This window comes from Coturnix japonica, chromosome 16 (assembly GCF_054131305.1).
Source record: "Coturnix japonica strain WE chromosome 16, WE-NBRP24, whole genome shotgun sequence".
Lineage (NCBI taxonomy): Eukaryota > Metazoa > Chordata > Aves > Galliformes > Phasianidae > Coturnix > Coturnix japonica.
The window spans coordinates 726,248-989,966 of record NC_140678.1 but is presented as its reverse complement, the minus strand read 5'-3'; the positions used below and the strand labels follow the sequence as shown (position 1 = coordinate 989,966).

Genomic DNA, 263,719 nt, shown 5'->3' with positions numbered 1-263,719 from the left:
AAGAAAGGCGATGATCTGATATCAGCTCCCTTGATCCTCTCCTTTTGGCTGAGGAGAGGGGATGGTGGGGTAATCCCAGAGCATCAGGGAGCACTGAGCATCTAAATGATGTCCTGGGCAGGCGAGCTGCAGCTGCAGCCATCCAACCACAGCAGGAACCTCCAGCTGGGACAAGACAAACTCATGCTGGATGGTTCAGGTCCTGTTCCTTGGCTGGGGTGAACAAACAGGCGTCTGCTCACTTTAATCCCCGTCTGCATGAAGTAGTGAGGATGTTGCCGTTCGTTGTCCAAACAGGGTTTTTGCAAAAGGAAGGAAAGAGAAAGACAAGATAAACCAAACCCTAATGGGGAATCCTCTGAGGAAGCCAAGTGCTCATGCAAAAGCTGCGGTGTGAACATGTCCTTTCCCATGTGGCACCCCAAGCACCGACCCCAGTGCTGTGCGAGCTGCTGGGCCCTACTGGGATCCCTACTGGGCTGGGTTTGTTGTGATCCCCCAGTGCTGTCCCATCCCCGTGGATCCACGCTGCCCACCAGGAGGGACAAAGAGCAGAAGGAAACATTCCCAAATGCAGCCGAAATCCCCCAATTCCCATTGAGTTTTCCCTTGGTTGGCTCTGTGTCTCCTTTGGGGAGCACCGAGGCCCCGTAGAGCTGCCCCCACTTTGTGCTCACTGTGCACAGTAGCCGTAGAGAAGCAATTCGAGGATTAAGTTTCCAAGAATTGGCAGAGCCCGGCTCGGTGCTGAGCCACCAACCCACCCAATTAAAAATAAACACAATTAGGGGCGGGCTGCGCTCGGTCACAGCTGATTTTTATTGACCCCAGCCGGGCGCTGGGCTGGAGCTGCTCTTTTTCCATTCCTGACCCCGGGAGGATTTGGGAAGCAGAAAGTTCAGGTCGGGGCTGCTGTGAAATTCTGGCTGCTCCCGGGTTTTCCCATCAGTCTTACTGCTCATTCACGTTGTAGGGCTGAACGGCTCATTGTGCAGTGCCTGTCTTCTCCCCAAGCTCCCATTTTCCATCCCATTGTAGGGCTGAAGGTTGTGCTGGGGTGGAGGGAGGGGAGGGAGGACTCCCGCCCTGTGCCGTACTATGGGATGCTGTCCCACTATTTGCCATTTGGTTGAGTTTTCCCATTCCAACAGACCAACTTTGAAGGAGAATGGCTCAATTCATGTTGTGGGCACAGAGAGCCCATCAGAGCCAGCTCCAGGGGAACAGGGCCCCATCCTGCTGCCATGTGCTGGGCACAACGTGGTTATCAGAGCAGGGTGGCTCCTCACTAAGATGGAAATTTCTCCCCTGGCCAACAGCAGTGGTCTTGGCGCGCATCCCCGCTCCCCGCCACGGAGCCTCGCCACCTTCCCGGGTTCACTTTGTTCACAAAGAGCCTCAGATAAGCTTCTTGGCAGGGTGCTGTGTTCTGCCCGCCTCAAGACGTTGTTGTTCTTCTTTTTTTTTGTTCTTTAATATTAACCTCTTGTAGCCCTGAGCTGATGTGGATCACAGAGAAGGCGGTGTCACTGCAGAGAGGGGGGACATCAGCCTCAATGGGCAGCGATGGTGGCAGTGATTCCCTCAGGATGAGCCATGCAGAAACCGAACCTCATCCCAAGGGATGGGGATTGGGATGGAGATGATGGAGATGTGATGAGGTTGAGAATTCAGATTGGGATGGGGTATGGGGATTGGGTTGGAGATGGGGATGTGACTGGGATGGGAACGAGGATGGGGGTTGGAATGGAGATAGCGCTGATGCCTACAGTCTCCTTCCTCCATTGCACTGGTGGCACAGGGAGGACATAATCCCAGTGAAACACAATGGGCAAGAGAACCCCCTGCCTGGCTGGAGCAGGCACTGGGGTTACTGTGCCATGAAGGCATCTTGTAAAACCCCTTTTGGGATGCTGTGGTCCCCAGGCAGCGCGTGGCCCTGCAGCGTGCCCTGGTTCCCTGGGGAGGGCAGGCTGGCATCCACCGTGCCCTGTCATGAAGCCTCATTTATCTTCGTTAGCTGCGCTGTTTACGCAAGCAGGAATTGGCCAGCGGCGCCCAGCACTGCTGCGTGCCAAGGGAGGAAGCAAGCAGCAGCTCTTGTGGCTGGCACCCAATGGCCAAATGCTCTGAGTGGAGAACAAAAGGGCAGGATGCAGCCCAGCGACTGGGGCTGTGCTCACCCCAGCTGGGGCTGGAGGCTCCTGTGGGGGTGGGCACCCCATGCTGGGTTCTGCACTCGAGCAGGTGGGGTGCCCCTAAAAAGAGAATGCTTACAGATTTCCAAAGCATTTCATGGGGTTGCAGTACAAGAAAAATGCCATTTTCCTGCTCCAACAAACACCATTCCATGTCAAATTGCCCGCGGGGAAACCACTTGTTGCAAGCCCCAAAGAAAGGAATGAGCAGAAGAACAACATCACCTCTGAGCTCCCTTGAGCTCCATGCTCAAGTTGCTGCCCTGGGGCTGCTGAACCCCCACAGTGTGCCCAGTGCCAACCATGCCAGCACAGAGCCCCTTTGTGCTGCCCTGTCCTGCCTGCTCTGCTGGCTGCAAAACAAGGGATGTGCAGGAGGAACGTGGTGACATTGTGGTGTCACTTGGGGACAGGGATTTTTCTCACACCTCCCTTCCAGGTGAGGGGAAACAAAAGGACCCCAAATATTTAAGAGCAGGAAGGCAGATCTGTAAACTGTCTACAAACGCATCCTCCGGAGGCGAGGTTGGGGCTGGCTGTGTGCCTGCTGTGTGAGCAGAGCCGTCCTGCTGCAGCCCTGGGGCTCAGTGTGCCTTGGGATGAGGCTGCTGCGGGTCAGGAGGAAACCACAGTAACTCATGAACCCTGCCTGGTTTTGGCTTAGAAATACAAGAGGCATCGAAGTTGCAGAGGAGAAGCATCTGCCTGGTGGTGTGTGGGGTGCTGAAACCTCTCCATGCCTGAGCAATGTCCAAGGTTGTATGGCCACATCCTGCTCCTCAACCCCACTCTGCCCCAGTCCCTTTGCAAAGCATGCACTCCTTATAGTCTGACCTTGCAGCAGCACTGAGTTCTGTTGTTTTGCTTTCCGACACAAAATCAATGACAGCAGAAGCTCGGAGGAACTTGCCCTGTGCGGGTGCATCCATACGGGCACCTCAGCCCGTGCCAGGAATGAGGTGTAACATCTCAGCAATGTAAACAGCTCAGGAAATAGTGTCCATCCCTGGCTGAGCTTTGCCAGCAGCAATTCAGAGCAGCTCTTTGCTGGGCTCGAGGCCACCAAAGCGCTGCTGGGAGCAGCAGAGCAGTTCCTTCCTTCCCAATCCTATTTAAATCCCCTCAAAGCCCTGGGGAAAAGTAACACCACCACCCCCCCAGCACTGGTGTCTGCTGTAGGACAAGGCAAAGAACAATGAGAAAGGGGGGGGCATGAGGGCAGTGTCCCCCTCAGCTGCCCCATTGGGTTCTATGGAGGAAGGGATGGGATGGGGAGGGCGATGGGGATTGGGATGGCAGTGGGTTTGGGGATGGGGGTTGGGATGGAGATGAGATGGGAACGGGGACAGGGATGGGGATGGTGATGATGATGGCATTGGTGATGATGATGGAGATGGAGATGGTGAGAAGGACAGCACTGCTGCCTGGGGCTTCTAGTGCAGAAGTGGCACTGGGAGGATGGTGGTTCTTCAGGTGGCACAAGTGATTTGCAATTGGAGGCAGGGAAATACTCCATAAATGTCAGAACGATGGCAGCCCCTCAGCCCCTTCTCCTCACCTCACCCCAGAGCTGCAGCTGCTCCCTTTGGGCTTCCTGCAGCAACACGTCCCAGCTTCCAGAGGTCTGCCAAAACCTGGGGATGAATGCTTTATCTGTGGAGGTGAGGGCAGCAGTTGGTGGAGACAACATGCAGCAGCCCTCCAAATCCTCCTCATAGAGCTGCATTTCAGCAGCACTTCTCCCAAAGCACCTCATTTGAAATGGTGCATTTTTAGCTCTGGCTTCACCAGTTGAGCTTTGGAAGAGGCCCATAGAAATAAAAATAAAAATCAAACTCAGGGAACTGCTTCTCCAAATGAAAACGCTTCTTCTTTTATTATGATCATTATTTCCAAGCCAGCCTTGAAAGCACAGGAAGAAAATGTAAATATTTTCATCCACAGGTTTTGGGGCTGAGGTTTTTTCTTGCAGCTGCGCTCGATGTGAAGCTCTGGGCTCCATTTCCAAGCTCAGCCCCTCATTCCCCCCACAACCTTTCTCCTAAAGACCAACAGCCAACCCAGGAGGGGTGGGAGCCCCCATCCCCCTATTTCACCCCATTTCCCACCCCCTCTTTGCATCCCTTTTGGTGCAGAAGATCTGGGTCAGCGCGGTTGGGCTCCTATGGGTCAGTTTGTTTTGGCACGTGGCTGGGAGAGCAGGGGGGGGGGCAGTGATTCTTCTGTAAACCAGCGCTGATTATAATTACACCACTCTAATTACTGCTCAGCAAATAAACACCGAAGGGCAGCAGCATCCTGAGGGCACATGGAGCTCCTGCAAAAACCCCAAGGGTGATTGAATGCATTGCTCAGGGGCTGTTGGCGGGAGGGATGGAGATGAAGCAAATGCTAAATTCCAGGTGCACAGAATGGTTTTGGTGATATAGGACCTGGGATGGGGATGTGGGATCAGGGCTGGGGATGTGGGACCAAGTAGGGCTGTGGAGCACTGAACAGAGACAGGGTCCTCAGGGCTGGAGAGCAGTGGGAGCACCCACAGGTGCTGGGGATGCTGCCTCTCCATCCTCCCTTCCCCAACTCACAGTCATTGTGTCCCAGCCCCCTGCCACCATCCTCAGCCCCTCATCACATGCCAGCAGCACTGTGGACACGGCGTGCCGTCCCATGCCTCTGCTCTGCCTCCATTCACCGCCCTCCTCCCAGCCTTGGACTGAGTGCCCAGACGCAGCCGTCTGTCTGGTGGAAAATATTTCTTCCTGCCGGAGTGCTGTGAATGCGCCGCATCATAATTACAAGCTGGTGAGTTGTAGGTGCTCGAATTAGCGCTGGCGTTGGCAGCCCGGCCTGTGGGTCTCTGCTTTGTCTCATGTGGCTTTCACTAATAAAATCAGACTGGCGGTGCTGGCGAGCAGAGCGCCGCATCCCAAAGCTGTGTCGGGGCACAGACTCTCTGCTTCACCCTCTGCAACGCTCCTGCCTTCATCTTATAGGGGTCTGCAGGAGGGTTCAGCCCTTCAGCTCTGAGTGATGGGGAAGGGATGCGCTGAGTGGGCACTACATGCCTGGCTCAGCTCAGAGCTGTGTCCCCATCCTCATCCTTAGTCCCCAATGTCCCCACCAGATCCCAAAGGGATCAAGGTGAGCATCACTCACAACACCACCCGGTGGTCCCATCCTTCTAGAGGAGCAATTTGAGGACTTTTCTTTAATTGCTCGATGACTGAGTGACTTTTAATTCCCCTCTCATCAAACATAATCCCATTTGCCCCTTCCTGCCTCCCTTCTTTCCCTTTCTGTGTTGTTTTTTTTCCTTTCCTTCTCCCTCCTGGAAATTAAATTAACATTCCATCTAATTACCCAGCCACTTCTCTAATTGCCGAGGGGAGATGTGGTTGTTGTGCTCATTTAATTAATTGAGACCTGCAGTGTTTAACGAAGAGGAGGATTTATTGGCTGTGGAGTGGGTACGGAGGGCGAGCATCGTGCATCTGGATGGCAGCCCAAGGGGCTCAAGCAGGCTGGTTCAGTATGCATTTTATTTTCCACTTCTTTTATTGTTAATTAATTTCTCTTTTCCCTCTGTGTGTGCATTGTGCAGACGAGCAGAGCCCGGCACATTCACCTTGCTGGGTTCATCCTATTCCAATGGACAAGCAGGTTTTCCAACACAGTTGGTCACTTCAGCAATACAGCACAGCTCAGTGTTGTGTTCCTATCTCCCACTCTGGGGGCTGCTTCAAACCCCACTGCTGCTCCCCATGTCCTGACTGGGATGTAGCTTAGTTCAGCTCGCAGTTGGGTTGTTGCTCCATCTGGATGCTTGATGTCCTTTGCATCCCTTTGGGCAAAGCGTTCAGTGCAAAGCTCTGCTCCGTGCTGCCATTTTCATGTATCACCTAAAAGAAACCCCAACCAAGCAGGCAACAGAATGAATTGCTTTGGGTCATTTATTTGCAGAGTTGCTGCAGTCCTCAGCCTGAGCTCCCCAAATTCCCCACGGCGCTTTGCCATGAGCCCAGGGATGCTGCATCCATGGGAAATAGGGTTGAAATCTGTCACCTTCATGCCCAAAGAGGTGTGAAGGAGCCCTTTGGAGATGGCCATGCTGCAGGCAGAGCTCCCTATGGGCACAGCCCCTCTCCAGGGACCCCATCCATCTCAGCTCCATCTGGCAACGATCCGACCCTGCGAAGGGGATGGATGGGGAGGAAGGCAGAGCCTTCCCACTGCACAGCGTGTGCTCAGAGCTCGGCCCGCGCGGGAGGAAAAGGGGCTCATAAAAATATGATTAGATTTATTCTGCCTCATTTCAACCCAGAGCGTGCTCATAATTCACTGTTACCGACAGGGGTTCGCCAGGCAGAGACCCCACTGATCGACGCTTCACCAACTGCTTTCCATGAGGAATTCCTTGGCGGGTTCCCAACTTTGTGTCAGACCCTTCTGGGCTGTGTTTTGGGGTCGGCTTCAGATGTGTGACTGAGTCAGGAAGGGCTGAGGGAGATGCAGACTTGTCCTGGATGGCCCACGGAGGAGCGATGCACGTGGATCTGAGAAAGCTGCCTTCTGGATGCACTTTTCTATTAACAAAATCATTATTGTTACTTTTTTTAATTCACTTTTGAAGGAAAATTGTTTTTCAAGTCATACCCAAACAACAAGCAGGGTTAATGCAAAGCATCCCTCTCATCCCCCTCCAAGACCCATCCCCAAGCATTGACCCTTCCCATTGACCCAAGCCATTGGATGCAACAGAGCCGGAGTAAACCCTCAGCTCAGCTCTGCTTCAGCCTCTGCTGCAAAAAATTTAAAGCCTGTTTTATGGCAGGCAGGTCTGGCCTGAGTTCCTCCTGCCTCCCCAGAGACTTCATGAGAAAGTCATTCTTTGCCTGATTTTGTTGACTCTTTGTGTAAGAGTTGCCATGGCTCTCACCCGACACACCTCCTCAGGACAGGAGTTGGGGAATGGAGCTGCTGCCAGCGATGGGTGGGGGTGTGGGGACCCAGACACCCCATATCCATGGGTAAGAACTCACCCAGGCTCCCACTCCATCCTGCTCTTTCTCCAGCACCGTGATGTGTTCTGCCATTTCTGGAGCCATTTCTGGAGCCATTCCATGTGTTGCCATGTGGTTTTTTTTCCCCATGTCTTATCCCATCCCAAGAGCACCAAAGTTTCACACTTTCCCATAGGGAATACATAGGACACAGGATCCCTGCTGGCTAAGTGCTGCCCTGCAGTGTGGGCAGAGGGACAGGGGGACCCTGAGCTGGGCTTGCTGCCAATGGAGACATTTGCTGTGGGCAGAGGGATGGACTCCAGCGCCCACCCATCTCATTGCCATGCACATGGCAGAGCACAGGGGCATTGCTCAGCGCCCTCCCTGAGTCCCTCTGCAGACCAAACAGCCGTTTCTGATGAAAAACATCCCCTAAAAAAGCCAACAAGCGAAACCACGGCCTCCCTTAATGATATTTGCTTTGTGGTTTGGGTTTGGAATATCTTCCCCATCACTGAAGAGAGAAACCCTCTCTTGGGTGGAAGCGCTTTTGATTCTCTCCCTTCCCAAGGCTCCTTGGGGACATTGGCAGCACCACGGTTTGTCACCATGGATCCTCCCCTTGTTGAGACCCCATGGGATCATTGACTAAAGGATGAAGGGATTTCTCCACGCCATGAGCTGCAGCCACTGTGCTCCCTCCGTGGGCCGTTCCAACTCCTTCCAACGCGGTTGTATTTTATCCGTGGAGCTCTGTAAGGATTTTGTTCCGTCATCCTGGAATTTTTATGACTCCTTTGTGTGTATATAATGCGATTGCCCTGGAACAGAGAGAAATTAATCATTGTTCCTTTGTTAGTTTTCAGGAATTTTTAATGCCTATGTTTTTGTTCATCTGTCATGTCCGAATGTGGGGTCCGTGGGCTATTTGACATTGAAAATGACTTAATTGCTTAGGTTTCCCCCCACGGTGTTTATGGACACTTGTTAGTGGTGGATTTGGAGCGTGACATTCCGTACCATGTACTTGCTGTCTGCTGCCAATTTTTCACCCTATTCTGGTGGTTCCTCTCCAGGAATCCAATGGATAAGGCTGTGAGTGGGAGCACGGAGCAGGGCTAACCTCAGGTGGGAAGCCAGAGCTTCTCAGGGTGATGTAGAGATGGGAAGATGTCCAAGACTTTGTTGCAGCTGGGACTGCAGCTGATGGCATTGGGTTTGCACTGGGCTCTGTTGCACGGTGTCATCCCTATTTAAGGAATTGTTGGTTGAGATCCCCTGGGAAGCTGGCCTTAGGGACAAAGGAATGGAGCTGCATGGAGCTCCTTAAGGACGGCCAGTCTGAGAGCACAAGAGCTCTCCAAAAAGAGAGTGTCCCATCCTCGGAGGTACCTGAAGCCATGGATGGGCCCTGAGCAGACTGAGCTGGTATGGGGCAGCCAGGCCATGGCAGGGACTTGGAACTGGGTGGGCTTTGAGGTCCTTTCCAACCCAACCACACCACGATTCTATGATTCTATTTCCTCCACAGCTTCTCACATTGGATGGGCTGGGCTGCACCACAGGGAGATGTTTGGAAGCACAGTGGCTGAATGTGCCACTCCAGAGGTCACACACAGCCAGGATGCATCCCCAGACTGCTCATTTCTGGGCTCTCTTACCACACACACAAGCACCTCCATGAAGCCAATGTGCCCAGCAGACCCCACCACGCTGCTTGTGCAGCTGCAAGCAGGAATTCCCAGAGGAGCAGAAGAGCTCTCTGTTATCCTACAAGGCATCAGCGTGGGGCCGAATAAACCCACGCGGATCAAGGGCAGCTTGGCTGGTCAATGGGAGGCAGCCAAAGCAAACAGCAGCAGCTCCCAGACCTCAACCGGAGCCCATCGGTTGCTCCCTGTGCTTCATTTGCTCTTTTGCTTTCAGGAGAAGGGCTGAGGTGTGGGGCCAGGCACGAGGACATTTGGGCTCTCAAACAAAACCCCCCAGTGCCGATGGAAACTGCGTATCACTCAGCACACTGCACACATCATTAGGAAAATGTTAGTTAAAAGGAAAGATGCAAATGGTCCCAGGCTGCGCTTCCTGAGCACTCCAATGCCTCTGTGACATCATGTGCTTTTGTTACGGCTCTGAAATGCTTTTTCGATGCTTTTTCGGGCACGTTCCCTCCCGCTCTGTCAGGGCTGGTTCACATTAGGCTGTTTGCTCAGCAGCTACTGGGGTTTTGGCAGGACTGCTGCTGCCTTCTGCTTGCAGAGCACGAGGGGAGCGTGGGATGCTGCTGGACATATCAAAGTGGAGTATCATTATGCTGGGGAGTAAAGCAGCACTTGGGTCTGGACCCATAGGGCTCCCATTTGGCAGCACTCGGTGTTGATTGTGCACTGGGGTTGGGGGTCCCATCATCATGATGGGAAATGCTTGCACAAACAAACAGGAGGAAGGCAGGAGAAGGAAGGAGCATGACATAGAGGAGTGCTGAGTTTTTAGACCTCCGATCCCTCCAGTTCCAATGGCCATTTCCTCCTGAGCACCCCACACCAAGAGCAGCCCCTTTAGTGGTACCCAGCATGATTTGCTTTCAAAGGGCACCTGTATTCCTTCCCAACCAGATTTGTCTCTTTTTTTGGTCTCTTCAGCATCTCCAGCACTCACCCTGCAATGCAACACCGCAGTGTCCAGCAGGCAGTGCTCTGCTTGGATGGGAGAGTGCGGAGTGGAGTGATGGAGGTGCTGCTCCACGTGCTGCCGGGGGCTTGGGGATTCTCACTGCTGCTTCAGCATCCCTCCATTTATTTCAGATGGATCCTGAGCCCAGCAAGTTAGTCAGAGTGCTGGTGTGCTGTTCCTTCCTGAGAGTCCCTGATAACTGTGATGAGCTGGAACCTGGGGGACCATAGAGGGGACGCCTTCAGGTGCAAAGGGTGACACTTAGCTTGGCTTTAATCTGTCCCCAAAAGCAAGCATCCCGCTGGCTGCCAGCTCACCTAACCGCCAAGCCAATTAGCTTTGCTTTGTTTACCTCCTGCTGCTTTCCCCCCAGCGATCCCAGCAAACAGGATTTCAGTTCACCCCCCCCCCAACCCCCAACTCCACGCTGTGAACTCCGGGTCTCTGTTTGTTTGTTTGCTCTAGGAAGTGCAGGTTGCTGCCAGGACCCTCCCCAGCCCACAGCCAGGTGCCCCAGGTGGGCACAAAGCCCGATCTCAGCCTGCCCCAGCCTGCGCCCTCCGCGTTGCACAACGGCCGACCCAGCGCTCGGATCGCGTTTCTTCCAAAAGCTGCTGGAAAACAAACAGTTTAGGTGGGGGGGGGGGGGGGAGGGGGGATGAAGGACCGGACAATGGGGGAAAAAAGAAGTCATTAAGCTGCTCGGGTTCTGCTGCAGCGCCTGTTTGCACATCTTGCTGCTTTCCCACATAGGGAGGGAGGGGTTCTCCGGTGCTGAGGGCCGTGCAGAGGGGATGAGAGCGCGGAGGCTGTTAACTCTGGAGCGTAATGATGGCGGGGCAGAGAGCAGCAGGAGCTGTTTGCCACCAAAACTGAAAGAAACGGCGCTTTCTGCTTCTTTCTCTTGGCTAAATTGACTTTCTGTGGTCACCACGCAGGAGCCAGGGGAGCAGCGGGGATGCTTCCAGCCTTGCTGCAGGGCTGCAGTGAGCACAAGGGCACGGATGTGGCTGGAGAAGTGCTCGTCCCGTTAGGAGACAGCTGAGATAAAGGGAGGGGATGTCCTTGGCTCTTGTGGAGCATCCCAAGGTCACCCCGTGTCCCATCAGCTGCCAGGGCCCGGTGTCCCCTCTTGGGGCTGCAGCACTTTGAGCCTCTGTTTGCCTTCAACTCGATGTGTTTCTCTTAGGACTTCAGTTCCTTGACATCGCTCTTTGTCTGACTGACCTGGATTTCTTTATGATTAGAAATAACTTCTCCCCAATCTCCATATTAGAGCATCGCTGCAGCCTGGCAGGGGGGCTGATGGCTCAGACGTTGTCACACCGCTCCTCGTCCCCGAGCTCCGTGGGGGGTGGAGGACCGACCCCCATCTCTCCGCCGCTCCGAACTGTTTCTTATTCCCTTTGGCAAACGGAAAAGAAAAGAAATTACGGATTAGATCAAACGATGCACGGGGTGCGCAGCGGCACCGGGAGCGGCACCGGGCGGCGGGAGCGGCCCCGGAGCTCGGCCCGGAGCTCAGCCCGGGACCGGGGGGAGGGAGGCGGGACCGGGCGGGGCTCGGGAGCCGACCCGCTCCAAACCCGCCCCCCGCCGCGGGGAGGAGGCGGTGGCCGAGCCCCCCCCCGCGCCGTGCTGAGCCGAGCCGTGCTGCCGCCGTGCCACAGCCGAACCGAGCCGTGTTGGGCTCAGCTCCAGCGAACCGAACCGAACCGCTTCTCGCTGATGGCGGCTCCCGGTCCCACGCGTGTCCCGATCCCGGCACGGAGCCGCTGAGCGCTGCGCACCGGCCCGGCCTGCAGGTAAGAACCCCAAATCCCCCCCACCCCGTGCAATGGGAGCACCTGCACGGACCCCGCACAGACCCTTCCCGCACCCCCGGGGGTCGCTCCGAGCCCGGCTCTGCCGCTGTCCCCTCGCAGCCCCGGTGCACAACAGCCGGAGCCCAACAAACGGAGCCGCCCCACGAAGCGGTGGTCCCTGAACCGGGCTGCCCCCCGCTGCCCCCCGCCCGCCCGGTGCCGTTGGTGCTGCCGGGGGAGTTCGCTTCATACTTGGAGCGCGTCCCGCAGCGCAGAAAGGCAAACACGGCTCGGACGGCTCGTGGTGCGGCGCGATCGCGTTAGGAGAGAAAACGCGTCCTGTCTAAATATTAGTTTAAGAAACGGAAAAGATCCGCAGCACCGTCACCTCGTCCCGGCTCTGCCTTCATCGGGTCCCTCCGATCCGCGGCATCCGGAGCTCCGCGGGGACCGGAGGCCGACGGCAGCGTGGCGTCGAGGGAGGGAATTTCCCACTCTCCGTACGAAGGCTTTAACAAAACAACGTAGACCTCAGATGTCTTTATTGCACATATATGGTAGCTCGTGGCCGGCACTGATTTAAATCCGATCGCAGCTCGGGGAGCCGACCCGCAGTTCGGCGCCGGGGCGTTGCGGTGGGAGGGGCGGCCGGCGGCGGTCGGGAGCTCCGGGTGAATCCCGGTCCCGTGTTGAAGTCCCGGTTCTGTCAGCGGGTTCATCCGTGGATCCCGAATCCCCGCTCCTGCATCGCTGTGCGCTGCCGGGTCCGACAGCAGAAGCGCGGAGACGCGGCGTGATGCGGAGCGGAGGAATCAGGTGGGGACGGGAGGGCCCTGAAAGGAGGTTTGCAGAGGTTTAAACACTCGTTTGCCCGTTGGTTTTTAATGCTGTTGGCTGTATCTGGGGCCCACGTGTGCCCCAAAGCAGCACCGAATCCGGGTGGCACAGCAGAGCTGGTGATGCCACGCTGGGATGTGGCATCGTTGTAAGAGTCCTTAGAGACAAAACCAGGCACCTGCCTGCTGCACAGGGGGCTTCCATCTGTCCCATGTCCCCACCGCAGCAGTGATGGGGGGAAACAAACTCTTTGTGTTTCATTTCTACATCTCATTGTGTCTGGTTTGTTGGCTTGTGTGTTTTAATAGCAACAGATCAGAGGCACCTGCAGCACCGGGCTGCTCTCACGTTGCATGGCTGCAAATTTGGGGTGGGTGGGAGCACCCAGCAGCTTGAAGCACCCTGAGCTGGATGCAGGAGCTGGCTCAGCTTACTAGGACATGTAGCCAGGGACATGCAGGCACAGGAACTGGGGGTCCCCGGGTTGGGAGCACCCCTGGGTGCACAGGGAGAGTTCAGTGGGTGCAGAGCAGGGCTGGTGGTGGCTGCACTGGGTGCCCTCCCATGGTGCAGCCGTGAATCACAGCTCAGTGCTCCGCAGCTCCCTGTTCTCTCAATGGGATCCCCTGGCTGTGTTTGGGGCTGCCTGGCAATGGCAGCATCCTCTCCTGGAGCATCCCATGAGGCCGAGATGTGGCTGACAGGGGATGCTGCAGGGTGGATGGATGGCCCAGGCACGTGGCTCAGGGATGGTGTGTTTCACTGCTGTGTTTTCTCCCCTGGTGCTGCAGGCACTTTCCATGCTGCTCCAAGCTAAAGCATGTGTGCAGAGCCCTGCTGCCAGGAGCCAACCTCTCACTAAGAGCAGGGACAGCTCTGGTGGGGAGGTCAGGATCAGGACGCTGTGTGCCCTCTGCCATGCCATTGGCATCCCCAAAAGATGCTGCAGGGATGCAGCTCTGGGGCTGGCTGATGTCTTGATCTGGACGAGCATCATGCTCCAGCCCCTTTATTTGCAGATCAGACCAAAGGAATCCCCCCCAGCACAGCTCTTCCAGTGATTTGGCCCATTTGGAGCAGTCTTTCCTCACTGAAGTTGGAAGAATGGAAAAGAAACACAAGCTGGATCCTGCTGGTGCCACAGGGATGCTCTCATGGGAAGGAGCATCCCCTGCATGGGAAGGAGCATCCCCTGCATGGGAAGGAGCCAGCCCCTCCACTGCTGCCTCAGGAAGGGAAATGCCACAAGCAGTTTTGCTCCCTTCACTTCTTTGTCACGAAAGCCCAAACTTTGTAACTCCGCATCCAAAGAGCTAAATTGAAACAGTCGTTTGCCACCGCGTTGTTCTCAAATGATGACAAAAAAGCATTTCCTCCCACAGCTGTTCAAAGACCAGCCCTGTCAGCCCCCTGACAAGGAATGTCGGTGCCATCAATGCTGCTTTTCGTGACGTGTTTTGATTCGGATGGAATCACATCTTTTTCCAAGCAGAAAAAGGTTTCCTTTGAACATTGGCCAGGCTGAGCTTGCAGGGTCTGGGAGGCTGTGGGGACGTGCAGTGCTGAGACCACAGCTATGAGTTCTCCTGGGTGATGCCACTGAGTCGCCCCGGAGCAGAGTTTGCCATAATGGAGCTATGGAAAGCCCTTGATTTCACCTTGGCTGCTCTTCCAGGCAATGTTGGTTGAGTGAAGAGGTCTGTAAACTTATCTCGTGTCCTTCCCAGGGACGAAAAATGCATCCCAGGAGGAACCAAGCAAATGGCAGTTCTTAAAGCAAGCAATCAGTCCCACTGCAGGGCTGGGAGCAGCTCTGTGGTCACATCCCATGGCTGAGAGCTGCTCTCGCCCACCTCTGTGCCTTCCTCCAGCAGCAGAGCTGCAAAAGCACCGAGTGCTCAGATTGTGACCAGGCAGCAGCTTCTGTGCTGCTTCTTGTGTTTTCTTTTTGCTGTTAATGATGTTGTTGTTGGCTGTGGCTGGTCAGGGAGCACACAGTGCATTTATTGCGGTGGTTGTTGCTCTCTGATCCTCTACTTTAAAGAGCTGATGGGCTGACGGACCCCTGGATGGGGCAGAGCCCCCACTCCTATTTGGGGTTGTGGTCCCTGCATCCCTGTGATGCCGTGGCACTGCGGTTCCCAAGTGGCAGCAGCCATGGGATGCTCCCAGATGAGACATTTCATTGTTCCTTGGGATTTTCCTTCTCTGTTGCCTTGCATGTGGCAGAACAGATGATCATCATGCCCATGCATAAGGCAGGGGACCAAAGCAGGTAACATGGGGACAAACCAATGCACACACACCCCTTGGGGCAGGCGCTCTGTCCTGTCCCTCTGGGCTGTCCCCTATAGGACGGCTTGCCTGTGGTTTTGCAGGGCAGCTGCTGTCTTCGTTAAGTGGTGCTGGCTTATTAAGACTGCATTTTTGAGGCTTAGCAGCTCTATGGAGCCATCTGGGAAGGACAGTGCCAGCAGTGGAGCAGCAGGAGGAGGCAAGAGGCATTCAATGCTTGCACTGAGGGCAAAGCTTTGTGCTTATGGAAGCTGCTCAGATCCCCCATACCCCTATGGAAAGCCCTGAGCTTCCCCATTGTCTACAGCCCTCATCATATCCCAGCTTTGAACCTCCAAACCAACCCTTTTGGGCTGCTGAAATGGAGTTTGGAGGGCATCTCACTGGGCAGGAAGGACTCAAAACGTTTAGAGAGTGTCCAAAGGAGGGCAACAAGATGGCAAAGGGTTCAGAGAGCATGAGGAACAGCTGAGGTCCCTCGGTTTGTTAGGCCTAGAGAAGAGGAAACAGGGAGTACTCATGGTGGCCTTACAGCTCCATCACAGCCTTCAGCTCCTCCTGGTGACCCTACAACTCCCTTATGGCCTACAGCTCCATCATGGTAGCCTTCCATCTCCTTGTGGTGGCCCTAGAGCTCCCTTTCACCCTACAGCTCCATCATCAGTTCCTCGTGGTGGCCCTACAGCTCCTCACGGTGACCCTACAGCTCCCTTATGCCCTACAGCTCCTCATGGCAGCTGTATTCCCAGCTCCATTCCCAGCACTCCGCCGTCTCAGGAGGAATTCCTCATTCAGTCGCTGTGGAGCAACGCTAAATGCTTCAATATGTCGGCAGCTGCTGCTGGAGTCGGATGGTAAATGCTAATGTGATATTATCCCGTGCACTGTCCAAAACCCACTGGAAGGGTTTAGTGCAAATTGGATTTGCAAACCTCTATCGGGTCTCCCTGCCCTCAGCAAAGCGCTGTAATCCCCTGCGGGCGCCTTGACAAACCAGCTCCTTCTGTGCAAAAACAGCAGATATGGGGGAAAAAAAGAGCAGCCAGACGGAGTGATGCCCCAGTGCTGGGCTGGAGGTGGCATTGCTTGCTCTATTGCTTTTAGGACCACATTCTGGTCCTGCTGAGTCCCACAGTGACTTCCTCAGTGCAGGAGGAGGTTCTGCGGATACCAGTGGTGTCGAAATTGGCCCAGAGAAAAACACATCTGGGGCCCGGGCTCAGCCCTGCTGCCAAAATGTAAGCTTTTAACCCTATTTCCCCAGGCACTGGGGTTGTTCAAACAAGCCACAGCAATTAGTTTCCTTCAGCAAACCACCTCATTCTGGCATCGTGCGGTTATTTAGCATTGGAGGGGTTGGTTCGTTGCTCCAAAAGAGCTGTCGTTCAGAGCAGGTTTTGGCAGGAGTGGGAAATTTGGGGCTAGAGAAGCTCCATTTGTCAGCACCCATGGGTGTCTGGGCTGTCTTACGTGTGGCTTTTTGGCTCACGTTAGCTTTGATTTCCTCTTTGCCTCCATGTTCCATCTTGGTGTTGGTCGTAAAGATTCTGGGGAGAGTCCTCCGGTGTTGACAGGAGTGCTTCCATGCTCTATTTTCTTTTCCTGCCCATCAAAGGGCCATTTCTGTGCAGTGTTTTGCTCTCGTGTTGTGTTTCACATCCTTGGTTTACTACCACCTCAAAGTGATTTTGCATTCGCGCTCTCTGCTCTGGCTGATGCTGAGCAATGAAATCACAAAACATTTCCCTGCATTTTTACCTCTCCGTTCCCATCTCTTAGCACAAAAGGTGGCTTCTGATGCTGGTTAAACCCATTGAATCAGTGGATAAAAGTCATTAAAGGGACTGCCCATTGGGAGAGTTAGTAGTAGGGACAAGGGATGCAGCCACATCACCCTGACCCTGCTGGTCCTCTCCCTGCAGCCCCATGGAGTGGGCAGTGGAGCACGAGGGGCTGTGGGAGGAATGAGGGAAAGTGGGGCTGCAGGGAGAGCATTGCAGCTCCTCGCCTTGGGCTGATTTTCACTTTGGGAAAGCAGATCCATGTGGAGCGCGGGGTTCTGGTTTTACTTAGAGTACATGGGGAGAGCTGGGGAGGAGCAAGGGAGCAGTAACAGTACGGCTCTGTGGGCACCGAGATGCCCCAAACCCACATGTGCTTTGTGCACGGTGCTGCTGCCTTGATGTGCCCAGCTGCTGTCTGCCACGGGGCTGCTGGCACAGAGCAGCCCTGAAATACAGCTGGAGTTGGGGACCTTTCTTTCTCTCCTCTCTGCATCCACTTAATGCTAATTCATTAAGCCCTCAGATTGGGGCTCGGGGCATGTTTCCTTTCATTGCACCCCATTTCAGGCTGTGTTGCCACTTTGAGGCTGTTCTGACCCTGCAGCATTGGCATTCCCACTGCAGCCCTTCTCAGCACAGCATCCACCCTACAGCACTCGGACACAGCGATGCCATTTGGGGGTTGCACTTCCAGATGGGATCTTACCAACTCGGGGCCATTTGTGGGACATTCTGTCCAAGCACCACACTGTCCCCATCCTCACCAGTGGTGCTGGGACCCCTGGGAGCTGCTTGATCCATTGACTTCTCCAGGAGCCTGGAAGAACCGCAGCCCCAGAGCTGCTCCACCGCAGCACAGAGCCGGGATGGAAATTGTTTAATTCCTACAGGGTGAGTCATGAGGAGCCGGGATTTCAAAGCAGCTTGGCTCCCATGTAAGGCACTAAAATAAACAGTGTGGCAGGTGGAAGCTCTCTCTGATGTCCCGTCAAGGCCTTGATCTTTCCAAGTGTTTCGTGTTGCCAAAAACCTCGGCCACTCCGTGGCCTCATCCATTCTCGCGCCGTGGCCGAGGCCGAGAGCTTGAAAATAATGAATCAATGCCCGGAAGCATGAATCGACTGAAAATTTATGACATACTTACAATATAATGTCTTTTGGGCGCCCTGGCTTCTAGGCTTCAAAGCACGAGGACGGAACGTTCGCACGTCTCTTCTTCCCCCTCCCTCCGCCATAGAGAAGGGTTTAGGGTAAAAAATGAAGCTCGGCTTCTCCCCTTGCCTTGTTCCATTGGGAGCTGAGCTGTTGAGCAGCATGAAGGATGACATGAGTCGGCTTTACAGCTGGAAATGGTCGTGGATGAGAAAACCTGAGAGCGTGAGAAGTGGATGAAGCCCACACGGTCACGAATACAACGCAGCCTGCGGGCGTTGGTGAGTCCATGGGATGGGAATGCTGCACCCCCACTGAGCAGAGAAAGGCATGAGAAATTCCAGAAGAAATCTCCAGCTAGAAGCCAAGCTCCATTGCTTCTACATTTTGCAGAGCAATGGGGGCAGGGAGAAGCACACACGGAACCAAGGGATGGACTTAATGCTTTGGGCTGAGATGGGAGCTGGGCAGGGCGCTGACCCCAGCGACGGGCAGAGGGGAGCCAAGATCATGAACCTCAGCTGTGCTGCTGGCCATTGTTTTTAGTGAGATTTCCAGTTCTTCAGGATGCGGAGCCTCCTGGGGAGGACCACGGGGAGGATGCAGAGAAGTGTGGGCTCGGTTTGGTGCTTCTGCAGAGCGGGGATGCTGGGAAGGGTTTCCTCCTGCAGGATCAAGTTTCTCGCTTGGCAGCAGGCACAGTGCGGCTGGATGTGTACCATTGCATTGATGGATTATCAGGAGAATTCGGGAGAGCTCAGTGCTTTCAGGCTGTTCTCCAGAAGAAAATCCAAGTGCAGCCTTTGGCCTTTTGTTGAGCCCAGGAGGAGCAGCAGCAGTGTAACCAAGATGGGATCTCATGGAGGGCTGGGAAGAGCCTGGTGCTCCCTGAGCCAGTGGGAGTGAGTGCTGTGATACCCAACCAAGAGATGCCGATCCCATGGGCAGCTTAGGGGGCACTGACTTCTGCTTTCCCCACAGGTTGGCAGGTGGGGTCTGGGGCTTTTTAGAATGAGATAAACCAAAGGCAAGCTTGGAATCACACTGAAACAGGTTTCCCAAGGAGGCTGTGGATGCCCCATCCCTGCAGGCATTCAAGGCCAGGCTGGATGTGGCTCTGGGCAGCCTGGGCTGCTGGTTGGCAACCCTGCACATAGCAGGGGGTTGAAACTGGATGAGAATTGTGGTCCTTTTCAACCCAGGCCATCCTATGATTCTATGCTTCTATGAATCATTTTTGTTTCTGACTGTTTTGCATGCTGGAGCCAGAGTTCCATCCAGCTTTTGGAAAGGTCACCAGCGAGCGGGTGGGGGCCACAATTGTTGGCTGCCCAGAGAGGAGCTTTTGTACGGGATGTGTGAGGCTGAACCCGCCCTGCTGAAATGTTATGGGCTCAGAATGAGCCAAAAGCCCTTCCCTGGGGTTGGCCACGCCGTGCTGTGTGTCCTACCCATCTCCAACCCTACAGCACCGCATCTAAATCCTCAACGCCATCCCCCATTGCTTCGCCACACCTCTCTGATGCCCACGAGCATTTCCAGCATGCATTCCCCTTCCTCTCCCCATTGCTCTCAGCCTGGAATCCCTCAATTAACCATGGGGCAAACCCCCTCGATGCCCCCCAGTGACCCTCCCCACCACAGCTCACTGGGGCACCATCCACCCTATGAGCACTCAGCCCAACGCCGGCACTGTGGCGCTCTGTGTGTGTCGTCCCGGCGCTGCCTCCCGGTACCACGAAGGGATTTCATGATCTTACCTCCTTATATGGCCAAACTATTCTTTTTCTATCTTGGCATTGTTTATAGCCCAGTTGAAAATATTTAGGCTCTGGCTGGGTTCTACAATTATCTTGTAACCTACGGGGCGTATAATTACTGCTAGTTAACGCGTAATTAGCTGCATCCTGTAAAATAAAGTGTTACCAGCAACAAGGCAGCACTTGCACAGCTCCCAGGGTTGTTTTCTGCAATAACAGTAAAAGTGAATCTGTCAAATTCCATTTTAAAATAAACACTTTTTTTTCAGTCCTCCAGTATATTCTATTTGGCAAATATTGCTAAACCAGGTTATGTTTTGTTGTGTTTTGTGTTTTTTTTCTTCCCCTTCTCTCTCCTCCCCCCCAAAAAAACTCCAACACCCTGTGGAAAATTTATTTAAGAAGGAGAAATGTTTGGAGTTTGCAAGGAGCTGAGATGAGAAAAAGGGGATGGGAGGTGACTGCGAGTCAGCGCCGCTCTCCGAAGGCTGGCGGTGATGGGGGTTTAATGGCTGCACCCATCAGCTCCCACCGGGTCCAACCTCCTCTGGATGGACAGATCCCAGCACTGTCAGGTAAGGGCATCCCAGCTGCCTTCAGGTTTTGGGGTGATGTGGGACCTTCTGGTGCTGCAGCTCCTAATTTTGGTCCCATTGAGCTGATGGAGTGGGGTAGTTCTTGTGGTTTTGCAGGTTTTGGTGTAGTGGGGATGGATGTGTTGGTGCACTGCTGGGGCAGGAATCTGGGTGGAGGTTGAGCAGCACAACCCTGTTCCCCATTGCACTCTGTGCTTACTGCAGGTGGAGGCAGAGCAGTGGGGTTCAGCGTGAGGTGGAGTGGGCTTCCCTTCCTGAATCACCTTTGCCTTTCTCCTGCTCAGCCCACATCCCGTGCCTCAGTTTCCCCACTGCAGTCCCATCTGGACCGCTCCTGGGGACAGAGAGGATGGGCTGGAGCCCAGCAGGGGGCTGTTGGCCAACCTGAGCCGTGGGGACAGGGGTGGGAGAGGGTCCCCCGGATGAAGGCGGCATAATAAGGATATTTGTTTTGCCTGTTTTGCAGAGTTTCAATGTTCTGACTTGCTCTAAGATGAAGGTATGGAAGTTTGCAGCCATTGCATCGATGCTCCTCAGTTCCATGTTATCCATTTTAGTTTGTAGAGACATGTTCAACGGAAGCCGGACATACAGCCCCTTGCCTTCCTCGCCAGCCTCACGGGCATCCTCCTCCTCCTCCTCCTCTTCCTCGCTGCCGGTGGCTCCGCGGAGACCCCCCCGGGCCCTGCCACGCCACAGCTCTCTGCTTGCCCAGTGTAAGCACCCACAAACCCCACAGCACCAACCGGGGCTGCTTTTATCTCACCCACCCCACAGCCTCTCCCTTCCCTCCCTTCCTCCTGCACAAGGGGTTGGGAGCCTTTAGCAAAGCACGGGGTCAGGAGCATCCCAGGAAAACCACGCACAGAAAAGGCAGCAAACCTTCCCGCTCATCTTCCTGCCAAGAGCTGCTTTTTTTTTCCCCCATTTTTTTCTCCAAAGGGCCTTTTTTTGCTGTTAATTGCCATGCTATTTTTACAAATGCAAAATGTCAAACAGGAGCTGGAAGCGAAGGGAAGCAGCTCCATCCTGCAGCAACTTCCCCCAGAGCGCCACTCACCCCTTTGCAGCTTGTAGGAAATCCCAGGCGTGTTTGCTTTTATTCCAAACCAGAGGAACTTCTTGGTTTGAAATTTAGACATTGATGACAAGCTGTCAAATTCTGCTTTCCTCCATGCTTCCCCTCAGTGCTGGGTTGGACACAGGCTGGGCTCAGGGTTAGGACATTGGGACAAAGATGCTGCCAGCTGCGGTTGGACTCTGTGTGTGTGCAGCACGTGTTGCGGTTCTGGTGAGCATCCCTTCCAACAAGCAATGGGGAAACATCCCAAATATTGCATTTGCTGGAGTTCCTCACCACTCTGGTGGCTTTACTGTAGTATCAACTCTTGATGGGGATTGGGAAAAGTCTTTGCACACTGGCAAGTTGGGGTGATGCCACCCTGGAATGCTGGTTCCCATGTTCCCCCTAATCCTACCACTATCAACCCATTCATGCTGGGGAGGGATGGGGAGGGGGATCTCTGATTCACAGTCATGATTGGCTTTGTGGCACCAAACCTTTCTGCCCCTTCTCTTGCAGACAGCAGCCTGCTGGAGAGCTACACGGAAGGGGAGATCCGGCAGCTCATCTCGGCTCTAGTGGAACGCTACAGCCAGGCCATGAACTCGGGTGGCCACGAGCTGCCCCTCTTCCCCAAAGCGGGCAACCGCATGAAGCGGGCACGCGCCCGCCATAAACCCTGTGCCCTGAAGGAGCTGGAGGTGAGCGTCAGCGAGTTGGGCCTGGGCTATGAGTCAGATGAGACCGTGCTATTCCGATACTGCAGCGGCACCTGCGACACGGCCGTCAGGAACTATGACCTCTCATTGAAGAGCGTGCGCAGCAGGAAGAAGATCAGGAAGGAGAAGGTGCGTGCACGGCCCTGCTGCAGACCACTGGCCTATGATGATGATGTCTCCTTCTTGGATGCCTACAACCGCTACTACACCGTCAATGAGCTGTCAGCCAAAGAGTGTGGCTGTGTGTGAAAGGGCCGGGTTGGGGGGTGGCCCAATGGGGCCGAAGCTTGTGGTGGGGATGGGGATGGACCCCGCACCGCTGCACGCCCCATGGACCTCCCATGTCCAGTTGGAGGAGGAGAGATGACCCGTGGACCTACCATGTCCATTTGGGAAGAGGAAAGTTGCCCCATGGACCCTCCGTGTCCATTGGGAGGAGGAGAAATGCCCCACAGACCCCCCCAGGTCCACTGGGACCCTCCATGTCCATGGGGGAGGAAGAGAGATGCCCCATAGACCCTCCATGACCATTGGGAGGAGGAGAGATGCCCCACGTACCCTCCACGTCTTGTGGGAGGCGAAGTGATGCTCCATGGACCCCCCATGTCCACTGGGACCCTCTTTGTCCATGGAGGAGAAGAAGAGATGCCCCATGGACCCCCCCCCCCCCCCCTTGTCCAGTGGGAGGAGGAGAGACTGCAACAGTCGTGTGGCCCCGAGCGCTGCTCCCTGCCCACGTGTGTGCGCTGTGACTGTGGGGCTGCAGAGGAAGGTGTAAGTGTGAGTGTTGTCCCACTGAGGGGGTTCCCATCAGCCGACCCTCTGGTTGGGTGTGTGACTCAGGCACTGGGCTCAGGGTGTGACACACGTGGGGTGTTGTGCACAGATGTTGTCCGTGTCATTGTGCACTGGGTGCTGTCACACAGATATGTCACCTGCTGAGGGGTTGTGAGCTGCACGGTTGAGGTGACAGGGATGTGTGTGCAGGATCTAATGTGTGCAGTGTGTCTGTAGGGCACCTGGTGTTATGGGGTGTTGTGGGCATAGGAGGTGTTGGATGGCTACAGGTGTCCCAAGTGGGGCTGACATCTCCTGTTTTCACTGTGTCTGTGCTGGGGTCCCTGTGCTGTGCCCCAAAGCCCCACATTAGGTGCAGAGCTGCATGCACACCATGGAAAAGCTCCATCTCCACTCCCCACACCCCATCCCCTCACTCCCTGCAGCTGCCGCTTTGTAGGATCATTTGCAGTAACTGGATTAACCCCACGGCCCCTCTGCCTGCAGCCGGGCTGGAGATGTGCCACTGCTATGGAGGTGACACAGAGCCACAGAGCCACCAGCACGGCCGGGCTGCAGCAGGTGAGGATCCCCCAAAACCAGCCCAGCTCTGTCCTAAGGGTGTGTGGGATTCCCAATGGGGCAGCACAGCTTGGAGCGCATGCAGGACAGGGCTCAGGCCTGGGCTTTGGCTCCACTCTGCATTTACAGCAGTGTCACTCTTGTTTACTCTGCGGAGAAATAAATGAGACCGCAGACTTTTGCGTTCTCTGGGCAGGCTAAATTTGTTGCCTGGGATTGATGGGTTTTCTCCCCTTGGCCCTCTTCCCAGAAAAAGCAAATCATAAACAGAAGGAGAATATTGGTGTCATGTCCTGGGCACGGAGGGAGAAAGCTCCGATGGCAGGGCTCTGCTGGGGGACCTCTGTGCCATAATGTGTCCGTGACCATTGGGGACATGGGCAGGATTTTGGGGTGGAGGTGACAAAGGTGACCCCAAAAGAAGCAGCTGCAGAAGGATCCGTGCTTGTGACCTGCGCTGTGCCCACAGCTCCCTCCCGCCCTCAAATAAAGCAACACAACGCACCCAAATCTAATAATAATAACTGCGCTCTGAAGGGCTTGGGCTGCCTTCCAGTTCTCACTACTATAAAACTAAAATTAGTTGTGTTGCAGAAGCCTCCAGTTAAACAAAAAAGAAAAAAAAAAAAAAAAAAAAAGAAGAAGAAAAAAAAAAGAAACAAAACCAACCAACCGAAACCCAAAGGCCCTACAGCACAGGAAGGTGCTGCGGAGCAGTGCAGCAGGGTTAGCACCGAGCTCCCCGTGTCACCGGGAGCGCAGAGGTGACGCTGAGGTTTTGCAGCTGTTGTGTTGCTCCTGGTGTCGGGTTTTGGAGATGTGTTGGAGATACCCATTGGTTTCAGGGCTTGTAGGGCTGAGGTCAGCAGCAGCTTTGCACCCTCGTGCTGCTGAACTTGTGGTGCACTTTGCAACCCCAAAAGCACCCCAAAGCATTGGGAAACCCCCGGTGCGAAGCGTGCTGTGAAGCAATGCGGATGGCTGCAACGCCTCTTCTTTATTTCTCCCCCCCCTTTCCTTTTTCACCCCGCTCAGAGGTGCGGGGGAAGCGGCTGACGTTGGCGGCGTGCGATGGTTTGGGGAGTGCATCTGGGCTGCAGCTGCACTGTGCAGCCACACAACACCCGGGGGACGAGCAGGGCCGCTGCGGCCATCGCCAGACCGTGGCTTTTGCTTGCGTGTCGCTTCCGTGCGTGTCACTCAGGGCTGTCCTCTTGGGGACACGTGTGTCCTCCAGCTCCGGGAGCATCGCCCCGTCCCGCACCGCCTGCGCAGGGAAATGTGGTTCCAATAGAACCGCCGCTCTTTCCCTTAATGCTTTCCATTTCTTCAGCCGTCTCCACTGTAATAGGAGCTGGAGCTGTCCGGAAGAATGTCTACAATGCAGAAAAGGCAAAAGGATGGAAAATTCCCTGTTCAAAGCTACGGCGCAATCTCATCTGGCTCTCTTCCTCATCACCCCATGCGTTACTGATTGCTAATAGCGGTGTGCAACATCTGTCGGGCTGCGTTTTGGGCATTTTTGGGGTGTCTTCAACCCTGCAGCTTGCCCATCACCCAAAGCAGGAGGGCTGGAAAGGACGACGAGATGTTTAGAACTATTCCAGTGGTTGTGACAGTGCAAAATATGAGTGTTATGTTATCCCGACTCTCCGATAATGAATTATGGGACGTTTCATTGTGTTTTACTATACACATCCCCATATGGCCGTGCCGTGTTTGGGTAACTCTGGCTCTGGCTCTGGTTCGGCTCCGCCTGTCACTTGCATCAGTTGGGATCCCATTTGCCAACATGGGTGCACTCCCGATTTGGTATCAGTGAGGGGGAACAGGCCTAACATCATTGTTTCCACTCGGTGAAAGCACTGGCAAACGTTGCACCCTTTATTTAAACAGGTCCAGAAATGTGCTGGGAAGAAATCGTTTCTCCCAGCTTATCAAGACAAATGGTCTTTCAGCGGTATTCGAGACCTCGGACGCCATCTCTTCATAAATTGGGCTACCACGTGGTTTTGTTCTTGGTTACACAAGGCAGAACCTCTGAGTTGAGGCCCAAGAGGAAACAAAGAAAGGGGAAAAAAGGGGAAAAAGGGAAAAAAAGGAGAGATTTGGTAGCCATAGGCAGGAGAAGGGTGAGAATGGGAAGAGGCAGCCCCGCATCCCCACATCCCCATGTCCCCACATCACCACTCAATGCCATTGGCGCAACCCCATTTCCCTTCTGGTATTGTCGGCTCTGTCCGACCATCTGCAGAAGTTGATGCAATGCATCTATATTTTAGATACTCCTTATTTATTCGAAGTAACTTATGTTATTTATTTAGATACCATAGTGTGCCATCTATGTAACGCGTTCTTCCTCTCTCTCTCTTTCTTTCCTTTTTTGTTTTTTAAGATTTTATTTATTGATCCAAATGGTGCCAAGTGCAGTTTACATTTATTACATTTTTACCATTTATTCTAAACAATGGGGAGGGAAAAAATAAAAATGCAGTATGATATTATTTTTTTTAAGCAAACATAAACTCGGGTGTGATGCTGTTACATACTCACGATAAAGTGAAAATAAAAGGAGAATTATATTGATTTCTATGTGCTTGTATCAATTTCTCCTTGGTTTTCATCTTACTGCTGCCTGTAAGCGAGTCATCGCGGTGTGCCATTCATCCCCAACATGAGGATGGGGATGAGAGTGGAAATGGGAAATGTGAGTTTTCTCTTGGAAGAGAAGAGAGGGTCCATGTGGCTCCCTGCAGGCCCACGGGCAGATGGAGTTTGGTTTTGTTTTCCTATTTCCTGCAGAAACCTCCATGCACATCCGCCAACAGCCCGTTCATGTTGTTCCATCATCACAAAGATACACTGAGGCAAAATCATTGATTTAAAACATTACCAGCGCTGGGTTGTTGCCTGAATGAGTCTTTGCTGGTTTGTCCACAAAAATAATCATTGGTTGGCTCAAAGCTGAAATGTCCCATAGGGATGCACCAATTCTGTCAAAAACCACGTCCAAAAAGATATTTTTAAAAGGGAAAGAAGGGGAGAAAGAGAATGTGAGGTTTTGATAAGGTCAGCCAGAAACGTGTTTCATTTGCTCATCCGGAAGCAATGCTGAGGTTAGAAAAGTTTTATAGGGAAAACAACTCGCAGTCAGCAGCCGCGTTGGCTGTGGTTTTGTTGCTCCTCGTATTAAGACAACGATGACGGTGGTTAATATTTTGCTTTGGGGGGGGAAAACATTGCAATTTGGAATCCCAGCCAAGTTCAGCCCTCAACCAAGCAGCACTTGTTTGTTCCATCTTTACCACCCATTGGCCCCAGGTGTCCTTCTCTTTGAATGGGCAGAAGGGAACAGGCGAAGACACCGCTGAACCTGAAAGGTTTATAGTGGTTTTTCAAGAATGGAAAAAAAAAAAGGTCTGTTTATCTTCCCCCCGCTGTGCCACCCAGAGATCTGACATCTCGTGGCCAATTCAACCACTCGGCCCTGAAGCTCTGCTCTGTAAATATTTTACGAAGCACCTTTTGAGGCTCATAAATCTCCGTCCGCACCGATGTGTGCACGGGTGAGTGTGTGTGGGAGTGGGGGGGCTGCTCCAAAAGCTGCACAAAAAAAAAAAATAGCAGAGAAAGGCCAGGAAAAAAAGAAAAGACAAAGTGGAGTTTTAATGATCAAATTGGAGAGGGATGCTTGGAAATTCTGACTTGTCCAGAGAGAAAACGACGTTTGCAGGCAACGATGTACAGACAGGTGATGCTGCTGGGCTGAAGGGATTTTAAGTGCCATTTCTTGGGGAGACGTATGGCAGTTTCCCAAGTGGGTGCAGATGGGAACAAGCAGCCCCAGGCCCCGCAGTGCAGCCATCCAGATGTTTCCTTCGATTAAGTCGCCCCTTCCAGAGTTTCCCAACTGCGGTGTCAGCTTTCTCATCCCATAAGGAACTCAGCCTGTGTGTGCCTCCATGTTGCTGAGAAGGGGAAGGTTCGTGCTGGGTTTTGTCCTGCTGTTCCCATGTCCCTGCCAGTCCATTGGCACGAGGAGATCACTCACCTGCAGAATATTAGTTCTCTCTAATCACATCTATCCCAGCTCAGTCAACAGCATCAACATCTTACATTTCTCCAGCTGTTTGGGACATAAAGGGCTTAGAGATGGGAAGAACACCAGGTCGGTCAGTGCATCCGGGAGCTAAAGAGGAGGTGTCTGCAGGTAGGCAAGGCAGGGACAGAAGCAGGGACAAATATTTGGCAATAAAGATGGTTGCTTCACAAATATTTGTTCTTCTTTGAAGCAGCCAGCAAGCATATGGCCAAGGGAGATGTAGCATGTTTCTCTATGTGAATTTCTTTGCTGAGATCCAGCAAAGGCTTTTCAAGAAACAAAGCAGCACTGGTGAGGCCCCATCTAGATGTGTGCCATCAGAAGGATGGGAAATAGAGGAGAGATAAAAGTTCAGATTTCAAAGTGAAGGATTTATCCTTAGGCTTGTGATGATCAGTCTATTCAACCAATCTGCAAAGCAGAAAGGGAAAAAAAAACAGGCGACAAAGGTTGTGAAAGAACAGACTCACCACAGTGCTAAAGATAAGGTCTTGCTGGTGGGTCATCAGGCACAGAATGAGTGCACAAGGAAATGCAGAGGGAAATCTTTGGAAATCTTTACTAAACTGTGCTGATGGAGAAAACAATTGTGCCTCTATATGCACTGCTGGACTTGGAGCTGACTTTCCTCGTGGAAACATCCTGGGGCTACAAGAGACCTTTGGAAACCTCCGCTCAGGGCTCAGCAGCAGTCAGGAAGACAAGCTGGATGTCCGGAGGTGGCAGCAGGGAGACTGGGCTGTGTCCCTTATCTCCATGCAATGGGGCTCCCCAGCTGGAAAGTAAACTTTCCAGTAGTATGACCTGACCACCAGCAGGAAGTTCAATAAAAGTCAGGCACAAAAAGGTGTTTGTAATGCACGGCCTGAGCACGGCCACCGGCTAATGGCAGAAGTTGGGATGTCCAAACAACAGACTTGTAAAATAAAGACAGCAGCCTCCTGCCTGCTTGGCATCCTGATGCAGCGACCCAAAGGCAGAGCCTGAGGCAAAGAGAGCTCCTTTTATGACTGTATAGATTGCTCCCCCACCTTCCCCCCTCTACCCCTTGCATCTGCCTTTCAATCAGTGGAGTCCATCCAGAACTGTTTCCAGAGGCTGGAGGGGCATTTTACACTGAGCTTCTCCAAAGACTGAGCTGCAGCCAGAGTAACATGTCATTCAGGTACCTAATGTATCAGCAGAATACAATGTCCTATTCAACCCGATAGACTATTCTCTAGTAAGAACAAGGCACACCCAACACCAAAACTCTTCCCCATTACTGTTTGTTTCAAAGCTCCTCTCATCCCTCCAGTTCCATCCCATTCAATCAGCCTTCAGAACCACCACCATCCAGCGAGGTCAAACCATCTCAAAGCAGCAGAGAGCTGAACAAACAGTTGTTATACAAACCACTTGGACAGATCGGGCACAACATGGTAGCTGGCCTCTGTCCTGTGCAGGAAGTGACAGGCTTTGCAGATTTGCACGGCCCAGCCCGTCCCCAGCACAGGTTTCAGCCACTTGCGCCATTGGAAGTAGCGCTGGTACCTCTCTGTGTCCCTGCTCAGTTCCTTCAGGTACTGAGCCAGTTCCTCGGCGCTGGCAAAGTCATCGATGTGGATGAAGGAGTCAGGGGGCAAGAAGTGTTCGTAGTTTTCTCGAGGTGGCCCAAGAACGACAGGGATGGTGCCAGAGGACAAGGCATTCCTCCAGACCTTCTCAGTGATGTAGTCTTTGTGCTGCGAGTTCTCGAAGGCCAAGTAGAAGCTGTACTGGGACACGGTTTGTTGGAGCATGTCCATGGGCAGGGGCAAGTGCTGCTGCCCATACACGTCCACGGGGATGTGTTTCTTCAGCTCCTCGTAGTACTTCACCCGTGGGGAGCTTGGTCTCCAATTGCTGACCACCCAGGCCACCATCTTGGTCTTGGGTGGGATGCTGAAGGGCTCGGGCTGGCTCAGCAGCTGCAGCTCCCCATAGGGGGTGAAGATATCCGAGTCTCTCCGGTACGACATAGTCAGGTTGAAGAGGTGATCCATGGCACCTAAGTTTGGAGAGTGACTCGGGGACTCCATGTTGAACCAGATCCAGCGCTGGGATGGGAGTCTGGGGAGTCGGGCCAGACTCTCTGTGTTCCTATACACATCTCTGTGATGCATAATCACAGCATCTGCCTTTTGGGACCAGCTGTGGTTGGTGGTGAAGTGGCAGTTCGGGGTGTCAAAGAGCTCCGTGCAGTTCCTAAAAGTAAAGCGGTGACTGAAGGGCCACGTCCACAGCAGGATGGTCAGACTGCGCTCACTCTTAGGCGTCGCGCTGGTACTTCCAGCTTGGGGTCTTTCTGTAGACAGATAGGGATTGTAATCCTGTGGTTCAGGAGTCCTGAACTGACGAAGAGAAGCAAAGAGGCAGAAGCTGAAGATGAAGCTGAAGAGGAGGAAGGTGAGGAGTTTCTTCCAAGAGATCTTCTTGCCTTCCAAGAGCTCCATGAACAGATCTGCAAACACCACAGACAGAGCACTGAGCTGCACGCTGACCCCAGCACAGCATGCAATGGAGCCGTGCACACCCACACACACCCATAGGCCTCTCCACAGCACCCAGACCTTCCTCCATCCCCACCCACAGTCTGTTCTCATCAGACACCCCTCATTTCACAGAGGAAGGCCTCATCCCGCCGCCATAACACTGCCCATCACTGAGGGACACAGCCCTGAGCCCCACCCACTGCCCCCATTTCCTCCATAAGCCCCGCCCCTTCCTGTTACACCACGTTGTGATTGGCTGGTGAGCTGAGCGGGAAGGCGTTTCCCCACACGCACGCAGCTGCCGCCATCTTGGTTTTGACGCCATCTTGGGACCTGCCATTTGGTTGGACGTCACACCGGGAAAAAGGTATTAAATTCACACAAGATATAGGAGCACACAGAGGACATACAAATATCCGTTTTATTCACTATAGATACACATAAATATTCATCTATATATGCATGAACAGCCCAATTTTGGCCCACAACAGCCAGAAAAGCAACCTGCAGTTAAAGGCCTCCATAACCTCACGCCAATAAGATGCTTGTTGCTGAGTTGCAGACTGCATTTAGCTTTCCCAATGACCAGTCTTTAACGTATGTTTTCTGTTTGATTAGTCTGGAGGTCAGAGTCCCAGAATCAGAGCAACATCCTCCACCCTTTAACCAGGTCCACCCTCTCTGTACCAGAGACACGATATTTCAGCTCTGCAGCATCCTAATTGCTTTCATTGATCCCCCATACTCTTGTGGTCTCTAATACCACACATCCTGTGCCCCAAAAACTGGGTTCTGCCTCTTTTGCAGCTCTCATGACAGTCTAACAGGACAGTCTTCACTGCATGCCTAGTTTTCTACCTCTTATTTACAAGACAAGGGAGAATATAAAGCACCAGCCCACACCCTGCAGTGTCTTAAAGGTGGCTGTAACATTTCTAGCAAGGGGATTTCTGGCAGAAGCTGGTGGGACTGGCACCAGTCACTTCTTATCTATCAGTTATACCAGTGCTACTGATAGGCATGATGTGAGAGCAAAAGGGAACAAAAACACCTCCCTGCAAACAGAGGTGAAAAGAGATATCCACAGACCTCCTCCCTGATGCACCCCAGTGCCCTTAAGGAAAAGAAATAACTGTGGCAACTCACCTGTAGGAACAGTCCCGGTGTGAAACTACACAGTGCTGGGGAGAACTGAAGTGAAGGGCACAATCAGGAAAAGAGAACAAAGGAAAGCTCAGATGTGGGGTGGGATCAAGTGCTGTGTTCCAGGCGTTCCTCTGCATCTTGAATGGTGTGAGCCAAATGGCAGCCCTCACCCAGTCAATAGGCCATAAAAAAGCCATGACAGGTTCCTCTGATAAATTAACGAAGGTTATACGGAACAGCTCTTTTACTGACTGTGATTAAAGCACACCTCACTTTTCATAGAACCTCTATACATGCAGTCATTCATTTACTTTACCATTCTCGGCCCACAGGATTTGTAGGTGATGTGTTTTCTTCTCCGCCTATTGTCACACAGCAGGACATCTTTGTTTGAGAAAGGTGGTTAAAGTTAGCAGGGAGTGGAGGTTGAGGCACCAGGTCTACAAGCCCCTGGCATGTAACTGGGTTCAAGGTACAGCTGCCTCCATCCCTATGGCAGGATTCCTCTTCCAGTCACCTTTCCAGGACCTTCAGCATCATGGGACCAGTGACTTCAGGGATCACCTGGAGCTTCAGGGTAGACAAGCACTTGATCAGGACTGTCTTAGGGGATCCTTTCTGTACCCAGAACCACAGACCTGGCTTTGGAGTGTCTCCAGCCTCAGTGAATAGGCATTGTACAACACGGACTGTGGACTTGGTGAGGCTGTTTGTTTGCCACAGCCAGAGTGAATTGATCTCACATTGAGCTTGGCTGCACTTGGCTGGGAAAAAAAAACCCACAGCCATTATGTGTTATTATAGGGCTTAAATATCGTTTCTTGCTGAGGGTATACAAGCACCGCAGCCAAAAGCACGAATGAAACTCCCGCATGACGTCCCCAGATGTCGTTTTCTTCAAGGCTGTGGAGAAGAAAGATTTGAGTTCCCAAGCTCTGCAGGAACTGAGCTGAAGGATCCTGTAGCACCAGACGAGAGGCTTCAGGCAGGTAGAAAACTCAAGACTTCTGCACCCCTGAAAACCAGGGCATGGGGAACCTCAGCTGGCAGGGGGTGATTGATGGAAATTAAACAAATGAGAAGCTGTGAATGGAGAATTGTTCCCAGTGGGAAAGGTGACATGAGGTGACAGATCACACTCAGAAGGTGATATGTGAGTTGTGACACAGGCTGAACAAAGAAGCCATTCAGGCTTGGCAGGACCAGACATGAGGATCATTGCTATATGATGAGTAGGTTGAGCAATCCCTGTATCTTAAGACTGAAAAAGGGCTGAGTTTTGGAGGAGCCTACTGGTTGCTGCCTCTGCTGACAAAGAAAATGACTGCAGAGCTTTAAGGGCTGAGCGTTCACCTTGATGAGCATAGGAAGAAAAGAGGGCTGAACCCTTTGCTCCAGTGCAGCAATATCCTCACTGCATGCATAGCATGCGAGGCCAAGCCCAGGGCTACAATGGAGATGTGAGATCTTGGAGGTGTTTCTCTAACCACAAACATTGTCCCAAGACAGAGACTCCAAGAGGACAGTGTGTATGTCCCATAACCCACATGCATCTCCTAGAACCAAGGCATGTAAAGGCATTTAATGCCCACATTAGAAATAACTGTGGAAATGCCTCTGAGCGCTTCCAATTCCATCAAAAAGCTTCTGCAGAATCTACCAGGAAACAACACTGCATTTCCTTGCAGCACCTTCCTTGGGACAACTGTGAATTGTAAGAGCAGAGCAAAGCAGCTGGAGGAATGCAGAGCTCTGTCACGAAACCTCACGGAGGAGCTGTGCCTGGGGCACTCACAGCTGCAGTTCCTGGCCACTCCCTGATCATCATCCTGCAGAGATGAACAAGGTTTTCCAGGAACAAAGACGTTACTGGAAATGAGAGAGGCAAATAACAGCATGGCAGCCCCAAACACACGGCTGAGCCTCAGCAGGCAGGATGGGGAGGCTCTGTCCAAACAAGATGACTTGGTGCCTCAGCCCTTTTTGCCTGCACAGGCATAAAGAAGCATCAGTAGATGCAATCACCTTGCTAACTTCTCATGTGGGTTTCCAATGTAAGAGAGAAGAATCAGGGAGGGACTTAACCACAAAGGTAAAACAGATCCTGTGATGCTGATCGGGTTGTTTGTGCCTCACCACATAATCCCATGCTCTGCTTGGTATCCAGCAACAGGTTTCTGATCCTCTAGGTTCAGAACAGCTGCAGAACACCCAGAACTGCTGGATGCTGGATGCAGTAACACACTGCCGACCAACTGCTGCTCCCAATGAGTTTCATTATGTCTGAGCTTCTGTTCCCAGCACTGTGTGAAGATATGGGCTTGAAAAGAGGGAGTTATGAAGTTATATCCACAGCTGCTCAGCAGCCCAGGAGCAGAGGGTTCTTTTTGATGAGCATTTAATGAGTATAGCATCAGGGAAATTGAAACCCCGCTGCCTCATTCTCTACTTTTGGTTCTGGTTTGCTTTTTTGCCACATTTCCTAAGGAAACACAGTGTGTAACAGTGCGCACTGCAAGGGTGGATGGCAGCACATCAGGGCATTTATAAGGCAGCTCCAGCTCTGCCCATAGCCCTGCCATCGCCCTCGGCCCCCGCTTCAAAACAGGAGGCAGATAAGATATTGTCTGCTAATAGCTTCCCATATAAATATTAGGACCTTCCCTCTCAACCAGTTTACTCTATGTGCTGACCCCCTGGCCGAGGTCGTGGGGAATGGGGAGCTGTGGGAGGTCCCCAAGTTTTATAAATGAGAGGATCTCCCCGTGTAGGCACGTACCATGAGGCACCCAGCAGCCAAACTGGCTGATTAATGGTACCAAGGAAGGCTGTTGCAGCACCGGAGCTGTGCTGAGGAGGGATTACTGAGAGATTTAGCAGTTCAGGTGGATTAGGGGTGATTTGTCATTTGTCTGCTGTGATTCTCCAGGGGAAAAGGGGAGCTGAAAATCATTTAGCATGAGAGGAGGGGGCAAAAATGAGGTTGTTCCCTTTGGTTTTGTTGTAGTGGAGGTGTGGATGTGGGTCCAGGTTCCTAGCATGGGGCCGATGGGTGGATGTGTGGTTGGTCTGTGATTGGGTGAAGTTCAGAACTCACCATCCTTTCCACTGCAGCACGTGCAGATCCTGTTGGCTCCCGACCTGCTTCACCCCACTTCAGCCACTGTGCAGACAGGACCTGATTCCTACCATAAATCACAATGTGTCTGATAGCATCCCAGAATGGAGAAGAGGAGGGTTGGGTCTCACCAGATGCTGGATGCCCCCCTCCAAAGCATCCTTTGGAAAGGCCAAACTGCACTCCCAAGTTGGCCCACTGGTAGTAGTTCCTTGCCAGAAGAAAGCAGAGTGGGGTGACGATCCCCATTGGCATTTTTTTCCAAGAAAAGGCCAAGGGAGGAGCTGGAAGGAGAAAATGAAAGGGGCAAGTGACTGGAAATGTAACTAATCAAATTATAATGGAGACCATGCTGGCAGCACATCTCTGGTTTCAGAGGAAATCTCCATAAACAAGTAAAGGTGCAGCTGAAGAACCACAGTCTCATATTGCAAAGAGTAATCCTGGACACACTGCTCTATCATCTGACTCCAGCCTTCACCAATAAGTCATTTTTGTAGCAGTTGGGAGAATCGTTGCTTTCAAGATGCCTCTTTTTGGGCTGCGGTGAGTCGGGCTGCCCTGCTGTTTATTTTCATGTCATGCTTTACTGTCCTCGAGTTTCTAAACAGAAGTTACTTCCCTTTCTCAAATGGAAAATGTTCCTCTTGCAAATGGAAAATGCAAACATTTCCGTTGTGGTCACACAGTGGTTTGTTTCCCACTAAAATCTTCCTGCGTGGAGAAATCCATCTGCAACGACCCCGGCTGCAGAATAGGATTAAACCAACCTTTCTAAAGCTGAAACTTCGGGTTCAAGCTGACCACATCTTTGCAGAGCCTGAGGAGCTTCCTGCTCTTACTGCACATCTCAGGTCTGTGTTGGGGATAGGACAAAATCCAGAGCGTGTGCAAGAAGATCTCACAAGCAGGATGCTTCACCAGCATTTGGCCACTGTCGATTGATGGGGAAGAATGGCCCAGAGCAAACCTGAGGCTGTTTGGCCGTTACAGCAGGTCTGCAGGCAGTGCATTCACTCACAAGCCATCTAATCCATCCTGTTCTCTGATGTTGCAGCTGCCACCACCAATGTGACCCAAGACCCCCCGGCCCAAGTGGGGCCCTGCTCACCCCTTCCCTCTCCAGGGCCATACCCAGACCTGGCAGCAGCGTGCAGCTCAGCTCAGCTGGTTCCCATCCTCCTCCTCCCCACAGCAGCTGCCCCCAATGAGCTCCAGATGCAGGACTGGGTGTGTGAGGGCACGAGGCACCGCGCTGGAGGGGAAAAGCGGAGGCAGCTGAGTCTGCTGCTTTTATCTCCTTCGCTCTGTTTATAAAAGAGAATTAGTGCATGGTTGCCAACAATTTACTCTGGCAAGGGCAGTCCTCCAGGAATGCCTTAACCGCCATCGCAGTGAGTGGACAGGGATCCCAGCAGCTCTCACTGCTGGACCCAGCTGAGCTGCTGAGATCCAATGGTGACCACTGATTTCTGGGGGTGCTGCCAAGGGACCAGATCACCACGAGATGCTGCAAGGACACCAGATCCTGCTCTGCTCAACCACCACACCAAGGGGGTTCTCTCCAGACCCAGTGAGTGGGGAGGTGGAAAGCTCTGCTGGCTCTGCCTTTGGGGTATCCTGAAGGCTGTGGCAGCCTATATGTCACATCCTGACCATGATGCACAGCCCTGCAATGCTCTGAGCAGGGAAGGTGGATGTAAAACCAGAGTGCTGTGTTATCAAAGCCTTTTCCCCAAGAACCTGCAACACAGAACTCTAGAAGGCATCATTGAAGCAGCTTTGGGCCAAAGAGATTCGAGACTTTGTGTTTCAGAGCAAAAATATCACCATCCGAGTGCTCTGATCATCCTCAAGGCAACCAGGATGGACAGGGAGCTCACCCACAGTGCTGATCTCACACAGGCGTGTTTTTGGAGAGCTCTGCTGGGTTTGGGGCACAGCTGGAGTCCGAAAGCTGGACGGAGCTGAAGCCCCATTTCCCAACAAGATGCAGTTGGTGTGTTTCTCCTCTCAGTGCTGCGTAGGCCTGTTGATAGATAATTGGATTAAGAGCGAGCCAGCATCTGCTGAAGGTTATTTATTGCTTTTAAGAGGCGAGCTTTATTTGAAATTATTTTGGTCTTATCTTATTTTCGATGTCTGCATTGGGTCTGAGCTCCGGAACATCCTGGATCCACCAACATCCCCTCTGCATGGTGTCAAACATTTGCCAGGCAAGCACAGCAAACCCGGTGGTGGTCGGGGAACATCTGCAAGTGGGAGTTTTTACACCATAAAACCCCACCAGGGTTTTAGCAGTGAAGGTTTAACCCCATGCTGGGGAGTTGCACAGATGGAGCTGTGACCCCTTCGTGGTGCTCCACTGTGGTGGGGACCCATCTTGGCAGCTCCAGCACTGCAGTTCTCTGCTCACACCATTGCATTCAGGCACCCCAACCAGTGGGAAACACACGCATGCAGCAGTGTTTTACTCACTTTGATTCATCGAGGCTCTGCCAGGAGGGTGCTCAGCATTTTGCAAGCCTCACAAGAGTCATCTGCCTGCAGATATAATTCAGGACAGCTTCTTATGCATGGACTGGCATAAAACCAAACTATTCTGGTTTAAGCGTAGCTGTTTGGAAAGGGATTAAGCAGTAATAAGCAGCTGTTTTGGAGAATAATAATGAGAGTATGCACCATGCTCAGCTCATTGCTGTGTGGGAGAGGCAGAGCGCTGCAGTTTTGGATGTGCCACTGCTGGGTTGTCCCATAGGGAAGCACCCAAAGAATCCCCGTGTGGGGGAATCGGACCCTGCCATCCCGGTTTGATGCTTTGCTGGGACGGAGAAGCAGCTGCAATGAAAAGAAATGGTTGGTGCCAAAGCCGGAGCGCTCCGCTCACCTCCCAGCACGTGGGAACGGCGCACGGAGCGCAGCGATGGGAGAGCATCGCTCCCGAAAGAGAAAGAGCCGCCTCCAGCTGAGAGCACCGCGCTGTGCCCTGCATCCCTGCCGGGATGGGCTCACAGCAACCCCGCAGCATCGCCTCCGTGTGCCATGTGCGGAGCTGCAGGGAGACGGGGCTGAGAGAATGAGAATGTCTTTGGAGGGGAAGATGCGTTTCCAGATTGTCAGCTGCTCTCGCTTAAAATCAATTATAACCTCGCTCTACATGTGGTGCTGTTTTAATGAATTCTCCCCCTTGCCCCCCTCCCCAGGGCTGCGCTGTATCCAAATTCACACCAGTGAGGGTGTTCTGAGCTCCTCTCCAGCGAACTCCGCCTGACGTCAGCGGAGCAGCCGCCGTGTCCCACCGCCCGCTCCCTCCGAGCTGCTCTTTGCTGTCCCCAGATGCAGCCAAAATCCTCCTCCTGCCGCTGGGTTCGGGCTGTGCAGGATCCAGCCCTCGAGGATTCGGGTTGTGAGCTGCGGGAACCCCTCCGAGTCACATCGGCAATGGAAGGAGCACAACCCCACACCCCAAAGAAACACAACCCAAGGGCTTTGCTCTGCCTCCCCTCCTGCCCCCAACCCATCAGCTGCCTCCTCCGGGAGCGCCGCTCGCTCGTCGCGTGTCATCAGGAAGGAATTTCTGCTATTTTCTGATCATCGGTCCCACAGCAAAATCCTCCGACCGCAAAGCATTTCAGCGGCTCTTCTAATCCTCCTGCATGGGCCATCCAAGGCTGTGCTCATTCCTGGGCATCCCCAGCCCCGCTCGTAAATCAAAGCATTCCAGCCCTGCTTTCCTCTCTACATCCACAAACGCTCACAGAGGTTTCTTCTTTAGCGACCTCCATCTGGGCAATTGTTCAAATATTTTAAACGAACCTGCTCTTTTTATGATATAATGACAAGCTCTGGAGACATAATTTAGCCCAGACCTGAAGATGTCTGTTTTAAGGTTTAAAAGCCCTTCAAGCTCAACCTCATCCAGCAGCAGCGATCGAGGGCACGGTTCAGCTAAGGGCACACACATTGGGCTGGTGCCACTAAAAGCCATCAGCCAACGGCCACACAACACAGAGTCCTCTTAAACCTGATGTGGAAAGGCCTCTGGGATCCCACTGGTCCATGAGGTCGATGATAAACACATCAGTAAGAGAACGGATGGCAGCACTGTTTCACCAACACCCACCGACCCCAGAGATGTGCCCCATCCCCACATGGATCTCGCTCTGGGGATCCTGACCCTGGGGTGCTGTTGCCTTGTTTAAGCCCTCGTGGAGCAGTGTCCTCATGTACCACCATGAGCAGCTCTGCCATTCCTTGGCTCCTTCCCCATCGTGGTGTTTCTGAGGAACCCAGCATCCCCACACAATGCCGTCACAGGGAATGTGACTGAACGCAGCTCTGAAGCAAAGGCAGAGAAAAGAGCATTTTCCTACAAGGACTGATAGAAAAGACCCATTAATCCAGCCTGGAGGGGATAGAGAAAGGTATTTCCGTGCTGACAGTGAGCTGATGGGTTTTGCAGTAACACTGCTCTCAGGATGGCCTCAGCTGATCTGGCACCTTCCTCACTCAGGGATCCAGAGGATCAAAGGGACCCAATGATAACCACAGGGAGCAAACTGTTATCCCACATCAATCTCACCCAGGTGCCCCATGTCCTGTGTGGCAGCAACAGAAGGGATTCCATCTCCATGTGAGCCCCGACCCGCAGTCAAGCCCTGGATCCCCCAGCCGTGGGCTGGCAGCCTGCCCTGCACTGAGCTCCTCTGATCTGCAGCCAGCGCCGCGGGAGGGCCCTCCAGGAGCCTATTTCACACCATCCTACTGTTTTGGATTAGACCCCAGGCACCTCCTGAGCTGTTCCAATACACGGGGCTGTGAGGAGGGAGCTTTCCCCTTGCACAGCAAGGCACAGGCTGTGGGAGTTTGCCTTGATGAGGAGCTGAGCATCTTCTGGGTTCTGCACCTCCCCGTGAGCACCCTCAGGTCCATCAGTGCTCTGAATGCAGGACGGGGGTGGTGGAGAAGCCAAGGATGTAGCTTGTTCCAAAATGTGACGGAGCATTTCTGGGGATGTCAGATGTGGCTGCAGTGAGCGCAGTGAGTGATAACCATCCTGGCAGACAGGGACACCGAGTGCTGCAGGATTTCTGGCAGGATCCATCTGCTGGAGGTCACAATGAGAGCACCTCCTGCTCTCCCAGCACACGATGTGTGGCTTCCATCCTCCCCTGCTGGAAGGACCCTAAGGAGCTGTGGGGAGCCAGGATGGGGCGAGGGAACATCCACACCTTGCTCCTTTCCCTTCACTTGTGCAACTTGTGAGTTCACAGCCAGGGGACAAATTGCCCCAGCACCCATCACCATTCCCAGCACTGTGATTTCCATCATAGCCTCATTACTGCTCCATCTTTCTTCATTTTAATGAGGACCGACAGCATCCCACCCCCCAGCCCCACCATCTCAGCCCCAGGGGAGCACAGCCGGAGCCGCTGCGCTCTGCAGGCGTCGCCCCAAATCGCTCCCATGTGGGTGCCCCGACCCAGCAGCACTAAGTGCTTCCAGGAGGAGCTGCTGCTTGGCGTCACTCACACCAGGGGATGGGAGCCAGCATCTCCCTGCTGCCTGCACAGCACACGGCGCGTGGCCCAGAGGGAATATTACAGCCCCCAGTTACTCAATTAAAGACGTGTTTGAGGGGATTTGATGACTGAGTTTGACAGAGGGAAGAAAACCCTCCCGGTCCTGGCAGCGGTGAGGATTTACGAGCTGAGGCTTTGCTTCAGGTCACTCACAGTACCTAGCAAAGGAGCAAAAAAACCACCCCAAAACAACCACCAACCAACCACATGGGGATGGTGTCTGCAGCAGGGGATGGTGTCTGCATTCCTGCTGCTTGAATCAGCCCTTCCCGGCAGCTGGGGAAGGAGCAGGGCAGGATGCTGCAGGATCTCCATCACAGCATCCCTTGGCCGTGCCCAAACGTGGCTCTGCTCTCACACCTCCACAAGCGCAAACCCTCTGCCAGAGTCTGCTGGAGAGCTGGAAACAAAAGGGAGGGGAAATAACAATAATAATAAAAGAACAAACAAAGTTATAACTTATTTCAAAGGTCCTCTGCTTCAAAAACACTCGGAGCAAATGTACCCACCAAAGCTATAACTGTTCCATTTACTGCACCCGACAAAGAACCCTCTGCAATATGATTCCTCTAAATTTATTGCTCTTCCAGAGCTATTCGCTCAGCCCAGCTCTTTGCTTCTTATTATTATTTCTCCCCCCCCACCCCTCCTTTTTTTTCCACCTTAAGTAGAATAATTCATAACTACTTCACGCTGGGCCGCGCTTTACGAGCGTTATTGTGATCACTTGAAGGTGGAAATGCCATTGGAGTGCTTACAGTAATGCGCTGCAGATCCCATAGCACAGCACAAGCATCTCTGCATGATGATGGAGAGAAGATGGAGAGACCACACCGCTCCTGCAGCCCATCTCTATCTCTTCTCTTCTCCATGCTGCTGAAAGACATTAAGGTGGTATCCCTGCAGGACGTACAGCTGAAGCCATTGGTTTCTCCAGTGGGAAGAAGCAGCTCTTGAGCTAACCCGGCTGGAAAGAGGAAATGGCCCAAAACGAAGCGTGTCAGCTGGGCTGGTTGAGCCACGCAGCTCTGTGTGCTGTGCACCCCAGGGCTACACACGTCTGTGCGCTCTGCGCCTGCATTTCTGCTCCTCGCTCTCCCATGTCAAATGGACCATTTGGGGGGGAAGAGCAGCTCAGAAAGCACCGAGCTGAGGATCAGTGGGGGGTGAAAGGGGTGGAAGCACGTCTGAATCCCAACCACGGCCCGACAGCGCCCAGAGCCCCCACCCCATGACCTGCCATGCGACCACCCAGACAGATCCACAGCCCCTGAACCAGCGCTGCTCCCCGTGAAATCCGCCTTCTTGGCTCAGATCGAGCTCCTACCATAATTACCTCCATATCTCAAAGGTGTCTCACAGCCGCAGAGGTGCAAATATTTACCCATACTTGGAATTGCAGAGTGAAGCCAAACTAAATGTTCCCAGACGCTTCCCCTGATGGCTGTTTTAAGACCTGGACTGTTGACACCTGGCTGGAATTAATCAGCAAACGTGAAGGTGGAGGCAAAGCAAAGCCCTCATTAACCCTGCGCACATGGATGTCAAGGTCATGGGGTGTTTGATGGGGGCAGCCCTTATCTGGATGTCAGCTGTCAACAGGTTTGGGAATCCATGAGCGAGAAACGTTCCCCATCAAACTGATGGCAAAATCCATCCCATTGCTGTCACCACCTGAAGACCTGCTGCAGGGATGCGCTCCTTTGTGAGCAGCAGTGATCATAAATGTTCATTGCTAGATAATAAAACACAAGAGCCTTCTGTGCTGGCTCCAAACTCCATAGGAGCTTAAGGAGCTCTAAGGGAAAGTGTTTGTGTTGCTCCAGGTGGTTCTGAGGAGCCCACATCAGGAACAGCTTCCCAACAAGGTCCCAAATCCGAAGTCTTCAGAAGGAATCCAGCACAGACATCACAGAGACCCTTGCAGATCTCCCCTAACATGATGGTTGATCCTTCTCCCATGGTACAACTGAGCCCCGCTGCTACAAGCTCAAACCTCCACAAGACAGAGCAGCACCAGTGACCCCTTCAGATCCGCTGGAAAGATCGGGGTACAATGGGGCCATGCCCTATAACCAGAGTGCACCCCCTGGTTCCCCAGTCCTAATGTCTTCATTCCCATCAGGAAGGGACAAAGCTGAGGCCAAACATCAACACAAGAATGTATCTGTGCTCCTTAACGCCAGCCCATACAGAACGCAGGTGTGGATGTAGCTGGCACTGATGAATACATCAAGATGAAAAGGAAGACAACCTCTGCCCCGTCCCGCCATCCCTTTGCACCCTGAGACGTCTGGTGATGGAGAGCTCGCCTGCTTTGAAGTGGAGACGGCTCCGAGAGCCGGGCAGGTGCAAAGCTGTCTCAGCACACAATATGTCACGGGGCTCACCCTGCAAATCCATCACCAGCGGCTCCCTTTTGTGGGGAGGATAATTCTAAGCAGATTAAATCCCTCTGCATGAATCCCTCCAATCAAACCACCGGGATCACCTTCTGTCCTATGCAAAGGGCATGAGGGAGGAGATCCGTTCTCTCTGCCTCTGACCCATGACATCTCTTTGCTGCTGAGCAGTTCTGATTGTGGGGCCGAGCGTAGAACACACACCAAAGGGAAAGATAAAAAGCAGCCTCGTGTTTCAAACCAGAGGAGAAAGAGGAGCTCCATCAACCCACCCAAAGCAAAACCTCCCCATTCATCACAGTGAAACATTTTCCTTCCTTATGCAGAGGACATGGAAGCAGTTGGTTGTCCCATAAATACGTCTCTCTGTTTTCAGATGTATATTTTGAGGCACTTCAGTCCCCTCCTCATTAATTAAAGGCAGGAAAATTGCGAATGGAGAACGTCACAGCGCGGGAAAACGTCAGGAGTTTCATTTCAAGCCTATCCAAAAGCCTGCAGTTCTTCATCCTCAAAATACTCCTTATTTATTTAATTTATTTTCATTTTAAACACAAACCGAAGTTGTAAATAATTTCAAAGGGACCAAAATAACCTTTTATTTCTCCTTATAAACCAATGTTTCATCTCAGTTTAGGGCAGGCCGGCTCTGTGTGATTGGACACAGACTTGGTGGTGCCCGGTGAGTGGAGGAGAGGAGCTGGGCCATGAGCTGAAATGAATTCCCTTTAAGCAGAGTGGGAAAATCATTGTTTCCCCTTACTGGAAGAGCAGCCAGGATGGTTTATAGAGATGATGTGGGCTGTCCATCCTTAGACATCATCAAAACCCAATGGGCTCTCGCCCTGAGCATCCTGCAGTGGTTGTGTTGGTCAAAAAGAGGTGGAAATGTGTTACGGATGGTTGATATTTGGGCATTCAGGCTGTGTCTTTGAGGTCCCTTCCAACCATTCCGTAGTTCTTTGGTCTCCACCTGTTGGGGTCGGGGAACAGGAGAGAGAATGGAGAGAGATCCCTTAGTGTGGAACCCTCAGAGCTCTCCATCCCCAAGAGCCGAGCAGCAGCCTCAATCCGGGATGCTCTGCCAGCCCCAAACATTTCAGTTCCCTGCCCACATTTTCAATGCCCTAAACACTACCAGACTGCTGGAAGCTGCACGGCTGCGTGCACACATTCCCAGACATGAGCAACTCATGAGCTGCACATCTCCTGGTGCTGAGGGCCCTCTGCAGCCCATTCTGTGCATCTCCTGCAGCCAAAGCACCTTTCCTCCTACAACCCCGTCATGCTGAAATCATCATGTGTTTGTCATAATAACATCAACACTTCTAAGCAAGGCGAGCTGACACGTGTCAGAAAATCAACTGGAGACCCTGCAGCACTGCAAAGTGCCCATTGCTGCCCAGCACCGACATCGCAGTGGGGGAAATGGAAGGGAGATGATCTTCCCAACAGGGACACACCATCCTTCCCTTCCCTAAACATGAGGCCCTGAAAAAGGCAACGTGTGAATGTGCTATTCCAGGTGAGGGGAGTGTATGGAAATAGGAGACCAAAACCTAAAGTGGGTACCACCCCAAAGCCCAAAGGAGGAACCACCCCAAAGCCCAATAGGGGAACCATCCCTTTGTTGGCCTCTATTCCCAGGTAACAGCAATAGGATGAGGGGTGACGGGCTCACATTGCACCAGGGGAAGGTCAGGCTGGGTGTGAGGAAGAACTGCTCAATGAGTGGAGATGTGTTGGTGCAGCAGCCCGGGGAGCAGATGGTGCCAATCTGAGCCCAATCTGAGACAGAAATCTCTGCCTCTTCTTGCAAAGGAATCTGCAGAGCCCTCAGGGTGCTGCTGACATCCTGGAAGCGACGGGAGCGTTTGCTCAGCACCAGAAGGTGTGAGCACAGAGCGGCTCAAGGCAGGATGCATCTGACGCAGCAGAACTCTCCCTTGCTGGATTCACGTTTCTCCTCATCACCGCATTACGAAGCACACCCCTTCCCAGCCCTCCCCTCAGCTCCCCAGCCCCACATCTCCCATGGGACCGGCTCACCCAGCCCCACACCTCCCGTGGGGCCTCATCTGATAGGTGATGGCACACCGGCAATGGGCACGGCAGCATCAGCCGCCCCGGGGAAGAGCTGGGAGAGATTTGGTGCCTCGCAGCCAATGGGAGGAGCGGTGGCTTTGGGGGGGGGGGGGGGCTGCTTTGGGCTCCCTCTCTCCACCCATCTCCTACGACACCCCCTCTCTGTCACCACCGCCATCCTCCCCGCACACAAAGCACTGCAATGAGCTGAATTCAGAGCGCCGAGGAAAACATCGCAAACACCTCCGGAGGCGGAGAAGGAGCCGCCATGGAAGGATACAAAGCAAAACCCCCCCAGTGACACCCCCAGAGCGGCTCCTGCAGCGGGGACCCACCTGGATGTACCCGCACATCCCCGCACCCCCCGAGCGACGATCCCGGGGGGAATGTGCGGCGTTGCTCCCTTTTAACCGCAGCGACGGTGAGTGAGGACGGCACCTCCGCGGGGCTTTGGGGGGCTGCGGGTACAGCTGTGAGGGCTGATGTGGGGTCCGTCAAGAGCCAAAATGGGGCCGTGAATGGACGGGATGCGCAATGTGTGCGGTGGGAGGAGAGGGAGAGGTGCGGGAGGGATGCGCCCTGCTCGGTCCATTCGCCGCTTCATTCCTTCGGAGCAGATGTGCGCAGACGGGCGTCCTTCCCACCCCCCCTCTTCCCCCATCCTTCTTGCGCAGCCTGAGGGCGAGAGGAAAAGAGCCTGATGGCAGCGGGCTGGGAAATCAACGCCGGCCTCCTGCCCCATAGATGTGGGGCACTGCCCACATCTGGGCACACCGACAGCACCGGGCTGAGCTCAGGGAGAGCTGCAGCAGAGGAGTCAGTGCTGCACCCACCGCTCCATCCCGAGTGCATTCCATGCAGTGTGGGGGGCAGCCCCCCGGATTGGGGGCTGTGGGTCTGCCCTGAGTGGGGCTGAGTGTGGGGCCCCGGGGGGGGGGTCACACACAGCACGTGTGTGCTCCTGGGAAATAGGAACGGAGGCTCAGCTCCTGCTGGAACCTTCTAAGGGTGGCAAATATATTTACATACAGTCTGAAGGCGCTGTCAGGGTTGGTGTCCATGAGAACAAGGCCCTGGGTGTGGATCTGTGCTGCCTGATCTCACACCTCCATCTGAGCTGCTCCTGTTTTTGGCTGTGGTTTATCCAAGTGTGCTCCATCCTGACCTCACCTCTCACCCTTCTACCTTCCAGACTGAGCCCTTCCTCACGGGAAACTCCTCCTGAGCGTGATGGGAACCACAGAAGCCACTTTGAGGATGGAGAACGTGGATGTGAAGGAGGAGTGGCAGGATGAGGACTTCCCCGGGTAGGGAAGCAACAGGGATGGATGGATGGATGGATGGATGGATGGATGGATGGATGGATGGATGGATGGATGGATGGGTGGATGGATGGGTGGATGGATGGATGGATGGATGGATGGATGGATGGATGGATGGATGGATGGATGGATGGGTGGATGGATGGGTGGATGGATGGATGGATGGATGGGTGGATGGGTGGATGGATGGATGGATGGATGGATGGATGGATGGATGGATGGAGGGATGGATGGATGGAGGGTTGGAGGGCTGAGCTCTGTGTCCTGCTTCCCAAATGGAGCGAAGTGGAACCAGAGCCATTGGGACAGGAAGACCAAGTGGCAGAATCTGGCCCAGTGTCACCTGTCTCCTTGGCACCCCATGTCACCTGGTGCCACCTACACACTGGACCTCTGTCACCTGTCCCCTATGGCACCTGTTGTCACTATGGGACCCTATATCACCCATCCCATTGGGACACTGAGTACCCCATGTCGCCTGGTGCCACCTTATGGGACCCCACATCCCCCACCCCAGCAGACAGAGGCGACATCCCCTCCCCACGACCAACACATCCCAGCAGCACAGACCAGGGGCTCTGGGGGAGGCTGTGCCCCCTCCCAGCTGCAGCTGAACCCACAGGGTGGCAGTGTCGGTGGCACAGAGGCGCAGTGTGTGCTGTGGGATGGCACGTGCAGCCCTGAAAGGCCCCGCTGTGTCCTTCAGGGCTGGAGGATGAGCACTGCTCTGTTCACCCCGAGCGCAGCTGCAGCGTTGGTGGGAGCATCTCTGTGCCAAAAGCAGAGGGGAGGGGGGACACAGCCGGGTCCTGTGTTTCTGGGGGAGGTTTCTCTTCCTGCTGTGGGCCATGCAGAGCTCTGTGCATGCATTGGGCTCACCTGGGCAGTGTGGGGCAGCAGGATGGTGTGACACTCAATGCTCCCCAAATGGATGGAGGAGGGATGAGCTGCACCTCGCCGTGCAGCAGCAAAGGGAGCCAGTAATGCAGCTCCTTAATGCAAAGTGGGGAGAGGCCGAGGGATGTGGGACAAGGGACAGGGGATGAGTGCAGGATCTGCCACAAAGGGATTAAATCAGGAGCTGGTTTAGCTGCAATGGAGCGATGCCTCCATCCTATAGCGAGCTCCAGGCTGGGCACTGAACACAGCTCCTGCCCAAGAGCCGTTCCCAGCCCTTTCTATGCAGACATGGGGTGAGGTGTGATGCCAAGGTGCTGATAGACTGGGACATGGGGAGGAGGGGGGTCCTCCCTTGCTGGCTGCACGGTGGCTGCCATGATGCTGTGATGCTCTGGTGCTGTGATGCCGTGGTGCTGCGATGCTGTGACGCGGTGCTGTGGGGTGGGAGCATGCTCACTGTGCTCACCGTGCTCACCGTGCTCACCGTGCTCTTTGGGCTCTCTGGGCTCTTTGGGTTCGCTGTGCACCCATCGCATCCCACATCGGGGTGTGGGTGTTGGGCATCAGTGCTGAGCAGGATGGTGGTCCTGGTCCTCACGGAGCCTTAGAGCCGCGGGGGGAGGCAGAGCCAGGTTGGGGGTGGGGGCGGTGATCCCATCCCCCTTCGGGAAGGTAAGAAACCTTTCCTCTTTGCATCTGACATCGGGATTACCGCTCCTTGGGTAATCGTGCTGTCCCTTTCTGTCCCTTTCCCCTCCTTTCCTGGTGCGTGGTTGGATAAACAGCCGTGGAGACAACAGCAGGATGGGGGAGGGTTGGGGGGGGGGGGGGGTGGGCAGGTGCTGGGGGTGGGCAGGGGGCTGCGGGGCCTTTGCTGGCGGCCCGTGTGGGATCGAGGGCTTTGATCAGCTCTTATGAATAAACAACAGAAGCTCGGGGAGGATTAGCCCTCCCTCCGAAGATGTGCGTGGTTTAATTCGGCTGGTGGGGCAGCGTCCTGCAGCTGGCACGGCGGCATTCATCCCTATGGGATCCATCCCTGTCCCATCCCCGTTCTCATTAAAAATGTTCGAGTTTTTCCCCCCATGTTTCACCCCGGGGACATCCCAGCATGCAGGTTTTAAGCTCATTCCCCTGCTGCTGGGAGCTGCCAATGAGGGGTGGGGAAACAAGGAGGGCTCAGACGGACCCACCTTATACAGCCCCTCTTCATACAGCCCATTGATGCCATGAACGTGCCATGGGGTCGGTGGGATTATAATGATGTTATGATGTGCCATGGGATAAAAAGGGATTTGGAAACCCATTGACCCCATGAAGGTGCTGTGGGGTCAGTGGGGTTTGGGAACCCACAGATGTCATGAAGGTGCCATGGGGCCTATGGGGTTTGGGCCTGATGCAATAAAAAGGTTGCAAAATGTCTCCCCCTGTTAACACCAGGGAAAGGCACCATTTCCAATACAAATTAAAGGGGAAAATGCCCAGGCAGTGCCTGACTCAGGGTGAGCAGTGCTGCTCAGCTCCACACGACATCCCTGGTTCTCTCCATGGGGTGATTTTCTCCCAACAATCCCTTATTTCCCAACTTTGCTGCTTCCCTGCAGACCTCTCCCAGAAGAGACCGGCATGGAGTCGCTGGGCAGCCCCGCAGAGGACGAGCACACATCCTGTAAGTAGCAGCCTGCCTTAATGGTATCCCAGGGGAGCACAAACCCAATGGGGTGACAGATGGGGCACAAGGCATTTCCATGGAGCCTCCACCAAAACACCCATTCAGGAGAGGAAGCAGATCTCATTTTGGGGATCTTTGGCACAAAACCAGGGTGGGGAAATTGGGATCATCAGCTCTTCCATCCAACCATACCCACAAAGCATCACCTGGAATAGGATGAAGGAGCTCAGCACGGCTGGCAGGGAGGATGCAGGGCCAGGACAACCTGTCCCTTGTTTTCCTTTTGACTCCAGCTCCCCCTCATACCTTAAACTTTAACGGGGCGCACCGTAAGCGGAAGACGCTCGTGGCACCTGAAATCAACATTTCCCTGGACCAGAGTGAAGGTTCCATCCTGTCCGATGACTTCTTGGACACGCCGGATGATCTGGATATCAATGTGGATGACATCGAAACGCCCGACGAGACGGATTCCCTCGAATTCCTGGGCAATGGGAACGAGCTGGAATGGGAAGGTATGAGGATGGTGAAGGGTGGCATCACTTTCACCCCTTCTGGCACTGTTTGCTGTTAGAAATGGTGCTTTCAGGGCTCACAGGTGGCAGCTTGGGGTTATGTATAAGGTTTGTCCCTTTGCCAGATGACACCCCTGTGGCCACAGCCAAGAATATGCCTGGGGACAGCGCGGATCTGTTTGGGGATGGAGGGACGGAGGATGGGAGCGCAACTAATGGGAGGCTCTGGAGGACCGTCATCATTGGGGAGCAGGAGCACCGCATCGACCTGCAGATGATCAAACCCTACATGAGGGTGGTGACACATGGAGGTGAGGGGGATGCTTTGGAGGCTGGTTGACATCTGTCAGCTGTGCCCTTTGGGTTGGGGACTTGTAGGGAAACGCTGCTGTTCCTTTGTGCTGCTGTGACCAAGGTCCAACACAGGGACAGATGCTTCCCCAGAGCTGAGCAGAGCCCCAGGAAGCAGCACAGATCCAAAGTTACCAGCAGATCTTTGCTGGAAGAAGCAGCTGATGGTGCCTGTGCCTTTTTTCCAGGGTACTACGGAGAAGGACTCAATGCCATCATTGTCTTTGCTGCCTGCTACCTGCCAGACAGCAACCTGGCTGATTACCACTATATCATGGAGAACCTCTTCCTGTAAGTGGATGGGAGGGGAGGGCAAGGAGGCAGCCTGGGCCCCTGGGGCTGCCACGTGCTCATTGCATCAGAACCTCAGCTGGAAGGAGCTTGAATTGGGGCCAAACATCTGCAGGGCGCAGCTGGGGGGGAACATCACTGCACTGAGATGCCCTCAGTGCTCACAAACAAGGCGGATAAGTCAGAGCGTTCAGACATTCAGTGTTAATTATGCTGGTGATGGAGTCGGGAATGGCCACAGGGCACTGAACAGCTTGTAGCTGCTGCTCTGGGCAGCAAAATGGTGCAGAGACATCTACTGATGTGTGCACTGTGCCAACAAGAATGGGTAACCACTGGAAATACGGTGCCAGGGGAGTCTGGTGTGCGGAGGAGGGATCCAGAGTCCCTTTGGGATGATGGATAGACCTTGCAGTGCCTTCTCTGAGCCTCACGTCCCTGTTGCTTCTGACCATCCTGCAGCTACGTGATCAGCAGCCTGGAGCTGCTGGTGGCCGAGGACTACATGATTGTGTACCTGAATGGAGCGACACCAAGGAGGAGGATGCCGGGGTTGGGGTGGCTTAAGAAGTGCTACCAGATGATAGACAGAAGGTAAGAGACTCCACTGCCCTCTGCCCACATCCCTCACTGCTTTCAGAGTCATTCAGCTTGGAAAAGACCTCCACAACCCCCAACCCATCCCACCCACACTGCTGTAGGGAGTGCTGAGGTCTCCCCTGAGCCTCCTATTCTGAGGTCCACATAGGGACCCCAGCATCCTACAAGCTGCCATCTCAGTGCTCCTATAGGTTTGGGTTGGAGACCCCCACGTGTGGCTCCTCAACACCATGGAGCCCCCCAAGCACTCATAGATGAGGAGTTTGAGTTCTATCCCATGGTTTCCCTCTAGGCTGCGGAAGAACCTCAAAGCCCTGATCATTGTGCATCCCTCCTGGTTCATCCGGACAGTGCTGGCTATTTCCAGGCCCTTCATCAGGTAAATGTAACTCACTCCAAAATGTGGATGGTTTCAGAATGAGAACTGAATTGCATTCATCTCCTGCTCAGCTCAAAGTGAGACCACAAAGAGGAGGGAGCACAGAGAGGAGGGGAGGAGGAGATGGGCACAGAGGTGCAGAGCTCCACGCTCCCATTAGAATTCCTGCAGAGGGAAAAGCAAACCAAAGTCTCACACTCCTTCTCTTCCTCTACCAGCGTGAAATTCATCAATAAGATCCAATACGTTCACAGCCTGGAGGAGCTGGAGCAGCTCATCCCCATGGAGCACGTCCAGATCCCAGACTGTGTCTTGCAGTGAGTACCACGGGATGCAAACACTGATGGAGGGAGACACTGTGTTGGGTCCAAAGCTGCACGTTGGGAGCACGGAGCCTGGGGTGGACGTTGGCTTAGGGGCTGTGTGTGCCCAGCAATGGTGTGCAGACACCTCCCTGCTGTCCTGAGCCAAAGCATGGAAAGCAAACACTGCATTCTGCTGACAGCGAGCGGTGCAGAGGGGGTGATGCTAAAGGAGCCTTTCCTGTTCATTGCAGATACGAAGAAGAGAGGATCAAGGCCAGGAGAGAAAGGTAGAACTGCTCATGGGGAGGAGGGCTGGTTCCTTCACTCAGGAAATCACTGCCCTTCTTCTCTCTCTGTTCTCTCAGAATGCAATAGATTTGAAATGCAATATATTTTGTTTACAGGGCAGAAGAGAAACAAGAAGTGGCTGAAAGGGAAAGGTAATGACTCCTTCCTATCTATCCCTCACTTAGAAAATACCTGGGTTGTTCTTGGGATGAGAATGGGGTCACAGCGAGCCCTGCTTTTGTTGCTGCTTCGCTGCTGACCTTCATTTGTGTGCCTGGATCCCCAGCCCTGTCTGTCACCTCTATAAGCTGGCAGAGCCACTGGGTCGTGGAGCAGAGCCAGCAGCACTGGGAACGTTCAGTTTCAGCTTCTGCACAGTGGGAATGTGCAAAGGGCCAAGTGCTGCCGTCCGGCACATTTGGGTGTCCCCAAAGGCTGTAATATTAGATGGGAAGGAAAATTCTAGGGAGGTTTGGAAGACAGTGTCCAAATCCCATGCCAGGATCTCTTGGCCTGGTGTTAGCTCTGCTTTGGCCTCTTTGCTTTATCCTCAGCAGCTCCTGAAAGGGAGCAGCCCATCCTTCCCTCCCTGTGTGTTACATGGGCCAGGACGCATCTGAGCAATGGGAACATGTGGGACACTGGGGCCAAAGGGCAGGTTCACTAACTGTGTCTGTGATTCTCTTCCCAGCAGGCCTGCACCCCCTGCAGAGGATCAAGAAACCAGGTTGGACCACCCATTCCCTTCTGCCCCCCCCCCTGCTATGGGGTTTTGTTGTGTTTGTAGTGTGCAATGTGAACAGCTCCATGTTTGTGATATGGTCAACGCGTGTCATCCCAGAATCATAACTTTGGTTGGAGGGGACCTTGGAGATGTCCCAGTTCCACCCATTCCAGGGGATCCCCCACCTTCCCAGTCACCCTGGGCTCAGGGGATGGGACACCCATGGGTGTCCATGGGATGCACTCAGTGCCACTGTCACCCCGCAGTGAGCTTTGTATGCCTTCATGTAAGCCCATAGAGGAGTCCAGTTCCCATTCGAGCTGTGCATGGCTTTCCCTTCAGCCCTGACCACAGAACCATTAAGGCTGGAAGAAACCTCTCAGGTCACCCAGCCCAACCTCCCACCCCCTGTGTCCCTCAGCACCACATCCACCCACTGGTGTTTAGTGGAGGGTTACCCCCATTCACAACCATATGGTCAGACATCACAACGAGATCCAAGCATTGCGATTTACCATCCCAAACCTACACTCTGTTCCTTCCCAGCATGCCATGAATGGAGGCAGCGTGGGACAAAGGGAGCAGAGAGCGACGCAGCCCAGCACCCCCCCTTGGAAATGACCTTTGGGTACAAGACCTTCCCACCACCCAGCTCTGAGCTCTATGAGGTCGCGGGGCCTCCCCTGTTTGCACAGCATAAAGTCCTCCAAACTTCTGGGACACATCTGACATCCAACAACAACAACAGCAACGATAAATATCCCCACGGACAGCACTTCTTTTATATTCAGGATGGGTTCCAATGGATCCAACAATGGTCTGCAAAGAGCTCGGAGCAAACGGAGGCTGCATCTCCTTGCAAAGAGCATCCCATGGTCCATTTGCCAGCAGCCCAAGGACAGACCTATTCTTCTTTTCAGTCCCAACTCACTGCGACGCTCTGCTGCCCCAGGGGATCGCTAATGCAAGAAATGAAAAGAGTCCATTTTCCCCCCTTTCTATCCCTTTATTTCCCTCCTGTAAATGCCAAGTGCCCACCGCTCCTCTCAGCCTTGACCTCCGTTCATCTGCTGCTCATTAACTCGTAGTGAGCTGTTGCTGTGGGTCGCTGCTGTGTTTTCACCGTGCTCATTCTGCCTCTATGGCCCCAATAGCTTTGGGAAGGGTCCCACAGAGCAGCCCCTGCAGAACCTCCCTGTGAGCAGCTCAGAAGGAGCGAGCTCACACACAGCACAGCAAGTGTGGATGGAGACCTGTGGGTCCCACACCCAGCAACCCCAACCCACAGCAACCCAGAATTAACTGTGGATTTCTGCAAGCACCATCATGGGCATCACTGGCAATAGGGATTCCTGCAGGCCATGAAGCACAGCGCCTGGTGACCCCGAGCGGTACCCAAAGAGCTCAATGGGTTTTTATGGCTGGTCTTTTTATTCTTTCCTTTGATTCTTTTCCAAAGAACAGACATTGGGTCTATGACTTCAGAGAAGCTGCAGGCCTGAAGACGACCCATCCTGGGTTTCTATATGTCCCCATGAGATCCCTTTGGGCCCAGAGTTCCCCATGAGGATGCACTGACTTCGTGGGCTGCTCCCTGTGTTCATTTCTCACAAGGTTTTTGTGCTGTGTCCATGCTCTGTTCCTGGATGGGTCTCTGTGCAGCCCTTTCAACATGGAAAAGAACATTGGAGCCATGAGTGGTTTGGGCACAGCCCAGTGAGTGTGGGTACAGCTAAACCCACCGTGGGTATGGGGACTCCTGTATCCACAAGGCTACAGCCAAACCCAGGAGGGATTTAAGTACAACTCAGTGTAAAAAGTGCATTTTGATAGCAAGGAAAAATATATCATTAACTTATTGTTTCTGAGAGCAATTCAGAGGCCGAGTGAAACTCTTTGCCGAGGACGCAGCAGTGGGGTTGGCAGCATCCCATAATGAACTGTGCTGCAATGCTGATGGCTTTAGGGCCGCCCCCAGCTCTCCTTCCCAAAGACCCTTCTGATGGGAGACACAAGGACATGAGGATGAGGAAAGCAAAGCGGGATGGAAAGGCAGCACAGCTCCTCCTGAACACATCCAGGCACTGGAAAGGGAAGGAGTCGATGAGCAATGAGCTCACATTGACCCAATGGTGATGGAGCTGCTGCTCCTGCCCCAGTTCCTCTGCAGCCCCATCATTGGGTTCTTCTTTGGCCCTTTTGACACAAACCCATATGTAAAATCAAGCCCTTTTTCTACAGTGTCTGTAACTGGCCGGACTGTGCTGGAGGGGTCGATGGCTGCTCGGTATGTACCGCTCTATTTTGGCTTTGTATGATCCCATCAGAATCTGTGGACACCTGATTAAAAACAAGAGTAATCCTCGAGGAAATATAACCCACCTCCTGCTTTGTGTCTGTACCTCGGGGGGCTTCAGCCCCATACACAAAACTCAATGAACATTGACTTGAATAAAGGGGTGACAGCACTGGGTGTTTTGGGGATGCTTTCACCACACTCTGTGCTGTCCATATGGCCCTTCCAAAGGGATCTCTGTGCTGTACCTTAGAACAGAGCTGCCAATGGGGACTGATTGTCATTAATCTCACTTACATAGTGAGATTATGTGTATATTAATATACACATGGATATAACTGTGCATGTAAATATGAGGATATACAGTGAGACACCTGAGATGTCCATCTGAGTGCTTTATAAATGGGATCAGGGGGTATTTCAGCTGAAGGACTGGAGGTGTGGATGGGTACATGGCACAGCCCAGAGCAAACCAACCCAGAATATATAAATCTCCAGGTGGAAACCGCTGCCATCCCTCAGCTCCTTATGAGCTGCAGTGCTGCCTCATCCCAACCCTCACCTCCAAGGAAGGCAACCTAATCGTGCTCACATCCTGGCCCTGACTCCAACCATAACCATGATCCTGACCCCATAAGCAACCCCTTACAATCTGAGCTCTGAATTGCAGCTTTCGGATAACAGAAGCATCCAGCAGCTGAGCTCCGTGAGAGCACAGAGGGACTCCCCAGGAATGCCTGCGTCCCCTTTGCCAACCCTATCCCAGCTCCAGGCTCCAGCTGGCAGCAGGAGGAACATTCTAAAAGCAGAGTCACCCAGCTGCCACCCCACGTTTGTGTTGGAGAAAGCCTGGCAGCAAAGGGACAGAGCACGGAAAGAAAGGGAAGTCACAACGGGTGACATTTGACTCAGCCGACAGGCACAGACAGCAGAGACAGCTGCCCAAATAAAGCCCCCGTGAGCCATGGCACGGCCACGTGGATGGGTCAGGAGGGTTTTCCCTGCTGCCAGGAAGGGGGGCTGCTCTCATTGATGTCCCGTTTGGGGTATGGAGGTGGGATGTGATTCTCAGCTGCACGTTCCAAATACATTTGGGTTCACGGTGACCAAAGGTGGCTGACTCCCAGTGCCCCCCACCTGCAATAACACGCGGGACTTCATGACCATGTTAAGGTCGAACAGGGTGAGAGAGGCTCTAATGAACACTCTGCTCATTAAGCAGACAACTCCATGGCTCGTAGGAGAAGGACACAGCAAAGGGGGTGGGAAAAGCACCTCAACACAGAGCTCAGCTGAGCTCGGATGGTCAATTGGGATCAAATGCTGCTATTCCAGTGGGTACCAGCTGGGTGACCCCATTGGGATGGGCACCACTTTGGTGACCCCATTGGGATGGGCACCACTTGGGTGACCCCATTGCAATGGTCATGATGGGCACCATTTGGGTGACCCTATAGAGATGGGCACCAGTTGATTGATTGACCCTATTGAGATGGGCACCAGCCGTGTTGACCCCACTGCAGCTGCTGTAAATCCCATTTCCCAGCTCATCCCATTCAGGGTCTGCAGCCCCACAAATCCCTGCAGCAAAATCCCATCACGCTGCTGCCTTGGCCATAGACTGTCCCCATTGGAGCCCAGCTTGGGGTGTGGGGTGGGGGCATAGTCCGGCTTTGAGGTGTAAATGGGGTCGTTTAGGGTATAAAGCGAACCAGGACACAACCCGAGGGCACAAAGCCCGGATCGGACGGGGTGTTTAATGGGGGGTAATGCAGGCTGGGAGCGGCAGCGCTGTGTCTATGGGGCAGAGAGCGGCCCCATATAGGGATATAGGGGATGGGATGATGGGTTTATTGGGGTTTGGACGGAGCTTTACCTACAGGAACACAAAGAGGAAGCAGACGGGAAGCCGCAATTCACTGTGCAAAGGGGAAAAGCCAAAAGGAGGAGGGTTGACATTTTTCCACCTGCCCTATTCCTAATTAAGGCAAAGGAATCGCCGCCGGCCGCTAATTATAACCGGCAGAGCGACAGGTGGGCGCGTGACCCCGCTATCCGAGCTATGGGGTGGGGGGGAGGAGTTATAGGGGGGGGTTGGGCTGTTCGGCCCCAAAAGATGGCAATGGGGTGTCAGTTATGGGGCGGGGAAACGGCCGCTGGGGGCTATAAAGGGCCGCGGGGCGGCTCGGCTTCAATGGAACAAGGGAGCAGCGGGACGAAAAGCAGCTAAAGGGGGGAAAAAAGGGACCCTCTGTGCTAAACCCCATACGGTGCGGGGTCCTCAGCCTCATCTTCATCCTCCTCTTCCTCCCCGCATTGCGCAGCTCCGCCATGGAGTACATCATAGGGATCGGAGGGTGAGTGCGGGAGGGGTGGGATGGGGATAGGGGGTGTATGGGGGGGCTCAGGGGTGGTATAGGGGATGGGATGGGGTGATATAGGGGATGGGAAGGGGTTTCTGGGTTGTATAGGGGATAAGGCAGAGTTCTGGGGGTTGTATAGGGGATAGGAGGGGGTGCTGCTGTTGGTTGTATGGGGGATGGGGTTAGGGGGTGTATGGGAGGGCTCAGGGGTGGTATAGGGCATGGGAAGGGATGATATAGGGCATGGGAAGGGGTTCCTGGGTTGTATAGGGGATATAAGGCAGAGTTCTGGGGGTTGTGTAGGGGATAGGAGGGGTGCTGCTGTTGGTTGTATGGGGTTCTGGGGTTGTGTAGGGAATGGGATGGGGTTAGGAGATGTATGGGGGGGCTCAGGGGTGATATAGGGGATGGGAAGGGGTTCCTGGGTTGTATAGGGGATAAGGCAGAGTTCTGGGGGTTATGTAGGGGATAGGAGGGGTGCTGCTGTTGGTTGTATGGGGTTCTAGGGGTTGTGTAGGGGATGGGGTTGGGGGGGTGTATAGGAGGAGGATTCAAGGGTGATATAGGGGATGGGGTTCTGGGGGTTTTATAGTGGGTGAGGGGGAGTTCTGGGGTCATTTAGGGGATAGGATGGAGTTATATGGGTTATATTGGGGATAGCGTGGTATTATGGGGTTTATAAGAGTAGACAGGGGGTTGTATAGGGGATTGGGTTCTGTAGTTATATAGGGGATAGGACAAGGTTCTGTGGGCTGTATAGGGGATAGAACAGGGTTATATGGGGAATAGGGTTATATAGGGAATAGGAGGGGGTTATGGAGTGATATAGGGGATGGGGTTGGGATTCTACGGTTATATATATGATAGGATTGGGGGTTGTATAAGGGACATCAGGGGGATCTGGGGGCTGCATAGGGGGTAGGACAAGGTTGTATAGGGAATGGGCCGGGGTTCTGGGGTTATGTAGGGGATGATAGTGTTATACAGGGCACAGGATGGGGCTGTGTGGTTACATATGGACTGTGGGGTCGCACAGTGATGGGGTTTATGTGGGGTCCCATAGGAGGTGCGGTTATCCACGTGGTCGCCATAGCACCCCCCCCCCCCATCCCACCCAACATGGCGCCCATCCCGTTCCCCCCTGCGCCGCAGCGCCCTCCCGCGCGCGGGAAGCGGCAGACGTTTGAGAGGTTCTACTTCCGGGGTGGGAGGCGTGCGCGCGCGCTGCGACGGCCAATCAGCGCTCAGCGCGCGCTGCCGAGGCGCGAAATTTAAACGTGGAGCGCGCGCTTCCCGGTGCGTGGTTTTGCGGGTTCACGTTGCGGGTTTTTCCCTTGTTTTCAGCGTCACCAACGGAGGGAAAACCACGCTGACCAACAGGATCGTGAAGGCGCTGCCCAACTGCTGCGTTGTCCATCAGGATGACTTCTTCAAGGTGAGACCATGGGGGACAACGTGTGTCGCCTTATGGGGAGGGGGGTGATGCAAGGGAGCATTGGGGGCAATGGGATATAGGGCCAAGGGAGTGTTGGGGGCTATGGGATATAGGGCCAAGGGAGTGTTGGGGGCTATGGGATATAGGGCCAAGGGAGTGTTGGGGGCTATGGGATGTGGGTCAGGGGAACTCTGGGGGCAGTGGGTCATTGGGAGCAGTGGAATAAGGGGCCAGGAGAGAGTTGGGGCCAATGGGATGTGGGGTCAGTGATGGGCTTGGGGGAGTATTGGGGTTAGTGGGGCATTGGGAGCAATGAAATATAGGGCCAGGGGGCTGCTAGGGTCAGTGCATCACTGGGGTTGATGGAGCAATGAGGCCAGTGGAGAATTGGGGTTAAGGGAGCACTGGGGTCAGTGGTGCAATGGAGTATGGGCTGGTGGAGCGCTGGGACCAGCCTGTATGTCTGCTTATAGCCCTTAGTGCTGGGATGGATGATGAGTTCAGCACAGCCAACCTCAGCCCTCTATCACCAATGGCCCCAATGGACCTAGAGCTCTGCTGGGGCTTTTGGGGCTGAGGGGAGATGGGAAGGGTTGAAGTTAAAGGACATGGGGTTTGGGGATCCCATCCCAACAACATTTTCTCACTGTATTTCAGCCACAAGATCAAATAGAAGTCGGGGCAGACGGCTTCAAGCAATGGGATGGTAAGAGCAGAGCTCACTGTAGGATGCAGTCAAGTATCTTCTTCTATTGGGTTGCCTTTGGTGTTTTTTTGCCCTAAGTATTTCCTTTTAATTCTTAACGCTGTAATAGTCCGTTAACCTTTCGAACCCGTGCGGGTGGCTGCGTTTGATGGGGACCCTCTCTCCCACCCACCCCTCAGTGTTGGACTCGCTGGATATGGAGGCCATGGTGAGCACAGTGCGTGCCTGGATGGAGAACCCGGTCAAGTTTGCCCGTTCCCATGGGGTGAACGTCACACCCGACCCTACAGAGCCTCCCTCCAACGAGCCCCACATTCTGCTCATCGAAGGCTTCCTGCTGTACAACTACAGGTGAGGGCAGGGGGAACCCATGGGAACTGAAAGCCGGTCCTGCTACCTGTGAGCCCCACTGACTCCCCATAGTGGGGGGGTCTCAACCATTCCGTACACTGGGTGACTGCTAACAAACCCACCCCATGTGTCTGAATGGCAGCACTGTGATGGTGATGCAGGGGATAGGAAGGCTGATAGTGGCTTTTTGGGGTAAGGTAAAACCAGGAGGTAACGGGTGGTGATTTCTTTCTGCAGACCCCTGATGGAGCTCTTCGACCTGCGCTACTTCCTGGCTGTGCCATATGATGAGTGCAAACGGAGGAGGAGGTGAGCAGTGCTGGAGAAAACCCTAAGCCCTCATCCCAGCCAGCACTGACCAACCCTCAACCCTCATCCCATCCTCATCTGCTCACCCTCAGCCTTCATCCCAGCCAGCACTGCCCAAACTTAAACCCTCATCCCAACTAATGCTGCTGACCCTAAACCTTCATGCCAACTTTCGGTCCTCATCCCAGCTCTGTTCACCCTAAACCTTCATCTCACCCTAAATCCTCACCCCACCCAGCTCTGCCCAACCCTAAGCCCTCCTCCCATCTCACACTGCAGACCCCAATCCTAATGAGGGCAATGAGCTCTGGGGTTCTTAACGCTGCTGTTATTGCATGTATTTGCAGTACACGGAGCTACACCGTCCCCGACCCCCCCGGCCTCTTCGATGGCCACGTGTGGCCCATGTACCTGAAGCACCGGAAGGAGATGGAGGACAGCGGGGTGGATGTTGGTGCGTGTCCCCATTCCCCTTTTGGGTTTTGGGGTTACTGAGTCCAACCCCCACACTGTGACCCCATGGGACTGTAGAGCTGTTGTGGTTGGTGATGGCCAAAGGGGAAACATAGAGGGGAAATTAAGGGGGGAAAAGATAACCTTCTGTTGGGGTTTTGGGGTGGGTTTTATGGAAGCCAGAAGTAGGGAACAAGCCAATGTTTGGGGCCAATGAAGCCAACGTTGGGTCAATCCATGCCTTATTTAGGAAGAGATGAATGAAGATGTTGCCTTGAGTGTCCCATCCCATTAACCATGGTTTTCCTCCCCCTCCCCCCCAGTTCAGAGACCCCCATAGGGTCCCCCCTCCCCAATCCCCCATCCTATGACACCCCCTCTCCCCCTCAGTCTATTTAGATGGGCTGAAGAGCCGCGAGGAGCTCTACAACCAAGTCCTGGAGGACATCAGGAATAGACTGCTGAACCGCCCCCCAGGTAACCCCATGGTTTGGGGGTGGGGGCAGGACCCCCACTGTTGAGGAGGGGGGTCTCACATCACCCTTCTCCTTCACAGGACCCCAGAAGAGCTGAGACCCCATGTACACAGCGATGTAAATACTACGTAGCGCCGACGTTGGGTTGATTGGGGGAAACGTCTTTTGTATATAATGGAGCACAGAGGATGATAATTTATTGGCAGCCGTGCCAGGCAGGATTTGTTACTTTATTTTATTGTATTTTTTTATATATATATCTATCTATATTCCATCGCTTTGGGCAGAAGTTGGGAACTCCTTTTCCTGGCGGAAGGAGCAGAGGCCGCGTTTGGGACTTGGCTGCTCCAAAACCTCATTGTTCCCATTGAGTAAAACCAGTCCCAATCTCTCCTTATTCTTCCTCTTGATGTTGGAATGGGGTGGGGGGCACCTGCAGCCCCATAACCCCACACTGTATCCTTGGCCTCTTTGGGGCTGGGTGGGAACTGGGCCCCTTGCAGATGATGTGGTTAATGGGATTGTGTCCTGCTCTGATGGGAAAACCCAATGGGATTTGGGATGGGGGGAGCTCTCTATGGGGTCCCTTGTGTGGGGAAGCCCCTACATAACATTCAGGAGTCCCTACATGGCATTTAGGATCCCCATAGCATTTTAAGAGTCCCTGTATAGCATTTAGGTGCCCCTGTATAGCACTCAGGAGCCCCTATAGCATTTAAGAGTCCTTATATAGCATTTAGGGATCCCTATTGCACTCAGGAGCCCCTGTATGGAGTTGAGGAGTTCCCTATAGCATTTAAGAAGCCCTGTATAGGACTCAGGAGTCCCTATATTGCCCCTAACCTTAAGTACAGCAGATAGGAGCTCCCTGTGCAGGGAATGGGGGGTTTGCTGGCCGTGATCCCATGGGGCTCCTGAAACCCAAACCCACAGCGCAGCCTCAGCACTGAGTGAACTTTGTGCCTTTGGGATCAGCTGTCTGTGGGATTCCCCCACCCCCACGCAGTGCCCCCCATGTGGGAGCAGATGGAGCCCCCAGGTCGGCAACCCCTGGGTTTGAGCCCCAAAGCAATGAGAGCAAATGGGGTCAGCCCTTTGCGCCCCATGGACCCCCAGGAGGGGGATGGGATTGTCCCACATTGCCCTGCTATGGGGACACTGGCAGCACAGCAGTCACGCTGCCACCACCCCCCCCCCAGCCCTAAAATTATCGCCTGGCTGCGTGCCCCATGGGTTGGGACAAACCTGACACCCCACAGCACGTCAATGGGCACGTGGCACGGCCCCATGGAATGACCTATGGCACAGCCCCACGGATTGGGTTTGTATGTGGCCAAATAGGTCCAGATTTGGACCCCAAGACCCCCCCAGATTCCCCACCCCATTCCAGTGACCTCTTCCCCAATCCAACAGAGCTCTCCATTCCCAAAACCTCCCACAGACCCCTCCCATTCCCATCATTTATCCCCCAGAGACCAACCCCAAACCCCACAGACCCCATTCCCACAATCTCCCCCCAAAGACCACCCCCAGCCCCCCTCAAGGCGCTCACTCCCAGCCATAACAACACCCAAATCCCTCTTTACCCCCCCCTTCCCCCTTGTATCCCAAATCCCCTTCACAGGGGGCACAGAGGTGACCCCAACCCCCCCCTGCACTCCCCATCCCCACACAGAGGGGTTATGAGAACAGAAAGCTTTATTTCATTAAATGGGACTTAAAGCTGCACATGGATGGGAGGAAGCACTGTGGGGCAGCCTTGGGGGGCACTTCCAATCCTTCCCCCTAAGCACAGCTGCTCTGGGGTCAGGCTGGGGTTTGAGGCCATGTAGGGACAGTGCTTTGGTCCCATTCCCCTCCATAGGTTTGTGGCCCTGAGGGACACGAGATGTCCACCCCATTGAGGGGAGTGGAGCCCCACAGACGGCACAGGACCCCCCAGAGGATCCCAAGGAAAGGAGTGTGCTCAGGGGGGGCACCCCACAGACACTGGGGACAACTGGGGGCTCTACTGGGGACAACAGCACACTGAGCTCCAGCCCCACACCAACACTGAGGGCATGCAAAGCTGAATTATAGGGCTGCTGTCCCACCCCACTTGGTCCCTGACCCCACTACCAAGACATGGGGCTCCTCCCGCCCCACAGGGCACCCCCTGACCCCAATGCCTACTGATAGGGTTGCCAAACCCACCCCACAACCCTACATGTTCCCTGACACCCCCACCTGGCCATGAGGCTGCTGTCCCACCCCACAGCCCCACGTGTCCCTCCAATCCCCCTACCTAGCCACAGGACCCCCATCCTGCCCCACAGTGTGGCTCCTTGACCCCACTACCTAGCCATGGGGCTGTTCCCACCCCACATCCCCAAACATCAACCACCCCCACTGCTATCCATGGGGCCACTGTCCTACCCCACAGCCCTACATATTCCTCATCCCCTCTGCTAACCATAGGGCTGCTGTCCTGCCCCATGACCCCACTTGTTCCACAACCCCGCTGCTACCCACGAGGCAACTCCCAACCCCAAGCCCCACATTCCCCATCCCCCCAGCCATCCACACCCCCCTTATCCCACCCCACATCCCCAGGCTCCCCCTCCCACTGCTCACCCCCCCATCCCCACCACCTCAGCGGATGCTGCCGTCCTCTCCTCCGCTCTGCAGCTTCTCTCTCTCAATGGACCAAAGCAGCTCCTGCACGAATCGCACCTCGGATGCCACCTGCTCAGCCAGGGCTCCATAACGCTTCTCCAACCTGCGGTAGCGCCGTCGCAGCCCCCCAGCCGCCTGCATCACGTTCCTGCTCTCCTCCTGCGCCCGCTGCCGTGCGGATTCAGCCCGGAGCAGCTCCTGCCGGATCTGCCGCAGGTCGCGGCCGATGCTTTCGTTCTCCTCTTTGTACCACGATTCCTTCTCCTCGTAGATGGACAGCAGCGCCTCGATGTCCTCGCGGAAGGATTTCTTGTTCCTCTGTATCTCGCGGAGGGTTTCCTCCGCCGCCGCCACCTCCTCCATCACTTTGGAGAAGCGCTCGAAGTTGACGTAGGTGTTGTTGGGCGGCATGCTGGAGTGAGACTTGATGGTGTATTCCTTCAGACGCGTCGTCTTCAGCCGCCGCCGCTGCTCCGCCTTCTTCCCGCTGTCCTCGTTGCGGACGTTCCTCCTCTTGATCACCTGAGGGGAAGATGGGATGAGAGGAGCATCAAAAGGCACCAACCCACCCATGGAGACAGAAGGGATCACAGGGAGAGGAGCACAGGATGGGTTGGGTTGAGTTGGGTTGAATTGAGTTGAGCTGGGTTGAGTTGGGTTGGTTTGGTTTGGGTTGAGTCAAGGTGGGCTGCGTTGGGTTGTAGGGACTCCAAAGATCTCCCCATTCTGACCCCCACAACAGGTGGGTGCCCCTTGGTACATCAGACCCAGGGCCCACCCACCCCAATGCCTCCAGGGATGGGGCAGTGCCCCCCAGCTCCCCCAGCCCCCCCGCCCCACACCATCACCTGGAAACCCCATACCTTGATCCAGGGGTGCTCCAGGCTCTGAGCTATGGTCATCCGCTTCCTGCAATGACAGCAAGGCAGGACAGGGGAGGATGGAGTTGGAGATACGGGGTTATGGGGGGAACAGGAAGAGAGGGGACAGGATTGGGGGGTGGGATCAGAGGGGCATAAAATAGGGGGCCATGCTCGTGGGCTGCCAGGCTGTACAGCTCAGCCCTCAACCCACCACTTCCTCACAACCCCATTACTTCCCTTCCACCCACTACAGCCACAGGTGACCCCACAGACACCCCACACCCATATAGGGCACAGTCTGACCCACGCCAGCCTCCAACACCCGCATCCCAACCCTCACTTGGGGTCCTTGACCAGCAGCCGGCGGATGAAGTCCTTGGCCAACTCGCTGGTGCTGCTGAAGTATTCCTCATCGAAGTCGTAGTTGACGGCAGAGATGTTGGTGAGGGTCTCCTGCTTCGTTTCCCCCAGGAAGGGGGAGGCCCCGCTCAGCCTGCAGCAATGGGGGGGACGCTCAGCCCCACATCCCCACCCCCTGCAGCACCCCACACCCCCGGCCCCTCTACTCACAGGATGTAAGTGATGACCCCAATGCTCCTGGAAGGGAAAAGAGGAGGTCAGAGCCCCACAGCGTCCCCCCCACATGGCACAGAGGGGACACAGGGGGACATCCCGACCCCCCACCGGGGCTCACTCACCACATGTCGGCCTCCAGCCCCAGCGGCTCATAGTTCACAATTTCAGGTGCTTTAGGAAGGAAAAAGAGAGAGAAAAAACTCATTCTGGAGGGGAAACACAAATATCTGTCCCCACAAATGCATCCGTCTCCTGTGTATGGACACTCATGGGGCACCCAGCTCTGCCCCACATGGAGATAACCCCCCTGGGGGTATCCCTGCAGGATGAAGCCAACATTTCTGAGCCCCCCCTGTTCAAAACTGTGCCTCACCCACAAACTCTGGCGTCCCAAATATGTTCTTGAACTCATTCCCAGCTTCAATCTTGTGGGCGATCCCAAAGTCGATGAGTTTGATGCGGGGGTTGGGCACGTTCTTGTCCAGCAGCATGATGTTCTCTGGCTGTAGGGGGGGAGGATGATCAGTGCTTCACCCCAGTGCTGAGTATGGGGTGCCAGCAGCACACCATGGCAGCCACAATGTGTGGCCAAGAAGGCCAACGGGGTCTTGGTTGACCAATGGCTGGCTGTAGGTTGACCATGAGACACAGTGTTCCCTTATGGCCACAAAGGCCAGTGGTGTCCCAGCAGACCAAAGGTTGGCCAATGGTTGGCCAATGGTTGACCAAAGAGCCAAGACGTGCCCAGCAGCAACAAAGGCCAAGAGCTGACCAAGAGTTGACCAAGAGTTGACCAAGAGTTGACCAAGAGTTGACCAAGAGTTGACCATACTCTTTGTGTCCCAGCAGCCATGCAGGCCAGCAGTGTCCCAGTGTTGGTTGGCCAACAGTTGACCAGTGGTAGTTGGTCAATGGTAGTTGACCAAGAGATGATGAATAGACAACCACAACCTGCAAAGCATCTCAGCATCCAAAAAGGCCGACAGCTGACCAACATCTGCCCACCCCAATGAGCCCCTATAGCTCCCACCCCCACCCATAGACCCCCACCTTCAAATCAAAGTGTGCGATGCGTTTGGAGTGCAGGTAATGCACCCCGTCCAGGATCTGCTTCAGGAACTGCGTGGCCTCCTCCTCCGTCAGCGATTCCTTCTCAGCCAGGAAGTCGAATAGTTCCCCCCCCGACACCAGCTCCAGGATCAGCACCACGTCCGTCTTGTTCTCGAAGATGTCGTGCAGGGTGATGATGTTGGGGTGCTGGATCTCCCGCAGGATGTCCACCTCCCTCTCGATCTCCTCCCTGCTCACCCCACGGCGGCTCGATGATAATCGTCTCTTCTTAATGAATTTGGCCGCGTATTCCAGACCCGTTTTCCTCTCCCGGCATTTCCTCACGATGGCGAATTGGCCGCTGGGGGAGGAGGGAGAGATGGCAGCTCCACGGTGTGGGATTGGGGAGGGACTGATATGGGGGCTGAGCTGCCCCCATAGAGCCCTGCATGAGCAGCACGGTGGGACCCCAACCCCGTCCCCATCTCTCGGCCATGGGGTCGGGGTCGCTCACCGCCCCCCCGGCACCGTGGATGAGGACGCAGCCCCGCAGCCCCTCCCCGCTCTGACGTCCGTCCCCTCTCGGTTCTCCCGGTCCCATATAAGGACCCGCAGCGCTGCGCCCTGCCCGAATCAATGCGGGGCGGCACCGGGAGACCCCGCAGCGCTGCGGGACACACGGCCCGACCCATCCCGGCCCCATCCCGCCCCCCATCCCACCCCCATCCCGACCCCCATCCCGACCCATCCCGACCCCCATCCCACCCCCCACCCCCGCCCCTCTCACCTGCCCAGCTCTTCCCCCATCTCGTAGAACTCCTCCACGTTCTCCTGCCGGAAGGTGGACATGGCGGCGGCCCGGCAGCTCCCCCCGCTCCTCTCAGCACCTACAGGCCGGTATCAGCCGCTCATTCCCGCTCCGATCCCTCACCCCCCCCTTTATCCCGCTCCGATCCCGCACCCCCCGCCCGCTCCGCTCCCCCACCTGGGCCGCCCCCGCCCGCACCGCCGCATTCCAGCACAGCCGCCGGCTCCGCCCCTTCTCCTCCGCTATTGGCTGCGAGATCCCAGATGTCCCGCCCCTCGCGCGCTGCCATTGGCTCCACGGGGGTGACGTCATGTTGGAATGCGTGGATCGGGCCGCCCTGCCTCGCCCCGGCGGAGCTGAGGACGCGGGTTCGAATCCCGGCGGCCCCGCATCGATCCCGCATCAATACCACATCGATCCCGCATCGATCCCGCAGTGATCGAACCCCTACACCCCACTGCGATGGGTCCGGCAGGAGACACGACGTTGGAGGAGCCATATCATCACCATATCAAATTTATTACTTCCAGTGGCACTAATACACGGGTTGATGCTCATGATGATGATGACACACAACAGCTCCCTGCCTTCATGTCCACCACAAACCCCCCCCGGCCCCATTGGGCTCCATTAAACCCCCCCATAGATAAAGGGGGAGCAGCCCCCACCGCCCTCAGCTTCTCCCCCAGCCCAATAAAGCAGAGATTCCTCAAGTCAAATAAATATGGAAGCAGAGTGGAAACGCTTTTCATTGTTACAATGGCACCCAATGGGCCACGATGTGCAACACACAGAGCTCCAAGGCTGGATCAATGCGCTCGGTTGGTTCGGTTCAGTTTTGTGGGGGTTTTTTTTTCTTGTTATAAGTCTCCAATCGCTACGAAACTGATTAAGTACAATGCAAAGAGCTGTCACTGCACTTTGAGCCCGCTGGGATGGTGTTTAGGCTGAGTCCCACAGCAGTGACAGCACATGGGGATGGTGGTGATTACAGCTTGTCCAGGAAGTTATCCAGGGCCGGGATCCCCTCCTTCAGCCCCTTACGTTTGCGGGTCTCGGCCACCACCTGGAAGGGGCGGCTGGTGCTGTCGAAGGGATCCCCGGGCAGGATCTGCCAGTGGTCAAACACACACTGCGGGAAGGCCTGGCCTCCGGTGTTGGACCTCAGGTCGGCTGTGAAACCTGGAGGGAAGAGCAGAGCTGAGTGGGATGGATGCGGGCTCTGACAGCTCCAGCTGCCTCCCCCTGAGCCTCAGCCCCTTGGGGCCCTGCAGCCCCCCCTCCACAGCTGCACCCCCATGTACAGCCCACCCCCCAGGGCAGCTCCAGGCCTTACAGCACAGGGATGTGATGGGGCTCCTGGCAGCACACACTTACCAAAGGACTCGTTGACAGGCAGGAAGGCCTTGACCACAAACATGGGGGTTCCAGCCACTTGGGATTCCTCAAAGACGTGCCCACGCTTCCTGTTCAGCACTCCATAGATGCCACCAACCACCTGCTCCGGGCACTGTGGGACAGAGGGGTCAGGGGCTGCAAACAACACAACTCCGCTTTCCTTGGATTTCCTTGGATTTTCCTTACCTGGATTTCCACAAGGTAGATGGGCTCCATGAGCCTGGGCTGAGCCGTGAGCACGCAGGCATAGAGGCACCTCCTGGCAGTGGGGATGATCTGCCCACCCCCACGGTGGATGGCGTCAGCGTGCAGGGTCACGTCGTGCACATCGAAGCGGACACCACGCATGTTCTCCTCGCACAGCACACCCTGGGGAGCAAGAGAAGGTTGTGAGGCAGCACCAGGCCAGGCAGCATTCATCCTGCTCCTCCCACCTCTGAGTCACAGCTGCAGGCAGCACTGAGCCCATCTGGCAGCCTGAGCACCAGCTCCAAAGCTGACACCCACACAGACACTAACTCACTCACACCACCCCACCTCCTTGGTCGCCCACTGGAAGCCGGCCACCACGCTGTCCTTGATCTCGTTCAGGTACTGCACTCCCTTGGTGATGTCAGTCAGGATGTTGGGCCCGGTGCCGTCTGGTCCGAAGCACCAGATCTTCCTGGCCTCAGCCACGTCCCACTCGTACTTCTCAGCCAGGTAACGAGCTCTTTGCTTCAGCTCCTGGCGAGCGGAGACCTCGCCTTTGTCAATGTCTTCGGCCAAACCATCGGGGAAGGGCCGGGCCTTCATGTACAGCCTGTTGTGTTTGTTGGGGGACTTGGAAAGGCACATCACGTTGGATTCCTCGCTGACCGTCTCACGGTAAGACACGACAGGATCTGATTTCTGCAGCCACAAACAGCACAGAAGGGAAGAGCAGTGAAGCCACCGACCTGCAGCTCTGCAGAGCAGAAGGCTGCCAGCCCCTGCTGTTCAGGCTGTGTGTCAATGCACCAGGCTGCACACAGCAGCTCTACCTTGATAGGAATGCAAGCGTGGTCCTCCTCCAGATCCTTCAGGCAGATTTCCAAGTGCAGCTCCCCTGCACCAGCAATGATGTGCTCTCCAGACTCCTCAATGATGCACTGAAAAACAAGGAACAATTCATACAGCACATGAGACTGCTGGCTGCAATGCAGTGAAAGCTCCCGCACATGAAACCCCAGCATTTGCCCGATGGGCTCTGATCCTCTGCCTTGACTCCTAGGAGCTGTTTAAGAAGCTCTTTCTGCTGTTGTGGGGATGAGTCAGCACAAGGAGGGAAGCTCCATTCCTTCCCACTCTGGGAGGGCTGGAATTAATAACCAACTGAAGGCACTTGCACCAGCTCTAGTGGTGCAACCACAACTAAAGGCTCACAGGACTGGGAGGTTTCCCTACACACTCACCTGCACCATAGGGTCAGACTTGGCAAGACGCTTCAGCCCCTCCACCAGCTTGGGCAGGTCTGCGGGGTTCTTGGCTTCCACGGCCACACGCACCACAGGGCTGACACTGAACTTCATGACCCTCATGTTGTGAGCGTGCTCGAAGGTGGTGATGGTTCCAGTCTTCACCAGGAACTGATCAACGCCAACCAGCCCAACAATGTTTCCACAAGGCACGTCCTCAATGGGTTCAACGTAGCGGCCCATCATGAGGATGGTCCTGTAAGAATAAAAGGCTGTTTTGTGGCCTTGGAGGATAAGGACCCAAGACAGCGCTGGAGCCACAAATGGGATTGAGAGCTGCCCTCATTCTGCACCCAGCAAGGACCAACCTTTGGATTGGCTTCAGGTACAGATCCTCCTTCTTGCCAGGCGTGTAGTTGGGTCCCATGATTCTGACTTTCAAGCCAGTTGATACAAGACCAGAGAAAACCCGACCAAAAGCATAGAATCGTCCCTTGTCGGAGGTTGGCACCATTTTAGAGATGTACATCATCAGGGGGCCCTTGGGATCGCAGTTCTTAATACCTGAGGAGAAGGAAGCAGATTTCATTGAGAAATACCTCTGGTGCTCAGCAGACCAACCTGCTTCCCCCATCCTCTCGTTACCAGACCTGTGCCCGGCAGTGCCCCCCACTGTTCTGACAGCTGACCAGCCCAACACAGAGCAAGATCAGATTGCCCAAAGATCTTTTAAACGAATACAGGCTCAGCCTGAGCTGCCACCACACACCCTGGCTGCTCTCCAGTTACTTAGCAAGCTCAGCACTCCCAAGTCAAGATCTTGCTTGGTAAGCCTGTTTGATCCACACTAGCAAAGCTACAGGCTCAAGAATTACAAAAGCTACTAAGCTGTGGGCTTTGGAGAGCAAGAGAGTTCCAGGTATTTTACACCACTGAACACTTCTGCAAAGAGATTCCCTGGCAGCAAAGCAGCAGCCTCGCATACCTATGGCAGCCTCATCATCAGGGGGCCCCTCATAGAGCAGCTCACAGCGGTACTTCTGGGCTGTGACAGGAGAAGGCAGGTGGATGGTGATCATCTGGAGCAGGGCATCTCCGGCAGGCAGCCACCGCCTCATCACAGCCTGAGCAGAGAGCAGAGGGTGAGAGCCAGGCAGGCGGCTCAGAGCCCAGCAGTCAGCCTCGCCTCCCTCGCTCCCCTCTAAGTGACCAGCAGCACCTTCCTACCCAAGCAGGGTTTGCAGCTGCAGAGCAAACTCATACAGCTGGATCAGCCCAACCCCAGACCTCTTCTCACAGAGGATTCAGACCAATCTCACCTTCAGCAGGGGTTTGCCCTCCTTGTCCTTATCCTCGCTGTCAAGCTTGATGTCCAGTTTGTCAATCAGTTTAGCTGCCTCCTCTTTCTTGAAGGTCATGATTGCATCAAACACCTACGAGAGCAGCAGCAGTTAGGAATGCCTCTCAGGACCCAGTGTGAGAGCAGCACCATCTCTAAGGAGAACCCGTGCCCATCACCACAAGGACTCTCAGACACACACCTGCCTTCCCACACCTACTATCAGCTCCCCTGCTGCACACAGCAATGAGCTCAGCTCGTGTCAGATACTCAAATTTCTTCAATCAAACAAGTCAGGTCAAAGTGAAGAAATTTTCCATCATCATGAACTGCAGCAGAACAAAAGAGCTCAGGGCATCAGCAAGGGCAGAGCAGCAAGGAACACACCTTGAAGATGGGATCGAGGATGAGCTGGCAGAAGGTCCTAGGCAATTTCTTTCCATCAGGGCCAGTAGCAGATTTGCTGAACTTGCCAGTAGAAGGATCAAAGTATCTGCAGAGAAAATAAGCCAACAAATACCAATGTTCAGCTCAGGTGTAAAAGCGTGCTGGTTTTTTACTCTGGTTAGCTCAGGAGTGGAAAAAAAACACAAGGATTGAATCACTGAGCCTGAATGTCTGCACTGCCAGGTTAAGGGTGCACAGAGCTGGTGAGGGATTACAACCCACAGTTACTCACCTGTCTCCCCACAGCTTCTTCATCATGTCTTCTACTTTCTTGGCACGCTCAGATGGATTCATCTGGGCATCACCCTTGGCAGCAAACTTTGCAACGTACATTTCAGCAAACTGTTTCAAAGTGAAAGCCCAGCCGTGCAGGCCAGAACCAAAGCCAACAGTACCAAGCACCGGATCGATCTGAAAGGGAAAAGGAACAGCTGGGTTACAGAGGATCAGCTGCAGAGGGCTACAGCAGTCAGCCCAGGCAAACCAAACACACTGCAAGCCTCCACCAAGAGCCTGAAGGTGGGGCTTCAGAGCTACAGAAGCACTGAGCACTTCTGTGACAGCACCTGCCCAGAGGGACTGACTGGCTCAACATCTGCTTAGACCTGTCAGACTGTAATCCTTAATGGAAACACCAGTAGAAAAATCTACAATTTGTTTGTTCCTCAACAGCAACAAAGCACAAAGGTTTCCTCAGGACCTGCAGCTGAACAGGCCTTGCACTCAGCTCAGAGTCCAGCAGGGAGTGAAGGGATCAACATCCCCAAGTGCCATCCAGCCTCATGCAGTGCAGGGCCCGTGCCCCATGTCAGGTGAGCAAGGAAAGTCCTTCCAAGAGGAGGACCCCCTTCCTAGACAGAATGCACACTTGTGTTTCTATTCTTCATTGCATGGGTGCCTCCACTTCTCCAGCCTCACTCCTCCCCTGGAGGGAGGAAAGCACTGCTACCAAACACAGTTGCTCCCTCCTGCTGAAGGGGCACTCACAGCCATTCACTCACCATGATGTTTCCCATTGGACCGCTTTCTCCTTCCCCATACGTGGAGATGATGACGTTCACGTTCTCCACAATCCTCTGGAAGGTCTGGTACAGCTCCTCAGGATCCAGCTGCAGCTCCAGCAGTGCCCGGTCCATCTTGTTCATCATCAGGACAGGTTTGATCCTCTCAGCGATGGCCTGACGCAGCACAGTCTCTGTCTGCACACACACACCTGCCCAACACAGGACAATTAGTTCTCCTCACCTTCAGATCAACCCAACTCAGGTTGCAGTCACACATGGCTGCAAAAACCTCACCAGAGACGCAGTCAACAACAACCAGGGCACCATCAGTGACACGCAGAGCAGCAGTGACCTCCGAGGAGAAATCCACGTGCCCAGGAGAGTCAATCAGGTTGATCAAGAAACCAGAACCATCCTTGCTCTGCTTGATGAATGCCAGATCGTTGTCAGAGAGCTCGTAGAACAGAGAAATAGCTCTGAAAGGGAAGAAGAGCTGTTAATATCATCCCATTACCCCTCTGCAACACTCTGAAGCAAAAGCAGTTAGAAACATTCTTTTATCCTTTACTATTTTTTTCAGACAGCTGCATCCAGCTTCCAGGGTTTCATGAACCACTGAATGGCCTGGGTTGAAAAGGACCCCAATGCTCATCCAGTTCCAACCCTCTGCTGTGTGTAGGATTCCAGGCTGCCCACAGCCACATCTAGCCTGGCCCTGAATGTCTGCAGGGATGGGGCATCCACAGCCTCCTCGGACAACCTGTTCCAGGGCATCACCCCCCACTGGGTGAAAAACATCCTCCTAAGATCCAACCTAAACCTCCCATAGCAGGAAGAAATGATCATGAGAGGCGAGTGGGGAAGATGCTCAGGAGCATCCACAAAAACCTCTGCTTTTCATGCTTCCATGAAATCATAACCCCCTGATATCGTGAGCTGCCAAATAGAGCGCACCTCCTCTCAGCTGCTTTTCCCACCAGCCTAAATCCCTTCTGGTCCCTCCCACCTCCTCAGCATCAGTCCATGGTGAGGCAGCTGGACCTGCAGGCAGTGACACTCCCAAGGAGGTCAGCTGCTCACCAGACAAACCTCACGGCCACCAGCGCCATTACACACAGCTGGTGCCAGAAACAGGAGGCCAAAGTCACACTGCAGGAGCACGTCAACCTCCCAGCAGCCATCAAGGTAACGCTCAGTGACTCACCACAGGGCAATCAATACTTGCCCCTTCATTTAAGCAATCCACGCAGGGAAGAAAAATAAACCTAAACCTCTGAACAACAAGACAAGAGAAAGGCTGATGGGATCATCTTCATCTCAAGGTGAAACCAGGGTAGGATTCACAGCACCCCCAGGGTCAGTCCGTGCGTTGGGAACAGGAGGGCACCCGAAGGAGCAGCACTCACGTTGATTTGATGGTGATGCACCGTTCCTGCTCGTCCTTCCTGGTGTCAGTGAAGCGGGTCTCCCCCGCGCGGGCAGAGGCGATGATCCCAGCTTTACACACCAGAGAATCAGTCAGGGTCGACTTGCCGTGATCAACATGGGCGATCACTGACATATTCCTGATGTTGGCCTTTTTGTCCATGATGGCCCGTATCTGATCTACCGTGAAGTTCACCTTGGAAAGAAAGGAAGAAGGGAGGAATGGGAGACACGTAACAGCAAAGCTCCATTTCTTCCTACGTGGCGCTGTCAGGTTTAACCTCAAGGAATGAAGCATTGAGGGCACTGCAGAGCGCCGGGCCTGCACTGCAGCAGCCAGCGATGTGTCCTCAAACCCCCCCGCACTGACAGCGCTCAATGCACCGCAGCCCCCCCTCCATCCTCACCCCTCATTAAAGGGGGAAACCGAGGAGCCGCAGCGTTACGTAATCGCTCCGGGAGCTGCCCGGCCCCATCACAACGCCGGGAATTAAAGCCCTACGGGATGCACCGAGCTCCGGGTTAACGGCGCCCCACCAGGCCCCGGCCCCACCCGTGTCCCCTCACAGCGGCCCGGGACGCAGCGCTAGGCCTCGCCCCGCAGCGGGACCCTCCCGGCCCTCCCGGAGCGGACATCCCCACCCGCACAGCCCACACGGGACCCGCTGAGCTCCATCCGAGCGGCGGCGGGACGCGGGGCCTCACCATGGTGGCGGATGGAGGCGGATTCTCCGGGGCGGGGGGTTACAGCAATGGCGGCGGTGGCGGCGGCCCTGTCTCGCTGGCGAGCGCAGAGCGGGCGGAAGAGAACGCTGACGTCAACCGCCCCCCTTTTATAGGGCGGCGCCGGCCGGGAGGAGGAGCCTACGCGTGCGCGTGCGCAGATGCGATTATCTAGCACCCCTGCTGCCGGCAGCTCTATGGTCGGGCGGTCAGGTCCTCCGAGGGCCGCAGTCAGGATCCACGCGGTCCCCGCTCAGAAACCGCAGCGGAAACAACGCGGTCACAGCGGGTACAACCCGGACAACGTGCCCGGGGCGCTGCTCAAGGCCTCGAGAGCGGCTCCGCCTTTACCCGGAGCGCTGGGCCGTCCAAAGCGGCACCGGGCCGGGCTGGGCGAGCACCGCCCATAGCGGCGTCTATGGTCTAGGTGCGCATGCACCGGCCGGAACTGCGGAGGGCATGGAGCTCACTAGCGCCCCCTGCAGGCCGGGAGGAGCGGGGGTGGGCAGGGGGCTGCAATGGAGGCACGGGATGGAAGTAGTGTGATGTCTGTGTTATGGAGCGCAAATATCAGCTCGAAAACTGGAGGTCTTCTATTGAGACATCAATAGATTCCTCTATCTATAGAGCCCTCTGATCCCTCTATCAATAGATGGGTTTTGAGTGATGTTTTCTAGTTGATGAGCCTCGTTGCAACTTAGGGACACGCTGCTGGCCCCATTGTATTATTGTTATTATTAGGATTAGGACCCCGTTATTATTATTATTAGGATTATATTCAGAGAGACTGACAACACAGCACCCAACCTGACACCCCAGTCATACGTAAGGAACTCAGGACACTGGTAAGCCAGTCTGAGCACAGTGTCTGTGATGTCAATTAGGCTGAAAGGCAGCCAGGCAGGTATCCCCATCACCGGCTCCCATAGGCTAAATACATTACAAATATCACCATGCTCTGAAGCTGGGACTATAAGCACATATAGGCATATAATGACCCTCAGTCCTAACCCGTCCCCTTCCCTCTCCCCGTACCCATCTAAGGCAGCCCACTGGTAAAGCAGGAGAGTTGTCATTAGCTCTGCAGTCCGCCCTCCCTCCCCGCATCCTCCATCCTCCCCGTCCCGTTTTAGGGGCGCGGTCCCTTTAAGACCCCCGAAAGGCGGAGCGGGGCGGGGTGGCTCTATTGCGCCTGCGCGTTGCGGCGGCGGCCTCCGAGGTGAGGAACTCGAAAGCTGATTGGTCGACGCGTCTCCCGCGCGCCCCTCCCCTCGCCGCTAGGCGTCACGTGACCCGGCGGCGGCTCCCGGCGCGGTGGACGCTGGAGGCCAAGATGGCGGCGGAGCTGGTGGAGGCCAAAGTGAGTGAACGGCGGCGGCGGAGGCGGCTCGGAGAGACCGGGCCGGGCGGGAGCGGGATGAGGGCTCAGCTGCCGCCCCTCACAGCGCGGAACCGGCGGCGGGCGGGGCGGTTCGACGGATGGGAGCTGGGGGGCGGCACCCCGGGACCGCCCCCCCCCCCCCCCGCCATCCCGGTTCGTTGTCCCGTTTTACCTCAGGGCCGAACATCCCCGGGATGAGGCCTGTGCGGGGCTAAAGGCCTCGGGGCGGGGCGGCAGCGACGGGGCTGCCCTGCATCCATCTCCTGTCACAGCCCACAAGGGACAAGGGCTGCTTGTGGTGGCAATGGGAGGGCGGGGGGCGGCCCAACTGAGTGCACACCCTATAACCTGTAACCTATAACCTATAACCTATAGCCTATAGCCTATAACCTATAGCCTATAACCACCCAGTGTTTGAGTTGGGGTGGGGCTGTGAATGCCCCCCTATAACCTATAGCCTATAACCACCCACTGTTTGAGTTGGGGGGGCTGTGAGTGCCCCCTGTAATATATAACCTATAACCTATAACCACCCAGTGTTTGGGGGGGGGGGGCTGTGGAGCTCCTGACCCCCCCCACTCAGTGCTCCCCCAATATTGAGTTATTATGGGGCTCATAGAGGGGTTGTGTGGCACTCTTGGCTCTATGGTGCAGCTGTTTGAGGGGATCCGCTTGGTTGAGCCCATCCCTGCAGTGGGGTCTCAATGGGGTTGGGGTCAGTTAACAAGCAGGGATGTGGCTGAAAGGAGACGTTTTATGAGGCCCTCTGGTCCCCATCTCACAGCTGTTCGGCCCCTCTTGGTTGCTGTGGGCCCAGGACCCCTGTGCAGGAGATGTGCTGCCTCCTTTACACAGCACAGCTGATGCTCAGAGCCAGGATGGAGCTGATCTCAGTGCTAAGGGATCTCAGCACTTCATGCAGATCCCAGCCTCAGTGACACGTTGTTATTGTTTAATGAGACTTGCTCTGGAGCAATACAGGTCCTGAATCTAAGGCTGAAGGCTGTTGGTTCCGACCCCAAAGGCTGTTGGTTCTGCAGCAGAAGTGCCAAGTGAGTTGTGCTGTGGGAGCAGTGAGCGTAGGAGCGCTGCTGTGCTGCTGGGAGCAGCGTTGTGGCCGTGCCGTGCTTATCTTTGCTGATACACGTTTATCCTTGAACGTGCCCCAGTGAAGACGGCACGCTCTCCGTTCTGTACCGTTCTGAAGCACAAACTAAATTCCTCCAGGGTCACACAGGTGCTGCCTCACAAAGCAGTGATCCCACATCTCTTGTCTTGTCACAACAGTTAAATGTCCTTCTCTCCTCTTGCAAGTTGTCTGTTTCCTTCCCTCTCCTTCTGGGAGAGCAGAGCCCCGTCCTATGGCTGCTTCTTCTCTTTGCTGTGGGATGGCAGAGGTCTTGAATTCCTGTGTTTTCCACAATCTATGGAAGCTGCGGAGGGGGTGCACATGGTTGGCTATCAAGTGGACTCTCAAGGCAGCTTGAATCTTGACAAAAACCTGCTTTATAAGCTTGATGGCCCTTTGCCATGCAAGACAAGCATGACGTCCATCTGACTGCACCACTGCTTTCAGCAGAGGCCATTTCTAGCTCCTAGTCTGCTGTAGCATTGGACTCTCTTTAAACCTGCTGATGGTTCCAGGCCTCCTGAGCTCCCACAGCAGCAGGAAAGTGCGTTAGTGAAGGTAGGGATTGTTTTCACCTCTTATCAAAGCACTGACATCCCCAGCAGCAGCCCTGGGTGCTGGCTGTGAGCGTGGGGGAGTGCTTGGCAAAGCCCCCGCCTGCAGGCATTGTTCTCATGGGAACGCACTGCTCTCTTCAGTCTTCTCTTCCCATAGCTGGAAATATACGTGCTCGGTTCTTTCTTCAGGTTCTACACATCTAAGAAGAGCTCTAGAGGGTTTGTTTTGCCTATGGAAACAGCACAGAGGTGCACTGAAGGACCGACAGCCCCCTTCACTTTAATGTTGTGTTGGTGTTCTGTTTTCTCCCTTCTTTTGCTCTTTAAACCCTTCAGAGATGCAGGGAAGTGCTTTAAGCTCCTGCCTGGTGTTAATACACTGAGCTGCACTGACACCAGTATGATGTGTGTTGGAGTTTTCTCCTCCGTGCTCACTGTTAGAATCATTGTTGGGTGTCTATCACTTTATTGAGTGACTCGTGTTCTGTGGTCTGGGTGGGTCGGTGGGTTCCGAGCCATAGAGAACAGGAAGAACTTTCTCTTTGCCTTCGTATCACTGTAAGAACATCTTTAATTTTTTTATCCCCTAGAACATGGTGATGAGTTTCCGAGTCTCAGATCTTCAGATGTTGCTGGGTTTTGTTGGCAGGAGTAAAAGCGGACTTAAACACGAACTAGTCACCAGAGCATTGCAGCTGGTCCAATTTGACTGCAGCCCTGAGGTTTTCAAGAAGATCAAGGAGCTCTACGAGACCCGTTATGCCAAGAAGAGCTCCGAGGCCCCGCAGCCGCACCGCTCCCCAGAGGCACTCCCCATTCACTCTTCATACGACCGTGGGAGCGCCATGGCTCGGACTTCTATCTCCACCCCCAACATTGACTATCCCACTCTCTATGGGAAATACCTGAACGAACTGGGCAGGTTGCCCCCCAAAGCTGTGAAGCCTGAAGTCCGCCTGGTGAAGCTGCCCTTCTACAACACCCTGGATGAGCTGCTGAAGCCCACGGAGCTCGGTGAGTTTTCTGTGCTCTTCATCTGCTGGGCTTGGTCTGGTAGATGGAAGCGAAACAGCTGTGAGTGTCCAAAAGGTTGAATTTCAAGGGGTTGAAAATGAGATTTTCCAAGGCTCTGTGAAGGACAGACTGATGCACATGGTGGTGGATGTCAACTTTTCCCCCCTTTTTTTTCCCTCACCCACTGTGGGTTACAGAGGCCCACAATGCTCATCCAGCTCCAGCCCCCTGCTGTGCAGGGTCACCAACCAGCAGCCCAGGCTGCCCAGAGCCACATCCAGCCTGGCCTTGAATGCCTGCAGGGATGGGGCATCCACAGCCTCCTTGGGCAACCTGTGAACAGTGCGTCACCAACCACTGGGTGAAAAACTTCCTCCTAAGATCCAACCTAAACCTCTCCATCTCAGTTTAAAACCATTCCCCCTCATCCTGTCTCACTATCCAGGATCCCAGCTGCAGAGGTCCTGCCCTTGGTTTGCTCCTTCCTCACAGTAACCTCATGCAGTGTCAGTCAATTTCAGTGTTGCTTGTGGGGTTCAGCTCCCAAGGACAGTTTGCAGAGTCCTCCTGGGCTTTAGAAGCTTTATGTCTGGGCTCGTTCTGAAGGTTGCTGGTTGAGCTCTGCCTTAAAAATCGATTTCCTGCTGTTGGGATGAACTGATGGCAGCTGCAGCCATACAAGGCCCAGCACAGATTTGCAATGCAGCAGCATCCATCCCAGAGAAAGGATGGAACTCAGTTACCTGGAGGTCTTCAGCTTTAAAACCTTTAAGATCTGCAGCCTTGAGTTCCCATATCTCAGGCTTAATTCTAAGCAGACTGAAGGCATTTGATCTCAAAATGAGGGATAGAGAAGAGGGCAGTCGATGCTGGCTCCTACCAGCACTGCCTCTTGGAGCTGTTCCTGTGCTGCTGCATTTCATTCTGAGTTCATCTGTTGGTCGGCAGGTGGAGGCCAAGAAGGCTCAGAGCAGTGAGCAGCGTCAGAGGAGCTGCCATCAGAATGATGTGTTTCTTTTCTCCTTTTCAGTTCCACAGAACAGTGAGAAGCTTCAGGAAAGCCCGTGTATCTTCGCATTGACGCCGAGACAAGTGGAGCTGATCCGAAACTCCAGGTACTCCTCCCTGGGTGCTCTTACCTGGAGATATTGCAGCCCAGCGCTTCCTCTGTGCCACCCTGCACAAAGCTGATCCTTAATGCCCTTTGCTCCCAAATCCAAATACATGAAGAGAATTTTCACCATTAGTCATACATAAGCACAGTAGTTTTGCAGCTGTGGCTTCAGGGGGTGTCAGTGAGGATCAGCCCGTCTTCCTGCTATGGCAGAGCCCCACTGTACCTGCATGGATCCAGAAGCACCACATGAGCTCAGCTGCCATCCCCTCCACCCCTATAACAGAAATATTTAGTTGGATAAGTAAGCAGAGTCTTGGAGGAACGCAGTCAGACCCAACACCAGAGAGGGGTCCTCTGAATGCTGACATGCAGCAGTAGAAAATGCCAGGAGAACCAGGGTCCTTTCTGTTTTTCTTTATGTAAGTTTCTGTTTCTTCCTTGCTTTCCCAGGGAGTTGCAGCCCGGTGTGAAGTCGGTTCAGGTGGTGCTCAGGTACGTCTGAGTGTGGATTTAATATGAGGTGCCACAAGGGGAGGAGGGGAACACATCACTGGGTTCAGTAAGGTGCAGGGTGGTGGTATTCAGAGCTGCCAAGAGGAGTTAGACCAACCTCGCTGCTGGCACACATCAGACAAGTATCTGATGCTTTCTGACACCTTCCTGCCTGAGTCAGCAGCAAACAGCAGCGTATCCCATTTCCATACAATCACAGAGTGGCCTGGGTTGAAAAGGACCACAATGGTCAACCAGTTCCCCCTCACCCTGTCACTATCCATGATCCCAAATGTGGAGGTCCTGCCCTTGGTTTGGTTTTCAGTACAGGCAGAGGAGGGAGCAGGACCTGGTGGTGATGGTTGGCTGCTGGTTGTTGTGTAGAGCTTTGAACCAGGACGGGTGTTTTAGGAGCCGTGTGGTTTCTTTGCAGGATCTGTTACACAGACACCAGTTCCCCCCAGGAGGATCAGTACCCCCCCAACATTGCTGTGAAAGTGAACCACAGTTACTGCTCCGTGCCGGTAAGCCAGCTGGGCTGGGAGGCACCATGTCAGGGGGGCTCATGCAGGTGATCCTTCTGCTGAGTGCAGACAAGAAGCCAGAGCAGAGCAGTTATTGGTTTAGCTTTCAGATGGGTTGGCTGTTAATGAAGTGTTTCACAAGGATTCCTTTTCATTCTGTGCTGGGTTGCACCGCTCAGCTCCCCTCTTCCTAACTGTGGCTGGGTTAGAAGGCAGCGAGGCCGATGTGTGGATGTTCCTTCCCAGCAGCATCTTCAGCCTATAAACAACACGAATCTTTCCACTTTAGGGCTACTACCCATCAAACAAACCTGGGGTGGAACCCAAGCGGCCCTGCCGGCCCATCAACCTCACGCACCTCATGTATTTGTCTGCGGCCACCAATCGCATCACTGTCACCTGGGGGAACTACGGGAAGGTACGAGCTGTGGGGAGGGACCCAGGGCTATATGGGGAGCGCAGGAGAGCCCCGTGCTCAGCCCTTCCCTTCCTTCTCTCCTCAGAGCTATTCCGTGGGGTTGTACTTAGTGCGGCAGATGACCTCAGCGGAGCTGCTGCAGAGGTTGAAAACCATTGGGATCAAACATCCAGAGCTCTGCAAAGCGCTGGGTGAGTATTTGTGGGCGGGGGGTCTGTGGGGGGGCTCACTGTGCACCCACCTGCTGGGTGTTCCTGGCTGCCAGGCTGCTGGAAATGTGTGTGAGAGCTGAGTTTTGTGCTATTTCTTCCCTCCAGTCACATAAAACGCTTCTTATTTGGACAGGCTCACCAAGGTGTTTGTTTATCATGTGAAATTGCCCCCAGATCCCAAGGAATAAGGTTCATCCTGCTTGTGCTAATAACCTGATAACTCATTAGATGAATGGACTTCTTTCTGGGCGTTGTGCCTCCCTCTGTCCTCCCTTTTGCTCCCCAGCAGCACAGGGATGGTGACAGCTGGCTCCTGCTGGCTGGGAAGGCTGGGCTGTGGGGAAGGGGAGCAGCCCTGAGGTCGGGGGCTGCAGGAAGAAGCTTTCCTGCCTGGCCTGCAGCCCGTGTGCTGCTGAGCGCTGAGCCATGCAGGTTGTGCATTGCTGCTGCAGTGCTGTGCCATTCTCTCTGCCCCCGAGGGCTCCTCGCCCTGCACTGTGAGTCGCCTCCATGTTGAAGTTAATTTTGTCACCCTTTGCTCTTCCTGCAGTAAAAGAGAAGCTACGTTTGGACCCAGACAGTGAAATCGCTACAACAGGCGTTCGGGTGTCTCTCATCTGCCCGGTGAGTCTCTGCAACGCCTCCTAAGGGTGGTTTCACCCAGAAAACCCATCCTGCCAGCACAGCTTTGCCTTGTGCAGCAGAGCTGCTGTGCTGGAGGGGGCACAGCGCTGGCTGTGAGCTCGGCCCTGCTGCTCACCATTGCCCTCCTCCCGCAGCTGGTGAAGATGCGGCTGTCCGTGCCGTGCCGGGCTGAGACCTGCGCCCACCTGCAGTGCTTCGATGCAGTCTTCTACCTTCAGATGAATGAGAAGAAGCCCACGTGGATGTGTCCCGTGTGCGACAAGCCCGCGCCCTACGACCAGCTGATAATTGATGGGTGAGTGTGGGTGCTGCTGTCCTCAGCCCTGGGGTTTCGCTGCTGGGTGAAGCATTCTTTAGTCTGCCCTTCTGGAGCCTGCATGGGAGCAAAGCTGGAAGCGTGTTGTGCTCCTGCATAATGCCCTGACTGCTTGTGGTGGTGTGCTGGAGCAAGGTTTGTCGGTCTGCCCTTCTTGATTTTAGGATTCCCTTAAAGCCTTACGAGCATCGAGCGTTTACTGCCTCACTCTGATGAACCCGCACAATTGGCTGCCCTGGTTGCCAGATGTCACGCTGCGTGGAATAAACCCACTTTATAAGCACACGATAAGGTGATTTTTGATAGGAACCATCTTCCTCTTCTCTTGCTGTGAGCAGGCAGCGCTCGCCACGCTGGGAGCTCGGCTGGGGGGATCTCTGCCAGCTTCTCAAGCAAACATCCCACACCGTGCAGTCCCTGAGGCAGAAGTGCAGGTGCAGAGTTTGCATCAGGAACGTAATCTGTCTTATGTGGGGAATTGGGGCAGCAGATTGCAGGGCACGTTTGGATAAGAGCGAGGCAAGAAACGCGCGTGCTGAGCCCTGTCAGTGCTCTCTGGCTGTGAATGATGGCAGGGGCTGCTCCAGCCCTGCCTCTCCCTTGTCTTGGTCTATGTGGGAGCACTGCTCCCTCTATCTCTGCACCGGAGCTGTTTGCTTTCTACCATAGAGAGCTTTGGTTCTCCCCAGGTGAGGCCGGCTGGGTGCTCCTGTGGGCAGAGCAGCACCTGGAGGTGCTGGGTGCTGCAGCCAGGCTGCTGTGTGTGCCCAGCTCTGCAGCAGTTCTCCCCCTCCTGGTGGCAGAGCTGCATGGAGGCCTGGCTCCCATCTGGGAGTGAAGGAAGGCAGCGGAGCAGCGCAGCCCTCTGCTGATCTATGGGCTGGGATCACACAGCTGTGTAATCGACCTTTAGTGCGGCATCACCGCAGTGCTGGGGTGGTGCATGGAGCTGAGCTGAGCACAGGGCTGTGCTGGCAGTGCTCTGAGTGCTGCCATGTGTCAGTGCTGCTCTCACCCCGTGCTGGGGCTCCGTGGTGGTGATTGCAGCCAGGGCGGCTGTGCTGAGCAGTGGGGCTGCCTGCAGGGCTGTGTGCTGGCACTGGGGGCTGCGTGGGGCCGCAGGGTGCTGCTGTGGGGTGGGCAGCTGCTGCAGTGGCTGCGGGGGTGCAGTGGGGAGCAGAGTGCTGTGTGTGGGATCACTGGGCCCTGCTGGGGCAGGCAGTGATGGGGGTGGGTGGTTCCTTGGGCCTGGCCTGGGGAGCTGCCAGCCCACACGTGGCCTTGGTGGGGTCTGGGGCGTCAGCCTGGGAGGCTCTGCAGAGCTGAGGTGCTTCTAATTCTAATAGCTGCTGGTCCGTGGCTCTCAGTGCAGTGCAGAGCGTTGGCTCCCTGCTGGCCAACACAGACCAATGGGGCCCTTCCTCCCACCCAGGCTGCTGTCAAAGATCCTGACGGAGTGTGAGGACGCGGATGAGATCGAGTACCTGGTGGACGGCTCGTGGTGCCCCATCCGAGCGGAGAAGGAGCGCAGCTGCAGCCCGCAGTGCCCCATCCTGGTGCTGGGTGAGTAACCCTGCACCGCACATCTGATGCCCTGAGCCTCATGTTAATTAACAGAGGCCTTAATTAGTCCTCTCTTTCCCCGACCGCCTTCAGGTTCTTCGGATGTGAATGGGCTGTTGCCCACACCTAACGGCAACGGTGAGAACGGCAAAGCTGCTGCTGACGTGGTGGATTTAACACTGGACAGCTCATCGTCGGAGGAGGAGGAGGAGGAGGATGAGGAGGAAGACGACGACGATGAGGGACCCCAACCAAAACGGCGCTGCTCCTACGAGAAGGGTTTGGTTTCTGCCTGCTGACTGCGGAGGCAGCTCTGGATCTCAGAACGGACAGACTTGAATACTCTGGTGCTGAAACTGGAGGGGGGTTGGAGAGCAGCGTCGTCGTCTCCCACCTCATCTCCCATCGACCCCCATCTCTGACTTTCCTATTCCGAATTAACCATTAAAACAAGAGAAAAAAAACAGACAAAAAGCCCACAACCACTGAGCTGCTTCTTGGTTGGAAAACCAGCCCAACTCCAGGCCCGACCCCGAACCAGACTCTGAAGCAAGGAAAGTGTCTTAACCCACGGCTGGGGCTGCAGCTCCGGCTCTGCTGCCCCCCAGCGCAGCCCCACGTGTCTCCAAAGCTGTGCATCTTGATGGTCTCCTTCATTAACCATTCCTGAGTATCTCGAGTTCTGCCGGACCCGTGGGGAGGGAGAGAGGGGGTGGGGGGAGGGAGAGCAGAGGGGTGGGTGGGAGGGGAGGGGGATGTTTGTATCACTTGGTATAGAGGGGGGTTTGTAGGGGTGGGGGGGTGAATGGGGAGAGCCGTATGGATGGGAGCGCACTGTTGTAGGGGGGAGCTGGGGCAGCTCTGCACCTCGTGTCCTGGGACACGTCCCGTATCCTTCATCCCCACCCCGAGGTAACGTAGGCGTCGTGCGTAGTGACCCCGTTTAGTTGAGCAGAAGCCATTGGGGGGAGGGTGGGTGGGTGGGGGGTATTGGGGGCTGTGGGGGAGGTGGGGGGGGATGGCTGGCACCACGAACCTGTTGTCTTTTTGAAGTGCAATAACTCGGTGTTTGTGAAGACTCCAAGGGCTGCGCGTCCCCCTCCCCGTTCAGGAGGCGCAGTTGGCGGTGGGGAATCGCAGTTCTCACCAACTCTACCTCGGTTACCAATTCAGGTTTCTCTCAAACCCCCCCATCCAGAGCCCCACGGCCGCGCTTCACCCCCAGCATCCATGGGGAAAAGGGGGGGGTCCAGCCTGGAGCAGCGGGGATGTTGGAAGGTTGTTGGCTGGAGGGCGGCTGCAGACCCCCCCCTCCATGTTCACCTCCTAATTTAATTGCTTTTAAAGCTTCCAGGCTCAGAGCCGCTGTTGGAAGCGCCGCGTTCTGGGGCTGTTCTTGTTGTTTGTGTTGGTGGCTCTTCTTTTTTACGGCCTGCTTTTGTTCCCTTCAGTTCCCGGTTCGGTTCTTTTCGGTTCTTTGTTTTTCTGATTGTTTTTTCTTTTTTGTAAAGAGAAAAAAAAAAAAAAAGACAAAAAAAGAGAAAAAAAAAAAAAAAAAAGAGAGTGAAAAAAAAAAACCAACCCCAACAAACACCCCCCAAAGCCGACTTTATTTTTCTTCCCATCTCTCCGCGTTCCTCGAAGTTCAACGTGTTTGTTAAAATAAAGAGAGAGATTTACGTTTCAGCCTCTCCTTCCGTCTCCTATTCTCCTATTGCGTTGCATGCTATAGGTGTTGGCCTATAAACTCCCCATTGAGACCCCCTTATATTGGGACCCCCCCCTTTATAAGGCCCCCCCCAGCCCCGGTCCCGCTCCAAATTCCTCCACCTCCAGCGGATTAATCATTTTATTTACGAGGCTTAAAGGCCCAAATCCCGTTAAACCCGGGGCTTTGCCGGCTAAACAGCCCGCTTTGCAAAGGCAGCCCGTTTGTGAAAACACAATTAGCAAACCCTGTAATCTGCACTAATTATCGGGACGGAGAACCTCACCCGGCGGCACTCTATGGGGGATATGAGGGATATGGGGGACGCTGCGCCCGCAGCGCGGACCCCCTTCACCATTGAGTATCTCCTATCGGCACGGGGCACTGCAGGGTCCCCCCCGTCCCCCAGCAGCACCCCCACGACCCCCCCTGGCCCCACGGCACAACCCGGGGACAAACCGGCGCAGTCCTACATTGCGCTCATCTCCACCGCCATCCTTTCGTCCCCGGAGAAGAAGCTGCTGCTCTCCGACATCTACCAGTGGATCATGGAGAAATACCCCTACTTCAAGAACAAGGTGGGTTGGGGGGCTCCTCGGGGTGATGGGGTGGGGTGGGCTCACCGTGTGTCTGCTGGATGCACCCATAAGGATGTGGGCTCCAATTCAGCGCTGTGCTCTGCTCCCAGATGGTGGGTGCCTTCAATCCCAACTGGTGGCTCCATTTGCTCCCACCCAACTGGTGGCTCTGCTGCTCCTGGTCCCGCATGGTGCCATTCGGTGCTGGCTATGGGGCTGTGCTGGGTTTGGTGCTGGTAATGGGGCTGTGCTGGGTTTGGTGCTGGCTATGGGGCTGTGCTGGATTTGGTGCTGGCTATGGGGCTGTGCTGGGTTTGGTGCTGGTAATGGGGCTGTGCCGGGCTCTGACACCGCATCCAACCCGCAGGAGAAGAGCTGGAGGAACAGCGTCCGCCACAACCTGTCCCTCAATGAATGCTTCGTCAAAGCCGGCCGCAGCGATAACGGCAAAGGCCACTTCTGGGCCATCCACCCCGCCAACATGGAGGACTTCGCCAAGGGGGATTATCACCGCCGCCGGGCACGGAGGCGCATCCGCAGGTGAGTGGGGGGCCGGGGCTGCGCAGGGCGTCCTTTGGGGGTCCAAGGGCTGACCCTGTGCTCTGCTTCCCTCCCTCCAGGATGGCGGTGAACATCGGATACTGCCACCCCTACACCCTATACGGCCTCGGCTGCTGCTGCCCCTGCTGCCCCCCGGTGCCCCCCGGGCCCCCTCTGGGTCCCCCAGTGCTGACCCCACTCGCGCTGCCCCCCAGCCCCCACCGCGGGCGATGGGGATGGGGACGGCCGCCGGGTCCCCGCATCCTCGGTCCTCTCTTCCCCGCTCCTCGTCCCCCCTTCCTGTAGTGCTCGGGTCCTGGATGGGGACCCCACAATGTGGGGGCACCGTCCCCATGGACCCCCAATGCCAGCAAAGCCCGGCACGGCAGAGCCTGGGGAGGGCGTCCCTCTGCAGCAATGAACCCCCATCTCCATATTCCAACATCCCCACCTTCCCATATCCCTGCTCATCCCCACATCCCCATGTCCCCACATCCCTACCCCACAGCGGGGACCCCCCCACTGACTCCCCAACCCCACAGCAGGACAGAACCCAACCCGCCCCACACCCACGGTTGGTGGTGGGTGAACACGGTACCCCACGTTGGCCCCCCATGAGACCAGACACCCTGAGCACATATGGGACTTAAACCCCACAGCGGCCCCATTTGCTGATTAAGCCGCCACGTTGCTTCGGGAGGACCCTGCCCTATTTATTAGTTTTTTGCTGTTAATTGTCCCTGACGCCCCTAATGAAAATCGGAGATCCCAGGTGTTAAATGGCATTAGGGCGTCTCGCTAAGAAAGACGACTTGCCTGCTTAATCCCGGGAGATAAAACCCCAAAGCTCATCGCGGCCCCGAGCACTAGGAAGCTTATGACACAAATTAAGCTCTTCAGGTTGGCGACGCCCTCTGTGTGGGGTTGGGGGGGGGTCTGGGGGGACCCCATGGGGCCAGGATGGGGGTGGGAGTTTGGGGTCAGCCCCATATGGTGTGGTTCAATCCCAATCCCAATCGCTGCCTCAGTTTCCCACCCCACTCACATCACTTTGGGACGAGGTGCTTCTGGTGGTCCCACAGCTGGGGGTCCTTAACGTGACCATCTGTGGGGTTGGCCCCAACCCGAATCTGGGCCAAAAAGTGGGATTAGGGCCCCACGCTGCACCTCGGCAGTGGGATTAGTGGGGCCTGGGATTGGTTTCTATGGGGCTTTGCTCCATATGGGGTTTCATCACTGGTTTGTAATGGGGTTTTGCTCCATTTGGGGTTTTTCCTTCTTTTGGGGTTTTTGCTTTATATGGCTTTTTGTCATTGGTTTGCAATGGGATTTTGGCCTTTGGTTTGTATGGGAGTTTGGCCATTGGTTCGCAGTGGAGTTGTTTGGCCTTTGGTTCTCAATGGGCTTTTGCCCTGTGTGGGGTTTTACCCCACATGGGCTTCCACCATTGGTTTCTAATGGGGTTTTGCCCCCCCCCCGCCCCCAATACAGCACTGCTGTGCTGACCCCCCCCCCAAAGAAAACCCAAGATGCATTTTTGAATGATTTCATATTTTATTGAATCTCCCCCCCCTTTATAAAGAGCTATCAAAGGTACAATCTATGGAATGTCTTTGCTGTGCTTTTCTCACACACCCCCCTTCGCCCCCCTCCCCTTTTTTAACTCCCCCCCTCCCCCCCCCCACCACCCCCCCCCGCCACAAAAAGTCATTGATTTCAATGCAATCAATCTCCTTTTGTCCTTTAGAACATTAAAAACCACCGTGCAAAACTCCTCCTCCTTCACTCCGAGGTCGGGGGGGGGGGGGACAGAAAAGGCGCCGGGGGAGGGGGATAATGGAACCCCAAAGACCCCCCTCAGAATTACAGCCCCCCCCTCCCTCCATTTCCACCCCCCCCCATCACCACAAACCCGTTCTCTCACCCCAAAATAAATCCATCTCTGTGTTCTGTGTGTATATATATATATATATAGATATAGATAGATCAGGCTCCTTATTTGGAGGGGGGGGGGGTTGGGGGTCAGCCCCCCCCCCCTCCCCCCCGTATTACAAAGGCGTTCCTCTCTCTTAAATAAAACTCTTTCTTTTATTATTTTTTTTTAGTTATTTGTTTCTTTTTGAGCATTTTAAATTGAAAATATAAATAATTTTTCTCTATAGAGACGTGTTCCATTTCTTCTATTTCAAATAGGAGCAATGAAGGGAAGGGGGGGGGAAGAAATGGGAGTAAATGGGGGGGAAATGAGCCCTAAAACCCCCCCACACCCAACCCACCTCCATGGGGCGGCATCAGGGTGGCCGGGTTTCCCCTCTTGGTACCAAAATAGGCACAAATCCCTTTTCCCCCCCATTTCTGCTGTAGGTTTTTATACCCTCCCCCTCCCCCCCCCAATTCATTTCTTATTCCCCCCATCTCTTTGGTAACCCCTCGCTGTGGGGGCTCTGTGGGGTCTCCATACCCACCAGTACCTTCCTCCCCCCTATTTCTCCTTTTTTCCCCTCATTCTTTTTTCATCCTTAAGTTTTTATTTTGTTGTTCCTTATTTTTCATCAATTCCTCATTTTTTAACCTCTTTTTCATATTTTTCCCCTAATTTTCTCTTATTTTTCTTTCCTTCTCTGCTTTTTCTCTCCTTATTCTCCATTTCCTGCTGATTTCCCCCCAATCTTTTCCCTCTTTTCCCATTCATTTCCTCCTCTTCCCCCCCCCCTTTTCCCCCCCATTCCTTATTTCCTTCCTTCTCCCCCTTTTTTTTCCTCTCTTCATTTTTCTCCTTATTTTCTCTGCATTATTTTAGTGCAAACTTCCATCTTGTGGGGCACCCTGAGTCTAAAACCACCCCCCAACCCCCCCCCCCCCCAATACATACACACACACAAAACCTCCCTCTGTGTTTCTTATCGTTTTCTCCTTGTTTTGGGGTTTCTTTTTGGCTTCTTTTTGCCTTTTTGGGGGGGTTTGTGGCCCGAATGGCGGAGGGAGAAACGCAAAGGGTGACAACGTTCCTTTGGGGACAAGGAGGGGGGAGAGGAGCAGAGACACAAAGTAAGAGAAGAGATACCACAACTCGATTACAATTAGAACCTCGAGTAACTCTATTTACACGTCCACGCGAGTTTTTGCATATGCCAGAGCTTCGCCAGCGCTGAGCAGAGGGTCGGCCCTGCGTCCCCTTCCCTTTGCGGGGACGTCCAGCCCAAGGCACTCGCCACCATCGTGGGGAAGGGGGGGGTGGGAGGGGACCCCGCGCTGGGTGTGTGTGTGTTGGGGGGGGGGTTGTTATCTGCTGCACCAGACGTGGCCCTTGGTCAGAGATAGGGCTGACAGCCCCCGCCATGTGTGTGCTGCTGGGCCTGGGGCGGCAACGGCCGCTGGGGAGGAAGGCTGCGGCCTACATCATGGCGTCAGGCCTACAGCATTAGGCCCAATGGCGCTAGGCCTGCGGATCCAGGCCTAGCAGCACTGGGCCCAGTGGAATAGGCCCAGGGAGCAATGGCGCTGCAGGCCCAACAGTACTGGGCCTACAGTACCAGGCCCAACTGTGACGGGCCCACGGTGCTGGTGATACCGGGCCGATGGTTCCAGGCCCAAAAGATCAGGCCCACAGTACCAGGCCCAACAGCACCGGGCCCAATGGCGCCAGGCCCATGTGAACTGGCCCAGCAGCATTGGGCCTACAGCACTGGGCCTAGAGGCCTGTGGTACCAGGCCCAAAGATACCAGGCCCAAAATACTGGGCCTACAGCACTGATGGGTTCATGGGTCTGGGCCCACAGGAGCAGGCCCAGCGGTACCGGGCCCACAGCACTGGTCCCAGTGACACCAGGTCTATGGTTCCAGGCCCATAGTACTGGGCCTACAGCACCAGGACTGTGGGCACAACCAGACGGGGGCAAATGGGGGACACACGTCTGGCCCAGCACTGGTTATGGAACACTGAAGAAACAACACCAGAAAATAATAAAAAGACCAAAAAAAAAAAAAGATAATAATAATAATAATAATTAAACAAAAAAAAAGAAAAAGCAGGGGGGTGGTTTGAGGGGGAGAGGAGGGGAGGGAAGGGGGGGGGGATGAAATGAACGCTACACAAACATGAACCAAAACCCACAATTCCTGCCTAAAATTCAAGCTTCCGTTTGGTGAAGTGCAACGACTCCCGAGGGTCCGTTCTTGGGGCGGAACCAGAACCCAGCGAGCACCTTTCAGCCTTTATTACTCCACGAAATACAACTCGGATTCTGCCTACGTCAGGTTTATTTGTTGCTGTTGTTGTTGGTTTTCTTCCTTTTTTTAAATATATAGAGATATCTATATATATATACACATGGTTTTTTTTTTCTCTTTTTTCTTACAAAAATAAATTTAGGATTCTATTTTTATTTTTTTTTAATAATATTTTTTTTTTCTTTCCGTAGAAGTTGGTTTCGCCTTGTAAACATGGTTTGCTTTTGCTTTTTTGTTTCGTTAAATTAAGATAAAGTGATCTCGAAGTACCCGTTCCATCGCAAAGTGCTAAGACTTCTTTGTTTTGTTTTGTTTTTTTTGTGTTTTTTTATGTTTTTTATTATTATTATTATTTTTAATAATGGTTTTTCTTTTTAATATATATATATACTTTTTATTGCTTTTTTTGTCTTTTTCTGCATTAAATAAACATCCATCTCTCCCCATCCCTCCCCCCCCATCCCACCCCCCATCACTCAGCCCCCCCCCAGCACACGCTCCCCTCTCACTCCCTCTCCAAAATACATTCGGCCCGACCTGCTCTGGCTTTGAGAGTAAAAACGAACACCAAAAGGGTGAGGAAAAAACAACCAAACAAACCCAAAACAACAACAGAAAAATAAAGGCCACCCCCCCCCAAAAAAAAATAAACCCCAAAAGAAGAAAAAAGAATCTTTAACCAAAAAAAGTGCTTTCCAAAGAAAAGGACTCCAATCTCTTTTTTTTTTTTTTTTAGCATCTCAAAATGTGCATTTAGAAAACAGGTGAACGGCTGAAAGGTGCCTTCCTATCGCCCTCTGTGTGGACGGGGTACGCACGGCGCACCCGCATCCGTCATCGTCCCTTTGGGGACAGCATTGTGTCCCTTTGGGGACAGGGCTGCATCTCTTTGGGGACAGAGCTGCGTCCGTTTAGGGACGGGGCTGCATCTCTCTGGGGAGATAAAGCTGCGTTCCTTTCCAGGCAGAGCTTGGGGATAAGGCTTTGGGGATGGGGCTGCAGCTTTATGGGGACACAGCTGTGTCTTTTGGGGACGGGGCTGCATCCTTTGAAGGACAGAGCTGCGTCCCTTTGGGGACGGGGCTTTGTCCTTTTGGGGACAGGGCATCATCCCTTTGGGGATGGAGCTTCATCCCTTTGGGGACAGCACTGTGGACCTTTGGGGACAGGGCTATGCCCCTCTTCAGACAAAGCTGAGTCCGTTTGGGGTTGGGGCTGCATCATTTTGGGGACACAGCTTCACTCCTATGGGGAAAGCATCGCGTCCCTTTTGGGGACAAAGCTGCATCCCATTGCGCACAGAGCTGTGTCCCTCTGGGGATGGGGCTGCATCTTGTTGGGGACAGGGTTGTATCCCTTTGGGGACAGAGCTGTGTCCCTTTCGGAACGGGGCTGCATCCCTATGGGAATGGGGCTGCATCCCTATGGGAATGGGGCTGCGTCTTTTGGAGGACAGAGCTGCGCCCCTTTGGGGACAGGGCTTTGTCCATTTTAGGACAGAGCCGCGCTCCTTTGCAAACAGAGCTGTGTCCCTTTGGGGACAGGGCTTCGTCCCTTTGGGGACAGGCCTGCATCCCTGAGAAAGGTGCCCCCAAAACGGCAGCGGGCTGCAGTGACCGTGCAGAACGGCGGCCATAGGGTGACGCAGAGCAGCGCTGAGCAGCCTTAAAGCCACCACGGCTGCAGCCTTCGCCCCTCCCATCTCCTCCTGCCAAAACCCTCCTTCCCCTTTAAGAGAGACCTCAAATAACCTTTTTTAAAAGGAATCTGCCATTTTTAGGTGCTTTCTGGCTGTGCGGGAACACTGCAGCTCTGACCGAGTGCCTAAAAATATGGGGCAGGGGCAGCCCCGGCCTGGCCGCACCACAGCCCCGGGCTGGGCGTTATTCCTGAGGGTTCCTGGGTGCTATGGGGGGGTCGGGGGGTGCTGGGATGAGGGCTAAGGGGGGAACAGACTTTGGGTTAAGGAGCTTAGAACCACCCTTGTGGTTCAGGGCCGCACGCCGTGAGATCCCCGTGCAAAACGCATCATCCCGAGGGTCCGCATCGCCCGGAGCTGCGCCGGGTTGGGGGGGGTGTAAAAAGAGGGGGGGCCGATCCAAAACCAACCCGATCCCAATCCCACACTGCAGCCCAGCACCTCCCTTCAGCTCTGCAGGCAGAGTGGGGGGGGTCGGGGTGGGGGGGGGAAGGTGGGCCCGCTCCTTCCCAGCCCCCCGAGGCACCGCGTGCACCCCTCCCCCCCCACCCCCCCTTTCCAAGAGCCCCTTTTCCACTCTTGGCCTTTTTTTTTTTGTCTTTTTTTTCCTTTTTCCTTTACTAAAACGTCTCTTATTTTTGCATTTTTTTTTCCTCTTATATATATATATTTTTTAATGTTTTTTTTTTTAACTTTTTTTCTTTTTTAAATAGATATCTCTCTGAAATAATAGATAGATACATAGATAGATATTTGGGGGGGGGGGGGGCGTTGTTTTTTGTGTTTTTTCTTTCTCTCTTTAACGTCTGCTGGGACACAAAATAAAGCTTTGGGTTTTACATGGAAGCTCCTTTCCATGCTCTCTTTCCATCCCAGCCCCGCGCCTGCCCGGCCCACCAGCACTTTGAAGGGGGGGGGGGGAGCCCTGCCTGCCATGGGGAGGTTGGAAACGGCGTCCATAAAACCTATTTCTTGTTTCTTTTTTGTTGTTTTTTCCTTTAGAAAACAAACCAAAAACTGGTTGGGGGTGGGGGGGTTAGGAAAGGAAGGGGGTGGGTGGAGGGGAGGAGGGGGGAGAAACACCTTGCAAGAGGAAACGGGAAGAGAAAGGACTGACTAGACGTGGTGCCACCTCTCCTCGTGTGGGTCGTGGTGGTTTGCCGCTTGGTTGGGTTTGTTTTTTGTTTTGGTTTAGGAGAGTCCCGGCACGTTGCCATCGGCCGACCCTCCTGCTACATTCAATCCCGACGCTTCGGTAGTAGAACTATCCTCAAAGTGCTGCTCTTGGCCGTTCCCCTGCACGGTGTCCTCTGATTCCTGACTCTCCCCACCACCTCCTTGAAATCCTCCATCCTCCGGGTTCCCCGTGGGGTTGGGCAGCCCCCCGGCATCTCTCACCCGCGGCCGGCGGCCCCTCCGGGACGGGATGCCGTTGCAGCCATCCTTTTTAAGGTGCCTGTGCAAGTGGTCAGAGCGGACGAAAGTCTTGAAGCAGCTCTCGCACTGGTAGGGCCGCAGGCCGGTGTGCACACGCATGTGGTTCTTCAAGTCGTAGTTGTGAGCGAAGGCGGCTCCGCACTGCTGGCACAAGTAGGGCTTCTCCCCCGTGTGTTTCCGCATGTGGACCTTCAGCTTGTCCTGCCTGCGCAGAGAGAAAGGACACGGGGCGGTCAGCGAGTGGGGACGGCCTTCCTCCTCCTCAGCATCATCCTCCTCCTCACTGTCACGGAGCCAGGACTGTTGCTTGTTCCCAGTGAGCAGAGCAGTGCCAGCATAGCAAGATGGGGGTCAGCATGAACCCACCCCCCACCATGAGCTGGAGGGCTCTGCGAGGCCGGGAGGTGACCTGGCATGGAGGGAAGGATGGAAAGCTCCAAGATGCAGCCGGTCCTAACGCGGCTCCCACGGGGAGCTGAGAGCAAACAACACGGATCTCCAGGTTTAATTCTGCTCAAACCCTTCCGCTTCTCTTCTAAAGGACCAGCAGAGCAGCTCCTCCCCATCCGGGCAGAGGAACCAGGAAGCAAAGTGAGCAAAAATCAGCACAAAGCTGTGGGCGATTCGTCCCCACCCAGCAGGCACAGCTCCGTGTCCCCCCCCAGCACAACATCCCTGCACCTCTACCCCATGTCGGAGCTCACTGCTCCCCTCCCAGCACAGCCCCCCATCCCATGAAGGGCAGGAGAGGGTTTGCAGTGTGACAGAGGAGGATGAATGGAGAGGGGAGAAGAGCAACACTGGAAGGGAAATCCGGATGATTTGGGGCTGGGCTGCTTCAGACTGCGCCCAATGGGGCTCCGTGCAGCCAAACATGGCCTCCCACACGTTGGGGGCAGTGCAGGAGGATGTATTTTAGCTTGAAACCAATAGGACCCCAATGTGTTATGGCCTCGCTGTGTTATGGCCTCACTCTGTTATGGCCTCACTGTGTTATGGCCTCGCTGTGTTATGGCCTCGCTCAGGCTGGGCTGAGGGCTCAGCTTCCACCCACATTTCTGCTTGTAAATGAGCCAGTGCCTCCTGTGAGCTGGTGGGCAGCATGGAGGGCGGCAGAAGGGTAAAGACACGATGGGGAAGGTCATGGGGGGAAGGGAGGAGGGTGAGGGAGGTGAGGGCAATGGGATGAAGGCAGCGGACAGAACCACAGCAGTAATGCCATCAGCTCCTCAAACCCCCAAACAAACCCCACCCCCTCCCCACGGCACAGCCCCCACTCTGTGCCCTCGTGGCACTTCCAGGAGGCCACAACCCCAGGGTGGGGAGGTTGGGGGGGGGGGGAACACGAGGACCTTGAACCACTCAGGTGTGGCAGCCGGAACCTGGGTGCGGGCACACAAAGTGCAGCAGCCCCGGACCCCCCCGCGTGGGCAGGGCGGTGGAGGTTGGCAGGGCAGCGAGCCATGCTGCAGGGCTGGCATCCCGCCCCGCCATTATCTGCATTCCTCAGCTATCACACGTGGGTCCCCAGCCATCGGGGTGCGGCCCTGTGTGGCTCTCGGGGTGCAGAGGGGACAAGGCCCCACGTCCTGCAGCCACCTGCTCCAGCCCACGAGGTCTGCAGGGAATGGCCCCCATTGCTGGAAGCAGCTCCATCCTGCCCAGACATTGAGGAGGTGAGCAGTGAGCAATGAGCAGAGCAGGGCAGGCTGGGCCATTGGCTGCTCCTCCTGCAGCCCACACATCTCCTGGCACAGCACGGAACCCCCCGCCCTCAGCCAGGCAATGGAGGATGCCAGGAGTGGAAAGAGGAGATGCTGGAAGGCCTGGGACAACCAAAGGAACCCCAACCCCAGCCCTTCACCCAGTGATCCCCCAGCAGGTCACCAGATGGAAGCGGTGCCCAAGGAGCTGTGGGCTCGTTGTGAAGCCAGGTGGGTACAAACCCATCCCCAGCCACCCAGAGGCCACCACCACTTCCATCATCAGACAGAGACATCTCTGAACGCCTTCCAGCTTCCCCATTGGGGTGGAACCATCCCATCCCAGCACACAGGGCTCACACCTTACCTGGTGAAGCGCACGTTGCAGATGTTGCACTCGTAGGGCTTCTCGCCGGTGTGGGTGCGGATGTGGCGCGGCAGCTTGCCAGCCCCCTGGATCACTTTAGCACAGATGGGGCACTTTTGGAATGCTTTTGCCCTGATCTTCTTCTCCACCTTTTGGGACCAGGACGGATACACGTCACTCTCGTTCGAACTGCCAAAGTATTTCAAGTAATAATCCACCACTCCATCATCGTCCTTCCGCTCGTCGTCCCCAAGCTGCTGCCTCCCCACCGAGTTGATCACCTGCTGCAGGACGCTGGCAGCCAACCCATCCATATCCCTGGCGTCGTCCTCCGTGTCCCCGGTGGGGATGAAGCTGGGGGAGTCACCCGCATCCTGCTGGTCCAGGGCGGCCCCAGGAGCCACCTCCTCTTCTCCTGGTGTCCCCAGGCCCCGGCTGCTGTAATGTCCATTCTGAGAAGGTGAGAACAAGGAGCCGGGGGCGGCCGCCGCCTCCTCATCCTCTCTGTCCAGCCACATGGCCGGGTTGCTGTCGGGATCACAGTCATTCGCCTTTGGTCTTTCGTTGAGGGAGGCTTGTGAATAGAAGTCCAAGCCGTTGCTGTCCGGCTCCTCCTCGTCCTCTTGGCCTCGGAAGTTGAGTCTCTGAAGATCTCTCAACTCCGGGTTGGTCCACGGAAAGCTGCCTTGGTGGCCATTGACGGGGTTGCTCTGGAAGAACTCCAGGTACTCTTTTGCTCTGAGATGGTTCCTCTGATCAATTTGATCTACTAAATCCATCTGGTCATTTTTGGCCAGAATCTTCCTGTCCAGGAGATCCGTGCAAACATCCCTCACCGCCGGGATCTCCAGCAGTTTGGCGGCGTTGAGGATGTCGTTGACGTTGGAAGTGCTGACTGTGAGGGTCGCGGTGTAGGCGAACTCCAGCAGAGCCGACAAGGCGTCGGCGCTCACAAAGTCAATCTCATACACGTTTTGCTGGTCCACCACTAACCCTGAGGTGAAGAGCTTCTTGAAGTACTGGCTGCAGGCCGCCAGGACGGAGCGGTGGGTGGGGAACTCCTGGCCTTCCACCAAGATGACCACGTCGCACAACAGCCCGTTGTTTCTCTGCTCGTTCAGACTGCTGAGGATGTCGCTGCTGTGATCGGGGAATGGGATCCCTATGGGGCCGTCCACGCCGCCCGCCATCGTGGATGCGAAAGGCTGCGGAGAGAAGAAATGCAGTGACTTACAGATGTTTCAGCACAGATGAAGAAATGGATCCACTTAGTTGGATCATAGCATCACCAACGTCAGGGAAGACCTCTATGGCCGTTCAGTCCAACCACCACCAGTGTTCCCCCATTAAACCATGTCCATCAGACAACACCCAACCCCTCCAACAGCTGAAGAACCCAACAGCACGCTGCTCCCAAAGGGATGCTCTCCATCACCCCAAGGTGAGACACAATGGAACCCAACAGAAAGAGCCAACCCTGCCAGCCCAACATCTCACACCCCCTGGGTCTGTCAATTGGACACAATGCTTCCTCCCAGTCCACTCCCCAACCCCACAGCCACTCATGGCCTGCGGTCTGTGGGTTATTCAGAAGGAGAGGTGCTGGCTTGGAGGGGGAGCAGCTGCCCAGGGGCTGAGAGCAGTCACCCCACAGCTACCAGGGTCCAGGTGGAGCCCCAAACCTCAGCCACTGGGGCTCTGAGCTGCACTTCTGTCCCCTTCCCCTCCAGACCACAGGCCTCAGAGGGGGCCCCTCCACCTCCAAGGAGGATTTGGGCTTTGTGGTGGCAGCACCCAGCTCTGGGGACACGATGGACTGTATGAGCGGGGCAGGGGGCTGTGCTGGGGAAGAGACCCCCAAGCTGGGCAGGGGGCTGGGAGGAGAAGGCGGATGGTGTGGGAATGGTTATGGGGTCACGCGACTGGCCAGGGCTGGCAGGGGAAGTGGCTGCTCATTCTCCTCACACAACACAGCCTTTGTGTGTCCGCCTGCGGTCGGAGAGATGGCAGCTGAGATGGGGAGGGGGCAACTCAGCCACCCCGGGTGGAGCCCACCCTCCCAATAGCACCATAAACCCCACCCTGCTCCCTTCTGGGGACCCCAACCAGAGGATGTATGACACGACACGGGACCTTCCACCCTTCCAGGCCTGAAAAGCAGAACCAAAAACCAGCACAGCTGAGAGCAATGCTGGGCACGAGGAGCAGCGAGGTGGTGTCCAACAGCGCTGGGTGATACACACGGAGAGGTGATGGAGTGGTGACCAGTGACCGCCCCATTGGGAGAAGAGGGCCACGAACTGGGCCATGGTGGGGAGCTGCAGCCCCTGCCCTCCATCTCCAGGCGGCTCCTTCCTCCCCCACACAGAGCATGGCTGTCCCAGACTGTGTGTCTCTGCTGCCACATTTCACCCCAAAGCGGCTGCGCTTTGGCTGCCAGCACTGCGCCCTGCCATGCGACCCAATGGGGGCTGCCAGCCTGAAATACGGCCGCTTGGGAAGAGGAGTTGTGCAGCAATGCCAGAGCTCGCCTCCAAGCTCCCCAGCAGGGATGTGACCCAAGGATGGGGCTGTGCTGCACCCAGAGCCCAACACGATGGCAGAACAGCAGCTCTGCATCCACCCACGTGGGGCAAAACAAATCTCAGCACCCTCCAAGAGCTGCTGCGTGCCGGGAGGGGATCAGTGCAATCATGTCGCTATTAAAGAACAAGCTAAAAAGAGGCAGCAGTTTGCTGCCCAAGGCCCAAACATCGCCTTCTCCCTCAGCACCAACTGAAGGAACGGGCATTTTTTTCCCCCCCTATGAACAGCTCACCCCTATTATAGGTCACACAATGCCAGCCCTTGTCTCTCCATGTGCACTCCGGGAGCCATCACCCCGGCTGCCCTCTCCTCCTCCCAGCCACGAGGCCGGACCTGCAGGCAGAGCACCCTGCAGCCCCCAGCACGGAGCATGGGGGGGTTATGGCAGCAGCAGGGCAGGGCTGTGCCCGCCGGGGAAGGGGGGAAAATGCTGCTGTGCTGCTGCAGCTCCTCCGTGGTGCCATTACAATTCTGCTGCTCCCGAGCAGGAATGCGCTGTCGGCGGTTTAGAGCTAAACTATCCAAATTATGTGGACCTGCCAAGCAGATGGGAGCTGCTGAGGTGGAGACCCTGAGCTTCCACAGGAACTAACGCGTGGCTGGAACAAGAAAGTGCTGATGCTGTTTTGCCCCCTTGCTCCTCCCCCCCAAAATACCCCTATTTCAATAACACAACAAGAAATCCCTTCTATCCCACCCAGACAGCACAGCTGGGGCAGAGCATTGGAGGAGACGCTTTGGGAACAACCCTCCTCAGCATCCCGTGACCTGATGTCAAAACTAAACCAGCTGCTTTTCCCCCTCCAGCTACAGCAACAACCGCCTCCATTTCCACGCACTCAAACTCACACCTGTACCAGGTAAGCAAAGCAGCCCGGGCTGCCCTCAATGCTGCCAGGTCCGACCTGCCGGGGAGGTTTGCCTCTCCCTCCTGCCTGCAGGGGAAGCCCAGCACAGCACAGCCCTGCTCCACACCTGCACAGGGAACTCCCCCCTGAACCCCACGGATCCCCCAACCGCAGCCATGTGCTGATCCAAAGGGATGGAACTCAGAACTCAGTGGGTGTCGGGAGAACCTTCGGGGCCACAAACAGCAGAGAAAATGGGCTTTCATTGCCATTGAAAGGACTCCCCATGCAGTGCTGGGAGCTGCTCCCCATGGGCTGAGTGCAACCCCCCCCCCATCAGCCATTTCCTAACCGAGGGCAGCTGCATCCTGTGCTCGCTCAGAGGGCTGATATCTTTGGCAGAGCATCCAAGTGGGGCTGGAGGAGCCTCATCCACCCCCTGAGGATGCAGAAACCCCAATGCTGTGCTTTATTTGGGTGCTGTGGGTGTGCGACCACCGGCACTGAGCCGTGCAGGTGACACACGCGCTGCATCACCGCTGCCGGATGGACAGGTTTGGGGTGTGATTCAGCAGCCCCTGCACCTCGGGCAAACCCAACAGAGCCCTTTATAATCATACGAACACCCGACACTCCCAGCTCTCACCGCGGGGAGAAGAGCAGCACAACCCCACGTCGGTTGGCATGGAGCAGGGTATGGGGATGGGCTCCAAACAGGAACGAGCAGTGGGAGATGTTGTGATGTGCTGCGGTTGGGTGCTGCCATGGCTGGGAGCCCTCCAGGAGGCCATAAGGGATGCTGCCATAAAGCATACAGGGATGAAAAAGGCTTCCTGCTCCCCCCCAAACAAATGGAAGCTCCTGCCATGTGATGCCCAGAGGAGAAGGGATGGGATAGAGGAGGGTTCTTCTGTCACATGAGCATGGGAAGGATGAGTGAGGATGGGGCCAGCTATGGGACACAGCTTAGTGCTTGTGGTAGCAATGGTGATGGGAGGATGGTTGGATGAGATGATCTTATAGACCCTTTCTGACCTTGCGATCCTATGAGTCTATGCTGCCCCACTCAGCACCTCCACCCCAACCCACAACACAACGCCAGCACAACAGCAGAACCAGAACAGGGAGAAGTCACAGCAGCACAGAAGGCAGCAGAGCGCTGAGAACCACCCAGAGCCTCGTAGGATCCCAAACAAGAGGAGATATGGGGCTGCTGTCAATGAGGAACCCTGTGCTTGGAGGGCGGTGAGGTGCCAGCACCACACAAGGAGCCCCATCCCAGACCATGGACACCCATGGGGCCTGCTGCCTGTCAGTGGGTCACACCAGGCTCCAGCCCAGCCCCACATCAAGCCCATAGCGAGGAGCAGCCCCACAGCAAGGCAGCACGCGGCCATTTGCACCACCAACAGCCACAACGAGGCCATGTTAACGCTTCTCCTATGTTGCAAGGTTAGCTTCAACTGGTTGCTCCACCCAGACCTCCTTGCCAATTTTCTCCTTTGTCATCAGAGACCATATTTAATCCAGTAGGAATGCGCCTCCGCTGGAGCCCGTGGAGGAATGGGTCCGAGGGGTGGTCCCAGCACCCAGCATTGGGACCACGTGGGCTTTAAGGGCCCTTCCAACCCAAACCACACCGCACTGCTGGGATCCCATACTGAGAGCCTCCATCGCCTGCACTGCATCATGTGGGATGGAGCACCCACCAGACTGGGCCTGGAACCCCAGTGTAGGCACAGCACGACTCAGCTCCCCATGAAACCACATGGAGATCCTGTAGCCCACCGGGTGCTCAGCCACGCTGCTCCTCCTGACAGCACCGGGTGGTCAAATAGGGGGAAGGGTTTCTCTGCCCCACCAAGCTGGGGGTGCTGGGGATACACTGTGCTGTACTGCAGAGAGTTCAGCCCTGAAAAAAAGAACTGAAACATCCCCCAGCACCGAGCCCTGTGCAGCTGCTGAGGGACAGAGCACGTGAAGGGGTGGAACTGAGCATCAGCCCACAACCCCCTGCCATACAGTCTGGGTATATAATAATGCTCACCCAGATCCAACCCCCTGCTGTGTGCAGGGTCACCAACCAGCAGCCCAGGCTGCCCAGAGCCACATCCAGCCTGCAGGGATGGGGCACCCACAGCCTCCTTGGGCAACCTGTTCCAGTGCATCTCACGCTGCTCCACTGCTTCCCGCAGCGCACAAGAGGGCAGCGTGGCTTCGGAGGGAGAACTGCACACAGCTGCCTGTTGGGGCACGAGGCTGCTGCAGCCACGACCTGTAGCTACAAGCCCACGCTCGGCACAGACCCAGCTCTGTGCTGGGGAGGCACTGAGCAAACAAACCAAGCAGGGCACAAAACACCCCGGAGATGGACTGGCTGGTTTGCAGTTTGCCAATGGGAAATGCAGGGGGATGTGCGGGCATTCAGTGCAATGCTGGGGCTGGGGGGGTCAAGGTAGAAGTGGCAGAGGGGCAGAGCAGCAGGTGAACATCCCAACTGCTCAGCAGCCAATGCTCCAGCAGGGTGCTGTGCTCTGAGCCACACAGCAGGGAGAAGTTCTGCTATGGGGAGTGCAGCCCATTGCAGGGGGCTGTGCCCAGCAGCACTGCATCCTCCATGTGTTCTATGGGGGGGGGCACAAAGTGAAGCTGCGGAGCCGGGGGATCCGCGGTGCATCTCACCAACGTGCCCTTGGCTCCCACCTGCAGCTCAGGGCAGCTCGCACCCGTTTCCAGTTTCTCACGCCTTGTCACATTAAGTGAGGCCGCCGACCGGCTCAGCTCCCATCCGCACACAGCAAGCTGCCTCCCCACAGCCCACCCAGGGCATCCCCAGCCCCTCACCCAGCACAGAGCTGCGGCTCAGGGCTGAGTCCAGCACCCCCCCCAGCCCTGCAGCAATGCTATGAGAGCTGAGCTCAGGCTCTGCCCCAGGAGCCAGGCAGGGAAACTGAAACGCCGCACAGGGGGGAAGATGATACGGCTCCAGAGCTGGAGGAGCAGCAGCCAAACAGCCCCGGTGCTCCAGCAGCAGCACGGCGCCCGCTGACCCCGTTTCCTTCTGCCCCACGTCCCCATCGTTCCCAGGTAAGGAACGGAGCCATAAAACCACAAAGCAAAGAGGGGCACGACGGGAGCAGCCGAGACAGCGACTCGCTACTTCTCCCTGAATCGAGTTCATCAAAAGGGTTTTAATTACAGATTGAAACCGGTCCCTTCCACTTGAGGTTAAGGCTGGCGGAGAGCGGAGCGAGGAGCGACTGTTTATTGCTTTACCTAAAGCAGATAACAAGGAGGTGGTTAATTGTCACTGAAACCTTCTCTTTCAATAAATGCAGCATCCTGAGACTGGGGAAAAAGGCCTCGAGTGCCACTTTTAATCAAGATAAAGGCACAGCTTGGAGCATCCCGGCTCCGTGAGGCCAACAGGCCGCCATGGCCAGAACGTGGCAGGGAGAGCAACAAGACCAGGCTGCCATTAAACTGAAGGCAGAACGAGAGGCAGCAAAGGGGGACTTTCATTGGGTTCAGCCCCATTAAACCCTCTGTGAACGGCCGACACAACCAGGACCGGGTGGAAAAATCCCCCCATCTCAGCTGTGTTTGGGCTCCTCCTCACCACCAGGACAAGCCAGAACAGGGGCCACAATGAATGTGAAACGAGAACGGCTCCTCTCTAATAAACCTCTCCATTCCTCTCACTTTATTGCTTTGGAAGAGACCCGGCATCTCCAGCAAAGCCCGGCAGTTCTCAGGCCAATCCATCCCTCTGCCTGACAAACCACCCCGGTTGCCCGGACAGCACAGATCTCCATCAGGACCACGAGAAACAACTTTTCCTTCAGCAAAGTAACAACAACAGCGACACCAACAACCACGGGACGGCCTTAGAGCTGCCTGCAGTGCTGGAAACCCTTCCAGGCCGAGACCTGCTCTATGGATGTCACGAAGAGCTTCTATCACGAGTTATGGTCTGAAGGGCTGGGATGATGCAAAGCAGTGATGGCCCTGAAGTCAGAGGACAGTGAGGAGCTGAGCTGCGCCCCGTGGGAAGCAGGACTGGATCAGAACCGTGACCGCGGGCTGAGCACGTGAATGAGGGCAGCTCAACCATCCCGACCACGGGCAGCCCCAGCAGCACCCCCAGCCCGGGGGGGGGGTGGAAGGAAGCGTTAACCTTCAGCCCTACCCAGGGCTGGGGATGGAGCTCCGTGCTCAGCCTGTGGCTGGGCTCAGAGCATCGAGGGCAGCACCTCAGTGTCACAACCACATCCAGCCCCCGCTCAGGGCCGGGCCGGCAGCTCGCAGCCCCCAACCCCCCCCCCGAGGGTGGCGGGGTGGGCGCCGGAGGGAGGGAGAGAGAAGGAGGGGACGGAACCGAGTGGAAAAACCCCAGGAAACCGAATCCGGCCGGTAGCGCCGAACAGCCCCGAACAACCCCCCCAACACCGCGACCTTGTGGGCACCGTGCGGGGCGGCACCGAGGCCCCGGGGGACCCCACCCAGCGGCCCCCACCGCCGCCCCCCCCCCTCCCCTCCGCCTCCCTCCCACCGCGGCCGGCGGGGCCCACAGGGAGCCTTGGCCGGCGGCCACGACCCCACCCCTTCCCCGGGCTGCGCCGCCAATGGAGGCCGGGAGGAGGCCGGGCGGGGGGGGCGGTAAGGGGAGGGGGGGGCGGCGAGGCCCCGGCAGCGCGGCCTGCACCGCGGGCACGGCCGGACAACGCGGGGCTGAGCGCGGCCCGGCCCCGATGAGCCCCGCTGTACCGGGATGGGCCGGGTCGGGCCGGGGGGGGCGGCTGGAAGCGCGGCCCGGTTCAGCCCCCAGCGCCCGGCCCGGCCGCGCTGCCCTCCAACACCCCGCACCCCGCGCTGCCGCCATTGGCCCCGGGCGGCGACGTGGGGCGGGGCTGGAGGGGCGGAGGGCGCGCCCCGATTGGCTCCACCCGCCGCCCATCACCGCGCCTCCCACTCGCCGTGAGCGGGGTGCACGCCGGGAGCCGTAGTCCGCGCCCCCCTGCACCTGCGGCCCGGCGGGGCGGACAGAACTACAACTCCCAGGAGTCCCCGCGCGGCGCACCCCCCCACCCCGTCCCCACCACGCACCCCGCAGGGCCCTTCCCCCCCCCCCCCCTCCGCGACCCCCCCCCACCCGGCCCAGCACAACGCGCACAGCGCAGCGGGGGGAACCCGGGGGGGGGGGGCGGTATAAAGCCCCCTCACCCCCCCCCAATTATCGCCCCCCCCCCCATTAACCCCATTAACCCCGACCCCCCCCCTCACTCAGCCCCATCCCCCCCCATTACCGGGCCGTGCCGCTGTCCGAGTACCGGGGGGGGGCAGCGGGATCCGGGCCGGGCCGAGCCGTGCGGGCGGAGCGGGCTGTGGCCGCCCCGCGGGAGCTGCTCAACGAGGCCCCGTATGCGGCTCCTTCCTGCTCCGGCCGGGGCCGCCCCGCTCTTAAAGGGGCCGCGCCCGCCCCGCCGCCCCCCGCGCCGCCCCCGCGCTGAGGGCGGGGACCCCCCACACCCCCCCTTCCCTCCTCCCCTCCCCGCCTTATGTTGGGGGGGGGGGGCCGCTCCTTCTCCTCCCGCCCCGTTCTGTGCGTGTGTCCGCCCGGCCCCTCAGCCGCCCCCCGCGTGTCACCCCCCCCTTCGCTTCTCCCCCTGCCCGTCCCCTCCCCTTGTCCCCTCCGTCCTCACGAGGGAATGGGGAGGTTCCCCACGACCCCCCAACCGCACGCACCCCCCCCCCCCCCCCCCAGTACATGAATGAGGGTCCACCATTAGGTTGCAGAGTGAACAGCTCCGTGCAGGGCTTCACCGCACCAACACCTGTACCACCCCCCCACACACACACACACACTGTGTCACCTGGGGAGGCAAAATTGGGCAGAAAACCCTGAAATAGAGGAATAGACACAGGAATGTCACCTGGACGTACAGAATCTTTAGGTACGTGTTCCATAAATAAAGGAAGAAACGGCCCCAAGTGGCTGCTGACCCCCCCACGGAGCCCCCCCCCCCCCCCCCCGCAGGGCAGCCCCCCCTTAAATAATCCCACTCTGCTCCTCTGCTGGGGGGGGGGCTCCGCTCTCACCACCCATCCCTGTGCCCACATTAGTCTGGGGGGATCCCATGGGGGCTTTGAAGGGGGGGGGGGGGTCGGGATCCTTCACCCCCATGTTGCTGATGGGGAAACTGAGGCAGCGCTGGGGACACCCCCCCCCATCTGTGCCCTGTCACGCACCAGCACCCACCGCTTTCATTTTCCCCCATGCAGCAACTCCGGAAAAGCAGCACTGCCCTGGGTAACCCCAAAGCCCTCCCCAGGGTGGGGGCACCCCAAACCCACCCCCATACATTGCTATGGGCCGAGCCTACACATGGGGGTACCCATTCTCCAGCCCCACTGTGATGGGGACCCCGTGAGGCTCCTGGGGTCCCAATATTAAATATTCTTTCCCAGGAACCACAATCATTTCTCAGGTATCCATAACCAGACCTAGAAATCCATGACTGGACCCATAAACCAACAATGGGACCAATAAATCCTTGACCAGATGGATAAACCCATAACTGGACCAATAAATTCATCAAGGACCAAAGTCTGGAACCCAAAGCAAGGAACCCATGACCCGACCATTCAACCCATGAGCAGATGGATAATCCATAACCAGACCCAATAAACCCATGACCAGACCCATACAACCAGAACTGGATCAATAACCCATAACCAGACCGATAAACCCATGACTGGATCAATAAACCCATAAGCAGACTGATAAATCCCTAACTGGGCTGATAAACCCATAACTGGGCTGATAACCCCATAAGCAGACCAACAGATCCACAACCAGACCTATAAATGCATAACCAGGTTGATAAACGCTGTGATCAACCCTATAAACCCATGACTGGACCTATAAAGCCGTGAGCAGCCCTACAAGCTCATGAGGAGCCCCACAGAACCATAACCAGCCCTACAAAGCCATAACCAACCCTACAAACCTATAACCAGCTCCACAGACCCATGGCCCTACAAACCCATGAGCAGCCCTACAAACCTATAACCAGCCCTACAAACCCATGAGCAGCCCTACAAACCTATAACCAGCCCTACAAACCCATGGCCCTAGAGACCCATGAGCAGCCCTATAAACCCATAACCAACCCTACTAGCCCATAACCATCCCTACAGTCCCATAACCAACCCTACAGACCCACAACCCTACAAACCCATAACTGAGCCAGTGGATCCATGACCAGCCCTACAAGCCCATTACCATCCCCACAGACCCATAACCAACCCTACAAACTGACAACAAACCCGTGGCCCTACAAACCCATAACTGAGCCAATGGACCCATGACCAGCTCTACAAGCCCATAAGCACCCCCTGGCCCCATAAGCACCCCACAGCCACTCAGCACTGGGGACCCTGACATCCATGGCACCAGCAGCCCCATGGCACCCTCTGCATTGGGTCCAAGCCCCCACTATGGGCACACATCCATTAGACACATCGTGAACCCCATTGCAGCTGTTTATGATCAAATGCAAAACAAAAAGGGGCAGCAGAACCGGCCCCAAAGGACACAGAACTTCAGGACCGGAGTGGAGCCCTGCAGGACTCGGGGCTGCGTTGGCTGCGGGCGCTGATGGAGCCGGGGTGGGTCGGGGAGAAGGAAGGAGGGCTGAGCTGAGCGCAGGAGGACAGGAAATGGTGACAGAGGCAGATGCGGTGACAGCAGGAGGGCGGCCCGGCCGTCACATGGCAGCACGGGTGGGCGTGATGGGCTGCTTCCATTGCGGGGCTGAGAACGGCTGCGTGGGGAGATCCACGAGCGGCAGCCCTACGGCTGCGGGAGGTGCGACGCTGCAAAGGGGCGAGGAGGGCAGCGGTAACGCAGCTCCAGTGCAGCTCCAGCGCAGCTCCAGTGCAACCCGGTGTGTTCCTGGAGCTGCCGGTGCTGCAGACTGAGCTGATGGTGGAGGAACTGGAGTGAGGTTTGGGGCTGTTTGCTGCTCCCCGTGAACTGCAGTTGGGATCAGTGCATCCTCTGTGTGATGCTGCTCTTGGGGTGCATGGAAGAGCAAAGGCTTCATGCTGCATCCCTATAGTGAACCCAAACACTGCAGAGTGGGGAGGACACGGAGCTCCTGTGCTCAGCCCGGGCCCTATTTGCTCCTGGAAGGACAACCCTGCTCCCATCCACCACCATCACTGCACGGGGAGCAGTGGAAGCAGAGCTGTGTGGCCTCAAAGCGAGGACAGGAGTGCTGGGCTGGGGCACAGTGAGGACAGGGCACCAAGCCATGGGCTGCTGCCTTTGTGGGGTGCAGTGGGGCCTGTGGGGATAAACTGGGCTCTCCCACCCTGCTGATGAAGCACAGGGTTGGCCCAGGAGCCTCGGAGGTGCTGGAGCCGACAGGTTCCCATCCTGGGCTTTGCTGGGGAGGGGCAGCAGGCTCCCAGGGCTTAGATAACATCACTGCCTTTGAATCAAAGGCTCTGAGTCACTGCATCCTTGGGCTGGATTTGGCTGTTGGGCTCAGCCGGGGGAGTTTCCAACCTTCAGAGCAAGGGAGGCAGCGAGGGGTGGGATGGGATGGGATGGGGATGGGATGGGGTGGGATGGGATGGGATGGGATGGGGTGGGATGGGATGGGATGGGATGGGATGGGGTAAACTGAGGCACACAACCATGGGCAATACTGGAGGGGCTCCATCTCTGGTCACACACAGCCCATAAATGAACCATCCCGGGACTCTGCCCCCACCCCACACTTGTGATGTTCTCTGTAAGGCCATAAACACTGTGGGGCGCTGAGCTGGGCCGGCACAGTGTGGGGGCAGCTGGAGGGCAGGGGGGCTTTAATCGGCTCCTATGGCTCACACGGTCCCTAAGGAGGGCGCTGTGCCCCCCAGCACCTACACTGGGCCCTACATCCCAGACCCCCGCGCTGCTGACAGCCTCTGTGCCCCCCCCCATGTTCTGACCTGGGCCCCAGGTCCCGGTTCGGTTCCCATTTGGCCCAACCCCCCCATGTCCCGTTTCACCCCCCGCTCCGTCCCGTCCCTTCTCCACCCCGGAACCTTTCTTCAGGCCGCGGCGCAGGGCGGACTCTTAAGCTGTGGCACACTAACATCCGGGAAGTGGGCTGAGCTCTTTGATTGGCGTCAGAATCAACCAATAAAACGAGAGATCATTTCAGGCCGCGTCTCTCTCCACCAATGAGAGGCGGAGGGGGCGGGATTCCTATCCCGGAAGCGGCGGGCGGCGGCGGACAGCTCCGTGTACGCGGTGAGCTGAGAGCGGTGCGCAGCCATGTCGGAACGGAAAGTCTTAAACGTGAGTTGGGGGCTGTGTGGGTGCACGGGGGGGTCTATGGGGGCCCCACAGCGTCCTCAGGGCTCCCGGTGGGCACGGGGCGCTCTGGGGGCTGGGACAGGCCTCGGGGCCCGGCCAGGAGCTGATCGGTGACCGTGTGTCCGTTTGTGCGCCGCTCTATTGTGTCCGTGTAGAAATATTACCCGCCGGATTTCGATCCGGCCAAGATCCCGAAGTTGAAGCTCCCGAAGGATCGACAGTACGTGGTGCGACTCATGGCCCCGTTCAACATGCGGTGAGAGGAGGGGGCGGGGTGGGGGGGTGTTATAGACCCTACATAGAGCTGAGGGATACAGCCAGCAAATGGAAGGGGAGGGGAAGGGGAGGGGAAGGAGAAAGGAAAGGGGAAAGGGAAGGGGAGGAAAGGGAAGGGAAGGGGAAAGGGAAAGGGAAAGGGAGGGGAAAGGGAAGGGGAAAAGGAAGGGGGAAGGGAAAGGGTAGGGTAAGGGAAGGAAAGGGAAGGGAAGGGAAGGGAAGGGAAGGGAAAGAGGGGAAGGGAGGGGAGGGGAGGGAGGAAGAAGAGGGAGGGGAAGGGGAAGGGGAAGGGGAAAGGAAAGGAGAAAGGAAAGGAAAGGGGAAAGGGGAAAGGAAAGGGGAGGAAAGGGGAAGAGGAGGAAAGGGGAAGGGAAGGGAAAGGGAAAGGGAAAGGGAAGGGAAAGAAAGGAAAGGAAAGGAAAGAAGGAAAGGAAAGGAGGAAAGGAAAGGAAAGGAAAGGAAAGGAAAGGAAAGGAAAGGAAAGGAAAGGAGGAAGGGAAGGGAAGGGAGGAGGGAGAGGGAATGGACTGTATGGGTGATAGAGGGGCTGGAGGTACCAGGTATCCAAAGGGGTGAATGTGCTCATGGTCTGTGCTGTCTCTTTTATCTCTTAATGTTGGGCTCCTCCTTTAGCTGCAAGACGTGCGGTGAATACATCTACAAAGGGAAGAAGTTCAATGCCCGCAAGGAGACGGTTCAGAACGAGGTGTATCTGGGGCTGCCCATCTTCCGCTTCTACATCAAGTGCACGCGGTGTCTGGCAGAGATCACTTTCAAGGTGAAATATTGGCACTGCTTTCTCTTCTTCTGCTTCATGGGGAGGTGATGTGGGTCTGAGCTCAGTCTGATGGGGAACACGGCTGTCCCAGCACAGTTTGAGCCCTGAGTGCATCTGGAGCAGAGCAGGAGGCTGCAGGTGTTTGTCTGCCCCACATTGTGACTGGGGTGGAATTGCTCCAAGATTTGCTGCCTTACTTTTCCCTTAGACAGACCCTGAGAACACGGATTACACCATGGAACATGGAGCCACTCGGAATTTCCAAGCTGAGAAGCTCTTGGAGGAAGAGGAGAAGAGGATGCAGAAGGAGAGGGAAGAGGAGGAGCTGAACAACCCCATGAAGGTACTGGAAAATGCTATTTGCAGAAGGCAAAGCTCTCTCCACCCGTTTGGCTGTACCCTGCTCAAAAGGTGGCCTCGTAGCTTCTCCACACTCATGAAGCTGTGCTGGACCTTATTGCCTTGTGTAGACCCAGCTTCCTTCTGGTTCCTCAGGTCCTGGAGAACCGAACCAAGGACTCCAAACTGGAGATGGAAGTTCTGGAGAACCTACAGGAGCTGAAGGAGCTCAACCAGCGCCAGGCAAACGTTGACTTTGAGGCCATGCTGCAGCAGTACAAGGAATACGAGGAGGAGCAGAAACGCAGGGAGCAGGAGGAGGATGAGCAGGAGATGAAGTGAGCGGGCTGGAAGCATTGCCATGTGTGTGAAACCAGCCCTATGGGGAAGGGCTCCATCTTACCATCTGCTCTGCACCCCAATGGCTGTGCAGTGAGGGCAGGGCCTGAGGGGTGTGTTTGTGTGTGGGGGACATAGACTGGGTCCTGGTGCTGAATTCCAGCAGTGGGGAGCAGCATCCAGCAGGGAGCACAGGGACCATCCCTCACCCCCAGCTCTGCCCTCTGTCCCTGCAGAGCCATGTTGGAGCAGGCCCAGAACCGCCGGCTGCTGTCGGACTCTGACTCAGATGAAGAGCCTGCAAAGCCAGGAACCAAACCTGCGGTGAAATCAAGGCCTACAGACGTGCTGCAGGAGGTGAGCAGGGGGCTGAGGCTCATCCACCCGCTGCTCCTCCTCTGCCGCCCTGGGCTCTGCGCTGTTCCTTCTGTCCCTGCTGCCCGTCACGCATGAGCAGCTCAGAAAACGCATCCTGTGCACTGGGCCGAGAGGAGACAGGGATCAATGGGTGATTTCAGTCTGTGGCTGCTGACAAAGGAGGCGGCATCAGCTGCGATGGAGCTTAGGACGAGGCATCCCTTCCCCTTCAGCCTTCCCCAGGTCTCAGACCCCGCTCAGGTACAATCTGAGCCCTCCAAAGGTAACTGGGAGTGAATCAGCCGCATGGGGCAGCCTCCCCTTTGCTTCCCTTCAGTCCGTGTTAGGGACAGGCAGGACAAAAGAGAGCTTTCAGTGCCTGCCTTGCAAGGGAGGGATTATCCCCACCAACAGGGCCCCCTGCGCTGCTGCTCTGTGATGTCAATCCGTGCCCGCGGGAACCCCTGTCCATTCGGACGAATCAAAGCAGCCATGTTTATAAGCCAGGCTGGGGTTAATCCCAGCTGTGTTCCCCTGCCCTGTGCTGCTCTATGGGCACAGGGGAGCTCAGTTTGGCCATAGGACCTGCACAGCCCTGCAGCTCTTCAGCTCCCTTCTTGTGTGCCCGTGTTGTTTTGCAGTGTCCCTTCTCCCTGTGCCCCCCCATCACAACCCCACACCCCCCTAATGCTCCCGCTCTGCCCCACAGGACCCTCAGCCCCAGAGCAAGAAGCTGAAGACTGAAAGCTGGGAGCGGAGCGTGGGCAAATGGAACAGCAAGACACAGCTGGCTGCACTGGTGACAGCCAGGAAGCAGAAGCTGAGTGACCCCCAGGTTAATGGGGCAGAGAATCGAGGGACCACAACCAGCACCGGTAACTGCAGGGAGCAGCGAGGTGGGGTCTGGCAGCCCCAGTGCTCCCAGTTTGAGTCGCTGTGGGGCAGATGGGACTGGGAAGGACTCACTGATTCCTGCTCTCCCTTCGCCCTCCAGGCTCCCTGCCCAGCACTGTGAGCACCACATCATCCCTCAGCTTGTTGGGAGCTTACACGGACAGCGAGAGCGACTGAGGAGCATCGGGATCACACACTGCTGCCCTGCCCGGAGCTGCTCAGCCCCACAGCACTCCCAGCCCCACAGCACTCCCAGCCCCACAGCACTCCCAGCCCCACACGTCATCCCCTGCCGTCCTGCAGTGGGGCTGTGGGCCCCAATCCTGCACTGTGGGGTAACACATCCCACTGCGGTGCTGGGAAGCACTGGGACCATACAGGACTGTGCTGATGGCAGCGTGGAGCCTTCCTGCCCCCACAGGGGGTGTGAACTCGGCGCTTTTTTGTAGCCAAACCCCCCCCCCCCTTCTCTGCCCCCTCCTATGGGGGGTTTATGGGGAGCGCTGGGGTTGGCTGTGCCCACAGAGGGCCCCGATCTGTGAATAAACGTGGTTCTTTCATAGGGTCTGACCCACAGATGGCTCCGTGTGTCCGTTACGAGTCTGACCCACACAGGGGGACCCTGAGCCGCTTCGGCCCCAATTGGAGCAGGGTCCGTGTCCATCCCCTCTTTGTCAGAGCCCCCCCCACGGCCGGGCCCCCATTAACAACGAGCGGCGCTGGGTCTGCGGGGCTTTGTGGGGTGGGGGGGGACAGGCGCCCCGGTGTGGCTGACCTTATAATTCCCCCCCCTCCGCCCCGAGCTCTGCCCCCGGCCGCTCTATGGGACTGAGCAGCCCCTGTGAGCCCCCCACCCCCGGAAAGGGGGCTTTGTTCGGGGAGAGCGGAGCAGGGCTGCGGTTGGGGCGCAGCGCAGGGTCCCCTCACCCCATATATTCCAGGGAAGGGATGAGGGGGGTCCTCGTGCCCCTGTGCTGAGTGTGGGGGGGGGGGGCACCTCTCTGAGACCCACAGATGTTGGGGTCCGCGGAGCCTTCGGGGGGGGTCGGGAGCCCCCAACTCCGGGGGACCGGGGCTGTCCCGTGGCCGCGGGTCCCCTTTGTCCCTGCGCCACTTTGATTCTCCCACTGTCCCCGGCTGGGTGGGGGTCTCAGCCATCCCACCCCCCCCGCCCCCCTCCGGAGCATCACTGCGGGGCGGTACTGGGGGTGGGGGGGGTGAGGGGGCTCCGGTCCGCGCTGAGACTGAGAGCGGCGGTGACACAAAGCGGCGGCGGCGGCGGCGGCTGCAGCGGGGGGGGGTTCGTTTGTCCCGCGGTGCCGATGGCCAAATGGCTGCGGGAATACCTGGGTCGGGGGGCACGGCGCTCCCCCCCCCGACCGCCCCAACCCGACTATAGCGGCGGTGAGCGCCGCCCCCCCGGAACCGGCTCCGGGACCGCCTCCCCCCGGCACCGGCTGGTGAGGGTGGGGGGTCCGGGTCGGTTGGAGCAGGTGAGGAGGGGGCGCCTTGATGGGGGGGAATGATGGGGTAACGGTGGGGAATTGGGGGCGGGGAGCGGGGGGAGGTGTGGGGTCACAGCGGGGGGGATATGGGGGTGGGGCGGAGTGGGAGAGGGGATGGGAGAATGGGGGGGAATGGGGGAGAATGGGGGCTGAGAGAGGGGAAGGGGAAACGGGGGGGGGATTTGGGGCGGGGGATGGGGGGTCTGGGGGCTTCGGGAGGGGGAAGAGGAGAAGGATGGGGCACAAAGGAACACGGCGGGGAACGAGCTGGGGGCACCCGCGGGGAGGGTTTGGGGGGGGGGGGGGAACCGCAGCGCTGGGGTCTTTGGGGGGGGTCTATGGGGGTCCCGTCCGGCCGCTCCGCAGGGCCCCAATGAGAGCGAATATTCGGAGCCCTTTGATCAGGACGCGCTGCCCGAGGGCAGCAATGAGGAGCCCCGAGAGGCCGCAGGTTGGTGGCACCGCAACCCCCCCCCCGCACCCACCACCACGGGGGTCCCGCAGCCCCCCACATCCCTGCCCTCCCCCCAGGGCTCCCACGGCACCGGGAGGGGCAGCGGGTGAGAGCGCAGCGGGACCCGCAGCTGTACGACACCCCCTGCGAGGGGTGGGACAAGGTGGGCGAGGGCGCGGGGGGGGGCGCAGCCCGTGACAGCCGCCTGCCCCGAGACGACGAGCGTCCAGCGGATGAGTACGACCAGCCCTGGGAGTGGAAGAAGGATCACATCTCACGGGCGTTCGCAGGTGCTGGAATCAGGGGGACATCCCACCCCACAGCCCCACATCCTCAGCCCCTATAGGCACAACCCCACAGCCCCACATCCTCAGCCCCTATAGGTACCACCCCACAGCCCCGCATCCTCAGCCCCTATATGTACCACCCCCAGCCCCACATCCCTCCCCCCTGTGTGATGCTGGTGGGGTGACACCCCGCTCTATCCCTGCAGTTCGGTTTGAGAGCCCCGAACGCTCCCCCAGCCTGTCCCGGCAGCCACCAAGGACCCCCCGACCCTCCCCGGGCACGAGGCCGCTCTGCCCACCCAGCCCGGGACACGTGGACACGTCGCTGCCCCTGGAGAAGCAAGTGTGAGTTTGGGGTCCCCACCAATGTGGGGTGGCACCGATGTCCCCACTGTGCATCATGGATGGCACCCACACAGCCCTATGGGGGGCAGTGGGGCTCAGAAGGGGTAGAGGATGTTCCTGTGGCACCAATGGGTCCCCATAGTGGAGATGGGTCCCCATGGCATGGACACCCCATAGCACAGCAGCTGCCCTATGTCACCCCATCCTGCTGGCACAGCTGGGTCCCCGCAGCCCTTTGGTGCCCCATGCAGGGTGCCGTGCCCCACATTGGGGTGCCATAAGCTGAGCCCCACATTGACACCCCACGGTTCCCCATCCAGGTGGTACCACGGCCCCATTGGACGCGCGGGCGCCGAGTCGCTGCTGGCGCTGTGCCGTGAGGGCAGCTTCCTGGTGCGGGACTGCGAGACCAGCCCCGACGACTACTCACTGTCACTCAGGTACGTGTGGGGCGGCCCTATGGGGTCAGAGCTGTGCCATGTACAGGCCTAAAGGTGCACAAACCCACCCTATGTGTACTCTGCCCCATAGGAGCAGCCACGGCTTCGTGCACGTGAAGCTGACGCGGACGCGGGAGCGGCACTTTGTGTTGGGGCGCGCGGGGGCCGCGTTCCCCTCCGTACCCGACGCCGTCCGACACTACACGGCGCGAGCGCTGCCCGTCCGTGGGGCACGGCACCTCTCCCTGCTCTACCCCGTGGCTGCGCAGCCCCCCTGAGCCCCACAGCAACGGGGATCCCCCCCCGGTGTTCCCATTAAAGGCTGTAGGCTTTGGTACGCTCTGGTACCTCTTGAGGCTGAACTCTATGGTATGTGGGGAAATGGGGCTGGGGGAATTTGTTGCTGTCAGCTCTGCCCGCTGCCCCACGGGAGGGCTGGGTTTGGGTCTGGGTCAGGGACTGGGATTGGGGTCAGGTTTGGGTTTGAGTTTGGTTTGAATTGAGTCAGAGTTGGGATTAAGGGATCAGGACTGGGAGAGGGAATGAGTTTGGGTTCAGCTTAGGGTCAGTGTGAGGGTCCAGGTCATGGGTTAGGGGTCGGATTTGGGTTCAGATTAGGGTCAATGTGAGGGTCAGGGTCAGGGTTAGGGGTTGGGTTTGGGTTCAGGTCAGGGTCAGAGTGAGGGTTTGAGTTTGGGTCAGGTCTATGAATCATTTGGGGTTGGGGTAAGGCTCAGAGCCAGGCTTAGGATCAGGGTTAGGGTCAGAGTTTGGGCTTCCCTGCAGCTTGGGGGGGCCATGGGGCCGTGCAGTGCCCCCCAGCTGTGGGTCTGCCTGTGGTTGCCCCCATGGGTGGGTGCTGGGGGGCAGGAAGGCGCCGCAAGAAGACAGGAAGCGAGGTGGCAGGATGCTGTCAGCCTAATGGGGGCTCTTCCTGTGTGAAGCAGAGCGGAGCACATCGCTCACACACACCCCCTGCCCATATCGGGGCTGTGGGGCACTGGGGGGGGAAGGGGGGTCACCCCTTAAGGCTGGGAGGGTTCCAAGTTCGGTCCAGCCCCCCTTGGACGCGTCGTCCTCCAGCAGCTGCTCCCTGGGGGTTCTTGTCCCTCGGGGTCCGGCGGGGCACCATGTTCACGTAGATGTCTGAGGTGTCTGGGGGGCAGTGGGGCGCTGTGGGGTGCAGGGCAGGCACAGCCCAGCAGGGGAACGTCCAGACCCAGAGACACCCAGTGGGTCTGAAGGGAAGGGGGCAGTGGGGCACGGGGTACATGGAACATGGGGTTACCTGCCCTCCTCCTCCTGCAGCAGCAGCAGCCAAGGGAGATCAGCCCGACGAGCAGCACGGTGCCCCCCACAGCCCCACACAGCTCCCATGTCAGCCCTACAAGCACAACCAGCTGGGTCACTGCCCCACTGCCACCAGCACTAGGGGGACATAGGGGGCAGTGGGGACACACGTACCTGCCCCGTGATCTCCATCAGCTCCTGCAGCAAAGGGGAAGCACAGTCAGGGCTGTTCTGCCCCCATCCCCACTGTGACCCCACACACAGAGACCCCACATCACCATAACACTCATAGGGGTCCTCACAGACCCCACTAAATGCTGCCCACCCCCCTGTGCCCCCCACATACCTGCACTGACGTGGAGCATTGTGCCGTTCCCGGTGGCCGTGGCGAGGTAGGGGACCTCAATGGTGACACGGCAGACGTAGCGTCCTGCATCACCCTCATGTACCCCATGGAGGCTGAGGTCGGTGTGGGGTGGGCTCCATGTGAGGTGGATGTAGGGGGTGGCACAGGTCATGGTGGTGGCTTTGGGGGGCAGGTGGGTCACCCTGTGCTCACACAGCACCTCGTGCCCCCCGTCCTTCAGCCACGTTACACGGGCCAGGCTCCAACGCTGCGCTGTCTGCAGCTGGCAGCGCAGGGACACGTTGGTACCGGCTGCTGCCCACAGCTCGGGGGGGTCCTGGTTCACCTGCAGGGCTCCCACTGCTGGGAGCAGCACTTGGGTCACTATGGGGCTCAGGGGGGCGATGGCTGGACACATGGCTCTGATTGAGGCCCCCCAGTGCCACCACGGCCCCATTAATGGGGACACTGGGGCGCCCTATGTCCTGTTGTACATGTTCTGCTCACCCACAGCCCACACGCTGCTCAGTGCACGTCCCCATCCTGCCCCCATCCTGTCCCCCCCGCTGCTGTCCCCTTCCTGTTCACACCAGCTCTGGTTCCTCCCCACGTCCCCTCACTGCCCCCCACCCCACAGACGCTGCCCCCATCCCTGTGTCCGGGTTGGATGTGGGAGCACTGAGAGGTGGGGGGGGGTCACTGTCCCTGGAGGGGCTCAGAACCCTGCAGGTACATGGGGCTGTGCTCAGTAGGTACAGGGGGATGGATGGGGGGTGGGGGTGGGATCGGGGTCTGCTCTGACCCCATTCTGTCCATCTGTCTCCATCCCCCCCCCAGGACACAAACACCCCCAGCAGCCCCACAGCCCTCAGAGCCCCCCAGTCCCACCCCACAGCCCCACAACCCCTCCTATTCCCCTCTATATCCCCTCTATATCCCCCCTATATCCCCCCATATCCCCCCATATCCCCCCATATCCCCCCACTCACCACCGAGGAGGGGTACGATGGCCCCGATCCCCCACACCCCCACCCCGTGTCCATCCGTCCGGCTCTGTCTCCCTGCTCTCCCCATCCCCGTCTCCCCACTGTCCCCACATCGTCTGCTCATGGCCCCACTGTGACACCACAACTTCCTGCTGCACTGGGGGGTTGTGGGGCAGCTCAATGTCACATCCTGACCCCCATCATGGGCCCCATAGCGCTGTGTCACAGGGTGGTCTCATGGCAGCCATGATGGTGGGGGTCCCATTGGGGTCTCCTCCCCACATCCCCCCCTGTGCCCCCATATGGGGCTGTGCTGTGTGTGGGATCAGACCCTGAAGGCGGCTGTTCCGCCCCGCCCCCCCGGGGGTCGCTCTGCCCTGTGGGGGGTCGTGTGGCCCTGTGTGAAGCATGAGGCCTACACGGGACTACACATCCCAGCATGCCCCGCGATACCACATATCCCAGCACGCCCCGCGGCCGCACTACACTTCCCGGCATGCCTCGCGGCAACCCCGCACCGCCATTGCTGCGTATCCCAGCATGCCTTGCGGCATGGACACGTATCCCATCACACCCCGCGGCGCCCAACCCTGCCATAGGGGGGGTGGACTACATTTCCCAGCACACCCCGCGGGCGGGGCGGAGCGGGGACGGCGCCGCTCCCCTTTTGTTGGTGCTGGTGGGGCCTGGAGGGGCGGCCCGGAATGGGAGACCAGGTGGGGACGGGATGGGGATGGGTATGGGGGGATGGAGGTGATGATGATGATGATGGAGGGGGGGCAGGTGGGAATAGGGGGGATGGGGGGGTTGAGGATGGAGGGGCAGAGATATGGGGGGCTCTATGGGTGCCCCCCCCCCCCCATATCCCGTCCAGCAGTGACGGTGAGACCCCCCCCCTTAATGCCCCCCCCCCCATTGCCGAGTCATTGCTGTGTCTGCTGCATCACATCGGGCCGGGATGTGGGGCTGGAATATGGGGCTGAGGGGTCCGGGGGGGGCTGAGCTCATTATGGGGCTCTATGAGGACATTGGGGTCCATGAGGACACTGACTGTGCCCCCCCCCCATCGCTATCAGGAAGCGCTGCGGAAAATCATCACCACTTTGGCTGTGAAGAATGAAGAGATTCAGAACTTCATCTACTCCCTCAAGCAGATGCTGCAGAATGTGGAGGTAACACAGCAACCCCCCCATCCACCCCATCCATCCCATCCCATCCCATCCCATCCCATCCCATCCCATCCCATCCATCCCCATCCCATCCCATCCCATCTCCATCCCATCCCATCCCATCCATCCCCATCCCATCCCATCCCATCCCATCCCATCCCATCCCACCCATCCATCCCATCCCATCCCATCCCATCCCCCCCCATCCCATCCCATCCCATCCCATCCCCAGCTGGTTGGTTCCCTATGGGGATGCAGTGTGGGGTGGTGCTCAGTGCTGCCTCCAGCCCCGCTCACGTGCAGTGTCACCACCAGGATAACTCCACTCGAGTGCAGGAGGACCTGGAGGTGGAGTTCCAGTCCCTGTACGCGCTGCTGGACGAGCTGAAGGACAACATGATGATGAAGATCAAGCAGGACCGCGCCAGCCGCACCTACGAGCTGCAGGTGAGCACCCACCCTGCACCCATCGCCCACCCCCTGCCCGCCCCCATCACCCACAGCCGCTCTGTGTCCTTCAGGCCCAGGTGGCAGCGTGTGCCAAAGCTCTGGAGAGCTCAGAGGAGCTGCTGGAGGCGGCCAACCAGACTTTGGAGACGGCCAACAACCACGACTTCGCCCAGGTGCGGCTGCTGGTGCCACGATCCGGCCCTGCCTGGCTGCCCCAGTGCTGTGCTGAGTGCTGGGGGTGGGGGCCGGGCTCTGCTGTCCCCCCTTCACCTTCTGGCTCGTGCCACTCTGCCTGTGCTCACCTCTTTCTGTGCTGGGCACCTTGTTAACGCTGGGCTGGCTTTGCCCGCTGCAGCCTTGGTTAGGGCCTGGGACCCCCCCAGCACCACCCAGAGCCTCAGGTGCTGCCTGGCACCTTCTGTTATCTGAGATAAAGGGATGTAAGTGCGCAGGGTGGGGACAGGGGGGTGCTGCTCTGCATGGCACTGGGCGCAGGGGGTGCTGTGGGGATGCAGGGATGCTGTGCTGTGTGGGTACCACTGCAGGGATGCTGCAGGGATGCTGAGCTGTGAGGCCATGATGGCAGGACGCGCTGCAGCACTCTGGCTCCTGGCACTGCTGTCTCACCTGCTTTCTTTTTCTCCTCTTTCCCTCCGCGCTCTCCAGGCTGCCAAACAGATCAAGGATAGGTACGGTCCCCCCCGCCGCCCCCCACTAACCCACAGCGTCCCACCCTCACCCCACAGCTACAAAGGGGGGGATGTGGGTGTAGGTGCTGCCCACCTTCCTGGTGGTGTGGGGGGGTCTCTCTGCCTCCCATCCCGGCTGATGTTGTGTCTCCATGTTGCAGTGTGACCATGGCTCCTGCCTTCCGCCTCTCGCTCAAGGCCAAAGTGAGCGACAACATGAGCCACCTGATGGTGGATTTTGCCCAGGAGCGGCGCCTGCTGCAGGCCCTCGCCTTCCTGCCAGGTAGAACCATGGGGAGGGGGCTGCGGGGATGGGGTGCTGGTCTGTTAGAAGCACAGGGGGCTCAATGGGAGCTCTGGGCTGTGCTGGGGTCTGTGGGGTGGTGTTTCAATGGGTGCTTTCCCACTGACCTGCTGGGTGTCAGCCCTGCCATCACACCACAAATGGGGGCTGGGGGTGCCCTGTGGGGCTGCAGTGATGGGCGGGGGGGGGATGGATTGATATGACCCCCCTGTGCAGTGCCCAGCACCCCCGAGATCGACCTGACCGAGTCTCTGGTGGCCGATAACTGCGTGACGTTGTGCTGGAGGATGCCTGACGAGGACAGTAAGATCGACCACTACGTGCTGGAGTATCGCAGGACCAACTTCGAGGGGCCGCCCCGAGCCAAGGAGGAGCAGCCCTGGATGGTGGTGGAGGGCATTAAAGGCACCGAATACACCCTGTCTGGTGAGGAGGGGGGGCCGGGCGGTGCGGAGCCGTCCCAGTGCTCCCAGTTTATCCCCTGGCTGTGCCCACAGGGCTGAAGTTTGACATGAAGTACATGAATTTCCGGGTACGGGCCTGTAATAAAGCCGTGGCCGGGGAGTTCTCGGAGGCCGTCACTTTGGAGACCAGAGGTGGGTGATGGGGATGGGGGGGTGATGGGGTGTGAGGGGTGGGGGTGGCACTGATGGCGGCTGTCCCCAGCCTTCATGTTCCGGCTGGACGCCAGCACCTGCCACCAGAACCTGCGCGTGGAGGATTTCAGCGTGGAGTGGGACGCCACGGGGGGGAAGGTGCAGGATGTGAAGGCGAGAGAGAAGGACGGGAAGGGCAGGACGGCGTCACCCGCCAACTCACCCGCCAGGTAACACCCCTCACCCCATCAATGTGGGGCAGTGCTGGCACCAACCTCACCACCACCATCACCTCCATGCAGGGCTGTGCAGTCCCCCAAGCGGATGTCGTTGAGCCGTGCGGGCAGGGATCGCTTCACAGCCGAGTCCTACACTGTGTTGGGTGAGAGCAGCAGCCGCAGCCATGGGGATGGGGATGGGGGGCACAGAGGGGCCGGGGGGGACGTGGCAGCTGTGTGCCCATAGGTGATACATTGATCGATGGTGATGATCATTACTGGGAGGTGCGGTACGACCGTGACAGCAAAGCCTTCGGTGTGGGGGTGGCCTATCGCAGCCTGGGCAAGTTCGACCAGCTGGGCAAGACGTCGGCGTCGTGGTGCCTCCACCTCAACAACTGGCTGCAGGTCAGCTTCAGCGCCAAGCACGCCAACAAGGCCAAGGTGCTGGACGTGCCCGTGCCCGACTGCATCGGCGTCTACTGCAACTTCAATGAAGGTGGGGGCTGCTCCTGGCGCTGGATGTGGGGTGATGCATGTGTGGGGTGGCTGGAGGGGCAGCAATGGAGCTCTGTGCCCCCCATGCATGGCCCTAAGTGTCCTCCACGTGTGCTCATATGCCCTGTGTGCTCCATGTGCCCTTATGTGTGTCTCACACATGCCCCTGTGTGTGTGTGCCCATATGTGCCCCTATGTGTGCCCCCAAGTGTCCCACATGTGCCCATATATGCCCCTATATGTGCCCCACACGTGCCCATATGTGCCCATAGGGTTCCTGTCCTTCTACAACGCCCGCACCAAGCAGCTGCTTCACACCTTCAAGGCGCGCTTTGCGCAGCCGGTGCTGCCGGCCTTTATGGTAAGGGGGGGATGAGGGGGGGGGCTGTGGGATCTGATGTGGGTCTGGGGGGGTCCCGGTGCCCAATGTTCCCCCTGTGCCCCCCAGGTTTGGTGCGGCAGCTTCCACGTCTCCTCGGGGCTGCAGGTGCCCAGTGCTGTGAAATGCCTCCAGAAGAGAAACAGCGCGGCCAGCAGCTCCACGGCCAGTCTGCCCTGAGAGCCCCTGCGACCCCCCCGGGGCACAGCACTGAATGTACCCGTCACCCCCCCATAACCACAACTCCCCCTCCTTTAACCCCATCACGCTCTGTCCTCGCCGCGCTCTGGGCACTGGGCAGTGGGGAATGTGGCAGCCCCCCCCTCGGACCCCCATGGGATGCCAGGTTGGGGCACGGGGCCACCCCTGACCCTCAGGTCCCCCCCCCCCATTTGTGCCCCCAGCTCTGGCACAGGGCTGGGCTCGCTGCCCCCCCCGCAGGAAGCTGCTTCTGGCCTTAATAAAGCGGGATAGAGGTGTGATGCTGCCTTTGGTCATACCAGCATTGTGGGGGGGGGGCTGTGACATGGGGGAGGCGCAGTGGGGCGGTGATGGGGCTTCACCAGGGGGGGGCTGTGCCGGGGGGCGGGGGGGCAGCGGGGGGGTTTGCGAGGTGTCCGTGTCACCTCCGAGCCACGAACTGTGAGGCAGAATGGGGGCATCGCAGCCCCTTCACCCCATACAACCCAAAGACCCCCCCATAAACTCCACTACGACCCTCCCCTGCCCCACATCCCCCCCCTCCCGACACCCCTCCCAGCCTGGTGCCGCAGGGGCTGGGAGGGGGGGGGGACAAAAGTTAGTGGGGGGGCGAACCCTATTGCAGGGGAGGGATTTGAAGTCACCGCTCTGCACCTGATCCCGCAGCCCCCCGCCCCTCCACGCAGCCCTCGTAGCAATGCTGCGGGGGGGGCATGGCCAAAGATGCGGGGTCCCTCCCGCACCGCCGGCACCGCACCCTACAACCAATGACCCTACAACCAATAATGACCCTACAGCCAATGCCCCCCCCCACCCCACAACTCCGGTACACGGGGTGAAGCTCCGTCCCGCCCCACACCAGGTGCTGCCCCCCCCCCCCCCAATATCCCCCGCTCGGTCCCGGTGTGCGGTGCCCCCCCCACACCCCCCCCGCACCGCTCGGGTGGGGGCGGAGCTCTCGAGGCCGCCCCGTCACGTGGGAACGACGCGGGGGGGGGGACACGGCGTGGGAGCATGGCAGGTAACGGGGGAACGGAACCGGGGGGGGGGGGGGCAATGCGGGGTGGGGGGACGGACACGGTGGGGGGGGGTATCCCCATATCCCCATATCCCCATATCCCCATATCCCCCTGTATCCCCCCATATCCCCACCTCCCCTCCCATCCCCTCTATGTTCACACCCCACCGTCCCCATTTCCACCCATTGACGCCCTCTGCGTCTCCCCCGCATGGGGACACCCAAAGGCGCCGCCCCCCAACGGGTGGGGAAGCCCCATTTGGGGTGGGGGTGACACCGTCTCTGTCCTCACCCCCCCACAGCGCTGGCGGCCACGTCCCCGAGTGGGGATGAGTGCGCGGAGGAGGAGGAGGATGAGCTGGAGCCGGGGCTGGATGAGGCTGAGCCGGAGCCTGAGAGCGGGGCCAGGGCAGCGGGGGGGGGTCGGGGGGCGGTGCTGACACGGCGGGGCATCACCCTGCGTGTGCTGCTCCGGGATGGGCTCCTGGAGCCGGGACGGGGGGTCCTGTCCATCTACTACCTGGTGAGGGCAGCGGGGACACGGTGATGGGACAGGGAGGGGGACAGGGAGGGGGGTGTGGTGATGGGGACATGGATGGGGACATGGAGATGGGGTCATGAATGGGGTCAGGGCTCTATGACGAGGATGGGGAGATGGCAGTGGGGCTATGGATGAAGATGTAGGTTGGGAGATGAATGGGGACGATGGTGATGGGGACAGGACACAGATGGGACAGGGATGGGGACATGGATGGGGACATGGATGGGGACATGGATGGGACATGGATTGGGATGGGGATATGGACATGGATGGGATGGGGATATGGACATGGATGGGATGGGGATGTGGACATGGATGGGATGGGGATGTGGACACAGCCCATCTCAGCCCTCCCCGCTCCTCCCAGGGCAAGAAGTTCGTGGGTGACCTGGGTGCGGATGGGACCATAACGTGGCAGGAGACAGGGCAGGTGTTCGGCTCCCCCAGCGCCTGGGCCACGCACTGCAAGCGCCTGGTGAACCCCGCCAAGAAGTCGGGCTGCGGATGGGCCTCGGTGCGATACAAGGGGCAGCGGCTGGACCAGTACAAGGCCGCGTGGCTGCGCCGGCACCAGCCCCATGCGCCCAGCGAGGAGGTGGGAACACAGCACTATCCCCAACGGGGACCATGGACAGACCTGGGAGTCCCTAAGCAGGTGCCCTGGGGACTGGGCAGGGGTCCCTGTGGGTATCCCAGGGCCTGGGGTGTCTCCATAGGCATCCCCAAGGAGCTCCTTTGGGGTGTCCTTATGGAGGTGCAGAAGGTCCCCATGGATGTTCCCATAGAGGTGTCTCAGGTCCCCTTTGGTGTCCCCAAGGAGATGCCCTTCAGCCTCAGGGGGTTCCCATCGATGGCCCCAAGGAGGGTCCCTGGGGTGGGCACGGCCCCCAGCCCCTCATGGTGCTCTGCCCCAGGCTCTGCCCAGTGAGGGTGAGGAGGATGAGCTGCCCGAGGAGGAGGAGGAGGAGAACGGGGACGGCCGAGCACCCACAGCAGAGCCGGCCGCCCCCAAAAGGATGGAGGAGAAGAGCAAGAAGCTGCCGGGCCGCAGTGCAGAGCAGGGTGAGCTGTAATGGGGGGAACAGTGGGGCTGCAGCGGTGGCAATGGGGAGAGTGGTGATGGTAAGGGGGTTACAGGGGTGGTAATGGGGTTATAGGGGTAGTAATGGGGATGCAGTGTTGGTAATGGGGTTATAGGGGTGGTAATGGGGATGCAGTGTTGGTAATGGGGTTATAGGGGTGGTAATGGGGTTACAGGGGTGGTAATGGGGTTACAGGGGTGGTAATGGGGATGCAGTGTTGGTAATGGGGATGCAGTGTTGGTGATGGGGTCACAGGGGTGGTAATGGGGATGCAGTGTTGGTGATGGGGTGCTGTGTGCTGCACAGAGCCCACCCCTCCAGGGAAGAGGCTGGAGATCAAAGCCCGGGTGCCCGTCCGCTATTGCACGCTGGGCACACGCGATGCAGCCAGGTAGGGACCCCCAGCAGGACCCGGGTCAGCCCTGGGGGTGGGGAGGGCGGGGGGCAGCGGGGCTGCGTCCATTGCAGGAACCCACAGACCCTGGTGGAGGTGACGCCCTTTGCTGCCATCAACAAGTTCCAGCCCTTCAACGTGGCCATCTCCAGTAACGTCCTCCTGCTGCTGGTGCGTCCCCTGCCCCGGGGGGGATCTGAGGATCCTTTTAGGGTTTCCTGAGCACGTTCCCTTTTCCTTTAGGACTTTCACAGCCACCTGACGCGCAGTGAAGTGGTGGGTTACCTGGGGGGCCGCTGGGACACCAACACACAGTGTGGGTAATGGGGAATGGGCTGGGGGGGTAGGAACAGCCCCTGGCACAATCAAACCCCCCATCCCCGCAGTGCTGACGGTGCTGCGTGCCTTCCCTTGTCGGAGCCGCCTGGGTGACGCTGAGGCTGCGGGTGCAGTGGAGGAGGAGGTGATTAACACCCCAATGCCCCCCAAAGTATCTGATGACATGGGGGGGGTCTGATGTTACCCACACCCCCAGATCTGCCAGAGCCTGTTCCTGCGGGGGCTGTCGTTGGTGGGTTGGTATCACAGTCACCCCTTCAGCCCCGCGCTGCCCTCCCTGCACGACATCGACACACAGATGGATTACCAGCTCAAACTGCAGGGCAGCGGGAACGGCTTCCAGCCCTGCCTGGCCCTCATCTGCGGTAAGCACCCAGCATTGGGGGGGCACAGGGCTGCAGCCCCCCATTATCCCCCCCATCTCTCCTCCCAGGGCCGTACTATGCTGGTAACCCCAGTGTGGAGTCCAAGATTGCGCCCTTCTGGGTGATGCCACCACCGGAGGTGAGCGGCCCCCATCCCCTTTATGGTGGTCCCAATGCAGGGCCAGGGGGGTGACCCCGTAGGTGACCCTAATCCCGTCTCATCCAGCAACGGCCCAACGACTACGGCATCCCCATGGAGGTGGAGGTGACCTACATCCAGGATGGCTTCCTCACCAATGACGTCCTGCAGGAGATGGTGAGTCCTCACCCCCAAACCCAGCCCAGCCTTAGGGACAATCTCTCCTCTGTCCTTGTTTGCTGTGGGGGTCCGGGGAAGGAGCAGGGCAGGAGCGTTTAACCCCAGCCCCCATCCCCAGAGCCTGCTGGTGGAGTTCTACAAAGGAGCCCCAGACCTGGTGAAGTTCCAGGAGCTGTGGAGCCAGGACCAGACGTACCTGGATAAGCTGAAGGTGGGCAGGGGGCTTTGTGAGCTCAGCTCCTCCCGGGAGCTGTCAGTTGAGTTTTACTTTGTTCTCTCCTCCCCAGGGCTCCCTGGCCTCCCGCAGCCCCAAGGACCAGAGCTTCACCCACATCCTGGAGCAGATCTACGTCCTGCTGAGACACAGCAGCTGAGGAGCCACACCGCAGGGATGCAGCATCGCCTGCTGCGCCCAGGGAGCCCATGGGAGGAGCCAGAGCAGCAGCTGGGGGCACAGGGCAGGGCTGGGGGGGCTCCTGGGGGCACAACGTTCTGGTGTAACATAACAGGGGGAAATGGACGAGGAATCAGTCTCACCTCCTGCACACAGAGATGGATCCGGCCCAGAGCTGCCCTCAGAGCTCCATTCATTCCACGCCTTCACCCCACGGAGCACGGGAACGAGGAGCCGTTTGTTTGATCGCCATCAACTGCTTTTATTGTTGTGGAAAAATGGAATGTTTCACCAACAGAAACGTCAGCGCTGACCAAGAACACGTTGGGAACAAAGGAGGGACCCAGTCGGCTGAACGGATGGAGCGATAGTTTGGCTACGACGTGGCAGCAGTTCTGCTATATCCCGGCATCACAAATCCGAGCTGACCCTGCTTAATAAAATCCACCCCACCGTGGTTTTGTATTAAAAATAGATATTTTTGTCTATAATCTGTGTATTGAAGCGCTCTCAGTAGCGGCGGGCGAAGCGTGGCTCGGTCGCTCTGTGTGTCCGCTCCTGGCCTGCAAACCCCCCCTGCACTGCAGCACTCGGCGCCACCTGGCTCTGGTTTGGGCCCTGTGTGAATCCTCCCCGCCTACAAAGGAGAGCAGACAGGTTGGTGGGGGGGCAGCACATCTCACTGCGGGCAGCTGCTTCTGTTTGGGTTTGGGGTGTTTCCCCCCCCCGCCCCACTGGGGAATCCAGGCTTAAGCTGAACCCACAGCCCAGCTCTGCCCTTTGGAGGGGTGTTGCTGCTTTAATTCAGACCTGGTGTATCGAGGGGGCGGCTCCTTACCCTGCCATCCCTCCGCGGTGCATCGCATGGCCTGGTCCCAGCTGACCAGGCGCTCCTCGATCACCACCTGAGCACAAGAAACAAGAGAAAGACACGGTGTGGGGAGGGGAAAGGCCTTGGTGTGTCCTACCAGGAAAGCCAGCTGGTCCCCAGAGCTTGATTTGCTTTCTCAGTAATGCTGTTAAGGTCTGCAGGCTTTAATTACCACCAGAAGTTCAGCAGCAGTAATTGATAGAAAGACCACGATCACACTGGGAAGCAGCAAGTGTACCTTGCCATCTCTCATGATCCCGTCCCATCATTCCTCCAGCCACACTGCCCTGCCATGATCGATCTTGATGCCCCTCTAACTTTCGACCATGATCTCCCCAGTCACGTCCATCTCTTAAAAAAATAAAAGAAAATCTTCTAGGTGCGTCCCCCCTTTGATGTGTCGGCGCAGGAGGCGTCGCTCACAGACAGACCCGTGTGTTTAGTGTGCAACAGAGCGGGTTAGACGTGCACCAACCAACCGACCACCGCTCCCCTGCCTGCACAAACCCAACGTCACCCATCCAGCCTGAGCACTGAGCAGCACAGAAGCCACCAGCACAGCTCAGCTCCCCCCAGTTACCTCCATCTGCTGAGCCCCTGATTCCAACTATGAGTGCTACTCCTGCAGGCAGCTAACAGCCCTGAGCCTCATCTGTACAAGGGAAGCTGCTTACAGAGCCCCCCTTCACCCTTAAATTCCTCGTGCTCAAAGAAGAACCACAAGGAGAATGGAGTGGCACCATGACAGAGCTCCTACCAGCGCCCTCTGAGGGTTCACCCACTGTGAGGACAATGCACCAACACGACGCTCCCCTCAAACACTGAGCACTAACCGGGTCTGCGGGGGGATCCCTCTCCCTTCGGTCATCCTCCGCTCAGACCCGTAACCGCCCCAACCCTCGCGGGATTCCCGTGCGTGGCGCTCGGGGCCTCCGTGCCGCTCATCTGGGTAATGCTGGAAGGCAAACAGGACAGTGACAGTGTGAGCTCACAGGCATTTCACACCCCAACAGCACCAGTTTGGTTTCACAGCTCATGCCCCACTCGGTGGGTGCAAAGCTTTTCTGTCTACCCTTCCCTTCCACTCAACAGCATCTCTTTCTAGCAGCACAGCTCCCAGCACTCAGGACCCACTGGTGGAACACCAGCTCGCCTTAAGCCCAGCAGCAGTTCCATTTAAGAACAGTTCCATTTAAGAACAGGTAACACTGCTGCTTCTGCTTTGGAACGTGTGTAAAATGAAGCCATGATGTGGATGTGACCCACCTGCCCATCTCGGTCTGGTATTCCTCTTGAACCTTCTCTTCTGCAAGGAAAACAAGTTTCAGTTAAACCAATAGTCATAATCCATAAGCTGCATGTGGACCTTTGCAATTGGAAGGCTCTAAGTCTGCGCTGTGCAGTGCAAGCAATGCTGTGAAGGAGTGGGGAAAGTGCTAAAGCAACAGGAAATGGCCACATCTTGGATTAATGGACATGGATTCACACATCAGACACCCATCCACCCTGAGATGAACTGTAAGACCGTCCTCTGCACAGCAGAGCTCTGTGTTATGCACTGAGTGGTGCAGACACAGGACTGCACGGATGCATGAAATCAGATGCAAAAGGACGAGGCTCAGTTGTTAGTTTTCAGCACTGACAGCATCACGAGTAAAGCAGAAAGACACCAAGTTTCCTTCAGAATATGGGCAGGAGAGCCTCTGTGCTGTGCTGACCTGTCCAAGGAGTGATCCTGGTATCGGCCACGATCCCTGTGGTCGAAGTCATGGAAGCGGTCCTGGCGCACAAACTCAGAGTGGTATCTGTCATCCAAGGCCATTCGCTTTGCCTCTGGCCAGTATGGATCATCTCGCCTGCAAGAAAGGAAACCAACTTTGTACAGATCTCCTTTATTTATTTCTTGAGCGAGACCTTGAGATCAAAGCACATTCAATCCCATTATTCTAACAGTTCTTTTTGATCTGTAATTAAAACCTCAGGGCTGGAGTCAACTGCAGCAGCACCACATGAAAAGCAGAACTTCAGCAGGGGCAGACATGAGAACAAGCACCTCCTGCTGGCACCCTGCTTTAGTTTAGATTCCCAGAACCATCCAAATTGGAGAAGATCTCCAAGATGAAGTTCAACCATCAGCATAACACACCGGGTGCATCACTGAGCCACATCCCCCAGTGCCATTCCCACATGTCCTCAATACCCACAGGGATGGGGACTCCACCTGGGCAGCCATTCCAAAAACCAACCACCCTCTCCATGAAGAAATTCCGCCTCATTTCCAATCTAAACCTCCAGCACAGTGGCCAGAGCCTGGTATCTCACTGCAGTTAGTTACCTGCCATCATCATAGGGCCTTCTCATTGCTGAGCGCCGCTCCTGCTCGTAGCGCAGCTGCTCCTGCTGACGCCGCAGCTCTTCCCTCTCCCGCTGGATTCGTTCCTGCTCTCTCCTCCTCTCCTGCTCAATGTGCATCCTTTCCCTCTCCAATCTCTCCCTCTCCAAGCGCTCTCTGTCCAGACGCTGCCTTTGAAATTCAAGTCTCTCCCTCTCTCTCTGCAGCCTCTGCCTTTCATCCCTCTCGTGCATGGCCTGAAGGCGCTGCTCTCGTTCTCGCCTTTCTCTCTCTCTATTTGGAAACAAGACATTTGTTTTTCACTCAATTATCTCCAGTTGAGGCTTTACTGATCATCTTGGGTGCTTCTGTTAGTTCACCTTTCAAAACACAAATTACATTCTTCTCACTACATGATTAAATATAAACAGTCTCTCCTCAACCAAACCAGAGCCACTTAATAGGAGTCCAAAGGAAGTTAAGCACCCTATGTCAGTAAGGCAATTCCTGCTCTAAGTTGGGCTGAGAAAGTTTTCATAGAGCATGGAGTGTCCTAACACAGAGCTCTGATAAAGGAAGCGTTTCAGAGGTCTTTAAAAACCTCCAGGCAGAACACAAACATTAGGAAAGCTCAATTCTGACTGAGCAGAACATGTGAGCTGGGAGTCAACAGCCTCCTCAGAAGCACAGGCTGAGAGATGACCAGTTTCAGTGCAACAGGCCTTCACAGCAGCTCAATATCAGAGTGACCTGAGCTAGCAATGTGGAAGGGCCCACACAGAACCCAGTTTGAACCACAGCTGGGGACACAGAGCAGTGCTCCCAGCACTCACCGGCGCCGCTCCGTCTCCCTGATCTCCCGCTCTCTCTGTCGCTGCCTCTCGCGCTCGCGCTGCTCTTTGATTTTATCAAACGATAAGATATCCTGCTTCTCTTTGCTCTCAGATTTGCGGTCCTGGCTCTTTGTGCTCTGAGTCAAATCAAAGCAATACATTTAGCTGAACACAGAGCGCTTCCAGCCACAATTCCCAGGCAAAACACACACTTTGTGCCGACTCAGAACTCTCACAGCCTCCCAGAGGTGAACAACGTGGGAATTACAAAGAAGTCAGGGAGAAGCACCCAGACTTTGGCTAGACCTTCCAGTCAGTGTGAGTGTGTATAAATATTAGAGACATATGACCTGCCTTGTGCTGGTGGTAAATGATACAGCACTGTAAAGGTCACCGGGCACCACACTCGAAATGGATCATCTTAACACCACTGTCAGATTACATTTCTACTTCCTCAGCTACAGCAGCACTGACTGTGAGGTGAGGCACCAGCATTTACCTTCACGGCACAATTAATGCCTCAATGCTTCCTAAAATATCACTAAAGGTCAACTGTTCCCCACACACATGGCAAAAAACCCTGCATCCACAAGACAGGTAAAGTTATTCACAGCTGCTTTTACAGAGAAGTGTCCACAGAGTCGTACTTACCCTCTCTTTGGAAGCAGATGTTTTCACACTAATAACAGGTTCTCCTTTAGATTTATCCATTACCACTGTCCTCTCAGTTCCTCGACTTGCTAGAAAGGAAAGGCACAAGAATAAATACTCCAGATGTTCAAAAATCTTGTGAGGATTTTAAACCATCAAGATGCTTAGATGACTGGTGCAAGAATGTATCCACAACCTAAACAGCCTGTCAACCAAGTGCAAGCTGGGGGAGAGAGCATTGAATCCATCCTGACATCTCAGTGAAGCACTCTCTAGCAGAGATGGAGGTTACAAGAAAGCAAACTTCAGTCTGTGTTTATGTCTGCAAACACACACTGTTGCCACAGCTGATGAACTACAAACTTCTTCACAGCTGCTCATACTGCATCAATACTTTACAAGGAGTGCACTTGTGAACACACCTGATTTGCTCGCCCTGGATCGATCGGAGGCCTTCTGCTCCTCTTTCTCTTTCCCTTCCTTCTCATCCTTTGAATCTTTCTCTGATTTCTTTGCATCGTCTTTTTTGTCAGCCTTCTCCTCCTTTTTAACACCAACAGACCTGCAGGCAAACTCTGTGTTAATAGAAGGCTTGACAAAAAGTGCTGAGTTTCCACTGATAAGAGTCAAAACAAAAAAGCATTGCAAACAACACTTCCATGCTGCCAAGCACTGACAGTGTGCCAGGCTGTACGTGTGCATGTGCTGCAGAGCAGCAAATAACACTGAACTAAGGCTGCCTCAAAGTGAGAAACTACAGATGACCCTTCTCAATATCTGGAGAGTGAATGCTAGAAATACAAATCCTCTCCGCTGCAATTAAGTTCATGCATTGCACAGGGAGAAGGGGCTCACCCAGCTGCAGGCTGAGCTCCACTACAAGAGAAGCTGTCACAAATACTTCTGCATCTGATGTGAGGAGTTCAACCTGCAGTTCTTTTACCAGATATCTGGTTACTTTATGAGGTAGTAAAGCAAAATGCCCCTTTCAAAAGGAAAAGGCCACGTGAAAAACAAAGTATGGGAACACTGCTTACTCATCATTTGGTCTATCAGAAAACAGACAGGAAACCAGGAAGATTTGTCAGTTCAGTCATAGTGGTCACTGCAGCCTTAACGATTCTAAGACCATTTAATCCAACCACCGTAGAGCAGAACAAACCAAAGCCAGATGAGAGGACAAAATTCTGATTGAAAAAATACTGGTTGATGTGGCATTATCTCACACAGCTGGTGTGTTTTGTCACAGAACACTAAAGCTCCCCTGCTTTGTAACAGAGAGCCCATTAAGATGCATTTCTGGCTGTTTTTCCAGTATGACTCTCACTCCAGATGCAGCAAGCAGCAGATCATGACTTACTGCAATTACTGTCCCCTTTTATCAGTGACTGTGTTTCAAATGAGTGGGCTTTAAATACAGGAAAATAAACATTAAAAAAAGAACACACAAAACACTTTACTTCTCAGATTTGGAATCTGCAGAATGGTGCCTGTCTTTTTCCTTCCGTGCTTCGCCTTCCTTTCTGTCTGAAGGCTTTTTCCCAGCTGGTTCATTTTTGGCCTAGAATTTCAGCAAGAAGCGTTTTTAACAATAAAACACAGGCATTAAAATTCCACCTTTCGTGCCAACATCCTGTCACGTGAGCGCTACCGCCGACCTTTTCCACAGAAATCATCTTCCCGTGCAGCTCTGTCCTGTGGAGGTGATTGATACATTTGGTGGCTTCTTCAGATGTGGACATGGTCACAAAGCCGTAGCAGCGCGCGCCGGGACTGCGAGCGTTTGTCACCACTTTGGCACCAACCACCTGCAGGGGAAAAGACGACATTCTGTGTTTGTAGAAACAAGGGCAAACTAACCCTAACCAACCATGCGAGCAGCTCTGTTTACTGGCGATAGCAGTGCGTACTCAGTTTTAATGCAGAGGAAACATTCCTGGCATACAATGCTTCACTGGCACCTTAACACAGCAGTACCAAGCTCATCTCAGAGGCAGTAAAGGATGGTTTATTATTTTAACCTGGTGCAAACACTGCTGGGTCCACAGTGCTCTACAGGTGCCTGAGCTAAGCTTGACTTCACTAAATATCCCAGAATCCTGAGGTGGTTTGGAAGAGACCACAGAATGGCCTGGGTTAAAAAGGACCACAGTGATCAACTCATTTCAACCCCTGCTATTAGCAGGGTCACCAATCAGCACACCAGGCTGCCCAGAGTTGTGGGACTGATTTGATGAAGTTCAACACTTAGTACACACTGTCAGTAGAAAAAGTAGAGGCTGAGTTGTAGGTCACCCCATGAAACACATTAACTGTCTGCCAGCACGCACACCCACAACGCACCTTCCCATATTTGCTGAAGAGATTCTTCAAGTCTGTCGCTCTCGTAGAGGATGAGAGGCCGCTGACCCACAGATTCCTTCCAGAACCACTGCCAGCACGGCCTGAGGGAAGGGAAACAGCCACACATCAAAACAAACCATTGACAGCTCCACTTTCTCTCCTCTTGCTTAAGCCTATTTTTCACCACAATGTTAATTTCACCCCATCCAAACCATTTCCACTTAAAACCAGCAGATAAACCGCAGCCTCCAACAATTCACTTTTGAACTCTACATTTGAATAGCCTTGGTGAGTTCTCACCTACACACGGGCCTCCTTACACGTTAATCACTTTGAAGAGAACATCAAAGCATTAAGTGTTAAAACAGACGTTTTTCAGATTACATTCAAATTCCTTGAAGGAAAACAGCATACCTTTCTCATCTTTGGAGGCTTGCTTTGTATCTCTGTCCTCCTCCACAGGGCTAAAGACAAAACAACACGTTATTCAACCAAGCAGAAGACAAAGTAAGTTTAGATTGCACACTAGAATTCCATACCTACCAGTAAAAATTATTTCTGAAATAAAAGGAACCACTGCAAATTTTTGGAAGAGTGACTGGAAATATGGGACTTGTGTACTTAAGAAGACAATTAATGCTGTTCTGCAGATGACAGAAATTAGAGTAAATTAAGAAAACAACCTTTGAAGGTTGAGGAAGGAAAGAAATCAAACCCTCTGCGTTTAAAAACAAAAACAACAACAATTGTGCACAAGGAGAAATCAAACCCATTCTTTAGCAATAGGCTACAATTTCAGCAGGCGCGGTGGCCAATTGGAGGAAACGGCTTATTGGCATCGCTTAACGACCCGTGACAAAAGATAGCATCTGGTCTAGAACGGAGAAAAAACAAACCTCTTTTTCTGATCACCGCCCTCACTGGCTGAGGACTCTTTAGTAGCGGGGGATTCCTCTGAATTAGCTTTGTCTTCTGCTTTCTTGGCATCTTCTTTGCTAGCTTTGCCTTCCGCACCTGCGCCTCTCTCCGCTGTTTCCCCACTAGAGGCTTCCAGGCCTTGGCAGCGCTTGCTACTCTCATCGCTTACGCTCTCTACTCCTACAGAGGCAGAGTCCAGCTTCTCTTCCTCTATTGTCTGTTCACTTGTCTCCCCTTTTGCTACAACTAAACGCTTTGCCTCCTTCCTTGCCATAGCTTGTGCCGACTTGCTGTCCAAATCTAAAGCATCTTCCTCCGACTGAGCGGCAGCAAGAGCGTCCTCTTCCTCTGCTAGCCTCTTGCCTGGCACCACGTTACTTGCTTCCTGTGCATCTGGCTGCTCCGCTTCACACGCTTCTTCGTTAAGGAGCTCAGATTTACAAGTTTCCCCCAAAATGTCGAGTATTTTCTCATTTTCTACGGATTTAACAGGAATAGAATGGCACAAGGTTTAATCACCAGGGAAATACAGCAATCACAAACGTGGAACTGGCATGGCTGCCACACTAACACCAAGAGAACGGCTAAGCTACACAGAGATTGGAAAACCCTAGTGTACACAGTGTTACAAGTCCTACGCTCACTGCACTCTGACACGCTACTGCATCAGCCCTCACACGTTAACAGGGAAGAAAAATCCCCCCCCAGATTTAACAGAAAACCTTCTGGCTCATCCTTGATCCTCTTTGTGGAATCGTTCCGCTCTGTTTCTTCTCTAGTTACTTGACTTCCACAGTCCAAGACGCTCAACATATCAAAGCACTGAGAGTTCAATTTCCAGCTTCCTGGGGCGTTCTTTTAGCAGACAGTCCAACATGAAACCTGGGCTTCTTTGACAGCAGTTGGGTGCATTTGCAGTCCAGAAACCAACCGTGATCTGTAGGACGTTCCCGTGACAGCACTGTATTCCTCCTTTCGAAGTCCAGCCATTCTTGTCCACCTTCTGCTCTGTCCCACAGCTTCCTATGCCCTGCACTCCTGTATTCATACTCACAGAACTAGGGTACAGCGTGATATCACAAGATCTGTTTTAGGTTCAGAACCTTCGTGTCTTTAAGGCTCACTCTTTAACTCCTTCATAGTTCTACAGAACTATTTTGTCACGTTAAATACACGTTTCCAAACAGTACTCATCCACAGATCTGGTGATATGACTGGGTTTCCAATCTCTATGACCCTGCACGACCTGGATTCTCCATCATAATAACGTACACTACAGTAACGTATTTAAAAGGAAACAGGGATACAAAAAAGATTCAATGAAGAATTTAACTGTTTCAAAGCCCTGGATTTGGTTTGGTTTAATTTTTTTTAAAACAGTACCTGGCTCCAAAGGCAGCTCTTCGATTTCCTGTGGGGAAGGGGGAAGAGAAATATCAGTTCTCCATAATAGGCCAAGGTGTCCTCCAGCACGGAGCACACCCTGGTCCCCAGCTGAGTTTCTCCTGATCTCAGGTTTGAAACTGCTGCATTTTAAATAGATTTCTCACAAGATTTTATGTTACTTTTCAGGGTTTCCAGATTATATGACACATATCAGAGCTTTTCACTTGTAAAGAACAGGTCACGATTTACCTTTATTTCAATTAATTCAGACGAAGCAGCATCAAAACTGTTTCCGACATCTTCAGCCTCCACCTGGAGAAAGTGCAGAACAAACACCTCGTAATCCATCAAGTAATGATACTGTAAGTGAAAGCTGGGTGAGAAATGCAAGGCTGGAAATGACTTTCACTGGCAACTGATGTCACACAAAGATGAGAATGGATGTATAAAGTAATGCACTTCAAAACATATTGCTTCCCAGACTACATATGACACATAAATCCATATGATGCATACAAAAACACATCAAAGTATTGAAAATCAAAAATGCTATTACGTAAAGGAATAAAGAGCAATTATGAAAAGAAGCAGTAGAAAACCAATGGCATCAACTACTTCTTAGCTACTGTTTCACTTCTGAATCTGAGAAGCAAAACAAAACAGACATGTAACAACAAAAAAACACGATTCCACACACATAAGAGATGCATACCATCATTACTGGTATTTCTCTTGATTCTTCCTTCACGTCTGAATATTGTGGGGATGCCTCCAGGTTCCCTACATTGTAGTCTGCAGGCTGACTGGGATGTTCTTTCATGTCTGCATCAGTGTTTTCTTTACTATCAGACAGCGAGTCAAGAATGTGATCAGCACTGTAATCCTCTCCGCAATCTACAGCATTGCCGTTGTCTATTTCAGCTTCATCTAACACACTAATATCCATCATGTCAATATCTTGCAAGGTATCCAAACTTGCTTCAATATCCTCCTGTAAAAGGAAAAACATATATATAAGTCACTGTAGCTTAGAAACAACACTGTTATGTCTTCACTTCCAACACAGCTCTGCAGCATACCTGTCCATCTCCAGAATCCTCTTCCAGGCCGTTGTCTTCAGCTCCCTCTTCGTCTGGTCTACGTCCTAAGAGCATTGTTTGTTAGAATGTGAAATATATATATTTCTAACCTTTTACGTTACATACTTTCATCACTATAGGTAATTCTATGCTACTTGGCTATCCACTTCCTCCTCATTTTCCAAAACCAAGTGTTGTTATGCTTTCTATACCAGTAAAACAGCACTGACATGGGTTTTGAGCACCACTGTGCACCCCTTACATCTGACTGAGTAGAATTAGAGAACAGTGATAGGATGAGGGGGAATGGTTTTAAAATGAGACAGGGAAGTTTTAGGTTGGATCTTAGGAGGTGACAGAAGGAAGGAATACTATCGGTATCCAGATCTGTGATTACAAAACGTTCAGCAGCAGCACCACAATTAAACTGAGCACTTTTCCAGAAGGAAAAGCAAACGGAGGGGGGAAAAAAATAGCGAGATTCTGGTAAATGGATAATAACTTTTAGAAAACCCAATGAGAAGAGGGGTAGAAATCCTCACTAAACTCCCCTGTACCTTTGCTGCTTCTTTTTGGAGTTCTCTTGATTGTGTTCTCAGAGATCACGGGTATTTCGTCAGGATTCCCCCCTTCCTCCTCTATGGCCTGTGGGGGGGAACAAGGCAGAGATAGGGACTGAGAGATGGCAGAGCTTTGGGCTGCACCCAAAGGCGTTCAGAACAGCACAGATGTGGTCCTGTGGCTGGAACAGCCCTCCTAGACCATCAAGCCCAACCTTATGATCCCTCTACAACCCTCACATCCCAATCAGCCCCATTTGTGCCGTGGTTCCATCATGGCGGCCCCCTGTCACCTCAGCGCCGCTTTGGCGCCATTTTCCCCCCCCGGCCGCACCACGTGACCCCCGTTCCCGCTCACCCTCCTCAGCCTCTCGCTCAGGACGCTCTTATTCCCCGCGCTGTCCAAACTGCGCCGCTTCAGCTCTGCCCGCAGATCGATCACCCGCAGTTCGCTCAACCGCCTCGTTTCAGGCTCGGATCCAGGCGTCCCGCAGCCGCTCAGTGACACGTATTCACTCTGCCCGGCCGCTGAGTGCCCGTCCGCCATGGGGCCGTTGTTTCGATTCAAAACGACGGGGTGCAAACGATGGCGGTCACAACACAAAATGGTGGCGGTAGCGCTGAGGGAGACGAGGGAGCGCAGCGCGCACGCGCGGAGCCCACGGCGGAGACTGAGCAGCACCGCGCATGCGCAGCAAACACAAAACACACACACGCTAGACACGGATGCGCAGCGCGATGTGTAGGCCTCGCCGCGCATGCGCAGCAGACACCACTCTCGCTGGGCACGCATGCGCAGTGCGATGTGTAGGCCTAGCCGCGCATGCGCAGCAAAGACACCACCCTCTCGCTAGACACGCGTGCGCAGTGCGATGTGTAGTCCTCGCCACGCATGCGCACTGCGATGTGTATGCCTCGCCGCGCATGCGCAGCAAAGACATCACCCTCTCGCTCGACACGCATGCGCAGTGCGTTGTGTACGCCTCACCACGCACGCGCAGTAGCGCATTCGGCGCCATGACAGAGTTCGCGCATGCGCAGAAGCTCCGCGCCGCCCTGAGGCGCTCCGTGTTGCTCCGTCTCCTCAGGCTCCGCCTTCCCGCCCGCCGCCATTCGTCCCGTTCCGGCCGAGTTTGCGCGGATCGGCCTTGATTTTTTAATTATTTTAGCCTTTTTTTTTTTTTTTTCCTTTTTTTTTCTCCCTCCTCCACTCGCCTCCCGCACCATTTTGTGCCGAGCTCACCAGGTGAGCCGTGGGATCGGAGCGGGAGCTGGACGCGGCCTCGATGGCGGACGGTCAGTCGCAGGCCGCGCTGGGGGAGCTGCCATCCCCCGGGTTGGGCTCCGAGCCCGAAACGAGGCGGCTGAGCGAGCTGAGGGTCATCGACCTGCGGGCGGAGCTGAAGCGCCGCAACATGGACACGGGCGGCAACAAGAGCGTCCTGATGGAGCGGCTCAGGAAGGTGAGGAACCAAGGGGGGGGGGATCATCATCCGGGGCCTTTGTCCCGCTGCTCGGGGCCGTTGGCGCATGCGCGGTTCCTGTCCACCTCCATTCCCTTTCATTGCCCCGCTTCCCTTCATTCGCTTCTCACATCTCTGTTTTCTCGCAGTCTGGCTGCAGGTTGGGCCAGCTGAGGGGCTGGAGTCATTTGTGGGCTCTCACAAACATCCCTTTCAATACCTGTCTGGAACCTACACCCAGGAGGGGAGTAAACTCTTGGAAAGGGCTGACAATAGCAAGACACGGGGAAATGGTTTTAAGTTAAAAGAGGGAAGATTTAGGTTGGATGTTAGGGGGAAGTTCTTCACTAGGAGAGTGGTTAGACCCTGGAACAGGCTGCCCAGGGAGGTGGGTGCCCCGTCCTTGGAGGTGTTCAAGGCCAGGTTGGACAGGGCCATGGGCAACATGATCTATGGGGATCTATGCAGTCTATGGAGTCTCTATGGGTCTTTATGGGGATCTATGCAGTCTATGGAGTCTCTATGGGGTCTCTATGGGGATCCATGGGGTCTCTGGGGATCTATAGGGTCTCCTGGGCAACCTGATCTAGTAAACGTGTATGTTTGCAGGCCCTGGTAGGCAGGGGGGTTGGAATGACATGATCCTTGAGGTCCCTTCCAACCTGGGTCATTCTGTGATTCTGTGTGATTCTGAGGCCCTGGAGGGGTCATTCTCGGCTATTTGTATCCCTGCACGACCCCGTGCTTTACATTGGAGGTGTATTACAGGGGAGGTGTGTTAGCTGCATTACATTCCATCTCAGACAGCTCTATCATCACAGGACGAGGATCATTGAGTCCAACCCCGGGGTCCACATGGCACCACCCCAAATCCAATCCCTATCTGTGCTGTGCAGCATAGCATACAAATATATGGAGCTTCAACCCTGGGTTACATCTCAGTGCGTCTGTGGAGCTGTTTTATAAGCACACTGCTTGTTTTGATGGGGCTGTTTGACCTGAGAGCCCCATCTGCCAAAGCACACGTTGGTAGCAGTACGACTGAGCTGTATTGCTGTCTCCTTCAGGCTATCGAGGACGAAGGAGGAGATCCAGATGAAATTCCCGTGGCTTCAGAACTGACCAACAAGAGGTTGTCAAAAAGAATGAGCAAAGGTACAGGGTGCGAATGCAGCTGCTTCATTTTGGTGCTTTTCTTTTGTGGAAAATGATAAAACTATTTCATTAGCAACAACAACAATATGACACCCAGGTGTACTTCTGTTTGCATGTCTTGGAACCTTCTTCTTGCTCATGCCAGGTATTTGTGTTGACTGTGTTGTATTCTCATCCTCAGCTCAATCCAGATAGGGCTTCTGAATCAAGATCTTAATGATTCTGAATTGAAACAGCATTGAATGGATAATTTGGCAAAGAGTAGCCATGTTATGAAATACAGAGCTGTTTCTCATTTCAGTTATATTATTTTTAGGAAGAAAATCAGAAGAGGAAGGGGTGGAAGACAATGGGCTAGAAGAAAACTCCAGAGATGGGCAGGTAGGTGAAAGCATGATTGGTTGCTCAGTACATGTATCATTAAAACCATAGTAAATACATATCTGTCCTTTTCCTTTATTTAGGAGGATATTGAAGCAAGCCTGGATACCTTACAAGACATCGACATGATGGATATTAGCGTGTTAGATGAAGCTGAAATAGACAACAGCAGTGCTGTAGACTGCGGAGAAGACTATAGTCCTGATAACATTCTGGATTCACTGTCTGATAACAAAGACAATGTTGATGCAGAAATGAAAGAACTCCCAGATCAGCTGACAGAAAATGAGGTAAGTGTCTTTGTTATCAGACAGTTTTATTGTTGGAGAAGTGGAGACTTAAATCAACTTCGCTTCTAACGCCTTTAAGTCAGAAGGTAAAGAAATAAAAATGGAAAAAAAAAGGTGAGACAATGGAGAAACAACTCTTAAATCAGAGTAAAGTAGACTATAATTTCGGTATTGCAACAAAATTAAACGGAAACGTTATTGGAAAGTGCTCTCCTGCTAATATTTAATGCTCAAGGGTATTTACCTCTTGCTCCTCTTGGGTTGTGTTCAGAATAGCAATCAGGATCTTCTAAATATTGGAAAATGCTTCTCATGTTGTTGCTCAGCCAAGCTGGATGTGGTAGTATTTCTCAGTAAGCCAGCCCTGCTATGTAAGGAATACTCTAATTCCTTTTTTACTCTTTTAGGAAGATTATGATGAAAATGGAAACAATGTAGATTCCTCTTCTGATTTAATTGAAATGAAGGTAAATTGAAAACGGAACTTCCTGATTTTTTAATACTATTCACTCTGTGCTGATACCACACGGCCATAGTGTGAGCTGTAACAGAGCCCACGCTCTGAGTGATCTCACACACAACCCAGGCTGTCAAGTGAGGACATCCCAAGTTGCTTCCTTGGTTTTCTTTCTTCCCTCCCCACCTCACCAATTTCAGGAGACTTCCTCTACGTTTATTCTGCAAAGGAAACGGGCCTTCAGAAATGCAGAGCAAAAGCATTGGAATGGCTTTTCTTAATTAGGAAAAATGAGATTTACTTGAAAAGTTTCCCAGCTGATTTATTTTTTCTTTCCCCTGCTGATGATATCCAGCAGTAGCCCGGTTTCATTTTCACTGTGTAGTACACAGAGGCACCTTTTTTGTCCCCTTTTCTCCAGTATTCCCAGTTACGAGGAGAACAGTGGCTGAAATTTGAGCTTTGATTATTAAAATTATTATTAATATTTCCAGTGGATGTTGAAAAGCAGTGCTAAAAGCAGCAGGTGGATTGGAATGCCATTAAATCTCATGGACGGGGTGGTGGGAGGGTTGCAATGATGCTCTAATGAATTACATTGCATAAAATCCTTGTTCTGTGTTTGTTTCCTGAACAGAAAATGGAGAAACTGCACTTGGAGCCAGGTACTGTTAAAGAAAAGCATATTCCTGTCTTTTCAACTAATACTTTTTAAACCATTAACTATTTAAAACAAACAAACAAACATAGAATTTGCGTTATTCTTATGATGGACAACCCAGATCATGCAGGGTCATAGAGATTGGAAACCCAATCATATCCCCAGATCTGTGAAGTGATGCTTGTCATCTCTGAAATATTTTCAGTGATATGAAATGGTTTAAAAACCTGTTAAGCTACATAGATGGATGTAGAGAAGTTAATCACAGTTTAAGAGCTAAACAATCTGCCTCTAAACAGATCTTGTGATATCGCACACACCTTAACTCTAACTAAGTAGAAAGCAGTGACAGCAGTAAAAAGATATTGTAGGGCATTAAAATGTAAAGCTTAGTTACTGGATACAGAAGAAAGAAGAGAGTTTCTTCATGGAAATTTCATACAGATACTTTTCACTTTGTGGACTGCAAACACACTCATGCACCATCAGAAGAAGCCCAGGTTTCATGTTGGACTGTCTGCTAAAAGAATGTCACAGAGATTTAAAAATTGAACCCTCAGTGCTTTGCTATGTTCAGTTAAGCGGCTCGGACTGTGGAAGCTAACTAGAGAAGAAACAGCTGAACGATTTCATGAAGAATATCAAGGATGAGCCAGAAGGTTTTTGTTAAATCTGTGGGGGCTTTTTTCTTCCCTGTTAACGTGTGAGGGCTGATGCAGTAGCGTGTCAGAGTGCAGTGAGCGTAGGACTTGTAACACTGTGTACACTAGGGTTTTCCAATCTCTGTGTAGCTTAGCCGTTCTCTTGGTGTTAGTGTGGCAGCCATGCCAGTTCCACGTTTGTGATTGCTGTATTTCCCTGGTGATTAAACCTTGTGCCATTCTATTCCTGTTAAATCCGTAGAAAATGAGAAAATACTCGACATTTTGGGGGAAACTTGTAAATCTGAGCTCCTTAACGAAGAAGCGTGTGAAGCGGAGCAGCCAGATGCACAGGAAGCAAGTAACGTGGTGCCAGGCAAGAGGCTAGCAGAGGAAGAGGACGCTCTTGCTGCCGCTCAGTCGGAGGAAGATGCTTTAGATTTGGACAGCAAGTCGGCACAAGCTATGGCAAGGAAGGAGGCAAAGCGTTTAGTTGTAGCAAAAGGGGAGACAAGTGAACAGACAATAGAGGAAGAGAAGCTGGACTCTGCCTCTGTAGGAGTAGAGAGCGTAAGCGATGAGAGTAGCAAGCGCTGCCAAGGCCTGGAAGCCTCTAGTGGGGAAACAGCGGAGAGAGGCGCAGGTGCGGAAGGCAAAGCTAGCAAAGAAGATGCCAAGAAAGCAGAAGACAAAGCTAATTCAGAGGAATCCCCCGCTACTAAAGAGTCCTCAGCCAGTGAGGGCGGTGATCAGAAAAAGAGGTTTGTTTTTTCTCCGTTCTAGACCAGATGCTATCTTTTGTCACGGGTCGTTAAGCGATGCCAATAAGCCGTTTCCTCCAATTGGCCACCGCGCCTGCTGAAATTGTAGCCTATTGCTAAAGAATGGGTTTGATTTCTCCTTGTGCACAATTGTTGTTGTTTTTGTTTTTAAACGCAGAGGGTTTGATTTCTTTCCTTCCTCAACCTTCAAAGGTTGTTTTCTTAAATTACTCTGATTTGTAAACTTCTTCCTAGTATAATTCTGTTTAAGAATCTGACTCCCCTTATTTCATGTCAGATTACTTAAATCGAGTACATAAAGGTGTATTTTTGTTTGCAACGTATTTGCTGGTAGGTATTTAATTTTAGCTCTTTTAATGATTAATGAGTAGTCACTATTCTCTCTGACTTGAGTAACGTGTTGTTTTGTCTTTAGCCCTGTGGAGGAGGACAGAGATACAAAGCTAGTCTCAAAAGACGAGAAAGGTATGTATCTATCAGAACCCAAACTTGACATTTCTGTCAGTGAAACTGCTTTTGTGTTGGATGGGGCCTTTTGTTGTGAAATCCTTGAAATCTCTGCAACTCTTAGATACCATTATTTAATTATTGTCCTGGATTTTTAAAGATGTAGTTATACCAAAAAGTTCTTCTCTTTGATACTTGTTACAAGGCTCTGCATTGCGCCCTCTTGTTTGTGTCGTGATCTCCAAAGGTAGATGTTAATCTGTGGCAAATATGTCCTTCATGGCACTGAGGATACCGACAGCTGTTAGTGAGTCCAAAGCCTTTTGTGTTTGGTTTACTTGTGGTTCTTTACACCATCTCCTTTTATGTGAAAATAATGTACAGTCTTGTATTTGTGATGTTTAGGTATGTGAATACTCAGAGTTTAATGTTGCCTTCCAATTGGATTGATGGTTCTTAAATTTCCATCTACTCAGATCCTATTTACAGTGCCAATACACATGATAAGCAGGATGGACATTTCTAGATGAGCAGTGCCAGGTGGGGCCTCGTCTGCTCCTTCTTATCGTGTTTCTTCAGGAGATCTGTCTGTCTGCTGATTGGAAGGGAAGGATTTGCATGGTTTACTTCAGAACATTCAAAGGACCATTTAACAGGTTCTGCTATTTACCCTCAGACTGCAGCGTACTGGGAGGGTGTTCTGTTCTTGCATAGCTGAAGAAAGCTGACCCTTTTCTGTCTGCAGTCACTGAGGTCACAGCCGATCTATTCATACCCTAAACATGACCTGCATGCAGGCGTACTCTAAGGAGAACATTTTCTTGCTTTTATGGCAAATGTTTTTCCTTGAGAGGTGCAGTTAATGTGCATCCAGTTGTAATTCCTTGGGAATCAAGGAGGTAAGGGCAAGACATAAGTACCCGTGGGTGCTGACTTGGTTCCCACAGCCCTCGTAGGTCTTCAGTCTTTTCCTGTAAGTTCCAACTTGCTGGGATGGATGCAGACACATTCTGAAGGGCCAGTTACTTTATCTCTGGAGTTTCTTCCTTGAGGGATGACGTAACATCCCTCTGTTGCACATAACAGAACTTGTCGTTCCATCTTAAAAGAGTTTGGACTCCTCATTGCCTTGAGGAGTACGAGTTGTTGGGAGGTGACATTTGTGCTTTCCTTTATGATTGGAAAAATCGGATTTGTGTAACTGCTCTTTTTTAAATAAGGGAGTGGTTGAACTAACCGGGATTTGGGCTCTGGTTTTCTTTGTGTTCCTAATTAGGTCGCACAGCTGGCGGTTCTGGGAGAAACTTTTGGGTGAGTGGACTCGCTTCCACCACCAGAGCTACAGACTTAAAGAATCTGTTTAGCAAATATGGGAAGGTAAGGTTGGATTATTTATTTATTTCCCCCTCAATATAAACTTGGTGTGCTTCTGTTGCTGAGAATGTGGGGTTACAGAGGGAAGAAGAACCTGCACGAGTTCATGCCGAATGGCTGCAGTTTTATTTTATCTCTTAAACAAAAACAAAATTCCTTTTCCAGTCCTTATGTAAACAGACAGCGACTGCTTACATATTTCTCTGTGTCCTCTGGTGGTGTCTTTACTCAATTGAACCTCACTGTTCCCTCTCAGCTGGAAAGTGGGAAGAATTAGTTCAGCAGAAAACTGCTGTCAGAGCTGAGAGCCTTTCTTACATGGAGCAGATTCCTAAGGATTTCACTCAGACCTCTGAAGCTCATTTAAAGATACCTTTCTCAGCAGGTTGTAGTTAGAGAAACCTCTGCTAGTAATGCATTACCGAATATCTAACTGAGCAAACACTGTTTTCTCTCTTTTTGCTGTTAATGTTGGGCCTTTGTTGCTGTGACTGTAACACGTTGTTTCTTTGGGAAAGGTGGTTGGTGCAAAAGTGGTCACCAATGCCCGCAGCCCCGGCGCGCGCTGTTACGGCTTTGTCACCATGTCCACAGCCGAGGAAGCCACAAAGTGCATTACTCACCTCCACAAAACAGAGTTACACGGGAAGATCATTTCTGTGGAAAAAGTGAGTATTGATCTCAAAGATTTCTCATTGCCATCGAGTTGTGCACGTAATTGAAACCACGATCTCAGCTGATGTGCAAAATACATTTCAGGCAAAAAATGAACCTGCTGGGAAGAAACCAACTGAAAAAAAGGAGAATGAGTCGAAGAAAGAAACAGCCAGTGAGAGGTAAAACGTTCCCTGTCCAGAGGTGCTGCAGTTCTCTATGTTGATCTGTCAGGAAAAGCAGTTAAATAGCACTTTCATGACAAACATCCAGAAAATGATGTGTCTGTGTTTGTAACTACTGCATCTCAGCGAATCAATATTTGGTTTTGTTAATTTGTCTCTTGTTGAATATCAGTCTAATCTATATCAACATCTGCCTGCAGGCCTAGCAGTAGTAAAAGAGATGAGAAATGTGACCAAAAAGACGACTCCAAAAAGGCTGAAGACAAGGATGAAAAAGAAAGGAAAGAGAAGGATGAACAGAAATCTTCTTCATCGGATCAGCCTAAATCTTCAAAGTCAGGTAACGTGGCTGTTCTTTATTTCATAGTCAGTTCCTCACTGAATCATAGAATTATAGAGTGGCCTGGGTTGCAAAGGCCCATGGTGCTCAGCCATTCCGACTCCCTGCTGTGTGCAGGGTCACCAGCCAGCAGCCCAGGCTGCCCAGAGCCACATCCAGCCTGGCCTTGAATGCCTGCAGGGATGGGGCATCCACAGCCTCCTTGGGCAACGTGTTCCAGGGCATCACCAACCACTGGGTGAAAAAATTCCTCCTAAGATCCAAGCTAAACCTCCCCTGTCTCAGTTTAAAGCCGTTCCCCCTTGTCCTGTCACTATCCAAGACTGGCTTGACTGCAGGTTTCTCAGCTGGAAGTCAGGTTTAAAGATCTGTTTTGCTTTGTAGAGGAGGTACCTTTGTGCATAGTAATGAGTTGCACGTGTTATGCAGCACTGTTATTTCTTACACCTCTTTCTGCTCGATCTTTGATATGTATAGGGAGTAAAGGAACAGAGAGAACGGTGGTAATGGATAAATCCAAAGGAGAACCTGTTATCAGTGTAAAAACATCAACTACATCAAAAGACAGAGTGAGTAGAGCTTCTGCATGGGAAGCATGGTTCCTTAGAAACAGATCAGGAATCCCACTAAGCTGCATGTGCCCTATGCTTGTCCTACTGATTAGTCTAATTAGAATTTCCATAGTGCGGATTTAGCTTTAATTAGTCAAATATTTCTCATATGGCTGATAACATATTCAGCAATGAAATCTTGCCAGACTAAATGTGGGAAGGGAAGGTCTTCTGTTATGATGTGGTGGGTCTGCAATGTTTAAATAAGAAATAGGAGAATGTGGGGGCAGAGCTTTGTGATGTGTGTGAATGGAAACGGAGCCGAGCACTGTGTGTAGCTGCCGTCCTTTGGTAAATGCTCTCTGCTGAGTTTCTGTCCTCCTGTATTAAATGCAGAGTGTTAAGAGCCAGGATCGCAAATCGGAGAGCAGGGAGAGGCAAGGCATCGTGCCCTTCGACAAAATCAAAGCTCAGAGGAAGATGAGGGAGGCTGAGCAGCGCCGGTAAGAGCAGCAGTTAGCTTGGCTGGAAGCTTTTTCCTTTTCTTTTAGTTTTCTTTCAATTAAAATGGCCAAGGGAGTGTAAATATTTCTTTGATTTGATACTTTGATTGAGTAGAAGCAATGGGCTTTGAGGCATTTGGGTTCAGCTTCTCCTGTCCGTGTTATTTGCCCCCATGGGTGGGTTCAATGGGAGCAATGAGATCAGTGTAAATACTGCAATACAATTCAGAGGAGCTCAACAGATTTGCAGTAATGGTGGTTTTATTCTTTTAATTAATTATTTTTTCCCCCCCTTTTTAACTTTGTTGAAATATCAAACCTGTAAACTTTCATGCTGCTGTAACAGCACCCGTGAGCGTCGGGAGAGGCAGCAGCACCTGCAGACCATCCGGGAACGTGAGGAAAGGGAGAGGCTTGAGATTGCTCGTGAGAGACTGGAGATTGAAAGGCAACGGCTCGAGCGAGAGCGGATGGAGAGAGAGAGACTGGAGAGGGAGCGGATGCACATAGAGCATGAAAGGAGGAGGGAACAAGATCGCATCCAGCGAGAAAGGGAAGAGCTGCGACGGCAGCACGAGCAGCTGCGCTATGAACAGGAACGCCGCTCTGCCATGAGAAGGCCGTATGACATTGATGGCAGGTAAAGGCAATGTGAGGGACGGGAGGAGGGGGCTTGGCTGCCGGGCTGTGGCTGCAGCCTGCACTACAGAGAGCTGTCTGCCTGCCCAGAGCTGCACTCACTGCGTACCATGAGGTGTCTGTGTGTAAAGCCTCAGTTGTGCTGAGTTCTATCTCTGCTTCTGAGCTTTTTTACATGTGTTTTTGGTGTGCAGTTTAAACTGGGAACAAATACCAAAAGTCACAAACTGGATTACAACATTTTCTTCCTGTCAGGAGGGATGACCCGTACTGGCCCGAAGCGAAGCGGATGGCGATGAACGATCGGTACCATTCTGACTTTGGCCGCCAGGATCGCTTCCACGACTTCGACCACAGGGATCGCGGCCGGTACCAAGACCACTCGTTGGACAGGTTAGTGCCTCTACTGCACTGGCTAAAATCAGAGGGTGGAGATGCCTGAAGCATCACATCTTGCTGCCTTCTCTTTACTGGGTGTTACTTCTGCACTTCCTTTTTTAAGCATGATTTAGTAGCTGTGAGTTTCTCTTGTGAAATTGAAGAGAAGTGTTTCTGTGCCACCAGTTAAGTGTTTGTTTAGCACCTGTTCAGTTGCTGCTTTGCAGATTTGTGAGCTTCTGAGGAAAAAAAAAGGGCTTTTGAAATCATATTGTAGCTCCTTAGTGGAGGACATTGTACTTCTGGGCTAGCTGGGTTTCCCAGCAATCTCAAGTGTTGTGGCTTCCTTGTGTTCCTGCCCCACGTGGCTCTTGTAGGCAATGCTGGCAGTACATGGAAAGAGGATTTTCTGTCTGTTATATAGATACTGTAATAACTGCAGCGTGTTTTCCAACCACTGGTTTTAATTGTCTGTAGGAGGGATGGATCAAGGACGATGATGGGAGATCGCGATGGACAAGTGAGTTGATTTTATAAAGCTGTAGAACTGTCTTAGCTCTGACAGCCTGGTTTGCTGTAGTTTCAGATTAAAATTATAGTGCTAGGAGTATCTATCAGTGACAAGATTGCCTTGCTATAAAAGTCAGGTACATTTACTGTGGTACACAGCAAGCAAAACAAGCGTGTCAGAGAAATGGGGGGTAAGAGGGGTTGTTCAGAGAAGACACAAGTACCATAATATTAACTCTGTAAGGTGGCAAAACTCAGTCGGTGTTGGTGTGCTCTTGTGGCCTGAGGGGCTGGCAGTGAGAGGTGGCTTTTACTGATGGCTGAGCTGTGGGATTGCGAGAGAAACTGGGCAGGGAGGAATATCACAGAGATCAACAGGAAGAAATAAAGATGGAGCTGGTTCTGTGCGCTCACACACGTGTCTTTGCCTTGCAGCATTACCCAGATGAGCGCCATGGAGGCCCCGAGCGCCACTCACGGGACTCCCGGGAGAGCTGGGGCAGCTACGGCTCCGACAGGAGGATGAGTGAGAGCAGAGGGATCCCCCCCCCATCACGGTCAGTTCTTGTGCAGATTGTGAATATTGGAAATGCACTTTTTGACGTGATTCTTTTTCACACACCTCCCTCCTCAGCCCATTCCCTGCCCTGCACACCAGTGGCTCTTCCAGCTCAGTCCTGCACTGCAGCAGTGCCAGGTGTCAAAGATGTAACTCAGGCTCTTCCTACAGGGATGGCCGCGACTGGGGGGACCATGGGAGGAAATTTGAAGGGCACCAAGAGCGTTCATGGCAGAGCAGCGTGGATGGAGGGATGATGGGACGGGATCACGAGAGATGGCAAGGTAAAGCTGCCCTGCATGGACACAAAGCAAAACGGCTCCCGTGGGCACAGAGGAATCACTCTCACTCTTTTATAGGTGGAGGTAGAGGGAGACCTGGCCACGTGATGCACCGTGGAGGCATGTCAGGGTAAGAAGCTTAAAAAGAGCAGAGCATTTCTTTGCTTTCCATTTCCTTTCAGGGTGAGTCCCTTGCATTTAAGTGAGAATTTTAGGGGATTATCAGTTACACAATTTGTTACTGAAATGTCAAGGGATGACAGAATATTCCTGTGCTTCATAATGTAGCACATAGTTTATTTCAACCTGGCTACTCGAGCTGTGAGAAAACCAACCCCAAACCATCTGCCCCACTTTGCAGGCGAGGAGGGTTCATGCAAGGAGGGAACCAAAGTCAGCTGATGCACGGAGGGGGGATGCAAGGGGAGGGATTTGCCGGCCAGGAGCGAGCGAGCCGACCCAACGACCCTCGCTTCAACCGTCGCTACTGAATGTTTTAATTTCTAACGCTACGTGGCAACTGCAGTTGGTTTGTCCCCGGGGTGTCCGGCCCTTGGAGCTCGTGGGTCACTGTAAGTGGAATTTCTTTTTTAAGCTGCTGCCATACGACGTCACTCAATCCAATGTGAACTCATTTGTTTTGTAACGTGTTGTTCATATCCTCATTTAAAACTGTTTGTTAATGAAGCATTCCATTTTCCATAAATAAAAAAAAAACCAGTTTACAGTTCACGGCTGCAGTCGTCTGTGAGGCACCTACTGCTATGAAGGCATGGAGCAATGGGGGCTATTTGTCAAAACCAACCCCAATGAAACCAGAACTTCAAAGTCTTTTATTGCAGCCCTTGTGGCTGAGCTGTGGGAGCAGCACGGGACGGACAGAGTGAGAGCGGGACAGAGGGTGTGCTCAGCTCACTTGACGAGATCCTTGAGGTAGCTCCAGCCCTGAGCTGTGTATTCACACGCTCTGCTGGGAGCCACCGACAGGGCGGACATCAGCGTGTGCACCCCTGGGAGGGAAAGGGGGAGTCAGCACAGGGAAACAGCAATGGAGGCACATGGCAGGTTGATTTGTGGCACCAACCCCAACCCCGGCCAGTCTGTGGTTCTATGACAAGCTGCAGCACTGGCCCCTTCCCACAAATAATGAAATGGGATTTTACCTTTATTCCAGGAATCCGAGGGGGAGAAATCCAGGCTTGGAACGGGTGGGAGCTGCAGAGAGAAAGAGAAAGAAAAAGAAGGGCAGCAATGGGGGCAGAGGGACCACGGAGCACAAAGGGGTTTGGTGCTGCATCAATGAGAATCAATGAGAGTCAATGAGAGTCAATGAGAATCAATGAGAGTCAATGGGCATCAGTGAGCTCTGGGCCCTGAGCTGCAGTAAAATCAGAAGGGAAATACGTGACAGCTTATAATAGGATCCGATATGGAAAAGCTGCTGGTTCCTTCAGGGTCTCCCTGGCACTGTGGGTCCAAACAGACCCGGACCATCATCCCGATGCTGCTCCTTATCTCTCCCTTATCTCCCCCTTATCTCCCTTATCTCCCTCTCACCTCCCATCCCACGTGTCCGCTCCATTCTCTCACCGCAGCCGGTAGCGCTTCCCGGGCCCGTTTTAAGGCCTCTGCCCCCTCGGTCCCGCTGCCCAGCAGCCCCTGATCGTACGACACGTACACGGCGGCTCCGGCCAGGCCTCCCTTGATGGCGAACCTGCAGGGACCAAAGCAGTGACTCGGTTCGGTTCGGTCCCGCCGTTACGTCCCTCCCATCCCGGGCCCGACCGCGGTCACTGACCGGATGAGCGGCGCGATGCGGGCGGCCATGACGGCACCAAGGGCAGCGCCGCGAGGGCCGCCGGGACCCTCACGTGACCGGAAGAGAAGAGAACCACTTCCTTCTCAACCGTTACCACGGCAACGAGCGCACGTAGGAAGCTGCGGCCGCCGCCATCTTGGGGTGAGGGGTCGGGGCGGGGAGTGAGAGGGCTGGGGGCCGCAGGGCGGGGAGTGGGGGCCGCACCCGCTGAACGTGGCGCTGTGAGCAGCGACATGACGGGAGATGAGCGAGATAACGGGGTGATGAGGCCTGACCCGGTCCGACACCTTCCCGTTGTGGGGTTGGGGCAGCCCGTTCTATCGCCTCCATCCCGCCCCGTTCCGCTCGGGCTCCCCCCGTTCCCCATCTCTGATCCCGTTTCCTTCCCGCAGCTCGTTCCCATCCCGCCCCGTCCCGTCCCGCACACGATGGTTCCCATCACGAAGCTGTTTTGTGCCGCGGGGCTCCTGGCGCTGCTGTGTTTGCGCTGCAGGGACGACCCGTTCCACGCAGGTATCACGGCCCGACACTCGGTAACGGCCGCTCAGTCACACGCAGCCCCCGCTGTGAGCGCGGCCACAACCGGCCCCGGCTGCAGGAGCGGCTCCATCCGGCTCCACCCGCCGCTTCGTGCCCCGTTTCCCCGCACACTTGTGTCCGTGTGTCCGTGTCTGTGTCTGTATCTGTGTCCGTGTGTCCCGTTCTCAGAGCTCCTTTCCGGTGCCCGTGTCCTGCTGACCGGAGCCAGCGCCGGGATCGGGGAGCAGTTGGCTTATCGCTACGCGGCCTATGGGGCTCAGATGGTGCTGACCGCCAGGAGGGAGGCGGCGCTGCGAGAGGTGAGGGAGGAGGGAACAGAACGGCGGGGACTCGGGCTTCGGGCTTTTGTGGCTGTTTTGTGCTGCCATCCCCTGCACTGACCCCATGTGGGTTACACTGTATTACCCTGTGCTGTGTTACCCTGTGCTGTGTTACCCTGTGCTGTATTACCCTGTGCTGGGTTCCCCTGTGCTGTGTTACCCTGTGCTGTGTTACCCTGTGCTGTATTACCCTGTGCTGTGTTACCCTGTGCTGTTCCCCCGTTGCTGTCACCCAGCAGCGCTGTTGCAGCGCGTGTTTCTCCCACCAGGGGGCAGCACCGCAGCCCGATGTTGCTCCTTATCGCTGCTCCTCCCCCCACCTCGCATTGAACCATTGGCACAGCGCTGTTTTCACAGGTGATGGAGAAATGTCTGACCCTCGGAGCAAAGAAAGTCTTCTACCTCCCAGCTGACATGTCTTCACCTTCAGAGCCCGACAGGGTGGTTGAGTTCGCTGTCCAAAAACTGGGTAAGCGGGACAAGAACGGCAGCACACCCAAATATCTGCTGTATTTACCCCTGTATTTACTGACTGCTGTCTGTGCCCGCAGGAGGGCTGGACTACCTCGTGCTGAACCACATCGGCACTTCCCCGTTTGAGATGTGGGGCGGGGATGTGGAGCACAGCCGCTGGCTCATGCAGGTGAGGATTCCCAGCAGTTCTCGTGATTCTGCTGCTCCTGGGACAACCTGGAGGGGCTCGAAGGCAGATTCAGAGCTCTGCCTGCAGCCGAGGGCAACCGTCTGTTTCAAGGCTGATACTTTGGAGCCTCCCCTACTCACCTCAGTGCTGTGCTGACTTATCTTCCTTTCCTCCTGTCGTTTCCATTCTCACCCCACTCTCCCTTTCAGCTCTGCTCTGTTTCTTTCAGCTCTCACTGAACTCGCAGCGTTTTCTCTCTGTCTCCATCCTCCCCCTCCTCCTCCAGGTCAATTTCTTTAGTTACGTTGCTCTGGCATCAGCCGCTCTGCCGGCCCTGGAGAGGAACCAGGGCTCAGTGGTGGTGGTTTCTTCCCTCTCAGGTCAGTGTGTGGCTGCACCGATGTCCTTAGTGCTCCACCCTTAGTGCTCCATCCTTAGTGCTCCATCCTTAGTGCTCCATCCTTAGTGCTCCATCCTTAGTGCTCCACCCTTAGTGCTCCATCCTTAGTGCTCCATCCTTAGTGCTCCATCCTTAGTGCTCCACCCTTAGTGCTCCATCCTTAGTGCTCCATCCTTAGTGCTCCACCCTTAGTGCTCCATCCTTAGTGCTCCATCTGGCTGCAGGGGGTGGGTCAGGGCTGTGTCTGTTTCTCCGTTGCCGTTCATTCCCCACCGCCCGTTGTATCTCCCAGGGAAGATCCCCACCCCATTCACCACGTCCTACTCAGCCACCAAGTTCGCTCTGGACGGATTCTTTGGGTCCCTGCGGCACGAGCTGATGATGCAGAGGAAGAACGTGTCCATCACGCTGTGTGTGCTGGGCCTCATCGACACCGACACGGCGCTGGAGAAGACCCGGTACGTGTATATATGTGTATATACGTGTATATACGTGTATCTATACGTGTCTATGTGTGTTCGGTGCCGTGACGCCCGTTGTCCCATAGTGGCCGTGTTTTCCTGTCCGCATCCCCCGCATCCGACGCGGCGCTGTCCATCATCCGCGGGGGCTGTTCCCGCGTCCCGGAGCTGTTCTACCCGTGGTGGCTGCGCCACGTTCACGGTCTGTGGGTGCTGCTGCCCAACCCGCGTGTGCTGCAAAGCTTCTACAACTACAGCAGCCACTGAACCGGCGGAAACACCGGACAGAGCGCGGCGTGTCCAACAACCGCAGGCAGCGGACGCGGGGGCAGCTGGGGACCGAGGGAGAAAAACGTTTATTAATCCAAGGGGCGGCTTGTTAGAGCGGCCCGCACCGCCCCGTCCAACCCACCGGTCCTTCCCGTTCCTCGTCCCGGTCGCAGTCATGTTGGATCCGGTTGTAGTGGAAATAAACACATGGTGCCGAGAGCGGCCATGGAGTATCAAAATGGTCTTTACAGTCAGTAAACATGGACTAACAGACACAACAACCCCCCGCTCTGGGTTGGGGGCTGCAGCCCCGACCCCCCACCCCCATCCCACATCGCACACGGTTCCCCCCAACGCCCTCCCCCCCCCCGGCTGGGATCGGGGCAGAGCTTCATGCTGCGGAACCGGCCCCGGGTGGAAGGAAGAACTGCAGCGATGGCGGCACCAGCGGAACCCAACGGGGAACATCCCACTGGGCCGGGAACCGGCAGCGCCTGCACAGCGCCGAGTCCTGCACAGCCCGGGCGGCTCCAGCAGCTCCTCATCATCCTCATCCTCCTCCTCTCGCTTTGCTGCCCAGGGTCCTGTTACAATGAGGAGCGATGGGAGGCGGCACCACGGGGCCTGCAGGGAAAAAAGTTCCTGTGCTTTCAGCCCAGCAAAGTGCAGGAGTTCGGTCCGCAGGAGCCCTTGGGAGGGTGAAACACAGCGAGCAAAAAGCAGCTGGTGCTGAGCTCGGTGGCTGAGCCCGGGGCGGAGCTGCACAGTTCTCCTCCTCCTCCTCCTCCTCGTGGTGCCGATGCTGAGCCAGGAGTTGAGCCCTCCCTGCTCCGTGTCCATCCGCATCCTCTAAATGTTCAGGTCTGTTTGCAGCGCCCGCTGGGCAGACACCGCAGCAGAGTTAAACTCCGCAATTCCAGCCCCTCCAGCAACGAGTCGGGGTCTGAATGGGAAAGTTTGGTCCTGTGAGTCACTGCAAAGAGAGGAAGGAGGGAGAACAGTCCCCACTTTAGCTGCAGACACACTTTGTTACCCAGATCCCAACCCCCGGGCCACCCCCTGGCTGCCCCATACACCCCCCTGACCATCCAACCCATCCCCAGCTCCGTGCCCACCCCACGGAGCAGCCACGGCCTTTACCTGTGCTGCAGAGGTGACTCGTGCTCGCTGGCTGCTGTCAGTAGGGATGGTTGGCATCCTTGGGTCGTTTCAGTTGGACCTTCAAACGTTTCATGCCGATCTGGAAGCCGTTCATGGCCTGGATGGCAGTTTGTGCACTGGATGGGTTGTCGAAGCTCACAAAACCTGAAGGGGAGGACATGGGCAGCGATAGGAGCAGCACTGGGGGGTGCTCAGTGCACGTACAGCCCGGCCGTGTTGTGCTTCAGCAGCAGCACTCACCAAAACACTTGCTCTGGTTGGTGGCGCGATCCATGAACACTTTGGAGGAGATGATGTTGCCAAAGGGAAGGAACATCTGCATCAACTCATTGTCTCCAAACTCCTGAGGGAGATGGTAGATGAAGAGGTTGCAGCCTTCAGGACCTGCGGGCACGAGGGCGGTGGGGAGGGACAAAGCACAGACAGCCCCAAAGGGGAAGAGAAAAGGGCTCAACTAAGCACGGCACTGGAGGAGCCCCCCAGCGCTGCACTTTGGCCTCAACTTCCCCTTACTTGTCTCAGCCACTCATCCAAAGGTTCTGAGGGCTCCCCAAGACCCTCTGCAGACAATGCAGAGACACAGAGGTACTGGAGAGCAGATTCCCTTTTGCCCAGCTCTCACCTCCCCTGCCCACATCCAATGCAGCAGCTGCATTGCAGCCATGAGCCACAGCTGGGAACCTCCTGCACTGCTGCCCATCCCAGCTCTGTGCTGAGCTGCCCACCCTGAAGCCTCACAACCACCACCCTCACCTTCACGCTGCTGCTGCTGCAGGACGGGCGGTGGCTGCGGGATGCTCTGCGCGATGGGGGTGATGGAGGTGGTTGGATACACGGCTGTGGGCCAAGGAGACACAACAGACCATTTACCCGGGGGTGTGGAACACAGAAAGGCCCAAGGGAGAGAAGGGGAGGCGGTACCTGCGTACTGCTGGACGCCGGTGAAGGCCGGGTGCAGGGTCTCTGCTACCGAAGGGCTCTGGGCTGCAAAGAACAACAGCATCAGAAGCAAAGCAAAGGGAGCTGTGTGCATGGGGACTGCATGAGTCCAAAGGAGGGGAGGGGAAGCCTTTGCTGCAGGGACTGAGATAAATAGTCAGGTTCAGCACTGAAGGGATGGTTTCCTCCCACGTGCCATACCTGAATAGGGCACGAAGCCGTTGGTGTAAACTGTTTCCAAGGACGGATGGCCGTTGGGAAAGGGCACCACGCCAGTAAAGCCATTGGAAATGGGCGCCACCAGCCCCGGCATGGCTGTCGTTCCCAGGAGAGGCGGCGAGTGCAGCCCTGCAGTGAGAAGGAGACGCTGTGAGCTGAGCCATGCAAAGCCCACCCGCCCCATTCCACCAGCCAGGTGGGACTGCTGTGCACGGGGCTCTTATTTCTCCCAGCTGGTGTCTGCAGGGTTGCAGCAGGGGAGGCAGCTCAGCCAGGCACAGCCCAGGGGCTGCAGTCGCTCCTTCCTGCCCTCACCTGATGTCTGTGCGATGGGCGCAGCCTGCAGCCCGTTCAGACTGACAGCCCCGATCTGCTGGATGTGGCACGGCGAGAAGGCGACGCCGGGGCTCAGGTAGCTGCCGTGGGAGGTGGACAGGACGGTCGTCTGCTGCTGCATCAGCTGCAAGGCAGGACGGGGCTGCTCAGGGTCTGCACGGCCCCCAGCAGCCAAACACCCCCGTCAAGGTGTTACGTGACCCACAGAGCTGCCCCAGGGGGGCATCCCTCACCCTGAGCCTGCACAACGCTCCTGAGAGCACCCAGGTGCTGCTATGTCCCCCCGGGCCCATCACCCTGCACACACCGCTCTGCCTTAACGCCCAGCCGGCACGAACCAAAGCGTTTCTTACTTAGCAGATGAATATTGATTTCCCTTTTCCTCATTAGCGCCTGTTTGGTGGCAGGCGCTGCCTGGAACGCGACCCGCATTCAGATGCAAATGTGCCACACCAGCCCTTCTCAGACGGCTCTCATTACTTCAATAAAATTACCTTAATGAGCCGTAAGGACTAAGGGTGGTGGTGGAGGCTCAGAGGGGAGCTCGGAGCCACCAGGAAACACGCAGGCAGTGATGGCACCAACCTCCCCACCGACCCTCCTCTGCACCCATGTGTTCCTATGGGCCCTACTTTGGTCTCAATTCATGCCCGGATCCGACCTGTGGATGGAGCTGCACTAAGGGCTGCCCTCACTTCCCAGCCCTCACACCTGCTGCTTTTTGGCTGGGAACACAGCAGTGCTCAGCCTCAACCACCATCACTGAGCCCCCAGTGCTGCATCCCAGGCAGCAGCTCCAGGGCTGCTCACCCGCTGCCTCCCATATTTTGTGCACCCAAGAGCTGGCGAGGATCTGTCCTCGTGGGGAGGAAGGATGGAAGGGAAATGGGACAAAGCCTCGAGTCGAGGGGAAAGGAACTGCAGGCAGAGCAGGAGGGTTAGTAAGGAGTGGAGAGAAGGTGTTCAGACAGCTGAGGGGAAACGAGAAGCAGGTAAGCGAGCAGCACAGCTGGGGGTTGGTTCTGCCTTCTGGTCACTAATGGGAAACTCTGAGGAGTGGAGGTGACTGACAAATGAGTCCAGAACGTCTCCCTGCTCTCCCACTACAGGCCACAAGCTCACAGTGTGCCCCCCCCCCCCAAGATGAGAGGAGCTGCCAGCCCTGCCAGAGAGGAATAAGGATGACTGAACACCTCTGGGCCTGCAAACCCCACATGGGTGGCACTGACCAAGAGAAGAAGCTCTGGGAGCCACAGGCAGCAGTGGGGACTTGGTGCCCTCCAGAGTTTCAGCAGAGAAAGAAAAACTTGAGGCTGTGCCCAGGGCTCTCCTGGAGCTCCAAAAACAAACTGAGACACACACTGGGGCCACAGACCTGGTTCACAAGGCAAATATCAGCCAGGAATCGTGGCTCTGAGCTGCCCGCAAGATAGAAAGACATGGGCTCATGCTCGACCTGTTCCCAGGCACCTCCACCAGTCTACGTGTCAGAGGAATCCAGCCTCACTGTATGAGCTCCCAGCTCTCTCCTGTCACCCTTTCCAGGAGGAAAAAGCCCACAGGCTGCGCTGCCAACTGAGAAACTGGAACAAACCCCAGGTGCCAGGAAGCTTGTACACGGTTACAGAGACCTGTCAGCAGCCTCCCAGCCCAGGTAAGGAGCTGCCCCACAGCCAGGAGGGCAGCCTTCCCCCCAACCCCCCGTGTGATACTCACAGCCTGCGCATAGGCGCTGTATGGGCTGAACGGCAAGGTGAGAGATGGAGTGAATATCCCCAGCTGCCCCACCATTTGCTGCATACGACGGAGGGTCCTCTCCTTATCTGTGTCAGCAAACTTCACCACTAGACTGGAGGAAGCGCCCTAGGCACAGAGAGAGGAGACAGAGAGAGGAGGCCGGGGGGGAAGGAGGCCGGGGGGGGGCAGGCAGAGTCAGCAGTTGGGCAAGGTGGGATGGGCAGAGCAGGCAGCAGAGAGGAAGAGGTGCAGAAGAGCAAATATTGGAGTGAAAGTGCTCAGCAGCTGCCTGGAACCTGGACTGTGCCCTTCCCCATCCATCCATCCATCCATCCATCCATCCATCCATCCATCCATCCATCCATCCATCCATCCATCCATCCATCCATCCATCCCCTCACACACCTGCACACACCTCTGGCTGCATTCACCACCATCCTGCCCAGCAGGCTGTGAGACTGCGACAGGTAACATCACAGCCTGCATTGAGGGCACAGCTGTGGTTACACAGCCCCACACCCTGCATGGGATACTCCCACCTACCCCAGAGGCTCCTCCACCACCTAAAGGAGGACAGGGAGGGTGCCCAGGCACTGCAGCCCTGACTGCTCGCACTGCTGGGTACAGACTCACAGCCTGATCCCTGGCTCTCTCTTTTTTTAGCCTTTAGAGATAAAAGTGCTGTCACTACCGGTCTGGGCCATCACACACACAGCAGCCCAGGAGGCAGAATGGTCCCCAAGGACAAGAGCATGGATGTGTGCGTGTGCCCCATCCTCACAACTGTATGGAGCTGGAAACTGTGGTCGTGGGCAGGGGGGGAGTTCCCTCTGGGGGAGAGGATTAGGAAAGGGGGATTACCCTGACCTCATACTCACGGGCATTGTCTGGCTGCCGTGCAGTGCGTGGATTGCTGCCTGAGCCTCTGTGTGAGATGAGAACTTTACAAAAGCACAGCCTGGAAAGGGACAGAGAGAGCACAGAGACGCAGTGATGGGACCGCTGTGGTGTGGTCACATCTCACGCAGGGCAAAGCAGAGCCCCCCTGAGACAGCGGGGAACGAAAGGGACGGCTCACCCCAAACACTCCGTTCTGGACAAGCAGGAATGGTCTCACATCGTTCTTACAGCTCTGATGTCACCACCTCCACATCTGCCCCCCATAACCTCCTCCCTATGTTCTCTATACGCTCCGAATTGTGGCTACAAACGTTTCCAACTGCAAACCCAACCTGAGCTCACTGCTGACCCCTGCAGCTCCTCCTTGTCCCCATCCCTCCACCCATCTCTGTGCCCATCCTCCCCAGCCTTCCCCTCCCTGCCCATGGCTGCTCTATGTGTTCCCACGAGGCAGGCGAGCACTACCTGGAGAGCAGGGAGAAAGGGCAGGACACAGAGGGGTTCACACCTTTGCTGTTCCCATCAGGTCCACGCAGCACCGTACATTCATCAATGACCCCAAACGGTTCAAAGAGCCGGAGCACGTCATCCTCAGACTGCTGCTTATTTAACATGCCCACAAAGAGCTTCCTGTCCCCTAGGGGCAAACACAGAAACATCAACCTTCTATGAGGGACATAGTTCAAAGCAGGAGGACAGGGACACGTATGAACAGAAGAGCCTCGTGCTGTGTCCCCTCTCATCCCCTCCCTGGTGGTCAGTAGCAATTCCCTGCTTGTCATTGCTCTTCTTTCCTTTGGATAATCCAATATAAATGGGAATAACAAAATCTGCCTGGGCAATTACACCCCTCACGAGCAACACATGAAGTCCAAGGGGCACCTAAGGACACACAGCAGATCATCGCAGGCAGCACACACCAACTGCAGCAACTCTGGCTTCTCTGCTTCCATTTCCTTCTATCCAACATCACTATTTCCACCGCTGCTTTGTATCCAAGCACCACTGCTTCAACGTGCCCTTCCTGCCCAGCCCAGCAGCGCAGCCCTGCCCCATCCATCAGCCCACACAGCCGAGCACAAACACAGCAGCATCCTCCCATTCTGCTGGGAGCAGCCATTCAAAGAACACAGCGTCAGCCCCATCCCTGCTTCTGCAGGAGGATGGTTGGGGATGGCTGCGTCAGCTCATGACAGAACACTGCCCCGGTGCCACAGACACACATGGGGAGATGTGGCCCACGGGGGGTGTTGGGCTGAGGACAGGGAGGGCTCCTTACTGCGACAGGATCGGAGGGGCCGGCTTCAAACAAAACCAATGCAACGTGACGCATGTCGCAGCAAATAGAGAGGAAGCTGCTGTCTGTTTGAGTGCAGTGACCTGAAAAACAACAGGTCTCGGAGCGACAGCGCGGGCTGCAGGGGTTGTGCTGCGTGTGTGTGGTTGAATAGATGACACCCGGCACGCTCACACGGACCCAGCTCCGAGGCACACGAGCACGCTGCCTCCCCAACGCTCTGCCATGAGAACGTGGGCAAGGAGTGTGCACGTGCCGCATTCCCATTGCAGAAAAGCAAGGGAGAGAACAGACCGTGTACTAAGGCAGCATCTGCCCCCAGCCAAGGCTTGGATGAATGGATCCACTTTGGGCTGATGACTCATTTGGGAAAGATCCACTGAGACGCCGCCGGCTTGTCGTAGTCCTTGCAGTTTTGCTGCAGGTCTTCTGTTGTTTGGGAGGGTTTATTAACAGAACCTTTTGGAAGCCTGGTTTCTATTGGTGAATGTCAGCTTTCCTTGCTTGAATTTGGAAGAAAAAACCGTTTCCAGCTTCTCTGCCTATGCAGAACAGCTCAGAACCGTGCTACCCTACAGACCTGAGCTCTAAAGGCAAAAATAACCCCATACATATTGGTTTTCTGAATGCTCAGAATGGGGTGAAATCCCTCACGATGCAAAAAAGGCTCCTTTCTTTTTTTCCCCCAGTTATTTTCATTTCATGCAGCCCCGTTCCCAAGATGGCACCCAGGGAAAGAATCCAGAGCTGCTGAGGCAGCCCAGAGCAGTGAGATGTTCCTGCAGCTCCTGAAACCCCACAGCCTCCACCTGATGCTGTCACCACTCTCAGGGATGGGTCCCGAATCAGCTGTCGTCCTCCAGCCATTGCTGTGGGTCACAGCTCCCTCTGCAGCTCCAAAGGACTCCCCTCCTGGTAACAGGGCTCCCTCCTCCACTCATTTGTCCTCCGTTTCTCTCCAGATCTTGTTTTTCACCTTCTGATTGGCAATTTCCCCATACTGTCCAGCAAGCAGGAAAATTGTCTCTGATCCTTGGCTGTTGAGTTCCCATGGAAACATGCTCTGGGCGCAGCCAGGCAGATGGGAGGAGGGAGAGTGCAGAGCAGGTCGGGATGAAGATACCATGGGAACAGCCACGAGAGAGGGAGCACACAGCCCTGCAGATGGAGGGCACCGGGCCAGCAGCCCCCAGCAGCCGAGGTTGGGTGGGGGGAGGCAGCTGTGGATGGGATGGGTCCCACACATAGGCAGGTAGGGTCCTCCTTGGGTAGGCAGAGGGGTTTTCTTGCCTCTAACACAGTGCTCATGGGCTTGGGCCAGCTGTCATATCGACTTGGCGCAGCACAGAAACGCAGACAAGCTCCTCTGCCCCTTCAGCCCATCTCTTGCTGGCCCTCCTGGGCTCACATCAGAGGCAGGAGGAGGGAAGAGCTGACACAGCCTGCACTGGGATGACAGGTCCTCCTCTGGATTCATGCAGGCAGCATCATCTCCCTTTTCTCCAGCCCAGCCCAGCTGCAGAACAACCACTGCTCTGACATTTCCAGGGAAAAATGAATGTTTGCAATATAAATATTGTGAAGCAGAGGAGAAGATAGAAGGGATGAGGAGTGATCTCCTCATATTCGGATTTCATGGGGCTCTGCATGGGCTTGAGGCTGAGATTCCCACTTGGGAAAAGAGGCAGATGCAGGAACAGAAGAAGGGACAAAGCAATGTAGCAGTAAGACAAGGAAAAGCAGTAAAACATCCATAGATCTGGACAGGGCAGGAGCTGCAAACCCTCTCCACCCAGAGGAAGCGTCTGAGCTGCTGTAAGCTCCCCATTCATTTAAGAAATACTCTCCTGTTCTCAGTCTTCCAGCTCCAATCTGCTCATTAGGTGCTGCTCTAAGCAAGCTGCTTCCCTGCAGGCTGCCAGCTCCTCCATCTCAGCCTTAAACTCAGGCTCCTTCTCCAGAAGTGCTTCCCCATCGCATGCTATTTTCTGCACTGGCACTTAAGCCCTGAGGGCAGAGGGGCTGAGCCAGCCCAGCAGCCACAGGTGAACTGCAGGCACGAGAATCAGCCACCCTCAATCTGTGCCACATACAAACACCCATTCACACAGACTGCAGGGAGGGGGAGGTCAGGTCAGGGCTCTGCACCACAAAGCCACCAAAGGAGGAACAAGGAGAGATGACAACTACCTCCACGGCTCTCGCTGTCTGCAGGTTTCACCTGAATCGGGCGCGCCATCTGCAAGAGAAAGAGACACACAGGGTTAGAGCACGGCCCACATGCCTGGCACACAGCGCTGATGGCACCGGGTGCCCCTTTCAGCCTGTTGTGTGGGGCAGGAGAGCAGCAGAAGGGAATGGAGGCGCTGTGATGGCAACCCAGAAGGGACCACGTGGACTTCAGAGCTCTCAAAAGGAAGCCAGGATCTCCTGCAAATACTCTGCATGCACAAACTGCTGCTCACCTCTCTTGCACCCATCAGCAATAATTCAACCAGCAGCAAAAGCCAGAGCTCAGCCCACAGGACATGGGCACTGTCCAGGTAGCACAGACAGACAGCCCTGCCCAGGAGCACCTGGATCAAGGAACCCACAGCCTTAACTGGCTGACTTGCAAACCATTTGTCAGCTGGGTGGTACAGCACTGCTGTGTCCTATGCTGCCCAAAAAGGGAAAAGAAATTGCAGCTTCCTCCCCAGGCTACAAGGGTCCATCTGAGCCTGAATGGCCTCTGAGCAATGGTGTACGAGGCAGATGTCCACACAGCACATCTCACTCCATGTCTCACAGCATCATTCACAGAGGATGACAATGACTTGAAGCAGTGACATTCACAGCACAAAAACCACCAGGAATAACTGCAGGTCAGACCCATGGGCAATGCTCTACCCTCTCTTTTAGGAAACAAAACAGAGAACAAAATCAGGCCTTTAAAGTCACAAACTGAAACGTGTTTAGAAGCCAGCATGCAAAATACACGCTGCTGTCACAGCGTGGGCTGGGGAGGAAACCAAAGCAGAGCCCATATTCACAGCAGCTGGAGGAAATCTGATGGGTAACCCAGCAGCTCACAGGACAGAGGTGCCAGCCAGCAGCCCAAGCTATGGCTGAGCATGGGGGAGCACCAGCAATAGCCCAGGGCCACGAACTGGCTTGCAGAGACTGGTGGATCTCAGGTGGGATGAAGCCAGAGCTGGGAGCATCCCTGGGTTGCACCTTCTCTGCCTCCAGGAGCGAGGGGGGGCTGCAGAAACTGGCTGGCAACACCCCAAAGAAAGGCCACTTCGGTGCTGGCTTCAACCCTGTCTGCCAGGACTTGCTGTGTCATTCAGGGAGAAGGAAGAGGCTGAGCATCTCTTTCCTGCTCTGGATCAACTGCGTGGATTTACTGAGCTCCCAACATCCTGCTGTGCTGCCAGGCGGCCCCAGCATGTGCAGCACTGGCACTCACCAGGCTCTGAGCTGCAGCCGAGGACCTGGCATCTCCTTCAGCCCGTGAACTCGGTGCGATGTGGGGCAGGGTTTGGAAAGAGGCAGTGAGATTTTGCTCCAGAAAGCCCCGGATCTCCTGGCTGAGATATGGCAGCTCCTGCAGCCTTGGGTCATAAGGCCGGGCTGGAAGAGGGCAAGCAGCCCAGATGTGTGCCTGGAAGACGGGATCTGAGCAGAGCCAGGAGGAGTGGCTGCCCACCTCCCTCCCTGCCTCTCCAGCAGCATGGAGAAATAGCTTCATCTCTACCCAGGAAGCAAAACCAGGATTAAGCTAAACAGATGGGGAGGGAGATGGAGGGGCAGGCTCAGATCTCATCTCCTATGTGGAGCAAATTCATTGGGGGGCAGGGAGGGAGGAAGGGAAGAGCATCACCCCCCCGCCCCTACATGGGTATAGAGGGACCGAGGATGCTGGGGCTGACAGCCCAGGGCAAGGAGCCAAAAGCACAGGGGAGGGAGAGGGGGTGATGGAGGGGGTGAAGGAGGGGGGGGCTCGGTACCTGGGCACAGCTCCCCCGTCCCCTCCCCCAAAGGGCTGTCACTCCAGTTCCAAGCACCTTGGGGAAAGGAGGTGTCGTCATGGAAACAGTTATTCACCGCATGGAACCTGACATTTGTGGTTGCCATGGAAATCAGCTCTTGGGGGCATTCCCTCGCTTTGCAGAACAGCCATTTTTGGTCCCATCTCCGGGGAGGGCCCCCCCCCCCCTCCGTCCATCTGTCCGCCCCTTCCCCCTCCCCAGAGCCTGCAGGGCCCAGCAGGGTGAGCCCACAGCACGGCCACAGGACTGCAGGGGGGCCAGCACTGATGGCAGAGCAGCACCACGGGCCAGCAGCTGTGCCAGCAACGTGTGGCTGCAGCAAGATGAGGCATCCTAGGGGAGGGCGAGCACTGCGCCCCATGGCTGCAGCCAGAGCTTTCCCACAGCGGGACCATGGCTTCAATCCTTCCAAGTCCCACACTGCCACTGAAGATGGAGAAAACACCAAAGGCCTCTCAAGCAGCCTACAAACACAAAGGGAGCCCACAGCTGCTTTAACTCAGCACCAAAGGCCTTGGGAGTGTCACTGTGGTGTCCAAAAATCCAACACAGGTCTTGGCCAAGTGCTCTGTGCCCAAAAGGAACGGGACAGCAAAGGATGGGGAATAGGGATGCACAGAAAGGATGGTCAGACATCACCTCTTCCATGTGAGGGGGGTATTCAGAGGATGGTGGGCAGGTCGTGCTTTCAGTCTGGACGTGCACATCCCTTATAACCAGGGTTGAATGGGCCCAGAATCGCAGCCAGAGGCAGCACATGCATCCCTCAGATCCCAGGTGATAGAAACACACGTGCACAGCCAGGCATGTCCACCCCACACACACATACATGAACACACGTGTGCCACACAGGACAAAGAAACGACTGATGAGGCTGCACCCGCTCCACGTGCTGAGCTTAATTTTTCCTCATTAAATTATTTAGCTGGGCATTAAAATTTAACCTATTTGTTCATTTCTGAAGGATATCACGGCCACATTTCACACACGCCAGCAGACCCACACGGACCAGATGCCCACCCCTCATCCCAAAGCTTCTCTCCCTGCTCTGCTCCCCAAACCCACATTCAAAGCAACGCCTGCAGCTCAGCAACCCAGCAGCCTCATCTGCCAGGAGGAGCAGCGAGCTCTTGCTTTTGCTTTCTGAGCTTTTGCTTTCTGAGCTCTTGCTTTTTGCTTTTCCAGCTCTTCCTCTTGCTTTTCCAGCTTTCAGACTGCAGATCGAGAGAGACAGCCCCCACGGACGACAGGGCAAGCCTCTCTATTAATTAGGAGTTAAGTTATGTAGAATAGCCCCCCAGGTACAATGCAGGGGAACCTCACAGTGTTAAGTGGGTCAGAGGCAGAGCGCATTAAACACATGATGCAGGCTGGCTCCTCTGGGACTTCAGGAACCAAAAGGCATCCAAGGCCATTGGCAGAATGAGGTCCTGGGATTTCAGGCTTTGTAGGTTGTGGGCTGGACCTCTGCTGGCCAGTTATAGATGCCCTGCACGATGAGTGGAATCAATTCTAGCTGTGCAACCGAAGTTAAATGCTGGTTTGCTCACCTGAACTCAGCATCTGGTGCGGAATACAGACAGTGCTGGGCTGGTGCCCAAGCCTCCTGCTTGCTCTTTCCCTGGTGTGCTGCTGTACCTTAGCCCTGGATACAGGACGTGCCTTCATGGGGAAAGGGAAGAGGTCTCACACAGCAGTGAGCAACAGAAGCAATGAGCAGCACTCTATGATCTACTGAAGAATTCAGTCCAACTCAATCCGCATCCAATGCCACACAGGAGACGAGGATAATATTGAGAGCTGTGCTTCAATAGAATCCAAGGGACATGACGATGGAGGTGACATGTAAAGTCCAGAGCCCAAACCACACAGCTCCAGCCCATGTAGCTACAACCTTCTGTCTCCAAGAGCTGGAGAGCTTCCACCTCACCACTGTGTCACAAGCAGAGCTGAGGAACTCATTGCACAGGTTTCTCTGGGAGGTACTTTTCCCCCAGCACAGAGCAGGGGAGCTCACTCCCCTTCCCTCCCAAAGCTGAGTGCACACAGGACTCAGCAAGCAGCCACAACACACAGGCAATGGCTGCTCTGCGTTCCTTCTCCCTTAACAGTCAGCTCTCCTTGTCCCCTCTCCAGCTAGCACTGCTCTGGGAGCAAGGCAAGAAGCTTATTGCTGTGACTCAAAGCCTTTGCATCTTCTTGATAGCCCTGCAGAAATGACAGCACCATTACTGTGCATTAGCATCAGACAACCAGCAGGGAGGTCAGCCCAGCCGAGCACAGACAGCCCTGCCACGTGCGTGGCTTTGGCAGGCACACATCATCAGTTCAGGCTCCTGGATTCCATGGCCAGGCTGCTCTCACAGGGCTCCTTCATTAGAGCACCAAGGAGGACACTGGATGATAATCCCCATTGCTCTGCTCTCATCATCTGAGCTCAGTGCCAAAGAGCTTTAAGGTGAGAAAAGGGAAATGCCAAATACCCCAGATGTTTTTGTACAGGTCTAAGGACAACAAGTGTGTCCTTGGAAGCTGAAGGAAGAAAACTGGGCTCTTGAGCAGGGACAGGCAGGGTTGTCCACCACAGACACCCAGCCAGGATGGCGACATTGATCCTGTAGGGAACCCAGAGATCCCTGTCCTCATGGGTGACCTCAGCCTGGGAGATGTTAAATAGGAACAGTCTGGGAGACAAAAGCCACAGCTCTGTACTACAAGTCATGAGAGCCCAGCTGTGCAACAGGCAGCAATATCTAGAGAGGATGGGAGGGATGGATGGGATGTGCTTGTGCACAGGACAGAACCTGCATGTGCATTTCTGAACAGCATGTAGGAATGGGTGCTAAGCTTTAATTTCTTTATCCTTCCAACTCTGTGGGCTGCAAGCAGCAATGTTTGCCTTGGCAGCTTGTTCTCCCTCTGCCTCTTCAGGGTGTGTACTTGGTAGGGCTGCTGCCTTGCTGTTAGTTTTCAGCCCCTTGAGCCAAATCTTGGATAGAACGAGCATTTGCCTTCACCTCTGCAGTGAATGGGCACTTGTGCAGCCCCGGTGCCTTCACATCGCTGCCATTTCATTGACGAGGTCTCACATGTTCTCTGTGCTACTGACTGTGGCTCCCAGGTGAGTCTGCTGAGATTGCACCTTGCAAACCTGCACTGGAACAAGAAAAAATTCTCCCCCCTGCTCTGCACAAGAGATCAAACCACAAAGACCACTTCAGACACCTGTGTTCCTTCATACCATCACGTGCTCTGGATGCTGAGGCAGCCCACGTCCTGGCAGTGCAGGCACAGCCTGCCCACAGGGATGCTCTCCACTCACTGCTGTGTCTCTGCATTAATCCTGATGCCCAGCCATGTGAGTTACTGCTGCTGCATCTCAACCTCTGGTGCATTCCCAGAGTCTCTCTCTGCTCTAGTGCTGCTGCTGGCCGTAATTTTCCATTCCTGTGGCCCTGCATTCCCAAGCCCTGGCTGCATCCATGAGTTCCTTCCCTATGTTTCAGTGCCCCCACTGCTGCTCTCAAACTGCCCGTATTCCCAGCTTGGATCAATACCAATTTCTGCCACTTACTCGCCTACCTTTCAGCAAGCCCTTCTTTGTTCTGCATAGGAATAAAACAGTGACTGTATCTCGCCAGATGAATTACTCTTTAAAAAAGCCTCCCTCCCCTTCTCTCCCTCCATTCTTCCTTCCCTTCTTCAGGAGCAATTTGACGTAATTTGCAACTGTCTCCCTGCGAATGAAAAGCGACACAAAGCGCTTCTGCGAAACACTGAAAAGCTGCCTGCATTTCCCTCAAATTTCACTTAGCAAGAGGCTTTAACTTGGTGTGTGATCACTGTGTGTCATTAATAACCTCTCCAGCTCCTTTCAGAACTCGGCAAAGTGAAGGCACAATCACGAATCAAAGGCATGGGTTATTGAGATATAATATCATCTCACTGAGCAAGGGAGGAGTGTGCCAGGGAGCAGCAAGGAGGTGAAACTGTGCTGCTAGGCTGGCTGGCAGCTGGAGGGGACAATAGATTGAAGAAGGAGCACGATGGTTTTCTCTCTGCATTCCGGATCCAAAGAATCTGCTTCTGTTCGGCCTCCTTGGGCTGCTTGTCTTTCCTCAAATCTTGCAGACTTTACCTCTCTGTTCTAGGAAGCTCCATCATTCCTTCCCCAGGGGAGAATCCGTGCACTTGTTACTTGCAGGCTGGACTGGCAGCAGCTCCGATGACAACACAGGTGTTCTGTCCCTCTGAACACAAGTTTCAGATAATGCAATACGCAGCTGACAGCCTCCCTGCTTTACACCCTCAGTATAGCAACGCCTTAGGAAAGGGAGTGTGAACTGCAAATCTGGCTACTTTCAGAACAAGATGCTAAACCTTACTGTCCAAAACAAGCTATTTTGAGTTTAACACTTGGATTCTATTTAGCTGCCACTTATTTAAAGATAAACAGACGAAATAAAAACCACGGCGCAAAGAGAATTTCATCCCCAAAAGGGAGAACTTGTCAGAAACACCATAAAAGCCAAAAGAGACCACGGTGACTGCTACTGATTTATACAGAAAACCTACAGTAACCAGCAGCCATTTAAGAGCTCAGGACAGCCACGCTGCAGGCAATGAGACTGCTGGAGCAACGTGGCAGCGTTCCTAGGGCTGGCAGCCCTCGCATCCAACCCAGAGGGCACAGGTAATACACGTGTGGGTGTAGAGCAAACCCAGTGATAGATGTGAGAAGAGAACCCAGCAGCCCTGCTCCAGCTCTCCTGCCAAGCTGCCTCAGGTCAAGCAGCCCATGTCCATGCTAAGATCAGCTCTGCCCAAATCAGAACAGAGGTCTATTTTGTTCTGGTAGAGCCCATCTCTAAATGACCAATGAATGAAGTGGTCAAATGACCTTCTGCCTTCTCGTTCACACAAGGAATTCCCAGAGGAGGAGCGCAATGTGATAAAGCAAAACGCTGCCAGCCTGAAGATCGACAGCTCCAAATACAGCACAGTTCATCTGTATCTTAATCCCCAAGCTTAATTACAGCACGTCGCTCATTAACTGTCTCAAGATTCACATGTTTGGAAGCACTCAGCCAGCACACACTGCATTTTCTTACACCTCCCTTCACAAAATAAGCCTTTAGATCACCGCATCCTTTAAGCACTACCCCATGCAGGGCCCTGTAACCACTGACAGCACAAACACAGCAGAACATGCAACAGATTCCCAACACAGGCATGCAGCAAAACTGAGATTGCTTTAAACGCGCTGAGCCCCGCAGGAATAACCTGTCAGGGTGTCTCTAACCCTGGGCAGGGACGTGGCTGTGTCACACTGCTGTACCATGACTCATCACAGCTGCTCCTCCATCCTTCAGCTATTTCTTATGGACTGCCCGCCCTGCCTGGGACCACTGCACACAGCAGATTGCACAGCATTAACTCAAATGGCAGCTGAGAACCCGGCGATCTGCACTGTGCCCCTCTGCTGTCCTCACATAACCTGCAACTGTAATGACTCTGTCAAGTGGCAATCAAGATAGGCACATTTTCTGCTCCCCTAATGCCAACACAGATCCATAGGAAAAGAGAGCACAGATACACAAATAGGGAAATACTTGTGTGCATGTAAAGGTCTTCAGGGGAGCTGGGAGAGGGGAGGGGAGCAGTTTGGACCTACATGGGTTAAAGAGGAAATGTTATGGCTAAAAAATTCTAACCCTTCTCCAGAGACCCCTGGTTTACATTAATTATCCCATTGCCTTGAGCATTCAGTGCCTCCTGTGAGCTTCTGTCTACAAGTACCCAACTCCTCCACCTACTCAACTCCAAATGAATCTTTCCAATGCGTTTGCTCAGCCCTCTCAGCACAGTGAGGGAACTGCCCATTCAAAGCCCTCACACCGCACAGAAGCAGGAATGGCAGTGAGTCAAAACTCCCAGCTCACCAGCAGGTCCCAAGGAAGTTACACAGGGCAGCCTTGGTAGGACAGACACAGAGCAGCAGCTGGGCCAAGAGCACTCCTCCTTCCCAAGCCATTTTTACATCTCTGTTCCCTCCCCAACAACCTCCTGTTTGCCAGCCCGTGGTACATTGTGCTGGGACTTACCCCTGGCAAAGTCTTCTGTTCATGTAGCGCTGTCTGGGCTTTGATGGCAGAGTCTCTGGCACAGTACGTGAGGAATGCACAACCTGCAGTGGACACAATAAGCTCAAGTTAAACGTGCAATTGCAGATGCACACCGACACAGTATTTCTCTTTGGTAACAGTAGGTGACCAAGGTGGTGCCTGTGCCAGCAGATCTGCGTTCCAACTGTCCTGCTAAAGATGGAGTGCCCAGGACAGCCCTTGTGTGAGACACGATTTCTTCATTAGCGGAGGGAGAGTGGAAGGTTTGGTAATTAAAGAACAAATGTTATGAAACCTGGAGGTACTGCAGTCTCTAGGGAAAAAGGCAAAGAAACAACATGAAAGGCCCTGCAGGTCTCATCCCAGGTCTGTTACGCTGTGGAAAGGGGTCTCAGAGAATCATGTCAGTCTGAAATAGATGTTGAGCAAAGTAAGAAACAGGAGAGCAAAATGCAGAGATGCAGGCCAGCACTGCATGTGGGCAGATGTAAAGTGTAAGGAAAAGGCCAGATCCTGTTCTCAGCCAAGGTCTGACCCGACATCTCAGCCTAAAACTGGGATCTGGGGTGAGGGGAAGGATTGTAGCCCCTCCAGGAAGAAAAGGGCTCATCTCTGGGTGCTCTGACGCTCAGAACAATCAAATGAAACTAACAAAAAGAAGAAAAATTGGCTGATTGTCAAGAAACACGTCCTAGCAGAGGGAAATTTATTAGACTGTGGAATGATCTCCCCGGGGAAGTGCCTGGAGCTCTGTCACTTGAGTTGTTTCAGATGAGGCTGGGAAAAGCGCTGGAGAACAGACTCAGATGCTGGAATGCGTGTGACTCCCTCACTCATCCCCCTCCTATTCCCTGCAGCATTTCCCATCCTAAGCACAAGTGAGATGCATCCCTTTGGCATGGCACTGAGTGCCAACGTGCCCAGGGCTGCGCTGGGCTTGTAGATGCATCAGTACAGCCCAAACAAAGGCTGCTCCTCTGCCTCCAAAGTCACTTCAGAGCCCTGCAGATCCAACGGTGGGCACAGGACGAGGCCTGCACAGAGCTCTCCCTCTGCTCCATAATGTTTTTAGGCCATGTGGAAGCCAGCTGCTCGAGACAATCCCAACCCATGGCAGCAGGATTATGCTATTCTTCCATCCCAGCTCCCAGAAATTGCTGCAGCTGAGCAAATCATCCTTATGGCTAGAAAAAAAAACCAACACAAAGCCACCACCCTCCACAAACAGCACACGAGTATTAGATGCGTCTAAGAGAGAATTAAAGCTTCTTATTGCCTGGGTTTGGAACTGAGAATGCTGCACCAAGGCCAGGCGTGGGATCCACAGCTTATTTAACAAACACAGCAGGGTCAGGAAACATGCAGGTAGCAAAGGCAGCCCAGCCCCACTCAGAAAAGAAGATGAGACCCATTAACCCCCTCAGCAGTGAGAAACCAACCACAGGGATGGCAAAGGTGCCCAGTTCTCCCTCATTTTGCACTTCCTGCTTTAGCTAACAGCAGACTCAGGTCAATGGCACCAGGTTTATGGCATTCAGGGCACTTCCAGCACCCAGAGCTTTGTGTCTGCTGAGATGGTGCTGGAAGGGCCCCGGGGCTCTCAGGAAACCAAACACACCAGAACAGGTTGTCCACTGTTTGAGATGCAGAACGATGACACGCTGCTACTGCACAGAGACCTCACAGGAGGCCAACTCTGTCCTCCAGAGACAGCATTTATTGATGACAGTGCTTTGCTTTGCCACCCTCTGGCACCTGCTCTCCTTGGGCTCCCTGTGCGTGTGACCATGAGTAATTAGTTCATTAAACCTTGCAAAAAGATAAACAGGAGGGGAGGATGGACTTGACCAGTCGTTGGCCTTCAGAGGCCAGTCTGCAGCACAGGGACAGGATGACAGCAAATACAGCCAGAGGGCAGGAATTTAGGGAGGCCGGGCACTGAATGAAACAGGATGAAGTGAGCAGGGAACCCGCTCCACAGGTTGTATGGATACATGCCTACCAGGTGTCTGAAACGGCAGCTTCCTTCCCATGACTCACAGCTGAACCTTGGGAGCACACCACGTGCAGGTCTCACACCTCCCAGCGTTGGATGCCCCCTCAATGGACGTACGTGAATCTTCACCACCAAGAGGCAACGGGATGCGCGGCCCTTGGCTGCATGGCTGACTGCAGGGCTGGCTGCACAGCTTGTGCAGAGAGAACCGCGCGTAGGCTGAGCTGCGTCAAACTGCTACCTGCCCATCCACCTCCCACAGCCTGCAGGAGGGCTTCCAGCTCCCTGCAAGCAGAACCCAGCCTCGTTCCACTTGCAAGATGCTGCAGCAAAAAGAAGCTATCTCCAAACCACGTGTGGACTCTGGGATTTCAGACCCTTCAGATCCTATACGTTACTCCAGACATCAGCAGCCTAAAGCCTCGAGTAAGGTAAGGCTGTCAGTTTGCAGAAGATGGGCCTTCCAGATTCAACTTAGCATTTAAAATCTTGTCAAACACTACAGCAGGGGAAGCACGGAGTCAGCAGGCTGCTTATCTTCAAGCCTACAGAAGCCGAGTCAAAACTCAGCTGCCAGTGAAGCGCAGGAGGCTGAGGCTGCTGTTGCCCTTTGGAAAAGCCACTCACCTGCCTCCAGGTGCCCCTTAAAGGGCTGCTCCTGTCCTGCCATTCCCCAGCAGCTCAGCTCCGTATCTCACACCACAGCTTCCCTGCTTCCTCTCCCACCGGCGTTGCTAGGAAATCCATCCACGAAAGCACTCCTTGTGTTTTACCCAATCCTGGAAACCGGGGTCAGTGTTTTCTTCTCAATCCTCACTGCTCAGAGCCCTCTGACCCACTCCAAGAGCCTGCTCTAATAAACACCTCCCTGCTCCTTCTGGAGAGACATTAGCATGAAGGAAAACACTGCCATTAACATGCAAATGTACCTGTGATTAGCACAAATAGAAACACTGCCTCATAAATAATATTAGGGGATTGGAACAGCACCAACTACCAGTAGCCAGGTAACTGAGACCATTAATAGACAGGCACTACCAGAACCGTGTCATAACCGAGTTCATGTTTCCATCTGCATCCTCTACCTCCACAGTTCACCAGGTGAAGAACAACCTGCAGGGTTTGGTTCACAGCTTGCAGCTCCTGGCTGGGCACAAAGAGCACCTTATTATCCACCTTTCCTTCCATCCTGAGGCAGGAGGAGCTGCTCAGCTCCTGGTGTCGAGCTGCAAGGGGCTGCAAGAAAAGCTGATGGCCTTTGGCAGCAGTGCTGGCCTCTCAGATGAGTTTCTCCCCATTTTGGAGAAGGAAAAAGCAGATGGGAGACGTTTGGGAGCTGTCAGTTGGATCTTGCTGCAGAGCTGGGAACACGGGGAGAGAAAATATTTCAACCTACCAAGGAAGATGATGCAGGGATTGGTGCACAGGATCTGCCAAAGCCTTCCATGGCCCCAGGGATGCAAAGCCCTGACTGGGTCCCACTGCTGACCCTCTGCTCCTGCTGATAACACAGGGAGCAAAGCAGCTCCTGCACCAACACAGCCAGACCCAGTGAGATGGGAGGGGAACACTGGGGCCAGAGATGCCTGGATTGTGTGTGTGATTTCTTCCCTCCCTTATCTAAGTGGCTGATCTCTAGAATCTGGCTCCAAAAACATAACCACAGACCACACGGGCTATATTCAATAAGCCAACTGCAATGAAATGTGCCATCAGCTCATGCCTCGGGCCCATTCTCTTCCCTCCAGCCTTGAAAGCTCGCTGCTCACTGCCTGTTGGATACAGGGCTGGGCTCTGCCCTGTGCATACAAACACAACATCTTGGTTCCAAGTCCCAGGTCACATTTACATCTTTGGCTAAATCCAAGCCAGCCCAACTCTGCTACGCTTCAATGAGGAACTTTTCTATTTTTCCACTGGGGTTACATTAGACTTGGTTGGAAATAAACTTATCTTCCCGTGCTCCCTTTCCCTCTCTGTTCAGTCCAGCATCCCCACTCGGTGCTGGAGCAGCGGTGACTGTAAGATCCTCAACACCTGCTAAGGGTGAGCTGGAGCCGCTCACAGAGGGAGCTGACATGCAGAACACGACGCCTATTCAAAACACGGCTTTCAAACACAACAATTGGAGCTAAACAAGCCTCCCCAAACTTTTTTTGCATCTGCTGAACGTCTTTCAGCTATTCAGCACTCAAGAAGGCCCCTCTCATCTCTCGTAAAGGCCACGGTAAATAGCACAGCGATCGCTAATATTCTTTGTTACGCAGACTTTCCCATTGCTCTGCTGTATCACAGCCAGGGAGGGTGAGAGCACAGGGAGAACCTCTGCACAGCGGGATTCCCGACCCGGCGCCTCTGGCCGCGACCTGCCACCACGGGCCGTGACCCCACAGCGGCCCTTTGTCACAGCACCCCACGCACCGGCTCCCAGCGGGGGCAGCAGCACGACCCCGTGGGGCCCATCTCTCGGCCCCGACCCCATCCCCGCCCCTCGGCGGTGGATGCCGACCCCTCGTGGATGCCGCCCCTCGCCTGATGGGGGTGGGGGGGAGGCAGAACCGGGGGCAGCAGCTGCGGAACGCGGGGGTCGCGCGTGGGGCGGCCCCGCGGGACCCACGAGGAGCCGTCCCCGCCTGCAGGCCGTGCCCCGCCGCGTGCCGGGGGACCCCTCACCCTTGTGCATGCCGGTGTAGCGGTCCTTGAGCACGGTGAGCTCGTAGATTTTGCCGAACTGCTCGAAGAGCGGCTTGAGGTCCTTCTCCTCCAGGTTCCGCGGGATCTGCCCCACGAAGAGCTTGATGGCATCCAGGTCCTTCATGCTGTCGGGCTGCGCGGGGGGCTCCGCGCCGCCGCTGCTGCTCATGGGGGAGGCTCGGCGCGGCGGCGGGGGCTGCGGCGCGGGCGGGAGCGGCGGCGGCTGCGGCTGGATCCTCGCCTCGCCCTCGCGGAGTCTGGCCATGCCCCGCGCCCGGCTGCGGGCGGACGGGGGAGGCAGCGCCTGGGAACGGCCCCGCCGCCCGCGCCGCCACCGCGCAGCCACAAAGGAGAGCGAGAGGGCGCCCCCTGGTGGGAAGAGGAGGAACCGAGCAGCGGCGGGGCACGGCGGGGGGCGACGGCGGAGGATCCCGCAGGCCCCGCTCAGGCCGTGCCCGGACTCAGGGGGAGGCCGGGAGGTTCTGGGTGTCCTGGGCTGTTCCCAACCCGCTACATCGCCGTGATGCCGAAGCACCAACCAGCAGCACACGGCTCTGTGCCTTTATCAGCTCAGCTCTGCTCCCAGGCTGGGCATCATGGGTGGAAATGGCAGCTTTCCTCACTTTAATGTGGTTCCCCAGGGCTGGGACAGAACCACTGAGCCTTCCCAGCACCGTGGGGTCACAGCTTTGGCACGTGCTGTAGGAGTGCACAATGAGCCCTAAGAACCAGCACAAACAGCCCTAATAACCAGCCCTAATAACCAGCACAGCTCCTCCACCATGGAAACACCCGTGTTAGTGGCACTTCACTAAACACTGTGAGCACAGGACAAGGGAAGGCAGCAGACACCGAGCTGCCCACCCTCACAGCCCCAGCATTCAGCTGAGGGGGCTGGATCGCTTTTCTCCCCTCACCCTCTGCTGGAAGCGATGGCAGCTCCCAGCTCAGCCTTTGGGAAAGCCTACTTTCAATTGGCAGCTCCGCCCTGAGCTGTCACAGCCCAGCACCTCCACAGAGCAACGGCTTCAGTTCCTCCTACTCCACCAAGGTGCTGCAAGTGTCACACGGATATATTTAAGAGCAGGAAGCATTCGGATACTATGGAAACCAGGGCAAGGAGAGAACCCAAAATAGATGGAGGCGCAGGCTGCTGCAAAGTCTGAAGTCTTGCTGGGGAGGGCTGTGCTCGCTGCAGCTCATCCTGCACTGGGAACCCAAGCAGAAGATGCCCTCTCCCTGCCTTTCCCATTGCTTGCCACCTTAGGCTTTTAGCTTCTAATTCCTTAGTAAGCAAGGAAAGCCAGGCTGGAGTCGTGTCCTCCCAGCACTGAGTGCCCAGCTCTCATGTCAGCTTGAGACCAGAAGGGCTGAAGCTCGAGTTCTACGTGCTCCTTACAAGTGCCAGAGCCACTTTTATTGTCATTCCCACCACCTCGGTGCAGAAAACCCCACATGGCAAAGGAAAAGCTCCAGGTGAGATTTCTCGGCCCTATCATTCCCAGCTCGCTCAAGGGGGAAGGGAACAGATTGAAGACGTCCAACATCCTTCAGCTCAGAATTTCTTGACTGCAGCATCAATGTCAGGAACGATCTCCTTCAGCTGGTTCCACTGTTCTGCAGACAGAGCAATGCCTGCAAACAGCAGAAGGGGCGTTCAGAGCAAGCAGCCGGCATCAAGCAGCCCACAGCATCAAGCAGCAGCTCCTTCAATCCAGCTACAGAAGGAAAAGGTGCAGCCTGAGCCCAGAAAAGAAACAGGGGCGGCCTGCTGAGCACAGCAACCGTGTCAGTGCTTCAGCATCCATACCAGGCAGTACTCAGTGCTATCACCAAAGCATGGTGTGAGGACAGGAGATGAAGCTGCCTTTCAAGGAGCCCTGCAGCCTCTTGTAGTCTATTTATTCCCTAGGAAAATTCCCACCTTCATGAGCTGGAAAGAGATTTTAGGGAAGCCTTTCCCTGCCCATAAGCATGAACCATCCCTTCATTCAGCCAAAGGAAATGCAGCTCTAACTGCTAACAAGAAAGCACGGCTATGGCTTCAACTCTAGAAAAGAGCTGGCCTTTGATTTTTAAGCCCAGTAGAGATAAGGTCTTCATTTCCCTTCCCTCTCCTTGAGGAAACAAATATGGTCATGGAATTGCAGAGCGGGTTCCAGCTCAGCCTTATCAACTTGTTCCTTTTGGCTTCGTTAAAGAACGAGGGCTGAGCTTTATTAATTTCTCTAGATAAAAATCAGGGGCCAACAACTCCTGAGAAAAACAGCAGAGGCATTAATTAAATGGAAAACATTTCCTCCTTGTTTCTGTTCTAGCTGAGAGATGTTCTGCCTTTGGTTGCAAGTGTGCTTTATGCAGCCAGGAAGGCGCCCACAATGCTCCTTTCCCTCTACCACCCCAAAGGATGCATTGCTCTGCTCCCAATGTCCAGGGTAAGCAGTTCCCTCTGAGTAATTGATAGGGGTCTTTTCCCTGAAGGAAATTAATCTCTGCAAGGAAAACCCGTGCTTAGTGGTTACGGAGCAAACCGAGCTCAAAGAAATTCATCTGCCTTAACGCAAAAATCAATAGCAAGGAGCAAAACATTCCTCAATTTGTCTCCCAGGAGCTGAATCTCTGGTGAGCCCTACAGCTCACAAGGCAGGAGAGAAGGGCAATCTAAGTCTGGGGCCTGGGAACCTTGAGGCAAGCGGGCAAATCATCATTAAAGTCCCAAAGTAAAAGGTCTAAGGTGAATAGTGACCATCAGTGAGTAACCAAAGAGCAGCCAGCACCCACAGAAGCCAGCAGTACCTTTCCTCCCCGGCTTCATGTCCCCCTCCTTGTCCATATAGAACTCCCTGATGTCCACCAGCACCTTCCCCTTGAAGCAGGACACTCGGACGTAGCGCATCTTCCCAATCTGCAGGTACACAGAGCCAGCACTGAGCCCTGCCCACCACGAGCTGCTCTGCAGCCCACAGGGCTGCTCACAACAGCAGAAAAGCAGCGAGGAAACAGCAGCCACCCCAAGAAACTGACTTAGCCATAGTTATTATGAGCATAGGAAGTGAAGGGGAAACCTGTGCCATGAGGAGGAGGAGGGTACAAAGAGGGGTATGAAGAGGAAGGGGCTGTGCTCTCCATACCTGGAACATGCCTTCTTCTTCGCTGTCTCGTCCCTGGGGCTTTGCTGCTGCTCTCGAAGACCTGGCCTCTGTTTTCGGCCTTTTCTCTGACTTTGAAGGCATTTCTTTCTTTCTTTTCTAGACAGGGGGATCACCAGTTTCAATGGCATGGTCTAAAAGCCACAGGCCTCACCCTGTGAGCACAGTACCTGGGCTCACTAACAGCACCCACAGGGACCCCCTCCTCCTTCATGGCGACTTCCAGCCATCAGGCCCGTCCTTCCAACCAGCACAGCCGTTACCTTTCCCTCCTGTTCCTCTCCCTCCGTGCTGCTCCCCATCCCGCTCCCCGCCGCCATCTCCTCGTCCTTCGGCATCGCGATGGAGTGTGAGGAGAGAACCCGCCCGCCTTCTCCAAGCGCCAAGCCCCGCCCTCCTCACTCCTCTCCACCAATCGCGCGGCTCCCCTTGCTCTCCCAACCAATCCCCTGGCTCCATTCTTCTTCCCGCCAATCTAACTCGAGGCGCGAAGTCTGAGGGGAGCTGAGGGGAGATGGAGGCTGCGGCCGGGCGAACGGATCCACCTCAGGATGGAAACCGAGCTCCTTCCTACCGACTACTTCATTTTCATCTACAGAAGGGATGGAGTCCAGCCTGTGGTAAAGGTAAACGGGAGGATATTTCCTCAGGTTCCAGCGCCAAACAAAAGTGCCACCAAACCTTCTCACTCATTTATTTTCCCAAAGGGACAAACAAATAAGGTAATGAAAGTGTTAAAATATTAAATACTGTCACATTTATCATCGGGGAATATATATATATATATATATATATATAGGAGCACGTTCATTGACTGCATTGCCTTTGCTGTGAGCTGTTAAATATTCACCTCGATGTACATTTGCTCTTTAGGATATTAACAGTTGTGTTAATGATATTGGATCAACCAGCACCTCTTCCTGAGCTGTGAATGCTCTGTATCATGTTGTCCCATGGCAACAAATGGGAATGGAGCGAAGCAGAGGAGCTCACAGCACATCAAGGCCAAAGGGAGCATCCCTATCCCTTTAGATCGTTACCTTGGGGCTGACTGGCCCTAAACACCAAACCCAGCCTGAGCATGAAGCTCCTCATGTCCATCTATGTGTTATGAGAGTGGTGTAAAACAAAGCCAAAGCCTGCAGCAATTCGGGGCCTTCATGGTTGGAACACATTGAAACTGGTCATATCACATGGTAGTGCTCATTGCACAAGGCTAAACCTCACTTATTTAGGTGATAAATACAGCAGCCCAAACTACTCTCCTGTTTAACCCCCCAGTGCCCAGCGCGGGGAATGGACAGAAAGAGCTTCAGTGCTTAAAGCTGTTGGGAACACTGATTTCTGTGCACTGTGACCTCTGAGAGCACCAGGACAACAGGCAAAGTTCGGCTTTTTTGGCGCCTTGTACATACATGGGCATGTTTTTCATGCTCCTTCCTTCCAGGCCAGGCCAAGTCCCAGTGAAAGGCCAGGTAAAAACAAAAAGTTCTTCTGCAACGTTGTGGAGCAGCTTTATTTCAGCAGAGCAGCCGCCGGGTTGTTGCTGCTGCTGCTGCGTGTCAGGCTGGCGGTGAGATCCATCAGATGTGCTGCAGTATGAATCAGCAGCCATTCACTTGTCACTTCAAAACGTGGCAGAACAGGAGGGGTTTGTTGATGTGCTTCCCTGCCATCTTCCCTCCCCCCCCCAAGGAAACGTGGCAGGGGTGGCACTGAGCTCACACCCAGGATGGTCACTGTTCCAGCTGTAGGTTGGAATTTAACTATAGAACGTTTCAGTACAAACTTTGATCAGAAGCATCAATCTTTATCTGTAGTTAAAATGATTTCCTATGGCAGCCAGCTGGATGGACCAAGTAGGTGCTGGGACAAATTACTGTTGTGCACAGGAGATGAATGCACTGTCCCAGCTGCCCCTGGGGAATGCACGAACTCTTCTCCTTCATCTTTACTCATCTTGTTTTCAGACAGCTGCCTCCGGCATCACATCAGGAGCATCAGTTTATAACTGAGACCACGAGGAACTGAAGTGTTTGCTTTAATGCTACCAGGACAGAGCTGGAAATGTGGAAGCTGAGGGTTCCCAATGGAAAGGGGAATGCTTTGGGCCCGTCCTTTTCTTTCTCACCAATTTTTATGTTCAAGCTGAAGGAGGATTGCTGATAATTCTGACTTTCCCATTTCGTAATGGGGTTTCATTAAACCTGCCTAAGTAACATGGTGAGAAACACGCCCTGTCCATGGGTAACACACACAAAGGATGGGGTGCAGCCTCCAGCCATTCAGAGACAGGTGCTGTTCTGTGCACGTCCTGTATCTCCAAGCCCAGATCCGCCCCCTCCCAGCACACAGTACATGCAGTATCCAAGCACAGTGGAAAACAACCACGGCTCATCTTCCAGCTGCTGTACAACAAGCAACCAATTTCTGAAGCCATTTGAAATTCACGTGGCAGAGGGCTGTCACAAACACTTCATGCATACAGAGGGACGTGTTTCAAACAAGAACTCAAAGGGGAAAAAAAGGCAAGTTTTCCCGTAGGGATGCTATTTCAGGAGTGCTCGGTACCGTGCCACCTGCTGACATTACAAGGAGCCACAGACATAGCATGCTCTCCTGGAAAAGAAAAGAACCTTTAAAGAACAAATTGCTACACCTTAAATATAGCAGCAAGCACACACAGCACGGGGCAAAGGAACACCAAGGAGGGGAAAACAGCAAAACACAGCAAAGATGGGTGGAAATACATGTGTGTTGGTCCCCATCCTAAGGGCAGCTATTAAAAAACCCTTTCCTAAGGAGCGTGCACAGAGCAGCTGAGATGCAGCCAAGGGGGCAAAGCTGAACTCCTTGCATACAAAACAGAATTGACAGCACTGTTCAAACCTGGAAGAGCGTTTCATCCTCTGTAAGCAGTGCTGCTTTCATTTAAAGTAGGGGCTTTTTTAATGTAGTCTTCATTGCTTGTGAAAATACTTCAGTGTATACAGGACAAGAAATAAAGGATGGACTCTCATTCTGCCAATGCTTCTGGATGGAGAGAGCTATAAGTGAGGATGGCTCAAGGCTAACAAGGGGAGCTCCAAGATATGCTCTCATAGTTACATTTCAGCCATGTTTAAAACAACACTCATAAAACAGATTGTGGGGTTTTTTTGTGATTGGTGGCTTGGTGTTTTAATGGCCAAGCATCTTGCCTCCCTTCTTACATACCGGGGGTGGAGTGTGAAGGGAGGCAGCAGCAAGCACTTTGGGAGTTTGCTTATACATGCAGGTCAAGAACAGCGTTTTCAGAACTAACAGAGCTGAAAAACATGAAATGAAACCCTGAGATGCACATGGACACAAATACAGCCCCAAAATCCAGAACCCATCTGAAAGCACAAACTGAGGAACGGAGATCAATCAGAGCTCAGCAGGAGCCAGGCTGTTCTTCCTATTAATGCCTAAAGACATGAAACAGCCCAGAACGTGATCCTGCAGCATTTGAGGCTGTAGAATGCCTTGAAAAACCAAGCAGGAGTTTAGCACATGGTGGCAGCAGCAATCTGTCCAAGGACAAACTTTGAGAGAAATCAAGTACAAAGCAAAATGCATCCCCCAACAGGGGCAGGACAGCGTGTCCCGGTAAGAACCCTTCTGCAGGAACCCGTTTCAACAAGCTTTCTTCATCCCCTCTATAACAGTCAAGACTGTTTACAGTGTACCTCCAAGAAAAGGGAATGAGTTATTGCACTGTCTAAACAAATTGCATAAGGATGCTTGCTAGACACACTGCTTGCTCAGCACACCTCCCTAAAAGCCAGGCAGGAAACTTCAGAAGAGGTACCATAAGAAAACATGCTAATAGTACTCTCTTTAATTAGCGTGCGCATATTTTCTTCTAAGCAAGTGCTCCGAGTCCTTGGTTTGCTGGGCAGAGACAACACATCTGCTCTGTAGTTTCAGCTTCCCAGTTGGCTGTATGGCACACATGTCCATGAAGGTGCAGGACTCGGGTTTATATTCACAGAAGCTGCTCAGTGTCAGCTGTTCAGTGTTTAAACAACTTGCAGGAACTACAAAAGTCTCTGAGCTTTTCCCTTGCAAAAAAAGGAACAAGCAAAGGAAAACAAACCTGGTGCAGGGGAGGGGAACAAAAGCGCCTAAAAGGTGCCTAGGAGTTGAAATTGTGTTTTCTTTCTGCCTTCCCCTCCTCTCTAGGATAGCAAAGAGGAGAGAGAGGAAGAGAAGCAGCAGGACTCAATGGAAGGCAGAAGGTTCCTGAAGGGCTCACCGATGGCTCAGTGCTGCTGTACACAGGACGACTTGTCACTTCACTGCTGCTTGGTTTTAAGGGATAATCTCTGTACCATCCTATAAAGGAGACCGAAGTTCTGGAAAAAGAAGGAAAATAAGCACCTATGAGTCTTTGCAAGTTCTACTATAACAACTGCCCTACACACAGAGAACGCTTACTAGAAGGCTTAAAACAACACTGATGTACACTACTGAGATGTCTGACGGACATAACAAGATCAGATAATGAACAAAAACCAAATGGTTTTGCACTAGGAAAGAAAACAGCAGGAGTGGGAAGGGACTGTCCTTAGCACAGCCTAAAATGTCAACACCAGCACAGGCAGCCATTCTGGATTTGGCTCATTTTAGAGCGGGATGGCATTATTCTTCCAGATGTGGTAGTGGGGCTGTGTAAGCACCACTTCTTGCAGCTAAGATGATGTAAGAGGAAAGTAAGAAGTTTGTTTCCTGCTTTTCTCCTAACCTGCACTGCAATGTAGGCGACACCAAGGTAGGCTGCTATACAGACGGCCAGAAGCAGGTCAAAGATTGCTGGCTTGACCCTGCAACGAGAAAAGGATGTTGTGGAACTGCGACATCAGGCACTGCTACACAGACAGACGACAGCTTAGCATGCCTGAGGGCCGTACCTGTATGCATTCATCACCTGTTTCAGCTGGTCATAGAAAACAAACTCAGGATCCCTGTGGAAAGCAGAAATTCTTCAGGATGTATTGAATTTCTAGACAGTGCGGTCAGAACAGCTCAAATCCCTCCTCCCAAGAAGTTAACCTAACCAGGGTCAGGCAGTACAACCACTCGGGTACCAGTTCTGAAGTTATTTCAGTTGTCAAGTCCTTGTACAGGTAGGAGCCCAATGGTGCAATACCAAGAACCCAGCTCAGAGTCAAAACTGAACAGAGGGGGGGAAGGCAGTTTGCATGCCCTGGCTGGTTCTTTCACTTCTCTCCTTACCGTTTGTCTGCCTTCACATGATGCTGTCTGACATCTTTCAGGTAGCGACCCATATAATATTCTAAGGTGCTGAGAAAGGTGCTGTCTTTATCAATCAGCTGAGCAGCTCTGGGCTGACTGCTCAGCCAGTCCATCACTGATTCTAGCTGCTCTTCCTGGATCTGCTGTGGGAAAATAGTACCAAAGAAACAGAGTCAGCTACACACGCTGAAATCAGAGCTCTCCCAGGCTCCTGATCCCTTCCCCTCCTCTGGTTACAAAAATATATTGTGCTTACCATCTGATCCGTGAAGATCTGCAGATCTGCAGGTGCTCCCTGCAAGGGAAAAGACAGGTTGCTGCTAGGAGCAAGCTCGGGCGAGTGGGACAAGTCTGTCAAGCACCGCAGGACAGGCAGCTCTTACCTTCTCTGTTAGGTTGTAGATGACCCTTGTCAAAGCCTCAGCAATGATCCTGGTATTCCTGGTTAGTGCCTTCGTGTCCACTTGTGACCTAAAGCAAAATGGAGGATCGTTCACATGTCAATGGGATCAGCTCTGCCAGAGCCCACCCTTCTCCACTGCATCAAGCAGGACACTTAACCCAGAGCCCAACTGCCCGTATTTTCTTCCCCATCCCACAACTACCAGAACAACACTTGCAGTTTGTGTTTACGGGCTGGATTTCACCCACAGCCTCCCACCTCCTGTCCATGATGCTGTTGCGCAGGCTGTCCCGATGGCTCTCCAGATGGGAGATGGTGAACGCTGGCAAGCGGCGGATCGCAAAGCGCTCGTGTTCCCATGCCAGCATGTCTTCAGCCAGGTTTATCTTCTTGTGCACCATGGAAAACTTCACCTCTGGGAACTGGCTGGCAACAACCTGAGGGAAGGCAAAGCCATTCGGGGCGTCATGCATCCCACTGCGCCATCCCACCTTGCACAGCCCAACCAGACCCAGTATTTTTATACTGCAGATGGGAAATATACTTCCATCTGTAAGATGCCACTGATGCTATCAAAGTGTTGTTTTAGTATCACAACAGAAATCAAGTGGGTCATTTTTACAAGCAACAAGTCATAGCAAAGCACTGTGGAAAACACAGCAGATATAGCGTGCTTTGTTCAGGACTGTGGTGTGAGGATGTCTGCACTTCAAATCAAGTAACCAGAAACAATACACAAAATAATTCAGTGGTAGACCCCTTTTTCATGTCTTACTTCCTTGCTTCCTCTCACAAGAGAGCTGTGGCTCCCTGAGGTTGAGCCCTGAGTTCCCACCCAGCCAACCCTTTTCATTACCATCTCCAGTTCCCTCAGAAACGCGTGCTGCAAGGTCCCCTCCTTGGGAGGCTTTGAGACATGAAGATGAAGGCTGTTGCCTTGGCCAAGAGTGTCAAGGCAGAGAACAAACGCTACATTGTCCTGCAAGAGGCTGGAATCTGCAAGAGAAAAACGCAAACCTTTAATGCTGTGCATTGTGCTGGACTTCCATCACCCCCAGAAGAAGGACAACATGAGGAGATAACACAGCAAACTTAATACAATGACATTAACAGAATCCTTGTGAGATCCATACTGCAATGACAGTCCCTGAGCTTACCAGTATGGTCCAAATTGTCCTCCAGCCACCTCTTAGTTCCTTGATAATTAAACTTGCCACCTCCAGATGCAAAGAACAGCAAGTTGTACCTGCCCATCAAAGGAAACAGAGAGGTATCAGCACACACCACACTTTGTGGTTAATTTACTGTATTCCAGAACTAACGTGCTCAGCCATCAGTTAGCACCTGATGCAAAATGCCTGTTAACAAATGCTTCCAACGTGCCACACAGGAAGGCAGTGGCAAGATGGAGGGAGAGGAGTTCCCAGTGCTTGAGGATGGAATCCAGTTTCTAAGTGATTCCATCCACTTGTCCCTGCAGTTAAGCAGATCTACACCATGAAACCAAAGGAAGGAGTCTGGCCCTTAACAGCTGGTATACTCAGAAGGAAGCACAACAGGGAGGGGATTAAAAGACTGCACGTACAGTCTAACATCCTACAGGCCCTTCTTACCTGACCTTAGCTACACACATTCAACCCAAAGTGGAGTAGTTTCTTACCCAGCATGGGTACGTCTGTAGGTGTAGAGCCGAGAAAACAGCCTGGCTAGTTCCAGTAACACTGAGACACCGCTGCCATTGGAATCAGCACCGTGAGACAGCCACTGCAGGACAAAGTGGGACAGAGACAGTGACAGCAGTGATTCTTGTGTTCCAGAACAGCCTTTCAGGTAAACACATCTCTGTGCTCCACTTCCAACTACTGTTGGTCTTTAAGAGCAAAAAAAAATACAGGGTCAGAGGCCAAAAGGAAAAATGGTACAGATGGGGAAAAGGCTTCAAGCAAAAAAGAATACTCACTGGAGCCACTCCAAAAGAATCGTAGTGGGCGACTATCACAACAGTGGGCAGGTCTTCTCCACCCAGCCCTGTCAGCCTTCCCTGGAGAGGAAGGAAATGAATGTCACTCAGCATCCCTCCTTATGTGCCAGGACTAAGACAGTGCAGCTGCTACAAACCTCTCGAATCTCCAGGTGGTCTCAATTCTGAAGAATTCACACTCTTACCCTACTTCCCCCATTAGTCTCAATGGCTGATGAGATCCCCACAGAGAAACCATCCCATCAACATCACCAGTTAGAATCTGTCTGGAACTGGAACTCACCTCCACGCTGGGTATAAGCCAGTCATGGATAGCTTTGCTCTGCGCCCCGCTGGTCACCATCTGGAAGCCATTGGCAGTTGCAGTGTGAATCAGAACTAAAACAAAAAGAGATCACTATACCTGGGGAAGTTCCACCTCTGCAACACAGCAGAGCAGTCTCAGAGGTGGGATCAGGACTGTCTTCCTCTACACCTTCTCCCACTTACTAGAACTCACCCTCTGCAGCCGAGGCAGAACCCTGTGATGCAGAAGCAGCCCGTGTTTGTTCATAGATGGAAAGCAGCTCATCATCTTCCACTGCAAAGTAGACTGGCACAATGGTTTCCATAGCGAGCATTTCTGGCTCTATCTCCATGAATTGCTGAGGATTTAAGTGAGACACAAACTTAGCACTGGCTAAACATGCAAGAGAATAGGAAAAAGAAAGGGAAAACAAACCACAGAGGGAAAGATAAATGTCCAAACGTGAATATGGTTTGCTGTGTGTTACTAAAGGAGTTTTCAGCCCAAGTCTCGCTCCCCCTCAGATCCATCTCCCATCAGAAGAGAAAGGAAACGAGCTGGTTTGGTTCTTTTTTCACCTTTACAACATCCTGTGGGACAGAAGAGATGGACCGTGGCAGGATGATGACCACAGCACCAGCCGACTGGCGCAGAGCCTTCTGGTACTGCTCATAGGAGAAGTCCACCAGCCGCATCATGACGCAGCGGCGGCTCAGGACGTCCGCTTCTACAGTGCGGGCTTCTGTGTTCAGCACTGCGCTCCTGGTGCCTGCAGGGACAGCAGGGACAGGGTTAGTAAGTGGCTTCATCACATCCCCAAACAATCTTGGTCACAGTCTGATGAACTTCAGAGCCACATCTATCCACGTCTGCTCTTGCTCATTCACCCACCAGGATGCTCCTGCAATTAACAAAGCTACAAGCTCCTCTACTCTATCAAATCCTCCACATAAAAGTACAGTCCTTGATAGAACAGCAATCCAGAGGCTTGCCAGCAGCTCTAACACCGTGGAACAGAGGACTAGAAGGATATCTTGTGTAATCAAAGATGTTCAGAACTGCTCTACAACTTATAATGCTGCAAACCCACTTTATTCTTCCATAATCCTGGCTCCTACGGTGAAAACGTCATCACAGTGAGCTCACAAGCAGCCAAGGGAGGAGCAGGATGCTCCAGAAAGCATCTCAGCCTGTGCCCAATTGGGCAGCTGGTTAAGTTGAAAGCTTAACGTAATTCTAACACCAGCTTGATCTTGACAAAGGTCAGAGCACCAAAAAGAGCCAAATAAAGGCTTGCACTTCCCCTGTGTAACACCAGAGTGGGCCATAGCCCAGACACAGAGCTCAGCAGCACCAAAGCCTTTGTGCAGAGCCCTGCTGCGTAACTGACAAATGTGAAGAGCAGCTCCCTCAGTCCATGAGAACCACCCCACCACCACAAACAACGTCCAAACACAGCAGTGAGGTTCAATGACATCCTCAAAGCAGACATTTCAAACAGCAGATACACTCAGAGATGGAGGAGCCCAGTAATAACTTCAGATGTTCAGAAACCACCAGCACCAGCTGCCATGTCCACAGGGACAGCTGCTGCTTCACAACTTGAACCATTTAACCCCATGAAGGCCTGAAAGATTTAGAGGACAATCTGTGCCAGCACCGAATAAATGCAGGCCTGGAATTGCAGCTATTAACAAAGCCTGAAGCTCAGAGCACAGAAAGGCAGCAGGACTGAGCTGCTGACAGGCAGAACATGCCCTGATGTGGGCTAAGAGCAGACTCAGATGACATTGGCTCCATGTTCGGGAGCACGAGGAAGCGGGGGCTGAAGGTTACAGCGCTCCAGCAACTCCCAGGTTGTTTCTGCCCCAAGGAGAAACTGTTGCACAATCGGCAACTGCCTGAAGTCGAGCACAAGAACTGGAGGTCACCGCTGAGCTATAAAGGCGAGGAGGCCTCGTGCACCACGAGGGGCCAATGCAACGAGGTGGGAAGAAGAAACTGAAGAGAGACGGACCAACCTGCAAACAGAGGATCAAGGGCAGCGGGACACGGCGGAGCTCGGGGCAGGACGCAAGATGGCTGCAGCCGGGATGTGACATGGAGCAGCTCACAAGGACACGGCGGGGCCGAGCTCACGGTGCGGAGCTCAGCATCCCCCGCTCACCGGGGCCCAGCAGCTCAGCACGGCTCAGCTCAGCCCGGCGGCCCACCCAGCACCCAGCTACTCCTGTTTCCCCCCCGTGCCCCATGGCGGTGCCCACCCCCCCCGCCCCGCTGGCAGCGCAGGATACCGGGTCCGTCCCGAGTCCCGTCTCACCGTAGGGCTGCCCGCCCAGCTCGTACTGCTGCATGCGATACACCGTGAACTCGTGTGCGGCCTCTGCGGCGGGCGGCGGCCCCAGGAGCAGCAGCACGGCGGGCACGAAGAGCAGGAAGCTGAGCGGCAGGCACGAGGCCTTCAGCACCGACTCCAACACCTCGCCCGCCTCCTCCAGCATCGCCCCGGCACCGACCCGCCGCTGCGGCCTGCACCACCGGCACGCACGGCACGGCGCCACGTAAGGACACGTGACGTATCACGCACCGGAGACCTGCTGGGAGTTGTAGTTCCGGTCTTGCCGCTAAGGATGCTGGGAGCTGTAGGCGCGGCCTGCAGGGGGCAGCACCACTTCCGGTATGAAGAGGAGAATGGGAGCCGGTATTTCCGGTAGTGGAGTGGGCGGTGGGAGAGGGTACTTCCGGTGGGGGGGCGGGCTGTGCAGGCCCATCGCCGCTCCGTGCCACACCGGCTGTTGTAGGGACCCCGATACGGAATAACAGCGATCTGAACGTGGGCTTCATGAGCGGGGTTTTATTGCGAGGTTTGAAGCTGCCCACGGCTCCTCTGCAGGGAATGGCCGGGACTGCGGGCACGGCGATAAAGGGGAAGGGGGGAATTGGTGCTGGGCTGCTAAATAACAGCGCCCTGCGGGAGGAGCCTGACAGCAGCTCATACAGCACAGGGCACATAACAGCCCATACAGCACAGCCCACAAGGCACAGCCTATCACACAGCACAGCCTATAGAGCACAGCCCCTCGTACAGCTCAGCCCATACAGCCCAGCTCATACAGCACAGCTCTCAGCCTGTTCCCATCTCTGCTCTCCATAACCCCTACAAGTCCAAACATAGGGAGCCATCCCTGTGCCATGGGACACAACGGGGCTAAACACCCTCCCCAGAGCAGGTACAGCACCCAGATACATGCACACGTGGAGCAGCACCCGCTGCTGCCCCAGCACAGCATCCGTCTGAGCAGAGTGTCCCTCCCAGGCTGTGCCCGCAGCCCTCACCGCCCTCCAGCAATGGTTTCTGTGCAGCCTCCTGCTCAAAGCCTGGTCACAGTCAGCAATGGGGGTGGGGCAGCAGCTGACACCGTTCTGACAGACCACAACCAGCATCCTGAGGTCCCGATGGGCTCCCTGGGCCACCTTTGTCCTCTCAGAGGCTGGGCAGATTGCTCATCATGCTGGAGTTGCTGGAGAGAGGTGCTCTGGGCCGTGGGTTTGGGGCTATGGGGCTGCGGAGGCTCTCCCGGTAGCGAAGGGAGCTCTCGGTGGATGAGCCCGAGTTGATATCAGTGATGACCAGGCAGTTCCCAGGCTTGCAGAGCCCGATCCTGAGGCAGCAGCAGCACAGCAGGCTGCCCACAGCGCGGCGCACCTCCACGCTGCGCAGTGAGTAAATGATGGGGTTAATGCCTGAGTTGAGCATGGCCAGAGCCAAGGTCCAGTCCAGGCTGTGCAGCAGCCTGCAAGTGTGTGTCTCACAGAACACATCGAAGAGCATCAGGGCGAAGAGGGGGCTCCAGCAGATGATGAAGGCACCCAGGATCATCAGCACCGTCTTGAGCAGACGGAGGGAACGCTTGCGGCTGTGCCGAGACGTGGTTTGCTTCGAGCTGGCCTGGACCAGCTGGAAGATGGAGATGTAGAGGCCGATGATGCCCAGCAGGATGATGCTGAACATGACCACGGAGAAGAGGATGTAGTTCTTGGAGTAGAGGGGCAGGAGGACGGAGCAGGCGCTGAAATCACACAGGCAGTTCCATCCCAGCAGCGGGAGCAGCCCGATGACGAAGGCCAGCAGCCAGCAGGACACGATGAGGCCACGCAGGCGCAGCGTCTTGCTGGCCTCATTCTCAGCAATGGGCCGCACCATGGCGCTGTACCGCTCGATGGCCGTCACCAACAAGCTGAAAGTGGAGGCAGCCAAAGCAATGAAGAGGATTCCCTCCCGCAGGAACCAGAGCTGTGGGGACAGCTGGAAGGTCTTCTTGCCCGAGAGGCAGAGGTTGGACAGGTAGGCGATGCCGGCCAGCAGGTCGCTGACGGTGATGCTGGCGATGCAGGAATAGACCCAGCGACGCGCCCGCAGGCAGCGCAGCACGGCCAGCAGCACCAGCAGGTTCTCCAGGATGATGGCACAGCTGATGATGACGAAGGTGGTGCGGATGAGGCCCATCCCCTCATCCCGGGAGTGCCGGTTGCTCAGCTTGCCGGAGAAGTTGTAGTGCTGCAGGATGATGTTCACGTTCCGCATGGCGGCCAGCTGCAAGCAGGAGCCCTTCCCATCAAGGAGGTCCATCCTGAGCTCGGGATATTGAGCAGGAAGGGAGAAGGAGTGATTCAGCATCCAGCTCAGCCCTGGGCCATCCATATTCTGAGCACCGAGGGCTCAGGTGAGGTTTGGAGCAGAGCAGAGCCTCTGTTTGAGGGCTGGAGGCAGCGCTGAGTCCAGTGCAGCAGTGGGAGTCAGAGCCCCATCTGCCAGCCCCAGAGTGCTGTGAGAACAAGGGGAGAGGAGGGTGAGGTGTTTTGTAAGGCCACGCTCGAGCAGGGTCTTCCTGTTGTTTAATAAAGTTTCCTGTTGTGAGCTAGAAGATTGGCATGGCTGCTGGCAGCTGTCGTCATTTCTCAGTAAGGAGAAATTGTGGGGTGGGATCTGTTGGTTTGGGTGCTGCCATGAGAGCCCTGATGACTGCTGGGGCATTGGTGGCACTTATTCACCCCTCAGAGCAGCTGCCCACAGCCCCGTGCACACCTGTGCCCACATCCCCTCTTCTCCAGGAGGAATTCTGTGCTCTCACCCTCCTGCAGACCTTCAGACACAGAACCCAAACACAGCCCCCATTGCACCAATCCAGGCCCCTGCTGCTCTGCAGGCAGGACTCAGCTGCACCCCGCTGCAGGGAACCAGCTGCTCCAAGCCCTCCGTGTGCACCCTGTGCCAGGGCACCTGCAGCAGACAGGTCAGGGCCTTCCCACTGCCTACATCACATGCAGGACGCTGAGGCACACAGCTGAAGGGGCTGTGCTGGGATCAGGAACAAGAGCTGATCCCAACCCCAACCCGACTACAGGGCTGACGTCCATCACTCAGCAATTCCCCACATCTCTAAACCCACCTGGAGGGACATTCTCGCACCACGCCATCCCCAGCTGTTGAGCTTTGGACTCACCTGGCATGGCTTGTGCTGCCAGGATGGGGCTCAGCAGCCAGCTCTGCTCCCAGCTGCTCGTTGGAGGCCAAGTGCAGCAGGTAACAAGGAGGGTGCAAGCAGTGAGGCTGCTACCTACCAAAGTGAGGAAAAAAAACACCAACCCAAAAAGGGGAAGTTACAACATCGTCAACCACATCTCTGCAAGGATGGACCCACCCAAACAGCTGCAAAGAAGGAGCATCAGGATCACAGCTGAGCCCCAGTATCAGTGCAGGCTGACCCGGAGTCATGGAGGGGTCCCCAGGGCAGAGCACAGCATGGGGCTGTCTCACAGAGCTGTGGGATGTGGGGATTTCTCCTGGAAAATACAAAGGCTTTTCCTCCTGGTGTGCAGCAGAAGTGGTTCTGATGGGAAGCAGGGAGCTCCGTGCTCCTCATTGGCCCTTTCAGACACTGGGGTATCAGTTTGGCTTTGCCGTCAGCGGAGCTCGTGCTGATAAGGTCAGAGAGTGGCCCTGAGATGGAAGGAGCAGAGATCAGTGGGAAGAACAAGCCCTGAGCTCGGGGAAAGCAGAGTGTGGTGTTCTCACAAAGGGCTCAGTCCCAAAGGGGCAACGTGAGCCCCACACAGCCCTCCAGGTGCTCGGCTTTGTCAAACATCAGCTGTGGGAGGCAGAGGATGGATGGAGCAGGTGGAGATGAAGGTGGGGGGTGAAGGGATGTGCCCCTCCAGGGCCTGGAGCTGCTCCTCAAATAGTGAGTGATGTCTGAGCAGCAGCAGCAAGGAGGAATCTGATGGCACTGAGCTCTTTGCCCCTACAGCCCCATGGGACCAGGGACACTCGGGTCACCCCAATAGGTCCCCAGTGCTCAGCACTAACACAGCCTGTGTGGTGTCCTCAGCTCTCCGCATGGCACTCAGCCCCCCTCCTCCAGGCCGAGTTCCTGTTCTCTGCCCCATCTCCCCATCGCTATCTGCACAAACACCAGCTTTATCTCGATGCCTCTCTCTGCTATTTCAGTTCAGATGTTCTCTGAAATCCAGGGGGGAGGAGGAGGACGCCCCGTCCTGCAGCATCTCTCATCTCTTTCCTGCAGATGAAGACCACAGTTCTCTCAAAGCTGCCCCACTGCACCACCCACAGCCGGGGCACAAACCCCAGAGCCCCGGTCAATTCTGCCCTTGTCCCATCCAGCCCCCAGCTCTGATCACACCCCAACGGATCCATCTGTGGGGCAGGTGGACGGACACTGCCATCCCCAGCGCTGTGCCACCTCCACCCATCCGTCCCTGCAGGTGTTTTGCTGCTCCAGGAAGGGTGGAGCGGTGCTGGTTTAGAGATGACTCGATTGCTGCCGGCGGTTGGAGCGTGGCTTTGTGCTGCTCTCTTGCAGCAGGTGGAGGTCCTTCCAGTGGAGCATCACAGCTGAAAGCCCTACAAGATCCAGGCACTGAGCCCAGGAAGCAGCACGGCTGCAGCACTCAGGGGGTCGTCTGGGCTGCAGTTGGGTTCCATGTAATACAAGGAGTTCTATTCACTGAACCTCTGCAGGAAAAACAAGAACACGAAAGAGAAAGTTTCATCGTCGTCTCCTCCTGACCACATCAATGACTTTAAAAAGCAAAGAGGGAAGGGAAAAGAAAGAAAAGATCCACCCAGCTTTTTCCTTTTCTTCTTCAGATGTTTGGTTCAGTTTTGCTTATAGACAAACAAACAGCAGCACAAAGTGCATCTCATCGCACAGATCCTCCTTGGGTCAGGTCTGAGCTTCATCCACACCCTGGTTCTCTTTCGAGGAAGCATTTCCTGCTTGGGGAGCTCAGGGACAGAGCCGGTGTTACAAATAGAACCCCTATGGGACAGCAATGGGGCTGGTGGGCACAGCCATGGGGTGGGGGGCAGAAAACGGCCTGGGAAGGGACACAGAGGTGTCTGTAGGAGAATATCCATATCAGGACTGTGAATTTAACATTGCATAGCAGGACCAGGGAATTCAGCATCCCATAGCAGGACCGGGGGCGATACCTGCACAGAGCCCCCTGAGAGCCAAAGTACCCAAGGATGGGAAGGAGCAAAGGGCTCTTTAAGCCCATGAGTGTACGGGCAGGATGTCCCCAGCAGCTGCTGCCCGCTCCTTATCTCTGTGCTGGCAGAGATCTCTCACAACAGCTGAACCCCCTTGTGCCCCCTCCAGCAGAGCGCCCTGCGATGATTAGAGCAATGTGTGATGCTCCATCTCTCTGCAGCAGAGCAGACACTGAGCAAAACCTCAAAATCAATCACAGAATCAATCACAGAATCAATCACAGAATCAAAGGGGCCTCTGGAGCTCCCCCCCACACACACACACCCCTTAAAGCAGTTCCCTACAGCAGCAGCATGGAGTGCAGCTGTAGCAGGCTGAGCTGCAGGAGGAGAGCCACCCACGAGGCAGGGCTGGGAGAACATTGCTGTGCTGTGCATCGGGTCCGTGCCCTTTGCACAAGGGTTTGCTGACCCGGGGCGGTGCTGCACTGCTGTCCCACTGACTGAGCGTGTGGGCACGTGAGCAGCAGAGATGCAGATAGCCCGGCGGGATGCTGCACTGCTCTGATTAGAACAATCAGCCCATCACACATGGTTTCCTGGCTGTAGGGTACAGATGCTGTGAGCTATAAATCACCCCTTGGGCAGCAGGGGGGAGGCTCAGGGCTCCGGGCATCCAACGTGGAGAGGAGATGCGTCGTCCCCATTGCCCGCTGCTGCTGGTCCTGCTGCTGCTGCTCTCCTGCCCACGGGCTGATGGCAGTAAGAGGGGAGCTGCATGGGGCTGCTGCTCTGTGCTCCGTCCCATGGGCTCACCCCGCTGTGTCTTGCAGGTGCTGTGCGGGGTCAGATCATTGGGGGCCACGAGGCCAAGCCCCACTCCCACCCCTACATGGCGTACCTGAAGATCAGGCAGTCCGCCTGCGGGGGGTTCCTGGTGGCCCCTGACTGGGTGATGACGGCCGCACACTGCTTGTCGGGGTGAGTACTCACAGCAGCTTCATCCTCCTCTTCCTCCCCATCACCGGGGCTGTTTTGGAGCAGCTCTCCCCCCCTTTATGCAAAAAGGGGGAAGACTTGACTGGTTCTCCTCTCCCCTGTATGCCATGGCCAGGAACATCACTGTCGTCCTGGGGGCTCACAATGTCTACGAACCAGAGCAGAGCCAGCAGGTCCGAGGGGTCCTCAGATACCACCCACACCCCGCATACAACCCCGACACCATGGTCAACGACATCATGCTGCTCAAGGCAAGGCGGCCCCGTGGGGCACAGAGGGGCTGGGGGGCAGTGGGGCCAAACAACATTGCACACAGAGCTCCTGCTGCCACCCACCAGCTCCATGGGGTGGGACCCCCAGGCAGGGCTGTGTTTGCAGGGCTGTGCATCCCACCCGCCTTCCCCTCTATCCCCCACCCACCCCGCTCACAGCCCTCCTCTCTCCCAGCTGACAGCAAAGGCCAAGCTCAACAAATACGTCCACACCATCTCACTGCCCAAAACCAGCAGCGACCTCCCCACGGGCACCTCGTGCACCATCGCGGGATGGGGCCTGATTGATAAGGAGCAGATAACCGGCAAACTCTTTGAAACCCAAGTCTCCATCTACAGCCGCAGGAAATGCGTCCTGTTCTACCCGCACCTCGACAGCGGCATGGTGTGCGCCGGCAGCTTCCACCAGCTGAAGGACTCCAGCCAGGTATGGCCGCACAGGGGGCACTGCTGGGGGGCTCCAGGATGGGTGATGGTCTATGGGGCCTTCCCACTGCTGGGAGGAGCTCAGTCCCATTGAGAAGAGTGAGGCCGTTCCCGCTGGGTAGAGGTGAACCCATTTCTGCTGGGCTGAGGCTCCCATCACCGCTCCCATCTGTCCGCAGGGTGATTCCGGAGGGCCACTGGTGTGCAATAACGTGGCACAGGGTGTTGTTTCCTTTGGGTACGAGAGCCCACCCGGTGTCTATGCTCGCATTGCCAACTACCTGCCCTGGATCAAGAACATCATGAAGAAGTAACGGTGCAGTGTCAGCGTGGCCCTGCTGGGTTCCTTCATGCCCCCACTAATGGCTCCATTTCCCTCTCTCTGTCCCTGAGAACCCAAGTGTCCCAATGGATCCCTCCCTTTGCTCCAAGGCTGATGGCCGTCCCACTGCCGGCCCATTTTGGTGCCATGTTAGTTCTCATATGGTACCAGAATGCAGTGGCACCACCACAGAACCCATTTCCATTGGACACCCCTGCCCTGCTTGAACCTCAATGCACCTGAAACGACCCCAGTAAATTCTGAGCTGCATTCCCCAGCATTTCTGCCTTCCTCTTCCTTATCCCTTGTCCTGGAAAAGAAGGGAGGGTTTAATCAGCCCTGGGATGGGCTTCTCCTGTCCGTGTTGGGATGGCAGTGACAAGGACAGTGAGGTCCAGAGAAGGACCCACCTCTTTTCACAGCAGCAATAGGATGGAGGTGATGGTGTTATGGTGTTGTTCCTGGGGAGGTGTTTGAGAGCCATGGGGAGGTGGCACCTGAAGCCGTGGTCAATGGGCTCAATGGGATGGGATGGGGTTGGTCCGGGGATCTGAGAGGTGTTTTCCAGCCTTAATGGCTCTATGGACCATCAGTGGGAGCGGTGGGGATGGGCTGATGGATGGACTCGCTGGTCTCAGATGTCTCTTCCAACCTCAGTGGTTCTATGACCTGGATGGAAAGGGGAAGTGACGTGCACATCCCATCCACCACCTTCAGAATGCCATTGGCCCTGCAGGGTCCATCTGTCCGTGATATCCTGAGCAGTGACACAGATGGGGGCTCTGACAGCTCAGTGCTGGAAGGGCTGGGCAAGGCCCTGGGGGCTAAAGATGGGAGAGGAGACAGGGCAGAGCAGCTCTCCTTCCTGCAGAATGGCCAGAGGTTGACGCAAGTTCCAGGAGAGAATGTGAGGGTTTGAGGAGGGGAAACCCAGCGTGAAATTCTGAACATACAGAAACTGTGAGCAACTGGAGGGAACAGGATGCCTGCCCTGTTCTCAGAGCTTCCACTCATTCCTGTCTGCCACAGGGAGGAGGTGGCTGGAAGCTGCTCCAGCCCTGGCTCTGTGTGCCCACACACTCCCTGCCCTCACCTGGAGGAGCTGATGCCACCACGGCCCCGTGGGGAAAGCAAGAAGGATCCACAGCTCTACAGTCTGCTGACAGCTCCTATCAACCAGCACATCAGCGAATGAAGGGCCTGCAACTGCTGCAGCTGCTTATCTGCGGCTGTGAGACAAATCTCTGTTGCTTTGTCACGTCAGGGTTTTCCTTGTTGCTCTGCCTGCAGCAGACTTTGCACGAGAATGACGGCTCTTTGCTCTAGAAGGGGCAGCAGGGAAAGTGCATTTCCCAGCACTCAGCATCAGACCCGATTCGTCATCAGCGAAGGAAGGAACTGCCACTTTGGGCCATAACCCCTCCCATAGGGCTGGAGGGTGGGCAGCATCCCAAACCCCATCCCTCCCCCATCCACAGATGCTGGATCTGGGCAGCATCTTTCTGAGCCCTCACATCCCAGCTGCTGGAGGAGCAGTGAAAGGTTGTTTAATAGGGAACCACATGTGGATCCAAGTCTATTAGAGCCCAGTGGAGAAGTGTGAAGTCCAATGGAAGCAAGCTCAGTAGAGACAAGGCTGGTAGAGTAGAACTAAGCCCAGCAGAGCCCAGTAGAATGGAAGGGAATCATTCAGTTGGGAGGGATGTACCAGGATCACTGAGTCCAATGTCCTGATCACTTCAGGGCTGACCAAAACTCAAAGCACTTTATGATGGGCATTGTCCAACAGCTTTGCACTGAGGGCCTCATTGGGAAGCCTGGTCCGTGTCTGAGCAGACAAACTGGAAAGAACACATAGAAAGGTGCTGGTTTCCAGGGCTCCAAAGCAGCAGAGCAGGGACCTTGTGGTGCCAGCAGTGACGTTGTTCCTTGCCCTCAGCCGGCCATAACAAATGTGCTGTATTGGGGGTTGCTCCTTGGGCTCCAAGAAGCAGCAGGAAGAACCTCATGGCACTATTGGAGTTGGTACGTCACGTCAAAGAGAGCTTGGTTTTGCACGGCTCGTGATAACATCGAGAGATGCAAAGGATGTTGTTGCAAAAAACAACAACACAAGCTGCAGGGGAAGGCAAGGTGATGGGGTGGGCGCGCTCCCTACAGCCCCCGGCTCAGAGGCAAAGGGATAACGCTGCCTTTGGGTCCAGGAGGGCTCCAGGTGCCCCAAACCCGCCCCAAATGGAGGTGGGTCGTTGCCCAAAGCCGCCTGAATTCCCCTCTTGGATCGCTGAGGTTTGCACTTTGCAGGCAGATTAATCAGATCAAGTGCGACCTCTGTGGTTTCCTGGAGTCTGGTCTCAGGGTATAAATCCTTCCTGAGGGCAGGAAGAGACCCCACTCACAGCCTCAGCCCTGGGCGTCCTGGAGGCCATGCAGCACCCACAGAGGCTCCTGCTGACCGTCCTGCTGCTGGCGTGGCCCCTGGACACAGCTGGTGGGTAGGAGGCTGTGGGGTGGGACATGGGGTCCATACGCCCCACATCCCCACGGCCCCATCCACCCCTTCATCCCTGCAGGTCGTTCCTGGAGCCGGTTGGAGCGCGGGGGCCGGGCTCTGGCTCAATCCAGGCCCTACATGGCTTATCTGCGGGGGAACGGCGGGTTCTGCGGGGGCTTCCTGGTGGCCCCCGGGTGGGTGATGACGGCCGCACAGTGCTTCAGGTGAGCCCTGGGACGTGGGCGATGGCTCCCAAATGGGGTTGGGATGGCTGAGCAGGGAGGGAGAGGTTGTGGGGCCGGCGTGATGCTGTGGGGTGAGGCTGTGGGGCACTATGGGGTGAGCTGCAGGAGCTGGGGCTGAGCTGGAGCTCCGGTCCTGTGTCTGTACCCCACACTTGGGGGGTAAAACCATCAGAACCCAACAGCCCACAGCTCTATGGAAAGGGGCTGCCCCCACCCCATAGCGATCCCTGCTCCCCCTGGGCAGCCCCTGCTGCACGTGGACCCACCGAGCTCAGCTGAAGCTCCGGAGGCAGATAACGCCCTCAGGCTCAGCAATAGGGATCCATCAGCTCCCATCAGCTCCCAGCTGACCCAACCCACGTCCCCAGGCCAGTTGTGCAGCTGATGACCCCCCTGTGCTCCCTCACAGCCGCAGCCCCACGAGCGTCATCCTCGGAGCCCGCGACATCCAGACGAAGGAGGAGAGCTGGCAGGAGCTGCAGGTGCAGGGATATCACTGCCACCCCGACTACAGGAGGCCCCAGTGGGGGCACGACATCCTGCTGCTGGAGGTACCGCGGTGCTGGGGCCGGGGGGGGGACAGGGCAGCACTGAAAGGCAGAACGTCCATCTCCATCTCTGCGCTTTGTGCCCCCAGCTGAAAAGCAAAGCCACCATCAATGAGCGCGTGAAGCCCATCTCCTTCTCCAGCACAAACGCTCACAGAGGGGCGCTGTGCAGCGTGCCCGGGTGGGGGCGCGGAGCCCCCGATGCCGCCCTCCGTGAGGCCAATGTCACCATCAAAAAGGAGAGGGAGTGTGTCAGCATCTACCCCGGCCTCACCGAGGACGTTCTGTGCGCCACCAGCGGCAGCAGCGGCGCCCCCGATGAGGTCGGTGCGATGGGACCCCGGGGGGGGGGTGGCTGCGTCCTGTGCTGCCCCCAGGCCGGGCTCTGCCCTTTGAAAGCTCCGTCCCACCCGCTCGTGGCTGTTCTCACTCTTCATCCTCTGACAGAGCTACACCGGGAGTCCCCTGGTGTGCAACAACAAAGCCTATGGGATCTACTCGTACCCCTACGGGCAGCACGTGTCGTTCTACACCAACATCGCGACCTACGAGTCCTGGATCAAACGCGTCATGAAATCCTGAGGGGCAGCAGCTCACCCCGACGTTCTCCATCCCCCCCCATATCACAGCCCCATTTACAGGGTGGGCTGCGAACCCAATGGGGGGCTGCGGCTCTGGGGACCCAGCGAGCTCCTCCCCCCCCCCGCCGTGCAGCCGGTTCCATTCACCGCCCCTTTGTGCCATCCCCCATCCTCCATCCTCCATCCTCCCTCCATCACCTCCCCGCTCCCTTCACCCCCCTCCCGCTCTGTTGTAGTAAAGACACAAAGCCAATAAAGTGCATCAGCTCCGAGCTCCTGTTCCCTGCGGTGACGCGGATCTGGGGGCGACCTTTGGCTCCAGCCCGGCCATAAGGGGGGGGGTCCCCAAAGCTGCACCCTCTGCTTCACCCCCCAATGATGCAGCAGTGAGGCAGAGCTGCAGAGCACGGTCTGAACGCACCGAGCTCTCACGGTGAGGGATGTTGCTCTGTGTGTCCCATCGCAGCTCGGAGGGGCGGCCCGATGTTCCCTTCCATCCCCCCCGACCCCAGTTCATCGCCCCGTGTTGGAGCAGCGCGGAGCAGCGCCGCGTTCCCCACGCTCACAGTGCCCCCTTGGGGTGCTCCGAGCACCCGGCTCCGCTGCCGGCGCCGTGGGAAGGAGGACAAGAAAAAGCAGCGCGACTTTTAGGAACAAAATTTATTCCAATTTCAAACAGAGAATTGATTTCCAGGAGAAAGATATGAAAATCCATTCCCAGCGGGTATTTCCGCAGCGAAGGGTTTGGAGCCCGGCGGTCGGAGTTGGACCGGAACAATCCCGATCCAACCTGGAATGAGGCAGTTTGGAGCCTGAATCGGACCTGACAGCGGGCAGCGCGATCCGAACCCCCCCGACCCGACCCGACCCGACCCGACCCGACCCGACCCTCCTCCCCCCCACCCCAACACGCACAACACCACATGCATCGCAAACGACAAGGTTTAAAAACAGCGGGTGAGAGGGGAGCTCCTGTGTGGGTGGGTTTGGTTGTTTTACCATCTATTTGATCCCCCCTTTCTTTCTTCTTTCCCCCCCCCCCCACCCCATCATACAGGATAACGCTGAAACCACCTTAAACAGCATCCGAGTGGAACCAAACCAAAGCATCCCCACCACGTTGGCACTTGTAAAGAATCTCCGGCACTAGGAAAGGAAAATTGGGGGGGGGGTGTTGGCACAAAGCGGAACCGGGGGCTGTGATGCTGAACCGGGCTCAGTGCGACCCACAGCTCCTGGTTGTGGTGGTGGTGGCTGCCGTCGGGATCTCTCTTTGTTATTTCTGATATATAGATTTATATATATATTTATATATATATAATATTTATTATTATTAAAAACAAAAATTAAAACACAGAGGGGAAAAAAAAAGGGGGTGGGAGGGGGGAGGAAAAAAATAATAATAAAAACAGACAAAACCAACCCGACCCCCATTGGAAGGCAATGCTGATGTGGGAGGGAGCAACAGCAGAGCAAAGAACCCGGCTCTGGGTTGGGGGGGGTTGGGGGTGGTCCTCAACTCATCCACTTCAGGTTCCCCCCTGGGAATGGAGCCGGGGGGGCTCCCAGCAGCGCAGTGCCAGCCCTCCATGGGGATGGGGGGGTTAAAAGGAGCCCGGCGCTGTGCTCTGCGTGGGACAAAGCGGGTCTGGGTGCAGATGAAGGTGAGAGGAGCCCCTGGGAGGGAGGAACCTCTCCAGAATGGATCTTTGTGGCGTAAAGATCAAAAACCAACCGGACAAACAAAGAAAGGAGCAATGAAAACTGAAGCAATCGGGTCAATGCGAAGCTGTGTGACACACGGGGACCCCCTGGCCAACATGGGGGGATGCAAAGAGGAGCTGCCCCAAAGAAGGGCAGCCTGGGTTTAGTGTTACCAAAGCGAAGCTGTGCAAAACACCCCCCTGTGCTGTCTGCAATGAGACAAAACCCCGCAGCACGAGGCGGCTCTGGTCGGCCCGGTGGGTTTGGACCCGATGCTGCAGGTTGGGATTGGAACAGAAGCATTTGTGATGGCTGGAAGATGCAGCCCCAGAGCTGGACCAGGTCCCCCCATCCCTATTCCCTGCCTTGTGCTGCAGTTGCCCTCCAGGCCACCAATGTGAGCACCTGGGATGCACCAAAGTGCTGCACCCCGAGCAGAGTTTGCTTTGCAACGCAGCACCGCCTCCACGTCACCTCCTGCCGCAGCAGCTCAACCAGCCCTGACCCCGCAGCCACCACCAGCACAACGACCCCGTGGGTCCTATAGGGGGGATCCACGCTGCTCCGAGGAGCAAACGCAGCAGCACACGCTGGGGAACGCACACAGAGCACCCACCATCCTGCCCACGTCCCAACGGCCGCGAGCAGCAGCTCTGCTCCTTCCTCAAATCCACAACCTGGGAACTCTTAGCAAGGCAGACACCGCATGGCACGGAGCAATAGACAAGGCTTGTGTGCTGCTAGCAGCAAGAGAACAACGAGAGGCTGGAGCTGAGCAATGCAGCCCCAGGGATGGATGCTGTGAGCTCTGAGAGCTGCGGGCAAACCACCCTCATAGTGTGTTGGGGGGATGGTGGGTGTGATAGAATGGAGCAAAGAATTAAAACTAAGGAGAAAGAGAGAGAAAAAGAGCTGAGAGGTAACAGGGAGGCACGTCCCCATGCTCAGCTCCCATCCTTTGTGGTCCATGAGCAAAACAAGGCTCCGTGCTGCTGGCCATGCACAGCATCAATGGCTGCACAGTGAGATCACGGCCTGCAGGACTTTATGATCGATAAGGGAAGGAAGAAAAGGCAGCAACCGAGAAGCCCAACAGCTGCAGGGTGGAGAAGCAATGGCCGATCTTTGCTTTTTGGGTGTGTTTTGCCTTTTTTTGTGGGTTGGGGTTTTTTTGCACTACAGTCAGAGCTGCTGGTGCTCCCCAATGTCCCATCAGAGTGAAGCTGGGGAAGGGGATGGGAGGGGGGAGCAAGCAGGGTTAGCAAATGACACCGAGGGCAGCCTACAGCACAAGGCAAAGGAGCAGCAGCACCCCACCTCCCATAGAGCGGCGCCTTCAGCACCCGGCTGGGATGTTCTTTCTCCTCCGGGAATGAAGAGGGGAAAAAACAAAGGAAAAGGGGTTAAAAGCAACGGGAACCGAAAAGAAAGAAGCTGGAGATGAGGCGGCCGCGGCTGCTTGGCAACAAGGAAGAGGTGAGCAAAGTGCTGAAGGAATGAGGCGTATCCCCATCAACGGTGAAATCAAAGCGGTTTGGTACAAACAGGGGCCGGGCTGGCAGCGCACACGGATCGGCCACCAGGAGAAACAGCATCAACTCCAACCTTCCCTCCTTGGGGCTTTTTTGTGGGTAATTTTTTGTTTCCTGTCGTGTTTAAAATTAATTCTTTTTTTTTTTTTTCTTTTTTTGTTTTTTTTTTAGTGGGGGGGGATTTGGGATGGGAGGGGTGGGGGATTCTTTGCTTTACACCAACGCTGCCGTTCCGAGGGGGTCAAACCAGGTTGTATTCCTTCAGGTTGAGCTGTAGGATGGTGTCCTTCACGGCCGCAAAGACGAAGCGGATGTTCTCCGTGTCCGTGGCACACGTGAAGTGGGAGTAGATGATTTTGTCGCTGTCTGGGTTCAGATCCACAAACATCTTGAGGATGAACTCGCGGGCTGCCTGCGCGTCCCTCTGCGGGCCTGCAGCAAACAAACAGCACTGAATGGAGCTACGTGAGCACTGTGATTCCATGAACACAGGATTTGGTGTAACCCCACCTGGAACACCTGGATTCACTGACACCCCCCTGGAGTCGGGTTGTACCTTTATTTTTAATACATAAATTAATCTCACGCTCTCAAGGATGTGAGTGAGTGTTATTAAACAAAGCTCATCCTCAGCCAACTCCATCCTCACCGCCCTCTTAACTCAAAGGAGCCCAAAACTGCAACTCCTGCCTCTATTTACTCGGTGCTGCTGTCAGCTCCTCAGGAAAAATCACCTCCTCTGAGTCACTGTGCTGATATTCCTTCCCCAGTATTGGTGTTCTCACACTCCCTGCAGCACGGAGCATCTCCTGGGAGGTGGTCCTGATGGGCTCCCTCCCACTCACAGCCACGCAGTGCTCCTGCAGCAGCCACAGCCCTCATTCAGATGAAAGGGACACGGCTGTGTGGGCTCCAGATGTTTGACCCATGAGATCCCAGACTGCTGCACAGCCCCGATGTGGTGATTTCAGGGCTCCCTCTGACAGCAGGGGGCACGAGACTCCCAGAGTGGGAGGATGAACCATCAGGAGAGGTTTCATTTGCCATGTGAAAGCAGCAAAGCGCCCTGTTTGCCAAGCTGCAGCTCTTCCTTCCATGCACTTCTGAAGATGCACAACAACAGTCGGCACATGACAGCGTGGAGAGGAGCTGCCTGATCTCATTCCCCACTGCACGTCATTGCTTTCAGCCCCGTGCTGATGTGTTAATACACAACCCCAAATGTCGAGGTGTTCCCTTTGAAATTAAAGAGGTTTCCCTCCAATCTCTAAATCTGAGCTTTCTTTAAAAGAGAATCCAACCAATACAACCCCCCCCCCTTCCTCCTTCTAAACATAGAAACCACTCACCATCAAACTCTGGGAAATAGTCAACGAGATGGGAATAGAGGATCTTGTCTTCCAACAGATCCTTCTTGTTCAGGAAGAGGATAACTGATGAGTTTTGGAACCAGGGATAAGTGATAATGGTTCGGAAGAGGGCTTTACTCTCTTCCATCCGGTTCTGAAACGAGAAAGTAGTTTATAAAGATGAGGATTAAGGTGCCCTTGTGCTGCCCGCAGCAACAGCTCAGCTCCTGCACACAGATCACTTTGGGCCCAGTTAAGAGCTGGCTCATTTAGAGCAGCTAAATGGAAAGAAAATGTAAAGTCTGATGAACTCCAGCCTTGTCTGATGGGCAAATCATTAATATCAGAGATATTTATAAGTCATTTCACACCTTGCACAGTTGTATGACAGAACTGGTGTGGCACTGTGTGAGCTGCCACATGTTTTCATCCCTATGAGATGAACCAATGCCCACTTTCACTTTCTGGCATTATTTTTAATCTACCAGCAGGTGTCAAAATTGAGTGCTGCCATTTCAGGGGCCGGGCATTAAGAGAACAGCAGCCACAGCACAAAGGGAATCGAGCAAGGAAAAGAGGAAAGCAGGAATAGGGAATTCTAAGAGCATCCCCTTGAGTTGCACAGCGCCTTCTGAGACAAACAGGGCTCAGCAATTTCAGGGTAATTCCACATTATTGGAGAAGCACAGATAATGTGAACGTACGATTTATTCCCTTTCTCAGGGACGTGGTGATCCATCGAGGCTCGTTTCTCCTCACAAGAGGAAGAGCTGGCGGCCAACTATTCTTACTAACCCAGCACTTTGTTACCAGCCTCCCAGAAGGCACACAGACATCCTTCCTTCCCCACCACCCCCCTGCGAGGCTCCTCCCTTTGCCTTACCTCATTATCAGACTCCACCAGAACTTGGTCATATTCACTAAGTGCTACTAAAAACATGATGGAAGTCACATTTTCAAAGCAATGGATCCACTTCCTCCGTTCTGATCTCTGACCTCCGACATCCACCATTCTGGGGAATAGAAGAACACAGAAACAGCTGCAATTCTCCATCTGAATGCAGAGGACCAGCATTAAAAGTGACCAAATGCCACTCTGCCATTCAGGATAACCCAGCACAGGGATGTAACAACACGTTCCTGCTAACAAAGCCATCAGGCTCCCCAAATATCCCATTTCAGACAGACATCAACCAGTAACAGTTACACAGCCTGGCTCCTCAGCTCTGAGTGCCACCCATGCAGTAAATGCTGCAGTTACTTGGTGAGACCTGAAGGTGTGAGTGCTACGAACCCGCATCCATTTCACAAAGGACCAAACCAGAGAGAGTAATTTTGGTTCATCTGTAATTGAATGGATTCAGAGATGGGATGCAGGCTTCTTTAATTCCTCTTTTGCAATGGCAGTGCTGTGGTGGAGATGGGAAACCAGCAGCAGAGAAACAGGGAGGAAAATTGCTTTTGCATGTCACTGTGCCCTCGAATGCCATGCTCATTTCCTGGCTTAACCACATATTGCTGCTGCAGCAGAGGCAGCGAGTTTGGAGGGCACAGCAAACCATCTCTGAGGGCATCACACACGAGAGGAAGGCTCTTATGAAGGAGAAACAACAGCCAGAGCTGCTCGAGCAACGCACTCAAAGGCAAATCCATCTCAAGCCAAGTGCCACCCACAGCACATCCCCCACCAGCAGCTCAGCAGCCCCACGAGCCTCCAATTCAGCAGGTCCTGCTTCCTGATGGGCAATGTTTCCTCTCAGAGCTTTCCTTCAAGATAAAACATGGCACCATCCCCTTCCAGCACATCCTTCACATCATCACAGCGCACACACAACCATTCAAGCCTCGCAGCTCAGCAGCTGGACACTAAAGCAACACAGAACCCATCCTTCCCCAAACCGAATCACTCTCCTCTCAGTTCAGCTGTAACACAAACACACCCTCAGTACCTGAAGATAATATTCTCTAGGTCAAAGGGGTACTCTATGATCCCGGTCGTAGGAACTCGAACCCGTAGCACATCTTGCTGAGTTGGTAGATATCCTGGGGTAGCAATACGATCCACGTCGCTGAGATAGCTACAGGAAACACAGGAACAAAACAAGCAGCACTACCTCAGGTTGCAGCACAAACATCAGCTTTAAACACTGCTCAGTCTGCCCCCAGCCTAGAGAGAGTGACTGGAGGGATCTGAAATGTGACCTAAATGTGTCTCTGGGGAGCAGGAATTTGGGAGCCATCCCAACAGAGGCATTAAGGATGACTCTGAGGATGCTTCTGTTTCAGTATCAGGATGCACCTGAGGTTATTTGTTATGAAGGGATCTGTGTTAACAGCTGGAGGTGGAACAGTCCTCATTTCTCTGCACTTAGATTTTGTTGTCTGTAAGTTAATATCTGTGTAAGGCCAATGGGAAGAGAAAACAAGCCATATCTCACTGCCCAAGAGCCACAGCCACACAGATGGCACCAAGCAGAGATTCCACCCTCACCTGTACCTAAAAGCAGATGTATGAGCACCTCCATCACCCACCAGAACACTCTGGGCTGATGGAGGCCACTGCCAAGATTCATCTACCCCAACAAAGACAACAATTTGTATTCAAGAAACTACATAATGGAACCCAGTGCAGTGTTCCCACCCTCTGAAACAAACTAACTCCATGAATAAGAAACCAGGCAGCTTCGAGTTGTTACAGCATCACCACTACGCGCTGCTGAGTACAACTTACTATTTAGCTGAATCAGAAAGTTGGTATTCTCTTCTTCTGTCATAACACTCCTGTATTCCAGGGTCGTTCCACAAGGTTTTAATTGCACTTACGTAGGGCTGCTCAAATGTCATGACCTTTTCTACATCCACTTCCCGGATCAGGACTGCGTTGGCCTGAAGATGGAAGAGCAAAAAACCACAGCAAAATAACTCTCAGGTGAAATAAACCCTTTCCTTACGGCTTCCAGGATCCCAACGTTGCTGGTAAATCACACAGATGACACCACAGCTCCAGTTTACCCAGAATTACTGTTACAATGAGAAACTAAAGACCCATGTGCTTGTTTTGCAGCAGTTCCCAAGGCTGGATGCCAATGTGAAGGACCCAACTGCCCAACTGCAGAGGAGGTGAAGCTGCAGAACCTCTTTGCAGGCACAAAGGACACCCCAGCCCTACAAGCAGCTCCCCAACACCAGCTCTGTGCTGCTGTGCGGCAGAACAGGTTAAATACGGCTCTGCTTTGAGATATGACACTGTGCATTCAAGAAGCAAAACGCCTGGAAAAACTATTTCTTGGTGACCCTCAACAGGAACACCCCCCCCCCCTTCCCTAAATAACTACAACGTTAGACCAGAAATGACTGGAAAAGGTTCTCCCAGAGCCAAGACAGGTAAAGGCAAAGCACAGAACTGTGATTCAAGCAGAGGTTGAGACCAAACCCCTTCAAGAAAGGCAGCACCTTTGGCCAATGCTTATCACACATACTGATACCTTGCAGGAGCAGTGATCACAGTGTTTGGGCGTGACAACAAGGCATCCAAAGGAAATAAAGCACAGGCAACAACACTCAGTGCTTTCAATAAGTGCACAGGGCCCCTCTCCTGTATCGACTTCCAATTCCTTGGTCCCCCATTTGCCATATAGAACAGTGTGCAAAGAACCCTGAGCAACATAAGGATTCCTTCCTCCAGGTGTAGGGCTGCCTCAGCCCTCACCCAAAGGCAGCGAATGGAGTCAGAGACCAACAACACCATAAAGAGCTGTTTTAAAGCACATAAAAGAAACGACACAGGGAAGAGTTGATGGAGGCTGGGATCACAATGCACAATGGTCCAAGCAAACAGAAACCTGGGAGCCAAACGCTGCTGTCCCCACAACATGCAGAAATCACGATAAACTTACCTTGTTCTGTTCGTATTTGTACAGAATCTTCAGGGTTTCCATGGCCCTGATCATGGACTGCATGGCAGTGAAGATGTTTTGATATACCAGCTTGGTAAAACCTTTTTTGTCCTCTTCAGAGTAGCCTGAGCCATGAATGATACGCATTTGCTTAATGAACGTGCTTTTCCCACTCTCCCCAGTGCCTGCAGGATGCAAAAGAAAGCATTAGTGGCCATGGCAAGCAAAGCTGGGTACGGAGAACAGCACGCCTGCATCCCACCACGCCTCCAAGCTCCTGCTGCTGGATCCAAGCGCTCACTGTCCATCCAAGCACTTCCCCAGCTGCAGAGTTCAGGCTGGCAGCGCAGGGTGGACATCTTGTCCTTTGCTGCAGCCTCCTGAAGCAACGGCCGCTGCTTCTCCCAAATCTCACGTTACAGCCACTCCCCCCCGCTCTGCGTCAAAGGGCTCCGGGCCGTCACACCTGAGCTGCTCCCGGAGACTCCGTGATGCTCCAACCACGGTGGGACCGTGAGGGCAGCACAGCCGTGCAGCAAGGAGAGCTGCTCTTATAGCACACACATTGCTGGTGGGGGAGAGTGGGACACAGGAAAACCAGCCCTAAGGGAGAGAGGAGCTCAAGGAACGGCTCCTCTGTCTGCCACCATCATGCAGCCGGCGCATCTGCCTGGAAACTGCAAGCAGCACGAGATGAAACGGCGTCTGCTCTCCAGGACTGAAATGGAAACCCTCACTGCTGAGCTGAGATATTCTGCACTAAGGGCTGCACATCGGGATTGCATCGTGGGGCTGCATTCTGCACATTGGGATTGCATTATAGGGCCGCATTCTGCACATTGGGATTGCATTATAGGGCCGCATTCTGCACACTGGAATTGCATTGTGGGGTTGCATTCTGAACACTGGAATTGCATTATAGGGCCGCATTCTGCACATTTGGGATTGCATTCTGGGGTTGCATTCTGCACATTGGGATTGCATTATAGGGCTGCATTCTGCACACTGGGATTGCATTGTGGGGTTGCATTCTGAACACTGGGATTGCATTCTGGGCTTTGCATTGTGGGGCTGCACTCTGGGACTGCATTCAGAGCTTTGCATTCTGGGCTTGCAAACTGCACGCTGCGATTGCATTCTGCACTCCAGGATTGTACTCTGGGCTTTGCATCCTGCACTCTGGGCTCACACTCTGGGGCTGCATCCTGCCCCCCATCCACCCCTGAGACCCCCAGCATCTCTTGGATCCTTCAGATATGACAGTGTTTAAAATGGTGCCCAACAGGGAGAACAAAGCCAGGCGTTGCTCACAGCTGTCTGTGCTGTGCCCTGCTGGTTCCTTATTGCACACGTTTAGTGCCCTGCAGGAGCCGGGTCCTAAGAGCAGATGGGAGGGCAGCCCAGCAGCAGTCATTGCAGCCCAGCCCCTGGCTGCTCACTTCCTGCAGCCGCCGGGCAGCTCCCAGCACTCCTACATTTATGGCCCCAGCAAAGCGTCGGTGAAGTCAGGAAAGCCAACAGCTTACATAAGGAGACAGTAGGAAGTTGGAAGGAAAACACGTCAGCAGGTGAAGTGGCTCGAGCCTTAATGAAGCTGGCTCCGCTCACTTGGTCTTCCGGGAAGTGCCCGGTGATTTCAGCTCCATCCAAACAAGGTGTGTGTCCCTTCCTCAGGGCACACAGGAACAACTCACTTGTGCTGAGCAAACCAGGCTGCAGCCCACAACCAGCAACATCCACCTTCCAACCCAACATCCAGCTGCAGGACGCTGAATCCAAAGACACAGCTCCTTTAAACGCCCCCAATTAACACCCACCTCATTAAGCAGCCCAGCCTTTATTGGGTGTCCAGCTACAAACACACACACTGGCAGAGCCCTGGCTCTCACCCCAGCCCAAGCAGAGCTGGGTGCACCAAAGATCTCACCACCAGCTCCCCAATGACTCGCCCAGCACCAGCCAGAGAAAGCAAACAAATAAATAAGCCCAAATAAAAGCAGCGAGCGTATAAATAGAAGCGGCGTGTTTAAAATAAACAGGCAAACTCTCCCCCATCTCCACCAACAGACAGAGCTGCTTTTTGTCGGCGAGGTTGGAAATGAACATCCCAACCAGCGGCGGCTCCATCTCAAACAACAAACTGCTGCAAACACAGGGGGGGGAACTGGAAACCGAAATACTCTGTGGTTAGGTGTGCTGCGGTGAGAAAGACTTCCTTGCCTCTCACCACAGCGACCAGAAGGGAGGAAAGGAAAAGCATTTTGATAGTGAAAACATGAAGCAAACCTCAGCGGCGTTCACCTGCTTCAGGGCTGCCCGCACACACAGCCTCCCTGCTGCTCCATCAGCGCCTGCCTTCATGTTATTACCTGGGGTTTTTTGGGTTGCTTTTGGTTTTTAAAGCTGCCTCCTGCCTTTGTGTGGCCCATCAATAATGCACAGCATCGCTGCGACGTCACCCGCTCAGCTGAGCGCCGCCTCCTGCACTGTACGGCTGCAGAAACCCTTTGGGATGGCAAAGCACAAAGCGAGGGGCTGAACTCAGTGCAATCCTGCCAACACGTGGCAGCAGCACAGCTCCCCCCCAGCACCAGCACCCCCCAAAGGGCACCTGTAAATCCAGCCCCAGTGCTCAATGATGAGCCATTGCAGGGGGATTTTGTATGCAGCGTTCTCGCCCCCCTGTTGCCATCCCTGTTAAAAAGGCCAATGATGAGCAAAGGGCAACATCTAATATCTTCAAATTAGAGCCTCTCATTACTGGGTTAACTGCTGGACAGCAGCGTTACCCCTCACTGCTCCTGACCCAACAGCTGCCATTGAGAAGCAAAGCCACCACTGCTTCTGCAATGGGAAACTCCTTCCACATCCACACCCTGCTCAGGTTGATGGGAGCTGGGAAAAGCCCTTTCAGTGATATCAATGCAGGGAAGAGCTCCACCTCAGCCCGAGACAGCAGGAACACACACAAGCAGATCTCCTTAATGGAGATGGAAGGCAACAGCGTAAGGTGGGTGATGTGCAGAGCTGCACCCACTGAAAGCAAACAGCATGAAGGGCTTCACCCCCCAACCATGATCTAAGGCCTGTTGTTACTGGGGGAGCAACATTCCCTTATCAATCTGGGGAGGTTCTGGTTGCTTGGTTTGTTTGCAAACGATGCTTCAGGGAAAAATACAGATATATGTGCGTGTATATATATATATAAAGGTTTCTTGAGCATCTTCCATTTCCTTTCTAAGTGCGATCTTTAGATCCAGTGGGATCATCTTAACCCAGATCAGCCTATAGCTCCAACCTATTTTGAAACAACTGCTTCTTTGGGACCGCGTGAAGGAAGCGTCACAGCTCCGTGCTGTCCTCCACCATCAGAAACTGACCCCGAGCCTCCAGAGCCCCCATTAGCACCCAAAGCAACACCCACCCAACAGCAACCGCCGTGCAATGACACCACTGGCACCCCCAGGATGGGGCTTCACCGAACCAATGCAAAGCTCTGTGTCTGCTCATGCACCTCATCCTTCACCTGTGCCTCCATGCAGACCCGGAGTGAATGATTCCAACCATCAGATTCACTTTCCTGTTTCCTACCCCCCGTTGGAAGCACGGCAGCGTCCCAGCAGCACAACACAGACACACACGTGGGAACGGTGCCCATATAGAACCACCAGCAGAGCTTCCTTCGTGGCTCCCGGGATGCCAGCACTGCTCCCTGCCCCGGAGGAACGGCCGAGAGCTGCTCAGATGCTCCTGCAGTCGCTCACCTCCAGACCTCGCCCAAACCCGAGCAGACAACGTGCTGCACGGCTCCATCCCCAGCACACGCCATTTCCTGCTCTCACACCGCTCTGTATCCCCGTGGGTTTACTGTCAGCACCACAGGGCACCTCCCACCCCCCCCCCCCAGGGCAGCCCCCCGTGGCCCCACACATCCCCACAGCCCATTTCTCACACATGTGCAGCAGTGGCCCTATCCCCCAATCCTTATCCCATCCCATATCCCCTATCCCTATGCCATCCTCCATTCCTTATCCCTATCCCATCCCCTATTCCCCATCCCATCCCCTATTCCCCATCCCATCCCCTATTCCTTATGCCATCCCCTATTTCCCATCCTATCCCCTAATCCCCATCCCATCCCCTCACTCCCTATTCACAGAATCACAGGGGTTGGAATAGACCTCATGAGATCATTGATCCCAACCCCTACTAAAGCAGATACCCCACAATAGGTTGCACAGCCGGGCATCCAGATGGGATATGAACATCCACAGAACACCATTCCCTATCCCCTAACCCCCATTCCCTGTCCCCTATTCCTTATCCTCTACCACCCATCCCCTGTTCCTTATCTCTTACTCCCCATTCCTCCATTCCCTATATTCTATTCCTCATCCCCTCTGCCCTATTCCCTATTCTTTATCCCCCATCCCTTATCCCTATCCCCTATTTCCTATTCCCTCACTCCCTATCCCTTACCCCTCTCCCTTATTCCCTATCTCCCATTCCCAACCCTGTATCTCCCTCCCATCCCCATCCTCTATCCCTTAACCCCCATCCATCCCCCATTCCATATCTTCTATTCCTCATCCCCTCTGCCCTATTCCCTATTCTTTATTCCCCATTCCCTATCCCCTCTTCACATCCCCCATCCCTTATCCCCATCCTCTATTTCCTATTCCCTCATTCCCTATCCCTCACCCCTCTCCCCCATTCCCTATCGCCCTGTATCCTCCCATCCCATCCCCTATCCCTTAACCCCCATCCATCCCCCATTCCATACCTTCTATTCCTCATCCCCTCTGCCCTATTCCCTATTCCTTATTCCCCCATCCTCTCTTCACATCCCCCATCCCTTATCCCTATTCCCTCCCTATCTCTCACCCCTCTCCCCTATTCCTTATCCCCCATTCCCCATCGCCCTGTATCCTCCCATCCCATCCCCCATCCCCTAACCCCCATCCATCCCCGTTTCCCCCTCTCACGCCCATTTACCCCCATTATCCCCGTTCCGCTCGGTTCCCCCCTCACCCAGCAGCAGCAGTTTCAGCTCCCTCCTCGCGTCCCTCTTGTCCCTCCGCAGCTGTTTCTCGATCTCGGCGTTGATGCGTTTCGACTCCTTCACCTCGTCGCTCAGGCAACACGCCATCATGGACTCCAGAGTCATGGTCCCAACGCCTCCAGGACGCCGCCGTCCTCCCGGCGCCGATCACCGCTCGCTCCTCACGGCCGGGACCCCCCGGCCCGGCCCGGCCCCGCCGCCCCTTCCTTTCCCTTCCTTTATCCCTTCCCTTCCGTTCCCCTCCCCGTTGTCCGCCCGGCCCGGCCCGGCCTGGCCCCGACCCGACCCCGCGGCCGGGCCCAGCAGCAGCAGCGCGGCCGCCGTCCCTGAGCGCGCTGCCCCCGCCCGGCCGCGCCGCCCGCCGCTCCCTGCCCGCCCCGCACGGCCCCGCCGAGCAGCAGCAGCGGCGCAACCCAACCCACTGCCGCCGAAAACAAGCGGTGACTGACGGCTCCCGCGGCCAATGGGAGAGCGCGGCGAGATGGAGGGCGGGGCTTCACCAGCGAGTGGGCGGGGCTCCGTGCTGACCGGGGAGCAAGTTTGGTTGGCCCGGCAGGGGGCGGGGCGAGACCAGGGCGGGGCGGCGCCGCGGGGCATTGTGGGACGGCGGAGCACCGGGCGGACACGGGGCGGCGCTTCCGGCTGCCAGGCCCGGCCCGGCCCGGCCCGTTGTAGGCCATGGCGGTTCGGTTCGGTCCCATGTAGGCCATAGCAGCCCGGTTCGGTCCCGTGTAGGCCATGGCGGTTCGGCCCGGTCCGTTGTAGGCCATGGCGGCCCGGTTCGGTCCCGTGTATGCCATGACGGTTCGGCCCGGTCCGCTGTAGGCCATGGCGGCCCGGTTCTGTCCCGCTGTAGGCCATGGCTGCTCGGTTCAGTCCCATGTAGGCCATGGTGCTGGTTTCTGTCCCGCTGTAGGCCATGGCGGCCCGGTTCTGTCCCGCTGTAGGCCATGGCTGCTCGGTTCAGTCCCATGTAGGCCATGGTGCTGGTTTCTGTCCCGCTGTAGGCCATGGCGGCCCAGCCCGGTCCCGCTGTAGGCCATGGCGGTTCGGTTCCATGTAGGCCATGGTGCCTGGTTCTGTCCCGTGTAGGCCATGGCGCTCTGTGTGCCCTCAGGCTGCAGGGATGGCTGTTGGCAGGTGCTGCAGTTCCCTCCGGGTGCTTTGAGCACAGGGTGCTGCTTTGCTCACCTTCCTTGGGCACAAACAACTCAAAGCTTTAAGGGCCAAAGGCTGCAGAAGTTTCCTCGATAGATAAAGAAAGAAGTAAATAGGAACAAAACGTCCATCCACACTCTGTGTGTTCTTACACCTGTTCTGATGGATCCTGCTTGGACCATCAATGTAAAGCACCAAAAACACAGCTGCTAAGGGACGACAGGCTGCTGGTCTCCTCCCTTCTGGTCTCAGTGCTGAGGGACTCACCCACAAAGCACAAGATCTGGGATTTGCCTCCTCTTGGTCAATGATGTGCACATCTCTAACCCCAGCCTTCATTTCCCTGCCCCACATCACACTGTGCCTGTAGACTTCATGTTCCTTTCCTTGCCTTTCTCTGCCTGCCATCCCATCACACCCACAGCACGTCACCTCCTTCCAGGCCGTTCCTGCTGCTCTCCATCCTCCGCTGCTGGCTTCTGACCAGAGCTGCCTGCCCGAGCAGGGACATTCCTGCCCATCTGCTCAGCCCTGCCTCTGTTTTCCAGCAGGGTGTGGGATCCTCGTGCTTTTCTGTGGCTCCTTCAGTTCTGCATGAAGAACTTCACGAGCGGGATTTCCCAGCAGATGGGTGACCCCGCACACAGCAGCGGGGTTGATATCAGATATTAGATATTAGATATTAGATATTAGATATTAGATATTAGATATTAGATATTAGATATTAGATCACCCTTGTCCCTTTTAGCCCAGGCCATTCCATGATCCTGTGATCTTCACGGCTCCCATTTGCAGCAGTTAAAGAGTGGGAGCTCCCAACCCTTGCAAAGGAAATTATCACAGGAGCCATCGTGTTGTGAGCACACCTCGCTGACATCTCAAAGTCCCTTTTTCCTTCCTGGCCCCATTTCTTACATGTTCTTTAGTTCCACGTGAAGGGAACGGAGCAGGGACAGCCCAGCTGTGTTTTGCTGCAGCTGCTCAATCATTGACTTAATTGTGGGAAAACTGCATGGTTTGCAAGCAGACCAGGAGGATTCTCCCTCCATGGCAGGGTGCAGACGGGCACACAGCACCTCAGCTCCTCTGGCACAACCTGGGGCCGTTATCTCTTGTCCCATCACAGCTCCCTGTTGTGCATCGTGGTGTGCTGGGCTCAGTGCTTCATCTCCTCCCAGTGTTAGTATTTTCTCCACTTAAAGGTTCAGATCACGATGCTACAGTTCACCTCCCAGCCGAGCCTTCAGCTGCAGAGATGCTTCATGGCTACAGCTCCCCTCTCCTTCCCTCCCCTTCCCCAGGCGACATTTTCTGTCGGGGCAGCGGAAGGTTTTTCCCTCCCGGCCTTTGGTTTCCATCTCGTTTCCCGAACCGGGACGCGGCTGCGAACGGCGGATCCCGACACCGCCCTGCGGTAACGCCGCTGCGGACGGGCCCGGAAACCGCCGCCGGTCGGGGCGGGACCGAAACCGAGAGCGAGACCGGGCGGAGCGGGGAGGCGGAACCGGCAGAGGGCAGCAGCGCTGCGCCCACGGTCCGAGCTGGGCTGCAAAGGGACAGAATCCATGGAACGGAGCTGGGATGGATCGGGCTGGGGAGCAGCAACAACATCTCAGTGCTGTGAGGGACAGCGGCTCCATCGCTGTGCTGGGATGGGTGGATCCAAAGCTCTGGGGAGCAGCATCCCCATTGCGGTGCTGTGAATGGACAGCATCCCTGTTACAGCACCGGGATGGATGGCATCCAGAGCATGGGGAGCAGAATTCCATCACAGTGCAGTGACAGACAGCATTCCCCTCACACAGCTGTGGTGGGTGGCACCCAGGGCCCCAGGGAGCAGAATTCCAACCACAGAGCTGGGATGGATGCAGGGCCCAGGGGAGCAGCATCCCCATCATAGAGCTGTAAAAGGACAGCAGCCAGGCCCAGGGGAGCAGCAGCAGCTCACATCACAGCCCTTCCTCCAGCTGCCATGCCAGCCCATTACACCGCATTAACCAGGACCCCTCCATCAGCTCTGCCATCCCCTTCCTTGCACTCCCAGCTCTCAAAGCACCTGCCAGGAGGTCACGAGCCAACCTTACCTACCTGCAAGGCCTCTTTTATACCCCGAGCTCTGCAAGCAGTGCTGCCACGCAGGTGCCAGATGTTTCAGCATCTCCCCCCTCCCCAAATTCTGTTTGCAAGCTGTTCAGTCTCCCATCACAGGGAGACGCCACCGGGAGGTTTGGAGCAATATGGGAACAGGGGGAAAAGTGCCCACATCAAACCCACAGCTGCTGACAGCCGGGGCTGATTCGGTTTTTCATCCGTGCCTTTTGTAGGTGGGTAAATCAGGATAACAAACCTCAGTTCCCCATGATCCTTTCATCTCCCAGGATCCTGAAGCACATCATTTAATTGCTCTCAGCCTGCACACGCCTTCCGTAAATAAAGGCCTGATGAATTAGCACAGCTGCTGCAGCGTTCACACCGGCTCCTCGGGCACAATCTCCTCGTGCAATCAATGCAGCCCCGTGCTGCGGTGTCTTGTCATCAATTGAGGGCAGGAAGAAATGCTCTCCCTACCTGGAATGTGGAAGGCACTACAGGATGTGGAAATCCATCTTCTGTATGTGCAAGGCTGCAAATGTCCATCTGTTGGCTCACAGGGGTCCCTGTGGGGTCTGCATTGAGCTTAATCTGACTTTGCTGGAGCTCAGTTGCAGGGCTTGCTTGGGAGCAGCGATTCCAGGCCACGTGCTTCCTCCTCACACCTCAGCTGCAAAAGGCCTTTTGCAGCAAGGAGTGTGAAGGTTTCCTTGCAGCTCTGCTGTTATAAAGGATGCTAATTACCCCTAATCGTTCTGCAGCAAAAACAGAGGGCACAGCAGCCACCTCGAGGCACAGAGCCTGGTTATTCCAGACTGACTGCGATCAGAAGGGATCATAGAGGGTAGAAACACTGCACCAGATTCAGTCCTGCCTGGACTGAGACTCAGCTTCGCAGCACTAAATGGGAGAGCGGGGAGGGGGGATGAGGAGCTGGTGGGGGTGTCAGGTTGAGGAGTGGTCCTGGAGGGCAAAGAAGCAAGAAGCATTCCTTGTCTCAGGGCCTGGATGGCTGCTGGGCCTTCCCCTTCATTCCAGGTGGAAGAGACTTCCCTTTTCCTTCCTCCCAGGATAAAAGCGAGCTCTTAGAGCCGGCGTGATTTTCACCTTGTGCCCAGACAAGAAAGCATCTTTGTAGCCTCTCTCCATGTCGGAGTGGGATGAAACGTCTGAATGACTTTCAAAAGCTCCCTGTTAAACTGATTTATTTCTGGCAGCTCTGTTCCATGGGTAACATGGGGCTCTCAGAACCCCCCCTCCTCCCATGCCCCAAAGAGCCCCTTCCTGCCCGCAGGACCCCCTGCATGCCGCACTCCTCCACGTGCTGCTCCACCACCATCCCCAGCCACGCTGACACACGCTGCAAAGGCAAGGTTATAATCCTCTCTTTTCAGAGGCAGACACACGGGCCAGCTGGAGGCAGCCCATTAAAGTGCCATTTACTGGGCACAAGCGAATTTGTGTTCCCCAGGACTGGGATTTGCCAAGCTTATACCATAAATTAGAGCGTTTCCTGGAAGAAAGTAAGGAGAGGAGAAGAAGAAGAAAAAAAATGTGCTAAAATGGAACATTTTGTAGCCAATAAAGGAACGTTTCATTTTTGGCTGGGAAGGGCGTTGGTGTGGGCAGGAGGGTTGGGATGCTCCTTCCCTTCACCTGCATGTGGGGTCAGCACCTTGTGTGTAGGGAAGCAGAGCATCACATGGGATGGAGGATGCAGGGAGCTTCGTTTCTGGGCTCATACAACGTGTTGCATGGGGGAGCAATGCAGGAATGAGATCTGCTCCAAGAGCTCCCCACGCACACGGAGGGGTTTCCAACCTAAAGGAGGGCAGCAATAAAAGGGGATCGCAGCACCCGTCTGCTCCGGGGTGACGGCCCACCCCATTTCCCAGCCCATCCCTCAGGGACACAAAGGCTGCCTGCACTATTAATAATCCTTGGCAGGAAGCTGTCACAGATTTCACTAATATGGAGATGTCGGAGGGAAAAAAGCTACCGCCCAACGTGCAGGAGCTGTCACAATAACTCAGCTGCTATATTGTTCCCTTTAAAAATAAATAGCACAACAGCCCGGCCTGCCTCGCTGCAGCCGTGACGTGTGGGGCTTTATTTTGAAGCAGAAAATGCACCCAGTTTGAAAGGCAGGAGGAGAACAGCAGCCAAATCGAGGCAGGATCCCTGTGCACGCAGCAGCCCTGCCCAGCACTCCTTGTTTGTGCCATGCAGGGATCCAGCAGCCTTTCTCTGCTCGCTGGAGCACTGCAGCCTCTGCCCATGGATGGGGCTCTGCTGAGGTGCTGCTCTGGGCATGGTTTCTTCCAGCAAAGGAGAGAAGAGAAGAAGCAATGCTTTGCTGTGGGCATTGCAAGTCAAAAACTGAGCCCTGCATTGCAATGGTGGGGTCTGCACTGTGATGGTGAGCTCTGTAATGCAATGGTGAGCCTTGCACTGTGATACTGGGGCATGCAATGTGATGGTGAGCCCCATATTGCAATGGTGAGCCCCACACTGTGATGGTGAGCTTCACACTGACCATGTGCTCAGCTCCTGCAGCATCACATCAAGAACCATATGGAATAGGTGAACAAGTCTGGCCCATCTGGTGGCCTCCATTGATGGCACTGGTGGACAAAGGAAGGGCACAGGCTGCAGTTGTGCAAGGCCTTTGCACGGCCCCACACTGCGCCCATTTCTCTCAATGGGAGAGAGGTGGGTTTGAAGAGTGGGCTGTTTGGTGGGTAAGGAAGTGGTTGGTCATAGCTCAGGATCTGTGGTCGTGGTGGTCCTACAGACCCCCCTGCGCTGCAGCTATGGGGGGGCAGAGGGCAGGGAGGGGACTGTCCCGTCTGCTCAGCCCTTGTGGGGACCCACCTGCAGTGATGCATCCAGGTCTGGGATCAGGCTGTGGGATGCTCTGGGCACCAAAGATCCTCTGCTATGGAGACGTGCTGATGGAGCAGCCATGGAGGCTCCGGGGAGACCTCACTGCAGCCCTCCAGTATTTGGGGAGGGGGCTTACAGGGAGGAGGGGGAGTGACTTTTACCTGCCTGATAGCAATATGGTGATGGGGAGAACTGGATGCCCTTTAAGGCCGACCCCACTCTAAGCCCTTCTCGCACCCACGATGCCCGCAGCAGGTGCGGGGCTCTGGGACACAGTGCAGACCCCAGACCCACGGAGGGTCCCACGGAGCGGGGTCTGAGCGGCACCGGGTCGGGATGGGTGGGTGTGGGGGGGGCAGAGCATCACGGCTGGGGGGGGTAGGAAGGAATTGGGGGGGGGGAGCAGCTGAGCGCCCCGCACCGCCCGGATCGCGGCGGGGGCGGAGACGGCCGTGGGCCCGCCCGGCCCGGGGAGGCGGCGGCGGGGCGGCAGGTGGTGCCGAGCAGCCGCAGGACGGAGCGGATCGCAGCCGCCATTAGACAATAGGCGGCGGCTCGGGGCACAGCGGCGCGGGGCGGCCGCGGGGCCGGGCCCGGCGCGGACAAAGGCGGACGGGGAAAGAACGGAACGGAGCGGAGCGGGGCGAGGGGACCGCTGCGGGCGGTGGAACGGGCTGCAGCCTGACATGATGTTTCCACAAAGCCGACACTCGGTACGGCGGCACCGGGAGGAGCGAGGAAGGAAGGAAGGACGGGGGGAAGGACGGGGGGGAGCACCGAGAGCCGCCCCCTGCCCGCCCGCAGCCACCGGGAACCGGAGCGGGGGGTGCGGGTGACCTTGGGCGGCGGCGGGCTGCGGTGGGGGGGCGGGCAGGGCTGCGGGCCCCCCATTGGGTGTGCAGCGCTGTGTGTGTTGTTCAAGGGCTCCTCTCACCTGCCGCAGCAGCTCAAGTTCACCACCTCCGACTCGTGCGACCGCATCAAGGACGAGTTCCAGCTCCTGCAGGCCCAGTATCACAGGTACGTGCCGGTACCGCCCCCACCGACCGCCCCGAGCATCCCGGGGGGGTCCGCAGTGCGCCCGGAGCTGGGATCCTCCGCTTTGGCATCGCTGCCCTGCACGGACCGGGACGCAGCGTGGCCAAGAGATGGGCTCCGTGCGGCACGACGCGCTGCCCCCCCAGCCCAGCACAGGTTTCCCCCCAGGCTCAGCCTTCCCAGGCCGGTATCACCTCCAGGTCCCACCTGGAGGACCGATGTGAGCATCCCAAGGAGGAGGGGGGAGCGCCCGGTGTGCACCCATTGCTGCCTTCCTTTCCTTTGGCCACGCAGTTCGGCCCAGCGTTGGCCAAAAGCTGCAATCCAGGCAGGGAACGCTCTGCTCACTGCCCAAAAGATGGGATTCTGGAAGGAGAAGGAAGGAGAACGCTCTGCCTCCACCACAGCCAGGTCTTACCCCAATGCACGACTCCATGCACAGCTCTTCCATCCCTCCATCCATGCACAGCTCTTCCATCCCTCCATCCCTGCACAGCTCTTCCATCCCTCCATCCCTGCACAGCTCTTCCATCCCTCCATCCATGCACAGCTCTTCCATCCCTCCATCCCTGCACAGCTCTTCCATCCCTCCATCCATGCACAGCTCTTCCATCCCTCCATCCATGCACAGCTCTTCCATCCCTCCATCCATGCACAGCTCTTCCATCCCTCCATCCCTGCACAGCTCTTCCATCCCTCCATCCATGCACAGCTCTTCCATCCCTCCATCCATGTGCAGCTCTTCCATCCCTCCATCCCTGTGCAGCTCTTCCATCCCTCCATCCATGCGCAGCTCTTCCATCCCTCCATCCCTGCACAGCTCTTCCAGCCCTCCATCCCTGTGCAGCTCTTCCATCCCTCCATCCATGTGCAGCTCTTCCAGCCCTCCCTCCTCTCGCTGGGAGTTTTCCTCCCCTCTCCCTGCTGGCTGCCATTCTTGGCTCACAAATGCTGCAGGGAGCACTTAAAGCCAAATGCTTCCGCTTTTCCGCCTGCGGAATGGCTTCTGCTGACCCAAAAGCTGGCTGCCGATGGGCTCTCTTGCTGTTTGCTTTCTAGCTGCACGCATGCACCAAACCATTGCTCCGTGTGTTGCCCTTTCCCTATTGCTCCCACCTCCCCAGGCTCTGCATCGTGCAGCATTGTGGCCCCCCCTTGCAGGACCCGATCTGCTCACAGAGCAGCAGGTTTTGGTGGAGGTGAAGCTGTTTCTTGTTTGAAACATAAAACCAGCACATGCTGCTTGCAGCTGCCGGGCTGGGGAGCTGCACAGAGCACAGCGAGCAGCACGTCTGCTCTTAAGGGTGCAAAGAACCCAAAGGAAAGGGGGAAAAGGCATCATTCCAGAGGCCTGCACTGCACCTGGGCTTCCCCAGTATAGGAGGATCTGGTTGCTTGCTGAGCTGCACTGGGCACACAACAGGCTGGGATGGACCCTGCAGGATGCAACCCAGGATGCAACCTGCTGCCCTGCTGCTTCTCTCACTGCTTTCTGCCTTTGCAGCTTGAAGTTGGAATGCGACAAACTCGCCAGCGAGAAATCGGAGATGCAGCGTCACTACGTCATGGTGAGGAGCTGCCGGGGCAGCGCGTGGGTGGGGAGCAGGTGCTGCTGCTGCTGGGCTCGTGCAAACGGGGCTCCTCGTTCACACAGGGCTCCTTGTGCAAATGGGGCTCCTTGTGCAAACAGCTCCTCGTGCTCTGCACCCTGTGTGTGTGCTGGGTCGGTGGGTGCAGGATGGACATGCAGGGTGTGAGCAGGGAGCTGCTGTCTGTGTGCAGAGCTGCTCTGCTGCTTGAGCAAACTTGGAGTGCTCCGGAATTGACTTCCCGTGCCAATAGCTTGCACTGGAGCTGCCTGTTGTGTGAGGGGGGTGGGTTATTTTGCGTGTGTGTTTCCTGCAGCTCCTTCCCAAGCAGCTGGAGCTGTGTGCAGCTGGAGCACAGGGCTGAGCCCTTCCATTTGCTGCCGGAGCAGCCACGTGGGCGTTAGGAGATGGGCCAGGCACAGCAAACAGAGCCGGGCTGTGCCTGTTCCCAGCAGAGCACTGAGCTCTCCCTGTGATGCCAGGGCTCTGTGAAGGTGCTGAGTGGGCTCTGGGTTAGTTGAGGTCCCACCTGGGCTGGGGGCAGCAGGAAGGTGCAGATGTGGGGGTCTCTTTGCGTGCTGGAGTCCTCATCGTGTCTGTTTGTTCTCTTCTCCCCCGCTCTGCAGTACTACGAGATGTCCTACGGGCTGAATATTGAGATGCACAAACAGGTATTGGGGGGGTGGGCTGCCTGCTGTGCCCTCTGTCCCTTCAGTGGCATTTCAGGATGTCAAACGTCAGCACTGATTTTGGGATCTCCAGCTCTGGCATTGGGGAGGACCTTCACGTTTTTTCCACCCCGTGACCTTATAAAATCGTCTTTTCATGCAGGGAGGGGAAAAAAAATAATCATTGTGGCCATGAGCTGCTTTTCCAAACCCTTCTGGAAGGGGGGACCCGGCTGGGGGTGCTCTGGCTCTGAGCTGGGCTGGGTGCAGTCAGTGCTGGGCACCTCGTGGTGGAGGCTCTGCTGTAGCCTGGCTGTGTCTGCCTGTTCCCCTTGCTGGTGGTTCAGCTGCTCAGGATCTGCAGTGGTTAATTACCTGCTGTTCACAACGTGAGCTCCTTGAGCTCTCGGTCACGGTTATCTGAACGTGTCCCAGCTCAGCTCAAAGCCTCTTAGTGCCGTTCTGCTCCCTTCAAACACACCCAGAGCCTCTGATCCCATCACCTCGGGAGGGAAATCTATTGGCCGAGCTGCAGGACTTGAGCCGTGGCTCCTCACTGCCATCTCCCAGTGTTTGCCTAAACCAGGTGCTGTGGGTCCCCTCACACCATTCCTCTCTGTTGTTTGTTTCTTGGTTTCTTTTTCTTCCCCTCTCCAGGCTGAAATTGTCAAGAGGCTCAATGGGATCTGTGCGCAGGTTCTGCCCTACCTTTCACAGGAGGTAACTGCCAAACCACCCAACTTGGAGGCTCTATAAGCAGCCCTGGGGTGCCCATGCCCTGATTCCTCCCCACCCGTGCCTGCTCCATGCAGGATGAGCCCTTCAGGAGAGGTTGGAGCCCACAGCTCAGCCCCCAGGCCATGCTGGGACTGGTGGGTCAGTCTGTCTGTCTGTCCGTCCCCTTTGTGGGGCAGCTGCAGACAAACTGGACTCTGTTCTCACCCCGCTCCCGTGACTCCCAGCTGCTTCTGGCCGGGTGCAGGCAGTGGTGGATGGCTGAACATTAAAAACTGCCTCCATATGGTTCCTGGAGACCAGGTTCCTCTGCCTCATTAATTAATGTGGCTGATGGGCTCCTCCCACTCCCCTGAGAAATTAATTGGGAGGGATGTGGGGAGGGGGGGAGCTGCTGGAGCACCCTCAGTATGATGTCTGTCTGTCAGTCAGTCTGTCTGTCTGTCCGTCCGTCCGTCCATCCGTCCATCCTTGTGCTGCCCCTCAGGCTGAGCCCTGCAGTGACTGTTCAGGGTCTGTGGGGTGGGGGCTGTGATTTGGGGCCTGGATAAGCTGGGGGGGGGGCAGGCCATGCTGTTGCTGCCTGGCTGCTCTGGGGGAAGGCAAAGTGGCTTGCTGAGCAGATCAGAGGTGGCTGATAACTAAGCCCCAGCTAAACCCTTCGCTTCTTAATGCGACACGTTCCCCCTCCCCAGCCCTGTCCTTCTGCCAAGATGGAAAGAGACGCTGCTGGCAGCAGGGAGGTGGTCAGGGCTGGTGCTGGGAGACCTCGTGCTCTCACAGGGCAAACCCAGCCATCCCTTATTGTAAGCACTCAGCCCAGCTCCTTTACCTGCCTCTATCTGGAGCCGTGCAGGGCTCATCCACAGCAGCACCTTCCAGGTTGAAGCCTGGTGTGTGTCCAAGGGCCTGGGGAGCTGCCCAAGAGCTTCTGATTTTGGGGGCTTCATTTGCTTTTGCTCTTTGGGGGGGTCTGATGCTGTGTCAGGGCTGGGCAGGGCAGGAGGTGCCGCCCACCTTGGGGTGAGCAGAGTCACCGGCTCCATGTGGCCACAAGGATGGAGCAGGATGGAGGATGTGTGCGCTGCGTCCCTGTTCTCCTTCCTTCCTGAAGCCTGAAATGACCCCAATTTCTTCTCTTCCCCCCTTCAGCACCAGCAGCAAGTCCTGGGAGCCATTGAACGAGCCAAGCAGGTGACGGCGCCGGAGCTGAACTCCATCATCCGCGTACGTGGTGCATGTTTCAGTTTGGGTGTGGGGGGGGATGGGGTCAGTGCCTGCATTGTAGAGCTGAAGGTGTGGGCTGGGCTGGGCTGCGGGTGCTGGGATGGCCCTGCTGGTTCTGCCCAGGCTTGCTGGTGTTGCTTGGCTTTGCAAGGCATTGCCGGGCTCTGCTCTGTCCCACAGAGTGTAAAAGGAGAGAAGCTTTGGTTTGGGGCAGGAGCTGCAGCAGCTCTTTGCTGTGAAAACACCATCTGTTCCTAGTCAAGGCTGAGAGGGGTTTAACCGCATCCTCGCAGCGTGCCAGCAGCCGGGGCCAGGCGTGCAGGGGGCTGCGTAACACGAGGGACGTGCTGCTGGGGGCTGCCAGGGCTGGGTGCTCCGTGGGTGCTCCCTGAGGGTCGGCCGGGCCTTTGGGGCTGGGGGGGGGCTGAGGTGTCCTCGCAATGACAGCCGCCCCCTCCCACCCCCCGCCCGCCCCTCGTTCCCTACAGCAGCAGCTCCAAGCTCACCAGCTCTCGCAGCTCCAAGCCCTGGCGCTGCCTCTGACTCCGCTGCCCGTGGGGCTGCAGCCCCCAACCCTCCCCGCTGTCAGCGCCGGCTCCGGCCTCCTGTCGCTGTCGGCCCTGGGCTCCCAGGCACACCTGGCCAAGGAGGACAAGAACGGCCACGACGGGGACGCCCACCAAGACGACGATGGGGAGAAATCAGATTAGAGTGAAGGGGTCGGGGCTGCTGGGGGTGGGGGGGGGTCTGTGCCAGATGCAGCGCCCGCAGGCAGCAGCACCCGAGGGCGGCACCGTGGCAGCTGCTCTGTGCCCCCCGCACCCGGCCCAGCCGTTCTGGGGGCACCGCACCCACTGCTCCCCCCGGTATTTAACGCCCACCCTCCATCCGACCGGTTTCTGCACAACCCCCCACCCCAACGACCCCCCCCACTCCCACCCCCCATCTCTCTCCGGCTCCTCGCTGTTCTGCATGTCTCTGTTTTTAACCAGTCCCGCAGCAAAGCGCCGCAGTTCCACGTGTCCAGCCGGGTTCTCTCGGGTTGGGGGGGTCCCTGCTGCCAGCTCCCCTTGGCACAACAACACACTGCTGGGGGGCCGGGAGCCTGGGGGGGGCTGAGGGGCATTGGGGTGCCTGGGAGCCCCCCCGGCCCCCTCCCCACGCCCCCCTGTAGAGGATACAGCAGCTTTCTCTGTTCTTATCTCCGTGCGCTAGCGTGTCTTCTAAAGAAATAATGATACAAGAAATGGAACGACGACAAGAGAAGAATGAAGCTAAATAATAATCTGGTGTTTGTATATAGTCCTTTAGACAGATCTTGTTTTGCTTTTTGTGTTTAATCACTTGACCTGTACTAAGAGGAACTGAAAATGCTGTATCAAGGACGTACAAGCTGTGCCTTTCAAATAAAGAAATAAGAAGGTTGGTTAAGATGGTGACGTGTTGCCTGTTTTCTTGCTTAGAGATGCTGCCCTGGAGGGGTTTGGGGGCCCATTGGGAGGGCATGGGCGCCCATCACCCCGGGGCTGCAATAGAATTAGCTCTTAATAATTAGAGGTGTCCTCTGGTTATCGAGCCTGCCCTGATTACATCCTTTGGTATCTCCCAGGTCAGCTGGAGTGGGAGAATTTCCTTCCCCTGGGGAGGGGGCTGAGGGGCAGCAGAGATTGGGCTGAGCAGCCAATGTTGGGTGGGGGGTTGGTGTGTGGGCTCTGGATGGGAGTCTGAGCCTCAGTGGGGTTATGGGGCCTGTGGGTTACAGGGTGACGGGGGGTTACGGGACCTTGGGGTGGGTAACGAGGCAGCGGCTGCATCCGACCGCAGGTATCACGGCTGCTCCGGGGCCGTCGGGTGGGATTCCCGTGTGAAAGGCTGGGCCGGGGGCTGCCGGCCGCTCTAAGTCTCTCTCGCTCCGTAAGCGCCGCTGAAAGCCCCGCTGGGATCGGGCTGGATGCGGGCACGGACGGAGCTTTTCAAGCGCTTTCACCTCGAGGTCAGCGGTTCAGCCTCAGCCTGGGGGCAGGGAGAGCCGTAAGTGGATGTTATTGCTGATGGATGCGCGAGGGGAGGAGGGTTGGGGAGGAATCGGTCTGGGGCGTTTTCAGGGCCGGAGACTTCAGAGGAACAGACGGCCCCGTTGTTAGAGCTAATTAGCAGCTTCGGTTCGGTGGGCAAAGGGTCGAACAAACCACGAGGCTGCCGGCTGAGCATCCCCGGCTGCCGACGGGCTGGGAGCCGCTCCCGGCCGGGCTGCCGGCACTTCCTCGCTCCCCGCGGGAGGTTGACCCGCTTCAAAGCGCACAGACACAGCTTTAGGGCCGCCCAAATCCCCCCGCACCTCCCAGCAGATGCTGCATCTCGTGCTCAGCTCCCGGCTTTGCACTCACGGCGTTCCTCCATCCCCCCCTATTCCCTGCTCTGGGTTTGTTCCCATCTCCCCATTCCTCGGGGAACCTGCCCCAGAGTTGGGCTCAAATCTGACCAAACGAGAAGGGTTAAAGCTTAGAGCCCTCCTTGTAGCTGCAGATGGGAGGAAGCAGCATCGCTGTGTCCATACAGGCAGATCTGCCCCCTCAGCTCCCACCTGCTTAGAATCACAGAACCACAAGGTTGGAAAGGACCTACAAGAACCTATAAGATCATCAGGGCTGCCCTGGCTGGGGCTGCTGGAGGCAACTCGGGGTCCCCAAAGTGCTGCTGCTGATTGAAGAGCTCCTGGCAGACAAACCACCGCTGAGGTTGTGGGTCCGTGTGTGCAGAGCGGCTGCGATCCAGCCCTGCTGGCACCGCGCTGCTTGGATGGGCTCCATGAGCTGCGGGTTGGCTGGGGGGGGGGACACAGGGAGCACATGGAGCCTCCAGCCCCGACCCACATCAATCCCAGCCCGCAGCACTGCGGGTCCCACCCGCCCGTCCCTGCAGAGGTGACACGCTGGCGTCTGTCCTGCATTGCACGGTGAGCGGCCGCCAGCTCCTCACGGGGTCAGGCAGGTTCCCTCTCTTTATCCTTTGCCCCCCCCCCGCTGTTTCCTCCTCCTGCATCGCTTCAGGGATCGCCTCCATCCCCCCCCCCCCTCCTGGCTCCCAACCTCGTCATTTTTCAGCACGGTTTTGCTTGAAACAATGGCACGAGCCTGGAGCCAGGAATGCTGCGCAGCGGCGGAGCGGGGCCTCCTTCCCAATTCATCACTAATGCAGGAACGCCGAGCCCTGCCTGGCTGCGGCAGCAGCAGATAAAAGCTAAAAGAGGCATCAATAATTAAAAACCACTCAGAGCCGGTAAGTGCAAACAGGAGCCAACACAGGGATCGAAGGCAGCGCCGGCCATTGGGGCTGTCAGCTGCTGGGCTGCTCACGGGGTCCCACAGCCCTCAGTGCCCCCCGACCCACAGCCATGGGGTGACAAGGGGGCAGCGGGGCAGTTAATGCAGGGAAACCCCAAATCTCGGTTGGGCTGACCCCAATTGTGCCCCCACTAATTGCCCTGAGCTGCTCTGCCCAATGCACTCACTGCGGGGGGACTCAGAGCCCCCATCCCCTGCAGCTCCCCCAGCCCTGCCCCATAACCCCCATCCCCATAACCCCTGCCCCATCTCCAGCCCCACATCCCTGCAGCATCCCCTTAATCCCCTGCCCCACATTCCCTTCCCCATATCCCCCATATCCCTGCAGTGTCCCCTTCCTCCCCATATCTCCAGCTCCCCCCACAGCCCCTGCCCCACCTCCAGCCCCACAGCATCCTCTTCCCTGGGTCCCCTGCCCCATATCCCCATATCCCCCCTATCCCCCGCAGTGTCCCTTTCCCCATATACCCCTCCCCACATCCCTCTGCCCCCCATTCCCCGTTCTATGTCCCCTGCCCCACATCATTGCCTGCCCTATGGCTCCATATGACTGTCCCACGTCCATTAACCCCATTAAATCCCATCCCATCCCATCCCATCCCATTGATCCCATTGATCCCATCCCATCCCATCCCATCCCATCCCATCCCACCCCATCCCATCCCATCCCATTGATCCCATCCCATCCCATCCCATCCCATTGATCCCATCCCATCCCATCCCATCCCATCCCATCCCATTGATCCCATCCCATCCCATTGATCCCATCCCATCCCATCCCATCCCATCCCATCCCATCCCATTGATCCCATCCCATCCCATTGATCCCATCCCATCCCATTGATCCCATCCCATCCCATCCCATCCCATCCCATCCCATCCCATCCCATTGATCCCATCCCATCCCACACGTCACGAACCCATGTGGGAGCGGAGCGCGCTGATTGGCCGGCGCTCTGGCGGCGGCAGCGAATAGCGGGCGCGCCCCATTCACTCCGTGTCGTGAGGGCTCTTAAGGTGGAACGGCTCTAAGATCCCCGCGGTGTCCGGTACCGGCCGGCGCCACCTTAAATCGGTCCCCGCCACCGCCGCCCCGTGGCGCGCCCCGACCGGGGGTTCCCCGCGCCCACCCCCGGTGCTGGATCCGGGTCCTGCCCCGTGTCCGCCCCACGGAGCCGTGCGGGATGTTCCCTCAGGGCCGGCACCCGGTGAGTCCCGGCGGTCCCGGGGCGGTCCCGTGCTCTCGGTGCTGCTGACGGCTCCGTTCGCTCCCGCAGCCCGGTAAGTTGTCGGTGCTGGAGATCTGCGAGCGGATCAAGGAGGAGTCCCGGCTGCTGCAGGCACAGAACCACAGGTGGGGGGGGGGCAGGTGAACGGGGGTCCCGTGTCCCCCCCCCCCCGTCCGTGCGTTGATCGCTGACCCCGCTGTGGGTCTCGGTTCCCGCAGCCTGAAGCTGGAGTGCGAGAAGCTGCTGAGCGACAGGACCGAGATGCAGCGGCGTTATGTCATGGTGAGACCCCCCGAGCCAAACCACGACCCCCTTCACCACCCCAATTCCACCCAGCCCCACCTCGGGACCCTGAGCTGGGAGCTGATGCCCCAGAGCTGGGCTGTGACTTTGGCTCTTATTTACTCCCGTTTATTTGGTCTCTTGGGGTCCCCTCCTGCCCCTTTGTGGGTGCTGGGAGCCCCCCCGGAGCTGTGGGGCTGACGGGCTCCTCTGGGTCAAGGAGGAGGAAGGACACGATGGGGGTGGGAGCTTCGTTCCCCCTCATTCTGTACCTCTATGAGACTCTGTGTCCCATCCAAAAAGACCCCCCCACCCCTGTGTGACACGGCCCCATCTGGGTGGGAGCTGCCCCACAGGGGGACCCACTGAGTTGGGACCCACAGCAGTGAATGGGGCAGTGAATGGGGCAGTGAATGGGGCAGCAGCTCCCGATGTGCTGTGATCTCTTTGCAGTACTATGAGATGTCCTACGGGCTGAACATCGAGATGCACAAACAGGTGAGTGGGACGGGACGGCACCTCCTTCATCCCCACATCCCTGCAATGGGCTCTGGCACCTGTGGGGCTGAGCAGACCCCCCCATCACCCCAAAGGTCCCCCCGTGGCCCCAAGGAACAGCAGCATCCACAGCCTGCAGGCAGACGGGTCATCTTCCTTTTATACTTTCTTTCCCTTTTTCCCCTCTCCTCTCTCTTCCCCAACACAGAGCAGTGTTTTCACCCTTCCCCGCTTCCCCTTTTGTTCCAGCGTTAATTTGCTTTCCCTCTTCAGATTTATCAATCCAGTCATCGCGGGCTCCCTGCCAGGGAAATTAGTTTGGACCTATGCCTGACAAAGTGGCAAGTCAACTGCCATCCTCCTCCAGCTGGCTCAGCCCCGCTGCCTTTGCTCCTTTTGTTAGCAGGGGAACCTGGAGGAGCCTCACGTGCTCCCCTAACCCCAATGTGGCTGAGGACCGTCCCCATGGGGTGACCCAAGGATGGATGGGAGCCGTGGGTCAGCCCCGGCTCTGGGTGATTGTGGGGTGTCTGGAGCTGATGGGGGGGTTGAGGTGGAGGTGGGGGGTTGTGCTGCACTCGCTGCTGGGATGGGGGGCAGAACCACGGGGCTGATTCCCACCTCCTCTTCCAGGCTGAGATTGTCAAGAGGCTCAGTGCCATCTGCGCCCACATTGTGCCTTTCCTGACGCAGGAGGTGAGTGGGGGGATGTGCTGGGAAAGGGCAGAGCGGGGCTGTGCTGAGCAGAGTTGGGGGCCGGGGGGGTGGGAGAGGTTTGGAGCTGTGCTGACCGCCTGCTCTCAGCACCAGCAGCAGGTCCTGCGGGCGGTGGAGCGGGCCAAGCAGGTCAGCATGGCAGAGCTCAGCAGCATCGTCGGGGTGAGTCGCGCTGTGCAGCAGTGGGGATGGTGGGGGGGGGCTTCATTGCTTAGTGAGCCCAGCCATGGGCTCCTGCAGGGGGGGTTGTGGTGGTCACAGAGCCCCCCCATCTGACTGCTCCTTCCACTTGGCATCTCATCCCATTACACCTTGCGTTGCTGTCTCCTCCCTGCATTGAGGACCGTTTGCTTTCTCTCTTCCAGCAGCAGCAGCTGCAGCACCTCTCCCATCACCCCCCCCAGCTGCCGCTGACCCCCCACCCCTCTGTTGTGCACAGCCTGCCCGGGGGGGCTGCGGGGCTGCTGGTGCTCTGGGAGGCACTGATGGCACAGTCACAGCTGGCGGCCAAGGAGCAGAAAGCAGCACAGGAGAGCAGAGGTGAGGGATGGAGAACAGCTGCATTAACCCTCGTGGTGCTGAGCCACGGCCCAGGCACGTTGGGTTTGGCTGGGGGGTGCCTGTCCTGCAGCAACAGCTCCCAAGAGCACGAGCTGCTTGTGTAGCTGTGTGCACACCTGGGTCCTCTACACCCTATGCACCCCCCCGCAAGAGGGTGGACCTGAGCCCCCCTCCCACTCTGCTTACTGCAAGGGTTCAACCCTGATGGGGATCCATTGCCTAAAGCTGAGACTTGAAGGGCAAATCTTGATGGCCACGAGGCTTTGGTGGGAGGTGGAGGTGTGCGGCGGGGTGGGCAAAGTGGGAAAGTGGCCCAGCCTCCCTTCTGTCCCACTTCTCTCCCCCCACGGGCACTGCACTGACAGCCCCTTTCTCTGCCCTGCTGACCTGTCCTGCCTGTGCCCCAGAGCGCAGCCCCAGCCGGGTGAGTGGTGCCCTGGGGATGTGGGGGGCGCAGGAACTGTGTGGGGCAGGGGCTGCTTTGCTGCAGCTGTGGGATGGATCGTCTGCTTTGCAGTGGGGCAGCTGCCCCCAGGGATGGCCCTGCTGGGTCAGAGCGGGTGGTTTGGGGCTGGGAAGGTGGGGATGTGGGAGCATTGCTGGGAGGGATGGGTGAGGGGGGGGCTCAGGGCTGGCTGCCTCCCCTCACCCCTCCTGTTGTCTGCTCAGAGCGTGTCAGCATCTCCTCCAGACAGCCCTGATGGGGAGATGGGGCTGAAGCGGAGCCAGGAGGAGAAGGAGCTGCCTGGGCACTATGTGAGCGTGGGGCTGCTGGGGGGGCAGGAATCCTGCAAGGAGATGTGTTGAGAGGCCCACATCTGGAGTGCTGCCCGTGGGTTCTGCCAGGAGGGACGTGCTGCCTCTTCCAGCCCTGACCGAAGCCGTCTGCATTTCTCCCACTGTGCAGGACAGTGATGGGGACAAGAGTGACTGCAGCCTGGTGGTGGATGAGGTGAGCCCTGAGCTGCCTGCGGGGTGTTTGGGGCTCATTGGGCTGCGGTGCTGGGGCTGGTGGCCAGGACATGCAGAGGGATGTTGGCACAGCTGGGGTTGGTTCTGAGCTCAGGACTCTGTGCCAGCTCATGGCTCTGCCCTCCAGCCCCACAGCAGCACCTCTCCTGCAGCATCCCATATGGGGTGGAGGGCACAGCCCCCCTGCTCACCTTCCCCAGCACTCAAGTATATACCTTAGTGCTTTGGCTCAGCCTGGACAGTATTTATTGGGGGTCATCCCTTATTTTCCCCCATGGGAGACTCTGGGGATGGACAACACACACGTTTTGGTCTTTTTCTTCCCCCCCCTCCTGCTGCTTCCCAAGGAAATCCAGGCAGGAACCTCAGCTGGGATTTCTGCGGGGAGCAGCACATTAAAAACTGCTCAGTGGTGTAATTGTGGTGATAAAAATCACAGCCCTAATTGAATGGTTATAGGAGAGCAAGAGCTGACGGGCGGCCTCGCCTCCGAATCCTCCCCCTCCAGCACGGAGGGGCCGCAGTTCCTGCCCCACAAAGACCTTTCTTTTCTCCTTAGGACCCCCCCTCAGAGCCCAGCAGCCCCCCCCTGACCCGGGATGTCCCTGGGAGCCCGATGTCCAGCCGGAGCATCACGCCGTGCCGATGGAAGGAGCTGGGGCTGGTGAGGGCTGTGGGGCAGGAGATGGGGCTGGGCTGGGCTGTTCAACATGGGGGATCCCCAGAGCTGTGGCTGGAGCTCTGTGCTGGTGGGGGGCTGCCCATGTACCAGGCAGAACGTGGCTGTGCAGGTTCATTCCATTCCATCAGATCCCCCAGAGCTGCTCTGAGCGATCCCTTTTCTTTCGAGTTTTGCTTTATTTCCTTTTCACTTTTTCCCTCCCTTCCTCCCCTCCAAGCACCGGCCCCTTCTCAGATTGAAACATCAGCACTGGGGGGGGGGTGGAGGGCTGCCTTTATCACCCCCCCCATCCACCATGGGGACCCGCAGCCATTCGTCCTGGCTGCCCCGGGGTCAGGAGCCGGCTGTGGGCGTAGGGAGCTGCTGCTCCCCGGGACAATCGGATTAGAGCAGACAAAGCGCCCTGAGCAATCTGCCAGCACAGCACGCAGCTTTGCTCTGTTATTAATTTCTATCCCCCCCCCCCCTCCTTCTTTTTGCTGGTGTCGACAAAATCCCCGGGGCAGAAAAAGAGGAAGAAAGAGGAGAGGCCAGGAGGGAAATAAAGAGAGGAGTGAAGCAGGAGTGGGGTGGGAGGGGGGCAGCGCTGGGATGGGGCCCCTCGTGCAATGGGGAGCAATGGGGAGCAGCCCAGTGAACCCCCCTCACCTCATGGCGTCCTTGGGGCTGTTCTGGATTCTGCTCCTCTTTCTTGCAGCCGGAGCCCCCCACTGCTGTGTCCTCCTCATCCCCCCCACCCCGTGATGCCCTCACTCCCATTGTGGGGCCCAGCTCAGCCTCCCCACCCCAGCAACCTGCAGCCAAGGACCCCCCCGGTGAGTGCCCAGGGATGGGGAGATCCAACGTGGGCACCTCCAGAATGAATGATGGAGTGCTCAGGGAGGGGGGGCTGGGGCCATGGAAGGGTTTGTGCCAATGTGGGCATGGTTGAGGCCGTGCTGTGGGTGCTGGGGCCTCTCATAGGGCTGAGGGTGTAATTAAGGGAAGCTGTGGGCTGTGAGGGCTGGGGAAGAGCCTGGCTGTGGCTCAGTGAAAGGGACCAGAAGTGGTGGGAGGAGGAGAGGAAACACCGGGGAGAAACAGAGTCCAAAGGGAGATAGGAAACCTCTGCCCGGGCTGGGAAATAACAGAGGTTTATCAAAGATGGATGGCAGTAACATCCCACAGCCCTGAAAGGGAACAGCGGGATGGGGGAGCGGGCTGTGGGGGGCCAATATGTGGGGCCAACATGTGGGGCCTGGGGCTGCCCCACTGCTCCAGTGTTCTCTCCCCACAGCTCTCTGCAGCCCCTTCACCTCCCTGGCCCTGCTGCCCCACACTGCCCTCAATGGAGAGCTGCCATCCTCTGTGTACATGGGCCTCCATGTCCCAGCTCAGCCCAGCAGTGCTGCCTATGGGCGCTCACCCCCGGTAGGTCAGCAGTGCAGCCCCCAGCCCTCCGTGCACCAGGGGTCCCACTCGGCTGCTTTGTCTCCTGCCGCAGGGAAGTGGTTTGTGAGCACGGGGAAGGACAACCTGCTCAACGCCTGGTGCACCCCGTATGGAGCCAGCATCTTCCAGGTGAGGGGCTGGGGGAGCTCAGAGCGGGGGCTGCTTCACCCCCACCCTCCCATTATAACCCCCCTCCTCCTCCCAATCCAAAGAATCATCTTCAGTGCTGAGCTGTGACATCTCCATCAATGACAAATTCATTGTGACTGTCTCTGGCGACAAGGCCACGGTGTATGAGGTGCTGTACTGAGCTCCCGTTATCTCTGCTGCTCACATACTTGGGGCTGAGCCCTTCCCAGCCCAGGGTTGAGCCCCCAGTGCTGCTGCATCCAGCCTGGCCCCGCTGCTCCTTGAGCTGCTCCCTCTGCTTCTCTTCTCGCAAGCTGGGGAGCAGGAGGTGACACTTTGTGCCCCCCCTTCCTTAATACTTGACAGACCGGGGCTGGTTGGGGTGGGGGATGCGGGATCCCCTCCATGCAGGGGGTGCAGGGCAGGGGGTGGTCGGTCTGTCTGTCCATGGGGGGCAGGAGGGTCAAAGCCTGGGATTATTCCCCCCCCCATTTTACTGCTGCTGATTCAATGGCACCAATTTGTTGCTGCAGCCCCGGCTGTGAATTATCAGTAAAGAGATGTATTTAATGGTGTGTTCAAATCCTTACTAATAAAAAATACAAGGAAAAAGGGGTTGATGAGGTGTGTGTGTGTGGGGGGGGGGGGGGGCTGAGATCCTCCAGGGCACTATGGGGAGGGGGGGGAACCTTGATGTACACAATGTGGGGCTGGAAGTGCCCTCTCCCCCCCATGGCTCCGTGCAGAGCAGCCCCCAGCCCCAACCTCCCCCTCCATCCTGCAATGCACCGCGCTGCTGTTGTGGTTTTATTATTAAATAAGCCCTGGGAGGTGCAGGGGGAGGGGGAGGAAGGAGCTCCCATCCCGCCCAACCCGGAGCTTTAACAACAACGAAATAAAACCCACCAAAAAATGCCATTACAAAAGAAACCCCCCTCGGCTCCCCCAGCCCCCGTTTAGAAACAAACCAACCAATAAAGAGCCCAACCAGGAGGAAATCCCAAGGAAGGGCCCTGTGAGCAGCAGCTGCATCCCAGCACTGCGGGATCCCCAGCGCCAACAACCCCAGGCCTGGGCTGCTGCTCCTCTGTGCCGGGGTCTGTCTGTCCGTCCCCGTGGCTGTGAGTCCATCCGCTCTCAGGGACTGGACCCCAATGGCGGCCGTCGGCTCCGTGGCTCTCAGTAAATGACTTCGTAGACCGTCGCTTTCTTGTCCCCGGAGCCGGTGACGATGAACTGATCGTCGGTGGAGACGTCGCAGCTGAGGACGGAGGAGGTTTCCTTGGACTGCAGAGATGGGGGAGGGCAGGGGGTGGGCGCCGGCACCCGGAGCACAGGACGGGGGGCTGAAGGAGCAGAAATGGGGCTGAGCAGCACCGGGGGCTGCTGGGCTCACCTGGAAGATGCTGGCTCCATATGGCGTGCGCCAGGCGTTGAGCAGGTTGTCCTTCCCTGTGCTCACAAACCACTTCCCTGCGGCAGGAGACAAAGCAGCCGAGTGGGACCCCTGGTGCACAGAGGGTTGGGGGCTGCAGGGACCCCCCAAAGGGAGCGGCCCAAAGGAAGCAGCGCTGCCCGTACCGCAGGCGGCGAACTTGAGGGACAGGACGCAGCTCTCGTGGAGGTGCAGCTGGTACTTGTCGGGTTTGGAGACGTGCAGGATCTCCACGTTGCTGCTCTCCATGCCCACCGCCAGCCACTCGCCCGTCGGGCAGTGCCCCAGGGAGAAGATCTGGGGGCGGAGGGGGCAGCGACAGGGCAGTGCTGGGATATGGGGGGGTCGGACACGTCGGGGGGGACCCGGCGCTCACCTGGGAGCTGAAGTCGTGCTGCTGCAGCTGCCGCCCCTCCCGCAGGTCCCAGCAGCGCACTGTGTTGTCCAACCCCCCCGTCCACAGCTTGGTGCCGTCGTTGGAGATATCGATGCAGCTGGCACCGTCCGTGTGGCCTTGGAACTGCCTGGGGGAGAGGACAGGGACGGAGATGGGCAGCGCACGGCTGTCAGTGCCGCACAATGGGGGGGAGGACACGGGGCTCCCCAGCTGGAGCCGCTCTGTGCAGCACCCACCGGACCAGGCTCTGGTTCTGCAGGTCCCACACCACGATGTTGCCGTCGCTGCAGCAGGAGAAGCAGACTTTGGCGTCGGGGCTGATGGCCAGGGCGTAGCAGGCGGGGGCGGAAGAGGTGAGCTCGGCCTTGATGCGGGGCGTGGGGGCCGCCAGGTCCCAGATGGACAGAGTGCTGGCCTCCCCCCCCACGATCAGGCTGCGGCCGTCGGGGAGCAGCTTGCAGGAGCGGATGTAGTTGTCGCGGTTCTGGGGCGCAGGGAGGACCCCGTCAGCCCCTTCCTTCCCTGCAGCCCCACCTTTGTGCTCCGTGCCGTGGGGGATTGGGGACGGCCCCGACCCCATCCCTGTACCGGGACCCCCTCCCGGCTCCCCCCCAGTCCCACGTACCAAGCAGTCCAGCTGTGCCACGGCCGTCTTGGTGCCTGGCTGCCCCACGTCCCACACCTTGACGCAGCCTTTGCCCCCGGTGTAGACGTGGCGCGTGGAGTTGCTGATGGTGACGGCGCAGACCACCTCGCCATGGGCCAGGCTGTGCAGCTGCCGCGCGTGCCGGGGGATGCCGGAGCCCAGGAGGGCGTCAGGGGGGAACGGCACCGGCTGCATCTGCCCGTCGGCGCTGACATGGAAGGAGTAGGCGCTGCCAAAGGGGATGGAGAGTGACGGAGCCGCAGGGACACAGCGGGGACAGCCAGCGCCATTGGGAGGCACAGAGGGCTGGACCCACTGCTGCGTCCCCCCCCATCCCCTCCATCTCTCCATCTCCACTTACGGTTTCCCCGACGTCCCCACTTGCATGCCGGCCGCCAGCCCCGCCACGCGCATGTGTGGGTGAGGGTCGTAGCCAACCTGGAAGGCAGACGGGGTGAGCGCAGCCCCCCAGACACCTCCAGCCCCACACGGAGGGGGAGAACCCACCAGCGGGGACCGCCCGTAGCTGCCGGCGGCCGCGGTGCCATTGAGCTGCGGGGACACGAGGTGCAGGCTGGCGTAGGCACCTGCCCCGGCCATGTCCCCGTTGACAGCGGGGTGAGCCATGCTGAAGGAGTAGGGGCTCTGCACGCCCAGCGGGGTCCTCAGGCCCAGGGCTGCAGGGAGAGGTGGTGTCAGAGGATGTGGTGGTGGGTTTGGGGCTGTGCTCGGTGCCCGGCGATGCTCACCCAGGGAGTCCACGGGGGCTTTGGCAGTGGTGGGGCGGAACTGTGGGGCACTGCTGGATCCCGGGGCTACGGCATCGCCCTGAGATGTGGGGGTGCTGGACTTGAGGCTGGGTGTCCCCGCCTTCTCCACCTATTGGGGCAGAACAACGTCACGTTACCATCCTCCACCCACCACCCCCAAGTGCTTCCCCCATCCCTGAACCCAGCACGCTACAAGGGGAGCCCTCCTGACCTCCAACCATCATCCTTTCCTCTGTGTGTGGGGCAGGAGGACACCCAGTGGGACCATAACCCAACGGAACGCCCCACATGATGCCCAATGGGACACCCAGCACCCAGGGGGTTGATATGCTGCACGTACCGTGGGTGCATCCTTGGTGCGCGATGGGGACGCGCTGCTGGACGAGGCCATGGAGGTGGGGCTGAGCGGCGCCGGCTCCTTCCGGCCCAATGGCAGCTTCTCCAGCCCGTTCTCACGGGAGGAATAGGAATGGACACTGTGTGGGGACGAGGGGTCCTGCGGGGGAGGGACAACAGCAGAGCGGGGATGGGGGGCATCACCCCTCAGTAAGGAGCAGCACACGCCCACCCCATCCCTGCACTGACCTCATCCACCACCAGGTTGTCTTCGCTTTTGTCCGCATCGCTGCCCTACAACACGGCAATGGAGGTTTGTGGGTGCCCACATGGAGGGGACGGGGACGTATTGCCCCCCCAGCCCCGTCCTGCACTCACGTAGTCCGTCACAAAGTCCTTCTCCTCCACCTTCCTCTTTTTGCTGCTGCTCAGGTACTCAGAGATGGCTCGCGCCCGGTCCCCGTTGGGCAGCACCAGAGAGCTCTGGGGCAATGGGGCAGTGTTAGAGGCAGGGGGTCCCACGGCAGCCCCCACCCCACACTGCAGGCTGGGGAAGGAGTGTGGGGTGGGGATGTTGTTGGCGGGGTCAGCCAATGTGACACTGGGGAAAGGGATGGCACTTACAGGACCCGGGTCTCGCTCTGTCTCCATGGTGATGTGATGCGCAGCAGGACCGGGATGAAGCAGGGACACGGCTGTGCTCCTCCCGCGGGTACCAGGACCCCCAGCTCAGCCTTGGGGACGTCCCCGACCTCCCCGGGCTGAGTCCTCCCCACCACCTCCAGGAGGTGCCACGTGGAGGGGGGACACCTCCCACTCCCCCACTCCCAGCCTGATGGGGAGCGTCCTCCCCACGTCCCCCCCTCCGGGTCCCCCCTTGGATCCCCCAAGCTCACCCCTGTGCTCGGCGTCGTGGACCCCGCGGTCATCCTTGGTGAGGAGCTGGGCCCCCCCCAGCACCCCCGAGAGCGCCAGCAGCCCCGAAGCGCTGCCCAGCCCAGCCAGGGTGGGGGGCTGCATCCCAGAGGGGTGGGGGGTCAGCGGGATGGGGGGCGCGTGGTGCGAGAGGTGCTGCGTTTGGAGCTGGTGCTGGAGGGGGGAGGTGGGGGAAAGAGCAGAGCAGAAGGGTGCAGGGTCAGGGGGAGGATGATGGGAGGGGGCTTCCAGGGTACCCTCAGGGCAGTGAGGGGGCACCACATCCCACCCATTGCCACCTCCTGGGACCGGTGGGGCTCTGCTCTCAGACCCCTCCCACATCCACAGCACTGTGAGCTCAAGGGAACGATGGGGACACAAGGATGGTGGTGACCCCCCCCCCAACGGCCCCCAGGGCACAGCACACCCACACCCCACTACCACTACGCTCCCAGCCCCATTGCTGCTCTCTGGTCCCCACTGCAGCCTGGCTGTGCTCCCCCATGGCTCTGGGGTGGGGGGCTGTGGGTGCCCCCATAGTTGGGGTCCGCAGCCCTGGGACGGTGCCACCATCACCTGCGGGAGCCCAGCAGGGAGGGGGGGGGGGGGGGGGGCAGAGGGTCGACGTACCCCGATGGCCGCGTTCAGGTCGCTCATAGTCACCTGCTTGGCACGCTCCACTGCCTGGACCACCTGCTGCTGGTGCTGGGGGGGGATAGGGGCATGTGGGTGGGGGGGGGATGGAGAGGGGCTCCCCCAGCCCAGTATGCAGGGATTGGGTCTGGATGGGAGCTCAGCCCCCCGCTGTGGGGACACCCACCCACCTCCTGCGATAGGAACGGGATGAGCTGCGCACAGATCACGTTCAGCCGCTTGGCGATCTCTGTCTGCAAGGGGAGAAAAGGGACCCAGAGCGGTGAGACCCCCCCAACCCCCCCACCATCATCCCTATGGCTGAACCCTTCCCTCTGAGGGGCACTGAGCCCCCTCCCCACCATCCAGCCGGGATGCTCAGCCCCCCAAAGCTGACACAGCCCAGGGAGGAGTGGGGAGCTCCATCACTGCCCATCAAACCCCACATCACCCCAACAGGGACCACCCTGAGCTCCCCCCCCTCACCCCGAAGGCAGCACTGACACTGCAGGGGCAGCATGGCCCAGCCAGTGTAGGGACAGCAGGATGGGGACACTGAGATAACGGGGATGATGGGAACAATGGGATGGGGTTACAGAGATGGGGGGACACTGGGATACCAGGGTAGGGATACTGAGAGGGGGGACACTGGGATGATGGGGACAATGAGACCAGGGACATCGAGATGAGGAGGAACACGGGGATGATGGGGGACATGGAGATGAGGGGTGACACCGGGATGGTGGGGACACTGAGATGATGGGGACAAAGGAACAGGGAATGTTGAGCTGGGGGGACACCGGGATGACGGGGATGGCAGGAACACCTTATTAACATCCCCAACACCCCCAGCAACAACCCGGAGCCGCCCCCACTTCCAAGGGGGGGAAATAAAGGATAGAAGAGAGAAGGGAAGGAGCAGAGGCGCCGTGAGCAGCGGTGGCAGGCGGCGGTTCTGGGAAGGATTTAGTTGTCTCCTGGGGCTGCCGGTGATGGATTCCCTCCCCTAATGCACTGATGGGCAGCAGCTCCTCGGGGAGAGCTGCCTCCAATTCACTCGCGCTCGTTAATGTGCAATTTAGTGGCACTTTAACGCTCTCAGCATGAAAAATGATCGTGCTGCTCGCAGCCCCCCCCCCCATCCCACCACCCCCCCCACCCCCACCGGCCACCAGCGCTGCCACCGCCCCTCGGGCTGCTCCATGCAGGGGGTGGGTTTAGAGCTGCTTCCACAGCCCCCCCTAAAAGAAAAGGGAATATCTCCCACCCTGGAGCTGGTTCTCATCCCAACACCTGCACACAGCTGGAATGGAATCGCCCATAGGACAGGGCACAGCCCCCCCCGGCTGTAGGGTGGGTCTCCATGGGGGCTTTTGGTGGATGGGGGGGGAGGTGGGATGGGTGACCCCCCCCCGGGTGAACTCACCTGTTTGTGCATCTCGATGTTCAGCCCGTAGGACATCTCATAGTACTGCAAAGAGAGCAGAGCGTCAGCGGGGCTGCGGGGGGGTCCTACAACCACTATGGGATGGGGGGGGGGGCACGACCCCATGGCCCCAGTGTTGTCACCCTGCCCATGAGCTGCAGCACTTGGATGTGGCTCAGTTTGGGTTGAAATGTTTGGATGGGGTTCGGGGGGAAGATGGGGGTCAGAGGGGGCAGCCCCATAACCCAGCTGTGAGGGGGGGGGCTGTGGGGGGGTCCCATTCTCACCATCACGTAGTGCCGCTGGATTTCGGTTTTCTCCGTCGCCAGCTTTTCACATTCCAACTTCAGGCTGCAAAAATACAACAGAGCAAAGATCAGAGAGACCCCCCCAGACCCCCCCATATGCACCCCATAAATCTGCTCCCACATCCCAGGGTTGAGCAAACCAGGGGGTGTGTGCAGAATCTGCATCCCCAATGGGGCTGTATGACACAGCATCACCTCCCAGCACCACCACCCCATGGATGCCACCAATGGATGGGATGGGATGGGATGGGATGGGATGGGATGGAATGGGATGAGATGATGGGATGGGATGGGATGAGATGATGGGATGGATGGGATGGGATGGGATGGGATAGAATGGGATGGGATGGGATGGGATGGGATGAGATGATGGGATGGGATGGGATGGGATGATGATGGGATGGGATGAGATGATGATGGGATGGGTTGGGATGGGATGATGGGATGGGATGAGATGGGATGGTGTCCCATCTCCCCCCCCCAGCCCTGACCTGTGGTATTGGTTCTGTAGGAACTGGAACTCCTCCTTGATGCGATCCAAGGTCTCGGGGTACGTCAGCTTGAGGGACTGTGGGGTGGTGGGGCCTGAGGGGGCCGAGGGGGCCGGGAGGTGGCCCTGGGGATGGGAGGGGTCGGTTGGGGGGCACCGCCAGACCCCAAAGCCCAGAGCTGAGGCTGCGATAGGGGATGGTGGCCACGTGCAGGAGGCAGCGGCCACTGTGATCCCACTGCAGCCCCATAGCGCTGCTGTCCCCGTGTCACCCCCATCCCGGTGCCATCACCGCCCTGGTACCATCCCCATCCCGGTACCTCCGCCGTGCCCCCCCCCCCCCTCGCACTGACCCCATTCATCCCGCAGTGTGCGGGGGGATCCCGACCCCACATTTCCATCCTGCCCCCCCCCGCCCCATAACCCCCTCCACACCGCGGACCCCCCGTCCATCCCTCAGCCACGTGCTCGCTGTGGGGTCGTTTCTCACCGTCGGTCGGTTCTGGGGGAACATCTCCGGCCCGGGGCGGCCCCGGGTCCCCCCCCCGCAGCTCCGACGGGTCGGGACACGGCGCTGAGCTCCAGCTCCGGCTCAGCCCTATAGGGAATGATGGGGGGGGGGGATAAAAGCGACGTGAGCGCTCCGGGAGGGGCAGCCCCACAACCCCCCCCCCACAATGAGCGGCTCGCAGACAATGGGCCGCTCCGACACCGCAGGTACCGCCTGGGGGGGGGGGGAGCGGGACCACCGCCCTGCACCGAGCGGGGGGGGATGGACTCACCGCGCTGCTGGGCCCGGTCCCTATGGGGGGGGGGGGGGTCCCGAACCGAGCCGGGCCGAATTGGGCCGAATTGAGCCGAACGGAACCGAGCGGGGCGGAGCGGAGCCGAAAAGAGCCGAACCGGGATGAGCCGAGCCCAGACCCGAACCCCGAGCGGAGCAACGAGCGCTGAGCCGAGCGGAGCCGAGTGGAGCCGAACGGAGCCGAATGGAGCCGAGTGGAGCCGAGTGGAGCCGAATGGAGCCGAATGGATCCGAATGGAGCCGAACGGACCCGAACGGCGCCGCCCCCCGAGCGCGGCTCCACGTGGGGCCTGACCCGTGCGGGCGCTCTCGGCTCGGCTCGGCCAATAGGAACGCGCAACGGCGGCCCGCCCCCACGTGGGGCTCGAGAGGTTGGATTCCTATTGGAGGAGAGAGGAGGGACGGCAGGAGGATGTGTCAATCAGCGGTGAGATTGGGGGGGGGTCGTTAACCCCTGCGGTGCCGGAGGGCAGCGAGATGAGATGGGGGTATGGGGGGGTATGGGGGATATGGGGGTTATGGGGCTAATGGGGACTATGGGGGGGCTATGGGGGTTATGGGGGGATATAGGGGGGTATGGGGGGGGGTTAGGGGGGTAATGGGGTGATATGGGGGGTTATGGGGGCTATGGGGGGCTATGGGGGTTATGGGGGCTATGGGGGGATATAGGGGGGTGTGGGGGGGGATAATGGGGTGATATGGGGGGTTATGGGTTGATATGTGTGAGGTATGGGGAGCTATGGGGTGATATGAGGTGCTATAGGGGGGATATGGGGGGTTATGGGGACTATGGGGCTATGGGGGTCATGGGGGGGCTGAGATATGGGCAGCCTGCAGGGACCCCCCCCCCCCATCCTCCATTCCGGCCCCTTTCTCAGTGTCCCCCCCCCATATTTGGCCGAGGTCACGTGAGGGCAGCAGTTGATGTGAATGGGAATCTCCACCAATCTGCCCCCCCCCAAATGGTGGGACCCCACCCCTGCAGCGGGGTTTCCATCATTGGGGGGTTGTGGGGGGGCTTTTAGTGAGGGTCCGTGGGGAGAAATGGGTTTGAATGGGAAGAAAAGCTGTGATGGTCCGGGGGGGGCAGTGATACACACAGCAGTGCAGGCTGCTCAGCCCTGCTGGAGTTCAGGCCTCTGTATCGCTGCCTATGGGGGGGGTTTATCGCTGCCTATGGGGGGGGTTTAGTTATACCTTCCTATGGGGTTTGTTGGTTACCGCTGCCTATGGGGGGGCTGTAACGCTGTCTTTGACCCCAGGGCTGCGGTTGGGGCGGTGGCACAGAGCCGGGATGGCGCATCCCCGTCCTGCAGGAGGGTTTTCCCTTCCCTTCCTCCTCCTTTCCCCCCCCCTTTTTGCTTTTCTCCCCCTGCGATCAAAGCTCTCTTTGTGGCACCGGGAACGTTTCAGAACCGGGAACGTTTCAGCGTTTCCACAGCACTGAGAAGGGGGGGGGGGGGCACGAAAATGGCCGCCCCCGGGGATCCCCGGAGCTCTGCACCCCCCCGGGTGGGGACACGGGGCGGGCGGGGGTCGGAGCTCAGGGGTTGGGGTTGGGGGGGGTGTTGCTGGGGGGGCAGCGGCTGCAGCGCGGTTCAGCCGGGCCCCTACCGCCCTCTGCCGCCCGCAGCGCTGCGGGGATTGCGGGGCTTCATCCTCCGGGTGAAGAACTGAGCCCTAAATGTGAACGAATTCTCCCCCTTTTTCCAGCACGTGCTGCCCCCCAGCAGAACACAGGGGTCGGTACCAGCACTGGGGGCTGCTTGGGGGGGTCCCTGTGTAACACAGCCACCTCCGGGGGGTGTCAATTGGGGTCAATGGATTGGGGTCAGTTTCCCCTTTTCCACGCAACCCCCCCAGCACTGAAAGGTGCAGCCCCCACCTGCGGCCATCGGCCCCTCCCGGAGCGGGGACCACCTCGTGCTGCCGCTGCTCATCTGCTGGCAGCGCCCGGTGGCTGCGGGCCAAGGAAGAGGATGTTTGGAGGATGAGTAACATCCTTCCTGGCAGAGCTGCTGCCCGCTGCTGGAACAGCGTTGGGGGCACCGGGAAGAGCAGCCCCGGTACCACGAGAGACCGGGAAGGATTCCAAGAGCTGGAGGAGACCCGGAGCTCAGAGCGGGGCAAACGGACCCAGATGGACCCGCTGGCACCGGAACCGGGGGGCGGAGGAGCCGCAGGTGCCAGCGGGAGGGGGGGGGGATGCAGCGTGGCAGCGGGAGGCGCAGGTTGGGGGAGGCAGAGCCGGGATCGGTGCTGCCAGAAACGGCTGCGTTTGGAATGGAGATGTGTTGGCTGAGCGCTCCGAGCTGCCGCTGGGAACAGGATGGATCTCAGAGCAGGTCCCTGGCACGGCTCGCAGGAAAACGCTGCTCGGCTTCAGCCTGGGGCACGGTCTGCCCCAGCACCGCATCCCTACGGCCTGAGTCACCAATGCAGAAGGTTTGGATGCCCCGGCCAAGAGGCAGCGCAGTGCCCGGGGCTACGGCTCGCCCTTCCCAGAGCCTGAATGCCAAGCGGGTACCCAGAGCTCTGACAGCATCGGGCTCAGTGCAACTGCAAACCTGGAGCGGGGAAACTGAGGCCTGGAAGCTGCTTGAGGCCATTACCCCATCCACCGTCCCATCCTCCCCAGCACCTGGATGGTGTCTCTGATTCTGAGGTCCTGTGCATTGACCCCATTGGCATCCACACTCCTTCCTTAGGCTGTGGGGGGCTGCCTACAGCCCCAGCCCCTCAGTGCATCCAGACATGGCTGTGGGGCTCCATCCCACCGCAGGGTACCGGGGCTTTGGCTGTGTGCAGGGATGGATGCACTGAGCTCCCCGTGCTTCAGCCCAGCCCTGCCCTGCACACGGAGCCGCACAGTGCTGCATTGTGGCCCAGCTGGTTTTTCCAGAGATGCATCCAAGGGGCAAAATCAGATCTCAAGGGAAGGGAGCAGGCACGTTCCTGGCTGTGCAGAGCAATCCAGGCAGTGCCAGGAGCTGGGTCTGAACACCACGGCCCTTGGATACCGCTGCCCTCCAAGCACCGACCCTGCAGCTGATCATAGACCCACAGCCAAGTGCCAGTGCTGGGCTCTGCTGCATTTCCCCGACTCCTTTGCTTGCAAACTGCAGCCAAGATGCCCTGCCCTGCGGCCCCAGCAGCTCCACTGCATTGTTCTGTACTATCAGATAAGGAAGGAGCAGCACACGGGGCAGGGACAGGAGAAGGGATGTGGCTGAGGGACCGGGAGGAAAGTTCTCAGATCGGATTGAAGACGAGCAGCAGGGAGGGAGTTCTCTCCATGCAGGAGGTGGTTTTGGTCAGGGCTTGTCTAGACTGGAGCAACCCACACTGTAAGAGCACCAACAGCACGTGCAGTGTCTGCTGTGCCCAGGCAGGAGGGACCCCAATGTGCAAAGGAAAACCCTCCTGCTCCAGGACCCCATCTGCCAGCCCTGGGTACGGCACAGAGCCCCAGTGTGCCCAGGCACAGAGTCTGCCCAGCCTTCCCAAGAGCTCTGCAAGACACAGCGGGACAGCCATGGAGGTGGGATGTGGCCTTCCCTGCCCCACATCAGATGCAGCTGTGAGCCCCATCCAAGCAGAGCAGCCCCATGCTGGAGCTGGGGGCCATTGCCCATCCCCACCGCTCCCCTTTTTCAGTGGGAGGACTGCGGGCAGCTCCACGCCTCCCCCAGCTCTGGCACCCGGAGGAGCAGAAGGAGCTGCAGGCACTCAGCGTCACTTTTTCCACGCGGTTCCAGCCATTTTCCCTTCCCCCTCATGGAGACACTGTGAAGCGCAGCAGCTCCTCTCGGCTCAAGGCAGCGCTGGGGCTGGAGCTGCTGGGCCACAGGTCTGGAGGGGGACCACCCCCATTTTGGAGCACAAGACCCCAGTGTTCCCTCCAGCCCCACCGTTCCTTGCTCAGCACCCCAGGGCTCAGCCCCTGCTCCCCTAGAACTATGGGCTCTTCCTTTAGCAGCCGTCCCCTCCAGAGCCGCAGCCCTGAGTTCTTCAGCCCCAAGGTCAGGAGCATCCATGGAGCCACAGAGCAGGCGCGAGGCAGACATTCCTTCAGGATGATCTCATTTAAAAAACACATTTTTACAAAAACACATCATCACACAAACTCATGGCGCTTCGCTCCGGGCCGCAGCTCACCCAAACCAGAGGCAGCTGCAGCTCAGAACCAGGACGGATGCGGCCCATTTCCCACCTTCCCCCAGTGATAAGAGCCCCATGTGCAGCTCCACGTCCCTTTCCCCACCCCCACCCCCTTTACCACAGATTTTCCCCCTGCCCCAATCCACCCCATAGAGGACACGCCGGAGCCGCAGCACCCCAAGGGCTGGAGCAGCCCCTGCTGCACCGAACGGCTGCTAAAGTTCACCAGGGAACAGAGCCGAGCTCCGGGCTGCTCCAACCCCTTCCAAAACATGGAGTGCTCGCCCAGCAGGCTGCCCTGCCTGTGTCGTGCTGTGAGGGTTTGTGCTCCGAAGGCGGTAGTGTTTGATAGGGATAAGGGTATGCAGCGCTGGAATAGGCCTCAGGGTGCAGGGATAGGCCTTGGCATAGGCCTCGGGTAGGCCTTAAGGTGCAGGGATAGGCCTTGAGATAGGCCTCAGGGTAGGCCTCAGCGTGGCGGGATAGGCCTCGGAGCACTGGGGTAGGCCTCACAGTGCTGGTGTAGGCCCAAGGCCTCCCCCCGCCCTGCTCCCAGGCCCTGCAGACCCCAGCCCAGCCCCAAGGCCTCCCCCTGCCCCACAGACCCCAAAGCCGTGACACTGCTGGGAGCGGGGAAGGGAGGTGCTGCGGCGCAGTGCGATGGAGCCCTTTGGTGGGCACCAGGCCCCGTGTTCCCCCCCCACCCCTCCACTCCCACAGTCCAGGCCCCGTGTGCGGCTCACGGGGTGCCCGCGTAGCTGTAGTGATTGCGGTCGCTGTCGCTCAGGGTTAGCGGCAGGCTGGGTTTGCGCTCCGGGTCCTTCTCGTCGCACTGACGGGGAGGACGGTGCTTGAAGAAGTCGGACACGTAGCGAACCTGAGGGGACAGACGGGAGGTGGGAGTCAGAGCTGGTCCCACAGCTCCTCCATTGTGCACCAGGGTTGGGTTGGGGGCATCCACGAGGGGACACTCACGATGAGGATGGCGATGAGCGCGCCCTGGAGCAGCCCGGCCAGCACATCGCTCCAGTGGTGCTTGTAGTCAGACACCCGCGTGTAGCCCACGTAGATGGCGAAGGCGAGGAGGAAGAACTGGATGGTGGGACGCAGCAGCCGGGCCCACTTCCCCACCAGCCTGGCTTGCACATACAGCTACAGAGAGGACAGAGGTGTCACCGAGCACAGCACAGCGGTCCCATGGTGGGGACAGAACGCCAGCGCTCCGCATAGCACAGCACTCACCGCCAGGAACATCATGCAGTACATCCCAAAGGAGGAGTGCCCGGAGTAGAAGGACAACCTGCAGGCAAAGGGATGGGTCAGAACACAGCAAGGGGCTGCCAACCCCTGACCGCCCCTCTGGGGCTGCCCCCAGGGCTCACCTGGACTCGGTGACGTTCCTGCTCTCCCCTCGGCAGACGTTCTCCAGCTGCACATAGATGGAGCAGTTCACCTTGGACCAGTCGGGGTTGCAAACCGCCAAGAAGTTGGGCCGGAGGCGGCCGATCATGTACTTGGCCAGGTCGGTGAGGGACTGGCTGATGGCTCCTCCGAAAAGAAAGGTCCCCACCACCTTGTAGAGGGCAGCCAGGTAGTTGTTGTACTCCGACTTGGAGTAGAGGCGCTCTGTGTAGACCAGGTATGCCTCCCCCGAGGAGATCTGCAGGGAGCAAAGGCTGAGGGGTGAGGGTCCCAGCTCCCCAGGCCTCCCTGGGGCCAAACCCCAGCCCTGAAGGGACCCAGTCTCGCAGGTTGTGGGTCCCAGCCCCAGACATGGGCTCTGCAGGGAGCCCAGAAAGTTTCCTTACAATGAGAACGGTGCAGGTGATGGTGACCCCAGCCATGAGGCCATGGGTGATGGTGTCTGCCTTGTAGGGGTAGCGGATGGAGTCATCGTTGCAGTAGAAGCCTCGTTTGTATGGGGAGTTCACCAGCGTCAGGATGACAAAGGGCAGAGATGCTGCAAAGGAGTGAGACGGAGAGGACTGGGGCACCTTCCCAAGGGCTTCATGCGGCACCCAGTCTGCACGGTCCCCCTGTCCCTGCTTCCCATTGCACCCAGGGTAATGCAATGGCCGCAGGGCTGATAAAGCATTATCAGGGCTCACAGCAGAGCTGAGACAGCCGCTCTTGGGCACCTGTGGAGCATCCACTGCTCCCCAGCCCATAACCCAGCCTGGACACCTCCCCTCCCTGCTCCCCAGTAGCTCTGATGCTGGGACCAGTTGAATCAGTCCAGCCCACCCCGTGCGCATCAGCCCCGACCAGGAGCACCTTCCAGCTCCTCCACAATGCGACCACCCCACACCAAACATCAGAAGGAGCTCCGGGGTGGGGGTGGGGGGCAGGATCTGACATAGGCTGGTGCAGCCACTCCAGCTCCTGGGGGACCCTCACTGGGGTGACCACGGGCATCTCCAAGCATCTCCCTGCAGGGTGAGGCCGGGCGCAGCGCAGGGCAGGGGATGCTCTCCATGCTCCCTACGGTCCACCTTAAGCCCGTGCTCCTTTCCCCGTTCCGCCTTCAGGAAGGCGATTTCCGCCTCCCCATTGTTCCACCGTCTCCAGGGTAAAAAACAAAACACACCTTTGTCCCCCCGGCTCTCACCCTCCCACCCGGAGCCCCTTCCCCAGGGGATGGGGGGGTCCCGCTCCGCGCTCTCAGCCCATCAAAAGGGCACGAAAGAAAAGAGCAAGAAATCACTGCAAAGCACCACCCCGCAGCCTGCGGGCCTCCAAAGGCGGCTCCGCGAACAGGAGGCAAAGCAGCCAAAAAGGAAAAACAAAAAAGAGCTGCGAGAAGGGCCAGGAACGCGGCAGGAACAAGCCGTGACGGCTCCCAGGCTGCGGGAGGAGCCCCGCACGCACGGACGCCTCCGTACAGACTCGAAGCCCTTCGTTTGCAGCTCAAATTAAACGCCCTTTTTCCTTCTCCTTTTCCTTTTGTTGTTTATTTTTTTCTCCCCTCCCTGGGTAATTCCAGCCTCCAAAAAAGCTCCCCCTAAAAATAAAGAGGAAAAAGGGCACCGGACACAAAACCAGGAACCTGCCTCTCCCTCCACCGGTCGAAAGCTCAGGAGGTTGAGGCTGAAATTACGAGCAGGGCCTTTATTTTTAGGCCATCCGTCTTAATTAGGTGCTTGAGAGCGGCACTTTTAGAAACGAGCGTCTGGGCGGAGGCTGCCCCGGGGGGTGGGGGGGTGGGGGGGTACAGCGCACGGGGCCACGACGGCCATCCATCCCATCCCCATCCCCATCCCCATCCCCGTGCCCAGGTCCGGTTGCCCTCGGTCGTGGGGGTCCCCGTCGGGGGGCTCCGCACGGACCGAGCGGCCTCACCGGATCGTATCGCTCCGTCTGGGGGGCAAAGGCCGAACGTTTCCCCGTCGGGGCACCGCGGTCGTACAGGTGCTCCTCGGGGTTCCGATCCCGCTGCGGCCGGAGGACACGGCCGGACCCGGCCCGCGGGGACCCCATCCGCTCCCCCCCAACCCCTCCCCGCCCCATTGAGGGGGGAGCGGCCCCGCAGCCCCCAGCGGGCTCTCACCGACCACCACGCAGAGCACGTCGAGCACCACGAAGACTTTCCTGCGTTCCATACCGGCACCGGTTCGGTAGCGGCCCAAAGGACCGACCCTACGGCTCACATGGCCCGGAACAACGCGGGCCCGAACGGGAGCAAAAGTCCGGGCGGACGGGACGGGGCGGCACCGGGGCGGGACGGGGGGCGGGACGGCGGGGCCGGGGGCAGGTAGGGGGCGGGGTTCCCCCCTCCGAGCACCGGCTGTGGGGTCCGGAGCGCTCCGGGGACACCGGCAGCGTTAATACAGCTCCGGAGCGACGGAACCCCGCAGGGAGTGCGGTGTTACCCCGCGTGGGGGTCCAGAATGAGAGAGAAGGAAAACCCCGACAGCCGGGGCTGCATTTCCAATCGTGATAATAAACGAGAGCAGAAAGATAAAGAACAAAACAGAACAAAGAGTGGGACCGTGCAGCCGCAGATGGGCCGTGCGGGACCGTCGGGCTCATTGGGGCGCGGCAGAGCCCCGCATCGGAGCTGGGACTCAAACGAGTCGCGGTGTTTCCCCGTCGGAGCGGAGCGGCTGCGGGTTCGGGCTGTGCCGAACCGCCGGCACCAGGATGGGAGCAAAGGTCGGAGCTGCTGCCCGCGGTGACGCCGTGGAGCTGTTTGTTCCGGGCCTGGCGCTCGGTTCGGAACGGAAGGAGGCGTAAATGACACAGAAAGTCCCCGCTGGTGGCGGAGCGCATCGAGAGCGGCCTGGGGAGAACCTGGAGGCTGCGGGTGGAAGCAGCAGAGTTGGAAACCTTGGGCTGCTCCGGGGCTGCCCGGCTCCCTCTGCTCCCAGCCCCTTCCCCTTCCTTCCCCCTTCTCTTTCCCTTCCCCTTCCCGTCCATGTCCTTTACCCTTCTCTTTCCCCTTTCCTCTCCACTTCCTTTTCCCCTTCTTCTTCTTCTTCTCTTTTTCCTTTCCCTTCCCCTTCTCTTCCCCCTTCCCTTTCTCCTCCCCCTTTTCCTTCCCCTTCCCTTTCTCTCCTTCCTCTCCCTTCCTTTTTCCCCTCCCTCCTTCCTCCCCCCCTTCCATCCCCTCTGCTCTCCCCCAGTTTAAGATTTGTCCCAGACACACCAAGTGCACAAATAATTATATGAAAAGCGAGTTCATGGCAGTGCTGGGGGCTGAGGTTTGACCACGGAGGCCCAGAATTGGGTCAGTTCGGGGCCCAGCAGCGCTGCGCTGCCCCAGTTACCGCACACGGCTCCGTCCTGGCGCGGGGCAGAGCAGCGCCCCGATAAGAGGCCGCTCCCCGCCCGGCACTGCCGGACTTTGCCCCGCGCTGTGGGAGTCACCGGAACGGCCCAACCCCACGGACAGCACGGGATCGGCTGCGTTGGATGAGCCCTAAAGGACATTTCCATCACAACACACGCTCATCGCTGTCTGATGGCTGCGGCGGAGCAATTAAAAGCGGAGCGTTTAGCGCAGCCATGCGTCTCACTGAGGGATTGCTCGCAAACACAGCGCAGCGCTCGGAAACCCCAAAACATCCCACTGAAATCCCCTATATCCCAGGCTGGGAAATGCACTGAGTGTCCATTCCCACCCCATGTGCTGGGTTGGGGCAGGAGATGAGGGCTGCGGGCCCGGGGTCCCTTCTAGTTGAGCACCCCTGGATGGGAAACTAGATCCCAAAGGGGCTCTGGGATTCCCATATCAGAGCAGCGCTCAGCTGTACGCCCTGAGATGTTCCTTCTTGTAGGAGCAGCGAATATTCACCCTGGGGAGAGGAGGATAAGGCAGAATGGGGTCAGTTTTGGGGTACCCTACATAATGGGTGCTATGGACAGGAGAAGCTCGAGGTGCCCTCGGTGGTCCTGGGGTGGGGGGAGCGCCCTGTAGTCCCTCGGAGCTCGAGAAGCTCTTACAGTTCTCCTTTAGAAGGCCCTGAGATGTCTATGAAGGGCTCTTAGGGTCCTCCCCCATTAGGGGAGGAGCGCGGTGCTGTGGCAGCAGAGCAGGGTGTGGACCCCACATCCAATTGTCAGCAATTAGCATCAATTAGCGGCCATAAAAGGGCTGTGAGCTGGGGGCAGCTGGCTGTGTGTCGGCGGGGCCATGGCGGCAGGGCAGCCCTATGGGCAGGTGAGGCTGTGGGTGGAAGGGCAAGTCTGTATCACCCTACACGGGGCAGCCCCTTCCCCTGTGCATTGCAGTGGGGTCAGGGTGTTGTGGGCTCTCCTTTTTTCGGGGTATCCTACAGGAGGAGAGAGCTGCTTCCTTAGCAGGAAGGTGGAGGGGGAGGTTGATCCTAAAGGGTCTTTTGGGCTGGAGCATCCCCCAGTCCTGTTGCTGGGTTCCTACAGCTGGTTTTGAGCCCCTTTTTGCAGTTTTTTGCTGTTGTGTTCTGCTTTGGGGTGATTGCATTGCAGATTTACTGCATCCCTGCTCAGCTGAGGGGATCCATCCCTGCAGGTCTGTGGGGATGCTGAGCACTGGGTTGGATACAGAGCTGCACTGGGGGACGCTTGGTTTGGTGGCTGTCTGTAGGGTGACCATTCTGTGCCCTTCCCCAGGGTGCCCGGGTCTGGATTCCTGACTGTGTCCATGTCTGGAGAGCAGCAGAAATAACCAAAGGATATGAGGAAGGAGACTCTGTCCTGCACCTCCGCCTGGAGGACGGCTCGGTGAGGTTGGGGCCGTGTGGGTGATGGGTTTGTTCCTGCATCCCAAACCAGCCTGTGTCCCTTGGGGGCTGTCTGGTCCCACTCAGTATTCACCCTATCCCCAACCCTACAGCCTCTCCTTTACTCCCTGGGCTCTCAGCTGCCTCCCCTCTGCAACCCTGAGTGCCTCTCAGGCAAGGATGACCTGGTGGCCCTGAGCCACCTTCATGAACCAGCAGTGCTGCATTCACTCCGCGTGCGCTTCCTGGAGGCCAACGCCATCTACACCTACTGCGGTGAGCCCACATCCCTCCACCCCTATTCAATTCAGTGCCTTCCTGCCCCTTCCCTGTGTGAGCCCCCAGCCCTTCCTGCAGGCATCGTCCTGGTGGCCATCAACCCCTACAAGATGCTGCCCATCTACGAGGAGGAGGTGATTTACGCCTACAGTGGCCGGGAGATGGGGGATATGGACCCCCACATCTTTGCCTTGGCGGAGGAGGCCTACAGGCAGATGGCGAGGTGAGAGATCCCATGGGGGTGACCTCAGGGTGGGGTTGTCCCCCCAGGTTGTGCCCCACCTGGTTGGGTTGTGGTGAGAAAGGGTTGAAGCCCCATTGGGAGGAACCATCCCATTGGGAGCTCCCAGCATGGGGTTGTAAACCCTGGGTTGTGGTAGGGAAGGGCTGAAGTCCCATTGGAACCATCTCAGTGTCTGAAGGGCTCACATTCTCTTCCAGGTTTGGTAGGAACCAGTCCCTCATCATCAGTGGTGAATCAGGAGCGGGGAAAACTGCCTCAGCCAAATATGCCATGAGATACTTCACCACTGTTGGGGGTGATCTGGGGGACTCCAGCATGGAGGAGAAGGTGTTGGCCTCCAGCCCCCTCATGGAGGTGTGTCCATCTGCCCCAAACCTCTTCCCATGACTCTCAGCCCATGATAAAATTGATGGGGGGGGTTGACCTCCCTTAGAGCACCTGGAGATCTAAAGCCTCCCTCCTGCCAGGCCTTTGGGAATGCCAAGACGACCAGGAACGACAACAGCAGCCGCTTTGGGAAGTACATTGAGATTGGCTTCAGCCATGCCCGTGTGATGGGGGCCACCATCAAGACCTACCTGCTGGAGAAGTCCCGTGTCACCTTCCAGGTGGGGCTCTGGGTAGGGACGGGGCCAAGTGTTGACCATGGCTGCTTTGACATGCAGCCCCAGTGCTGCTCAGTTGAACTGGGAGGTGGGAACGTCCCCTTGTCCCCGCTCTGAGGGTGCTCAGTGCTTTTCTTCTTCCTCTGCAGGCAAAAGCAGAACGGAACTACCACATCTTCTACCAGCTCTGTGCCTCAGCCGCCCTGCCTGAGCTGCAGGGTCTGCATCTGCGTGAGTGCCCTGTGCCCCCCTGGGCATCCCCATGGCAATGCCAGCACTCTGCCTTCCCCCCCAACCCCTGGGGCTGCTGGCTGGGTGTGCTGCCCTATGGGAGCATCATCACCCACGTATCTCCTCTTTAGGTGGGGCAGAGACCTTCCACTACACCCAGCAGGGCCAGTGCTGTGCAGGCACTGATGATGCATCTGACCTGGACAGCACACGACACGCCTTCTCCCTCCTGGGTACGGTCCTGGCTGAGCATGGGTTGGGGGAAAACAATGGGGTGGGTGTCCCCACTGTTGGTTGGGTGCCTCATTGCTGGCCAGAATGGAGCTACCACATCTTCTGCCTGGCCTGCTGGGTACCTGCTGGCTGCTCCCTTCTCTCCTGCTTGTGCTGAGCAGGGTCTGAGCCCAGCCCTCACCCTGTGCCTGTAGGTGTCCCTGAAGCCGACCAGCTGGAGCTATTTGCCATCCTCGCTGCCATCCTGCACCTGGGCAACGTCACCATCAGAGGGAGGGACCGCCACGGGGACGGCTGCTTTGTGGAGGTGGGTGGGAGCCCCACGTGTGTCCCCATGCACCCAGTGCTGCCGGTGACCTCTCTGTCCCCTCTCAGTCCAACAGTGAGGCCTTGGGGCTGTTCTGTGCGCTGCTGGGCATTGAGGAGGTGCAGGTGACACGTTGGCTCTGCCACCGCAAGTTGGTGACGGCGGGTGAGACCTACATGAAGCCGCTGAGCAGGCAGCAGGCGCTGGACTGCAGGGATGCTTTGGCCAAGCACATGTATGGGCAGGTCTTCAGGTGGATGACAAGCAGGGTCAACCGTGCCCTGCGCTCCCCAGAGGGCCAGCACACCTCCATCGGCATCCTGGACATCTATGGGTAAGGGCAGCTCTCCTTCTCTTTGTGCAATAGAGTGATCTGTGGGTGATGCTGGGCTGTCCCCATAGCGGGGTTGGGTCTGTGGCTGTGCCCTGCCTCAGCCAGCAATCTGCTGCCCACAGGTTTGAGATGTTTGACCTCAACAGCTTTGAGCAGTTCTGCATCAACTACGCCAACGAGAAGCTGCAGCAGCTCTTCAACCTGGTGGGTATCACCCAAATTAGCTGCTAGGAGACATCTCTCTGTATCCTGCTGTGCTGCTCCTTCTGTCCTGCCCTGGGATGTGGCTGCTTCCCCTATACATGGGGCTGAGGATGGGGCTGGAGCTGGGCATGGAGCCCTCTGTTCTCCAGAAGCTCTAAGAGGAGAAGGGCTGTACAAACCTCTGCCCTCACCTTGGTCCTGCTCTGCTTTCCCATCCCTCCAGCACGTCTTCAAACTGGAGCAGGAGGAGTACATGGCTGAGGAGATCCCATGGGTCTTCATTGACTTCTATGACAACCAGCCATGCATTGAGCTCATCGAGGGCCGACTGGGCATTCTGGACCTGCTGAATGAGGAGTGCAAGGTGGGTTGGGGTGCTGGCAGCACTGCAGCCCTCCAGAACCACCCCCCCATCTTCACCCTCTGACCCTCTGTCCTTCAGATGCCCCAGGGCAGTGATGGGAGCTGGGCACAGAAGCTGTACCAGACCCACCTCGGCAGCTCCCACTTCCAGAAGCCCAAGAGGCCGATGGATGCCTTTGTTGTGTGCCACTTTGCTGGCAAGGTAGGAGAGCCTCTCTGGTCCCGTGGGCAGCTCTGGCTCTTAAGGGACTCTTTCCAAGAGCCCTGCAGCAAATTGGGCTGGGAGAGTCCCAGGATAACACTGTGCTGTTCCCTGCCAGGTGGAGTATCAGTGTGATGGGTTTGTGGAGAAGAACAGGGACACCATCCCCGAGGAGCTGGTGGGGCTGCTGAGAGCCAGCAAGGTGCGAGCACCCCAGGGCTGGAACGGGGGGGTGATGTGGGAGGAATAAGCTGTGGGTGCCCCCCCCTCATCCCCATGGGCTGCCGCATTTTGGGCTGTGTGATGCTTTCGTCACCTCCCTGCACAGGGGCTGGGGGGGGTGGGGGTGGGGGATCCTGTTGCCCTCAGGTTGGTAACGCTGTCACTTCTTCCCTCTGCATTGCATGGTCCTGGCAGAAGGTAAGGGACACCTCAGGGGGCACCTTGGGCTGTTCTCATTGCAGGGTATCTGTGGGTCCACTGGGTTCTTTTGGGATTCTTTTGGTTCTTGTACATCTGGGCTGTGAGTCTGAATGCTGGGCTGTGTGCTGGGCTGCTGGGGCTGTGTCCTGCAGTGATGTGGCTCTGGGTGCATGCAGTGATGTGGCTCTGGGTGCATGCAGTGATGTGGCTCTGGGTGCATGCAGTGATGTGGCTCTGGGTGCCCTGCTGGCCCTGCTAAGCTCTCATGGCCCCGCTCTGTGCAGTCTGTGCTGCTCACTGAGCTCTTCCTGGAGGATGGGGATGGCCCGGCATCCCGCAGGTCCAGTGGAACCAGGTCCAGCCGCCCCAGCCGCAGGTCAATGCCTGGTACCCAGAAGAGCAAGAAGTCCATCTCCAGCCAGGTATGGGGCAGGGCAGCCCTCGGGGTGGGGGGGAGGACCCTGCTGTGTGCTGGGGAGACTTTGAGAGTTTTCCTATTGTCCTCCACAGTTCAAATCCTCCCTGAAGCGGCTGATGGAGACTCTGGGCAGCACCACACCACACTATGTCCGCTGCATCAAACCCAATGACAGCAAGCTGCCCTTCGTGTGAGTGCTGTGGGGCTGTGCAGTCTGAGCTGCATTCCTTATGCCCCAGCTGGTGCCATATGAGATAACCCTTTGTTTTCTGCCCCAGCTTTGACTCCAGGAGAGCAGTGGAGCAGCTGAGAGCTTGCGGTGTGCTGGAGACCATCCGGATCAGTGCTGCTGGTTATCCCTCCAGGTACCCCCCCCTTCCCAGCACCATGGGGGTCCTGCTGGCTGCAACACCCCCTGATCCCCTCTATATCCCACAGGTGGACGTACCAGGAGTTCTTTGAGAGGTACAGGGCTCTGCTGAGCAGGGAGGAGCTGGCGGGCAATGATGCAAAGCAGAGCTGCAGCCTTGCCTTGGAGAGACTGCTGCAGGTATGGGGGCTGCAGTGGGGTCCCCTGTGCTAATCGCTTAAAGGCATTGCTCTGAATCCCTCTTATTCCCTACAGGACCCCAGCATGTACCGCTGTGGGAAGAGCAAGGTGTTCTTCCGTGCTGGCCAGGTGGCGTTCCTGGAGGAGCTGCGTTGCTGCCGGCTGCGTGCAGCCTGCACCCTGCTGCAGAGCAACCTGCGGGGCTGGCTGGCACGGCGACGCTTTGGATGCATTCGTGCTGCAGCCGTGTGCCTGCAGCGGTACAGCCGGGGCATGTTGGCACGCAGGTGAGATGCAATGAACTGAACCCTGAGTCTGGGGGTTGGGGGCTGTAGGGTTCTGCCACCCCATGCTCATCCCCTGCACCCTGCAGGTTCACTGCTGAGCTGCGGAGGAGCCGAGCTGCGGTGGTGCTGCAGAAGAACGTGAGGATGGTGTTGGCTCGGCGCTGCTACCTGCGTGTGCGCCGGGCTGCACTCACCATCCAGGCCTTCAGCAGGGGGATGTTTGCTCGACGCCTCTACCAGCAGGTAGGAGCACAGCAGGGCAGGGGGAGCTGGGAGTGGGTGGGAGCAGTGCCCTCCTGCTTGGGGCATCACGACAGCCCAGCTCTGATCCCATCACCCCTGTTGCGTTGTCCCTTGTTCTTGCTGGTGATGCTGCTGCCCCGTATCTCCCCACAGATGGTGCAGCACCAGAAAGCTGTGGTGCTGCAGGCTGCAGTGCGGGGCTGGTTGGTCCGCCAGCATTACACCCGTCTGCGCAGCGCTGTGCTCTACCTGCAGTGCTGCTACCGCCGGGTGCGGGCACGACGTGAGCTGCAGCGGCTGCGGGCTGAAGCGCGCTCAGTGGAGCACTACAAGCAACTGCACAAGGGCATGGAGATCAAAGTGATGCAGCTGCAGCGCAGGCTGGATGAGCAGGTGGGTGCTGCAGCTTTCCCTCTTCTTCTTGGATTCAGGGTGCAGCGCTCAACCCGTCCCTATGGAGAGCTCTCAGGTTGGAGTTCTGCATGGGGGGATACTGGAGGAAATGGGATGCCCTGTTGTTGTGGATGGGTTCCCTTTGGGGTGAGGTGTCCATATGGCCCAACTCTTGGTACTCTCTGCCCCCAGGCCCAGGAGAAGCAGCGATTGGCAGAGCAGCTCTCAGCATTGAATGCTGCTCACGCTGAGGAGGTGCAGCAGCTGCGGGAGGAGATGCGTTGGCTGCGGGAGGATGCAGCACATGATGCTCAGGTGCAGCGGCTGCAGGAGCGGCTGGCAGAGCTGGAGCGGCACAGTGCTGAGAGCCGCCTGGAACGCGAGGTGGAGGAGCTCCGGCAGGTCTGAGTGGGGCTGGGGGTGGTGGCTCTGTGCCCTGTTTGCACTGTGACAGTGGAGCTCTGTGCCACGGGGTGACCCCTGGGCTGCATCCATCCCTCTGGGCTCCATCTGTCCCTCTGCTCCCTCCGCAGCGCCTGGCAGAAGTGGAAGCTGTGAAGCTGCACCTGGGCAAGGAGAGGGATGCTCTGATTCAGCGCACCTTGGAGCAGTCGCAGGATCTGGAAGGTAGGAGGGTCCCCATGGCCACATCCTGCACAGGACTCTGTGCACCCTCCCTGTGTTCCTACATGTTTATCTCCCCACAGAGCAGCACCAACGTGCAGCACGGGAGAGCCAGGGGCTGCAGCAGGAGCTGGAGGAGGAGCGGGCGCGTTACCAGAGCCTGGTGCAGGAATATGCCCGGCTGGAGCAGGGCTATGAGAACCTGCGGGATGAGGTGGCCTTCCATAGGGTGAGCGGCTGTGGGGGGGCTCAGCCCCTTTGGGGCGCTGTGTCCTTGTCCCTACCCCCCCGAGACCCATCCTTGTACCCCCACTAGGGATGGGGTGTGGGATAGTGGCTGTTTGGGGTGTGGGGAGTAACTTTGTCCCTCCTCTCCCATCAGCAAAGCACCCTCAGACGTTCTCCTTCATCCGAGAGCTTCCTGGGCTCTGAGAGCAGCTACGTGTCCTCCATGTCCACTGCCCCTTCTCGGGATGGCTCTGACCTACAGGCTGAGGTTAGTGCTGATGGTGGAGGTGACAAATGGGAAGCGTCCTTTCCCATGGGGTCCCGTGGTCCCAGTGGGGCAATGCAGGGCTGTCAGCCCCCCCTCCAACCTCCCTCCCATTTCCAGGGCATGGAGGAGCGCTGGCAGCCACCACCTGAGGTCCCTCAGCCTCCCCACCCCATGGGGGACCCCATGCTTAACAGCACCGTGGGGCAGGACCCCTTTGAGAAGGCGTATCTGCTGCTGCTGGGGCAGCTCAATGCTGTCACTGAGGAGCTGGCCCGCACCCGGGAGGAGCTGAGGAGGAGCAAAGCATCCGCTGAGCACGAGGAGAAGAAACCCTTGGATTTCCTCAAGCGGAGGGTGAGTCCCTGCCCCATATCTGTGGGGACGGAGCTGTGCTGCTGGGGCTGCCCTCACCCTGCTCTCCTCTTGGCAGAACATCGCAGAGATGCTGGGGCTGGGCAGGAGCCCTGAGAAAGCAGCGGGGGAAGACTTGAAGCAGGCGTACGATGCAGTGCAGGTGGCCAACAAGTGAGTGTGGACCCATGGATGCATTGGGAAAGGTTGGTTTGAGGGGACAAACCTTACCCTGAAGGACAGAGGTTGATGTCTTGGAGTCATAGAGTAGGTTGGGTTGGAGGGGACCTGAAGGACCATCTGGTCCAAGTGCAGTGCCTCAGTTTCCCCACCCCTGCAGGCTGTTGGTGAGCCAGCTGCAGGAGGAGAAGCAGCACCACGAGGAGGAGGTGGAGGGGCTGCACCTCGACATCCGCTCACTCAAGCAGCTGAGCCAGCAGCAGGCAGCCCTGATCCAGGACCTGCAGCGGCACCAGGGCCAGGAGGGGCTGCAGCACCACGTTGTGCGCCTCAAGGAGGAGAACTGGGTAAGGGGGGGTTGGACAACAGGATAAGGCTGGGTACCCCCATCTTGTCCTATAGCAATCTGTGGCATCCCACTTGGGAGCAATGCATGGGACCTTTGCATCCCCTGACCTTGTGAGGTGGGTGTGTGAGCCTTATGAGGGCTGTTGTTGCACAGGAGCTGTCCCAGAAGCTGGAGAAACAGGAGAGGACCACGCTGAAGCTGCAGAAGCAGCTGAGAGCTTACACAAAGCAGATCCAGGAGTTTACAGGCAAGTATCATGCATGGGGGGGGGGGGGGATACACAGGGATGGGGGGCGCCAGCCCGCTTTGGTGCTGGTGCATCACTCACCGGGACCTGCTGTGAGTCCCATGGCCCAGGATGTGATCTGTGCTCCCCTCCAGCAATGAAGAAAGAGGCCACCACGCCGGGGCAGGAGCCAGCAGCATCCCCTGTGGTCCCATCCCCATCAGGGCCGCCTCAGGCCATGCTGGCATGGAGGCTGGAGGATGAAGGGCGCATCATCAAGGCCATCATTACAGGTGGGCTTTGGGTAACATCCCATTGACCCAACAGTGCCCTCTTTCCTAAGGGGTGGATCCTGTCCCTCCCTTTCCCTCCCTCTCCCTTCTTTGCCCAGCTCTGCTCTCCATAATTGCCTGGCCCCACATCTCTGTGCCCTGCCCCACAGATTATCGCCCGCAGAGCAGCCCTGGGGCAATGCCAGACCTTCCAGCCTACGTCCTCTTCCTCTGTATCCGGCACGCAGACCACTGCCATGACGAGCCACGGGCCCACTCACTGCTGGATGCAGCCATCAATGCCATCAAGAGGGTCATGAAGGTGCTGGGGGGGCAGGGAAATTGCTGGGTGGGATGGGGGTGGCATAGGGGGCTGCAGCCTGGACCCCAGGCCTCTGTAGGGTGGGGCTGGGGGTGTCATGGGGCTGTTGCTGGAGCCTCTCTGACCCATTCTCTGCTCTTTCTGCCCACCCCACAGAAGCACAGTGATGACTTTGGTGTGGTTGCACTCTGGCTTGCAAATACCTGCCGGCTCCTGAACTGCCTGCGCCAGTACGGCCGGGACGAGGTAGGGTGCAGGGGAAGGGGGCTGCCACCCCCATCCTCACAGGGGGACCTTGGGGGTTCTGGGCTTTGTCTATGGGTTGGGGCTGCCCCCAATGCTGCATGGGCACCTGCTGGGTTGATCATCCCCTTGTTGCTTTGGGGTTGGGTGACCATGAGAGCCATCACCCTGACCTGGCTGTACCTGCAGAGCTGCCAGCAGGGGAACACAGCACAACAGAATGAGCATCGCCTGCGTAACCTGGACCCACAGGGGCTCTGCCACAGCCTGGGAGCTCTGGCAGTGCAGCTGTACCAGCAGCTCGTCCGCACGGCTGAGAAGCGCCTCAAGCCCATGATTGGTATGGGGGGAGCTCATTGGTGTGGGGCTGGGGGCTCAGGGGGTGCCCTGGTGGTGGGGGAGCAGTGCTGAGGGTTGGCTTGGGTCGGGTTCCTCATGATGGGGGGCTTGGGGTTGGATTGGATTCATCTTAAGGAGGATGTGGGGTGGGTTGGGTTGGGTTGGACTCCTCTTACATGGGCTGTGGGTTTGGTTTAGCTTCCTGGGGAGCTGTGGGTTGGACTGAAGTCCTCTTAGGCTGGGTTGGGTTCTCCACAGTCCCCCTAAGCCAACACAGAGGAGAGCTGCGATTTGGGTTTTGTTTCCCATGGCTGGGAGCTCTGGGTTGGGTTCTCCATGGGGGGGGGGGTTTAGGTTTAGGTCTTGGAGTGTCTCAGCTCCAAGGAGTGCAGCCACCCCACCAACTCCTCCATCTCCACCTGGAGATGAAGCCAACGAGCCCCTGCTCTGATGGTTCCTTCTCCCCGCTCCAGTTGCTGCGATGCTGGAGAGTGAGACCATCCAGGGCCTGTCCTCCTCCTGCCCTCCCACCCTCCGCCGCTCTTTGACCACCCCAGCCCACACCCTGCCCGAGCTCCTGCAGCAGCTGGGCTCCTTCCAGCAGACCCTGGAGCTCTATGGGCTGTCCCCAGCCGTGTGCCATCAGCTGCTGCGCCAGCTCCTCTTCCTCACCAGCGGCACCACCCTCAACTACCTGCTCCTAAGGAAGGACGCGTGCTCCTGGAGCCGTGGCATCCAGCTCAGGTTGGTCCCATGTGCTGTGTATATGGGAGGGGGGGTGTTGAGGAATGGGGGCTGCCTCCTGCTGACCCCCCCTTTGTCCCACAGGTACAATGTCAGCCAGGTGGAGCAGTGGCTGCGGGCGCAGGGGCTGCAGCAGAGCGGTGCCAGGGAGATGCTGGAGCCGCTGGTCCAGGCTGCACAGCTGCTGCAGGTGAAGAAGGCGACGGAGGAGGATGCAGCAGCCATCTGCAGCCTGTGCACCGTGCTGACCCCACAGCAGGTAAGGGCTGGTTGGATGCAGTGACCTGGGAGCACTAAACACCAGTGCTGGGGCAGAGATAATCCCCCCCATCCACCCCTCCATCACCTGCTGTCTATCCAGGTGGTGAAGATCCTCCGGGCCTACACCCCCACTGCTGGGCTGGAGGAGAGAGTCAGCCCTGCCCTCATCAGCAGCGTGGAGGTAGGGAAGGGGGCTCTGCTGCTTGGGGAGGGGTCTGGGCTGTGCTGGGGGCGCTTTGGTCCTGACTGAGGGCTGCATCCCTGCAGAAGCGGCTGCAGGAGCAGCAGGAGAAGGGTCCTGGTCAGCTCCTGGTGGACACCAGCCACGTGTTCCCTGTGCACCTGCCCTTCATCCCCTCCCCGCTGCACCTGGACCAGCTCTGCATCCCCGACAGCCTGGACCTGTCCTTCCTCGTGCGCCTCTGAGCCTGCGGGGGGACCTGGCAGGGCTGGGGTGCAGCTCCGAATGTTGTTTATTGGAACCCTCAGGTACTGCCCCTATGATGATGAATGAATGATGATGATCTTCACCCCTTTCTTTTTAATGCCTTGATGGTTAATAAAAGTGTTTGCAGATAAACTGGCTGCCTCAGGCTGGTTGTTTGGGGGGTGGTTGTGGGTGATGTCCTTGTGGGGTTGGGTTTTCCTTGGCCATCTGTGGGGCATTGTGGGTGCAGTGGGGCAGGATGGGGGTATCAGGGGTATCAGCTTTCCTTGGCTGAAGCTTTTGCCGTGATCCTTATGGCTCCCTTCCATTGAGGGCAGAGGGTTGGTTGGACGGGTGGCTCTTGGTGCCCCATCAGTGGGCATTCAGTCCTCTGCATTGACCTTATGTGGGGTGTCCTTCCCCCTGTCCACATTATAGGCACGGTTGTTGGTTTTTTTCCCCCCACTATTTTTTTATATATATATTTTAATGTCAGTTATAGTAAAATATTTTTTACAGAGCCCAAAAAAGTCCAAATAGTGCAAAACATCTCACTGTCATGCATCCAGGGGAGCCCCCACTATGGGGCAGGTACAGACACACAGGTACGGAGCAGAGTGGGGGGGTGTCCATCACATGCCAAACAGGATGGGGGGGGGGGGGGAAGGGGGCACATATGGGGGGTTGGTGGGGGGGGTAGGGCTGAGCCCCCTTGGGAGCAGCAGTTAGAAAAGGAGTGTAAACATTGAACAGAAAGAGTGGACACTTAAACCCTTTGGTCCCAGGCAAACCCTATAGAAAGGAGATGGAGAGATGGGGGGGGTACCCTGTCCTTGGGGGTAGGGGAGGTGAGAGGTATATATTGAGTTGGGGGGGGCTTCTGGCTGTGGGTGGGACCCTGTGCTCCTGCCCCCCCCTCCTCCAGACACACACACACCACTGATCACACAAATGGAGGTTAATGGGGAATA

The 263,719-nt window shown here is 56.2% G+C and overlaps 30 protein-coding genes, 1 long non-coding RNA gene and 1 other non-coding gene across 99 annotated transcripts; 16 read left to right on the top strand and 16 right to left on the bottom strand.

The window, feature by feature from the left end:
- Window positions 1-8,324: 8,324 nt before the first annotated feature.
- On the bottom strand, window positions 8,325-12,469 carry LOC146758150 (uncharacterized). The gene is made up of 2 exons (XM_085517562.1): window positions 12,068-12,469; window positions 8,325-11,278 (listed from the first exon to the last, which is right to left on the bottom strand). Exons 1-2 carry the CDS (start codon window positions 12,396-12,398, stop codon window positions 11,118-11,120), a joined length of 492 nt encoding a protein of 163 aa, XP_085373688.1. The 5' UTR covers window positions 12,399-12,469; the 3' UTR covers window positions 8,325-11,117.
- NRTN (neurturin) lies at window positions 11,499-23,853 on the top strand. Of its 4 annotated transcripts, none has more exons than XM_015886747.3 (4): window positions 11,499-11,679; window positions 19,913-20,082; window positions 20,570-20,819; window positions 21,686-23,850. In XM_015886747.3, the coding sequence occupies exons 2-4, from the start codon at window positions 20,059-20,061 to the stop codon at window positions 22,132-22,134; spliced, it is 723 nt and encodes a 240-aa protein (XP_015742233.1). In that variant the 5' UTR covers window positions 11,499-11,679; window positions 19,913-20,058; the 3' UTR covers window positions 22,135-23,850. The 4 variants fall into 4 exon arrangements, with proteins under 4 accessions (XP_015742233.1, XP_085373686.1, XP_015742232.1 ...); XM_085517560.1 differs by having other exon boundaries at window positions 11,504-11,679; window positions 19,910-20,082; window positions 21,686-23,853; XM_015886746.3 differs by having other exon boundaries at window positions 11,530-11,679; window positions 20,661-20,819.
- Window positions 23,854-28,602: 4,749 nt separating this feature from the next.
- LOC107325644 (4-galactosyl-N-acetylglucosaminide 3-alpha-L-fucosyltransferase FUT6-like) lies at window positions 28,603-31,104 on the bottom strand. The gene is made up of 2 exons (XM_015886743.3): window positions 31,006-31,104; window positions 28,603-29,828 (listed from the first exon to the last, which is right to left on the bottom strand). Exon 2 carries the CDS (start codon window positions 29,818-29,820, stop codon window positions 28,732-28,734), a length of 1,089 nt encoding a protein of 362 aa, XP_015742229.2. The 5' UTR covers window positions 29,821-29,828; window positions 31,006-31,104; the 3' UTR covers window positions 28,603-28,731.
- Window positions 31,105-42,608: 11,504 nt separating this feature from the next.
- On the bottom strand, window positions 42,609-44,834 carry LOC146758149 (uncharacterized). Its single transcript, XR_014935004.1, has 2 exons — window positions 44,528-44,834; window positions 42,609-43,080 (listed from the first exon to the last, which is right to left on the bottom strand). It is a non-coding gene; the product is annotated as an uncharacterized LOC146758149 (long non-coding RNA).
- On the top strand, window positions 43,994-53,916 carry ATCAY (ATCAY kinesin light chain interacting caytaxin). Of its 4 annotated transcripts, none has more exons than XM_015886775.3 (13): window positions 43,994-44,613; window positions 45,385-45,499; window positions 48,019-48,083; window positions 48,380-48,601; window positions 48,727-48,912; window positions 49,141-49,243; window positions 49,706-49,837; window positions 50,136-50,222; window positions 50,441-50,539; window positions 50,779-50,814; window positions 50,932-50,967; window positions 51,507-51,542; window positions 52,086-53,916. In XM_015886775.3, the coding sequence occupies exons 2-13, from the start codon at window positions 45,423-45,425 to the stop codon at window positions 52,093-52,095; spliced, it is 1,089 nt and encodes a 362-aa protein (XP_015742261.1). In that variant the 5' UTR covers window positions 43,994-44,613; window positions 45,385-45,422; the 3' UTR covers window positions 52,096-53,916. The 4 variants fall into 4 exon arrangements, with proteins under 4 accessions (XP_015742261.1, XP_015742262.1, XP_015742263.1 ...); XM_015886776.3 differs by having other exon boundaries at window positions 44,306-44,613; window positions 51,510-51,542; XM_015886777.3 differs by lacking the exons at window positions 43,994-44,613; window positions 45,385-45,499 and adding an exon at window positions 46,808-47,086.
- A 2,112-nt stretch (window positions 53,917-56,028) lies between these two features.
- On the top strand, window positions 56,029-60,325 carry NMRK2 (nicotinamide riboside kinase 2). 4 transcript variants are annotated; one of them, XR_014935002.1, is made up of 8 exons: window positions 56,029-56,192; window positions 57,543-57,633; window positions 58,291-58,339; window positions 58,519-58,690; window positions 58,928-58,999; window positions 59,347-59,453; window positions 59,776-59,929; window positions 60,009-60,325. XR_014935002.1 is itself a non-coding variant. In XM_015886481.3 (8 exons), the coding sequence occupies exons 1-8, from the start codon at window positions 56,167-56,169 to the stop codon at window positions 60,023-60,025; spliced, it is 621 nt and encodes a 206-aa protein (XP_015741967.2). In that variant the 5' UTR covers window positions 56,029-56,166; the 3' UTR covers window positions 60,026-60,325. The 4 variants fall into 4 exon arrangements, 2 of the variants coding, with proteins under 2 accessions (XP_015741967.2, XP_085373685.1); XR_014935003.1 differs by having other exon boundaries at window positions 58,449-58,690; XM_015886481.3 differs by having other exon boundaries at window positions 59,843-59,929.
- Window positions 60,326-61,608: 1,283 nt separating this feature from the next.
- DAPK3 (death associated protein kinase 3) lies at window positions 61,609-66,185 on the bottom strand. 2 transcript variants are annotated; one of them, XM_015886476.2, is made up of 9 exons: window positions 66,058-66,185; window positions 65,860-65,959; window positions 65,073-65,433; window positions 64,396-64,525; window positions 64,145-64,193; window positions 64,017-64,043; window positions 63,787-63,939; window positions 63,447-63,492; window positions 61,609-63,105 (listed from the first exon to the last, which is right to left on the bottom strand). In XM_015886476.2, the coding sequence occupies exons 1-9, from the start codon at window positions 66,167-66,169 to the stop codon at window positions 62,560-62,562; spliced, it is 1,524 nt and encodes a 507-aa protein (XP_015741962.2). In that variant the 5' UTR covers window positions 66,170-66,185; the 3' UTR covers window positions 61,609-62,559. The 2 variants fall into 2 exon arrangements, with proteins under 2 accessions (XP_015741962.2, XP_015741963.2); XM_015886477.2 differs by having other exon boundaries at window positions 66,079-66,113.
- Window positions 66,186-66,380: 195 nt separating this feature from the next.
- Window positions 66,381-73,737, bottom strand: EEF2 (eukaryotic translation elongation factor 2). The gene is made up of 15 exons (XM_015886475.2): window positions 73,635-73,737; window positions 72,911-73,125; window positions 71,799-71,980; window positions 71,502-71,713; window positions 70,733-70,911; window positions 70,441-70,546; window positions 70,034-70,147; window positions 69,700-69,838; window positions 69,083-69,278; window positions 68,712-68,970; window positions 68,301-68,408; window positions 67,816-68,169; window positions 67,465-67,647; window positions 67,258-67,390; window positions 66,381-67,062 (listed from the first exon to the last, which is right to left on the bottom strand). The coding sequence occupies exons 1-15, from the start codon at window positions 73,635-73,637 to the stop codon at window positions 66,869-66,871; spliced, it is 2,577 nt and encodes an 858-aa protein (XP_015741961.1). The 5' UTR covers window positions 73,638-73,737; the 3' UTR covers window positions 66,381-66,868.
- Window positions 70,314-70,383, bottom strand: LOC116652454 (small nucleolar RNA SNORD37). Its single transcript, XR_004305470.1, has one exon. It is a non-coding gene; the product is annotated as a small nucleolar RNA SNORD37 (small nucleolar RNA).
- Window positions 73,738-74,947: 1,210 nt separating the features above from the next.
- PIAS4 (protein inhibitor of activated STAT 4) lies at window positions 74,948-83,494 on the top strand. Of its 3 annotated transcripts, XR_014935001.1 has the most exons (12): window positions 74,948-75,012; window positions 77,310-77,733; window positions 78,764-78,848; window positions 79,301-79,342; window positions 79,776-79,866; window positions 80,156-80,284; window positions 80,370-80,475; window positions 81,047-81,120; window positions 81,276-81,436; window positions 81,622-81,749; window positions 82,890-83,020; window positions 83,114-83,494. XR_014935001.1 is itself a non-coding variant. In XM_015886478.2 (11 exons), exons 1-11 carry the CDS (start codon window positions 74,986-74,988, stop codon window positions 83,317-83,319), a joined length of 1,476 nt encoding a protein of 491 aa, XP_015741964.1. In that variant the 5' UTR covers window positions 74,948-74,985; the 3' UTR covers window positions 83,320-83,494. The 3 variants fall into 3 exon arrangements, 2 of the variants coding, with proteins under 2 accessions (XP_015741964.1, XP_015741965.2); XM_015886478.2 differs by lacking the exon at window positions 81,622-81,749; XM_015886479.3 differs by lacking the exons at window positions 81,622-81,749; window positions 82,890-83,020; window positions 83,114-83,494 and adding an exon at window positions 81,796-82,265.
- A 1,097-nt stretch (window positions 83,495-84,591) lies between these two features.
- On the top strand, window positions 84,592-86,292 carry LOC146758148 (forkhead box protein F1-like). Its single transcript, XM_085517558.1, has 3 exons — window positions 84,592-85,306; window positions 85,674-85,846; window positions 85,927-86,292. Exons 1-3 carry the CDS (start codon window positions 85,028-85,030, stop codon window positions 86,150-86,152), a joined length of 678 nt encoding a protein of 225 aa, XP_085373684.1. The 5' UTR covers window positions 84,592-85,027; the 3' UTR covers window positions 86,153-86,292.
- Window positions 86,293-92,410: 6,118 nt separating this feature from the next.
- Window positions 92,411-104,246, bottom strand: ZBTB7A (zinc finger and BTB domain containing 7A). 2 transcript variants are annotated; one of them, XM_015886698.3, is made up of 3 exons: window positions 104,023-104,246; window positions 95,283-96,487; window positions 92,411-93,417 (listed from the first exon to the last, which is right to left on the bottom strand). In XM_015886698.3, the coding sequence occupies exons 2-3, from the start codon at window positions 96,470-96,472 to the stop codon at window positions 92,967-92,969; spliced, it is 1,641 nt and encodes a 546-aa protein (XP_015742184.2). In that variant the 5' UTR covers window positions 96,473-96,487; window positions 104,023-104,246; the 3' UTR covers window positions 92,411-92,966. The 2 variants fall into 2 exon arrangements, with proteins under 2 accessions (XP_015742184.2, XP_085373682.1); XM_085517556.1 differs by lacking the exon at window positions 104,023-104,246 and adding an exon at window positions 103,484-103,561.
- A 3,768-nt stretch (window positions 104,247-108,014) lies between these two features.
- On the top strand, window positions 108,015-111,648 carry YJU2 (YJU2 splicing factor homolog). Of its 5 annotated transcripts, none has more exons than XM_085517326.1 (8): window positions 108,015-108,071; window positions 108,245-108,345; window positions 108,999-109,143; window positions 109,356-109,486; window positions 109,639-109,820; window positions 110,058-110,178; window positions 110,888-111,053; window positions 111,173-111,648. In XM_085517326.1, exons 4-8 carry the CDS (start codon window positions 109,379-109,381, stop codon window positions 111,247-111,249), a joined length of 654 nt encoding a protein of 217 aa, XP_085373452.1. In that variant the 5' UTR covers window positions 108,015-108,071; window positions 108,245-108,345; window positions 108,999-109,143; window positions 109,356-109,378; the 3' UTR covers window positions 111,250-111,648. The 5 variants fall into 5 exon arrangements, 4 of the variants coding, with proteins under 4 accessions (XP_085373452.1, XP_085373451.1, XP_015742273.2 ...); XM_085517325.1 differs by having other exon boundaries at window positions 110,888-111,074; XM_015886787.3 differs by having other exon boundaries at window positions 109,352-109,486.
- Window positions 111,649-112,312: 664 nt separating this feature from the next.
- SHD (Src homology 2 domain containing transforming protein D) lies at window positions 112,313-114,440 on the top strand. Of its 3 annotated transcripts, none has more exons than XM_085517327.1 (6): window positions 112,313-112,565; window positions 112,983-113,028; window positions 113,109-113,321; window positions 113,525-113,663; window positions 113,984-114,103; window positions 114,195-114,440. In XM_085517327.1, exons 1-6 carry the CDS (start codon window positions 112,395-112,397, stop codon window positions 114,379-114,381), a joined length of 876 nt encoding a protein of 291 aa, XP_085373453.1. In that variant the 5' UTR covers window positions 112,313-112,394; the 3' UTR covers window positions 114,382-114,440. The 3 variants fall into 3 exon arrangements, with proteins under 3 accessions (XP_085373453.1, XP_015741557.2, XP_085373454.1); XM_015886071.3 differs by having other exon boundaries at window positions 112,944-113,028; XM_085517328.1 differs by lacking the exon at window positions 113,525-113,663 and having other exon boundaries at window positions 112,944-113,028.
- Window positions 114,441-115,009: 569 nt separating this feature from the next.
- TMIGD2 (transmembrane and immunoglobulin domain containing 2) lies at window positions 115,010-116,952 on the bottom strand. The gene is made up of 5 exons (XM_015886073.3): window positions 116,729-116,952; window positions 115,740-116,102; window positions 115,568-115,591; window positions 115,392-115,487; window positions 115,010-115,258 (listed from the first exon to the last, which is right to left on the bottom strand). The coding sequence occupies exons 1-5, from the start codon at window positions 116,847-116,849 to the stop codon at window positions 115,122-115,124; spliced, it is 741 nt and encodes a 246-aa protein (XP_015741559.2). The 5' UTR covers window positions 116,850-116,952; the 3' UTR covers window positions 115,010-115,121.
- Window positions 116,953-117,366: 414 nt separating this feature from the next.
- Window positions 117,367-121,510, top strand: FSD1 (fibronectin type III and SPRY domain containing 1). Of its 2 annotated transcripts, XM_015886785.2 has the most exons (13): window positions 117,367-117,441; window positions 117,802-117,897; window positions 118,210-118,341; window positions 118,416-118,517; window positions 119,011-119,033; window positions 119,195-119,316; window positions 119,554-119,763; window positions 119,835-119,933; window positions 120,004-120,163; window positions 120,236-120,315; window positions 120,399-120,650; window positions 120,922-121,010; window positions 121,098-121,510. In XM_015886785.2, the coding sequence occupies exons 1-13, from the start codon at window positions 117,430-117,432 to the stop codon at window positions 121,206-121,208; spliced, it is 1,488 nt and encodes a 495-aa protein (XP_015742271.1). In that variant the 5' UTR covers window positions 117,367-117,429; the 3' UTR covers window positions 121,209-121,510. The 2 variants fall into 2 exon arrangements, with proteins under 2 accessions (XP_015742271.1, XP_085373449.1); XM_085517323.1 differs by lacking the exon at window positions 119,011-119,033.
- A 441-nt stretch (window positions 121,511-121,951) lies between these two features.
- Window positions 121,952-126,172, top strand: MPND (MPN domain containing). Of its 2 annotated transcripts, XM_015886242.3 has the most exons (13): window positions 121,952-122,250; window positions 122,550-122,770; window positions 123,156-123,383; window positions 123,703-123,850; window positions 124,177-124,261; window positions 124,339-124,435; window positions 124,508-124,580; window positions 124,651-124,727; window positions 124,800-124,968; window positions 125,037-125,107; window positions 125,195-125,284; window positions 125,406-125,498; window positions 125,575-126,172. In XM_015886242.3, the coding sequence occupies exons 1-13, from the start codon at window positions 122,244-122,246 to the stop codon at window positions 125,659-125,661; spliced, it is 1,446 nt and encodes a 481-aa protein (XP_015741728.2). In that variant the 5' UTR covers window positions 121,952-122,243; the 3' UTR covers window positions 125,662-126,172. The 2 variants fall into 2 exon arrangements, with proteins under 2 accessions (XP_015741728.2, XP_085373677.1); XM_085517551.1 differs by lacking the exons at window positions 121,952-122,250; window positions 122,550-122,770 and having other exon boundaries at window positions 122,850-123,383.
- On the bottom strand, window positions 125,919-137,285 carry LOC107325413 (scaffold attachment factor B2-like). 11 transcript variants are annotated; one of them, XR_014934988.1, is made up of 21 exons: window positions 137,013-137,285; window positions 136,652-136,739; window positions 136,095-136,159; window positions 135,728-136,006; window positions 135,265-135,327; window positions 135,013-135,040; window positions 133,608-134,106; window positions 133,126-133,175; window positions 132,712-132,812; window positions 132,027-132,176; window positions 131,829-131,929; window positions 130,791-130,930; window positions 130,369-130,457; window positions 129,718-129,854; window positions 128,888-129,264; window positions 128,271-128,408; window positions 127,819-127,858; window positions 127,386-127,507; window positions 126,791-126,903; window positions 126,520-126,586; window positions 125,919-126,318 (listed from the first exon to the last, which is right to left on the bottom strand). XR_014934988.1 is itself a non-coding variant. In XM_085517540.1 (21 exons), exons 1-20 carry the CDS (start codon window positions 137,199-137,201, stop codon window positions 126,516-126,518), a joined length of 2,754 nt encoding a protein of 917 aa, XP_085373666.1. In that variant the 5' UTR covers window positions 137,202-137,285; the 3' UTR covers window positions 125,919-126,318; window positions 126,492-126,515. The 11 variants fall into 11 exon arrangements, 4 of the variants coding, with proteins under 4 accessions (XP_085373666.1, XP_015741726.2, XP_015741727.2 ...); XM_085517540.1 differs by having other exon boundaries at window positions 126,492-126,586; window positions 128,888-129,178; XM_015886240.3 differs by having other exon boundaries at window positions 128,888-129,178.
- Window positions 137,286-137,702: 417 nt separating this feature from the next.
- On the top strand, window positions 137,703-149,637 carry SAFB (scaffold attachment factor B). Of its 4 annotated transcripts, XM_015886221.3 has the most exons (21): window positions 137,703-138,117; window positions 139,185-139,272; window positions 139,589-139,653; window positions 139,737-139,943; window positions 140,351-140,410; window positions 141,038-141,065; window positions 141,965-142,463; window positions 142,900-142,949; window positions 144,208-144,308; window positions 144,824-144,973; window positions 145,065-145,141; window positions 145,345-145,484; window positions 145,962-146,053; window positions 146,432-146,538; window positions 146,885-147,178; window positions 147,433-147,570; window positions 148,033-148,075; window positions 148,501-148,622; window positions 148,796-148,908; window positions 148,984-149,035; window positions 149,267-149,637. In XM_015886221.3, the coding sequence occupies exons 1-21, from the start codon at window positions 137,941-137,943 to the stop codon at window positions 149,394-149,396; spliced, it is 2,733 nt and encodes a 910-aa protein (XP_015741707.1). In that variant the 5' UTR covers window positions 137,703-137,940; the 3' UTR covers window positions 149,397-149,637. The 4 variants fall into 4 exon arrangements, 3 of the variants coding, with proteins under 3 accessions (XP_015741707.1, XP_032296866.1, XP_085373669.1); XM_032440975.2 differs by lacking the exon at window positions 140,351-140,410; XM_085517543.1 differs by lacking the exon at window positions 141,965-142,463.
- Window positions 149,638-149,715: 78 nt separating this feature from the next.
- Window positions 149,716-150,753, bottom strand: MICOS13 (mitochondrial contact site and cristae organizing system subunit 13). Its single transcript, XM_015886237.3, has 4 exons — window positions 150,704-150,753; window positions 150,463-150,619; window positions 150,069-150,120; window positions 149,716-149,915 (listed from the first exon to the last, which is right to left on the bottom strand). Exons 1-4 carry the CDS (start codon window positions 150,730-150,732, stop codon window positions 149,818-149,820), a joined length of 336 nt encoding a protein of 111 aa, XP_015741723.2. The 5' UTR covers window positions 150,733-150,753; the 3' UTR covers window positions 149,716-149,817.
- HSD11B1L (hydroxysteroid 11-beta dehydrogenase 1 like) lies at window positions 150,704-153,597 on the top strand. 6 transcript variants are annotated; one of them, XM_015886232.3, is made up of 8 exons: window positions 150,799-150,865; window positions 151,117-151,237; window positions 151,433-151,563; window positions 151,942-152,053; window positions 152,136-152,227; window positions 152,514-152,607; window positions 152,920-153,085; window positions 153,175-153,597. In XM_015886232.3, the coding sequence occupies exons 2-8, from the start codon at window positions 151,153-151,155 to the stop codon at window positions 153,353-153,355; spliced, it is 861 nt and encodes a 286-aa protein (XP_015741718.2). In that variant the 5' UTR covers window positions 150,799-150,865; window positions 151,117-151,152; the 3' UTR covers window positions 153,356-153,597. The 6 variants fall into 6 exon arrangements, 5 of the variants coding, with proteins under 5 accessions (XP_085373679.1, XP_015741718.2, XP_085373681.1 ...); XR_014934998.1 differs by lacking the exon at window positions 152,514-152,607; XM_085517555.1 differs by lacking the exon at window positions 151,433-151,563.
- CELF5 (CUGBP Elav-like family member 5) lies at window positions 153,426-178,337 on the bottom strand. Of its 15 annotated transcripts, none has more exons than XM_032440977.2 (15): window positions 178,209-178,337; window positions 177,928-178,044; window positions 177,593-177,701; window positions 170,086-170,168; window positions 162,138-162,186; window positions 159,159-159,287; window positions 158,629-158,708; window positions 157,730-157,876; window positions 155,993-156,137; window positions 155,660-155,806; window positions 155,441-155,503; window positions 155,273-155,356; window positions 154,760-154,903; window positions 154,499-154,663; window positions 153,426-154,331 (listed from the first exon to the last, which is right to left on the bottom strand). In XM_032440977.2, exons 1-14 carry the CDS (start codon window positions 178,281-178,283, stop codon window positions 154,536-154,538), a joined length of 1,500 nt encoding a protein of 499 aa, XP_032296868.2. In that variant the 5' UTR covers window positions 178,284-178,337; the 3' UTR covers window positions 153,426-154,331; window positions 154,499-154,535. The 15 variants fall into 15 exon arrangements, 11 of the variants coding, with proteins under 11 accessions (XP_032296868.2, XP_032296867.2, XP_032296871.2 ...); XM_032440976.2 differs by having other exon boundaries at window positions 162,135-162,186; window positions 178,209-178,298; XM_032440980.2 differs by lacking the exon at window positions 157,730-157,876 and having other exon boundaries at window positions 162,135-162,186; window positions 178,209-178,298.
- A 1-nt stretch (window position 178,338) lies between these two features.
- Window positions 178,339-195,707, top strand: LOC107325409 (mast cell protease 1A-like). 3 transcript variants are annotated; one of them, XM_015886233.3, is made up of 5 exons: window positions 194,061-194,170; window positions 194,242-194,389; window positions 194,523-194,658; window positions 194,855-195,106; window positions 195,285-195,700. In XM_015886233.3, exons 1-5 carry the CDS (start codon window positions 194,101-194,103, stop codon window positions 195,417-195,419), a joined length of 741 nt encoding a protein of 246 aa, XP_015741719.2. In that variant the 5' UTR covers window positions 194,061-194,100; the 3' UTR covers window positions 195,420-195,700. The 3 variants fall into 3 exon arrangements, 1 of the variants encoding a protein (XP_015741719.2); XR_014934999.1 differs by lacking the exon at window positions 194,061-194,170 and adding an exon at window positions 178,339-178,571 and having other exon boundaries at window positions 194,523-195,106; window positions 195,285-195,707; XR_014935000.1 differs by lacking the exon at window positions 194,061-194,170 and adding an exon at window positions 188,463-188,572 and having other exon boundaries at window positions 194,523-195,106; window positions 195,285-195,707.
- On the bottom strand, window positions 178,626-188,446 carry NCLN (nicalin). 4 transcript variants are annotated; one of them, XM_015886224.3, is made up of 16 exons: window positions 188,216-188,446; window positions 186,474-186,664; window positions 186,109-186,253; window positions 185,893-185,987; window positions 185,589-185,669; window positions 185,289-185,392; window positions 184,786-184,874; window positions 184,485-184,624; window positions 183,887-184,065; window positions 183,609-183,696; window positions 183,482-183,520; window positions 183,205-183,368; window positions 182,880-182,933; window positions 182,714-182,792; window positions 182,225-182,324; window positions 178,626-180,564 (listed from the first exon to the last, which is right to left on the bottom strand). In XM_015886224.3, exons 1-15 carry the CDS (start codon window positions 188,394-188,396, stop codon window positions 182,265-182,267), a joined length of 1,689 nt encoding a protein of 562 aa, XP_015741710.1. In that variant the 5' UTR covers window positions 188,397-188,446; the 3' UTR covers window positions 178,626-180,564; window positions 182,225-182,264. The 4 variants fall into 4 exon arrangements, with proteins under 4 accessions (XP_015741710.1, XP_085373670.1, XP_015741709.1 ...); XM_085517544.1 differs by having other exon boundaries at window positions 183,205-183,365; XM_015886223.3 differs by lacking the exon at window positions 178,626-180,564 and having other exon boundaries at window positions 181,099-182,324.
- Window positions 188,735-191,651, bottom strand: S1PR4 (sphingosine-1-phosphate receptor 4). The gene is made up of 2 exons (XM_015886229.3): window positions 191,400-191,651; window positions 188,735-190,721 (listed from the first exon to the last, which is right to left on the bottom strand). The coding sequence occupies exon 2, from the start codon at window positions 190,595-190,597 to the stop codon at window positions 189,380-189,382; it is 1,218 nt and encodes a 405-aa protein (XP_015741715.3). The 5' UTR covers window positions 190,598-190,721; window positions 191,400-191,651; the 3' UTR covers window positions 188,735-189,379.
- A 2,014-nt stretch (window positions 195,708-197,721) lies between the features above and the next one.
- On the top strand, window positions 197,722-199,567 carry LOC107325410 (granzyme E-like). The gene is made up of 5 exons (XM_015886235.3): window positions 197,722-197,918; window positions 198,001-198,145; window positions 198,576-198,717; window positions 198,804-199,037; window positions 199,162-199,567. Exons 1-5 carry the CDS (start codon window positions 197,855-197,857, stop codon window positions 199,294-199,296), a joined length of 720 nt encoding a protein of 239 aa, XP_015741721.1. The 5' UTR covers window positions 197,722-197,854; the 3' UTR covers window positions 199,297-199,567.
- A 370-nt stretch (window positions 199,568-199,937) lies between these two features.
- GNA11 (G protein subunit alpha 11) lies at window positions 199,938-213,273 on the bottom strand. The gene is made up of 7 exons (XM_015886662.3): window positions 212,808-213,273; window positions 207,777-207,961; window positions 206,612-206,766; window positions 205,830-205,958; window positions 204,764-204,893; window positions 203,881-204,034; window positions 199,938-202,963 (listed from the first exon to the last, which is right to left on the bottom strand). The coding sequence occupies exons 1-7, from the start codon at window positions 212,941-212,943 to the stop codon at window positions 202,773-202,775; spliced, it is 1,080 nt and encodes a 359-aa protein (XP_015742148.1). The 5' UTR covers window positions 212,944-213,273; the 3' UTR covers window positions 199,938-202,772.
- Window positions 213,274-219,511: 6,238 nt separating this feature from the next.
- Window positions 219,512-225,661, top strand: TLE5 (TLE family member 5, transcriptional modulator). Of its 6 annotated transcripts, none has more exons than XM_085517539.1 (7): window positions 219,512-219,686; window positions 219,920-219,993; window positions 221,516-221,579; window positions 222,227-222,271; window positions 222,926-222,988; window positions 224,156-224,230; window positions 224,722-225,661. In XM_085517539.1, the coding sequence occupies exons 1-7, from the start codon at window positions 219,660-219,662 to the stop codon at window positions 224,938-224,940; spliced, it is 567 nt and encodes a 188-aa protein (XP_085373665.1). In that variant the 5' UTR covers window positions 219,512-219,659; the 3' UTR covers window positions 224,941-225,661. The 6 variants fall into 6 exon arrangements, with proteins under 6 accessions (XP_085373665.1, XP_015742172.1, XP_085373664.1 ...); XM_015886686.3 differs by having other exon boundaries at window positions 224,719-225,661; XM_085517538.1 differs by having other exon boundaries at window positions 219,917-219,993.
- LOC107325619 (protein groucho-like) lies at window positions 224,987-234,397 on the top strand. Its single transcript, XM_085517950.1, has 18 exons — window positions 224,987-225,271; window positions 226,055-226,223; window positions 226,336-226,652; window positions 226,990-227,186; window positions 228,608-228,782; window positions 228,852-228,928; window positions 229,022-229,085; window positions 229,539-229,583; window positions 230,217-230,279; window positions 230,388-230,462; window positions 230,666-230,840; window positions 231,227-231,285; window positions 231,531-231,617; window positions 231,769-231,813; window positions 232,393-232,497; window positions 233,213-233,330; window positions 233,792-234,075; window positions 234,152-234,397. The coding sequence occupies exons 1-18, from the start codon at window positions 224,987-224,989 to the stop codon at window positions 234,254-234,256; spliced, it is 2,445 nt and encodes an 814-aa protein (XP_085374076.1). The 3' UTR covers window positions 234,257-234,397.
- Window positions 234,398-234,869: 472 nt separating this feature from the next.
- On the bottom strand, window positions 234,870-242,509 carry LOC107325617 (transducin-like enhancer protein 1). 4 transcript variants are annotated; one of them, XM_085517534.1, is made up of 21 exons: window positions 242,214-242,509; window positions 241,922-242,029; window positions 241,433-241,557; window positions 240,921-240,984; window positions 240,634-240,678; window positions 239,399-239,461; window positions 239,205-239,279; window positions 238,556-238,748; window positions 238,284-238,300; window positions 238,038-238,142; window positions 237,909-237,953; window positions 237,664-237,819; window positions 237,303-237,432; window positions 237,061-237,230; window positions 236,915-236,991; window positions 236,533-236,782; window positions 236,144-236,391; window positions 235,887-236,034; window positions 235,657-235,807; window positions 235,472-235,548; window positions 234,870-235,362 (listed from the first exon to the last, which is right to left on the bottom strand). In XM_085517534.1, exons 2-21 carry the CDS (start codon window positions 241,943-241,945, stop codon window positions 235,255-235,257), a joined length of 2,271 nt encoding a protein of 756 aa, XP_085373660.1. In that variant the 5' UTR covers window positions 241,946-242,029; window positions 242,214-242,509; the 3' UTR covers window positions 234,870-235,254. The 4 variants fall into 4 exon arrangements, with proteins under 4 accessions (XP_085373660.1, XP_085373661.1, XP_085373659.1 ...); XM_085517535.1 differs by having other exon boundaries at window positions 239,238-239,279; XM_085517533.1 differs by having other exon boundaries at window positions 237,061-237,432.
- Window positions 242,510-246,302: 3,793 nt separating this feature from the next.
- Window positions 246,303-250,085, bottom strand: PLPP2 (phospholipid phosphatase 2). 2 transcript variants are annotated; one of them, XR_014934985.1, is made up of 7 exons: window positions 249,945-250,085; window positions 248,206-248,357; window positions 247,780-248,057; window positions 247,640-247,697; window positions 247,373-247,549; window positions 246,670-247,274; window positions 246,303-246,581 (listed from the first exon to the last, which is right to left on the bottom strand). XR_014934985.1 is itself a non-coding variant. In XM_015886659.2 (6 exons), the coding sequence occupies exons 1-6, from the start codon at window positions 249,994-249,996 to the stop codon at window positions 247,137-247,139; spliced, it is 855 nt and encodes a 284-aa protein (XP_015742145.2). In that variant the 5' UTR covers window positions 249,997-250,085; the 3' UTR covers window positions 246,303-247,136. The 2 variants fall into 2 exon arrangements, 1 of the variants encoding a protein (XP_015742145.2); XM_015886659.2 differs by having other exon boundaries at window positions 246,303-247,274.
- A 1,944-nt stretch (window positions 250,086-252,029) lies between these two features.
- Window positions 252,030-262,901, top strand: LOC107325605 (unconventional myosin-Vb-like). The gene is made up of 37 exons (XM_085517949.1): window positions 252,030-252,056; window positions 252,467-252,598; window positions 252,711-252,873; window positions 252,955-253,099; window positions 253,318-253,474; window positions 253,588-253,728; window positions 253,875-253,956; window positions 254,088-254,189; window positions 254,385-254,497; window positions 254,566-254,831; window positions 254,954-255,035; window positions 255,259-255,399; window positions 255,478-255,600; window positions 255,719-255,802; window positions 256,308-256,445; window positions 256,534-256,631; window positions 256,720-256,806; window positions 256,880-256,991; window positions 257,067-257,278; window positions 257,365-257,521; window positions 257,675-257,914; window positions 258,107-258,316; window positions 258,448-258,541; window positions 258,622-258,767; window positions 258,921-259,034; window positions 259,152-259,388; window positions 259,465-259,559; window positions 259,726-259,912; window positions 260,068-260,161; window positions 260,296-260,433; window positions 260,583-260,734; window positions 260,891-260,980; window positions 261,167-261,317; window positions 261,790-262,060; window positions 262,145-262,319; window positions 262,422-262,502; window positions 262,589-262,901. The coding sequence occupies exons 1-37, from the start codon at window positions 252,030-252,032 to the stop codon at window positions 262,745-262,747; spliced, it is 5,196 nt and encodes a 1,731-aa protein (XP_085374075.1). The 3' UTR covers window positions 262,748-262,901.
- Window positions 262,902-263,719: the final 818 nt, after the last annotated feature.

Coding starts and splice junctions, on each gene's coding strand:
- TLE5 (XM_015886684.3), top strand. CDS start 219,660: ATGATGTTTCCACAAAGCCGACACTCG. Junction 219,687..219,895: donor TTCCACAAAGCCGACACTCG/GTACGGCGGCAC, acceptor GTGTTGTTCAAG/GGCTCCTCTCACCTGCCGCA. Junction 222,272..222,925: donor ATATTGAGATGCACAAACAG/GTATTGGGGGGG, acceptor TCCCCTCTCCAG/GCTGAAATTGTCAAGAGGCT.
- LOC107325619 (XM_085517950.1), top strand. CDS start 224,987: ATGCAGCGCCCGCAGGCAGCAGCACCCGAGGGCGGCACCGTGGCAGCT. Junction 229,086..229,538: donor TGCAGCGGCGTTATGTCATG/GTGAGACCCCCC, acceptor ATCTCTTTGCAG/TACTATGAGATGTCCTACGG. Junction 230,841..231,226: donor AGCAGCACAGGAGAGCAGAG/GTGAGGGATGGA, acceptor CTGCACTGACAG/CCCCTTTCTCTGCCCTGCTG.
- LOC107325644 (XM_015886743.3), bottom strand. CDS start 29,820: ATGGAGCTCTTGGAAGGCAAGAAGATCTCTTGGAAGAAACTCCTCACC.
- FSD1 (XM_015886785.2), top strand. Junction 118,518..119,010: donor ACAACCACGACTTCGCCCAG/GTGCGGCTGCTG, acceptor CGCGCTCTCCAG/GCTGCCAAACAGATCAAGGA. Junction 120,651..120,921: donor CTACTGCAACTTCAATGAAG/GTGGGGGCTGCT, acceptor ATGTGCCCATAG/GGTTCCTGTCCTTCTACAAC.
- PLPP2 (XM_015886659.2), bottom strand. CDS start 249,996: ATGGAACGCAGGAAAGTCTTCGTGGTGCTCGACGTGCTCTGCGTGGTG. Junction 248,358..249,944: donor CGTGCTCTGCGTGGTGGTCG/GTGAGAGCCCGC, acceptor ACTCCTTTGCAG/CATCTCTGCCCTTTGTCATC. Junction 248,058..248,205: donor TCACCTGCACCGTTCTCATT/GTAAGGAAACTT, acceptor TGCTCCCTGCAG/ATCTCCTCGGGGGAGGCATA.
- PIAS4 (XM_015886478.2), top strand. CDS start 74,986: ATGGCGGCGGAGCTGGTGGAGGCCAAA. Junction 80,476..81,046: donor AGAGCTCTGCAAAGCGCTGG/GTGAGTATTTGT, acceptor CTCTTCCTGCAG/TAAAAGAGAAGCTACGTTTG. Junction 81,437..82,889: donor GACCAGCTGATAATTGATGG/GTGAGTGTGGGT, acceptor CCTCCCACCCAG/GCTGCTGTCAAAGATCCTGA.
- LOC146758148 (XM_085517558.1), top strand. CDS start 85,028: ATGGGGGATATGAGGGATATGGGGGACGCTGCGCCCGCAGCGCGGACC. Junction 85,307..85,673: donor ACCCCTACTTCAAGAACAAG/GTGGGTTGGGGG, acceptor TCCAACCCGCAG/GAGAAGAGCTGGAGGAACAG. Junction 85,847..85,926: donor GCACGGAGGCGCATCCGCAG/GTGAGTGGGGGG, acceptor CCCTCCCTCCAG/GATGGCGGTGAACATCGGAT.
- DAPK3 (XM_015886476.2), bottom strand. CDS start 66,169: ATGGCAGCGCGCGAGGGGCGGGACATCTGGGATCTCGCAGCCAATAGC. Junction 64,044..64,144: donor GGGCTGGAGGCCGACATGTG/GTGAGTGAGCCC, acceptor TTTCCCTTCCAG/GAGCATTGGGGTCATCACTT. Junction 63,940..64,016: donor GGGGTCATCACTTACATCCT/GTGAGTAGAGGG, acceptor CCATTGCTGCAG/GCTGAGCGGGGCCTCCCCCT.
- YJU2 (XM_085517324.1), top strand. CDS start 108,048: ATGTCGGAACGGAAAGTCTTAAAC. Junction 110,179..110,887: donor CTACAGACGTGCTGCAGGAG/GTGAGCAGGGGG, acceptor TCTGCCCCACAG/GACCCTCAGCCCCAGAGCAA. Junction 111,075..111,172: donor TAACTGCAGGGAGCAGCGAG/GTGGGGTCTGGC, acceptor TTCGCCCTCCAG/GCTCCCTGCCCAGCACTGTG.
- S1PR4 (XM_015886229.3), bottom strand. CDS start 190,597: ATGGATGGCCCAGGGCTGAGCTGGATGCTGAATCACTCCTTCTCCCTT.
- SAFB (XM_015886221.3), top strand. CDS start 137,941: ATGGCGGACGGTCAGTCGCAGGCCGCGCTGGGGGAGCTGCCATCCCCC. Junction 146,539..146,884: donor AGGGAGGCTGAGCAGCGCCG/GTAAGAGCAGCA, acceptor CTGCTGTAACAG/CACCCGTGAGCGTCGGGAGA. Junction 148,076..148,500: donor TGGGAGATCGCGATGGACAA/GTGAGTTGATTT, acceptor TTTGCCTTGCAG/CATTACCCAGATGAGCGCCA.
- CELF5 (XM_032440976.2), bottom strand. CDS start 178,283: ATGCCGAAGGACGAGGAGATGGCGGCGGGGAGCGGGATGGGGAGCAGC. Junction 159,288..162,134: donor CAGCGAGAGCCGTGGAGGTA/GTTGTCATCTCT, acceptor GTTTGCCCCTAG/GGGACAGGAAGCTCTTTGTG. Junction 154,904..155,272: donor GCAGCAGCAGCAGCGTGAAG/GTGAGGGTGGTG, acceptor TCGTGCCCGCAG/GTCCTGAAGGCTGCAACCTC.
- EEF2 (XM_015886475.2), bottom strand. Junction 70,912..71,501: donor GTCCAATGGGAAACATCATG/GTGAGTGAATGG, acceptor TTTCCCTTTCAG/ATCGATCCGGTGCTTGGTAC. Junction 67,063..67,257: donor GCCTGTCAACGAGTCCTTTG/GTAAGTGTGTGC, acceptor TCTTCCCTCCAG/GTTTCACAGCCGACCTGAGG.
- LOC146758150 (XM_085517562.1), bottom strand. CDS start 12,398: ATGAACCCGCTGACAGAACCGGGACTTCAACACGGGACCGGGATTCAC. Junction 11,279..12,067: donor GAAGGCAGAGCCGGGACGAG/GTGACGGTGCTG, acceptor CGTTTGCCAAAG/GGAATAAGAAACAGTTCGGA.
- SHD (XM_015886071.3), top strand. CDS start 112,395: ATGGCCAAATGGCTGCGGGAATACCTGGGTCGGGGGGCACGGCGCTCC. Junction 112,566..112,943: donor GTCCGGGTCGGTTGGAGCAG/GTGAGGAGGGGG, acceptor GCCGCTCCGCAG/GGCCCCAATGAGAGCGAATA. Junction 114,104..114,194: donor GACTACTCACTGTCACTCAG/GTACGTGTGGGG, acceptor TCTGCCCCATAG/GAGCAGCCACGGCTTCGTGC.
- GNA11 (XM_015886662.3), bottom strand. CDS start 212,943: ATGACTCTGGAGTCCATGATGGCGTGTTGCCTGAGCGACGAGGTGAAG. Junction 205,959..206,611: donor CTTTCTGATTCAGCTAAATA/GTAAGTTGTACT, acceptor TGTTTCCTGTAG/CTATCTCAGCGACGTGGATC. Junction 204,894..205,829: donor CTAGAGAATATTATCTTCAG/GTACTGAGGGTG, acceptor TCTATTCCCCAG/AATGGTGGATGTCGGAGGTC.
- MICOS13 (XM_015886237.3), bottom strand. CDS start 150,732: ATGGCCGCCCGCATCGCGCCGCTCATCCG. Junction 150,121..150,462: donor GCGGACACGTGGGATGGGAG/GTGAGAGGGAGA, acceptor TTCTCTCTGCAG/CTCCCACCCGTTCCAAGCCT. Junction 149,916..150,068: donor CTCGGATTCCTGGAATAAAG/GTAAAATCCCAT, acceptor TTTCCCTCCCAG/GGGTGCACACGCTGATGTCC.
- ATCAY (XM_015886775.3), top strand. CDS start 45,423: ATGGGAACCACAGAAGCCACTTTGAGGATGGAGAACGTGGATGTGAAG. Junction 48,084..48,379: donor AGAGGACGAGCACACATCCT/GTAAGTAGCAGC, acceptor TTTTGACTCCAG/CTCCCCCTCATACCTTAAAC. Junction 50,223..50,440: donor ATTTCCAGGCCCTTCATCAG/GTAAATGTAACT, acceptor TTCCTCTACCAG/CGTGAAATTCATCAATAAGA.
- LOC107325605 (XM_085517949.1), top strand. CDS start 252,030: ATGGCGGCAGGGCAGCCCTATGGGCAG. Junction 259,560..259,725: donor GCAGTGCAGGTGGCCAACAA/GTGAGTGTGGAC, acceptor CCACCCCTGCAG/GCTGTTGGTGAGCCAGCTGC. Junction 260,735..260,890: donor CCATCAAGAGGGTCATGAAG/GTGCTGGGGGGG, acceptor CCCACCCCACAG/AAGCACAGTGATGACTTTGG.
- LOC107325617 (XM_085517533.1), bottom strand. CDS start 241,945: ATGTTCCCCCAGAACCGACCGACG. Junction 238,749..239,204: donor ACCTGAACGCGGCCATCGGG/GTACGTCGACCC, acceptor TCCCCCCTCCAG/CACCAGCTCCAAACGCAGCA. Junction 237,954..238,037: donor AGGACTTTGTGACGGACTAC/GTGAGTGCAGGA, acceptor GCCGTGTTGTAG/GGCAGCGATGCGGACAAAAG.
- LOC107325409 (XM_015886233.3), top strand. CDS start 194,101: ATGCGTCGTCCCCATTGCCCGCTGCTGCTGGTCCTGCTGCTGCTGCTC. Junction 194,171..194,241: donor CTGCCCACGGGCTGATGGCA/GTAAGAGGGGAG, acceptor TGTGTCTTGCAG/GTGCTGTGCGGGGTCAGATC. Junction 194,659..194,854: donor ACGACATCATGCTGCTCAAG/GCAAGGCGGCCC, acceptor CCTCTCTCCCAG/CTGACAGCAAAGGCCAAGCT.
- TMIGD2 (XM_015886073.3), bottom strand. CDS start 116,849: ATGAGCAGACGATGTGGGGACAGTGGGGAGACGGGGATGGGGAGAGCA. Junction 115,488..115,567: donor TGATGGAGATCACGGGGCAG/GTACGTGTGTCC, acceptor TTGTGCTTGTAG/GGCTGACATGGGAGCTGTGT. Junction 115,259..115,391: donor CTGCAGGAGGAGGAGGGCAG/GTAACCCCATGT, acceptor ACTGCCCCCCAG/ACACCTCAGACATCTACGTG.
- NCLN (XM_015886224.3), bottom strand. CDS start 188,396: ATGCTGGAGGAGGCGGGCGAGGTGTTGGAGTCGGTGCTGAAGGCCTCG. Junction 183,521..183,608: donor TCTACAACCTAACAGAGAAG/GTAAGAGCTGCC, acceptor TTTCCCTTGCAG/GGAGCACCTGCAGATCTGCA. Junction 182,793..182,879: donor CAGGTGATGAATGCATACAG/GTACGGCCCTCA, acceptor TTCTCGTTGCAG/GGTCAAGCCAGCAATCTTTG.
- LOC107325410 (XM_015886235.3), top strand. CDS start 197,855: ATGCAGCACCCACAGAGGCTCCTGCTGACCGTCCTGCTGCTGGCGTGG. Junction 197,919..198,000: donor GTGGCCCCTGGACACAGCTG/GTGGGTAGGAGG, acceptor TCATCCCTGCAG/GTCGTTCCTGGAGCCGGTTG. Junction 199,038..199,161: donor GCAGCGGCGCCCCCGATGAG/GTCGGTGCGATG, acceptor ATCCTCTGACAG/AGCTACACCGGGAGTCCCCT.
- NRTN (XM_015886746.3), top strand. CDS start 19,944: ATGAGAAAAAGGGGATGGGAGGTGACTGCGAGTCAGCGCCGCTCTCCG. Junction 20,083..20,660: donor ACAGATCCCAGCACTGTCAG/GTAAGGGCATCC, acceptor TATCCATTTTAG/TTTGTAGAGACATGTTCAAC. Junction 20,820..21,685: donor CAGCTCTCTGCTTGCCCAGT/GTAAGCACCCAC, acceptor CTTCTCTTGCAG/ACAGCAGCCTGCTGGAGAGC.
- MPND (XM_085517551.1), top strand. CDS start 122,916: ATGGATGAAGATGTAGGTTGGGAGATGAATGGGGACGATGGTGATGGG. Junction 125,108..125,194: donor GGGTGATGCCACCACCGGAG/GTGAGCGGCCCC, acceptor CGTCTCATCCAG/CAACGGCCCAACGACTACGG. Junction 125,499..125,574: donor CGTACCTGGATAAGCTGAAG/GTGGGCAGGGGG, acceptor TCTCCTCCCCAG/GGCTCCCTGGCCTCCCGCAG.
- ZBTB7A (XM_015886698.3), bottom strand. CDS start 96,472: ATGGCGGGCGGCGTGGACGGCCCCATAGGGATCCCATTCCCCGATCAC. Junction 93,418..95,282: donor TGCAACGTGCGCTTCACCAG/GTAAGGTGTGAG, acceptor CTCTCTGCGCAG/GCAGGACAAGCTGAAGGTCC.
- HSD11B1L (XM_015886232.3), top strand. CDS start 151,153: ATGGTTCCCATCACGAAGCTGTTTTGTGCCGCGGGGCTCCTGGCGCTG. Junction 152,228..152,513: donor ACAGCCGCTGGCTCATGCAG/GTGAGGATTCCC, acceptor CTCCTCCTCCAG/GTCAATTTCTTTAGTTACGT. Junction 152,608..152,919: donor GGTGGTTTCTTCCCTCTCAG/GTCAGTGTGTGG, acceptor TGTATCTCCCAG/GGAAGATCCCCACCCCATTC.
- LOC107325413 (XM_015886240.3), bottom strand. CDS start 137,201: ATGGCGGACGGGCACTCAGCGGCCGGGCAGAGTGAATACGTGTCACTG. Junction 133,176..133,607: donor GGCGGTGATCAGAAAAAGAG/GTTTGTTTTTTC, acceptor TTTTGTCTTTAG/CCCTGTGGAGGAGGACAGAG. Junction 126,904..127,385: donor GGGATCCCCCCGCAGACCCG/GTTAGTGCTCAG, acceptor TATTTTTTTAAG/AGATGGACGTGACTGGGGAG.
- NMRK2 (XM_015886481.3), top strand. CDS start 56,167: ATGGAGTACATCATAGGGATCGGAGG. Junction 57,634..58,290: donor ATCAGGATGACTTCTTCAAG/GTGAGACCATGG, acceptor ACTGTATTTCAG/CCACAAGATCAAATAGAAGT. Junction 58,691..58,927: donor TTCCTGCTGTACAACTACAG/GTGAGGGCAGGG, acceptor TTCTTTCTGCAG/ACCCCTGATGGAGCTCTTCG.